General features: G+C 41.9%; 2 long non-coding RNA genes across 2 annotated transcripts; one reads left to right on the top strand and one right to left on the bottom strand.

Annotated features, from left to right (window-relative positions):
- Positions 1-169,742: 169,742 nt before the first annotated feature.
- LOC129633857 (uncharacterized) lies at positions 169,743-188,465 on the bottom strand. Its single transcript, XR_008705332.1, has 4 exons — positions 188,188-188,465; positions 182,876-182,993; positions 172,419-172,598; positions 169,743-170,939 (listed from the first exon to the last, which is right to left on the bottom strand). It is a non-coding gene; the product is annotated as an uncharacterized LOC129633857 (long non-coding RNA).
- Positions 188,466-199,019: 10,554 nt separating this feature from the next.
- On the top strand, positions 199,020-287,647 carry LOC129634073 (uncharacterized). Its single transcript, XR_008705402.1, has 3 exons — positions 199,020-199,871; positions 266,085-266,176; positions 287,162-287,647. It is a non-coding gene; the product is annotated as an uncharacterized LOC129634073 (long non-coding RNA).
- The last annotated feature ends 711 nt before the right edge of the window (positions 287,648-288,358 follow it).

Genomic DNA, 288,358 nt, shown 5'->3' with positions numbered 1-288,358 from the left:
TTTTGTTTTGTTTTTTGCAGCTTATTTAGAATTGGCTTTTAGGAAAATACTGCATCTTATTTAATTCAAAATAATTCAAAACATCATGTACCATTCTCCCATGAATGCCAAATTAGAATCTTATTTCAAAAATTGTGACGGGCGTGATTACTGCACACAGTAATGAGCAAACTTTTACAGGAAGGAATATGCAAGGAATTCCCTGGTAGTCTAGCAGGTAGGATTCAGTGCTTTCACTGCTGTGGCCCAGGTTCAGTCCCTGGTTGGAGAACTGAGATCCTGCAAGCCATGAGGGGCCAAAATATTTTTTTTTTTTAAAGGAATAAGATGCCTATGACACAGGCGTTCCTTCTAAGAGACTTTGTTTTCTTAAGCAATGGCGATCCCAGTTGGGCTTTGTAGGAAGTTGGGGCTTCCCAGGTGGTGCGGTGGAAAGAATCTGCCTGCCAATGCAGGAGGCACAAGACATGTGCTTTCGATCCCTGGGTTAGGAAGATCCTCTGGAGGAAAAAACTGCAACCAGCTCCAGTATTCTTGCTTGAAAAATCCCATGGACAGAAGAGCCTGGTGGGCTACAGTCCACAGGGTCACAAAGAGACATGACTGAGCAACTGAGTGCAGGGATAACAATCCTATGTTAGTAAGGGGAAAGAGGCATATACATCAGGCAGAGGATTTCAGATGTGGTCCTGTGATAAGAAAAGTAACATCCTATGTCAAAAAACAATGAAAAATAGAAGAGGAAAAGTAAATTGGGGACCACATATTTACCTGAAAACATCAAAAGAGTAAGTCAGAAGATCAAAGACCCTGATATAGATCCTGTTAACCTTTTTTGAACTCTTTATTTTGCATTGGAGTAGAGCTGATTAATAATGCTGTGATTGTTCCCGGAGGACAATGAAGGGCCACACATATATATGTATTCATTCTTCCCCAAACCCGCCTCCCATCCAGGCTGCCACATAACGTTGAGCAGAGTTCCATGTGCTATACAGTAGGTCCTTGTTGGTTACACATGTTAAATATAGTAATGTGTACATGTGCATCCTATCCCCCTAATCATTTCTTTCTCTTGGCAACCATAAGTTCATTTTCTAAGTCTGTGAGTCTCTTTCTGTTTTGTATGCAAGTTTATTTGTATCGTTTATTTTGGTATTCCACATATAAGGGATGTTGCATGATATTTCTCCTTCACTGACTTACTTCAGTCAGTATGACACTCTCTAGGTCCATCTGTGTTGCTGCAAATGGCATTATTTCATTCTTTTTAATGGCTGAGTAATAGTCCATTCTATATATATATATGTATATGTTATACCACATCTTCTTTATCCATTCCTCTGGCAGTGGACTTGTAGGTTGCTTCCGTGTCTTGATTATTGTAAACAGTGCTGCAGTGAACACTGGGGTGTATGTGTCCTTTTGAATAAGAGTGGGGCTGCAGGGTCATCTGAAAATAGATCATTCTTTAACTCCATACACAAACATAAGCTCAAAATGGATTAAAGACCTAAATGTGAGACCAGACACTATAATGGAGGAAAACATAGAAGACTCTCCCACATAAATCACAGCAACATCTTTTTTGATCCATCTTCCAGAATAATGGAAACAAAAGCAAAAATAAATAAGTGAGATCTACTCAAACTCAAAAACTTTTGCACTGCCAAGGAAACAATAAACAAAACAAAAAGACAACCCACAGATCTTGTTAACTTTTTAAAATCAGTTTATCTCCAATAATACTGCCAGAAAATAAGAATTTAGAGAACATTCTTTTGAGGCAATTATTTCACTCCCACAGACTAAGCTTAGCAGAACAAGTTTCTTTGTTTTAGCTTCAAGCATAATACAACACAGGTGCATGATTCATGAACAAATGAGAATGGAAGCATAGATCACTGTATTTATCTTCAACAGTTACTATGAGAGGATAATTTGATCATTTCTACCAAATCATTAAATCAGAAAGGTAGCAAAATATCCTGTAAATTGTGTATGTAAATTGCCTTTGATAGCACCAACATGCAGTTGCCTCTGCAATCTAATAAAGCAAATGTCTTAGGTCTGCCCAACAGCATTTATTTACCAGGCCAACATGAGACATAAAAATGATGTTTGGGAAGAACTTACATGATGTAAGAGTCATTACAGTATGATAGTATTATGGTGGCCTTTTTGTTATATGTGGACATTTTTTGAGTACTGTATTTATTAAACAGTTTTGTTTCATTTAACATTTCTGATTCTTTCTTTAAAATTCTTGTAATTTTTTGCACACAACTTAATTTACTATTAGGATTTAAAATTAGTGTGAGCTCACATTATTTCATGTTAGCAACCCATATGGAAAAATAAACTTTTCCCATTATAATATCTTGTACTGGGGATAGGCTCAGACTAATCACTAATCTCTGGGCCAATCACTGCAGAGGCTGGGGAGACACAAGGTCCTCTGACCTGTTCACCACCCAGGTCAGTGAGATTGGAGTGGGCAAGGAGGAGATTTCAAAGGAAAGCTGGCTGTGATGTTACCAGAGAAAGTAAGGGATGGACCTACGTAGAAAAACACCCAGGTGTGCACATATGCACTCAGACATATCCACAGATATGTTTAGACAAACCAATAAGATACCAGAAGAAAGTAAAGCAGTTCTGTTAGCCAAGTCTGGATGATGGGATTACGGGACGCCATAAACAAGCCTTGCCTACTGTAGTGTTTCAGCCTTTGCTACTTTACCATTTTTATAAATGAAAGTGCTTAAGCTTCATTGTGGTCCACACAGTCAAAGGCTTTGGCATAGTCAATAAAGCAGAAATAGGTGTCTTTCTGGATCTCTCTTGCTTTTTTGATGATCCAGCGGATGTTGGCAATTTGATCTCTGGTTCCTCTGCCTTTTCTAAAACCAGCTTGAACGTCAGGAAGTTCACGGTTCACGTATTGCTGAAGCCTGGCTTGGAGAATTTTGAGCATTACTTTACTAGCGTGTGAGATGAGTGCAATTGTGTGGTAGTCTGAGCATTCTTTGGCATTGCCTTTCTTTGGAATTGGAATGAAAACGGACCTTTTCCAGTCCTGTGGCCACTGCTGAGTTTTCCAAATTTGCTGGCATATTGAGTGCAGCAATTTCACAGCATGATGATGCTGTGAATTTTTCAGGATTTGAAATAGCTCAACTGGAATTCCATCACCTCCACTAGCTTTGTTCGTAGTGATGCTTTCTAAGGCCCACTTGACTTCACATTCCAGGATATATGGCTCTAGGTGAGTGATCACACCATTGTGATTATCTGGGTTGTGAAGATCTTTTTTGTACAGTTCTTCTGTATATTCTTGCCACCTCTTCTTAATATCGTCTGCTTCTGTTAGGTCCATACCATTTCTGTCCTTTATCGAGCCCATCTTTGCATGAAATGTTCCCTTGGTATCTCTAATTTTCTTGAAGAGATCTCTAGTCTTTCCCATGCTGTTGTTTTCCTCTATTGCTTTGCATTGATCACTGAGGAAGGCTTTCTTATCTCTTCTTGCTATTCTTTGGAACTCTGCATTCAGATGCTTAAATCTTTCCTTTTTTCCTTTGCTTTTCACTTCTCTTCTTTTCACAGCTATTTGTAAGGCCTCCCCAGACAGCCATTTTGTTTTTTTGCATTTCTTTTCCATGGGGATGTTCCTGACCCCTGTCTCCTGTACAATGTCATGAACATCATCAGGCACTCTATCTATCAGATCTAGTCCCTTAAATCTATTTCTCACTTCCACTGTATAATCATAAGGGATTTAATTTAGGTCATACCTGAATGGTCTAGTGGTTTTCCCTACTTTCTTCAACTTAATTCTAAATTGGGCAATAAGGAGTTCATGATCTATGCCATAGTCAGCTCCTGGTCTTGTTTTTGTTGACTGTATAGAGCTTCTCCATCTTTGGCTGCAAAGAATATAATCAATCTGATTTTGGTGTTGACCATCTGGTGATGTCCATGTGTAGAGTCTTCTTTTGTGTTGTTAGAAGAGAAATTTCTTCCTTGAGAAATTTGTATGCAAGTCAGGAATCAACAGTTAGAACTGGACATGTAACAACAGACTGGTTCCAAATAGGAAAAGGAGTACGTCAAGGCTGTATATTGTCACCCTGCTTATTTAACTTACATGCAGAGTACATCATGAGAAACACTAGGCTGGAAGAAGCATAAGCTGGAATCAAGATTGCCAGGAGAAATATCAATAACCTCAGATATGCAGATGACACCACCCTTATGGCAGAACGTGAAGAGGAACTAAAAATCCTCTTGATGAAGGTGAAAGAGGAGAGTGAAAAAGTTGGCTTAAAACTCAACATTAGGAAACGAAGATCATGGCACCTGGTCCCATCACTTCATGGGAAATAGATGGGTAAACAGTGGAAACAGTGTCAGACTTTATTTTGGGGGGCTTCAAAATCACTGCAGATGGTGACTGCAGCCATGAAATTAAAAGACGCTTACTCCTTGGAAGGAAAGTTATGACCAACCTAGATAGCATATTCAAAAGCAGAGACATTACTTTGCCAACAAAGGTCCGTCTAGTCAAGGCTATGGTTTTTCCAGTAGTCATGTATGGATGTGAGAGTTGGACTGTGAAGAAAGCTGAATGCTGAAGAATTGATGCGTTTGAACTGTGGTGTTGGAGAAGACTCTTGAGAGCCCTTGGACTGCAAGGAGATCCAACCAGTCCATTCTGAAGGAGATCAGCCCTGGGATTCCTTTAGAAGGAATGATGCTAAAGCTGAAACTCCAGTATTTTGGCCACCTCATGCGAAGAGTTGACTCATTGGAAAAGACTCTGATGCTGGGAGGGATTGGGGGCAGGAGGAAGAGGGGACAACAGAGGATGAGATGGCTGGATGGCATCACTGACTCAATGGACGTGAGTCTCAGTGAACTCCCAGAGATGGTGATGGACAGGGAGGCCTGGTGTGCTGCGATTCATGGGGTCGCAAAGAGTCGGACATGACTGAGCGATGGAACTGAACTGAACTGAACTAAAGGGATGCAAAGACAAGGGAGGGGCAACCAGGAAACAGTAGTGTAGCCTTGGGACAGGCCCTGGTTCCCCCACAAAGGATACACATAACAATGTCTTTAAGCTCTTTATAGGATTAAAGCACAACAAATGGCAAATGGCAGCATTCTTCATACCAGAGAAAGGCCACATGAGGCTACATTAAAGGAATCAGAGAAAGTCATCAAGATCACCTGAGATGGTGAATAAAAGGGGGAAAAATGGAAACAGCAACAGATTTTATTTTCTTGAGCTCCAAGATCACTGCAGATGGTGACTGCAGTCATGAAATTAAAAGACACTTGCTCCTTGGAAGAAAAGGTATGATAAACCTAGACAGCATATTGAAAAGCAGAGACATCACTTTGCCAACAAACATACATGTAATCAAAGCTAAAATTTTTCCAGTAGTCATGCACAGATGTGAGAGTTGGACTATGAAAAAGACTGTGTGTCAAAGAATTGATGCTCTCAAGTTACAGTGGTGGAGAAGACTCTTGAGAGTCCCTTGGACAGCAAGGAGATCAAACCAGTTAATCCTAAAGGAAAATGACTTGAATGTTCATTGGAAGAACTGATGGTGAAGTGGAAGCTACAATATTTTGGCCACCTAATGTGAAAGATCAACTCATTGGAAAAGACCCTGATTCTGGGACCCATTGAGGGTAGGAGGAGAAGGGGATGACAGAGGATGAGATGATTGGATACCATCACTGACTCAATGGACAGGAGATTGAGCCATCTCCAGGAGATAGTGAAGGACATGGAAACCTGGCTTGCTGCAGTCCATGGATTCACAGAGTCAGACAGGGCTGAGGGACTGAACAATAACAACAAAATTAGAGGAGTGGAGGCCCAGCACACACCCTAATTTTATCAGCAACCCCACCCTTGAACCCTTGCTGTAAAACCATTGCTGTGTCAAATCTTACTAAGTTGGGAACTGAAGTCGCTCAGTATCTGACTCTTTGTGACCCCAGGACTGTAGCCTACCAGGCTCCTCTGTCCATGGTTGGGACACATGGTTTTTCAGGGGAGGAGCCTGCTTTGTCCCACTTTGGTTGGCCAAGCAATAAAGCTACTCTTTTCTACTTCCTCCAAAACTCTGAGATTTCATTCAGCACCAGTGCACACAGACCAAGCTTTTGGCATCATTCTTTCTCTGTGGGACCCCCATATAGCTTACACTCTATATAGTACATCTGAAAAGTGAAAGTCGCTCAGTTGTGTACAACTCTTTGTAACCCCTATATAGTCCATGGAATTCTCCAGGCCAGAATACTGGAGTGGGTAGCCTTTACCTTCTCCAGGGGATCTTCCCAACCCAGGGATTGAAGCCAGTTCTCCCACATTGCAGGTGGATTCTTTACCAGCTGATCCACAAGGGAAACCCATACAATATATCAGTATATTGTTAAACCTTCAGATGTATTTTATGTTGCATTACTAGACTGTGAGCCTCTTGAAATAAGGTCATATCTTTTCTATCTTCTTTCTAAAACAGATTGGTGTTATTTCATGGGGCTTCTGAAGAGCTCTGGTACCTTATAGACCTTTATGTCTCAGTGCAGAGACTAATTCAGCAAGGGCAATGTGGTAAATAAGAAGTGATTTATTCAGTTCAGTTCAGTTCATTTCAGTTGCTCAGTCATGTCCAATTCTTTGCAACCCCATGAACCGCAGCACACCAGGCCTCCCTGTCCATCACCAACTTCCGGAGTTAACCCAAACTCATGTCCATTACGGAGAAGGCAATGGCACCCCACTCCAGTACTCTTGCCTGGAAAATCCCATGGACTGAGGAGCCTGGTAGACTGCAGTCCATGGGATCGCTAGGAGTCGGACACGACTGTATAACTTTCAAGTATACAATCTAACTTTCAAGTATACAGTCTGAGCGACTTCACTTTCACTTTTCACTTTCATGCATTGAAGAAGGAAATGGCAAGCCACTCCAGTGTTCTTCCCTGGAGAATCCCAGGGACGGGGGAGCCTGGTGGGCTGCCATCTCTGGGGTCACACAGAGTCGGACACGACTGAAGTGACTTAGCAGCATGTCCATTGAGTCAGCGATGCCATCCAACCATCTCATCCTCTGTCGTCCCCTTCTCCTGCCCTCAATCTTTCCCAGCATCAGGGTCTTTTCCAATGAGTCATCTCTTCGCATCAGGTGGCCAAAGTATTGGAGTTTCAGCTTCAACACCTGTCCTTCCAATGAACACCCAGGACTGATTTCATTTAGGATGGACTGCTTGGATCTCCTCACAGTCCAAGGGACTCTCAAGAGTCTTCTCCAACACCACAGTTTAAAAGCATCAATTCTTCGGTGCTCAGCTTTCTTTAGAGTCCAACTCTCACATCCATACATGACTACTGGGAAAACCATAGCTTTGACTAGACAGACCTTTGTTGGCAAAGTAATATCTCTGCTTTTAAACATGCTGTCTTAGGTTGGTCATAACTTTTCTTGCAAGGAGTAAGCATCTTTTAATTTCATGGCTGCAGTCACCATCTGCAGTGATTTTGGATCCCAGAAAAACAAAGTCAGCCACTGTTTCCCCATCTATTTGCCATGAAATGATGGGACCAGATGCCATGATCTTAGTTTTCTGAATGTTGAGCTTTAAGCCAACTTTTTCACTCTCCTCTTTCACTTTCATCAAGAAGCTCTTTAGTTCTTCACTTTCTGCCATAAGGGTGGTATCATCTGCATATCTGAGGTTATTGATATTTCTCCCGGCAATCTTGTTCCAGCTTGTGCTTTTTCCAGCCCAGCGTTTCTCATGATGTACTCTGCATATAAGTGATTTATTAGAATAGGACATTTGTGAGGCTTACAAGTGGGCAGTTGAGAAATGCCATGCTCCAAGAACTTAGCAGACTACAGGTTTTATAAACAAAGGAAAAGTGGGGAGGGGGAGAGAACTTCTTTGTCTTTCTTGAGTATATGGCATGTTTTCATCGTTAGTTCCTCCTTCAGGTTGAGCAGGGGAGTTTTCTAGTCCCTGAGTGGTCAAGCTACGTTCACAAATGATTGTTTTTAACGTGTGCAGAGAGCATGTCCTAGGAATCATTAACTTACTGAGCTCGCTGGGCAGGATATGGGGCTCCTGCCACCATAGTTTTATTGTTTGGGCATGTCCTGTGCTTCTGTTGCATGGTTTTGTTGCTAAGTAAGCCTGCTTGATTTTGTGGTTAAGCAAATGTGCTTTCTTGAGTAATCATTAACTTACAGGGGTCTCCCATATCTTTTTAATTACAGTTCCCTAGTGGAATTAGCTATTAATCACCTATTTTGTCCCTTTACTCTGTCCCTATCATTTCCAAGATTTAACTCAGTGCCAGCATAAAAGGAGAATCAATTGATGTTTACTGAATTGATGGTACCTGGATTGTATTTGGTGATCAATGAATTATGGCTTTCTTTCTAAGGTTATAGAGCCAGTTAGTAAAATAGAGGGGTGAGTGCTGACCTTTTGTTCCTTAAATCAATTAGTAAGGTTGCCTTACAAGGAAGGTTATTGAGAAAATGCCTATAAAATATCTTTAGTTCAAGCAAAAATAGCACTTAAATAGGGGTTATGTTGCATAGAACTGCCTTTCTATTTTCCAAATTAAGCCTGTTACAGAATATCCATTATATTTCTTCTTCCATTTTCAGTTTTAATACATTTTAGACAAGGTGGAAACTCTCAGGACACAGTCATCAATATTTCTCAGCAAGAATCTGACTCCTTTGTAATTAAATTGCCCTCTCCTGCTAATTTGTGTGCATCCATATAATATCCCTTTCCTCAAATTAAAAGCATCACTCATTGACAATGCTTAAAAATTGAAGCCAAGATAGAGAAGTGAAAAGGGACAGGACGTAGAAGCAATCAAATTGGATATTTCTTCTGAGTTAAGGTATTTTTCTTCCTTTATGTCTTGTCAAGTGGTTACTTTTGTGGTGACATCAGCTGTACTATGGGAATGTATTTGATAGGTAACATGTTTCATATTCACATGAGTCAATGATGAATCTTGGAAACATTTTTTATAACTGAAAAAGAAGCATGAACAGTCCATTTTTCTCATTACATGTTGGTAGTCTAAATCTGTTCAGCTCAGATAAAACTGACTTTCTATAGCCACTTAGTATAGATGTGAATAACACTTGGGCCATTACTGTATATTCTATTGATGTGAAATTGGAAGAAATGGAGTCAACTAGAACATAGTTCTATTTCTGCAACATGAAATGTAAACTCCTCTCATACAACTGTAGAAATTAAAAAACCCAACTCCAAGGTAATGAAATGATGGACGTTGACTTAAAAAGCAGTCAACACCTGAAAACTGAGAGTTGTTCGGTTCAGTAGGAATTTTTAGGACTTCAAGCCCAGGAAACAGCATCTCAAATGACACTGAGAGAACTGTTCTGAGAAGGTGGGGGTGGGGGAGATGGGGGGAGGAGTCAGATTATATAAAATTTTGCAACAAAGGGCAGGTAGTCGAACATTAAAAGGATTTTTGTGAATTAAAGAAAGCCAGAGATCTCAAGTCAAGGAGTTTAGTGCTTTTTTACATATGGGGGCTTCCCCCGAGGCTGAGGTTCCCTGGTGGTTCATATGGCAAAGAATCCACCTGCAAGGCAGATGGGTTTGATCCCTGGGTTGGGAAGATCCCCTAGAGAAGGGAATAGCAACCCACTCCTGTATTCTTGCTTGGAGAATTTCATGGACAGAAGAGCCTGGTGGGCTACAGTTCCTAGGATTGCAGAGTCAGCTATGACTGAGCTACTAACACACACACACACACACACACACACACACACACACACACTATATATGGGAAGATGCAAGAGTCTGGGCTCGCTGAAATCATTCTTCTGATATGCATCTCAGCTATCTGGGGCCAGTATCCTGTGTTTTTCACATCCTGAGTTCCTCAGGGCTCTCTGTAAGGACTGTCTTCAATCTCATGGCTGCTGATATCTTGGATGCAGTGCCCTCAGTTCAGTTCAGTTCATTTCAGTCGCTCAGTCATGTCCGACTCTTTACAACCCCATGAACCGCAGCACACCAGGCCTCCCTGTCCATCACCAACTCCCGGAGTTCACCCAAACCCATGTCCATAGCGTCAGTGATGCCATCCAGCCATCTCATCCTCTGTCGTCCCCTTCTCCTCCTGCCCCCAATCCCTCCCAGCATCAGGGTCTTTTCCAATGAGTCAGCTCTTCATATCAGGTGGCCAAAGTATTGGAGTTTCAGCTTCAGCATCAGTCCTTCAATGAACACCCAGGACTGATCTCCTTTAGGATGGACTGCTTGGATCTCCTCACAGTCCAAAGGACTCTCAAGAGTCTTCTCCAACACCACAGTTCAAAAGCATCAATTCTTCGGTGTTCACCTTTCTTTATAGTCCAACTCTCACATCCATACATGACTACTGGAAAAACCATAGCCTTGACTAGACGGACCTTTGTTGGCAAAGTAATGTCTCTGCTTTTTAATGTGCTGTCTAGGTTGGTCATAACTTTCCTTCCAAGGAGTAAGCATCTTTTAATTTCATGGCTGCAGTCACCATCTGCAGTGATTTTGGAGCCCCCCAAAATTAAGTCAGCCACAGTTTCCCCATCTATTTGCCATGAAGTGATGGGACCGGATGCCATGATCTTCTGGAATTGCTCATGACTGTGACACCCTTGTTTATTGATAGGACAGGAACTATTCTAAGTCTCTTGGGTCACATTCCAAACTTGAGAAGGGCTTTGTAACACTGTGTAAGGAAACAGTTTCCAAAAGAACTGGAAATAGTATAACTTGGCATGCCTTTGATTTAAATTCTAAATGTTTGCAAAAGTAGGCAATTGATTCTTATTAGCATCCCCCAGCTGTGGTTTGTTTTTCCATCTTGACCCTCTCAATTATTCTGTTTCTTATTTAATGAAGACAGATTTCCCAATCCTTGTTTCATAATGTAGGCCTCTTGAGTCTGATTTAGCCAGAGTGGTGGTGATAATATGCAGAATTTAATAGGGAAGGGAAATAGCTAATTACATATGCTATCAAAGGAAATCAGGAAAGGCTTGGAGAAATGATACATCTCTAAATCTCAGAGTCACATGTCATGACACAGAATATGGAGCCCACAAACTGACGTGGTATGGCCGAAGTCAAAGTCTATCTGTTCCATGGATAGACCCCCAAATAGTACCCGTATTCTCCCCTCTGTCCTCCTGATAAAATTTTATGTGAACTTCGGAAAAAAATATCACAAATGTTGTATTCCAAATAGAGGAACTATGTAATCACTGAATTAGCTGGAACTCTTAACAATTCCCATGATGCTGGCCAAAGGAAGGGCCAACTCCAGGCTGGCGTTTTGCAAGAACTATGTAATAGCACTCAAGTGCCTCTTCCCTGTACTGGGTTCCTGACCTCTCTCCATCCTCCCATTACACTTTCCTCCCACATCCTCCATTCACATTTAAATATAAATTCACTCACTGGAGATTAGGCATCCTTGGAGACTACTCCAATGATTTCATCTCACTAGTAGAAAAATGGCAGCCAGAGTTATGAGTTTGGCTTTATACGACTTATTATATGACTGATAAGTGCCAGAACTACATTTGTTGACTTTTTTCCTCTGTAATCAATGTCAACAGTTTTAAGAGTTATTGTGATTTTCAACATTAGCCAAAAATGTATTAGGAAGTTAGAATAACAGTTAAGAAGGCAACAAGAAACAGTCATGCCACCCTAAAGGTGAATGCATGCTACCAGGAGGATGAGCAGGACCTTGGAAGGGCCAGCCTCGGGGGTGAGGCTCCTGCAGGAGAGTGGAGGGGCAACAGGTCAGTCTTCCTGTTTCAGCAGATACTACTCATGGACATCTCCTGTTTCCAACTACTCCTGCATGCATGCTCAGTCACTCAGTCGTGTCTGACTCTTTGTGACTGTAGCCCACCAGCCTCCACTGTCCATGGGATTTCCCAAGCAAGAATAGTGGAGTGGGTTGCCATTTCCTGCTCCAGGGGATTGTCCCAACTCAGGGATCAAATCCATGTCTCCTGCACTGGACGTGGATTCTTCACCACTGAGCCACCTGTTTCTAGCTACTCACTTGCCTACAAAAATAAGCCAGAGGAAACTAGTGCTTACTACAGCTGTGGAAGCATCCAAACTAGTTGGGCCTGTTAAACAATTTAGAGCAACTTCAGTAGGATAAAATTCCCAGAAAGATCTAGTTACCTTCTTTTTATCATAGCCTCATGAAGTTTACAGCTGTCATTTATCCAGGGCTATCATTTTTTTTTAGTTTATTTCTTTATGTCTAAGTTTACCAGATGGTGGAATAAGGGTGTTGAGATAAAATAATGAAGTATCACCCTTATCCTAAGGCCAAAGTTGTTATCATCCTCCCTAAACTTTTCCCTATCTGTGACAGCAGCTTAAGGGTTGCTGCTGCTGCTGCTAAGTTGCTTCAGTTGTGTCCGACTCAGTGCGACCCCATAGACGACAGTCCACCAGGCTCCTCTGTCCCTGGGATTCTCCAGGCAAGAACACTGGAGTGGGTTGCCAGTTCCTTCTCCAATGCATGCATGCATGCTAAGGCGCTTCAGTCGTGTCCGACTCTGTGCGGCCCCATGGAGCAGCCCACAGAGGACAGGGTCCTCTGTCCACGGGATTCTCTAGGCCAGAATACTGGAGTGGGTTGCCATTTCTTTCTCCAGCTTAAGGGTTACCAATCCCATTTCTGGTGACTGAAATACCATGAGCTTTAACTCCTCAAGCTTCAAACTCAAAAGCCTTTTGTGATGCAGTAGGAAATGGGTGATAAGAAACCATTCATCCACTGGCAACCTACTCCAGTACTCTTGCCTGGAAAATTCCATGGATGGGGGAGCCTGGTAGGCTACAGTCCATGGGGTTGCAAAGAGTTGGACACGACTGAGCGACTTCACTTTCTTTCTTTCTATAGTTCCTTTTGGAGAAGGAAATGGCAACCCACTCCAGTACTCTTGCCTGGAGAATCCCATGGACAGAGGGGCCAGGTGGGCTGTGGTCTATGGGGTTGCAAAGAGTCGGACACGACTAAGTAACTAACACACACACACACATCCACTCCATTTAGGTTGAGTCTGACCGCTCTTAAGGGCTCCCCAGGTAGCTCAGTGGTAAAGAATCTGCCTGCCAAAGCAGGAAATGGGTCTTTGATCCCTGGGTCAGGTAGAACCCCAAGAGAAAAATAGCAACCCACTCCAGTATTCTTTCCTGGAAAATCCCACGGACAGAGGAGCCTGGTGGGCTCTAGAGATGTGAAAGTTGCTCAGTCGTGTCCAACTCTGCAACCCCAAGAATGGTATAGCCCGCCAGGCTCCTCTGTCCTTGGAATTCTCCAGATCAGAATACTGGAGTGGGTAGCTATTTCCTTCTCCAGGGGATCTTTCCAACACAGAGATCAAACCCAATTCTCCCACATTGCAAGCGAATTCTTGACCATCTAAGCCACCAAGGAAGGCTGTAAAACAGGGATGGTAATAGACTAAATTAGAATCTCTAGTGCATAATAAATATTCAATAAATTCCAACTATTGTTATCATATGTGCAAAATGGGAATAATGATACCCCTGTTGTGGTTGAGGTTAATAAGGTTACCTCAAGTTCCGTATAGTCAAGGCTATGGTTTTTCCAGTAGTCATGTATGGATGTAAGAGTTGGACTGTGAAGAAAGCTGAGTGCCGAAGAATTGATGCTTTTGAACTGTGGTGTTGGAGAAGACTCTTGAGAGTCCCTTGGACTGCAAGGAGATCCAACCAGTCCATTCTGAAGGAGATCAGCCCTTGGATTTCTTTGGAAGGAATGATGCTGAAGCTGAAACTCCAGTACTTGGGCCACCTCATGTGAAGAGTTGACTCATTGGAAAAGACTCTGATGCTGGGGGGGTTGGGGGCAGGAGGAGAAGGGGACAACAGAGGATGAGATAGCTGGATGGCATCACTGACTCGATGGATGTGAGTCTGAGTGAACTCCGGGAGTTGGTGATGGACAGGGAGGCCTGGCGTGCTGTGATTCATGGGGTCACAAAGAGTCAGACACAACTGAGCAACTGAACTGAACTGAGCTGAAGAAACTTGTACCATAAGAAACATTGTTTAGTCTTAGGGGCTTAGTGCAATGAAAGTTTATTTCTCATGTCCAGGCCAATGTGAGCAGTCGGGGAGGAGCTCAGCTCCAATGTGGTCATTCAAGGGTCCAGGTACCTTTCACTATTTGTCTCTATGATCTTCTAGAACCGTATCATCCTCTAAATGCAGCCTATAGATGGGGAAAGGCTGCTGGGAAAAGAGAAAGAAAGTGGAGAAGGTATAACAGTCTCAACAACACATCACCTTTGTGGCTGGTCCATTGTCAAAAACTCACCACACAGCCACTTCTATTAATAGATGTAAGGGGGCTAGACAAGGTTGTCTAGGTACATGACTTAAAAGACAAAGACAGCACAGATTCTGGGAGACTCTTGAAGCCTTGGCCACATCTGTATTCAAAGACAATGCTGAGAATTCAGTTAGATGCCTTATGTTAGACAGAGGAGAGCCAGTCCTAGCATCAGCCTCGCTAAATGTAGCTATTGTTACTATTAACCTCACATCACTGGGTTGAGGTGAGCACACTTGATGAGAAGAGCAAAGTCTAGAGTTCCTTCTAGCTTGTCTTGGTACAGACGCCTTCATAGACCCCTAAGGTGAGGCTGGCCCATCATTTCTTTGCACAGTGGCCATCTAGACAGAGGTGACCCAGAAAAACAGCACCAAGACTGTCCCAGAGATGCTGGTTGCTTAGGGAAGAGAAAGAATAAACAAAGCAAAGGAAAACCTACTTTTGATTTGCCTGTTTTTAGATCTAAGGGATTTCCAAATATTGCTTTTTTTTTTTGTATTATGATAATATTTTACCCCTGGTCCCCTACTTTTTAGTTATGAGAATTTGGCAAGTTATTTAAATTCCATAGTTTCTATTTTACCATCTGGAAAATGAGGATATAGTCGTTCTACTTCAGGGGATGCTCTGCTTGTGAGGCTGAAACAAGATGATGAATGGTGAGTCACCCCGGGCGAACAATAGCGGTCTCTGAGAGTTAGGGGCAAGTGCAGACTTTCTCCTCTTCCTCCCCTCTCTCCTCCTGCTCTTTCTTTTTCTCCATTTTTAACATGTTTACAATTTCTATACTCACTTACTGTCACATCTAACAATGTTTGTCTCCTGACTTTCCCTCTGATCGAGGGCAGCATCGTGAAATGGTTGGAAAAGCCTCAACTTTGGTATAAGGGAAGGTTAGATCCCCACCTACCTCTCACACTCATTCGCTGGGTGTGGGTCCTTGGGCAAAGCACTTGACTTCTCCGTGTGTATTTCTTCACCTTTAAAATAGGGTGAGGATTCCTCACATTAAAGGGTTGACAAGATTCTGGTAAACAAATCATTGCTATGCATGGTACAAAATGAAGCAAATTTCCTTGTCCAACATGGAATTCTTAGGGGCCCAAGAATTTGTTCATTGGATGTAGCAACCTGGGTCTCTCAGGTGGTGTAAGTGGTAAGGAATCCACCTGTCAATGCAGGAGATGCAAGAGACAGGGGTTCAATCCCTGGGTTGGAAAGATCCTCTGGAGGAGGGCATGGCACTCCTCTCCAGTATTTTTGCCTGGAAAATTCCATGGACAGAGGAGCCTGGCAGGTTACAGTCCATGTGGTCACAAAGAGTAGGACACAAGTGAGCAACTGAGCACACACACACACACACCCTGGAATGTCAAGAGAATTGACATACATTTGCATGATTGTTTTTTATTGACAAATCCAGTTCCATGGTGTTTTATTACTTGATTTTATTAATAATAAGTCCAATACTTAAGTATGAAAGGTTCAGGACCTAGAAGTGATATCTTGTATGGTTTTTTTTTTGTTGTTGTTTTAAATCTTTGGTATTTGCTTTATTCTAAGATTTCAAAGTTTTGTCATTCATTTTATTGATGGAGACACTGAAGACTTAAGAGATTCACTCTAAACAGTTTATAAAATGGATACTAAAGAAGAAAATACTAACCAAACTCATACACAAAGTACTGAAAGTATTTGACAACCTACTTGATTGGAGACATCTTGAAAATTGTTTGCATTTTTTTGTAAAACATCTTTTTTAAATTTATTTTTGATTGGAGGATAATTGCTTTTTGATTTGCATTTCTCTAATGGCTAATGATGTCATGCATCTTTTCAGGTGCTTATTGGCTGTTTATATATCTTCTTTGGAGCATGGTCTATCCAAGTCTTTTGCTCATTTTTGAATTGGGTTTGGCTTCTTGTTGAGGACAAATTAATATTAAATAATCTTTCAGTTCCTTGTAATTGTGTCTAAATGAAGTATATCTTCAAAGTTCTTGAATTTTGTTTACTTGATCTGTCAAATTTAGAAAGAACTGTTTAAACGTTTCCCACCTTAATTACAGCTTCATCAAATTCTTGTATTTCTAGCAGTTTTGCTTTACACGTTTTAAGGCACAATTGTTTGATGCTTCAGGGTTCATTGTGGCTTTGATTTCTTGGTATTATACCTTTTATCAATACAAAATGATCCTTTTCCTCTTTTATATCTGGCTGCTTTAATTCTACCTTGCCTAATCTTGTCTCTCATGCTTTTTTAAAAAATTAGTTTATATTTGTTTGGTGTATTTTGGCTAACCTTTTTTCTTTCAGACTTCATGTCAATTTACCTTATGCATATTTCCATAAACAGCTTATTAGCAGGTTGTTTATTTTTCCCCAACTTAAGAGAACTTGTTCTTTAAACTCACTCTCTTGCCACATTGATCTACTGGACGTTAATCCGGCTGTGTTTTCCTGCTTTGTTTCTGAGGTCTTATGCTCCTTTATTGTTTTACACTTCTTGACTTTGCAAAACGTTCAAGTTCTTTTTTAGGTTTTCTCTCATTTGTGGTTTATAGGATTTACATCCTCTTTCTTTTTATTCTACTAGTGTTTAAGTTTTTTACACATTCAAGATGAGGAACAGTTTAAAGAGTGATGATGTCCATTTTGGAAGGAGTTCGAGATGGTGTGTGTCATTGACATAGAAATAGATGGTGTCTGACACCTCCAGGCCTAAGCACACATTGATCCCACTTCCGGAAATATGGACATGTCTAGCCTGATCCTTTGCTAACACCTAACTACCTTTCAGCCTCAAATTAGCCCTCCCTTAGGAAGTCTTTCCTGGCTCTGAGTTTTGGGCAAAGTTCTCTCAAGTGCTCCATAGCATTCTGTCCTTGGCCTGTTGCAGCACAGTTTTATAACCGACTGTTTTTGTCTGTCCTTGTGGAGGGGACACTGTCTTGTTCACTATCTCCAGCACCTAGATATTCATTATGTGAGGCCCAGGAATCTGCTGTCTGTGTGATACTGATGGGAAACGCTGTTTCTAGGACGAGAGTCAACACAATTGACATGCCAGCATGATGAATCTTAGTGGAGGCAGCTTAAGTTTAATCCTGGGACAATCTTTCCAAATAACATGGAAAGAACAGTGTCCACAAAGGGATTTTTATCCTAGCTCCTTGGAGGTTATCATGTCCTGAGAAGCCTCACTCCATTCTCAGTCCATTTGTAGACAATTGTGCAGCCCCATAGACTGTAGCCCGCTGGACTCCTCTGTCCATGGAATTATCCAGGCAAGAACGCTGGAGTTGGTTGTCATTCCCTACTCCAGGGGATTGTCCTGACCCAAGGATCGAACCCGCATCTCTGATATCTCTTGCTTTGGCAGGTGGATTCTTTACCGCTAGCACCTCCTCAGAAGCCCCTTGTAGACAATTGCTGGAGGTCAATTAGAAAACAGCAAGCTCACAGGTCATAAAGAAGCTGAGAATCTGCTTGCATGTTCTTGCATGGCACATGTTTGGTGAGTGCATTTAAACTTTCAGAGAGCACACCTGAGGCCAGAAGTCACATTGTTTTGGATTTCATTCTCGGCAATCTCTGACATGCATAAAGTGGGTTTCTGTGCATTAGCCCTCATACCCTCTTCTTCATTGTCTCATGCACTGAAGTGTAGTGTGAGATACCTGGGAGGTCAATTGCAGGAGCATCGGGCACCTGTATCATCACCTGGTGCATTTGCTGTATTTGTCTAAGAGCGCCTCACTCCCAGTTACTTAACCACAGTGACAAAGATGATCCGCGGCAAGGATAAATGAAATCTAGATCTCCTGTGGCTGATTTCTCACACTGAGAGTTCTATTTACTCCTAAAAGCACCACAGGGGCTGTGTATATGAAGGTGGATGTAGCAGAAGGCGGGGCCATGGACAAGAGGAAATAGTGAGATGCTCAGTGGGGCCTGCTATGCCCACCTGGTCTGTGATCAAAGACGATCTCATCTGCTTTGAAATGTTGCAGAATCTATGTTGCCTGGTTTGGAAGCCTGTCCTTACCCTTGTGTTCTCTTTTAGAAGTGTGATTGAAACAGTTCATTGATTCCAAGGGCTTGAAATCCTGGTATTTACATCCAAAGCCACTTTCTGTCTTCAATATTAGGTTTGTGTTGGTTGGGTCTCATGGAAACCAGAGTGGTACTTTGGGAGGTTTGCTTTTATCTCAAAACCCTAGAACCAGCCTATTGCACCCCTTTTAAGGAAATTTACCTGATACAGAGAATGCATGCTTTTATGCATTCCTCCTCTTCCTCCCATTGGGTGGGATTTTCACTCCAGGGTATGGAGATGGCTTGAATACATGACATGTGACCCTGGACAGTTGAGATTAGCTGCAGTGTATTAATTACATGAACTCACAGCCTGGGAGTGGAAGACTTCATACAGCATGCAGGGCTATACAGGGCCGTACAGGAGGAGGGGCTGTGGAGGCAGGCTTTGTAGTATCAAGACGGTGAGGTGCTCCACGGTTCCCACAAGAGAATGAGACTGATTTGCTTGAATAATTCTGTGGGCTGGCAGGGAACTGAAGCCTGCTACTCAGGAACAAATAGGCTCTGTGCCTGGGCCCCATGATAAGGAGGGGTGTTTGGCGAGAAGACGTTATCCATAGGAATGGAATGGGAGGGGAATTGGTTGAACACTGAAAAACTGATGCTTTTGAACTGTGGTGCTGGAGAATACTCTTGAGAGTCCCTTGGGCTGCAAGGTGATCCAATCATCCTAAAGGAAATCAGTCCTGAATATTCACTGAAGGACTGATGCTGAAGCTGAAGCTCCAGTACTTTGGCCACTTGAACTGAAGAGCTGACTCATTGTAAAAGACCCTGATGTTGGGAAAGATTGAAGGCAGAAGGAGAAAAGGACAGCAGAGGATGAGATGGTTGGATGGCATCACTGACTCAATGGACATGAGTGAGCAAACTTCAGGAGATACTGACTGAAAGGAGAGCCTGGTGTGTTGCAGTCTGGGGGATTGCAAAGAGTCAGACACAACTTAGCAACTGAACAACAACCACAACACAAAATCCTCCCAGTTTTATCAGATATCAAGGTAGCACAACATATGGAGCCTTAATCTTGGGCCTTACATCGCAGCACAGCACCGCCACCGAATGCCAAAAAGCAGTCTCATTTTGATCTAAAGAACAGAGCCCAGGCACCGCTGGGCATCCTGATTATAGGATATAAAGTACAATTAATGATGGCATTCTTAGCTGTGTAAACCTATGAAACTTTTGGCTTTTTAATGTTCCCTTGTTGCTTAAATATTTCTTTATTGAGATGTAATTGATTCGTAACATAGTTTAGATTTAAGGTGTACAATGTTCTGATTTGATGTATTTATACATCATTTATATATCAAATTTTGCAATAGGATTACCTTAAGGAGCTAGCATTAGCTAAGACACTTATCATGTCATGTAATTATCAGTTCTTCTTTAGAGTAAGAATAATTAAGGTGTAAGTCTCTTAGAAACTTTGAAGGTTATGAATATGGTATTGTCTATAATCACTATGCTGTGCATTAGACTTCTGGAACTTACTTAACTGCTAGTCGAAAGTTTGTGGGCTAAGATAATTTCTTCCCATTTCCCTTCTCCCTTGCCTCCAGTCCCTGGTAACCAGCATTCTGCTGTTTCTATAAATTCAGATTATTTGGATTTCACATATCTGAAATCCAATCTCACTGTAAGATCATACAGTACTTGTCTTTCTCTAACCTATTTCATTTAGCATAATGCCCTTAAGGTCCATCCATATTGTTGTATTAATAAATGCAACATTTCCTCCTTTCTCATAGCTTAATAATATTCTGTTGTGTATAGATATCACATCTTCTTTATCTTTTCATCCACTGATGGGCGATTAGGCTGTTTCCATATCACGGCTGCTGTGAATACGGCTGCAGTGTCTACCACTTAGATGCGCGTGTGCTCGGCTGTGTCTGACTCTTTGTGACCCCATAGGCTGCAGCCAGCCAGGCCCCCCTGACCGCGGGATTTCCCAGGCAAGAACACTGGAGCAGATTGCCATTTCCTTCTCCAGGGGATCTTCCTGACCCAGGGATCGAACCCACATCTTCTCGTCTCCTGCATTGGCAAGCAGATGCTTTACCACTGAGCCACCTGGTAAGCCCTACCTACTACTTAAATATATTATTCCAGAGCAAGAAGGACCAGGTGTTTCTTTAAAATAAAACCTTCTGACCTGGAAAGGATAAACTGAAAGAAAACTTTGTTGGCATGCATTACAGTTGATTTTTCAAAGCAGTGAGAGTAATTTGGGGGAAAATATTTTTCATAAAAGAAACAGAAACATATGGACCTAATTGATAATACCAGAATATAGATGAAGAGAGATAAAGTGAGCACAATACAATAAGGGAAAATTTAATTTAAACTTGATAAGCCAAAGTTTAAATTACCCATCAATGAAGTGATGTTGAGTTTATTAGACCTTTTGCAGGGTGGGAGACTAGCACCATGACAAAAGCCTTAGTGTTGACTCAAAATGGAGAAATTAGAGAAAGATATTTAAAGGGTTTTAGGGTCTGGGCTGGATAATTTAAAGCAGCTCTGTAGGGTGGGGACTAGTGGGGGTAGGACACATTTCATGGTGTTGTAGCTCTGGATTGTGGTGACATGAAGAGATCTGAAATGCAAGTTGTAAGTCTTAATAAACAGTACAAACAAAATTAAGAAACTCACTTACAAAAATGCTCCATAATGTTTTAGTTCATTTCATTTTATTTAAAAAAAAAATAGATCTAAGATCCATACATTTCTCAAATGTGGCTTTTGGTGAGCATTAGAAAGTGAAAGCACAACTTCCATGCTGAAATAGATTCTAATTCAAATTCATATTCAAAATCATGTGGCTTGTTTACCGTGTGGACGTGTAAAATATTTATCAGTGATGTCAGCTCCATCTTCTTTGTGATTGAGAAAGTATCACTGCTTATCTGGAAATAATTATGGATTATTTTCACCACAGCCAATTCAAATAGGTCCCTTAATTTAGAACAACACTATTTTTTACAATGCCATCCTCCACTAAAATTTGTATTTGTGTTATCATTGCCTGAATAACTTTTTCTCCCTGTTGAATTTCTAAAATTGAATTTAACAACACATTTTACAAAAATTTCAGGTGTTTCACTTTAGTGACAGGAAGAGCTTCAAAATGTTTTGTTACAATTTCATAAACTAAACAGAAAAATTGAACCACTTATGGAATCAACCTAATTTTTTATTTAAAGCATCTCACGTTTGCGAAGTTCTCATCCTGTTAATTGTACTGGCACGGTAAACAGCTGTTGCCTTATTTTATTACAAGTAGAAAAGGATTTAGGATAAAGAAAATTATTTTAGAAGTGTCTAAATGATCTAAACTTTGTCATTTTCCTTTGATCTAAAGGACAAGTCATACTTCAGTTGTTGCTCAGTCACTAAATCGTGTCTGACTCTTTGTGACCCTATGAACTGCAGCACACCAGAATTCCCTGCCCTTCACCATCTCCTGGAGTTTGCTCAAACTCATGTCCATCGAGTTGGTGATGCCATCCAACCGTCTCATCCCCTGTCATCCCCTTTTTCTTTTGCCTTCAATCTTTCCCAGGATCAGGGCCTTTTCCAATGAGTAGGCTCTTCACACTTCAGAACAATATGTGAATATACTTTGCACAGAACAGCATATTTGACTAGAAAATGAAACACTTGGAACAAATGCAAAAATAGACAAGATCTAAGGACAACAGAGAATAACTGGAACTGTCCTGGGCAATCCAAGTAGTTATATCACCTACCTACACCTATGCCTACATCCATCTCTTCCTATAAATGTTGCTTCACCCCCTTAAGACTTACATTAGATAAGCTCAATTTCTTGACTCATGAAAGCTCAATGCCCTTTCCAAAATGTCTGTGGATACCAGGGCCTTGAATTCTCATGATACCCTCTGGCCCTAATTTTTTGATTCTTCTGAATTATTGTTCATATATCTGTTTATTAAATTTACATTTTGGTAACAAAGGAAATTCAAATCCTTTCTTGACTTCTACAAAACAATAGCTTGTGTGGCAGATATCATGTGACACATTTGGATGTGGAAAGAGGAGCAAATGACTTACATCCCAGGTGACTTAAAAATGAATATTTTATATCTGTGTTACTCAAATTCCTTGAGTCCTTCTTTCATGAGGCTTGCCCCTTCTGTCCCTTCTTGACCCCTCCTTCACAGAACAACCCCTTCCCTCTACCCAATTCATAACATTTTGTTAAGTAGTGTGATGTAGCTCATTAGATTTGACTCAAACTCAACTCCAGGTCTCCTTTAGAGTTGAGAGAAATCTTGAAATTAGCACTCATAAGAAAGTCCTAATTAAATACTAAGCAAAGACTATTTTATTTCTTAGTTTTTGCATGGTTGGTGAGAATGGTTTTGTTATTCCATATATTCATACATGGGGCTTCCCTGGTGACTCAGATGGTAAAAAAATCTGTCTGCAATGTAGGAGATCTGGGTTTGATCCTTGGGTCAGAAAGATCCCCTAGAGAAGGAAATGGCAATCCACTTTAGTATTTTTGCCTGGGAAATCCCATGGACAGAGGAGCCTGGTGGGCTATAGTGCATGGGGTTGCAGGAGTTGGCCATGTTGCTGCTGCTGCTGCTGCTGCTAAGTCGCTTCAGTCGTGTCCGACTCTGTGCAACCCCATAGACAGCAGCCCACCAGGCTCCCCTGTCCCTGGGATTCTCCAGGCAGGAACACTGGAGTGGGTTGCCATTTCTTTCTCCAATGCATGAAAGTGAAAAGTGAAAGTGAAATTGCTCAGTTGTCATGTCCAACTCTTAGCAACCCCATGGACTGCAGCCTACCAGGCTCCTCTGTCCATGGGATTTTCCAGGCAAGAGTACTGGAGTGGGCTGCCATTGCCTTCTTAGTGACTAAACCACCACCACCATATAACTATATATAAATATAATATATATATAGAGAGAGATGTATATATATATGTGTGTGTGTATATATATATATATATATACACACACACACACACACACTTTAGTATTTTTTCCTGGAAAATCCCATGGACAGAGGAGCCTGGTGGGCTATAGTGCATGGGGTTGCAGGAGTTGGCCATGACTTAGTGACTAAACCACCACCACCACCATATACCTACATATAAATATTATATATATATATATATATATATATATAGAGAGAGAGAGATAGGTGTAAAAATGTTTGTGTGTATTTATGTACAACTATTCCAAAATATTTCCCTAGTCTATGAGTTTGGATGAAGTCACATTAATATTAATATCAGATCTCACAGGCTCACCGTAGCCACTTCTTCATAGGATCTCATGTTTAAACTCACTCCACTTATAATGGCTTCCCTAGGGTTCTATCACACAAGTCTTCTCTACTGGGTCCTACTCTGATTCCATCAAGGAGCCGCATCTTCTGTGCTATTCCACTGATGATCACCGTACTTTCCGAGCACTGTGGTCCCTCTGGGGCTTTGCCACAGTTCCTGAGATCATCACCAGAACAGTGGAGACTGGCCAGGCACAGCAGTGAAGCAGGGACATGTTATCCCTAGAGGTAGGACAGGAGTTCCTCTCCCCAGCTGTGTTACAACTCCTCACCTGGAGACCCACACAGCATGGCTCAGGGCTCACCCATCTTCCCCCTGACCCTGACTACAGGCATCTGCCCAACATATTTTTCCAGGAAGACTTCTCCCCTCACCCTATTCCCATGTAACCCAATTGACATAGACACTGGCGAGCCCTGACCCCATGCACAGCTGTATATAAGTTCATGTGGGAATCTGACCCTGGTGCCTATTTTGCTTTTCCTAGATTCCTAGAGGTTATTGAATGTATCACACATGTATGAAGTCATATACGAAGTCATGTCCAATTCTTTGTGACCCCACAAACCATAGCCCACTAAGCCTCTTTGTCCATGGGATTTTCCAGGCAAGAATACAGGGGTGGGTTGCCATTTCTTCCTCCACTGAATATATGCTATACCACTGTTATAGCAAGAATTTATATGGGAGATGGAGAGGTTAGGAGAAAAAGCTACCATATTAAGCATACATTTGATTGTAAGATGTATCTCAATTTCAAAAACTTCCAACTGTGAAGAAGAAAATCACCCTTAACTTTGAAGGAAGTGTAATCTGGTGGAGATATTTTAGAATTTATTGTACATTTTTGCTCTTGTATTTATTTAATTAAAAAAAAACAAAAACAAAACTGCCTGAACACAGTGGGGAAAGGAGAGTGTGGACAAATTGAGAGAGGTGCATTGAAATACATACATTACCACATGTGGAACAGATAGCTAGTAAGAAGTTGCTGTATAACACAGGGAACTCAAGCAGGTGCTCTGTGACAACCTAGAGCGGGGGGGATGGGGTTTGGGGTGGGAGGAAGGTTTAAGAGGGAGGGGACATATGTCTACTTATGGCTGATTCACATTGCTGTATGGCAGAAACCAACATGATATTGTAAAGCAATTATCCTCCAATTAAAAAAAAAAGCCTGATTCTTTGCCAAAAATGTACATTCAGAGTGTATCTATGAACTACAGAAGATTAGAGCTGGAAAGTGTGCATCCTTATTAACAAGTTGTGGTCCAGAGACGCTGGTGATGTGGCAACGGGACAGAACCTGGTGTGAACAGGAGACGCTCGGTTCCCTGCCTCTGCATCTACTACACTGCCTCCAAAGGACAATAATGTGCATTGGAAGCAGTCATTTTATCATCAGAAATTTCTCCAAAAATCAATTTTGCAGTTATTTCATTTACTGAAAGAATTGAAACAGGTACTTAATTCTTTGGAAGGTGAGCCATCTGTAATTCAGCAAGGGAAGGTAGGAAATATTTTTATCTTACTAATTTAGTAGGACAGCTGTAACCAAAAGCAATATTTTATAAATATTGAGTGTGTCTTACTAACAATGTGGAATTGTTTTTAATAAAATAAGCACATAAATGTTTGGATATATTTTACATAGTAAAATAAATCTGAGGTTATATAAAAATCAAAGACTATTTCAGGCCAGATTTATATGAGATTTTTAAAATATTGAATTATACAGCATATCCTGGGCTTTTAGCTTTTCCTTCATTTTCTTGATGGATTGGAGCAGAAATACAATGAAAGAGAATATACCATAAAATTACTAGTATGAATAGGAGACCTCTGTAATGTAGGTGGATGCAATAATAAATAAAGGTTAATAATTTTTATTTTTGTTGGTAATAACCAGTTATGAAAAATAGTGAGAAAAGATCTGATTGATAAAATCAATATAAAAATAGCTAAAATGAATGTCATACAAAAGGAATTCATTTGGCTGCAAGAAGTAGAGAGCTGAAGTAAGATAAATTAAGGAAGTATGTTGCATGTTTAAAACAAAAAATATTTCAGAGATAGACAGTGAAGAGCTAAAGTGGAGGCTCCTTAGGCACCCAAATTTCTTTCCCCTTTCTATTTCACGATCTTTGGCTGCAAATTCTGTCTCTACAGTTGCATCGTGGTCCAAGATAACTGATCAATTTCTTCCCATCACATCACATTTGCATTAATCAGTTTCCAGTTGTAGGTAACTGAACCCACTTTAGGTACTTTACATACAAATGGTTATATTAGAGAGTACTAAAAGGGAAAAGGAGTACGTCAAGGCTGTATACTGTCACCCTGCTCATTTAACTTATATGCAGAGTGCATCATGAGAAACGCTGGGCTGGATGAAGCACAAGCTGGAATCCAGATTGCCAGGAGAAATATCAATAACCTCAGATATGCAGATGACACCACCCTTATGGCAGAAAGTGAAGAGGAACTAAAAAGCCTCTTGATGAAAGTGAAAGGGGAGAGTGAAAAAGTTGGCTTAAAGCTCAACATTCAGAAAACGAAGATCATGGCATCTGGTCCCATCACTTCATGAGAAATAGATGGGGAAACAGTGGAAACAGTGTCAGACTTTCTTTTTTGGGGGCTCCAAAATCACTGCAGATGGTGACTGCAGCCATGAAATTAAAAGATGCTTACTCCTTGGAAGGAAAGTTATGACCAACCTAGATAGCATATTCAAAAGCAGAGACATTACTTTGCCAACAAAGGTCCGTCTAGTCAAGGCTATGGTTTTTCCTGTGGTCATGTATGGATGTGAGAGTTGGACTGTGAAGAAAGCTGAGCGCCGAAGAATTGTTGCTTTTGAACTGTGGTGTTGGAGAAGACTCTTGAGAGTCCCTTGGACTGCAAGGAGATCCAACCAGTCCATTCTGAAGGAGATCAGCCCTGGGATTTCTTTGGAAGGAATGATGCTAAAGCTGAAACTCCAGTACTTTGGCCACCTCATGCGAAGTGTTGACTCATTGGAAAAGACTCTGATGCTTGGAGGGATTGGGGGCAGGAGGAGAAGGGGATGACAGAGGATGAGATGGCTGGATGGCATCACTGACTCGATGGACGTGAGTCTGAGTGAACTCCGGGAGTTGGTGATGGACAGGCAGGCCTGGCGTGCTGCGATTCATGGGGTCACAAAGAGTTGGACACGACTGAGCGACTGAACTGAACTGAACTGAACTGAAAGGGCTTAGAGAATCATAGGTAAGGCTGAAAAAACAAACTCTTAACCTTAACTCTAGGTTAAGATTTCTGGAATAACTCCCAAAATCACACGAAAGAACTGGGCCATCAAGGGAGCTGCTCCTCTTTTTTCTTTTGCTATCCCTTCTTTGATCAAGAAGCTGTTTGCCTGGTTTAAAGCTGCCGCCCCACTTGCTGCCTCCAGCGCCACATGGCTACTGCACAACAAGAAAGGAAATTCAGTTACAGGAAGTCACATAATCACAAAGCTGCAATTATTGGGAAGCTTGTACCACTGTTGATGTCCTCAAAACCAAGCTGTTTCTGCTACAGCCTGCACCCACGACTTCAGTGACTGGAAGTGAGGTCCTTGGCTAATGCTTCTCCGGCATAACTAGATCCCACACAATCGGGCTTGCCAACAAAAACAATACGAGCAGCACTTTGCTTTATTTCTGCCTTCCAGATCTTCCACTTATGCATTAGATGGGTTGAACATTCATTGTATCCAGAACCACAGCTTCAAGGAGATATGGAGAAAGTTGTTTTCAGATTTCCTGTCTTTGAAATGGAGAAAGACACACGTGAAGGTTGTCATGGTAGACTGTAAGAGCCAATCCATCATTCCACTGAAACATTGGAGTCAAAAGAAATGAAAAAGGAAGGGGGAGGCTCAAAGGACACCCTCCTTCACTAGATGAGCTGATTTTAAGATTCACCCAGTGATTTCCATTTTCTTATTATCCACTCCCAGCTGCTAGGGAGGCTGGAAACAGTGGGAAATTAAGGAGTGGTATCCAAGGCAATGGCACCCCACTCCAGTACTCTTGCCTGGAAAATCCCATGGACGGAGGAGCCTGGAAGGCTTCAGTCCATGGGGTCGCTGAGCGTCGGACACGACTGAGTGACTTCACTTTCACTTTTCACTTTCCTGCATTGGAGAAGGAAATGGCAACCCACTCCAGTGTTCTTGCCTGGAGAATCCCAGGGACGGGGGAGCCTGGTGGGCTGCCGTCTATGGGGTCGCACAGAGTCGGACACGACTGAAGCGACTTCACTTTCACTTTTCACTTTCCTGCATTGGAGGAGGAAGTGGCAACCCACTCCAGTGTTCTTGCCTGGAGAATCCCAGGGACGGGGGAGCCTGGTGGGCTGCCGTCTATGGGGTTGCACAGAGTCGGACACGACTGAGGTGACTTAGCAGTATCCAACTTGAGGGGCTTCCCAGGTGACTGAGTGGTAAAGAATCCACCTGCCAAGCAGGAGATGCGGGTTTGATCCTTGGGCCAGGAAGATTCCCTGGAGAAGGAAATGGCAACCCACTACAGTATCCTGGGAAATCCCATGCACAGTGGAGTCTGGCAGACTACAGTCAATAAGGTCACAAAAGAATTCGGCATGACTTAGGAATTAAACAGCAACAACAACCCAACTTGAGACAGCATAATTCTTAGCCTTCCAGTGCCATGGAGTTTGTCCTAGTGGATTCAAATCCATGTGGGATTGGGACACCTCTACATTGTTAGAAATACTCTTTTTACATTAGCACTATCATTCAAACCAAGTTTCCACTACATGTATATCATAATAGATAATCCTAACACATTTCTCCTTTTAAATTATTCACTTTTTGGAATAAGATTTTTCTTGCTTTTCTTGCACAGTAAGTGGAAGATACTCCCCAGAGCAGGAGTCCAGGACTGTATGAGTCCAGTAATATGAGTCCAGGAATATACTACCTCTTTGTAACACCTTGCCAATCAATTTGACATTCTTAGAATTGATGCTTTTGAACTGTGGTGTTGGAGAAGACTCTTGAGAGTCCCTTGGACTGCAAGGAGATCCAACCAGTCCATTCTGAAGGAGATCAGCCCTAGAATTTCTTTGGAAGGACTGATGCTAAAGCTGAAACTCCAGTACTTTGGCCACCTCATGCAAAGAGTTGACTCATTGGAAAAGACTCTGATGCTGGGAGGGATTGGGGGCAAGAGGAGAAGGGGATGACAGAGGATGAGATGGCTGGATGGCATCACTGACTCGATGGACGTGAGTCTGAGTGAACTCCGGGAGTTGGTGATGGACAGTGAGGCCTGGCGTGCTGTGATTCATGGGGTCGCAAAGAGTCGGATATGACTGAGCGACTGAACTGAACTGAACTGAACTGATAGAGGTATAAGAGCCATCAAAGCCTAGCCTTGGAATATTCTGTGGTTTGACTATTGAAACTGGATGAAACCAAGTGTCACAAAAGACAGAGAGCTTGTCTTTCTCATACATTGCTTGCAGAATAGAACATTAACATTTGGAAACTTGAAAATGTATGAAGTAAAAAAAGGAAGTGAGAAGTGTATAGATGCAATTATCCTATCTTTCATTAGAGGGAATAAGTAGATACAATCTAAAATTAAAACGTCTTTCAATTTATTTGTTTTTTTATTCTAGTTTTACAACATGATTGATTTTCTAAACATTTTTGTTGTTTTTGCAAGCTTTTGAACTTCCCATAATTATATGTGTATAATAACACTCTATTATTCTTTAGTCACTTGGCTTTTTGCACTGAATAGTGAAAATTTTAAAGTCCATTAATTAAGCATGTTCTTTGTGTTGATCAAAACTTTTGCATCTCCACTGATTTTAGTTCCTTTGGTCTATTAGCTACTGAAAGGGTAGCCAAATTCTCCAACACAATGGCAACTTTGACAATTCCTCTTGTGATTCCTTCAACATTTTCTTTTATATATATATTTGAAGCTAAATTGTTGATCCATACAAGTTTAAATATCTTCTCCATGAATTTAAGCTTTGACATTTGTAACTGTCAGTTTTACTTCTATTTAGTACTGCTTGCCTTCAGGCCTCCTTAAGTTGCTATTAATACAGGTAGATTAGCTTCCTACTGGTTAGAACTTAACTAGTTGATTATTCTTCATTCTTTAATTTCAACTATTCTAAGTTTTTATGTTCTGTTTCTCTTTTAAACATTGAACAAGGTTAATTTTTTTACTCATTTCCTCAATATTTGTTTTGTATCTGCCAAGTTTGTTATTGTTATATCATCTATAATTATTGATACATTTGAGCCTATTTTCACCATCTTATTTTGTGCTTTTCAGTTGCTTCAACCCTTAAATGTTTCTTTTCATTTCTTGATTTCTGTTAGCCTGATGAATAATTTTCATCATTTCATGTTTTTTCTTTACTCATTGGAAATTGTATACTTTACATTTTTTCATCATGTTTCTAGGAATTTTATGTGCACGCTTGACTGCTTCTATCCTCCAGTATCCACTATGACTTTCTTCCTCTTATTACGAGGTCCACTTCACAATTCTGTCATATGGCATTACCATTAGTAACATTTGTCAGTTTCTGTCTTTGCTAATTATGGCCTTGTAACTAGATTTTGATCAACAGGATATAAGCAGAAGGAGTATGTGCACCTTCAACTTTGTATCCTTAAACACAAAGTTGCTTCATATTCCTGTGTTCTTTCTGTGTCTTCAATGAGTAAAATGTAGATATGGTGATTTCAACACTGTAAGTCAGGAAAGTCAGAACAATTGTCTCAGACCCAATGATGGAAATTGTGTTGAGTTTCCATCTCTGGTCACTAGAGGACCTTGTGGAATAAATTCTGTCCACTTGCATTTTATTTGTGTTTCTTTGATACAAGATCTAAAGATACAAGATCTTTGTATCTTTAGATATCTTTGTATCAAAGATAACAGACCTTTGATACAAGATCTATTCCTATTGACCTAGAAATATCAGAACTGGGGTGCCTTCATAACACAAACTAAAATATCTGCTGTTGATTCAACAGTCAGACAACAGGATGCAAGAAAACAGATACTGAAGGCTACAAACTTGATGACTCTGGTTTGTTGAAGGGAAACACTGGGGTAAAATACTTGGCAACATTCATCTGAAAGACAGACGATTTAAATTTTCAGATCCAAGAAAGTCGTTGGAAATAGCCAAAATGTTAGTGTGCACTCATTGTTCCTTGTGGTTTTCAGCAGGTTTTTGTAAAGACAAGGTAAGAGATGTTGTCTCCTTGCATCCAGTTTCCCTTCTTGCTTTCAGTCATCCCACACTATGATATTCTGGCAATAAATTTTAGTTGCATATGTGACCCCTCAACTAAGAACTACATTTCCCAACTTCTCTTGAATGTAGGTGTGGCTATATCACTATATTTTGGCCAATGGTAGAACAACATAAGTGACATTTGTGAATTCTGCTTCATGCCCTTAAAATTATGTTGGTTATTCACCATATTTTTTTAAAGATTTTTTTTTAATGTGGGCCACTTTTTAAATCTTCATTGAATTTTTTTACAATATTGCTTATGTTTTGCATTTTGGTTTTTTGGCTCTGAAGCATGTGGGATCTTCCCAGACCAGGGATGGAACCCAATTTGCATTGGAAAGCAAAGCTCTGACCACCAGACTGCTGGGGAAGTTCCTCGCCTTATTAATTTACTTTGTTTTATTTCCTTTTTATTGGTATGAAGTCTACATAATGTAATTCATCATTCTAACATGTTCAGTTCAGAGGTATCTTGTGTATTTACAGTGTTGTGCTATTAACATCTCTTTCTACTTTCAAAAAAATTTCATCATCCAATAAAATCACCCTACAGCCCTAATCACACATCATTTTCCCCTTTCAGCAGTCCTAATTTATTTCTGTCTCAATATCCTGGATATTTCATATATAAGGAATCATAATATGTGACCTTTTGTGTCTGACACTAGCATAATGTTTCTGAGGTTCATCCATGTTGTATCAGTACTTCATTCCTTTCTGTGACTGAATTATATTCTCCTTTGCATGGATGTGGTCCATTTGTTTATCCTTTCACCTGAATGGATACTATCACCTCGCACTTGCTAGAATGACTATTATAAAAAGGAAACCAAGCAATAAATGTTTGCAAGATATGGAAGAAACAGAAGTGTTATCAACTCTTGGTGGGAATGTAAATTGATGTGGCTATTATGATAACAGTATGAAGATTCCTTAAAAAAAATCAAATATATTTCCATCCCACTTCTGGAAGTATATCCAAAGGAATTGGAAATCTTGATCTTGAGCAGATATCTGCACTTTCACATTCATTGCAGCAATATTCACAATAGCCAAGGTCTGGAAACAACCTAACTGTGCATGGATAGAGGAGTGAGTTTTTAAAATGTGGTATAGATGCACAGTGGAGTGTCCCTCAGCCTGACAAGGAAGAAAATCCCACCATTTTCAACCACATGACTGGATCTGAAAGACGTTATGTTGAATGAAGCAAGTCACAGGAAGATAAATACTGCACAGTCTTATTTATATGAGCAATCTAAAATAGTCTAAATCAGAGAAGCAAAGAGTAGAGTAGTGGTTATCAGGATCTGGAGGAAGGAAGAGCTGAGTAGTTGTGGTCAAAAGGTACAAGTTTCAGTTATGCGAGGTAAGTTCTGGAAGTCTACTATAGGACCCATGACCTGTGATTAACAATATTGTAATCTTAGAACTTTGCTAAGGGGGTACTTTATGTAAAATGCTTTCACCACAAAAGGAAAAGCAAAACAAGCATAACAACAAATAAAGGGAACAGGAAGAAACTTCCGGAGGTGATGGCTAAGTTTATGGCAGTGAGTGTGGTGATGGTTTTGCAAGTGTATATGGATCTCAAACACACCCAGTTGTATGCACTAAATATCTACAGCTTTTAATAGGGTAATTCTACCCCAATAGGGTAGTTTTTTGGGAAAGATATCATTCACAACAGCATAAAAAATAACAAGTGCCATATAATAAGTAAGTTAATAGATGCATACGAGATTTCTAGGAAAATTTTATTGAGAGAAAATAAGACCTAATTAATTGGAGACATGAATCATCTTCACAAAGAGGAATGCTAACTTTTATAAAATTTTAAATTCTCTTTTTAAAAAAGTGTCTGGTCCATGTGCTTATGCAATGATCCACAGGTATGAAATAGGAATGAAGATTCCATATGTACTGATATGGAAACATCTTTAACATATACTATCATGCAAAAAATGCAAGGTGCCAAAAATGTGTATAGACAGCTACATTTTATGGCTGAGAGGCGTAAAATAAAAATGACTGCTGCATTTATTGATTTCACATAAAGAAATACTGGGAAGAGTTTTAAAAACTCACAAAAGTTCCCAAAATGAAAGTAGAATAAGATTAATGGACAAAGTAGTGGAAGCAAAACTCATTAGTGGATACCTTTTAATATAATTTATATGTTTAACTCTTGTGACTATATTTACTATACAAATATAATAAAATTTTAAGTAATACTATAATAAGTCTGAGTAAGGTAGTAAGATTAGTTTTTCTCAGACAACATTTTTTTTCATTGAAGTAATAGTTGATTTACAATATTATATTCATTTTAGGTGTACAACACAGTGATTCAATATTTTTATAGATTATACTCCATTTAAAGTTATTATAAAATAATGGCTGTATTTCCCTATGCTGTACAATGTATCAATATCTTTGTTGCGTACTTTATGCACATAGTTTATATCTCATAATTCTTTTAATTTCATATCATTTATGGTTTCAATTAGTTCTTGTACCATTTTTTTCCTTGCACGTGTGTTTGTGCTAAGTTGCTTCAGTCGTGGTCTGACTCTGCATGATCCCATGGACTATAGTCCCTCAGGCTCCTCTGTCCATGGAATTCTCTAGGCAAGAATACTGGAATGGGTTGACATGTCCTCCTCCAGGGAATCATTCCAACCCAGGAATTGAACCCGCATCTCTTAAGTCTCCTGCACTCGTAGGCAGGTTCTTTACTTGGGTCTTGTTAAACATCACTCCATTGTTACCTGGTATTGGCTGTTTTTGGTGAAGAAATATGAGGTTAACTTGAACTTTTTTCTCCTTGATGTGATAGGAGTTTTCTATCTGGTTGGTTGGAAGATTTACGTTTCATCCTCGAAGTTTAGCAGTTTCAAGAAGCTGTGTCTTGGTATTTGGTCTCCCTCATAGCTCAGCTGGTAAAGAATCTGCTTGCAATGCAGAAAGCCCAGTTCTATTTCTAGGTCAGGAAGATCCGCTGGAGAAGGGATAGGCTACCCACTCCAGGATTCTTGGGCTTCCCTTGTGGCTCAGCTGGTAAAGAATCTGCCTGCAACGCAGGAGACCTGGGCTTAATCCCTGGGTTGGGAAGATCCCCTGGAGAAGGGAAAGGCTACCCACTTCAGTATTCTGGCCTAGAGGATTCCATGGACTATGTATTTAACTCAGATGACCATTATATCTACTACAGAGGGCAAGAATCCCTTAGAAGAGTTGGAGTAGCCATCATAATAAACAAAAGAGTCCAAAATGCAGTACTTGAATACAATCTCAAAAATGATAGAATGATCTCTGTTCATTTCCAAGGCAAACTATTCAATATCACAGTAATCCAAGTCTATGCCCCAACCAGTAACGCTGATGAAGCTGAAGTTGAACAGTTCTATGAAGACCTACAAGACCTTCTAGAACTAACACCCAAAAAAGATGTTTTTTCATTATAGGGGACTGGAATGCAAAAGTAGGAAGTCAAGAGATACCTGGAATAAGAGGCAAATTTGGCCATGGAGTACAAAATGAAGTAGGTTAAAGGCTAACAGAGTTTTGCCAAGAGAACACACTGGTCATAGCAAACATCCTCTTCCAACAACACAAGAGAAGACTCTACATGGGGACATCACCAGATGTTCAATACCAAAATCAGATTGATTATATTCTTTGCAGCCAAGGATGAAGAAGCTCTGTACAGTCAGCAAACAAGACTGGGAGCTGACTGTGGCTAAGATCATGAACTCCTTATTGCCAAATTCAGACTTAAATTGAAGAAAGTGGGGAAAACCACTAGACCATTTATCTATGACCTAAATCAAATCCCTTATGATTATACAGTGGAAGTGACAAATAGATTCAAGGGATCAGATCTGGTAGACAAGTCCCTGAAGAACTATGGACGGAGGTTTGTGACATTGTACGAGAGGCAGTGAACAAGACCATCCTCAAGAAAAAGAAATGCAAAAAGGCAAAATGGTTGTCTGAGGAGGCCTTACATATAGTTGAGAAAAGAAGAGAAGCTAAAGGCAAAGGAGAAAAGGAAAGATATACACATTTGCATGCAGAGTTCCAAAGAATAGCAAGGAAAGATAAGAAAGCCTTCCTCAGTGATCAATGCAAAGAAACAGAGGAAGATAATAGAATGGGAAAGACTAGAGATCTCTTCAAGAAAATTAGAGATACCAAGGGAACGTTTCACGCAAAGATGGGCTCAATAAAGGACAGAAATGGTATGGATCTAATAGAAGAAAAAGATATTAAGAAGAGGTGGCAGGAATACACAGAAGAACTATACAAAAAAGATCTTCATAACCCAGATAATCATGATGGTGTGATCACTCACCTAGAGTCAGACATCCTGGAATGTGAAGTCCAGTGGGCCTTAGAAAGCATCACTATGAACAAAGCTAGTGCAGGTGATGGAATTCCAGTTGAACTATTTCAAATCTTAAAAGATGATGCTTTGAAAGTGCTGCACTCAATATGCCAACAAATTTGGGAAACTTTGCAGTGGCCACAGGGCTGGAAAAGGTCAGTTTTCATCCCAATACCAAAGAAAGGCAATGCCAAAGAATGCTCAAACTACTGAACAATTGCACTCATCTCACACGTTAGCAAAGTAATGCTCAAAATTCTCCAAGTCAGGCTTCAACAGTACATGAAAAGAGAACTTCCAGATGTTCAAGCTGGATTTAGAGAAGGCAGAGGAACCAGAGATCAAATTGCCAACATCTGCTGGATCATCACAAAAGCAAGAGAGGTCCAGAAAAATATCTACTTCTGCTTTATTGACAATGCCAAAGCCTTTAACTATGTGGATCCCAATAAACTGTGGTAAATTCTTAAGGAGATGGGAATACCAGACCACCTGACCTGCCTCCTGAAATTCTGTGTGCAGGTCAAGAAGCAACAATTAGAATTGGATGTGGAACAACTGACTGGTTCCAAATCGGAAAAGGAGTATGTCAAGGCTGTATACTGTCACTGTACTTATTTAACTTACATGCAGAGTACATCCTGCAAAATGCCGGGCTGGATGAAGCACAAGCTGGTGTCAAGGTTGCCAGGAGAAATATCAGTAACCTCAGATATGCAGATGACACTACCTTTATGGCAGAAAGCAAAGAAGAACTAAAGAGCCTGTTGGTGTAAGTGAAAGAGAAGAGTGAAAAAGTTGGCTTAAAACTCAACAATCAGAAAACTAACATCATGGCATCTGGTCCCATCACTTCATGACAAATAGATAGGGAAACAGTGGAAACAGTGAGAGACTTTATTTTCTTGGACTCCAAAATCACTGCAGATGGTGATTGCAGCCATGAAATTAAAAGATACTTGCTCCTTAGAAGAAAAGTTATGACCACACAGCATATTAAAAAGCAGAGACATTGCTTTGCCAACAAAGGTCTGTCTAGTCAAAGCTATGGTTTTTCCAGTATTAGTGTATGGATGTGAGAGTTGGAAAGAACACTTTATAACTCTTATAAAGAGTTATAAAGAAAGCTGAGCACCAAAGAAATGATGCTTTTGAACTGTGGTGTTGGAGAAGACTCTTGAAAGTCCCTTAGACTTCAAGGAGATACAACCAGTGAATTCTAAAGGAAATCAGTCCTGAATATTCATTGGAAGGACTGATGCTGAAGCTGAAATGCCAATACTTTGGCCACCTGGTGTGAAGGACTGACTCATTGGAAAAGACCCTGATGCTGGGTAAGATTGAAGGCTGGAGGATAAGGAGATGACAGATTATAGATGAGATGGTTGGAATGTGCTACCAACTCAATGGACATAAGTTTGAGCAAGCTCCAGGAGTTGGTGATGAACAGGTAAGCCTGGCTTGCTGCAGTCCATGGGGTCACGAAGAGTCAGACAAGACTGAGTGACTGAACTGAACTGATTCAATAAGTTATCCAACTTTGAATTAAAATTGAATTGCCATTTTTATCTTATGCTAAGTTTCAAGTAGACATGAGTCTGTTTCTTGGATTTTTAGCTTTATCTGCTGATTTGTTCATCCATCTTTTTGTTAATAACGAGGGTGGTTTTATTAATACAGAAGCTTTTTTTTAAAATACCTTGGCTAATTCTGTGCTTTGACTCCTCCAGATAAAAGATAGAGTTACTTAAATTTTATGAAACATCCCATTGGGATTCTTATTAGACTTGAACTGAATTTACAAATCAATTTGAACTATATACTTTTTAATATTGAGTATTTCCATCCAGAAATATAATTTGCATCTCCTTTTTCTTAGATGTTGTTTTATGACTATGCTATGCTATGCTATGCTAAGTCACTTCAGTCATGTCCGACTCTGTGCGACCCCAGAGACGGCAGCCCACCAGGCTCCCCCATCCCTGGGATTCTCCAGGCAAGGACTGGAGTGGGTTGCCATTTCCTTCTCCAATGCATGAAAGTGAAAAGAGAAAGTGAAGTTGCTTAGTCATGTCCGACTCCTAGCAACCCCATGGACTGCAGCCCACCAGGCTCCTCCATCCATGGGATTTTCCAGGCACGAGTACTGGAGTGGGGTGCCATTGTAGTAGGGCTTAATAATTTTCTTCACATAGGTCTGTGTTACTTTCCTCGAGCTTTATAAGTATTCTCTAGAGATCAAATCAGTCAGTCGGTCCAAAAGGAAATCAACCCTGAATATTCAGGGACTGAGGCCAATGCTGAAGCTCTCATCAACTGATGAGAAGAGTCGACTCATTGGAAAAAAACACGATGCTGGGAAAGACTGAAGACAAAAGAGAAGAGGGTGGCAGAGGATGAGATGGTTAGATAGCATCACTGACTCAATGGACACTAACTTGAGCAATCTCTGGGAGATAGTGGAGGACAGAGGGGCCTGGTACGCTGCAGTCTATGGGGCTGCCAAGAGTCAGGTACGACTTAGTAACTGAACAACAACAGCAACACAGTTTGCTATTGTCATGGAATCTTTTTATATTTTCCAATTGGTTTTTAGAACACAATTTTTTTTTTTCACAATTTCTTCAGCTTATAATGTCAATGAATATAATTGAATTCAAATCAATAAAACATAATAAAATTCTTAAACAGCTGCTTAGATAATTGCCACTTTTATAGAGAAGGAAAGGGAGACTGAAAGAGAACAATGAATTTTCTTGTATTCCTAAAACCTCCACCAAGCAGCCTCAGATTCACCTGCATTTGACATCTACAGTTGAGTAACATCATGATATATACTAAGCATTTCCAATTTAAAGCATTCATTTAACATTACAAGCACAAGGATCCCTGAAACGAAATATTTGTTTTCATTGTTAACTTTTTCTCTTATGAAAGAAAATCCAAAAGAATGAATCTCTCAACTCAATTGTTCTGTTTTTGCTGATGTACTCTCACCACTGATTACATTTTTGGATCTGGCCTGAAGGTTTTAATTTGAATACATCAGTTTATCAGGCTTGAAGGAAAATAAGCTTAGCCCAGACCTCCTCTCTCCATTTCTAGGAAGCAGTAGCTTCTTATGAAGGAGTGAGCAATGTAAGAATTTAGAAAAACACCCAGGAGTGTGCTTCAGATTCTTTCTTGGGCACAAAGAAACAATGCCGATTTTTAAATGCTGTCTGTTCTCCAAATGATAGTGGTTAAAAATTTTCCATTTTGTAGTTATAATACTTAAGCCAAATACATTTTTCCAGTGTTAACAAAGAGATGAATAGGCTGGGAAATGCCCCCTATGAGTTCCTTTAAAAACACACACATACACACACATTTAAATCCAGAAATGCCACCCAATTTTCTACAATGTCTCGTCAGCCTTTTATCCTCATAAAACTCAATATAATGAGGCTAAGTGCAATGCAGATGTCAGGGGGAAATGCTCTAACCACTTCCTGTCAGTCATCCAGGTATTCATAAGTCCTCTCCCCAGACCTTCCCACGGTGTCCCAGGAATTCATCTTCTCCATGGGAAGCCTTTGAATCTGACAGGCCAATGTGTTTTCTTTTATTTTTAGCGTCTCATGAAGCTTTTCTGAGGCAGGAACCACAGATAATATGGCTAACAATGATTACGGCTCTTTATTTTCATTATTCTGGCAGTGAAGGCTGCCTTAATTCTAAATCTCTTTGTCAGAATCAGAGACTGGAAAATTCCCTTGATTTAATGTCCTGAAAAATTCTGAGCTGCTCATTCAGTCTCTCTTTCATATGCTGTCGGGGTTTTATCAATATCATCTTGAATGATTATCAGTCATTACTAATATTATCCTGGGCTCTGACTCCTTGTAGACTTTACATTTTTTAGTACATTTCCTTAATGCCTACTTACTAATGACCTACCAGATTAAGGCTATATAGTATTAATGGTTATATGTATTATCAACTGTGACATCTTCCTTTCAGTGTTTAACTGGTACTCCTTTGATTTGTAACTGAAACCTAAAAAATTAACATAAAAGTATTTAGCTCTTACTGTGTGCCAGTCAAGTTCTCTGCCCTCATGAAGCTAAGTGTAGTGGTCGTGTGATAAAGTTAACGATGAATTACAAAACAGTGAGATGAGAGCAAAAGTGAAGATGGGTTTTCTTGAAAGCTGAGGCATTAAAGAGGACTTTCTGAAAGATGTTATCCCTAGGCTAATGCCAGAGGATTTATGTTGAGAACCTAAAGGGGTAAACGTTGGAAACTAGAGAAGTTAAGAGAAGCAGGGAAAAAGGAAAATAAATGGACGTTGAAGCAAGAGATAGCTTAATACAAATAAGGAAGATCATGAAAGCTCCAGAGTGGAGCAACTAGACATGAGGTTAGAGAAATATTTTTGAGCTAGAAGTGCCTAGAATTGCCATGAAATCATTTGTTAAGAAATTTCTGTCTTGAGTAAAATGTGTATGCATGCTCAGTCATGTCCAACTCTTTGCGACCCCATAGACTGTGGCCCATCAGGCTCCTCTTGTCCATGGAATTTTCCAGGTAAGAATACTGGAGTGGTTGCCATTTCCTACTCCAGGAGATCTTGACCCAGGGATTGAAACTGCATCTCTTGCATCTCCTACATTGGCAGGTGGATTCTTTACCAACAGCACCACCTGGGAAGCCTTGAGTACAGTGGGAAGGTGCTAAAAGATTTCATGCAGATGATCAAATTTGGATTTCAGATCATTCTGGCTACAACATAGAGGATGAATAGGTTAGGGACTCATTAGAAAATGTTGCATTTATAGGCAAGAGATAAAGATTTAATTTAATGAAAGTTATTCCCATGGAGGATGGAGAGCAATAGAAAATTTGGAAAATATGAAGAGGTAAAATTGACAGAGCTTAAGGAATATTGGCTGTGGGGGAGATGGGGGGGTGAAAGGAAGGATGCGAGCCATGTTCCTAGCTTTGCCAAGGCATGTTAAGAGCCCAAGGCAGATTTCTTGAAACAAAGGTATAGTCTCTTGAGTCAGGCCTAGATATTAGCCACTTGCCAGCATTAATAAATCCTTGTATTATCTGTAAAATGAAGATAATCTTGTAAGATTAACTGTACATACAAGCATGTTGAAAATAACCAAACAGTACCAGTCACATGGGCTTCCTTGCTGGCTCAGTGGTGAAGAATCTGCCTGCCAATACAGGAGACGTGGGTTCAATCCCTGGGTCAGGAAGATCTCTGGGAGAAGGAAACGGCAATCTATTCCAGTATTCTTGCCTGGAAAATTCCGTGGACAGAGGAACCTGGTGGGCTATAGTCCCTGGGGTCCCAGGAGTAGTATACAACTTGGTGGCTAAACAACAACCACCAGTCATATATTCAGAGATCAAGCATGACAACAGCTAATAAAAATTGGAATCTTTGTGATGTTAAGCCTTTCTATGCACAAAGATGGTATATCTCTATATTTAGTCTAGTCTTCTTCAATGGCTCTCAGAAAAAAAAAGATCTGTGCTAAATTTTTGTCATCCTTTTAAGCAGGATATTCTTTTCATTACATTTTCTAATTGTTCCTCAGAGTGGAGTAAAAATTCACTTCTGTGTTGTGATTTTTCTGTACTTCCAACTTCAACTATCTTATTACTTCCAATAATTTGTCTATAGTTTAGGGGAGAGGTTATATAGATAATTCTATTATCAATAAAGTAAAATTTTTATTTATTCCTTTCTAATTCTTATATATTTGTTATTACACTGACTAGAAGGAAAGTTATCACCAACCTAGAGAGCGTATCAAACAGCAGAGACATTGCTTTGCCAACAAAGGTCCATCTAGTCAAGGCTATGGTTTTTCCAGTGGTCATGTATGGATGTGAGAGTTGGACTATAAAGAAAGCTGAGCGCTGAAGAATTGATGCTTTTGAACTGTGGTGTTGGAGAAGACTCTTGAGAGTCCCTTGGACTGCAAGGAGATCCAACCAGTCCATCCTAAAGGAGATCAGTCCTGGGTGTTCATTGGAAGGACTGATGTTGAAGCTGAAACTCCAATACTTTGGCCACCTGATGTGAAGAGCTGACTCATTGGAAAAAGACCCTGATGCTGGGAAAGATTGAGGGCAGGAGGAGAAGGGGACGACAGAGGATGAAATGGTTGGATGGCATCACCAACTTGATGGACATGGGTTTGTGTGGACTCCGGGAGTTGGTGATGGACAGGGAGGCCTGGCGTGCTGTGTTCATGGGGTTGCAAAGAGTCGGACACGACTGAGCAACTGAACTGAACTGAGAGACTTTATACCAATGCTGTCTAACAGAAATGTGACATAAGCTTCAGATGTAATTTTTTAAAAAATTAACAGACTTTATTTTCGAAAGCAGTTACAGATTTACAGAAAAACTGAATGGAGAGTACAGAGAGTTTCCACATATACTTAATTCCCCATCCCACACACAATTTCCACTATTATTGACATCTTGCATTAGGGTGATGCTTCTGTCACAGTTGCTGAACCAATATTGATACATTACTAACCAAAGTTCATAGCTGACACTAGGGTTCACTCTTTGTGTTGTACATTTTGTGGGTTTTGATAAATGTATAATGACAAGTATCCACCATTTCCTCATATAGACTAGTTTCACTCCCTGTGTTCCATCAGTCGTCCCTCTCTTCCTCCTTCTGAACCTCTGGCAACCACTAATCCTTTTTCCATCTCTGTAACTTTGTCTTTTCCAGAATGTCATGTAGTTGGAATCATCCAGTGTGGGGCGTTTTTAGATTGGCTTCTTTCACTTATCAATATGCACTGCTCCTCCATGTCATTTCATGGCTTGATAGCACATTTGTTTATTTATTTTTTGCTGGATAATATTCCACAGTATGAACATATCATGGTTTCTTACCCATTTGCCTAGTGAAGGACATCTTTTTTCCTTTCTGGCTGTGTTGTGTCTTCGTTGCAGCACGTGGGGTCCTTGCTACACCATGGGTGATCTTTCATTGCAGTGCATGGGCCCCTGAGTCGTGGTGCACAGGCTCAGTAGTTGTGGCATCCAGACCCCAGAGCATGCGGGCTGAGTAGCTGTAGTTGGGGTGCTAGGGTTTAGTGGCTGCATGGTATGTTGGATCTTAGTTCCCTGACCAGGGATAGAACCTGTGTCCCTTGCATTGCTAGGTGGATTCTTAACAAGGTGGACCAACCAGGGAAGTCCTAGGACATCTTGATTGGTTCCGAGTTTTGGCAGTTATGAGTATTTGTTGTTGCTCAGTAGCTCAGTCATGTCCAACTGTTTGCAACCGCATGGACTGCAGCACACCAGGCCTCCCTGTCCTTCACCATCTCCAAGAGTTTACTCAAACTCATGTCCCTCAAGTCAGTGATGCCATCCAACCATCTCATCTCTGTTGTCCCCTTCCCCTGCCTTCAATCTTTCCCAACATCAGGGTCTTTTCCAGTCAGTTAGTTCTTCGCATCAGGTGGCCAAAGTATTTGAGCTTCAGCTTCAGCATCAGTCCTTCCAATGAATATTCAGGGTTGATTTCCTTTAGGATTGATTGCATTGATCTCTTGGAAGTCCAAGGGACTCTCAAGAGTCTTATGAATATAGAGACTGTAAATAGTCAGGGATTTTGTGTGAACTTAAGTTTTCAACTCATTTGTATAAATAATGAAGAACAGTTGCTGGATCATACAATAAGAGTATGTTTAGTTTTGTAAGAAACCAGCAAACAGCCTTCCAAAGTGGCTGTACTCTTTTGCATTCCCACCAGCAATGGGTGAGAGTTCATGTTGCTCTACATCATGGTCAGCATTTGGTGCTGCCGGTGTTATTGGGGATTTTAGCCACTTATAAACTGCTGTTTTAGTTTCTATTTTCTTAATGACGTGATATAAAGCATCTTTTCATATGCTTCTTTGCAATCTGTATATCTTCTTTGGTGAAATGTCTGTTCAGATCTTTTCTCGGTTTTTTAATTGGATTGGTTATTTTTTTACTGCTGAATTTTAATAGTACTTTGTATATATTTGGTATCAGTCTTTTGTCAGAAAACTTTAATAAAGTCAGTATAACTTTAATAGAGTTCAACTTATCAATTTTTAAATTTATGGATCATGCCTTTGGTGTTTTATATAAAACGTCCTTGCCAAATGCAAGTTCACCTAGGTTTTCTCTTACGTCATCTTCTAGGAGTTTCATCTAAGTATTACTTAACTTATGAATCCTTGTTTAACTCATGTGTTATTTAGAAATACCTTTCTAAATTTCTACATATATGAGGATTTTGAATTTATTTATAATTTAACTTCTAACTTTAATACATTTTCCTCAGAAAATATGTTTTACTTATATGTTATTTATCCTTTGGTACTTGTTGAGATTTGTTTTATGGCCTGGTAGATAAATAATTTTTGTAAATAATCTGCATGTACTGCAGAAGGGTGTGTTTCCTAAATTGATGGGCCAAATCCTATTTATGTTCATTCTGTGCTAAGTCGCTTCAGTTGTGTCTGACTCTGTGACCCTATGACTGGTAACCTGCCAAGTTCCTCTGCTTATGGGATTCTCCAGGCAAGAATACTGGAGTGGGTTGCCATTCCTTTCTGAAGGGGATCTTCCCAAACCCAGGGATTGAATCCAGGTCTCCTGTGTTGCCAGCAGATTCTTTACCATTCTGAGCCATCAGGGAAGCCATAGCTCTCTCAATATTGATAGTTTAAATAGACAAAAAAAAAAAAAAAGCAAATAAAATACCAAAAAACCTTTAAAAACACAGTTAATAATCTCACTTTAAATTAGAGTGAGTTATTTGGCAATGACTCTAAATTAGCATGAGCTTATCAACTGTGTTTTTAAATGTCTTTTTGTACTTTATTTGCTTTTTTTGGTCTACTTCAGCTATCAGTATTGAGAGAGTTGTGTTAAAATCTCATACCTTGATGATAGATGTATTAATTTCTGTTTGTATTTCTATAAATTTTTGCTTTGAATGTTTTGAGCTGTATTATTAGGTGCATACATATACATTTCCCTGGTGAGTTGACCATTTTATGAGAGAACTCTATTTTCTCTAAAAATACTTTTATAAATTTAAGTCGAGTTTTTCTCATTTTATGCAGCTTGCCAAAGTCCAACCTAACCAGCATGTGGCAGAGAAAAATTTGCACCCAGGAAATCTGGTTCTAGAGCCTAGGTTTCTAACCATTGAATGATGCCTCCACCTCCAGGTATCACCCCCTGAACATCCCTTTCACTTATCTTGCTGTCTTCCCCAGCATCTCTGCCAAGGATCAGCTGTGCCTGCCAGATGAAATGGGAAAAGGGATTTTCCATAGGTCCCACACATGGCCTCTTACAGATAGAAGAAGAGCTTCTAAAAGTCTTTGGCTTTCTCTTTACCCAAAGCTGAATCTGCAAGTTCCCCATAAAAGTCATCAGTGGCTTTGTAGCTTATAATTCGGAGTTTGTTCCCAGCTCTGCATCCATCCTCAATGTCTATACTTTGGCATTTCCCCTCCAGCCACCATTTTTGTTTCCCTTCCATTGTCCTTACTCTGCCCCCTTCTCTGTCTATTCTACCATCTTCCTGCAGACAACGGATGCTTGAATGGTTTGCAAGGATGGAGTTGTGGACTTTTCACTGGATGAGAGTTGGCTAATCATTGTAGGGCAAGTCTGTCCCCTCCCTAATGTTTGGTCCAGGCTCAGGGAACACAGAACCTGAATCAGTCTAGCCCTGCAATTTCCCTCTTCATTGGATACAAAGATGGGCAAGATTTTACCATTAGAGTAGCTCTGTTCTTGGAGAAGGCAATGGCACCCCACTCCAGTACTCTTGCCTGGAAAATCCCATGGATGGAGGAGCCTGGTAGGCTGCAGACCATGGGGTCGCGAAGAGTTGGACACAACTGAGCGACTTCACTTTCACTTTTCCCTTTATGCATTGGAGAAGGAAATGGCAACCCACTCCAGTGTTCTTGCCTGGAGAATCCCAGGGACGGGGGAGCCTGGTGGGCTGCCGTCTATGGGGTCGCACAGAGTCGGACACGACTGAAGCGACTTCACTTTCACTTTTCACTTTCCTGCATTGGAGGAGGAAATGGCAGCCCACTCCAGTGTTCTTGCCTGGAGAATCCCAGGGACGGGGGAGCCTGGTGGGCCACCGTCTATGGGGTCACACAGAGTCGGACATGACTGAAGCGACTTAGCAGCTCTGTTCTTGCTCTGAAAATTTGTTTCCTCATTCTTCCTATACACAAATTGTTACACAAAAAGCTGTGGAAATTATGCAAAAGCTCAGCCATCATAAGTTCTTGCCTGGAGAATCCCAGGGACGGTGGAGCCTGGTGGGCTGCCGTCTATGGGGTCACACAGAGTCGGACACGACTGAAGCGACTTAGCAGCAGCAGCAGCAGTCATCAGAAGGACAAATTTGAGTCAGTTCTAGTGAGGTGGATGAACCTAGAGCCTGTTATACAGAGTGAAGCAAGTCAGAAAGAGAAAAACAAACATTGTATATATATATATATATATATATATATATATATATATATATATACAATATGTGTATATATATATAGAATCTAGAAAAATATGGATGAACCTATTTTCAGGGCAGGAATACAGATCCAGACATAGAGAACAGACTTTGGACACAGCGGGGGAAGGAGAGGGTACAACGAATTGAGAAAGTAGCATTGAAACATATATATTACCATAGGTAGAATGGATGGGCTTCCCAGGTGGTGCTAGTGGTAAAGAATCCACCTGCCAATGTAGGAGACTCAAGATCCCTGGGTCAGGAAGATCCCCTGGAGTAAGAAATGGCACCCCACTCTAGAATTCTTACCTGGAAAATTTCATGGGCAGAGGAGCCTGGCAGGCTACAGTCCACAGGGTCGCAAAGAGTCAGACACATCTGAGAACACACCTACAATGTAAAATAGCTACTGGGAAGTTGCCTGATAACACAGGGAGCTCAACCTGATGCTCAGCCTAGAGGCATGGGTTGGGGTGGGGAGGTGGGAGGAGGTTCAAGAAGGAGGGGGCATATGTATACTGATGGCTGATTCACATTGTTGTAGGGCAGAAACCAACACAGCATTGTAAAACAACTATCCTCCAATTAAAAACACACACACACACAGAAAATGGATTCCCACTCAAAACTTTGATCTCAAGACTGTTGGTTCTACACACTCACTGCTGCTGCTGCTGCTAAGTCGCTTCAGTCGTGTCCGACTCTGTGTGACCCCATAGACGGCAGCCCACCAGGCTCCCCCGTCCCTGGGATTCTCCAGGCAAGAACACCAGAGTGGGTTGCTAAGAGGGTATAAAAACTTTTTATCACTTGCATAATGAGGCTTTCTGGGGAGCACAGGAAATATCTTTCAGATTGTTCTAAAAATGGCCTAAGCAAGAAAAAGAATTGGATTGGAATTTTTATTGTGGCTAGACAGTGAGGCCAGGGTGAGGGTTGTCTCATGCAGGAAGAGGCTTACGTGGATTTTTGAAACTCCCATAAGTGTCAAAGGAGGCAACACCCAGACTTTCTTATCAGCTTTTCAAGATGTAAAACAGAAGAGGGAGAAGGTTGTCACCAGTCAAACATCAAAAACCAAAGACTTGGTACAAACATTTGCAGTCCTGAGTTGTACTCTCTCTTTCAGTTGTTTGTTGCAATAAGAGTGTTAGTCACCCAGTTGTGTCTGACTCTTGCAACCCCATGCACTGTAACCCGCCAGTCTCCTCTGTCCATGGAGTTCTCCAGGCCAGAACACTGGAGTGCATAGCTTATCCAGGGGATCTTCCTGACCCAGGGATCAAACCTGGATCTCCTGCATTGCAGGCAGATTCTTTATCATCTGAGCCATTAGGAAAGCCCTGTTTATTGCAATAGCTCCACTTTATTAAAAAGGACCCCCGAACCCAAGAAATAGTTCAGGTTTCCAAAACCAAAGTTAAGGGACAAGTTGTTCTTCAAGTAGTTCCAACTTATTGGCATCCAGTTATTATATCCTAGGTCAATTATGTCCTGAGGCTCCAAACAGGATTGCAGAGACACGGTCAGCCACAGATATGCAGACAATCCCCAAAGCAACACCCATAGCTGACTCTGGCATCCTCTCCCTGACAGTTGGTGAGATAGGAGCAGATCACACAGGGGAATAGATACCAGCCCCTCAATTTTCAAAAGTGAGTCATACAAAGAAATCACAATGAGCCTCCATGTCAGGGATTGAGTTCATATATCATCTCACCATCAAGTGACTAATCTCTGATCTCGTCTCATGATTATAACCAGAGGGCAAAGGCTGGATCAGAGATGAAGACTGCATCACAGGGATGGCAGGAAAGGATACTGAGAGGAAGAAGAGGGCAATAAGGGGTAACTGAGGCAGCCTCCATCCATTAATCCATCCATTCATAGGTCATCCAGGGAAAATACTATGGGCAAATTTCCTCCTGGCTGACACATGCACTGTTTCAGCTATAGCAAGTATCTTTCTGGCAAAACATAATAAATCTGTTCTTGTTTAAATGGCAGGTGCCTGGGGATGCTCTTTTGCTTTTGGCAAACCAATAAAGAGGGAAACTCCGTTTCATGGAGGAGGGGATGTGGGAAATTGTCAGACAGAGTCTTGATTCTTTAGCAGCCAGGATGGAGTTTAAAAAGCCTCCAGGTGTTTTTGAAAGGAAGGAAACCTTGCTGTGCCCCACCCTCCTGGATTTAATTCACCTCTTGCCAGGGCAGGTGGAGGAGGGGCCTGAGGACAGGCCAGGAGGAGAGCAGGATGTGGCCCAGCCTGAACCAGCCACTCTGGATGCTGTTCCACTTGACAGGTCATTGGCAAGGCTCTTGACCCAAGTCTGACAGCAGATAATGGGTGAGGACTGAGACAGAGCATAACAAAGGCAGCTGGATGGCTACTTGCAGGTGATTTCTCTGAGGGCTGGAGGGATCCTTTTCAAAGGAAAGGGTTGGGAGACTGTTTCCATGGTAACTCTCCAAGTTCTGAAATGATATAATCAGATAATGCTCTGAAAAGCAGAGGAAAGGTGGTGGATTTAGCACACATGAGCAGCTAAATTCTACAAGTTGGGGTTTTTTTTCCCTCTTTAAAATATTACATTGGTATATTAAGAAAGAAAGAGGAAAGAGGGAAAGAAGGAGAGAAGAAAAGAAGAAAGTAAAAGAAAGGAACCAAAGAAGGGCAAGGTAGCAAGATAGAGGGACAGAAGGGTAGGAAGGCAGGAAAGAAGGAAAAAAAGAATACTCGAACATTGTTTATTTCAAAGAAATATCCTTGAAAGCAAGAAAGAGCTGCTGGTGAAGTTGAAGTTGAGAGAAGGATATTTGATTGTCTATGATTTTGACCTTTGTGTTTTATGAAGATTGATAAATGAGCTCATTCAGTTACTCTGGGTTTCTACTATTTAGAAGCACATCTATAATGTAAATTGTTATAAGACATACTTACCTTGATACAATTGGGTTATTATCAATTTAATGTGTGATTTATGCCATTTTGTCTGAAAAGACAAGTTATTAATGGCATTGTAAAATGTAACAATTACACATGGGCTTGAATAAGCTACTTCTAATCTAGGACAGTGCAGTTTATTCTGAGTAGAAAAGAAAATATTCTTAGGAGAAGACTGTTAAAAATGCTTAGAAATTGTTTCATTCTTCCATCTCCTAAGTCTGTCAGGTGGGTTATTAACTCAACACTCTTGCCCCTTCATCCTGTGTCAAACTTGCCTGGTAAAACCCCACTGAAATTCAATACAATTCCCTGCCTGTTATGCAAAAGCTAAACATGGTTTGAGAAAAATACACACCCAGGTTGACCGGCCAGGGTCTAGTTCACAAGCTTGCTGAACTCCCATCGCTTCCATGTGATCCTATCCCTTCTACTGATTCCTTACTCTTTTGTTTCCTCAGGTCTGCAATATAAGGGTCCTCATCATCAGCTTCAACCAGTGACTCACCCTCATTTTGTGGAGCAAACAGAATCCCTAGGAAGAGTACTTCCTCATTCTCTTAATGCCTTAACCTACCTCCATCTGTGATGATACCACCTGTCTCTCCCCTGTTTCCATGAGTTACCTGTATCCATGTTCTGGTCCAGGACCAACCGACCACATGAGACTGGATCCATACTCCAGAACACTCACAGCCACCGGTTTCACCATCAATCCCACCCTTTCTCTCTTACCTTATCAGGTTTTTCCTCTCTTCTGGATCATTTTAGGCAGCATGAAAATGTCATTTTATCTCCAATGATTAAGACAAAAACATCAACAAGCTCCTTCTCTTGAGTCTTCTAACCCCCACCTTGCTTTGCATTTTATTACAAAATTCTTCAGTTCTCTCTCCACTCCCATGCTCTCTTGGACCAACCCCCTTTATGCTTTTCCCCTCGCCACTCTAGAAAAAAAGTTTTCAACAACAGTCATCAATGAAATCACATTGCTAAATCCACAGCCAGTGTGAGGTCTTCTTCATTCTTATCTGATTAGAACCATTGGAGGAGGTGGATTAGGGCTTCGCTGGTGGCTCAGACTGTAAAGAATCCACCTGCAATGTACCAGACCTGAGTTTGATTCCTGAATTGGGAAGATAATCCCCTGGAGAAAGGCATGGCAACCCACTTGGTTATTCTTGCCTGGAGAATCCCATGGACAGAGAAGCCTGGCGGGCTACAGTCCATGGGGTTGCAAAAGAGTTGGACTCAACTGAGCAACCAAGCACCATGACCTCAAGGAGGTGGATTACTCCATCCTACTCAAATATTTACTTCCCTTGGCTTCTGAAACATCAGTCTCCTGCTTTTCCTTCAACCTCACTTAGTTTATCTCTCAGTCTACTCTTTTAAAGCTCTTTTCCTTATTTCAGCCTCCAAATATTGGACTTATTTATCCCCTTGTTAGATATTCTGATGATTCCCAAATTTCTAGCTTCTGAACTCCAGACTTTTGTATCAGGTCTCCATGTAATATTTCCACTTGCATGTCATAAAGCAAACCAAGATAGGGCCCTTGAGGTCTCTTCTGTCTGCACTAGCTTTTCTATCACAGTTCCAATGACTGAAAGTTTTTGACTCCCCAGAATTCATATGTTGAATCCTTAATCCCTAATCATGGCATTTGATGTTAGGGCCTTTGGGAGGTAGTTAGATTTAGATGAGATCATGAGGATAGAGCTCACATGATGGATTTAGTGCTCTTTGAAGAGGAGTAAGAGACCAAAGCTCCCTCTACTCTAACATGAGTGTGCGTGCTCAGTCACTTCGGTTGTGTCTGACTTACTGCAACTCCATGGACTGTAGCCTGCCAGGCTCCTCTGTCCATGGGATTTTCCCAGCACGAATACTGGAGCGGGTTGCCATGCTCTCCTCCAGGGGATCTTCCTGACTCAGAGATTGAACCCACATCTTCTGTGTCTCCTGCATTGCAGACAGACTCTTTCCTGCCAATCCACTGGGGAAGCCCAAAAGGGGCTATCATGAGGATGTCTTGTCATTGGATCTTGTCCTCCCCAGGCTCCAGAATTGAGAGAAATAAATGTTTGTTGTTTAAGCCATCCAGTCTATGGCATTCTGTTATAGCAGCCCAAGCTCCTCTTGGTGTTTCTGTGAGAATTAAGTGCTATAAAGTAATAAGAGGGAGAAATCTTACAAATATAATGTTCAGTGAATATACGGTAATATAAGGTTAAATAATGCCATACCTCATGGTGTTATTATCAGATTGAAGTGAGATGATTAAAAGCACTGAACACAGAGTGTGTCTGTTGCATAGTTCATATTCAAAGGCTTTGTTGTTATTATTCAGTCAGTCAGTCATGTCCAACTCTTTGTGAGCCCATGAACTACAGTACTCCAGGCTTCCCTATCCTTCACCATCTCCTGGAGTTTGCTGAAACTCATATCCATTGAGTCAGTGATGCCATCCAACAATCCCATCCTCTGTCATCCCCTTCTCCTCCTGCCTTCAATCTTTCCCAGCATCAGAGTTTTTCTAATGAGCTGGCTCTTCACATCAGGTGGCCAAAGTATTGGAGCTTCAGCTTGAGCATCAGTCTTTCCAATGAATATTCAAAGGCTGCTGCTGCTGCTGCTTCTGCTAAGTCACTTCAGTCGTGTCTGACTCTTTGCGGCCCCATAGATGGCTGCCCACTAGGCTCCTCTGTCCCTGGGATTCTCCAGGCAAGAATACTGGAGTGGGTTGCTGTTTCCTTCTCCAGTGCATGAAAGTGAAAAGTGAAAGTGAAGTCACTCAGTTGTGCCTGACTCTTAGGGACCCCATGGACTGGAGCCTACCAGGCTCCGCCCCCCATGGGATTTGCCAGGCAAGACTACTGGAGTGGGGGTGCCATTGCCTTCTCCAATTCAAAGGCTAGTTATATGTATTAGTGTTAATTGCCACAAGGATACTGCATAACAAACCTCCTCCAAACTCAGCAGCTCACAATAATTCACATTTATTCTTTTGTTCAAGTCTGCAGGCTGATTCCATTACTATGGACCCAATTGGGCAAACTGGACTTGGCTCTAGGATGTTGGTTGGGTTCAGTTCTGTTCTTTGTGGGTTTATTCCAGGGCCAAGGTTAAGAATCAATAGCTAACTGGGTCGTGTTTTCTCATAATGCGTCGCTTGAGTACCCAGCTAAGCCAAAAGACCTAAGCACATTTAAGGTCTCTGTTTCCATAACATCTAAAAACATTCCATTGGTTACAGCAAGTCACATGGTAACCCCAACATCAATGGGGTAGATTAATCTCCACCTACAGTAAGATAGGAAAAGAAAGGAATATTTGATGAAAGGTAATTTCAACTATCACGCTATCATAATAATGTTATAGTAATTGATGATAATGCTGCTGATGGGTAGGTGGAAAAATAATTATTGATTCTTTCTACTGCTTTTACTTGGTTGCCAATTCGTGCTAAGGTCTACCTTAGCCACTTTCCCAAGTAATGTGAAGCTTTCCCAACCATACAGTGACTTTGATGTCTGGTTTTAAAGGATGACTTCAGAGACACCTGAGTTGCTCAAATTCTTTGCATCAGCTTGGGAATAGACGAACACAAATTAAGTTCAGTTCAGTTCAGTCACTCAGTCATGTCTGACTCTTTGCAACCCCATGGACTGCAGCATACCAGGCTTCCCTGTCCATCACCAACTCCCAGAGCTTGCTCAAACTCATGTCCATCAAGTCAATGAGGCCATCCAAGCATCTCATCCTCTGTTGTCCCCTTTTCCTCCCACCTTCAACCTTTCCCAGCATCAGGGTCTTTTCCAATCAGTCAGTTCTTTGCATCAGGTGGCCAAAGTGTTGGAGTTTCAGCTTTAGCATCAGTTCTTCCAATGAATATTCAGGACTGATTTCCTTCAGAATGGACTGGTTGGATCTCCTTGCAGTCCAAGGGACTCTCAAGAGTCTTCTCCAACACCACAGTTCAAAAGCATCAATTCTTCGGTGCTCAGCTTTCTTTACAGTCCAACTCTCACATCCATACATGACTACTGGAAAAACCATAGCTTTGACTAGACAGACCTTTGTCAGTAAAGTAATGTCTCTGCTTTTTAATATGCTCTCTAGAAACACAAACTAAACATGTGACCATATGTGACTTATTCTTTGCTGTACCTTGTATATTCTTGGCTTTGGGGCCTCCTTAGACATCTCTGAGTCTTAGTTTTCCTAATCTCAAAGATAAAAGATGCTCTCTTAAGTTCCTCCTTTCATGAATATTTTCTATAAATTAAAGGACTTTTCCTTTACACAAATTAGTCTCATGCATTTAAAGCAACACAGAAAAGCATTTAACATAGTCACTTGGAGCTTGGCTTCCTGGTGGCTCAGATGGTAAAGAATCTGGCTGCAGTGAGACATGGGTTCAATCCCTGGGTCAGGAAGATTCCCTGGAGAAGGGAATGGCTACCCACTCCAATATTCTTGCCTGGAGAATTCCATGGACAGAGGGGCCTGGTGGCCTATAGTCCACTCAAGTATCCTTGCCTGGAGAATTCTACGGAGAGGAACCCGGTGAGCTACTGTCCATGGAGTTGCAAAGAGTTGGATACAACTGAGTGACTAATACTTTCATAGTCCATGGCTTCCCTCACAGCTCAGCTGGTAAAGAATCTACCTGTAATGCAGGAAACCCTGGTTCAATTCCTGGCTCAGGGAAGATCCACTGGAGAAGGGATAGGCTACCCAATCCAGTATTCTTGGGCTTCCCTAGTGGCTCAGCTGGTAAAGAATCCACCTGCAATGTGGGAGACCTGGCTTTGATCCCTGGGTTGGGAAGATCCCCTGGAGAAGGAAAAGGCTACCCACTCCAGTATTCTGGCCTAGAGAATTCCATGGTCTGTATAGTCCATGGGGTCACAAAGAGTCAGACATGACTGAGCAACTTTCACTTGACATTCATTAGAGGGAGGACTCAGATCAAATGCCAGGTTCACTATCACAAAATAATTCATGGACAATGGAGGTAAAAAATCACAAAATTCATTCCTTGGCCCTTGCAGTGATGAGTGAGGCAACTTAAAGAGAACAATCCAATGTCAAACCAGATGTCATGTCTTAGACATGCTAGACATGCTAGAATTATAGAAGTAGAGCACATGGGGTGGAAGTAGGGGAGTTAGAGATGAGATACAAAGGAAAAAAAAAAAGATTTTTGTCAGATGTTATTCAGCAATACTGGAGGAGGAAATGGGAACCCACTCCAGTATTCTTGCCTGGAAATCTCATGGACAGAGGAGCCTGGTGGGCTACTGTCCATGGAGTCACAAGAGAGTTGGACATGACTGAGTGGCATTTGTCTGTTCAGTCTTCTTGCAGCCCCGTTTCATGTTTCATGCCTACAGGAAGGAGTAAAAGGCCTCTCAGCCACACATGGATGGCAGCTCTCAGTCTATGGACACATCAGATGGAAGATTATCTTCCTGAGTTTGATTGTCTCTGTTCTACAATTCCACCGGTTAATTAACCAGAGAAAAAGCACTCAAGCTACAAGATGAAGAATTTGAGGTGTGCATGAGGAAGGTTTCCCAGCTTTAGGAGGCCAATCAATAGGAAATACCTTGAAGTTAATTGACAACTTGTCTCTCCTAATCTCTTGGTATGGAGGGGTGAAGGAGGGCTGACTGACATTTATTGTTATTAATAACAAGGAACAGACCATCTCACAAACAGTATCCTAGTAGGCACCATAAGAGCCCAGCCAGGTAAGTATAATAACCTGATATATTCAGAAAAGAATCCAGGATTGTTCAGTTTAAACACATTATTACCCAAGGAAATGTTATTAGGAAATGGTAGAAATAACCTCAAACCTAGCCTCTGATTTTCCCACCATATTACGTTTTGATCTTTATGATATGCATGTAGGCTCAGAAAATTCTATTGGTTACAGCTCAAAGCAGGTAGATAGACTAAATTAATGTTCACAGAGTGCCTTTCAGTCCCAGACATCTGTGAGACAGACGAATTATTTTCTCTGTAAACCCAAACCCTAGGGTACATTGTACAGATTTCTTTCCCCCGCATTTTCAGCTGTCAGCTCCTTGACTGCCCCTCACGGTCACTTTGCAAGTCTTGATTGCCAAGCATATATTTTCTTCTTCCAGTTTGTCTGGAAGACAGAATGCCTCAGGAAGGGATTGTTGGGGCTTTTGATATAAGGTACATGAAATATCTGTAATTAAGGATTATATTTTTGTACCCAATAAATGGCTGAGAGAAGTCCTGTGATTGAAAGTTTTAAAAGATAATTGAATGTGTCAACTGGATCAAAAAATCATGTACTTGCTCCACCTCTGCACACTGTGATAAATAGTCTATTGTCTGGAGAGTTTGCTAGGCATTTCCTTTTACATTGTAAAATTACTGTATCCTTTGTCACTGAATTTTTAGTTAACAACTCAAAGAAACCCTTGGACTAGAAGTTACCTTCTTTATGCCAGATACTGCCTCTCAAATAATAAAAATAATAATAATTCCAAACTGCAATTTATTTCTACCATTATCCCAGTTGAAGGAGTTTTTTTTTTCTTTTTTTTTTTAAGAACATTTATCTGGTTAAAAATGGGGCATATCTCATGTTTGAATAAAAATTAGCATTCCTCTATCTGAATAATAAAGTGAGAGTAAAAGCACTTATTCTTCATTATTTATGTTTCCAATTGTGTCCTTTGTATAACTGCTTTGAAGAAGAAGCACCTTATTAAAATGGACAATCAATAACAGCAATAGAATTTCCAGGCTGAAGAACAAAACAAAATATAAATTAAAACTTCCTATTAAACCCCAGCAGTACATAATGTGCCTGACCAAGAAGAACTGAGCTTGTTTAAACGTATATAAATCAGAGAAAATAGGAGGTGGGAGTGGAAGGAGAAGGGATCAAATCGAGACACAAGACTAAGGTGAGAATTTTCCAAGCTCTCAAAAAGAGTGGCAGACATAACAAAGGAAAAGATCAATGGGGATTTCACTACAAATTACATTTTCTCTCAAAATTGCTTAACAGCAAATAAACCAGGGGAAATACTTGCTCTGAACAGGACAAAGGGTGATGTACTTAATAAAAAAAGACCTCATGCCAAAAGGTAATAAGAAAACCATCAAGTTCCCAGTAAATACAGGGGGAAAAGGACAAAGACAGTTTAAAACACAGACACATTAGTGGCTAATAAACATTTGAACATTTTTCAACCTCATTCATCAACGAAATAGAAATTTGAATAACAATGAGATGCTATTTTTAACCTACCAGATTAATAGAACTGTAACAAATGAGAGTGTTTGGTACTGGAGATTAAGTGCAGTGACTAAGACACAGTCAGCACAGCTGGAAGGAATAACAGAGAGGTTGGAGCCTTCAGGAGAGGAAAGGGGAGAATGTGCTGCTGCTGCTGCTACTGCTGCTAAGTCGCTTCAGTCGTGTCCGACTCTGCGCGACCCCAGAGATGGCAGCCCACCGGGCTCTTCTGTCCCTGGGATTCTGCAGGCAAGAACACTGGAGTGGGTTGCCATTTCCTTCTCCAATGCATGAGAGTGAAAAGTGAAAGTGAAGTCGCTCAGTCGTGTCCGACTCTTCATGATCCCATGGACTGCAGCCCACCAGGCTCCTCCGCCCATGGGATTTTCCAGGGAGAATGTGAGAGCCCTTCAAATACTTGTGATATTTGTAATCCTCACTTCCAAAATGTTGTTTCTGGGATTCTACTGATGGAAATGATCTGAAATGAAGGCACAATTTTCTGCCAAAGATTTTCATCGCAATGCTGTTTGTAATATTAAAATTTGGAAACATATTGTTTCCAAAAATAAGGGTTATATCAATTACATTGGAATTAAAAAAATGTAGCCACTCAAAATATCTGTAAAATATTTTGAGTAATATCATAAAATGCCTAGGTTTTAGTGTAAAACGTAAAAGTAAAATATAAAATTTTATATGTAGATCGAGATCAAAGATGTGAAGTAGGTATAAAAAATGACTGGAATGGATTTATAGTAAAATATTAATCATGATTTTATTTGGCCAGGGAGATTACAGGGAGGGTGACCATGTAATTTGTTTTCCAAGTGGGGACACTTGGGAGGTGAGAAGAAAGCTGGATCAGAGGTTAGAAACAGAATTGTCCCAGTTAGGTGCTCACACTTCTCCCAGATCACCTTCACATGAATTTTTGCTCAGCTCTTCCATTCAGAATTTCTCAAGAATCTTTTCCCCCAGTGCTCATTGCAGCAGGACATGGAAGCAACCTAAGTGTCCTTCTACAGAGGAATGGCTAAAGAAGAGGTAGTATGTATATATAACAGAATACTTCTCAGTCATAAAAAAGAATGAAATAATACCATTTGCAGGGACATGGATGAACCTAGAGATTGTCACACTCAGTGAAGTAATTCAGGCAGAGAAAGACAAACATCATAAGATATTGCTTATATGTGGAATCTTAAAAAAAAAAATGGTACAAATGAACCTATTTATAAAACAGAAATGGAGTCACCGATATAGAAAACAAACTTATGATTACCAGGGGGAAAGTGGGGAAGGAGAGGGATAAAGTGGGAAATTGGGATTGACATATACACACTACTATACATAAAATAGACAAGTAATAAAACCTGCTGTATAACACAGGAAACTCTACTAAATACTCTGTAATGGCCTACACAGGAAAAGAGTGAAGACATATACAACTGACTCACTTTACTATACAACAGAAAGTAAAACAACATTGTAAGTCAGCTATATGCCAATAAAAAATTAATTATCGGAAAATATAAGAGTTTATAGAATAAAATCTCTGCACAAGAATGAAAAAAATCTTTCTCAAAATTTTCAAGGAGAGTCTTTTTTATTACTGACTACTGAATGCTAAGCCATGTGTCTATGAGAAGGAACATTTTCTGATAATAAAACCTAGGAATGTTCCTTCCATGAAAGTCCTTATATATTTTACAGACTAATACTACTTTCTTTTATGAAAGGATTTTCTCATAAGCAAAATGCTTAATATTCAAAGTATAAAATTTTGAGAACCCAGAAAATTATGAAATTTTGAGAAATTATACTGATAGAAATGCTGGGTAAGAGAAGAGCTCAGTAAAAATTCTCTTGAAGGTAGTCTGGGCAATGCATGGTTTGGAAACTGCTTGGTATGAGAAATAGATGAGGAAAGTGGAAAGATTTTGTTTTAACTTTTGTTTTCATATTGGAATATGGGTGATTAGCAATGTTGTGATAGATTCAGATGGACAACAAAGGGACTCAGCCAAACATGAACATGTACCCAATCTCCCCAAACTCCCCTCCCATCCAGGCTGCCACATAACACTGAGCAGAGTTCCCTATGCCATACAGCAGGTCCTTGTTGGTTATCCATTTTAAATACAGCAGTGTGTACATGTCCATCCCAAACTCCCTAACTATCCCTTCTCCCCAATCCTTCCTCCATAGGCAACCATAAATTCCTTCCCTAAGTCTGTGAGTCTGTTTGTCTTTTGTAAGTAAGTTCATTTGTATTGTTTCTATTTAGATTCTGCTTATAAGGGATGTCTTATGGTATTCTCTTTATCTGGAAAAGATTTGATGTTGGGCAGCAGGTTTGACCCCTGGGTCAGGAAGATCACCTGGAGTAGGAAATGCCAACCCACTCCAGTGTTCTTGCCTGGGAAATTCCATGGACAGAGGAGCCTGGTGGGTTATAGTTCATGGGGTTGGAAAGAACTGGAAGCAACTGAACACGCAAGCTTATACTTAGGCCAGAGTAGTTTTGCAAAGTAGTGGGCTCCCCATCACTGGAAGCATTTGAGTTGGGCCTGGCTGACTTCATCAAGGATGTTCTTAAAGAGAACCGAAGTCTGCCTTAGAGATACCAGCCCAGGGACCTGGGGGTCTTTGGAAGACCACTCGGGTCCCATCTCTGCCCCTAGCTTTTCTCCAGGACTAGTTTCTTCCCAGAGAGGTAAGGAGGTCGAGGCAGGTCACTGTGGACCTGGGCAGTGTCAGGGTTAGCAGGGAGTGGAAAGCTGAAACTCTATTCAGAACAGTACCTTATATTTGAGTATACTCTTTTTCAAAGTAGTTTTACCTACTTTTATGATTTTTCAAAAATTCTATTTTTTTTTTAATTGAACACAGAACATTCTCAGAATCCCAGAAACCCTCCAAATCCCTCTCTTAATCACAACCTCCTTCTTCCCTCTGAAGGCAAATGGCAACCATACTTCTTATTCATCTGGCATGTTTTCAAATCCTAAATGAAATCATGTAGGATGCATGCTCTACATCTGCCTTCCTTGACCCAACATTATGTTTGTGCGATTTCTCTGTATTATGACTACAGCATTTAATTCTCACAGAAACACCAAAAGGTGGGTTAAAAAGATGTTCACAACTTGTTATGGAGATAAGGAAAGGAACCCAAGAGATTAAAGGACTTGTCCGAGGTAGTGTTAACCAATAACTTGTCAGTAAGTGGTACCTGGGTCTTCCCAGGTGGTTCAAGTGGTGAAGAACCTGCCTGCCAATGCAGGAGACTCAGGCAGGAGATGTGAGTTTGATCCCTGGGTCAGGAAGATCCCCTGGAGTAAGAAATGGCTACCCAACTCCACTATTCTCTTCTGGAGATTCTATGGACAGAGGGGCCTGGTGAGCCACAGCTTATGGGGTCACAAAAGAGCCAGATTCAACTGGGCACAAGTGGCACCTAGATCTGCAGAGTCCAGTCTAGCTTTCTTCCTCACACCGTGTTAGCACTCCCGAGAAGTATGGCTTAGGACAGCGTGGGAACTGGGTTCATTCATATTTGGCTCTCCTACTGACCGCCTTTGTGACTTTCGGCACATCACCTATTTTCTCTTGAATGCCTCGTTGAAACCTGAATGCCTCATTTGTAGAATAGTATGCTGACATCAATGACTGAGGCAGTCAGTTAGTATTTGCTAAGTGGATGAACAAATGATTCTGATTGTTAGAATAAACTGAGATTGTGTATATAAAATCTCTTGGCACTTTTTGGCACTCAATAAAAAGTAGCTATAGGTGATCCTGGAAAGAAAGTCTCATATCAGCAGAGGCTCCTAAGGAAAGACTAATTTTGATACACTAGTTAGAATGGAGAAGGCAATGGCACCCCACTCCAGTACTCTTGCCTGGAAAGTCCCATGGACAGAGGAGCCTGGTAGGCTGCAGTCCATGAGGTTGCTAGGAGTCGGACACGACTGAGCTACTTCACTTTCACTTTTCCCTTTTATGCATTGGAGAAGGAAATGGCAACCCACTCCAGTGTTCTTGCCTGGAGAATCCCAGGGATGGGGAGCCTGGTGGGCTGCCATCTCTGGGGTCGCACAGAGTAAGACATGACTGAAGCAACTTAGCAGCAGCAGAAGCAGCAGCAGCAGCAGCAGTTAGAATTCATTGTTGGGATGCACTGAGCTCTCTGATTCTAGATGATTAGCTGGAAGGGAAATGAACAAAATAAAAACAATGATCTAGGTATTTCCAAAAACAGAGCTGTCACTTTGCCGACAAAAGTTCATATAGTCAAAGCTATGGTTTTTCCAGTAAGAATGTGAGAATGTGAGAGTTGCACCATAAAGAAGGCTGAGCTCTGAAAAACTGATGCTTTTGAATTGTGGCGCTGGAGAAGACTCTTGAGAGTCCCTTGGACTGCAAGGAGATCCAACCAGAGGAATCAACCCCGAATGTTCATTAGTTCTGATGCTTAAGTTGAAGTTCAATACTTTGGCCACCCGATGACTCATTGGAAAAGACCCTGATGCTGGGAAAGATTGAAGTCAAAAGGATTAGAGGGCAGCAGAGGATAAGATTGTCAAATAGCATCACAGACTCAATGGACATGAGTGTAAGCAATGTGGGAGACAGTGAAGTATAGGGAAGCGTAGCATGCTGCCGTTCATGGAATCACAAAGAGCTGGACATGACTGAGCAACTGAGCAACAAAAACAAAGCATTTCCAACATCTGAAAACTTGCTTTTATGCAAAAGACCTAGATGCCCCACCATGCACCCAGGGTCACCTAGAAGCTCAGGTCTAAGTAACAGCTCCTCTCTTTAGCCCTCTTAAAACTCTCAAAGTGTTTCTCACACACCCATTTGCTCCAGGCTTTGGTGTTATGTACAAAAACATCCGATTTTCAAAGCTAATCTCTTCCTGAATTTTTGACATGCATACAGCACTGGTGAATTTACAACCACCTCTGGGATAGCATAGATTTTCTCAAGCAGAATGTAAAAACCATCCAGCTAGCAGGCCAAGTTAGAAATCCACGTTCATCTAAGTTGGTTTGTGCCTAAATGCTCTCTGGGGTTTTACTTATTTTTCAACTTGCTCGTGCTGTGAAAGTTCCATCTTCTAAATGTTAAATCACTGAGCCATGAAAAGATGTTACATGACCACAGCTAGCAAGCAGCGCCAGTTTTCCTGTACTGGTCTGCGTGTGTGTTGCTAGCTGTGGGAAATTGTGGAATGGCTTTCTAAGTATTGTGGCATCCTTCTCCTTGAATACGTGAGTCATCACTGCAATTTCCTGAGGACTTAGTATGCATCAGATTCTGTTCGCTACTCTTTTGGTGTTTCATTTAATCTTTACAGTAACCCCCTTAAGATAGAATTAGTGTCATTTTGTGGAAAAGGAAGCAGACCCAAATAGCTTTTTCAAGGTTAAACATCCACAAGTGGCAGAGCTAGAACTGGAGCCTAGCGCTGTCTGATTTCAATGCTAGTTCTTTTTCCTCACTTCTATGATTCAAAGCAGGGATGAGGGGACTCTACTATGACAAGTCTGGAACACAGAACCCAAGGAAGCGGATGGACTCTCATCTTACTGATATGCGTAGTCCTATAGTAGTAGGTGCTGTGGTTTCCCTAAGTCCTGATGACTTGCTTATCAAAGAATGTACTCAGCTTCTCAGTTGTATCTGACTCTTTGCATCCCCATGGAACCCCCAGGCTCCTCTGTCCATTGGATTCTCCAGGCAAGAATACTGGAGTGGGCTGCCACTTCCTTCTCCATGTCGAAGAACACAGCCCCATTATAACTGGAGAGGATTGGGTCCTGGCACATCTTACAAGGAGAAAGTCAAGTGTACTTGTGTTGACCCCAGTCTATGTCTGCCCAAAACAGGCTGCCCACAAGCAGTCTGGAGGAGCAGAGAACAGTTTTCCAGATTTTTCTTCCATCACCAAGGTGAGGTGCTCTCCGCTGCTCTATCGTGGGTCTTTATCTAGCAGAGCAATTCTGTTCTGCCAAAATATACATTCCAAATATAAGTGCTTAACATAATGATGATAATATAACCAAAACAACAGATAACCTCCAATGGTGAGCCCCAGACATTTGGAAGAGGGAGGAAATATAAACATGTTGCTGCCCTTGAGGGTCAGGTACCTTTGAAGGTGAGAGAAGTGTCTCTTGCTCATTCTCCCTTGGCTTTAGAGTCATTTAGGTCTTTGAAGTAACTGAAATTTGGCCCCTAAGTCTTGCATTCTTCCTACTTTTAAAATACACTCCCTTTATCATAGTCTAAGCCACCAGCATCTCTCCACAAGCCTGTTTGGGCCACCAGTCTAAGCTTCATTTCTACCCCTGTCCCCCCTACAATTTATTTTTTTCAAAGCAACCAGAGTGTCCTTTCAAGCACATAATTCACATACTTTGGGGACAGAATTTATTTTCTAAAGGTGACTGCACCAATAGGTCTTGTTCCACATGCTCTTACAAAGTAATACTGAGACCCCACCCTCACTACAAGGTTCTAGATTCCCTCCTCTTGGCACTGAGTAAGCTTTGGGATGGACTCCACGAATAAAACACAGCAGACTTTCAAGACTAAGTTAATAAAGGTGATACAAGCTACCACCAGGCTCTCTCGAAACGCTTGCCTTGGGAATCCACCCACCATCTTGTGAGGAAGCCAAGAAGGCATATGGAAGGGCTTGCTGCAGTCCAGCTGAGGTTGCCTTGTAAAGCCGACATTCCCCACTAGACATGTGAGTGAGCAAGCTTTCAGATGACTGCCATTCCCAGCTTTTCGTTGCCCCAGCTGAGCAGAGATGAGCTGACTCACCAGGCCCTGCCTGTATGGTGGGTCTCTGAGCAAAACAGATACTGTCATTGTGTCAAGAAACTACATTTAGGGGATGTCTGTTTTACCGCAACAGGAAAGTAGAACTCCATCACTCCCTTGCTCAAAATCCTCCAATGATTTTCCAGTGCCATATGGGTGATTTAGCCAATGACAGTCCCTCCCATCTCTTCAGCCCTCTGAAGAGGGCTAAACTGACATACACTGAAGGTCACTGAAGTGTAGCCGCATGTTCCTTTTGCCCCTTGGAATCCACTGAGCTTGTTCCAACCTCAGGGTCTCTGTTCTCACTGCTCCTTCTGCCTGAGTGCTATCCCTTGGCCCTCGGCACAGCTGGATTCTTGTCATAATTCAGGTTCTGGTTCAAACACTCTTCCTTCTCTGATCACCAGAACTGACCTCTGGGTTCCTTTCAGGTTGAAGGAGCACACATACAGGGTTGCATGGTCAGTGTGACATTTTTTTTTCTCCCCAGCCATGCTCAGCTGCAAAGTTGCAGGCTTGGAATAGGTGCAGAGTGGAATTTGTTTTAAACAGACTTAGAGCCTTATCCGGAGAAGGCAATGGCACCCCACTCCAGTACTCTTGCTTGGAAAATCCCATGGATGGAGGAGCCTAGTAGGCTGCAGTCCATGGGGTTGCGAAGAGTCGGACACAACTGAGTGACTTCACTTTCACTTTTCACTTTCGTGCATTGGAGAAGGAAATGGCAACCCACTCCAGTGTTCTTGCCTGGAGAATCCCAGGGATGGGGGAGCCTGGTGGGCTGCCATCTATGGGGTCACACAGAGTTGGACATGATTGACACAATGCAACAGCAGCAGAGCCTTATCAGGTGGACTCATTGCTCTGAACCCCTTTGAAAGGGACACTGCATCAGTAATTGTTTCTCCCCACAGAGTCTCCAAAGGTGCTTTTCACCAAGACAATATGCTAATGATGAGGTAGCCACAGTCTCAAAGATGTGTTTATCAGGTTCTGTTTCAGTCTTTGACTCACTGGCAGTGAAAGAGAGAAAGAGAGAGAATCTTAGTATATAAATGCCTTTGTTCTCTTTGAGCATTTTTGATTCTCTATTTTCCAAAGTTTATTTGTTGATTGTCCACTGTCATCAAGGAAGCTATATTCTAGTGGAAAGGGCAGATGCTAGGCAGATAATATATAAAATAGAGTATGTCACTGTGTGATGATATAGGAGAGAAGATGATCAATCATTCAGTCATGTCAGACTCTTTGAGACCCCATGGACTGTAGCCTCCCAGACTCCTCTGTCCATGGAATTTCCCAGGCAAGATACTGGAGCATGTTGCCATTTCCTTCTCCAGAGAATCTTCTCAACCCAAGGATCAAACTTGTGTCTCTTGCATCTCCTACATTGGCAGGCAGATTCTTTACTACTAGAGCCACCTGAGAAGCCCTAGGAGGGAATGGGAGAGGCTTAATAAATAAACGTAACGGTCATGCAGCTATCCATGGATGAATGTCCCAGGAAGAAGTGGCAAGCATGTAATGCTTAAGAATCAGCAAAAAAAGAGAGTATGACTGGAGTGCAGTGAGAAAGAGAAGGAGATGGGATTCCAGAAAAACCATAATTAGATCTTATTTGGACTTTCCCTCATGCCCTGAGTGAGGTGGGAAATGGCTCAGTTTCATGGTGTGGCTTAAGAAAAGCAGTAGAAAGATAAAGAACAGGAAGTCCAATTAGGAGATGTTTTCAGTGACCCAGAAATGGATCCAGCAGTAGAGGCTTGTATGAAGACCTTAGAGCCTGGAGTAGTGATTAGTGGTCAGATTTTGGGTATAGGCTATATATTGTCATCCCGCTTATTTAACTTATATGCAAAGTACATCTTGCAAAATGCCAGGGTGGATGAAGCACAAGCTGGAATCAAGATTGTTGGGAGAAATAACAATAACTTCAGATATGCAGATGACACAACACTGATGGCAGAAAGCAAAGAAGAATTAAAGAGCCTCTTGATGAAAGTGAAAGAATAGGGTGGAAAAGTTGGCTTAAAACTCAACATTCAGAAAACTAAGATCATAGCGTCTGGTCCCATTACTTCATGGCAAATAGATGGGAAACAGTGGAAACAGTGTCAGACTTTATTTTTTTGGGCTCCAAAATCACTGCAGATGGTGACTACAGCCATGAAATTAAAAGATGCTTGCTCCTTGGGAGAAAAGCTATGACCAACCTAGACAGTATATTAAAAAGCAGAGACATTACTTTGCTGACAAAGGTCCATCTAGTCAAAGTTACGGTTTTTCCAATAGTCATGTATGGATGTGAGAGTTGAACTACAAAGAAAGCTGAGCACTGAAGAATTGGTGCTTTTGAACTGTGGTGTTGGAGAAGACTCTTGAGAGTCCCTTGGACTGCAAGGAGATCCAACCAGTGAATTCTAAAGGAAATCAGTCCTGAATATTCATTGGAAGAACTGATGCTAAAGCTGAAACTCCAACACTTTGACCACCTGATGCAAGGAACTCACTCATTGGAAAAGACCCTGATGCTGAGAAAGATTGAAGGCAGGAGGAGAAGGGGACAACAGAGGATGAGATGGTTGAATGGCATCACCTACTTGATGGACATGAGTTTGAGCAAGCTCTGGGAGTTGGTGATGGACAGGGAAGCCTGGTGTGCTGCAGTCCATGGGGTCTCAAAGAGTCAGACATGACTGAGCGACTGAACTGAACTGAACACAACACTTTCTGATGGATTGGATATTCGAGAAGAGAAAAATGATGTCAGTGGGGACTTTGAGTTTTTATCCTAAGCAACTATGAGAATGGAGTTGCCATAGACTACAATAAATGAGATGGTAAGTGGAGGAGGTCTGGGGGATAATTAGAAGTGTCAGGAATTATATTTCATGCATATTATGTTTCAAATGTCTCAATATATATTAGACAAGCAGCATTATACAGGCAGCTGAATATAAGAGTATAGCTTTGTAGGAGATAATTAGGCTGGTGATATAAATTTGGTAGTTATCATGGCATAAATGGTATTTACAATCATGTGATCAGAAAATCTCACTAAGAAATGGATGTCAATAGAGGAATGTAGTCTAAGGAGTGAGACCTGGAAATTTCCAACATTTGGAGATAGGAGAGAATGGGTACCACTGACTGATTAATGAGGATTGACCCCTGAGGTGTGAAAACGAAGTACTGAGAGGGTAGCAGGTAGGAAGGTCGGAGGTCAACAAGCATCAGGAAGAAATAAAAAACAAACAAACTAAAAAAAATGTCTGCCACTTGCAATTTATTTCCTCCTGATGCTTGGGACCTCTGGCCTTCCTACCTGTTACACTCTCATTACCTGCCCAGTCACTCAGTCATATCTGACTCTTTGCAACCCCATAGACTGCAGCACGATAGGCTCCTCTGTCCATGGGATTCTCCAGGCAAGAACATTGGAGTGGGTTTTCATGCCCTCCTCCAGGGGATCTTTCTGACCCAGGTATTGAACCCACATCTCCTTCATCTCCTACATTGCAGGTGGATTCTTTACCACTGAGCCACCAGGGAAGCCTCAAAATTAAGTATAAGAATAGATAAAAAAGATGTGGCACATATATACAATGGAATATTATTCAGTCATAAAAAATAATGAAATTGGGTTATTGGTAGAGATGTGGATGGACCTAGAGTCTGTCATACAGAATGAAGTAAGTCAGAAGAAGAACAAATATGTATTAACACATGTATTTGGAATCTAGAAAGATGGTAAATATAAACCTATTTCCAGGGCAGGAATAAAGATACACATGTAGAGAACAAACATGTGGACACAGCAAGGAAAAGGGGAGGGTGGGATGAGTTGGAGAGTAGCATCGACGTGTGTATACTACCGTGTGTCAGGTAGCTAGCGGGAAGCTCAGCTTGCTGGTCTATGATGACCTAGAGGGCTGGGATGGGGTGGGAGGGAGGGAGATCTGAGAGGGAGGAGATATATGTATACAAATAGCTGATCCACTTCGTTGTACAGCAGAAACTAACACAACATTGTAAAGCTGTTATACTCCAACAGAAAAAGAATGTCCTCGGAGAAGGAAGGCGCAACCAACTACTTGAAACATTAATGAACAAAGTGAGAGGCATGTTGAGAATTTCCTGTTGGATTTGGAGGTGAGGAGATACTTAATGTCCTTGACAGGGGCTATTTCAGTGGTGGTGAAAAGAAGAAAATCAGGATGACAGTGGGGTCAGGAGAGGAAAGGAGGAAGGGAAATGCAGTGACTTTATTTGACTATATTTATCCTGTAAAAGCTTCTCTGGTGGCTCAGCTGGTAAAGAGTCCGCCTGCAATGTGGGAGACCTGAATTCCACCCCTGGATTGGGAAGATCCCCTGGTGAAGGAAACGGCTACCCACTCCAGTATTCTGGCCTGGAGAATTCCATGGACCCCATGTGTCACAAAGAGTCAGGCATGACTGAGTGACTTTCACTTTCGCTTTCTTTTCATCCCGCAAAAAGAGCATAGACGTGGATGCAGTCGCTAAAGAGGGATACAGGGCAAGTGAAGATCTTTAAAAAATCAGAGTCCATAAATAGTCAAGTTTCATGTGTGCACAGTGAGAGGAAAAGCTAAAGATGAAAAAAGACTTTGCTAATGGCTTCCTTGAGTTCCAAAAGCACAGAGAAAGGGAGGCAGGAGTTGAGGGTGGCAATGTGGTCAGATTAGGTCATGTGCAGAGCTTTACAGACAGATAACAGGAGAGAGTCTTTAACTTCTTGTGGTAACTGATGTAGAACAGGAAAAGGAGCTTATGAAATTAGCCACAAATATGACTGTTTGATCTCAGATCCTTTCTCTACGATTCTCCATGTCTTCAGAGTGTAGCTTCCTTGCAGGTTGGACCATCAAGAGGCTATTGGTCATCTGAATTCCCACTGATCAAAACCAGTGGGAAAGTAGCTCTAGCAAGAGATCAGAAAGCAGGAGGAGAGAGAGGTTGGTATTTTCCCATCTTCTTCCAATTCTGGTAATGGCTGTATTTCTTTAAGCCCCTGCTCTGTGGGCAGTACCTCTTCTATGGCTCCAGCTCATGATGGTCAAGGGTTGGTGATTCCTTTTGCCTTTGCTAGTCCCTTGGTAATCAACATCCTTGATGGTTCTCACATTTCTGTTCATATCTCAGCCAACAGCCTCTTCATTAAATTTCTCCAGTTAAATGGCCATTTGATTCCATGCCTGGATTCTGGTGGTCTTTCCTTCTACTACTAACAGAGTTACCACATATCTAGGTGTGCTCAGTACTGTTTTGATTTACATGATTCATGCCAGTGTGATTATTAACAGCATACTCTTTTATTCTCACAATTATTCTAGTTTTGCTAAATAATATAGCCATCATACTCCTGGTCCCCTGGTTCCATTTACTATGATCCTAAGTACCCATGAATGTGAATGTTCTGATAACCTTCCCTCTGGCCAGTGTCTTCTTGGTCTCTTACAGTCTTTCCTGTGAACTGAGATGCTGGGTATCTAAGATAGGGGGAGGGAAAGGAAGAACATAGTTTGGTCTTAATTTTCATTCTCCCAACACATGAGGGTAAAAGCAAATGAAAAAACAGAATGCATCTTGTTTATGGTGTACATTTTCCCATCTTAATCATGTATAATGAAGAGCTACTTCCCTGGGGCCACTGGCTCATTAGCTTCCTACCGTCCCTTATTTGAGATATGAATAAAGCCAACTTGAAGAATGGCGCAGGTGATGGATGTCAAGTGGCATCACAACCTTGAGCATATTAACGAAGCTCTGTTGGCCACGATTTCCATCTGTAAATGGGAGGATTAATAGTACCTACCTAATGAGGTGACTAGGATTAAATGAGTTAGGATATAAAGATGTTTAAAAACGTGCCTAGCACAGAGTAAGCACTGTGCAGTTGTAACTCCATCACACACACACACAGTGATGGAGAAAGATGGGGATGGGGTTTAACATTCATGCTGCAGAGACAGGAAAGTAATTCTCCTCTACTGAGAGGAGCACGATACTCCTCATGCTCTCATGCAGCAAATTGTGTTACAGATCCATGTAGTTTGTTGAATCAAGGGGCTATTTCCTGTCTGGAAAGAGTGTGCATTTCTAGGAAAAGGAAGAAAAGGAAAGTGACACTTGCTTTCATTCAAGCCTCATCAGAGCAATCTACCTTTGAGAGCAGCCACCTTGGGAAATGTAGGACACTTTCTAGAACCTGTACACAATTTTGGTTTTGTTCATGTTAACCAAACAAATGAAATCAGCATTCATGTTTATGAACTGACATAATTTCTGGGTTAGAGGTTGTGCAGTAGAAGGGTGTATCAGTGTGGGTCCCACCCAAAGACAAACACTATGAAGTAATTTGGACAGAGGAAGTGTAAACAGAATTAATCGTTAAGTTATGATGAGAAGGAACAAAAAAGATGAAAGAAAATCCCAGGGAATTTGAGATGGACATGCACACACTGCTATGCAGAATGAGTAACTGACAAGGACCTACTGTATAGAACAGGGAGCTCTGCTCAATATCATGTAATAACATGAATGGGAAAAGAATTTGAAAAAGAATAGATTCATGTATAATGAAAAAGAGTAGACACATGTATAGCTGAATCACTTTGCTGTACACCTGAAACTATCACAACACTGTTAATCAACTATGTGAATGTTATTCAGCTGCTAAGTCGTGTCTGACTCTTTGCGGCCCCATGGACTATAGCATGCCAGGCTCCTCTGTCCTCCACCATCTCCTGGAGTTTGTTCAAATTCATGTTCACTGAGTCAGTGATGCTATCTAACCATCTGATCCTCTGCCACTCCTATCTCCTTTTGCCTTCAATCTTTCCCAGCATCAGTGTCTATTTCAGAGTTGGCTCTTTGCCTCAGGTAGCCAAAGTATTGAAGCTTCAGCTTCAGCAACTATCCTTTCATTGAATAATCAACTATACTCCAATATAAAGTGAAAAGTTTTTAAAATGAAATAAAACCCTAAAGGTACCCTGGCACTGCTGTAGAGTACCACAAGAAGCACCAACTAGGAAGAGGTTCCAATCTTGTTGGAGAAGGTGTGGGTGTAGTCCAATGAGTGGCAGAGAAGCACTCTGGCTTACAGGACACCCTAGTTGATACCCAGTTCACTTGCTCAGTCATGTCTGATTCTTTGCAGCCCATGGACTGCTGCACCCAGGTATCCCTGTCCATCACCAACTTCCGGAGCTTACTCAAACTCATCCATTGAGTTGGTAATGCCATCCAACCAACTCATTCTCTGTCGTCCCCTTCTCCTTCTGCCTTCAATCTTTCCCAGAATCAGGGTCTTTTCCAATGAGTCAGTTCCTTGCATCAGGTGGTCAAAGTATTGAAGTTTCAGCTTCAGCATCAGTCCTTCCAATGAGCATTCAGGACTGATTTCCTTTAGGATGGACTGGTTGGATCTCCTTGCTGTCCAAGGGACTTTTGAGTGTCTTCTCCAACACCACCGTTGAAAAGCACCAATTCTTCAGTGCTCAGCTTTCTTTATAGTCCAACTCTCACATCCATACACGACTACTGGAAAAACCATAGCTTTGACTAGATGGACCTTTGATGGCAAAGTAATGTCTCTGCTTTTTAATATACTGTCTAGGTTGGTCATAGCTTTTTTTTCCAAGGAGCAAGCATCTTTTAATTTCATGGCTGCAATCACCATCTGCAGTGATTTTCGAGCCCCAAATAATAAAAATCTCTCACTGTTTCCATTGTTTCCCCATCTGTTTGCCATGAAGTGATGGTACCAGATGCCATGATCTTAGTTTTCTGAATGTTGAAATCTAAGCCAACTTTCTCACTCTCCTCTTTCACTTTCATCAAGAGGCTCTTTAGTTCTTCTTCACTTTCTGCCATAAAGGTGGTGTCATTTGCATATCTGAGGTTATTGATATTTCTCCCGGCAATCTTGATTCCAGCTTGTGCTTCATTCAGCCCGGCATTTCACATGATGTACTCTGCATATAAATTAAATAAGCAGGGTGACAGTATACAGGCTTGAGGTACTCCTTTCCCGATTTGGAATCAGTCAGTTGTTCCACGTCCAGTTCTAACTGTTGCTTCTTGACCTGCATACAGATTTCTCAGGAGGCAGGTCAGGTGCTCTGGTATTCCCATCTCTTGATGAATTTTCCATAGTTTGTTGTGATCCACACAGTTAAAGGCTTTGGTGTAGTCAACAAAGCAGAAGTAGATGTTTTTCTGGAACATTCTTGCTTTTTCAATGATCCAATGGATGTTGGCAATTGGATCTCTGGTTCCTCTGCCTTCTCTAAATCTAATTTGAACATCTGGAAGTTCAATCCCCAGTCCCCAGGGAAACAAGAACAGACTGCTTGGGTCCACAAATAGAGGGAGTCAGTGTCTATCTTTGGGGGTGCACAGGCATTTGCATCAGGAAGGCAGGAAAAAAGTCTGGGGGTTAGGCGAGCCGAGGCTGCCCATGACACACAGACATAGCTCAGGGGCTCCTATAGATGCAAGGCCTGGAGCACACAGTGCCAGAGATGGTAGCTCCTTGGGAAACAGATTAGAATACTGAGGCTGGTGGGTGTCCAGGCAAAACACGGAGCGATGCTGGAGAGGGGTCTCCCCGCAGGTACTGTAACACCTGTGCATGTGGCTTGGGCTGGTTCACATCCAGATGGGGCCATGGGATCACTAGGGCAATTCTGCAGGTGTTAGGACGTTTTTTTTACTCTCCTGTTTACCCATCAGATGAACCACCCTGATTTCCTTTTTTGCCTGTTAATATTAAATATTAAATGTTTTTAAATTGGACTACAATGGCTTCACAATGTTGTATTAGTTTCTGGTGTGCAAAGCATGAATCAGCTATGTTTACATGTATCCCCGCCCTGCTGAACCTCCCTCTCCCCATCCCACCTCGCTAGGTCATCACAGGGCCAAGCTGAGCTCCCTGTGCTATCAGCAGCTTCCCACTAGCCATCTGTTTTACAGATGGGAATGTAAATATGTCAGTGCTACTCTTTCAACTCACCCCACCGTCTCCTTCCCCTGCTGTGTCCACACTTGCATTCTGTACATCTGTGTCTCCATTCCTGCCCTGCAAATGGGCTCATCTGTACAAATTTTCTAGGTTCCATGTACGTGAGTTAATACACAATATTTGTTTTTCTGTCTCTGACTTACTTCACTCAGTGTGACAGACTCTAAGTTCATCCACATCACTAAAAATGACCCAATTTCATTCCTTCTTATAACAGTAATATTTGTACCTGTGTACCACATGTTCTTTATTCATTCACTTGTTAATGGACATTTAGGTTGTTTCCATGTCCTGGCTATTGTAAATAGTGAGGCAATGAAGACTAGGGTACATATTTCTTTTTGAATAATGGATTTCTCAGATTATACAGTCAGTAGTGGGATTGCTGGGTCATATGGTAGCTCTATTTTTATTTTTAAGGAACCTCCTCTATACTGTTCTCCATCGTAGTTGTATCAATTTACATTCCCACCAATAGTGCAAGAGGTTGTCAGAAATCCTAATTTCGGACAACTCTTCCTTCTGTAGCATTGTAACCCTGGTCACACTGACAGAGCTCTCCCTGGCCATTGTTTGTGGCACTATTCCAGATGCCATCATACGGGTAGAGAATACACTAAAAACATTACTTCCTGTGCCTGGCATCCTGGAGAAGAGTTTTTGTCAGCTTTTTGAGCAACTATACAAGGGTTATATTTAAATTAATGCACTGTATCCCAAGCAATAACCACTTATGTGTGGTATATAATTGACCTTACTTATAGTTATTATAGTGGATATAGTCTTTCAGGCTATCATCAAGTATATTTTGCATTTTTATCATCACAATATTAAAGACTAGAAAATGTATTCCCAGGTAGCATTGCTGTGAGTGACATGCATTTTCTATCTCATTACCAGGAGGGGTCATTAGATGATCTTCTGATGGCTTTGGGTAAATCTATTTCTTGAAACTGTCCTCCTGGGATAAACAGATAAAGTCATCATTTTGTTCACTGCGGTGTCTCTAACTCTCAAGATGACTGATGGGCCATAATGGTATTCCATGGGGACAGGATTCATTGACTGTGGGGTTGGCTTTCCGTTTCCTTAGCAACCCTTTCCTAGGGACACCATGGCAGCCACATGTATTCAAAGTTAGGATTCTTAAAAAAAAAAAAAGACAGTTTTTCAATTGAGATTTTATATACCTAAATTAACTTTGCTCAAGAGACATGCATTTTGCATTTGTATCATTTTTTAGTTTGTGTGTTATTTCTCATTAGAATAGCAAATTCTGCCCTCAGAGGAGAATTGGCTGGGAGGGGAGAGTGCTGAGGCTAGACGAGATTAGAAAGGCTTAATAACCCGAGTCCCAAAGAGGAAGCGGTTTTCTCTCAGCTCCATTTTCCAATATAGCCCTGAGGGGAACTAGCTTAGAGTCTAAGCAAACGCTGTCAAATACATGGTCTCCTTAGCACCGTGTTATTCAATCTGAGTGGAAATAATGTTGTCTTTCCAATTGTTTTTACAAAAAAAGCTGGCCTCTGTGGGAAATGTGTTATCATTTCCTAAACCAGGGTTCTCCAAGCTTGGTGCCATTTGTATTTTTATTTTGGGCCAGGTGATTCTTTGTTGGGAGGGAGGTTACCTTATGTATTATAGGATATTTAGTATTTAATATTTAGTGTTAGTATTCCAGATCTCTATCCAGTAGATACTAGCATATCCTTTCTCCCACTGTAACAATATTGCCAAATATTTCCTGGGTGGGGGGGCAAATAGCCCCCCTCTGCTTGAGATCTATTATTCAAAACAAGGGTGAATACCTCTGCCATTCTCCCTTATCTGTCCTTACTCTTCATGTCCAGAATGTTGATTAAAAGGAGCTATGTTGTATTTACATATTGTTTTACAAGTATGTATCATTATAACATCATTGTCCTGGTTACCCTTGAGAAGAGATGATTTGATTGATCTTCTGGCCTCAGTGTTTCTCATTTCTGTCAAATTATCTGCTCACATTACAGTTTATATTTTTTACACGGCATGTCAGAGGGAAGACACCACTGCCGACACTTCCCAGCCCCCAAATATGAAGACGGAAAGCATAATTAGGGACTTCCACGGTGACATAGTGGTTAAGACTCCACAATTCCAAGGGGGCATGGGTTTGATCCCTGGTCAGGGAACAAAGATCCCACCTGCTACACAGTATGGTCAAAAAACAAATAAAATGAAAGAATGATAAAATAAAATAAGGCTAAAGAAAGAGCCATGGAGGAATCTACTATGAATTTCACAGGACACAGTTTTACAGAATATTGATCCTACTTGGCCCTACAATTAGCCACATAGTTAGACACATATGGCAGAGGGGGGATTTATATAACACGTTTAAGCACTAGAAGTTTTCACAAGGATTTTTTTCCAACAAGGTCTGCTAGAACAAAAATTCTTAATCAATAAAAGAATGTGTACAGCTCCCTACACTTCCGTATGACCAAAGCCACATTTTAGGTTAAAGATATTCCACTGTAAATCCTTTACGTGGAGAAACATTTTTGTCGGATCTCAAAAAAGTTAGACTTACCAAAAAGTTTTTCCAGATGCTCCCCAATGCAGTTAGAATTGACCTATGCTGGAACTGAAGTAGCACTGGAAAACTCTGATGTGAGCTAGCACCAGTGTCTGCCATGATGCACCCTGGCACATATTCAGCAGTTGTTGGGCTTTGTTGGAACTGGTTTCAATCTTAGAGATGAGGTCTGTGTGCCAAGGAAGATGGAAAGATCATGGAGTTTTGCATCTGGTTGACTTGAGTCTTAAACCCAACACTGGCTGTGGGATTTCAGGCACCTTATTTAACTGTTTGCGCTTCAGTTTCTGGCAAGTAAGAGTATAATTCAACCATTGCCAGGTCATCTCAGGAATTAGAATATACACAAATCCCTGAACCCCTCCCCTGTGGAATGGTTACTCCATTGCTGACAAGATGTCTGACTCACATGGCCTCAGGCTAACACATCTAGTCCCTTCCCAAGTGGATGACTGAAGCCTTCATGTTTCTTTGAAAAACAACAAATTACCATCTACCTAAGGAAGACATTTCCTTCCCTGGTGGCTCAGATGGTAAAGAATCTACCCGCAATTCAGGAGACCTGGGTTCTATCCCTGGGTCAGGGAGATCCACCAGAAGAGGAAATGGTAACCCACTCCCGTATTCTTGCCTGGGAAATCCTGTGGACAGAGGAGGGGCCTGGCAGCCTACAGTTCACAGGGTTGCAAAAGAGTCAGACATGACTGAGCAACTAACACACAAGCACACACGAGGGGTTTCCAAATGGCAATGTCAGCCTGGCTGGGAGCCTACTGAAATAACGGTCCCTGGTTCATTTGCTAGAGATTCTGATTCAGTGGTCATCTCAATGACGTGGGAGCTGAGCCTTAGAAAGCTCTTCAGGAGGTGGTAATGTGGGAAACTTTCACTTTATGAAACATGGGAGTTTTCCCTTTATGAAAACTCACTAATTGGTTCACTTTTCTGCATGTATGTATGTCGTATGATACTTCTTCAAAAGTTTAATTAAAATAAAAGATTTCCCCAGGTGATTCTAATATGCAGCCAGGATCGAGAGCCACTGGTTTATATCTTATCCAAGCTCTTTTAAAAGTATAAAATGATATATATCATTTCCTCATCTTTGATGAAAGAACTATTGGACCAATATGCTTGGCCAGTGGAAGAGTCACTTCCCAGAGCTGCAGAAGAACCAATCTTGATGATATACAAACAGCATCTGGTCTGAGATTTTCATTTCATAGTTGAGGAATCTGAGAGCTAGGAAAGGGACATGATTTCTGTAAGTGACCCAGTGAGGAGCTGGAAAATTATACAGGTGTCCACACGACCATTCCCTTCCTGCCTCTATAAAATATAAATTGCATTGGGAAATGTACCCACCTTTCAAGCACAGTATCAGATGCACAAAAATGTCAGCCTTAGAAAGCTGGTATCTCATTACTGATGGAGAGCTTTGACCAGGGCCAAATGCCTGGAGATAAGGTAATGAATCTTGCCTTCCTTTTAGTATCTTACACCAGCCCACATGTTTTTTTTTCCTTAAAACTTCAAGGAATACAGATAAAACTCTAATTTTAAAAGATACATGCACCCCAATGTTCATTACAGCCCTATTTACAATACCCAAGACATGGAAGTAGTCTAAATGTCCATCAACAAATGAATGGATAAAGCAGATGTGTTACACATACACAATGCAATATTGCTAAGCCATTAAAAGGAATGAAATAATGCCATTTGCAGCAACATGGATGGACCTAGAAATTATCATATTTAGTGAAGCAAGTCAGACAAAGTCAAATATCCATATATCACTTATATGTGGACTCTAAAAAATGATACAAATGGACTTATTTACAAACAAAATAGACTCACAGACCCAGAAAACAAACTTATGGTTACCAAAGGGGATAGCAGGGTGGGAAGGAGGGATAAATTAGGAATTTGAGATTAGCAGATACACATTACTATATTGGGCTTCCCTGGTGGCTCAGTCAGTAAAGAATCCACCTGCAATGTGGGAGACCTGGGTTCAATCCCTGCATTGGGAAGATCCCCTGGAGGAGGGCATGGAAACCCACTCCAGTATTCTGGAGAATCCCCATGGACAGAGGAGCTTGGTGGGCTGCAGTCCATGGGGTCGCAAAGAGTTGGACATGACTCGGCAACCAAGTACAAGCACACACGACTGTATATAAGGGTGGTGCTTATTTATATCCAGGTGGCACTAGTGGTAAAGAACCCGCTTGCCGATGCAGGCCAGTGTAAGAGATGAGGGTTCAATCCCTGGGTCAGGAAGACCTCCTGGAGGAAGGCATGACAAGCCACTCCGGTATTCTTGCCTGGAGAATCCAATGGACAGAGGAGCCTGGTGGGCTACAGTCCATGGGGTCGCAAAGAGTCAGTCATGACTGAAATGACAGCACCCAGGCACACACTACTATATATAAAATAGGTAAATAACAAGGACGTATTGTATAGCATGGGGAACTGTACTCTATGTCTTATAATAACCCACAATGGAAAAGAATCTGAAAAAAAATGCAGATATAAATATATGTATAACTGAATCACAAGGCTGTATACTTGAAACTAGCACAACATTGTAAATTAACTATACTTCAATTAAAAAAAAACTTCAAGCAATAAAAAGCCACAAGAATAAAATGCTATCAAGTTTTTAGCAAAGCACTTTCGTTTACGGCAACTGTCTTTGTGAAATCAGAATAAGACCCGTCAATTGCTGAATCCTTCCTGAACCTCAAACACTGAGAATGTGGAAGATGGACAATTAATTGCTCTTATTTCCACTCTGCTCAATTAGAAATTAAAAGTATTAATACTGTTGAGCCAAAGATCGCAGATTGTGCACAAAATGGCACATTTCTATTTTCCTTCTGTCAAGAGTGGTTAATTTTCTCCTGTGGAAGTCTCACTGTGCACTCTTTTATCCAGCATTGAATAAAGAAAAGAAATTGCATATTTCAAGCTTGGTAAGTATGATATTTATTTGTAATCTCACTTAGGAGATGAACTGGTTAAGACTTACACAAAACGTCAATGTGTCTAAACACAGGGTGTCCAGAGGCAATTGCTGTGATTTTGAGTAGTGGTTTTGTTTCCAACTTGCTACTTTATTTACTTATTTCAGTTGTGGATAAATTGGGTAATCTAAGTTCACAATACTATAAGAACTTTTTCCCCAATGATAATGAATTAAAAAAAAAAAAAAAAAGGGCAGCCAGAGGCGCTCTGGCAATGTCTTAGTGAGACAGGTGAAATATTAGTCTTAATCAGATAAAATCTTGTATTTTTTTTCAGGTAATTTAAATGTTGGGAAAATGAATTCATCACTCAGGAAGACAATTTAAGGAAAAATATGCATACTGTGGATAGGCAGATTGAGAGTAATAAGACTGAGTCTAAAGTGAAGTAGTAAATAATATCAATTTGATCCTCACAATAATTCTTCAAGGTTAGGATAATGTGCCCATTTTTTCAGATGAGGAAACTAAGGTTCAGAAAAATTTCCGAGCTGAGATTCACTCAGGTCCGCTTAAAAGCTGTACACTTCTCCTCACACCTCTGTAGTGGTTTGTTAGTGAAAAACATTCATGCATTCAAAAATATTGGTAGGGGACCTGATACAATAATGACTGGAAAAAGACAGTCAGGCAAGGAAGTCAAGCAGCATGAGGAACAGCCAGAAAGTGAGATGGGTATTGTGACAGGAGGAAGACAATGAAAACAAGTAACCAATGTAGTCTAGGAGTAGAGGTCCCCAGAAAACATGGGACTGTGGAATCTACGGGCTTCCCAGGTGGCGCTAGTGATAAAGAACCCAATGCAGGAGACATAAGAGACACAGGTTCAATCCCTGGGTCGGAAAGACCCCCTGGAGGAGGGCATGGCAACCCACGCCAGTATTTTTGCCTGAAGATCCATGGACATAGGAGCCTGGTGGGCTATAGTCCATACGATTGCAAAGAGTTGGACATGACTGAAGAGACTTAGCATGCATGCACGTGGAATCTACAGCAGAATTGGGAGGGAAGCATACACCATGACCTGCATTCAGCTTCATCAGTGAAAGACCTACTGCTCTCTTAAACACATTTTACATGCATATCACTGAAATTTCACATCTTATTTTTATATACTCTTTCAGTGGATTGAATCATGGCTCTCAAAAAGGTAGGATTTGTGAACTTGACCTTATTTGGAGAAAGAGTCTTCAAAAATGTAATCAAATTAAGGATCTTAGAGATGAAATCATCCTGAATTACATCCCGAATTATCCTAAATCTCACAAGTAGCCTTAGAAGAGAGGACAGAAAGAGGAGGAGAAGCCATGTAAAGACACAAGGCAGGAGCTGCTCGGAGTCCCCTGGAAAAGGCAGGAAGGATTCTCCAGAGGGTCTCAGAAGAGACATGACTCTCTTGACACCTTGGAGTCAGACTTCTGATTCCCCTGAGTATGAGAGAATAAATTGGCTGTTGTAAGTCAACAAGGTTGAGGTAGCTTATTACAGCAGCCCTGTACTCTCATGATCCCCATTTTACAGATGAAGAAACTGAGGCCTAAAATGTGAAGTACACTCCTCAGTTCGCACAGTTATCAAGAAGTCAAGCCAGGTCTGGAATCTAACCACAGAGACCATGCTTAGAACCCTACACCAACGTGACCTTCCTGTCTCTGAAAATAAGGCCAGATTCCTCAGGCTGGCCAGGTGGCCCTTCTCCATGAGGCTCAATCCACCTTTCTGGACCCTGCTTTCAACATCGGCCAGCCTCCCAGTCACCACACCCTGGGTTCTAATGGGCCACTTATAAAGTATTTGTGGTGGTGGTGTTCAGTCACTCAGTTGTATCTAACTATTTGCGACCCCACGGACTGCAGCACGCCAGGCTTTCCTGTTCTTCGTTATCTCCCAGAGCTTGCTCAAACTCATGTCCAGTGAGTTGGCAATGCCATCCCACCATCTCATCCTCTGTCGTCCCCTTCTCCTCCTGCCTTCAGTCTTTCCCAGCATCAGGGTCCTTTCCAATGAGTTACTTCTTTGAATCAGGCGGCCAAAGTATTGGAGCTTCAGCTTCAGAATCAGTCCTTCCAATGAATATTCAGGGTTGATTTCCCTTAGGATTGGCTGGTTTGACCTCCTTGTAAAGGATACATTGAAAATAAAAACAACTACCAAGTTTGAATCTTACTGTGTACCAGGCACTGTCTTAAAGTCTCTATATTCATTTTGTGTTTTCTCTGCCAGAACCTATGCATCTCCTTTGAGAGCACTAAGACTTGTAAGGTCAGTGGGCAAATAGTGGAAGTGCAGGGCTGAGCTCAAAAGCCGCTTCCTCCATGAAGCTTCCTGAACTTTTCTTACTATAGAGGGAAGGTCCTACCTCCACCATCCTCCCACATCTCTTGGAACCCACTTCTAACTCTACCAATCCTTCATCCCTTCAACAAGTAACCTGTGAGCAAGTACCTTTCACCTGGCACTGAATTTGGGAAAGATTTCATGAACAGGAAAAAAAACACAAGCCCCGCCTTCAAGGAGCTCCCAGCCAGGTGGTAAAATAGACAAGAAAAGTATACAGTATACCACAAGGAGGGACAGGCAGACTGCTCAGGATGCCACGCAAACCCCATTCGCTCCCTTGCAGTGCCCGTGCGCCTCCTTCTCAGGTCTGTTTCCCACAGGAAGAATTGATAGCTCCCGGGCCCACTTGCCCCATCTGTTATAAAGTTATGTCCTGGAGGGCCCATCTTTCTCCATCTTACAGTCAGTGTTCACCTGACTTGGCTACCTGGAGCAGGCTGATGCCCCTAGACACGTGTCTCTAGCTCTCTCTTCTCGTCTAGACTTCTAAACGTTTGCTCAGGCAATCTTGCCTCTTCCATGTGCTTGTTCAGTGAAACCTACTGAGGGAAGGTCATCAAATTCCAAGAAGAAGCAGAGTCCTTTTGCATTGGCCTTGGCCATCTACTTCTGCCCAGATTCCCAGAGAGCTCATCAGAGGTGTTTGGGCCACAATCTCAGCTCACAATCCTAATAAAATAGTATTTTGGTTCCCCAATGACCACTGTTTCTGGCTCATGTCACTCCCTGAAAACGCAGTTTGGTCTGTGATGCAAAAGAATCCCACCACAACTCTACTTCCAGCCAGTGTCAGCAGCCTCTACAGGATGATCTATTAAATAAAACAGAAGCTACATCTCCTCTGTTCATGTACACAGCTGTAAAAACTCCAGAGTTCGCACTCTCGAGGTTGAAGGCCCAGGGTTGGCCATGCTGTTCCAATTGTGCCATTTGCCTGGTGAAAGGGACAGAGGGTAGTCACAGGTCTGGGTCCTGGCAGCGGGACTTTGCACAAAGGGACCGTGGAGAGAGAAGACTTGCAAAGCTTGACAGTCTGCCCGGTCTCTCCTTTCTGTAATGCCACAGCGATTTTAATTAAATACTCCCACTATGAACTCAGCTTCCCTGGTGGCCCAGATGGTAAAGAATCTGCCTGAAATTCAGGAAACCAGGGTTTGATTCTGGAGAAGGGAATAGGTTAGGGTTCCCTGGAGGAGGGACTAGCTGCCCACACCAGTATTCTTGCCTGGAGAATCCCATGGACAGAGGAGCCTGGAGGGCTACAGTCCGTGGAGTTGCAGAGCAGGACACTGCTGAGCGACTAACACATGGACTCAGCAGCGGCTGTAAAAGCCAAGTGCAGAGCCAGGAGCCTGATGTATAGAGCATTGCTGGTGGTGGTCAGACTGGAAGGCCCTGCTGGAGGCTGCCAACCCCCCACAGCCTATGATAGCCTCAGTCTCCCTTCCCCAGCTGGACTCCCCGGGGGTTGGTTGGAGGCAGGCAAACTACGCATTGTCAAAGCCTCTTGGAAGAGACGCTTCCTTGGACTCCACTGGTCTTGGTTTTGAATTGTTTACCAAAGTCCTATTGGGAAAGCTGCCTCATTCACCCCATTAAGCTTTCCTCCTTGTTTCTGAATGGCTGTGGCTGGAAGTTGACTTCTGAAAGAGCTTAGCAGCTGTTGGGAGAGGACAGAAGGGGACAGCTCTAGGAGAGGGGAGACCTGGATTCACAGGCCACAGCACAGGGCAGTGGAAAGACACAGGCTCTGTACCCAGGCCCATGGGCTTTCTCATACCAGTTCTTCTGGTTTTCACCAGGGCTCAGGACTCAACTTTCCTAGTCTCTGCCTTCTTATACACAAACCAAGAAGAATAAGATCTATTTTACAGGATGATCAAAAGGATTAATTAAGACAAAAATTGCACACACCAAGCCTTCAAAAACTGGTAACTATTTTGTCAAACATGTAATGTCCAATTAAGGGCTGGATAAACCACAGCCTATGGCATAGCTGTTGTTGTTTAGTCGCTAAGTTCTGTCCCACTCTTTTGTGATCCCCTGGTCTGTAGCCCACCAGGCTCCTCTGTCCATGGGATTCTCCAGGCAAGATTACTGGAGTGGGTTGCCATTTCCTCCTTCAGGGAATCTTCTTGACCCAGGGATCTAACCTGGGTCTTCTGCATTGCAAGTGGATTTGTTACCATCTGAGCCACGTGGGAAGCCCCACGGCATAGCTGCCAAGAGAATGCAAGTATGTATGAGCACTTACAATATTTAAGACATTGTACTATGTAATTTTCATAATTATGTGGGCACAGAGGAAAGTATTTTTCTTCTCCCTCTATTCAGGGAAAAGATTCAAGGGCTCCAAGAGATGGCTACCGTCCCTTCTGCCTCAGCACCCCCTGCAACTGAATGATAATGTTTGCCATCCTGGTTATAGATTCAATTATTATTCAGCAAATCTTTACCCAATGGAAGGAGTTTTCCTCTGAAACCCACTAATGTTGAGCTTGGTCCTATATTCTTTTGACCAAATGGCACATAGGCAGAAGCGATAGTGTCTGAGATCTGAGTTTAGACCTGAAGGGGTGTGCCTTGTTTCTGCTCATCATTCTGAAAAATTCTTACCTCCCTGGTAGATTCATAGGAAGTCACTACCCCTCACGCCTGGCCCCCAAAGAGGACACATGGGGGAGACTCACAGCCTGAAACAGGCAGCAAAACCAACCTGCAAACTTGTGAGCAAAGAAAAATGCCTAGTTTTATACACCAAGATTCTGTGGTGTTTATTACACAGCAGAAGCTGATTTATTCAGTTTCCCAGGGAACGGGATGGAAGGCTGGACATATATCTCTTCTATTCTTGGATCCTCTAATCTATCTGGGAATGCTGCCGTTTCCCTGTACTAAGTATCCAACCAGGGAGGAAGATGACCACTATCCTTTCTAGAACAACTCTCAGACATTCTTTCCCTCCTCTCTGCCCATGTCTAGGTTAGACAGAAGAGAAGACATTGGTTTATCTGTGATTCTTTCCCAACTTTCCCCTCTTACACTTGAACATTTACCTTTTATATTCTCTGATTCTATTAGGAAAACTTGCCAGTGGGACGAAGGTGGACATCTCTAGCAGCCAAGGTAAGAAAGGGTTAGTACTTCAGATTTCACTGTCTGCCCTATATTTCCACTCGTCAAATGTAACAACTATATCACTATAATTCAGGCATTGTGTAAATGCTAAGGGTAGAGTGGTGATTGTTGTTCAGTCACTAAGTCATGTCTGACTCTTTGCGACCCCGTGGACTGCAGGGGTCATGCCAGGCTCCCCTGTCTGTCACTATCTTCCAGAGTTTTCTCAAATTCATGCCCTTTAAGTTGGTGACGCTATCTAATCATCTCATCCTCTGCCGCCCGCTTCTCTTTTTGCCTTCAATCTTTCCCAGCATCGGGGTCTTTTCCAACATGGATTTCTCTTAGCCAGTGCTTATCTGTCTACCCCCTTGCTGAGTGGCCGACTTTCCAGTAGCAACAGCTAACTGTAGTTCTGTGGTGTAGTGTTTGGAGGATCATTTGGGACCTAGTGGCTGATTGATTCTATAAGCCTTCTTTCATAATAGAACAATTCCTTCTTAGTGAAAGAGATACATTCTGAATTTGAATTTGTTTTCTCTGCTAATAATACTTCTGCTAGCTACCTGTACATATCATATTAAATATTATGTGTGTATTGAAAAATCAGTCCCCTGGCTCAACTAAGGGACAAAACCTTCCTTGGAAGGGAAGCAGCCTTGTAGAATAAAGGATATGCTCAGAATCAGTTTCCAGTATATCATTCTGTGACCCTCATAGTCATATTACAAGTGTCCATTACAGGGGCTAGAATTGGGGAGCATGTCATATAATTAAATCTGGTGACTCACTAGCAAAAATGTTGCTTTCCTGCCTGAATCTGTAGACTCCTATTAGTTTAGGTATTTGAATATCCAGTTACAGAATGCTCCCAGCCCTGAATCCAACAATGATTTCATAGAATTGGAGCCTAAGAATACCATCTGTCCACTTTGAGTTCCTCATGCCGTTCAATTAACTAGCAAAACAGGAGACTAGATTGTTGGCCAGGGCACTTAATCCCACCAAGGGGAAATAGTTTTGAATCAAGCAGTGGGGTAGAAAGGACTATAAATGGGACACAGGTTCCCCTGGGTGCCTTTTAGTTCAGCCATTCTTGTGATGTTAATTGGCAGGACCACCAAGCTCACATCCTTCAGGAAGGAAGGTTTGAGCTCACTAGGCAAGCATCCGCAATCACCATGGGTGCTGGCTGACAGCCTAGAGAACAAGGGCACAGGGGAGAGTCATGTACGTCAGCTACGACCTTGAGACCAGATGCAGTACAAGGCCTTCCCTCATATTCTCTCTTTCTCTCTATATATATATATCTATATGTGTGTGTATACACACACACAGTTTTTCTTTTATTTCTTCCATTTCTTCCTCCATCATTGTCTGCAGGTTGTGTTGGTTCATAAGCTTCAAAATATTGTGACTGTTTTAAGAGAGAGCCAGGGGGAGGAATAGACATTCCTCAGAAACCTGGACTCAGGCCTGGATGCACTTGCTGAGAGATTCGTGATGTAGCCTTGACTGGGAGGTAGCACTGTAAATGAGTTTTCAGCATATAAGAATGAACTGCAGTAGCTAAACGAAGACTTTATTTTGAAAGGTGATTATGGGAAGAAGAGTATATGAGGATATAGGATTGCCAAGCAGATTAACTGTATAAGAACTTGTCAATTTTGACTTCCTAATATCCAATACTCTTCCCATTTAACATAATCCCAGAAGAATCCCAGAAGAATCCCAGAAGAGGCAGTTAGCGATTACTTACAGGAGAAGTGATGTCAGGGCCAAAGTCCGGTGGGGTGGTGGTGGGTGGGCCTCTGGGGCCAGCAGGGCCTGCTGCAGTGCTGGGGGTCTTGGGTCCCAGGACACAGGTCAGGTCATGCTCTCAGTTGTCCAGGCTCTCTTGACCCCTGTCTTCTGACTTGGCATTCTGGTTTTCCCTGTCATTCATAAACTAGCAGATCTTTTCCATTGGATCTTCCATCTGCTTTAGTAGACAAAATTGATTTCTGTTGTTTATGACCAATCACCCTGCCTTGAACAAATAGTTTGTAAAATAGGAAAGTTTGAGGGCATAGTTCTACAATGGATTGAAAACGTGCTGTGAAGATGCATCTCATTGGAGAAAAGATGGTCAAAGAAGAGCCAGAGCTTTGGATGTGCCATGCGTGGGAAGCTGATGTCATGCACGATGGTGGTAGAACTTTCAGAAAAGAAATCCGGTAAACCAGATGTCCATCTCTTCAGGAAATGCAGGAATGTGACCATTTGGCTAGTTGGAAGAGAATGAGGAGATTGGCATAGAATGATTTAGCCAAATAGATCAAGTCTCAGAGGAGCAGAGATTCTTCTGACACAAGTTAGAGAAGTTAGGGTGTTGAACAAGGAAAATTCAGACCCATATCCTATGTGTGTGGGAGTTGTGTTTAGCCGGGACAAGCATTACAAAAAATTAATCCCCCCTTCACATGGACCTCAATAAAGTCAGTTATGTGGCTGCCTAAAGAGACCGATCAGATGAGCACAGGTGCTAGGCATGAAAACCTGGGTTTTAGTCCCCTGAGGGCCACTATGCAGTTTTATTTATTTATTTAGGTCATGCCATGTGGCATGTGAGATCTTAGTTTCCTGACCAGGGATTGAACTCCTGCCTTCTGCACTAGAAGTGCAGAGTCTTAACCATTGGACTGGGAATGGTTAGTCCCTGGGAAGCCTCCACTATGCAATTTTAAATATCTTCTTTTGGTATCTTCATTTGTATAATGGGAATCATAAACCCCACATTACTTGATTGTTGTGAGGATCAGAAAGACAATGTATACAGTGCTCTTAAAGAATATTTTTTTTTCAAATTTACAGAAAAGCTCCTGGAATAAAAATAATACAGTGAACACATATACTTTCTCTGAGCTTCACTTTTGTTAACATTTTCCTTCTTTGCTTCATCATGTATCATTTGCACTCTGTCCATTTATATAGACATAGACTAAATATTGGATTGGCCAAAAGGTTCATCTGCATTTTACCATAACGTATTACAGAAAAACCCCAATGAACCTCTTGGCCAACCTAATATATTAAAATGGACAAATATAGGGAGAGGAGCCAAGATGGTGGAGGAGTAGGACGGGGAGAACACTTTCTCCCCCACAAATTCATCAAAAGAGCATTTAAACATCGAGTAAACTCCACATAACAACTTCTGAATGCCGGCAGAGGACATCAGGCACCCAGAAAAGCAACCCAACTCTTCGAAAGGAGGTAGGAAAAAATATAAAAGACAAAAAAAGAGACAAAAGAGGGAGGGATGGAGTTCCGTCCCGGGAAGGGAGTCTTAAAAAGAGAGAAGTTTCCAAACACCAGGAAACCTTCTCACTGCCGAATCTGTGCCAAGCTTTGGAAGCACAGAGGGCAACATAACAGGGAGAAAAAATAAATAAACAATTAAAACTCACAGATTGCGAGCCCTACGGTAACTCCCCCAGCGGAGAAGCAGCGCAGACGCCTGCACACGCCATTAGCAAGCGGGGGCTGGGCAGGGAGGCACGGCGCGGGCTGCATTGCTTAGAGTAAGAATCTGGCATGAATACCCTGAGTGCTATCTGAGCGAAATAATTTGGGCTAGCAAACCAGACTGTGGGATATCTACCACGTGAAAAGCCAGCCCTAACCTAAGACACCGCCAGGCCCGCGCACGGAACAAAGGACTGAACAGAGATAGCCGGCTGCAGGCCTTCCCCCTCCGGTGACAGGCAGCCAGAGCCGGAAGGGGGCAATCGCAGCCCCAGAGAGACATTATCTGTAAAACTGTAAGCAGGCTTCTTTGCTAACTAAAACTTCTTGGGGGTCTGGATGGTCAACATCTGCCTGAGAAGGTGTGCCGGTTTTACACCCAGATAACCGAGTGGAAGGAAGGCGATAAGTCGCAGCATTGGCGCTCGCCAAACACCTCATCACCTGAGCTGCTTGGACCTGGGAAGAGCACAAAACGCAGGCCCAACCGAGTCTGCACCTCTGAGGACTACCCGAGTGCCTGAACCTGAGCGGCTTGGACCTGGGAGGTGCATGCAGTCCAGGGCCGACCTCGGATTGTTCCCAGTGGAACAACCTAGAGCCGAGCAGTGTGGGCAGGGAGGCTACACGTGCCGCTCACGGCGGCAGACCCAGTGTGGCTGAGGCACTGCGAGCGCATGCCAGTGTTATCTGTTTGCAGCATCCCTCCCTCCCTCCCCACAGCGCGGCTGAACAAGTGAGCCTAAAAAAAAAAAAAAAAAAAAAAGTGTCCTCCACCTTCCCCTTTGTGTCAGGGCGGAAACCAGACACTGAAGAGACCAGCAAACAGAAGAAGCTGTAACAGAGGGAAACGCCTTGGAAGCTACATACAATAGATTAAAACCCTGTGGTTACTACGGATTACATAGGAAGGGGCCTATAGATCTTGAGAAATATAAGTCGGACCGAGGAACTAGCCAAAAATGAACTGAACCCACAATACTCACAACAAAACCAGAGAAAGTCCTAGATATATTTTTACTATTTTTATGATCATCCTTTCTTTTTTTTAAATTTTTAAAAAAAAATTTTAAGTCCTCTATTCCTTTAATTTTCACTTTTATAACCTATTACTTTGCAAAAAAAAAAAGACCCTATTTTTTTCTTCTTCAACAAACTTCATATATATATATATTATAATTTTTTGACCTTGTTTTTTTTTTTCTTCTTTTCTTTAACATTGTATTTTTGAAATTCCAAACTCTACTCTAGATTTTTAATTTTGGCTTTTTGGTATATGTTATCAATTTTGTACCTATAGTTTTTTTTTATAATTTCTGTGACTTTTTTTTTTCTCTGTTTCTTTCTCTTCTTCTTTTATATAACATTGTATATCTGAAATTCCAAACTCTGCTCTAGATTTTTAATTTATGCTTTTTGGTATTTGATATCAATTTTGTACCTGTATTTTCTTTATAATTTTTGCGACATTGTTTGTTTTTGTTTGTTTGTTTTCTCTCTTTATTTTTCTTCTTCTTTTTTTTTAACATTGTATTTTTGAAATTCCAAAATCTACTCTAGATTTTTAATTTTTGCTTTTTGGTATTAGTTATCAATTTTGTACCTGTATTTTCTTTATAATTTTTGCGACCTTGTTTGTTTTTCTTTGTTCGTTTTTTCTCTCTTTCTTTTCCTTCTTCTTTTCTTTAACATCGTATATTTGAAATTCCAAACTCTACTCTAGATTTTTAATTTTTGCTTTTATGTATTTGTTACCAATTTTGTACCTTTAAGAACCCAATCTTCAGGACCCATTTTTCACTAGGGAGAGAGATTACTGATTTGACTGCTCTCTCTCCCTTTGGACTCTCCTCTTTCTCCACCAGGTCGCCTGTGTCTCCTCCCTAACCCCTCTCTACTCTACCCAACTCTGTGAATTTCTGTGTGTTCCAGACGGTGGAGAACACTTAGGGAACTGATTACTGGCTGGATCTGTCTCCCTCCTTTTCATTCCCCCCTTTTATCCTTCTGGCCACCGCTGTCTCCTTCCTCCTTCTTCTCTTCTCTGTATAACTTCGTGAACATCTCTGAGCGGTCCAGTTGTGGAGTGCACATAAGGAAGTGACTACTGGCTAGCCCACACTCTCCACTATTGATTCCACCTCATCTCATTTGGGTCACCTCTAACTCCCTCCTCCCTCTTCTCTTCTCCATGTAACGCTGTAAACCTCTCTGAGTGACCCTCACAGTAGAGAAACTTTTCATCTTTAATGTAGATGTTTTATCAATGGTGCTGTATAGAAGGAGAAGTTTTGAAACTACTGTAAAAATAAGACCGATAACTGGAAGTAGGAGGCTTAAGTCCAAACCCTGACTCCAGGGAACTCCTGACTCCAAGGAACATTAATTGACAGGAGCTCATCAAACGCTTCCATACTGACACTGAAACCAAGCACCACACAAGGGCCAACAAGTTCCAGGGCAAGACATACCAAGCAAATTCTCCAGCAACAAAGGAACACAGCCCTGAGCTTCAAGATAGAGGCTGCCCAAAGTCACCCCAAAACCATAGACATCTCATAACTCATTACTGGACATTTCATTGCACTCCAGAGAGAAGAAATACAGCTCCACCCACCAGAACACCGACACAAGCTTCCCTAACCAGGAAACCTTGACAAGCCACCTGTACAAACCTACACACAGCGAGGAAATGCCACAATAAAGAGAACTCCACAAACTGCCAGAATACAGAAAGGACCCCCCAAACTCAGCAATTTAAACAAGATGAAGAGACAGAGGGATACCCAGCAGATAAAGGAACAGGATAAATGCCCACCAAACCAACAAAAGAGGAAGAGATAGGGAATCTACCTGATAAAGAATTCTGAATAATGATAGTGAAATTGATCCAAAATCTTGAAATTAAAATGGAATCACAGATAAATAGCCTGGAGACAAGGATTGAGAAGATGCAAGAAAGGTTTAACAAGGAGCTAGAAGAAATAAAAAAGAGTCAATATATAATGAATAATGCAATAAATGAAATTAAAAACACTCTGGAGGCAACAAATAGTAGAAAAACAGAGGCAGAAGATAGGATTAGTGAATTAGAAGATAGAATGGTAGAAATAAATGAATCAGAGAGGATAAAAGAAAAACGAATTAAAAGAAATGAGGACAATCTCAGAGACCTCCAGGACAATATTAAACGCTACAACATTCGAATCATAGGGGTCCCAGAAGAAGAAGACAAAAAGAAAGACCATGAGAAAATACTTGAGGAGATAATAGTTGAAAACTTCCCTAAAATGGGGAAGGAAATAATCACCCAAGTCCAAGAAACCCAGAGAGTCCCAAACAGGATAAACCCAAGGCGAAACACCCCAAGACACATAGTAATCAAATTAACAAAGATCAAACACAAAGAACAAATATTAAAAGTAGCAAGGGAAAAACAACAAATAACACACAAGGGGATTCCCATAAGGATAACAGCTGATCTTTCAATAGAAACTCTTCAAGCCAGGAGGGAATGGCAAGACATACTTAAAATGATGAAAGAAAATAACCTACACCCCAGATTATTGTACCCAGCAAGGATCTCATTCAAGTATGAAGGAGAAATCAAAAGCTTTTCAGACAAGCAAGAGCTGAGAGAATTCTGCACCACCAAACCAGCTCTCCAACAAATGCTAAAGGATCTTCTCTACACAGGAAACACAAAAACGGTGTATAAATTCAAACCCAAAACAATAAAGTAAATGGCAATGGGATCATACTTATCAGTAATTACCTTAAACATAAATGAAGACTGGCTGAATGGATACAAAAACAAGAGCCCTACATATGTTGTCTACAAGAGACCCACCTCAAAACAGGGGACACATACAGACTGAAAGTGAAGGGCTGGAAAAAGATTTTCCATGCAAATAGGGACCAAAAGAAAGCAGGAGTAGCAATACTTATATCAGATAAAATAGACTTTAAAACAAAGACTGTGAAAAGAGACAAAGAAGGTCACTACATAATGATCAAAGGATCAATCCAAGAAGAAGATATAACAATTATAAATATATATGCACCCAACACGGGAGCACTGCAGTATGTAAGACAAATGCTAACAAGTATGAAAGGAGAAATTAACAATAACACAATAATAGTGGGAGACTTTAATACCCCACTCACACCTATGGATAGATCAACTAAACAGGAAATTAACAAGGAAACACAAACTTTAAATGATACAATAGACCAGTTAGATCTAATTGATATCTATAGGACATTTCATCCCAAAACAATGAATTTCACCTTTTTCTCAAGTGCACATGGAACCTTCTCCAGGATAGATCACATCCTGGGCCATAAAGCTAGCCTTGGTAAATTCAAAAAAATAGAAATCATTCCAAGCATCTTTTCTGACCACAATGCAGTAAGATTAGATCTCAATTACAGGAGAAAAACTATTAAAAATTCCAACATATGGAGGCTGAACAACACGCTGCTGAATAACCAACAAATCACAGAAGAAATCAAAAAAGAAATCAAAATTTGCATATAAATGAATGAAAATGAAAACACAACAACCCCAAACCTGTGGGACACTGTAAAAGCAGTCCTAAGGGGAAAGTTCATAGCAATACAGGCATACCTCAAGAAACAAGAAAAAAGTCAAATAAATAACCTAACTCTACACCTAAAGGAACTAGAAAAGGAAGAAATGAAGAACCCCAGGGTTAGTAGAAGGAAAGAAATCTTAAAAATTAGAGCAGAGATAAATGCAAAAGAAACAAAAGAGACCATAGCAAAAATCAACAAAACCAAAAGCTGGTTCTTTGAAAGGATAAATAAAATTGACAAACCATTAGCCAGACTCATCAAGAAACAAAGGGAGAAAAATCAAATCAATAAAATTAGAAATGAAAATGGAGAGATCACAACAGACAACACAGAAATACAAAGGATCATAAGAGACTACTATCAACAATTATATGCCAATAAAATGGACAACGTGGAAGAAATGGACAAATTCTTAGAAAAGTGCAACTTTCCAAAACTCGACCAGGAAGAAATAGAAAATCTTAACAGACCCATCACAAGCACGGAAATTGAAACTGTAATCAGAAATCTTCCAGCAAACAAAAGCCCAGGTCCAGACGGCTTCACAGCTGAATTCTACCAAAAATTTAGAGAAGAGCTAACACCTATCCTGCTCAAACTCTTCCAGAAAATTGCAGAGGAAGGTAAACTTCCAAACTCATTCTATGAGGCCACCATCACCCTAATACCAAAACCTGACAAAGATCCCACAAAAAAAGAAAACTACAGGCCAATATCAATGATGACATAGATGCAAAAATCCTTAACAAAATTCTAGCAATCAGAATCCAACAACACATTAAAAAGATCATACACCATGACCAAGTGGGCTTTATCCCAGGGATGCAAGGATTCTTCAATATCTGCAAATCTATCAATGTAATACACCACATTAACAAATTGAAAAATAAAAACCATATGATTACCTCAATAGATGCAGAGAAAGCCTTTGACAAAATTCAACATCCATTTATGATAAAAAAACTCTCCAGAAAGCAGGAATAGAAGGAACATACTTCAACGTAATAAAAGCTATATATGACAAACCCACAGCAAACATTATCCTCAATGGTGAAAAATTGAAAGCATTTCCTCTAAAGTCAGGAACAAGACAAGGGTGCGCACTTTCACCATTACTATTCAACATAGTTTTGGAAGTTTTGGCCACAGCAATCAGAGCAGAAAAAGAAATAAAAGGAATCCAAATTGGAAAAGAAGAAGTAAAGCTCTCACTGTTTGCAGATGACATAATCCTCTACATAGAAAACCCTAAAGACTCCACCAGAAAATTACTAGAACTAATCAATGACTATAGTAAAGTTGCAGGATATAAAATCAACACACAGAAATCCCTTGCATTCCTATACACTAATAATGAGAAAACAGAAAGAGAAATTAAGGAAACAATTCCATTCACCATTGCAGTGGAAAGAATAAAATACTTAGGAATATATCTACCTAAAGAAACTAAAGACCTATATATAGAAAACTATAAAACACTGGTGAAAGAAATCAAAGAGGACACTAATAGATGGAGATACAATATGGAGAACAATATACATGGTATATATGTTCATGGATTGGAAGAATCAATATAGTGAAAATGAGTATACTACCCAAAGGAATCTATAGATTCAATGCAATCCCTATCAAGCTACCAACAGCATTCTTCACAGAGCTAGAACAAATAATTTCACAATTTGTATGGAAATACAAAAAACCTCGAATAGCCAAAGTGATCTTGAGAAAGAAGAATGGAACTGGAGGAATCAACCTACCTGACTTCAGGCTCTACTACAAAGCCACAGTTATCAAGACAGTATGGTACTGGCACAAAGACAGAAATATAGATCAATGGAACAAAATAGAAAGCCCAGAGATAAATCCACGCACATATGGACACCTTATCTTTGACAAAGGAGGCAAGAATTTACAATGGATTAAAGACAATCTCTTTAACAAGTGGTGCTGGGAAATCTGGTCAACCACTTGTAAAAGAATGAAACTAGAACACTTTCTAACACCATACACAAAAATAAACTCAAAATGGATTAAAGATCTCAACGTAAGACCAGAAACTATAAAACTCCTAGAGGAGAACATAGGCAAAACACTCTCTGACATACATCACAGCAGGATCCTCTATGACCCACCTCCCAGAATATTGGAAATAAAAGCAAAAAAAATAAATAAATAAATAAAAATAAAAGCAAAAATAAACAAATGGGACCTAATTAACCTTAAGAACTTCTGCACATCAAAGGAAACTATTAGCAAGGTGAAAAGACAGCCTTCAGAATGGGAGAAAATAATAGCAAATGAAGCAACTGACAAACAACTAATCTCAAAAATATACAAGCAACTCCTACAGCTCAACTCCAGAAAAATAAATGACCCAATCAAAAAATGGGCCAAAGAACTAAATAGACATTTCTCCAAAGAAGACATACAGATGGCTAACAAACACATGAAAAGATGCTCAACATCACTCATTATCAGAGAAATGCAAATCAAAACCACTATGAGGTACCATTTCACACCAGTCAGAATGGCTGCGATCCAAAAGTCTACAAGTAATAAATGCTGGAGAGGGTGTGGAGAAAAGGGAACCCTCTTGCACTGTTGGTGGGAATGCAAACTAGTACAGCCACTATGGAGAACAGTGTGGAGATTCCTTAAAAAACTGGAAATAGACCTGCCTTATGATCCAGCAATCCCACTGCTGGGCATACACACTGAGGAAACCAGAAGGGAAAGAGACACGTGTACCCCAATGTTCATCGCAGCACTGTTTATAATAGCCAGGACATGGAAGCAACCTAGATGTCCATCAGCAGATGAATGGATAAGAAAGCAGTGGTACATATACACAATGGAGTCCTACTCAGCCATTAAAAAGAATGCATTTGAATCAGTTCTAATGAGATGGATGAAACTGGAGCCTATTATAGAGAGTGAAGTAAGCCAGAAAGAAAAACACCAATACAGTATACTAACGCACATATATGGAATTTAGAAAGATGGTAACAATAACCCTGTGTACGAGACAGCAAAAGAGACACTGAAGTATAGAACAGTCTTATGGACTCTGTGGGAGAGGGAGAGGGTGGGAAGACTTGGGAGAATGGCATTGAAACATGTAAAATATCATGTATGAAACGAGTTGCCAGTCCAGGTTCGATGCACGATACTGGAAGCTTGGGGCTGGTGCACTGGCACAACCCAGAGGGATGGTATGGGGAGGGAGGAGGGAGGAGGGTCCAGGATGGGGAACACATGTATACCTGTGGCAGATTCATTTTGATATTTGGCAAAACTAATACATTTATGTAAAGTTTAAAAATAAAATTAAAAAAAAAGAAAAAAAATGTACAAATATTACACAACATTATAAAGCAATTATATGCCAATCAAAAATTAAATAAATTTTAAAAGTAAAACATAGGTACATATAAAATATTATATACATATATATATGTGTGGTGTAAAAGTACATTAAAAATATATATTATATTATATATATAATGTAAAATCACATTGAAAAATCGCAACAGAGGAACACAAGTGTAAGGCATGCAATTAGAAAATAAAGATACACCAAAGAAAAAAGTACCTGTAAACCCAGACCTTGAATCAGTTAAGGTGACTGTGTCCAGATTCCCTGCTCTTTTGGTGAGCACCCAAATAGAAACACCACCTGTCTTTTGTCTCTCCTTCTTTGTGCTTCTTTGCCCTTCAAAGGGGACTTCCCTGGTGGTCCAGTGGTTAAAACTCTGTATTCCCAATGCAGGGGCCTCAGGTTTGATCCTAGGTCAGGAAACTAAGATTCCCCTGTGCCACATGGCAGCCAAAAATAGGACAGTCTCACGCTGCAATTTCTACAGTGAGTGTGAGCGTGCGTGTGTGTGTGTGTGCATGTGTGTGCTTGCGCCCATGCCTATGAATGAGCTTTTAAACCAGAGTGCTATACTAGTCTGCTACTGCTGCTGCTAAGTCACTTCAGTCGTGTCCGACTCTGTGCAACCCCAGAGAAGGCAGCCCACCAGGCTCCCCCGTCCCTGGGATTCTCCAGGCAAGAACACTGGAGTGGGTTGCCATTTCCTTCTCCAATGCAAGAAAGTGAAAAGTGAAAGTGAAGTCGCTCAGTCGTGTTCCACCCTCAGCGACTCCATGGACTGCAGCCTACCAGGCTCCTCCGCCCATGGGATTTTCCAGGCAAGAGTACTGGAGTGGGGTGCCATCTCCTTCTCCGTACACTAGTCTAAGTGCTCGTAATCAAATAACAAGAGCTAGAAAACGGGGTTGTGTTAAACGCCTTTTCCTGCTGCTGCTTTGCTCCTCTCTCCGGCTGCCTCTCTTCGCTGCTCATTTCTCCTCGTTCTATTATATGCGGGATGGTCTTCTTTGTGGACCCAGAACACTGTAACTGCTCCTTACTGACTCACGCTGCCGTTATATGCTGACAGGTTTGAATGTGTCACCAGACTCATTCTAGCCTAGGACTTAGTAAGTCTGGGGCACATAGTAGGCAGTTAACAAAGAGATACTGAAAGGAACACAGGAGTGGAAGAATTCCAATTTCTTTAAATACACTTCTGTGCTATGCACTGTTTTACTCAATCTTGCTATGCAGGTGAGCTGTTGAGTCTTAGCATCTGTATAACTAGGAAGAACATTGGCTTATTGAAGACAGCACACCTGTTCTATTATCTACAAATTATTAAATCCACTTAGGATTATGGTCAACACGATGGTACCTAAGTGAAAACAGTAATTAAATGAAATAAAATTATGTGTTGGGGTAAAATTCGATCGTGTTTAAATTAAGATAGATGAAAAAAAACGGTGCGAAATTGGAACACCAGATGGTATCAATACATTACACTAATTTTCTATTCACATATTCAATTACAGTTTAAATAAAAACTAATATGGGTAATTTATCTCTTGGTGTTTGTATGTACCATCTGACTATTAATTCCCATAATGTCCAATTTATCCACCAATCTCACACTGCACAATTATTGAGTAAGTGGGGCACGGTCTGCAGGGCATTTCAGAAAGTTTTGGCTCCTCTGGGTCCTTGGGGGGAAGGTGTCATAGGGCAGGAGGTCAGTACTGACTTCTGTTTCCCAAGAGGGTGGGTATCAGATAAAATACAGGATTCCTGGTTCAATTTGAATTTCAGATAAACAAAGGACAATTTTTAGTACAAATATGTCCCAAGTATTGCATGCGTGCTAAGTCACTTCAGTGAGTCTGACTCTTTGCAACTCTATGAACCGTAGCCTGCCAGGCTCCTCTGTCCGTGTGATTCTCTAGGCAAGAATATGGGAGTGGGTTGCTATTTTCCTCCTTCAGGGGATCTTCTTGACCCAGGGATTGGGCCCACATCTCCTGTGGCTTGTGCACTGCAGGCAGATTCTTTACTGCTGAGCCACTGGGGAAATCCAATTGTTGCATGAGGTACAGACTGAAAGAATTCACATAGGTTACCACGTGCTTTTCTGTGCATCCGTTTATCTTTGCCACAGATCCATGGTCCAGGATCTCAAGTTCAGTGCGAGGTGGAGGCCCTAAGAAAATGCTTGTTCTTATCTTGTTTCGTCACTAAAGCTATGCCCAACTCTTTGCGACCCCGCGGACTGCAGCCCGCCAGGCTCCTCTCCATGGGATTTCTCAGGCAAAAATACTGGAGGGGGTTGCCATTTCCTTCTCCAGGGGATCTTCTCAACCCAAGGATTGAACCCGTGTCTCCTGCATTGGCATGTAGGTTCTTTACTACTAAGCCCACCAGGGAGCCCAGCATGGTCTTAAAATTAAAAATGTGTTGTTGTTGTTTAGTCTCTAAGCCATGTCCAACTCTTTTGTGCTCCCGTGGACTGTAGCCTACCAGGCTTCTGCACCCAGGTAAGGTGGACAGGTCTGTGTCCAGCAGCCACAGTCAGGGGCCCCTAGAGGAGCCAAGATGAACTGAGGTGAAGTAAGACCAGGTCCTCTCAACCTGTCTGATGCCACAAGCAGATCAGAGCAGGCGTTCCTTTGGGTCAAGCCTAGAGGAAGGTCAAAGTCAGGCTTGGGAGAAGCCCTGTTCTCCTACTCCTTGAAAAATTCTGTGAAATAAATCTTTGTGCCTCTTTTGTGGTGTCAGAAATTACTTTAAAAGGGAGGAGTGCGAATCTCCAAAATCTTAAAAGATGTATAGCTTTAAAATAGTCATAGGGGGACTTCCCTGCTGGTCCAATGGTTAAGAATCTGCCTTCCCGTGCAGGGGGCTTGAGTTCCATCCCTGGTTGGGGAACTAAGATCCCCCATGCCACAGGGTGATTGAGCCTGCACCCTGTAACTCGAGAGCCTGTGCACTGCAAGGAGAAGTCCTTGCAGTGTAACTAGAGAAAGTCATTGGCTGAAACAAAGACCCAGTGCAGCCAGAAAATAAAATAAATTAACAAAGTAATCGTATGTAAATTTAGTTAGTAAATTTGCATCTGTTGTCTCAATAATGAGCAAATTAGCAAATTATTTTTCTCTATTTGATCATCTTTCTGTCTCCCCCCATTTACTCCTTATCTAACTCTTCCTTGGAGGAGGAAATGGCAACCCACTCCAGTATTCTTGCCAGGAAAATCCCAAGGACAGAGGAGCCTGGCGAGCTACAGTCCATGGGGTTACAAAGAGTCAGACATGACTAAGCACGCACTTGGTTGGTTGGTTAGAGCTCGGATACCATTTCTGTTTTATAGCCTGCCTGAACTCTAACACCCTGAAGGGATTTTCCCCTTTTCTGCATCCCACAACACCTCATATATAACCTTCTTCAGATGCATCATATTTCTCTTATATGGGGATTTGTGTATATGCCTTATTTTTCCTTTAAGATAGAAACTCCTTGGGGTAAAGAATCGCATCTTGAGCTTCCGGAGTACCACATTCGCTGCCTTAAATATAATGGATGCTCTGTTATTGCTGAAAAAGAAAAAGAATAAACTGCACTTTACAATTAAATAAAACACATTCCTCAGTAAAACGGCTCCTTGGAGAAATGGCTGATGCCAAGGCTGGGCATAGATAATGCAAAAGTAGGTTCTTGTGAAAAGGATACACGCTAACTTGAAGGGGCTTCCACTAATCAAATACAGAATAATTTGAGCAACAAAATAAAAAACATAGTAACCTATAGAATAAAAAAGAATCCTTGAGTTTTCAGTAAGATAAACATGTAAATGAAAAAATAAATTAATGTTGCAGAAGAAAAGCACTCCCTTACAGAAAAATTTCAGCTAAATGTAGAAGAAATTAAGTTAGAATATTGCTATTTGGCAAATACTATAGTAATAATTGCTCTAGATAAAAGTCTCCAAGGATGCTAAAACAAGTGGGCAAAAATGTGATGAGCAATGGCACCTGTTCATAGTCTTTTAATGTATCTCCTCAACAAGATGACCATTGTTGTTGTCCTGTTTAGTCACTAAGTCGTGTCTAACTCTTGGTGACTCGGTGAACTACAGCCCGCCAGGCTCCAGCAAGAACACTGGAACAGGCTGCCATTTCCTCCTTCAGAGAATCTTCCCAATCCAAGGGTCAAACCTGGGTCTCCTGAATTGACAGGCGGATTCCTTACCACTGAGCCACCAGGAAAGCCCATTCGTTCACTATGAATAGGAAAAGTAACTTTTCAGTGGAGAAATATGGCTGGTGTAAGTCTAACCAAGTGGTTGGGAAGAAAGAAGCATGACCAAGTGTTTCCTGATATCACATTATTGACTAGACTCCTATCAATATGTCTTTCATTATGTGAACCTTATTGACCAGAGACCTATCAATATGCTTTCAGAGAGAGAGAGAGAGACAATTACCACCACTGTGTGAAGTTGTTAGCGCTTAAAATTGATCAAAGTTTCATTATACAACTTATGATTGTTGTTGTTCATATTTTTGTTCCAACCTTGTGCATATTATAAATGTAACCTGTGGCGGATTCATTTTGATATTTGGCAAAACTAATACAATTTTGTAAACTTTAAAAATAAAATTTAAAAAGAAATGTAAAATTTTTAAATATGATGCATCATGAGTTCTTGAGGAAACGTTCTCTGATTGTCTGAGAAACATATATAATAGTGTCTCAGAAGATGATAATTTTTCAGAATATAGTTCTGAGTCAGACAATGTAGACTAACCAATACAATTATTAGACCAATACAAAGACAAAAAAAAAAATAACCTTAGTGATTGACTCTGATATGGAAAGTGCAAATGAAACTCACAGTGCTGAAGAATACTCCTTTGATTCTATAGAAGAGTGGATTGAAGACACATTTCATGAAAATTAGAAGACTTTACAAGTGTGTCTGGTGCACCTATTGAATGGTATAACCCACAAAGTGTTAGTGAAATCACAGAATTAATTTTTTGGCTGGCCAAAATAAAAATCCCCAGCCACATGCATTAGTTTCTGCAAAAATTCCCTGGTCAATAATGAGATATGCTGCACTGAGCAGAACACACCACCACATCTGTGTATTCCTGACAAAAATGCACGTTACAAACCTAACCACACGGAAACATCAGACGAGACAACGTTGAGGGACGTTCTACGAACCACTGGTACATGCACTTCAAAAATTCATTCTCCATGAATGACAAAGGAGACTAGAATAGAAAAAGAATGTGGTACATGGTGTGTAAATGCAGTGTGTGATTCTGAATTGAATTCTGGGCCAGATTAGTGCTTCTTTTTCCATACAAGACATTGGTGGGACAATGGATAAAATTTTAATATCTGTAGATGGATAATATGAGTGTATCAAAGTTATCTTCCAAATTTTGATAATTGTACTGTGGTTATATTACAGAATATCCTTGTTTTAGGTACGCTGCTGCTGCTGCTAAGTCACTTCAATCACGTCTGACTCTTTGTGACCTGATGGATCGTAGCTCATCAGGCTTCTCTGTCCATGGGTTTCTCCAGGCATGAATATTTGTGTGGATTGCCATGCCCTCCTCCAGGGAATCTTCCCAACCCAGGGTTCGAACCCATGTCTCCTGTGTCTCCTGCTTTGTCACCAAGAAAGCCCTTTAAGTGTGATACTGAGACTTAAAGGTAAAGGAGTATAATGCTTTCTACTCATCCTCAAACAGTTCAGATTTTTAAAAAATATAACTAGATAGAGAATAAAGTAAAGGCATTAGAATATTAACACTTGAGAAATCATAGTAGATTATACAGGAATTCTAAGTACTACATTTGCAAATTTTAAGTCAGATTATTTCAAAATTTTAAAATGGAAAAATAACCTTTGATATATAGAAGTATATATCTATTATTTCTAAATTAACCAATCTTTTAAAGTTATGAAAAACACATTGTATAATTTTTTAATTTCCCCCCAAAATTGTATATCAGATTTTTATGATTTCTGAATTTATCTCAATTTTTTATGGTTTTTGAATTTGAAGGAATTTTTTCTTATAATATTTTTGGTAACTCTTGTGGACCATTGATTTCCTTTAATGGGTGATCAAAATTCAAAGTCAAATAAAAATGCCCATAGAGTTTAAGGTGAGTGCCCTATGACCTCATGCAACTTATCTGTTCCTGGTGTGAATGAATTGTATCACCCTTGTCTGAATACTGCAGTTCCAGTCTCCACACCATGTTTGCACCGCCCCTTTAAAATCATTATCTTCTAGCTTTGTGGCTGCTATACTGACCTCCACTCCCCACACCCTCCTGCCTTTACTGGGGTCTCGGTTTTCCATGTTGTCTTCACATAGCGTAGCAGTCTACAAACGTGGAATGCTAAACAGTATTTATTATGATCTCCCATTTCTAGACATTAATAAAAATGTCTTTAAGACATTTTCTACCTGTTGTATTTACAGGTAGAAATATTCTTTCTACCTGTAAATATTCTTTGAGCAAAGGACATTGACATTTACTGAACTCCCGTCATGGCAGACACAGAACATACACCATCTCATTCAGTCCTTAATATGATCATATGACACAGGTATGGTTATACCCATTTGGCAGATGAGAAAACTGAGGTTCAGAAACTTTAAGTTGCTGTAGTTCACATGGTAGGAAATGGCAACTCATTCCAGTGTTCTAGGCTGGGAAATCCCATGGACAGAAGAGCCTGACGGGCTATAGTCTATGAGGTTGCAGAGTGGGACACGACTTGGTGATTGAACAACGACAAAGCTCATATGGAAAATAAGTGGCAGAGCATGAATTTGAAGTCAGACCTGTCTAACGCTAATGTCCACATAGCCTCCTTCTATCCTCCTCGGTAATCCTCTCTTTCAATTAATTCTTCTATTTGACAACTTAAGTAAACAGCCCATTGCCCATTGACTACACTGCTGATCATTCAGATGCTCTTCTCTGGTCCCCTGCAGATTTGGGGATGGGAGGGGACATAGAAAGTAAAAACATAATATGAAATACTAAATCGAAAGTGATGCTCACAGCCGCATAAAACAGAGGGGGAAAGCAGTAGCTCATTGATATGCTGTCTATGATGTCTGCACTGGAAAATAATTTATAGGGGGCATGTGTTTTCCCACATTGTATCTTTGAAAAGAAGCCAGCAGAAGATGCCAAGAAGAACTGAGGAGCATCTAGTTCCAGATTCATATTTGATATCATTCATTAGAATGGTTGGTTTGTCCAGAAATAATGATAGCCTGGACTGCTGCGTTCCCTCCACACCTGCTACCCCTTTTCACTCTCTAGCAAAAACAAAAAAAAAAAACAAAAACATAGACGCTGTGATCCTGGGAACTGCACAATTCAGAAATGCGGCTTGGATGGCAGGGCTCCAGCACACTGAGACCCAAACCCAGAGTCTCTTCCTTCCTTCTGACATGATCACATGCCAAGCAAAACAAATGCTCTGGGGTCCTCCAGCCACCAGGAAGGAGAGAAGGTACACGTGTTGCAGAAACCAGTACTCAAGAAACCAACCACCACACTCAGAGTTGGAGAACTCAGGTTTATTATGCCAATGAGCCCAGAGGAGTTAACACTCCAAGCTCTGAGCCCCGAACAAAGGGGTTACAGAGTTTTTTTTTACACACGGACAGGCATGATTAAGTGGGTTTGTGGGTTTGCAGGGGCTAAGGTGATTACAAAGAGCAGGACAAGAGTGAGTGAGATAAGCTCCAGTTCCTAGTATTGTGAGTCCCCACTTTCTGAGACCTATGTGATCTAGACTTTGCAAGGAGCAAGCTGGGTTACAAAGACAGAAGGAGCAGGAGGTTATGTAAAAATTTAACTTTTCATCTTCACACATACAAAGGAAGTATGGGAAAGTAATAACCAAACAGCTAGGAGGTCAGAGATGCTGATCTGTTTTAGAAGAGAACTTGAAACAAGATCTGGTATGATATAGAGCTGAAGGCAAGAAAATCGTCCCCTGACACCTTTGTTGATGTACCCCATGAATAGCCTGGATCATTGACAGATAACTTTGGGAAGCCTTTGGAATTCTCTAAGTTGACCTCCCTCCTATCAGGGGAGATGCTCCGGGACTACATGGGAGCTTTCTGGTTGGAAATCTGTTGCTATTGTTTAGTCTCTAAGTCACGTCCGACTCTTTGTGGCCCCATGGACTATAGCCCACTAGGCTCCCCTGTCCATGGAATTTCCCAGGCAAGAACACTGGAGTGGGTTACCATTTCTTATTCCATGGGATCTTCCTGACCCAGATATCAAATCTGTGTCTTTCATTTCCTGCATTGGCAGGCGGATTCTTTACCACTAGTGACACCTGGTTTGAAGTTTAGAGAGAGGAAAAGCCCCTCCACCGATCAAATAACACCTGGCAGTCAGTTGTCACCATGGGCAGAGGAAACACCCAGCCGAGCCCTGCCCAAATTCATTACACACTAAATTGGGAACTATAATAACATGCTTGTTGCTTTAAGCCACTTAATTTGAGAGTAGTTCATTATGTATCAACTGATAACAGGATCACTTGGGCCTCAGTATCCTCGTCTGTAAAACAACCCAAATATCCATCAATGGAGGAATGGATAAAGGAGAGGTGATACATATATACAATGGAATATTACTCAGTTATAAAAAGGAGCAAATTTGTAGAGAGACATGGATGGACCTAGAGAGTTATACAGAGTCATACAGAGTAAAGTTAGTCAGAAAGAGAAAACAATGATCATATATTAACGCATGTATGTGGAGTCTAGAAAAATGGTATAGATGATCTTGTTTACAAAGCAGAAATAGAGACACAGATATAGAGAACAAATATATGGATACTAAGGGGAAAAGGGGGTTGGGAGGAATTGGGAGATTGGGATTGATACATATACACTGTTAATACTATGTATAAAATAGATAACTAATGAGAACCTACTGGATAGCACAGGGAACTCTACTTCATTCACCCTGGTGACCTGAATGGAAAGGAAGTCCCAAAGGAGGGGATATAGGTATCAGTTCGGTTCAGTTCAGTCGCTTGGTTGTGTCCGACTCTTTGCGACCCCATGAAGGTATACCTATGGCTAATTCATTCTGCTGCACAGTAGAAGCTAATACAGTGTTGTAAAGCAACTAGACTCCAGTAAAAATTTAATTTGAAAAAAAGGAGGGGACTCCACTGGACTCCATGAGCTTCAAGATTCTTGACAATCCTCAAGGCATCTCTTGATAGGTACATTTAGCCTTTTCTAGCTGAGTGGTAAATGAACGTATGCCAACATGCTGTTGTGCTCTTCCCTTCAGCATTCAGACTGCAGTGAGAAATACATTTCTGTAAACTGGCTGTAGCCCTGTGACTTTGCTCTGGAACTGGAATGCTTGCCCGGACGGGAGCCTCAGAGCACGCCATGAATGGGGGCTCACGCAGGCAGTGTATGGGCCGCCTTGCTGACTATGTCCTCCTCTCATTCAGAATTCTACCAGTGACAACAGTAAAACCAGGGGGCCAAAAGTGCCCCCATGCCCATTAAGAAGCTGGCAGAGGACAAAGACGAGCCACTCAGAAATGATGCAATGAGGAAACGTACAAACTAGACAAAAATCCCATACACAGGATGTGTTTCTCATACATACTAATTTTCCTTAACAACGTCTAGAGGGGTTGTGATTTACAAATTTATCTCAGCCGTCTTTGAACCTATTTATAGTTTTTTTCTTTTTTATCTTGGGATAACAAGCTCCATACCATCTTTATATTTACTTGACCTACATTTACCTCCTATAAGCTAGTTTTAAACTACCACCTCCTTCTCTGTGTGACCAGGTTTAGCAAATTCAGAACTTTAAGCTGTGAAGCAAAATACGCTGAAAATTAGCCATGTTGAATTCTTTGTAAAGTAAACTTAGATGTAAATATAAAAATGCATAACAATGGAATATATGGAATTTTCTCATCCAACGGATTCCTAAGAAAATCTGACAGAAAAAGTCTGACCCAAAGATGAAAGAAACAAGCTTTTTAAAAATAACCTAAAGAGTTGCCTGGTTAGGACTTCAGAGTATAGACTGGAAAGACCTTATAGACAGGTAGTTCTGGGAGTGAATCTGTTTTCACCACTTGCTATCAGCATATCTTTCATAGGTTCCTTGACTACTGTTGCTAAGTCACTTCAGTGGTGTCCGACTCTGTGCAACCCATAGACGGCAGCCCACCAGGCTCCCCCGTCCCTGGGATTCTCCAGGCAAGAACACCGGAGTGGGTTGCCAGTTCCGTCTCCAATGCATGAAAGTGAAAAGTGAAAGTGAAGTCGCTCAGTCGTGTCCGACTCAGCAACCCCATGGACTGCAGCCCACCAGGCTCCTCCGTCCATGGGATTTTCCAGGCAAGAGTACTGAAGTGTTAAGACCACATAACTGCACATGAAGAAGAAAGACACCCTAGTGGTTAAGACTATGGCCAAAGGAGCCAGACTGGTTGAGTTACGTCCTTCTCTACCATGCATAGCTGTGTGACTCTGGGAAAGCTACTTCACCTCTCTGTTTCTCATTTTAAAAATCTGTATAGTGTAAAAGTAACATCTACTGCATTGCATTTTCATAAGGTTTTATGAGGCTTAAGTAGGGAAAGCTCTTAGAACATGTCTGTGTGTGTGTTAATCGCTCAGTCGTGTCTGACTCTGCGACCCCATGGACTGCCATAGACCCCATAGTCTGCAAGGCTCCTCTGTCCACGGGATTCTCCAGGCAAGAATACTAGAGCGGGTTGCCATGCGTTCCTCCAGGGTATCTTTCTGAGTCAGGGGTTGAATCATCTCCTACATTTCCTGCATTGCAAGCGGGTCTTTACCACTGAGCCAACCAGGGAAGCCACAATAAGATGCTAAAGAATATTCACTCATTTCCTTTCTTTCTTCTGCAGATTTTATAATAAAAATGAGGCTCTGCTGTTTTCTGGTTCCATGGAGGCAGACACTTGTGCAATGTGAATGAAAATTGCTCTCATACATGTAAGCCAACTTAACTGTTAATAAATAACAACACAAATAAATGACATTAAAGTAAGAAAGATTTTGGACAAAAGAAAGAGTTTCCAGACTGCTAAGCCCACTAATATATACAAGTGATGGGGAAGCTCTGATGCAGTCTTTCCCATCAGCTTTTTTTTTTTTTAAGAAAAGAAAGAATAATTATGTGTCCTGGTCACCTGACAAGCACATAGTAGTCCGCTCATATATATTTAGAGAAAGAATGACATTGAATGGCAGCTGGAAATGGTGCTTCATGTGTTATCCTCCCAATTCACAAATGCTTCGAAGATTTTGAAAACGTAAAGCACGAGGCAGTTGATTTCTTTGGATGAAAAGCTTCATTGCTTTTACCTTCTCCCTGGTTTCACTCTGTCTTTGACCCATTGCTGGAGGGCTGATAGCTATGCACTGGGCAGCCTGAGGCAGTCACCCCTGAAACATTAGGAGCATTCAAGCATTCTTGCCAAGGGTCAGTGTCCAGGGGTTCAGGGCCAGGGACTAGTTTCTAAGACCTATGAACTGCAGATTGAGTACACATGCCGGTGAGAGCACACACACACACACACACAGACCACAGAGCAAGCAGATTCATTCACAGCTCATGTCTCCTTAGCCTGCTCTGGTGTTGACCTTGGTACTGAACACAAGTTCTTGTGCCCAAAGCACAGTGAGGCCAAACAAACCTAAACATCAGAGTTTGGAGGATAGAACGATTAGTTGCAAGGCCAAGTAAGAACAGTAGCTCATACTTTAAAAAACAAAACAAAACAGAAAAGAAAACGTGAACTCTTTGAAGAGTTTCAGCAAAGCATTTTTCAAAGCAAGATAAAGGAGAGAAGTTTCAGGGTCCGTGATCAGCTTGTGCACAATTCTGATTGGTTGATGGTGATCAATCCTTAGGCTCCAAAAGGTCTGGGGGCTATGTGCTCATGATCAATAAATAGTTAATTTCTTCCATTTGGTGGTGGTTTTTGCATCTGAAAAACTCAAGAAATATGCATCAGTTACTATTATCTAGGTACTTCTGAGAGCTAGAGGGGAGGATGTGGGGGAGGGGTCTGTCCCAGGAAGGCCTCAGAGGGCCCTGCCAGATTACAACCTGATGAGAATTGAGCATCTTCCTTTGTCTGTGGTAGAGGATGGGGGCTGGTGGAAAAACACCACACTAATATTATATCCTGTATTACAGATGGAATATATGTGTCCCTGCCCCAAATTCCTATATTAAAGCCCTAACCACCAGCCCCCTGCCCCTCCAGTGTGGCTGTATCTGGAGATCTGCTAGGATTGGAGTATTTATAAGAAGACAGCAGAGAGCTTGAATTCTCTCTCTTTCTGTGACTGTACCGAGGAAAGGTCATGTGAGGACACAGCGAGAAGGCAACCGTCTGCAAATTGGGAAGAAAACTGAATTTGCCAGCACCCTAATCTTGGACCTCTAGTCTTCAAAACTCTGAGAAAGTAAACTTCTGTTGTTTAAACTACTCACTCTGGGGTATTTTATTATAGCAGCCTGAGTCAACTAAGGGAGAAGGCAATGGCACCCCACTCCAGTACTCTTGCCTGGAAAATCCCATAGACAGAGGAGCCTGGTGGGCTGCAGTCCATGGGGTCGCTAGGAGTCGGACACGACTGAGCGACTTCACTTTCACTTTTCACTTTCATGCATTGGAGAAGGAACTGGCAACCCACTCCAGTGTTCTTGCCTGGAGAATCCCAGGGACGGGGGAGCCTGTGGGCTGCTGTCTATGGGGTCGCACAGAGTCGGTCACAACTGACATGACTTAGCAGCAGCAGCAGAGTCAACTAAAACATCCTGTATTCTCCATCTCCCAGAGAGTCCCCAGCAGAACTCAGCTTCAGTTACCCATGGCAGAGATAAACCCATCATGAACATACACCCTATTGGTTTTCCTCCACCGACCAGAGGTCACCTCTCAAATAAACCACCTTTACTCAAATTCACTTCTCGGGCTTCACTTCTGGAGGAAGGCAAACTAGGAAATATATCATCAGTGTATATTGTGAAAGGCTTCAATATGCTAAGGCTTCACTAAGTGCATCATAGATAAGGGCCAGTGTGTTTGTGGAAAGGAGAAGGGAGAGATCCTTGGTAGGGTCCTTGGGCTGAATGGCTCACAAATGAACCTCAGATTTTCTTTACCATAATTGAGGACAAACCTCCTTTTTCCCATTCTCTGCCCTTTTTTGGGTAAGAAAGAATTTTTGGCTTGGCCAAAAATTTTGTTCAGATTTTTCAGTAAGCTCTTACATAGAACCACCTTCCTACTATGTAGAAACTGTCCACATTAGGGTGTTGTAGCCACCTGTTCCTGGAAACAAGCTCACTCAGAAGGACGATGCACATAGTGGAGTGCAGTTTATTACACCAGAGGGCCCAAGGCAGAGTCTCCTCTTAGCCAAGGACCCCGACCAGTTTTTGTGAAAATCTTATATACCCTAAGTGTACCTGCACAAACCTGCCGCCCCAAATTCCCTGAAACTAGCCTGAACAAAGGAAAAGAAAGATACAGTCAAAGTTAATCCGTGATTCATATGCCTTAAGCCTAGGTAGTTAACAGCGGACAATTAACAATTGGCCTGTGGTCATACCCCAATAAGCATAATAGAATTTGTGATTCTATTCAGTTACACAGATAATTAAATTCTTTTAGGCAACTGAGAGTCTAGGTACGAGCCCTGGGGCTCTTCCACTGGGGGCAGGGGTGAGGCAGGTCTGGTTTTCCTGTTGACATGTCGTTTCCATAGATACTGGGCATATAGATCAAAATCCACAGTCCAGCCCAAGATGGAGTCCTGCTTTCAAGATGTAGCCTGTTCTGTCTGTTTCCTCCTTCAAGGGTACAGAGTAGTTGTTCTAATTCACTAGGTCCCAGAGAAGTGTCCTTGAGAGCCTTGCAAACTCAGAGCTTCTAGGATTCTCTCAAGACTGCCCTGCATTTAGATATTACATCATTACCCCATGAAGGGAAGAACAGGTGGGTTTACTAGTGTCTGATTACAGAAGGTGATACATCCAATTTGAAGTGATGGTTGGAGTCTGGCATGGGAGGACATGTCAGTGAGCAACCACGGAAGGTGTACTCACCTGCTTAGAATTTGGCAGCTTATCCTGTCTCCTGGTGTTGTGGATCTGGGTTTATTGTGTTGAGCACTCAAATATAACTATATAATAAAGTCAGTGGGGTTTACATTACTTAACAGCATGAGTAGTGTGCCAACTGTTCGGTAGAGAAACGTTCCCCAAGAAAATGGGTGATTTTTGTCTCCGACACAAGAGGAGCCTGGGCCAATTTCCCTGCCAAGCATATTTTTCCAGAGCATTAGTTTTCTATAAATCACTTAAGTCCATCTCCAGAATCACTTTGATACACAAAGGTTTCTTTCTTTTTTTTTTTTTTAATTTTATTTTATTTTTAAACTTTACATAACTGTATTAGTTTTGCCAAATATCAAAATGAATCCGCCACAGGTATACATGTGTTCCCCATCCTGAACCCTCCTCCCTCCTCCCTCCCCATTCCATCCCTCTGGGTCGTCCCAGTGCACCAGCCCCAAGCATCCAGTATCGTGCATCGAACCTGGACTGGCAACTCGTTTCATACATCATATTTTACATGTTTCAATGCCGTTCTCCCAAATCTTCCCACCCTCTCCCTCTCTCACAGAGTCCGTAAGACTGTTCTATACATCAGTGTCTCTTTTGCTGTCTCGTACACAGGGTTATTGTTACCATCTTTCTAAATTCCATATATATGCGTTAGTATACTGTATTGGTGTTTTTCTTTCTGGCTTACTTCACTCTGTATAATAGGCTCCAGTTTCATCCACCTCATTAGAACTGATTCAAATGTATTCTTTTTAATGGCTGAATAATACTCCATTGTGTATATGTACCACTGCTTTCTTATCCATTCATCTGCTGATGGACATCTAGGTTGCTTCCATGTCCTGGCTATTATAAACAGTGCTGCGATGAACATTGGGGTACACGTGTCTCTTTCCCTTCTGGTTTTCTCAGTGTGTATGCCCAGCAGTGGGATTGCTGGATCATAAGGCAGGTCTATTTCCAGTTTTTTAAGGAATCTCCACACTGTTCTCCATGGTGGCTGTACTAGTTTGCATTCCCACCAACAGTGTAAGAGGGTTCCCTTTTCTCCACACCCTCTCCAGCATTTATTACTTGTAGACTTTTGGATCGCAGCCATTCTGACTGGTGTGAAATGGTACCTCATAGTGGTTTTGATTTGCATTTCTCTGATAATGAGTGATGTTGAGCATCTTTTCATGTGTTTGTTAGCCATCTGTATGTCTTCTTTGGAGAAATGTACACATAGGTTTCATTTACATAACTCATCAATTAAAAATATAGGAGGAGGGGCTTCCTTGGTGGCTCAATGGTAAAGAATCCAGGGGTTTGATCCCTGATCCTGAAAGATCCCACATGCTGCACAGCAGTGAAATGTGTGTACCACAACTATTGAGTCTGTGCTCTAGAGACCAGGAGCCACAACTACTGAGCCCACACGCAGCAACTACTGAAGCCTGCACACCATACAGCCCGTGTTCTGCAACAAGAGAAGCCACTGCAATGAGAAACCTGTGCACCGCAGCTGGAGAGGAGCTCCTGCTTGCTGCAACTAGAGAAAATAAAGCAGAGAAAATAAACCAACCCATGCAGCAACAAAGACCCAGCAAAGCCAAAAAAAAAAGAACAAACAAAATTAAAAATATATATAGGAGGAGAAATAAACTTGTTACTGCAGAATGCATTCTCTTGACTCTCCATCCATAAAAATATATCCAATAAACTTTAAGCTTAACTGGGCTCGAAATGAATTCACTAGTCCCCTATATCTACTGCAATGAAGAGCTCTAATTTTATAGAAACCCCTTTGCTGTACATAGTTTGTTATCTGATAGACCAAGGAATGCATTCTCATGTCATGAACATAACCTTGGAAAGTAACTTAAACCCTCTAAACATTAATTTTCTCAGCTATATATTGATAAAAGGAATAATAGTTCTGATCACAGTAATAATTATAAGAATTAATAAGAAAATATATGTAAAGTGTCTAGCTAAAGCCCATCCCATAATTGGCACTTTCAGTATATTTGACATTTTTTGTTCAGCATACAGACCTCATTTCTGTATTTAAGTAATTCCTTACCTTTTGTAGGCTTCCGCCATGGCTCAGTGGTAAAGAATCTCTGCCTGCCAACGCAGGAGATGTATGTTCAATCTTTGGGCTGGGAAGATGCCCTGAAGAAAGAAATGGCAACCCTCTCCAGTATTCTTGCCTGGTGAGTCCCATGGATGGAGGACCCTGGCAGGCTACAGTCCATGGGGTCAAAAGAGTTGGACATGACTTAACAAGTAAACAACAATAACAGCAGCTACCTTTTGTATCTTGGTGGGAAATAGAAACTGAAAATCCCAGATACCATTTTTTTTCAGGATCCCTTGATCTCTCTGAAAACAGTGGAAACAGTGACAGACTTAATTTTGGGGGCTCCAAAATCACTGTAGATGGCGACTGCAGCCATGAAATTAAAAGATGCTTGCTCCTCAGAAGAAAAGTTATGACCAATAAAAACCAGAGACATTACTTTGCCGACAAAGGTCCATCTAGTCAAAGCCATGGTTTTTCCAGTAGTCGTGCATGGATGTGAGAGGTGGACTATATAAAAGCTGAGCGCCAAAGAATTAGTGTTTTTGAACTGTAGTGTTAAAGAAGACTATTGAGAGTCCCTTCGACTGCAAGGAGATCCAACCAGTCCATCCTAAAGGCAATCAGTCCTGAATATTCATTGGAAGGACTGATGCTGAAGCTGAAACTCCAATCCTTTGGCCACCTGATGCAAAGAACTGAGTCATTTGAAAAGACCTTGATGCTGGGAAAGATTGAAGGCAGGAGGAGAAGGGATGACAGAGGATGAGATACTTGGATGGCATCACCTACTTTATGGACACAAGTTTCAGTAAGCTCCAGGAGTTGGTGATGGACAGGGAGGCCTGGCATGCTGCAGTCCATGGGGTTGCAAAGAGTAGGACACGACTGATCAACTGAACTGAATTGACCTCTCTGCAGCTCCTCCTTTTAAGATTCATTGCATATCCATGTGCGGGTATGCTCAGTTGTGTCCAAATCTTTGTGGTCCCATGTACTGTAGCCTGCCAGGGCCCTCTGTCCATGGGATTTTCCAGGCAAGAATAATGGAGTGGGGTGCTATTTACTACTCCAGGGGATCTTCCAGACCCAGGGATCGAACCTGCATCTCTTGTATCTCCTGCATTGACAGACAAGCCACCTAAGGACAGGGGAACCACTTACACTTTGCCTTAGGACAGGCACACTTTAGACTCTCTTACCTAACACTGATCTTTGAAATTTCCCCACCCCAACTTCATCTTATTTGTCTGTTTACACGGGTTGGTTCATGTAGATTACTGACCTGAGTCTAGACTCTCCCTGGTTCTGACTGAAATGCCCATGAGATTCTACTCCTGAAAACCACCTTTCTGATTCAGGTATTAAAACCTCACGTAAGAAATCTCTCATCTTTTGTTTCTCATAATTCCTGGATATCTCTAGCCCCATTGAGTCAAGGCATGAGAACTAGACATACAGCAGTGGAAATGAAAGAAAAAAAAAAAGATTCAAAGCCTCAAGAAACTCATGAAAGCATTATCCACATAGATTTAAGATATTTGACCAAATTTTTTCATTTTAGTAACATATATTAAGTATAAAATTGATTTTAAAAAAAAACCATAGATGAGAGAGGACTCCAAAGTTTCATGGAATTGCCTCTCTCATGATGGCAACCAACTACATCAAATTCATAAATTGAAAAGCTGATTATTTCTTTAAGTGATTATCTTCTGAGTTTACTTGAAAGCAACATCCACAGAGCACCCAATTGGTTCTAAATAATAGGGTTTGGGATTTTAGTGGAGTCAAGATGTCACATTTATCATTTATGGTGTTTATTGTTCAGAGGAATAAATCGGCCTGGAATCAAATGTTTACATCTATTCTTCAAATGTTCCAGTCTTAACTGTCACCAATGTCTATACTGTAGCAGAGATTAAAGACTTTAACATTTTTTTCTACTGGAGTATAATTGTTTTACAATGTTGTGTTTTTACTGTACAGCAAAGTGAGTCAGCTATGTGTGCATGCAAGCTAAGACTCTTCAGTCTTGTCCAGCTGTTTGTGACTCCAGGGCCTGTAATCTGCCATGCTCCTCTGTTCAGAGGATTCTCCAGGCAAGCATACTGGAGTGGGTTGCCATCCTCTCCTCCAGGAGATCTTCCAGGCCCAGGGATCAAACCCATGTCTCTTATGTCTCCTGCATTGGTAGGTGGGTTATTTATCACTAGCACCAACTGGGAAGCCCTGAATCAGCTATATGTATACAGCAAGAATACACAGAAGAACGATTAAAAAAAGATCTTCATGACCCAGATAACCACGATGGTGTGATCACTTAACTAGAGCCAGACATCCTGGAATGTGAAGTCAAGTGGGCCTTAGGAAGCACCCCTAGGATCAAAGCTAGTGGAGGTGGTGGAATTTCAGCTGAGTTATTTCAAATCCTAAAAGATGATGCTGTGAAAGTGCTGCACTCAATATGCCATCAGATCTGGAAAACTCAGCAGTGGCCACAGGACTGGAAAAGGTCACTTTTCACTCCAATCCCAAAGAAAGGCAATGCCAAAGAATATTCAAACTACCGCACAATTGCACTCATCTCACACGGTAGCAAAGTAATGCTCAAAATTTTCTAAGCCAGGCTTCAAGAGTATGTGAACTGTGAACTCTCAGATGTTCAAGCTGGATTTAGAAAAGGCAGAGGAACCAGAGATCAAATTGCCAACATCCGCTGGATCATAAAAAAAACAAGAGAGTTCCAGAAAAACATCTACTTTTGCTTTATTGACTACGCCAAAGCCTCTGACTGTGTGGATCACAATAAACTGTGAAAAATTCTTAAAGAAATGGGAATACCAGGCCATTTGACATGTCTCCTGAGAATCCTATATGCAGGTCAGGAAGCAACAGCTAGAACTGGACAAGGCACAACAGACTGGCTCCAAATCGGGAAAGGAGTATGTCAAGGCTGTATATTGTCACCCTGCTTATTTAACTTATATGCAGAGTACATCATGAGAAACGCTGGGCTGGAAGAGCACAAGCTGGAATCAAGATTGCTGGGAGAAATGTCAATAACCTCAGATATGCACATGACACCACCCTTATGGCAGAAAGTGAAGAAGAACTAAAGAGCCTCTTGATAAAAGTGAACGAGGAGAGTGAAAAAGTTGGCTTAAAGCTCAACATTCAGAAAACTAAGACCATGGCATCCAGTCCCATCATTTCATGGGAAATAGATGGGGAAACAGTGGAAACAGTGTCAGACTTTATTTTTGGGGGGGCTCCAAAATCACTGCAGATGGTGATTGCAGCCATGAAATTAAAAGACGCTTACTCCTTGGAAGAAAAGCTATGACCAACCTAGACAGCATATTAGAAAGCAGAGACATTACTTTACCAAGAAAGGTCTGTCTAGTCAAAGCTATGATTTTTCCAGTGGTTATGTATGGATGTGAGAGTTGGACCAAAAAGATAGCTGAGCACCAAAGAATTGATGCTTTTGAATTGTGTTGGAGAAGACTCTTGAGAGTCCCTTGGACTGCAAGGAGATCCAATCAGTCAATCTTAAATGAAATCAGTCCTGAATATTCATTGGAAGGACTGATGCTAAAGCTGAATCTCCAATACTTTGGCCACCTGATGTGAACAACCGGCTCATTTGAAAAGACCTTGATGCTGGGAAAGATTGAAGGCAGGAGAGGATGAAATGGTTGGATGTCACCACCTACTCAATGGACATGAGTTTGAGTAAGCTCCAGTAGTTGGTGATGGACAGGGAGGCCTAATGTGCTGCAGTCCATGGGGTCACAGTTAGACATGACTGAGTGACTGAACTGATACCTATATCTCCTCTTTTTTAGATTCTTTCTCCATATAGGTTATTACAGAGGATTAATTAGAGTTCCCTGCGCTATAGACAAGGCTGTGGTCCATGTGATTAGATTGACTAGTTTTCTGTGATTATGGTTTGTGTGTCTGCTCTCTGATGCCTTTCGCAACATCTACCATCTTACTTGAGTTTCTCTTACCTTGGACGTGGGGTATCTCTTCAGGGCTGCTCCAGCAAAGCGCAGCCACTGCTGCTTACCTTGGAGGAGGGGTAAGCACACACATCTGTGTAATCTCCTCACAGCCACCCCTCCTGACCTTGAATGTGCAGTAGCTCCTCTCGGCCCTCCTGATGGGCAGGTCATGGAGGAGAGGTCTGATAGAATGTGGCCCACTGGAGAAGGGAATGGCAAACCACTTCAGTATTCTTGCCTTGAGAACCCCATGAACAGTATGAAAAGGCAAAATGATAGGATACTGAAACAGGAACTCCCCAGGTTAGTAGGTGCCCAATATGCTACTGGAGATCAGTAGAGAAATAACTCCAGAAAGAATGAAGGGATGGAGCCAAAGCAAAAACAATATCCAGTTGTGGATGTGACTGGTGATAGAAGCAAGGTCTGATGCTGTAAAGAGCAATATTGCATAGGAACCTGGAATGTAAGGTCCGTGAATCAAGGCAAATTGGAAGTGGTCAAACAGGAGATGGCAAGAGTGAACGTCGACATTCTAGGAATCAGCGAACTAAAACCGACTGGAATGGGTGAATTTAACTCTGATGACCATTGTATCTACTACTGTGGGCAGGAATCCCTTAGAAGAAATGGAGTAGCCATCATGGTCAACAAAAGAGTCCAAAATGCAGTACTTGGAAGCAATCTCAAAAATGACAGAACGATCTCTGTTCGTTTCCAAGGCAAACCATTCAATATCACAGGAATCCAAATCTATGCCCCAATCAATAATTCTGAAGAAGCTGAACAGTTCAGTGAAGACCTACAAGACCTTTTAGAACTGACACCCAAAAAAGATGTCCTTTTCATTATAGGGGACTGGAATGCAAAAGTAGGAAGTCAAGAAACACCTGGGGTAACAGGCAATTTGGCCTTTGAATACGGAATGAAGCAGGGCAAAGGCTAATAGAGTTTTGCCAAGAGAATGCACTGGTCATAGCAAACACCCTCTTCCAACAACACAAGAGAAGACCCTATACATAGACATCACCAGATGGTCAACACCAACACCAGATTGATTATGTTCTTTGCAGCCAAAGATGGAGAAGCTCTATACAGTCAGCAAAACAAGACCAGGAGCTGACTGTGGCCCCGATCACAAACTCCTAATTGCCATATTCAGACTTAAATTGACGGAGAAGGCAATGACACCCCACTCCAGTACTCTTGCCTGGAAAGTCCCATGGACGGAGGAGCATGGTAGGCTGCAGTCCATGGGGTCACTAAGGGTCAGACACGACTGAGCGACTTCACTTTTACTTTTCACTTTCATGCATTGGAGAAGGAAATGACAACCCACTCCAGTGTTTTTGCCTGGAGAATCCCAGGGACGGGGGAGCCTGGTGGGCTGCCGTCTATGGGGTCGCACAGAGTTGGACAGGACTGAAGTGACTTAGCAGCAGTAGCAGCAGACTTAAATTGAAGAAAGTAGGGAAAACCACTAGATCATTCAGGTATGACATAAATCAAATCCCTTATGATTATACAGTGGAAGTGAGAAATAGATTTAAAGGACTAGATCTGATAGATAGAGTGCCTGATGAACTATGGACAGAGGTTCGTGACATTGTACAGGAGACAGGGATCAAGACCATCCCCATGGAAAAGAAATGCAAAAAAGCAAAATGGCTGTCTGGGGAGGCCTTACAAATAGCTGTGAAAAGAAGAGAAGCAAAAAGCAAAGGAAAAAAGGAAAGATATAAGAATCTGAATGCAGAGTTCCAAAGAATAGCAGAGAGAGATAAGAAAGCCTTCCCTAGTGATCAGTGCACAGAAATGAGGAAAACAACAGAATGGGAAAGACTAGAGATCTCTTCAAGAAAATTAGAGATACCAAGGGAACATTTCATGCAAAGATGGGCTCGATAAAGGACAGAAATGGTATGGACCTAACAGAAGCAGATGATATTAAGAAGAGGTGGCAAGAATACACAGAAGAACTATACAAAAAAGATCTTCACGACCCAGATAATCACGATGGTGTGATCACTGACCTAGAGCCAGACATCCTGGAATGTGAAGTCAAGTGGCCTTAGAAAGCATCACTATGAACAAAGCTAGTGGAGGTGATGGAATTCCAGTTTAGCTATTTCAAATCCTGAAAGATGATGCTGTGAAAGTGCTACACTCAATATGCCAGCAAATCTGAAAAACTCAGCAGTGGCCACAGGACTGGAAAAGGTCAGTTTTCATGCCAATCCCAAAGAAAGGCAATGCCAAAGAATATTCAAACTACCACACAATTGCACTCATCTCACATGCTAGTAAAGTAATGCTCAAAATTCTCCAAGCCAGGCTTCAGCAATACGTGAACCGTGAACTTCCACATGTTCAACCTGGTTTTAGAAAAGGCAAAGGAACCAGAGATCAAATTGACAACATCTGCTGGATCATGGAAAAAGGAATAGAGTTCCAGAAAAACATCTATTTCTGCTTTATTGACTATGCCAAAGCCTTTGACTGTGTGGATCACAATAAACTGTGGAAAATTCTGAAAGAGATGGGAATACCAGACCACCTGACCTGCCTCTTGAGAAACCAATATGCAGGTCAGGAAGCAACAGTTAGAACTGGACATGGAACAACAGACTGGTTCCAAATAGGAAAAGGAGTACGTCAAGGCTGTATATTGTCACCCCACTTATTTAACTTATATGCAGAGTACATCATGAGAAACGCTGGACTGGAAGAAGCACAAGCTGGAATCAAGATTGCAGGGGGAAATATCAATAACCTCAGATATGCAGATGACACCACCCTTATGCAGAAAGTGAAGAGGAACTAAAAAGCCTCTTGATGAATGTGAAAGTGGAGAGTGAAAAAGTTGGGTTAAAGCTCAACATTCAGAAAACAAAGATCATGGCATCTGGTCCCACCACTTCATGGGAAATAGATGGGGAAACAGTGTCAGACTTTATTTTTGGGGGCTCCAAAATCACCTCAGATAGTGATTGCAGCCATGAAATTAAAAGACGCTTACTCCTTGGAAGGAAAGTTATGACCAACCTAGATGGCATATTCAAAAGCAGAAACATTACTTTGCCAACAAAGGTTCATCTAGTCAAGGCTGTGGTTTTTCCAGTGGTCATGTATGGGTGTGAGAGTTGGACTGTGAAGAAAGCCAAGCACCAAATAATTGATGCTTTTGAACTGTGGTGTTGGAGAAAACTCTTGAGAGTCCCTTGGACTGCAAGGAGATCCAACCAGTCCATTCTAAAGAGATCAGTCCTGGGTGTTCTTTGGAAGGATTGATGCTAAAGCTGAAACTCCAATATTTTGGCCACCTCATGAGTAGAGTTGACTCATTGGAAAAGACTCTGATGCTGGGAGGGATTGGGGGCAGGAGGAGAAGGGGACGACAGAGGATGAGATGGCTGGATTGCATCTCTGACTTGATGGACATGAGTTTGGGTGATCTCCGGGAGTTGGTGATGGACAGGGAGGCCTGGTGTGCTGCAGTTCATGGGGTCGTAAAGAGTCAGGCATGACTGAGCAACTGAACTGAACTGAACTGCACTATAGAGTAGTTTCTCAATAGTTATCTATTTCATATATAGTGTATATATATATATATATATATGTATATAGATAGATAGATGTCAACCCCAGTCTCTCAATTTATCCCACTCCCACTTTCTCCCTTGGTATAGATACATTTGTTCTCTATTAAAGACTCCTTGCTGCTGCTGCTGCTGCTAAGTCGCTTCAGTCGCGTCCGACTCTGTGCGACCCCATAGACGGCGGCCCACCAGGCTCCCCCGTCCCTGGGGTTCTCCAGGCAAGAACACTGGAGTGGGTTGCCATTTCCTTCTCCTTAAAAGTCTTTAAATGTATAAGCATCCTTAAAAAACTCTTATAAAAGTATAAGCATATTCTTGTATGCGTATATGTAGAATTCTCTTTTTTTATTCAGGGGACTAGCATTAACAAGGGTGCTGTTCTCGGGGTCAGGATGAGAATCTACGCAGATCCTATAGGGAAAATCTGCTTTGTAATTGTCTAATGCTATAATTCAGCATATGCTGTCATACACATAACCTGGATTCTTAAAATAAGACAAGGCTAATCTCAAACAACATCTGCATGAAACTGAATTCAACCTGATGACATTGTTTTAATGCTCTAACTGAAGTCCGAAGGCAGCCAACAGCTTTATCATAAATTAGGCAGGCTTTTGAGGGAAATTCTTCAAAAAAACCAGCATGTCCTCAAGTATGGATTGACAGCTGAGCAATTTTCCTGCTGTGCGTTAGGAAGCGGTGCCAGCCCAATGAGGTGTTGTCGAAATGACTGAAGACCACCTGCTGCTAATTTCTGCTCCACAGTGTGAAAAAACCAGCCTTCTTGTGGATGGTCACTGCTGGTCGAGAAAAAACTGCCTCCACACTTGCAGATTTTGATTAGCTGGTTGATGAGACTTCACATTTTGGATCTTGGAAAATTTTTAAGGGTACAAAGATTCAGAGTGACAGGAAGAGGCCAGAGCAACCTGTGACAAAGGGAAACAGAGCCACTTATTCCACAATGAGTCAGAGAGGGGACATTAGGCTGGAACACTCATTGTGCTTGAAATGCCCTTTGACAAAAGTATGTTTCAGTCTAAAGAAAAATGTGATTGAACTGAATTGCTCTATAGAGTAGTTTCTCAAATTTAAAGCACCAAATATTAATTTTCTGAGAGCCATAGCTCTTTTCTTTTGCTTTCATTAAAGAAAAGATTATATGCAACTCTAACATTTTGTATTACTCTTACAAAAGAAAATAATCTGTAACTTTTTACATTTTTTAATATGTCTTCATTTTGGTCATGTGAATAAATATTGATATAAAATGTTAAAATCAGGAAGTATGTAATACTTTATGATTCTTAGCTTTGTAGCTGAGATGTTTGCTTGGATTTTTTCATAATTATTATTATTAAGTGTGTAGCAGCTCACATATTTGACATATATAATACATAAATTTATAACATTTATGATCATTTCTAATTGTGGATACTAAAAAGTAGTATACAGTGACTGTCCCCAGTTTTACTATCGTGGATAAGAATGAACACATTTTAATTCTCTGCAGAATTATTTCTCAAGATAAAATTCTGGGACTGAATTTACTGAGGTAAAAAGCATAAACCAACCTTAAATACTTTCTTGCAGGTTGTACACAGCACAAGTTTATCATTCATAAAGCTTCCATCCTCCCCAAAGTTTTACATTGTGAACCTGCACCCCTGCAGGTGTGCAGCAGTTATCTGTGCATCCTCTGGAGCAGTCCTCTAATGCATCTCAAAATACTAGCCTACTGTCAGATCACTTTCTCAAGGATTAGCTCAAAACAATATCAAGGGAAAAAAGGACAATCCCACTCTCTGCATAATTTGCTGCTGAAGGACTTCATAAGGAATATAAGGACAGAATATTTTATAACAATAGAAGTAAAATTGCTGCATTCTTCTATATAAATCATGAGTAGTTGACAATATAGCTCTTAAGATAAATTATTTAGAAAATAATAATCATTATTGTTATTATTAAAAATAGTAATAATTATTAAAAATAATATGTGAGTTTGGTTAGAATTTTCAAATTATAAAAGGATAAACATTTCAAGAAAAATTGAAACAAGTAAAGATAAAAGAAGAAACAAATTTTGAAAAATTTACAAAAACTTTGGAAATGCTGAATAAATATTACAATGACTTTGAAAACCCTATTAAAATAAATGAATTTTGGTATATCTAACAATGAAAAAGTAGAGAAAATAATAATAATGAATAAAACATTTAAAATGAGAAAGGGTAAACAACTAGTATAAAAAGATTAATCTCATAGAAATACTAGATTAATATATAGTAAATTAACATATATTAAATTTGAAAAACAATAAATTGTATGTCCTATTGAAAAAACATAAATACCAATATGCATGAATGAAATAAAAGGCCTGGGCAGAATATGACCAAAAAAACTGACAAAAATATTAAAGTTACCAATTCAGAAAAAAAACAGAATTTCAGTTTTAAATTGTTTCAGACATTCATGGATAAATTATGAGAAACATACAATCATCCAAGACTGAATTATGAAGACATAGAAAACCATAGTGTAGAAATTACTAGTAAGGAGATTGAAAATTTCCCCAAAAATAAAAGCCCAGGGCCAGATGCTTTCACTGGCAAACTCTACAAAACATTAAAAGATTTGATCTCTATTCTTAAACTTTTCCAAAAATTGCAGAGAAGGAAAACCTTCCAAACATACAAAACTAGTATTGCCCTGATACCAAAGTCAGCTCTCAATACCACAAAAAAGAAAATTACAGGTCAATATTCTTGATGAATGTAGCTGCAAAAATCCTCAACAAAATATCAGCAAGCCTAACTCAACAATACATTAAAAGGATCATCTACCGTGATCAAGTGGAATTTACTTCAGTGTTGCAAGGATGGTTTCATCAGCCACAAATCAATCAACATGATACAACAAAATGGAAGATAAAAATCATATGATCACCTTGATAAATGCAGAAATGGCATTTGACAAAATTCAACATCCAGTTATGATAAAAAAAAAAAAAAACTTCCAACAGAGTGGATACAAAGGAAGTGTACTTGTACATTATAAAAGTCATATATAACAAACCCATAGCTAATTCTGTACTCAATGGTGGAAAGCTGAGCTTTTCCTCTTAGATCAGCAACAAGACAAGGATGACCACCCCCACCACTTTCACTACATAGTATTAGAAGTTCTAGCCACAACAGTTAGGCAAGAAAAAGACATAAAAGTCGCCCAAGATGGGAAGGAAGAGGTAAAATTGTCGCTATATATTAAGAATTTTGAAGACTACACAGACATGCATGCGCTTGCACATACAAACCCCCACACTCACACACACGCAAACCTCTTAGAGCTAACGAGAGAATTCAGTAAAGTCGCAGGATACAAAATCAATCTGTGGCATTTCTACACACTAATAATAAACTATCATAAAGATAATTTAAGAAAACAAACTGTTTACAACCAAATGAAAAAGAATAAAATACCTAGGAATAAATTTAACCAAGGAGGTGAAAGACAAGTACACTGAAAACTATAAGACACTGATAAAATAAGTTGAAGATGACTCAAAAAATGGAAAGATATTCCATGTTCATGGTTGGAAAAAATTAATGTTAAAATGTGTTACTACCCAAAGCAATTTATGAATTCAATGTAATCCCTATCAAAATTCCTATGGGATATTTCACAGAACTAGACCAAATAATTCTAAAATTTGTTTGGAACCACAAAAGGTCCTTAAGAGTCAAAAAATTTTGAACAAAAGGAATGAAACTGGCAGTATCATGCTTTCAGATTTCAAACTAAACTACAAAATTATAGCAGTACAAAAAATAAGATTTTAAAAGTGTTTTTATAAGGCAAATTTTACTATGATCCCCAAACTTATAGAAAATAACATAAAAAATTTAAATGTGTAAAACCTGCAAACTGCCTATTTTATAAGATTACTTGATTACGATATGAATCAAAATTGTGTATACAGTATGATTTTAGTCATGTAAGAAAAACAAAACAATACATTCTGACAAATGAAACTGGGAAGGATGTACCTTTCTTCCTTCCTCTTTCCTCTGTCAGTACAAATAATCTCATTGAAGAATATTCAGAAAAAAATTTAAAGCATGTATTACTTCTAAATGGGACTTCATAACACTGTATATTTATGTAGGTAGGCGTGCATGATCAGTCGTGTCTGACTCCGAGATCCCATAGACTCTAGCCCACTAGTCTCCTCTGTCCATGGATATATCCAGGCAAGAATAATGCTACTTGTTATTAACTTGGTTGATTGGTTGGGGAAAGTTATTGGAATTCCTGGGAGCTGTATCCATAATGTTATAATTAGGATTTGGAAACAGCAACTCAGGCTGGGGGAAACCACTGGGCTAGCTAAAAGATAATTCAGTTTAGGTGGCTTTGAACTTTGTTCATCGGACAATAATGGTGGAGAGAATAAGGTCAGAGTGTCTTTGGGCCAATAATAGTAATGTTAGGAATAAAAAAAGGAAAAGGTGTCACTTCCACAAATCAGCTCCTATGATCAAATCTGATCACTCAGTGATGTCAGATTTTTATAGCTGTTCTTTTACAGCTCTAAAAATACCTTTAGTCTTTTTACTCCTGAAGGAAAAATTATGTTGTTATTGCCAGTCTGAAACTCTAGATCATAAGATACTTTTATCCCCACTGAATCAATTGGCTTTATAATTCAACCCTTGGCAACACAATGATTTTATCAAATACTACAGTAGAAATAAAATTTGATTATTCATAGAAAGAGAATCCTATAAGAATCAGTAGGCTATTTATAACCTGCAGCATTTCTAAATCTATCAGAGGAGCAGGGGTGGAGTGACTTTCATACCAAATGCATGGGCATAAACTTCATTTTCACAAGAAACATATACTCTTTTCCATCATCCCTCCAAGCGTAACTTTTATTTTTCATTAGGGCCTATTTTCAGGGATAAACTCCTCTACAGTCAAGAAAGCACCAGTGTGAGCAGGTGGCAAGTGGCTGCTGACCCCAGTCCTCACTGGGTAGAGAGAGTGGCTGAAGCTGCAGGGCGCTGGAGGCAAGCTCTTCATCCAGGGGGCTCTGACAACCCACAGGAGTGGGCTGTGCAGAAAACCCACCGACTGCTAAAGAGGGGAGCCTATTCTGGATGGCTGTGACCATTCTCCAAGTTTTTAAATGTTGGCTCAAAAAATGTTTAAAACACCCTGTTGGCCAAGTTAATCACAGCGTTACCCATTATGAGCAGGGTAACGCTGCTGCTAGGGAAATAAAATCAAACTTGCTCTGTAAGAAGAATGGAATCCTGGCTCCCAACGGTTTCTACTCTGTGGCTTGGGGCATGACTGGCTGCTTGACTCTCAATTTCAACATGCAAAATTCATCAGCTATTTTCAGAGTAAATAAAGCTTCCAGAAGAGTATCTGGTACTTTCCAGGTTTTCAATAAATGTTTGGTGATTGCAAATGTGCCTAAGAAAATCTACTATTAGAATATGACTTATCAATCAGAGAACACAGAAAAATCAATAGCCAACATTTAATATCCATTCAAAACAAAGAACTTAGAAATGAGACTCTTTCATAATAAAGTTACTATTTATAACCCAAATATATATTAAAATCGCAAGGATCAAAAGAAATATCACCTTAAATTGTTTTTGTTTTTTTTTTAAACTCATAGATTATTGTTTCCTAGGCTTCCCAGGTGGCACTCATGGTAAAAAAAAAAACTTGCCTGCCAATGCAGGAGATGTGAGAGATATGGGTTTGATCCCTGGGTCAGGAAGATCCCCTGGAGGAGGACATGGCAATCCAGTCCAGTGTTCTTAACTGGAGAATCCCATGTACAGAGGAGCCTGGTGGGCTACAGTCCATGGAGTTGCACAGATTCGGACATGACTGAAGCGACTTAACACATACACACTCACACACATCTTATTGTTTACTTATTTATGTTTAATTGTAGCAAAATACACATAACATAAAATTTACTACCTAAAAAAGTTTCCAGTTCAGTGGCATTAAGTACATGCACATTGCTGTACAACCATCAACACCATGCATTTCCAGAACTTTTTCATCTTGCAAAACTGAAACTCTGTATCCACTAAACAGTAATGATAATCATTAAACCATAAATCCCTGTTGGAAAAATGGCAACAGTGTCATTACTTGTGGATAGCATAATTATATACATAAAAATATAATAATATTCTAAAATTATAAATAAGCATTTATGAAAATGGCCAGACACAAAAGAAGTGCTCAGAAATTGACACATGATGATGTGTATATGAAAGTCAACTAGAAAATGATGACAAATGAGCTATCACAAATTCAATGCAGTAAAATACTTAGAAGAAAACTTAAAGAAAAATGACATGTGCATTAAAAACATAACCAAGTCTTCTTGGGAGAAATTTAATCATTTCTAAAAGTGAAGAGTCATGCTTTTTAAATAAGTAGAGCATGTTAATCCATATGTTTAAAACAATTCCAATAAGATTCCAACCAAGCTTATTAAAAATCGGTGAGCTATATTTTCAAATGATGGCTCAAAATAAGATCATTGTAATGTTATGAACTGGAAAGAAGGTGTATATGCCCTGCATGCATGTGTGCTAAGTGGCTTCAGTCGTGTCCAACTCTTGGCGACCCTACGGACTGTAGCCCACCAGGCTCCTCTGTCCATGAGATTCTCTAGGCAGGAATACTGGAGTGGGTTGCTATTTCCTACTCCAAAGGGTGTTCCCAACCCAGGAACTGAACCCGCAACTCCTAGGTATCCTGCATTGGCAGGTGGGTTCTTTACCACTAGTACCACCAGGGAAGCCCATATAGGCCCTGCTGCTGCTAAGTCACTTCAGTCGTGTCTGACTCTGTGCGACCCCATAGACGGCAGCCCACCAGGCTCCCCCGTCCCTGGGATTCTCCAGGCAAGAACACTGGAGTGGGTTGCCATTTCCTTCTCCAGTGCATGAAAGTGAAAGTGAAGTCACTCAGTCGTGTCCGACTCTTAGTGACCCCATGGACTGCAGCCCACCAGGCTCCTCCGTCCATGGGATTTTCCAGGCAAGAGTACTGGAGTGTTGTGCCATTGCCTTCTCTGACGTAGGCCCTAGCTTACTGATAATAGAATATGTTGTAAAACCTATTCAGCAGTGTGGCACTGGCACCAAAACTGAAATATAAATCTTCAGAAATGTTTGTTGTTGTTTTTTAATCACAAAGTTATGTCTGACTCTTTGCAACCCCATGGACTATTGCCCACTAGGTTCCTCTGTCCAGGCAATAATACTGGAGTGGGTTGTCATTTCCTTCTCTAGGGGATCTTCCCAGATCAGGGATCGAACCCGTGTCTCCTGAATTGGCAGGCATATTCTTAACCAGGGAACATACAATACAACAAAATGTTAAGTAGGTAATTGGGGAAAAGATCAAGGCCCTGTTAATATGAATCTGAAAAAATTCAGGTTCAAATATGTAAAATATTAAAAATACATTTCAAATATGTAAAATATTAAAAATACATTAATCTGATAACAAAAAGTAAAATTTAAATTTAAACATGCACAATAAGCAAAATTTTGCACTAGTTTTGTTAAAACAAGAGATCAATATTTGTAACACATTAATATCCCATTCATTTTTTTGTACTTTTGATTTATTAAAATCTACATTTCTGGATCTTGCCTTGTACTTATTTTTAATCAAACATAATGGGTCCCTACTATAAAATCCAGCAAAACAATCATAAACAAAATATTTTCTTTCTTGCATTTTGGCTGAAAGGGCAGGTTAATTTTCTTTCTTTTTTAAAAATTTACTTATTTTAATTGGAGGATAATTACATCCATTCAATTTTATAAGAGAGACAGGAAGATTTCATAAATGAATAGACTCAGATTAAAGTGAGTAATATTTGTTAAGCGCTTTCATGGAACCGAGCATTCATTTATATTACATCATGTAATCCTCACCACAGTTCTAAGACACATGAGACAGTAACATCTCCGTTTTACAGATTTTAATCCATCTGGTCCCAGAGACATAGGAAACAGGGTCTAGAACTTTTGTTTTAACCACTACTCTTGTTTTCTCTTCTAGAAGTTCCAAAACATTAAAATAAACAGCACAAGTGATCAAAAACCTTGTACAACTTATTGACTTAATGTCACTGAACATGTATTTTATACCACACTCTGTGCCACGCACCTGGAATTCAAGGCAGATCAAGATACTCTCTGAGAATCAAGATACTTGCCAGTGGGGGAAACTGGCAAGTAAAATAACCATTCAAATCTGATTCTATGTATATTTCACTGTGCAAATTAAAACAACATTGGGAGCTCCCTGAAGTGGTTCCTGAAGTGGTGAAGACTTCACGCTTTCAATGCAGGGGGTGTGCATTCGAACCCCGGTGAGGGGACTAAGGTCCCATATGCCACGTGGCATGACCAAATAAATAAGCAAGCTTTTTAAATAAAAAAATGTTAAAAAAATAAAACAACATTGGAGGCACCATTTTGATGGCTAAGTCAAAATCTGAAATAATAATAGTTGAAAAAGAATTGAAATAAATTTTAATAAACCAACATATATTAAGCACTTCAGAATATTTATCCCCTTTAACTCAACAACCTCTCTTATTCTTGGAAGTTCATCCTGAAGAAATAATTAATCAAAAGGAAACAAGAGTATCTTTCACTAATTAACTTTTCGAATATGTATTTGTGCCTGTTGCAGAAGGGATTCTCTGCTAGGATCTGGGGAAGTGAAGAAAAGCAAGAAGTTTATTCCACCAAAGTTTACTTTTCAGTCCTCACTGCAATAGAGAAAAATGCAAACAATGTTAAAGTACAATGACAGAGGATTAGTTTATATATTATGAGACAATTTACTTGCACATATACAGAAAAATATGAAAATTATACTCCAAAATTATATAGGAATAAAGGTCATTTTCAAGACACAATGCTAATCTTACAATATTAAATTTTGCATACAATTCTGTTGCTGTAAAAATCTTTATTCATAAAAGCAAAAGCTAGAAAAGTATATGCAAATAAGAAAATTTGCATTAGGGTTTGGGGATTATGGATGATTTTTATTTAACTACAACTAATATTACTGGTATATAGCTTTCCCCGTGAAAAACAGAAAGAGGAGAAAGAATTCATATGATGATTGATCCTGGAAGAGATTAATAATTGATTACAAAGGGACTTGCAAACATGAAGTTTGTGTAACAGTTCCCTTACAGAATAACAAAGCAGAACTTTCAAGATATGAAGGGTTTGATATTCCTGCCTTATACAGACAGACAGTAAAGAGAGATGTTAGAAGACAGGATAAATGTTGTGTTAAAATCTCATTCCATGTAAAACCATAATTACTCTGAAATTACTGACTTCCAAAGTCCCACTAACAATACAGTAATTGCTAAGTGTTGTCAAATATAATTTTATTCAGGATTCCCAGGGTCAAGTATTCAGCACAAAAATGTATTTTAATATACTTGTAAAAATGATAAAAACACATCAATATTTCTTGGTCCCTTTGAGTCCTCCTTCTGCCCCCACTTGCTCAGCCCAATTTTGTGTTCTTAAATGAACTGACCAGCCACTTAGAAAGCAGGAACCTTGGTCCCTCTGACTTTTTCTTGAATCACCTACCCCTCTGTCACCTTTCTGTTCCTAGATGCTTGATATTTTTGAGTCTGATCTGTCAACAAGAAAGCAGCAGTGGCAAAAATAAGAAAAAGTTCCCCACTGTAAGGTCTCACATGGACCTCCTTCATTACACGAAATGAACATTTCTTGTGAGCAGAGGAAATAAAAATGGCTAAGCAAGAACACAGTTCTTAAGGGACAAGTTTCTTCCCCAACCTAAGTCGTGAGAAATGAGTTCAACAAAAAAAAAACTGAATGCCACTGTGAGGTTCTGGGTGCTGCACAGTGGAGTCCCTAGATGTCAAAGTCGGCTGTGGGCTTCGGTGCAGGTTTCAGGACATTCCGGACTTTGCACCTGTAAACAGGACCACAGTCTGGAGCCTGACCAGGGGCTGTGTTCCTTATGAAAGTACTGGAAAAATTAACCCATCACAGCCATTGGAAAATGCCAGCTTCTGTGTGGGTTCAATTTCTGCTCTGCACTGTTCTTGCGGTTGGAAGGATGCTTGGTTCCATAATTCCAAACTATATCTCTGTCTTCCCCAAATCTACCTACATTGACCCGTCTACTCTCATAGAAATTAGGAACAGCCTGATTGTCTCCCTCTTTGATTAACACTGTCATTTGCCATAGATACCTCATTTCTGCCTCAGATGAGGACCCCTCATAGTGATGCTCCTAGAGCAACCATGTGCCCCTGGAGCAACACTGCTTGGTTTCAACACTGCTCTGTCCACTGCCTCTGCCCTCACACTCCCTCTGTTGGAAACTATGATTGGTATTGCTCTTTTGCCATCTTTCTTGGTTCTCTTGAGCTAAAATTGGCTATTGTCTCCCATAGTATACTCGCCTTTCATGGTAAAATCCACATGGCTAGTATCCTATAAAAGTCAGCCACTAAGGAGGCCTTCAGAAGGTTTTTGTGAGATTTCACTTTATGGTTTCCACTATAATTTACACTCTCTTTTCTAGGTAACTTACCAAAGATCCATGCCAGAGAAGACTTGAGATCAGCCTGGACAGCTAATCAAGGCTACATGATCTCCTCAGATCTCACCGTGGATCTTGTAATACAGGCAGCGTTGGAACTCAGTTTCTAAGGCTAATCTGGTGCTCATACCCCCTGCAAAAACAAACAAAAAGAATCCCCGAGGTATGTGAGCAAAGATATTTTTAACACAATACCTAATGATTTCTCTCTCAGGTGCTTGGTTATTCCAATTAATCCAAGACAACCTGGTAATATTAAAGTTTCCAAATTGCCATGCTAAACTCAATGGGTGGGTATCCATAATTTTTGCATTCAAAACAGAAGTGACATACACATGAAGCAAGGGAGATTGGAATAGGGAAGAAGGCTCATGATAGTATGTGTGGGGGTTATAGTACTTGTTCGTTTCCATGATATAAATTCTCCCTCCATGGCCAATTTCAAGCTACTACCACTGTGAAGTCAGCTTGCTTACCAAAATTTTGAAAATTTAGCAATCACTTCCCTGAAGTCACCTTTGCGAAAACTCCAGCATAACATTGGCTCTGCGTGTCCTCCTTTTCATGAATTACCACCTGAAGATATTCACCTGCAATGCAAAAGACCCAGTTCAATTCCTGGGTCAGGAAAATCCACTGGAGAAGGGATAGGCTACCCACTCCAGTATTCTTGGACTTCCCCGGTGGCTCAGCTGGGAAAGAATCTGCCTGCATTTGCGAGAGACCTGGGTTCGATCCCTGGATTGAGAAGATGCCCTGGCATTGGGAAAGGCTACCCACTCCTGTATTCTGGCCTGGAGAATACTATGGACTGTATAGTCCGTGGGGTCTCAAAGAGTTGGACAAGACTGAGCGACTTTCACTTCACTTCAACTTGACAGTATGGCTTTGATGATCGTGTACTTGCATAATACTGTCGTTTGTTCTTCTATTTGTTTTTGATTGCTCACAATTATTTTTCACAATCCCACTGATATGTAAAATATAAGTAAATTACTTCTTGGCTGAGTGTATGGGTATAAATTCTACCATATGAAAGAAGAGAAATTCTTGTGGCTCTATCCTTTCAAGTATTTCTCCTCCAATACTTTCTGGCATATGGCCTGATGGAAGGGAACAGCTCATAAACATAGACTGGGAAATATGGTAATATTTTGATTTATAAATTTTTGTGGAAGCTCTCTCTGTCAGGCCTGAACCCATAACATGTTCTATGATTCTTCCACTCAAGAAGCTGTCTTCCTTTAAGATACAGAAAAACCTCAAATTCCCTGACAACTAAAATTAGAGATGAAGAGGAAAGAGGGGAGCCCTGGTGACCACAACAATGAGAACAAAAGCAATATAGTGATACTCTATTTTATGAACATATAGTTTACGAAGCACTTGAGCACACACCCTCATAGTTCTGGGCATTGCATTTTAAGAGGCATTGATAAATGGAAGGGCGTTCAGAGGACATCAATAACAATAAAAGGTGCTCACACTTCTGAATTGTTTACAATGGGCCATGCACTCTACTGACAGTATTACTTGTTCAATTTTATTTAATCTTCCAATTCCTAGGCTCTTACAGATGAGGAAAATTGCAACTAGAATTGTGATTTGTAACTTTCCTCTGATGTATATTTGACAAATGGTAAAGCTGAGACTTAGAACCAGGCAGTCTGATTCCAGAAGTTGTGCTCTTAAGCACAAGTTCTTAATAGAGAATCCCCACCCCTGCTAGATTGAGGAATTATATCTACAGGTGTACCAGAAGGAAGCACTGAGAATACAGGATAGAAAGTGCAGAAAAGCCACCTTGGAGGCAGTAATAAGTTCATCCTTCTCTTAGCAGGGCCCAAACTGCAAGGGCCCATCTTGGAACACCCGGACAAAGACTGAAGCCCCAGTGACTCAGCGGTAAGGAATCCACCTGCAGTGCAGGAGACGGAGGAGATGCGAGTTTGATCCCTGCGTCAGGAAGATCCCATGGAGGAGGAAATGACAACCTACTCTAATATTCTTGCCAGAGAATTCCCATGGACAGAGGAGCCTGGTGGGCAACAGTCCATAGAGGGCGTCACTCAGAGTTGGACATGACTGAGCACACACACACACACACACACGTGTTGGTGAAGGAACCTCAGGTTAGACAAATCCCGGATAACAGGTATGAAATACTTGTAGACAGAAAGTGGATTAAGAAGCATAATTTGGATTTAATAACTTCTCTGTGCTATCCAATGCAATTGCCATTATCCACATGGGATTATTTCAATGACAATTAAAGCTACAAATTTAGTTCCTTAGTCACTCTAGCCACACTTCATGTACTCAACAGCCACAAGGCCATGTTGGATAGTGCAGATATGTAGAATATTTCCAGCATCACTAAAAGTTCTACTGGACAGTGTTATTCTAAATTATAAAATCTGCCATTTAAAATTCTCTCTGCCTTTGAGAAAAGCATGTTTGGTAACTATCTTGATTTCACAGATGAATAACGTAAAGAAGAGCACTTTATTTTCTCGTCTAAGTGTTAACATTTCATGATCCTCTAATGCCTTTCTGCTCCTGCATCCACTGGGGTTGTGGGTTGCACACTCAGGCTCCCTTCATCATTTCCCCTGCTTCCTCTTTGTGGCCACAGGAGAACTTGGCATTGGACTCTTTGGTGCATAGATAATTATCAGCTTTTTGTGCCTCCTCTTTAATTTGCTTGCAGAGCATTTCCTGAAAAGATCTTTGAAAGCAACTGAGCCACAACACTCTGTGGGCAAGAAGGGGAATTACAGCGGTTGGAAGGAAGATAAACTGTGATGTCAGCTTGATTACAGTGCTGCTTACTGCTTCAATCAAAACTTTGGACAAAAAAGCATTTTTCTGGGAATCCTTTTATAGATCGTCTAGCACAGTGCCACCTGTTGGCTGCCAAGGATATAGCAAAGGAAGTCCTGAGAGACGACCTGTGCCTGCTGATGGCACAGGGCAAGCGGGCTTCTAAGCTTCTAGGGCTTCGAGGTTCCAGCTTTGCAGAACTTCCTCACTTTAGCACAGTGGAAATTCATTCACCTCAAAAGTCAAGTAACTGATTTAAGAAAGAAGATTTTCAAGACCTGATATTCTGGTTACTCAGTAAATTCATGCTGATTCATTACTAACTGGTAGACTTTCTGGTGGATTCTGTTTATTTAAATGTTTATTTACAGCCTCTTAACAAGATATGTCAGATATAACCATGTGGGGTTGTATATGCTTTAGTTCTGAGTAATTCTCAACAAGCAACACTCATGAAGCCTCCTCTTTATCAAGTATTAAGCTAGATTCATCCACACATCTTATCCCTCTTAGTCATGCATTGAAGAAGGAAATGGCAACCCACTCCAGTGTTCTTGCCTGGAGAATCCCAGGGATGGGGGAGCCTGGTGGGCTGCCATCTATGGGGTCGCACAGAATCGGACACGACTGAAGCGACTTAGCAGCAGCAGCAGCAGCAGCAGTCTGCCTAATGACAATGCAAGTTAGTTAATATCATTATCCTGATTTTATAAATGATGAGGCTACGGTGGAATAAGCAGTGGACCTAGAAGCCAGCCCCAGGTCTTCAGATTCTAACTCTAGAGTTTTTTTTTTTTTTTTTTTTTTTGCTAAAGGTAGCAAATCTTTTTAATTTTAATGGTCAATTGCTGGATTCCAAGGATATTCCAGTATATCATATAAGTACTTCGCCAACTTCCTTCCTCTTTTTGTTTCTAATAAAGTCTTCAGTAGCAATTATACTCAAATTCTACCATATGTAAGTTGGTCATTATTTCCTTTTGTTTGCATATGGCATTGTTCTCACCTAAAAATATTCTGCTCTCTCCCTTACTCTATAAATCCCTTTACTTGAAAGATCATTTCAATAATCTTGTCACCTCAAAAAAGTCACTAGGAGAATGTCCACAAAACATGAGTTGTGAAGGGCTACTGACTGACCTGCATGTCCTTTGAACTTATTTATTTATTTTTGTTTATATAAATTTATTTATTTTAATTGGAGGTTAATTGCTTTATAATGTTGTCTTGGTTTTGCCATACATCAACATGAATCCTGAACTTATTTATAACGCTCCTACTATATCATGAATTAGTTTTCATGGCCTGGATCTTCTAATGTATGCATCTTGTGTACTTTTAATTGTGTTTCTTTGCTACCTTTCATTTCTGGTTTTTCTTTCCTATAGTATCACCACATTTTTGACCCAGAGAAATTCCAGGGCTTGAATTTAGGCTGAGAGATTAAGTTGTCTTAACAACTTGGTTCTTTTAAACTTTAAACTCTATAAACCTTTCCCCCATTAACTACTCATCTATTTTAGTGCCCTAGGACAGGTGTAAATTCAAATTCAGTATCTCTTTCTTCAATAACCATAATGATTCTTGACCATTAGGAGATACATCAAGCCAACTAGCTGGATGTATACATTATATCAACTACACTCTCTTTCTGTCGTATGAAGTATTATCAGAGGGAGAGTGTAATTAGGGAGTACTAAAAATAAATCATCATCATTACAAGCCATTATAATAGGTTACTCAAATTGATGAATAATACTACTTTGACCTCACAGCACATGTATTTTTCAAGGGGTTGACATAGTTCATAGTATTTACTAAATACCTGAAATTCACTAACACCCAGTATATAGAGACCATGAAGTCTTCACAGAATGATATATTTGTGTTGAGTACAATCAATAGTAACACATCAAGAGTGTCCTGCAGGGTAAGGAGGAATTCACTTTGAGAAAATGAACCTTGAGAAATTGAAGATTATCCTTTTAAGTCATGAGACTAAAAACAAAAAATTCAATGCTAAAATACGACACATTTCTTTACCTAAGAAAATAGAGTGAAGGGGATTTTTCTGGTGGTCTATTGGCTAAGACTGCATTCCCAATGCAGAGGACTCAGGTTAATCCCTGGTCAGGGAACAAGATCCCACATGTCACAAATGAGAGTTCACATGTTGCAACTAAAGATCCTGAATGCTGCAATGAAGACCCAGTGCAACCAAATTAAAAAAAAAAAAAAAATAGGATGACATATATGATGCCATTTACTTTGTCTTCCTGAGTTAGGGTAACTGTTATGAACATCAAGCAAAGCCCACACAGGCAAAGTATGTATAGTCATACAGAGCATGGATTTGCAGTCAAAAAGAGCTGGATTAAAATCTTTGCTTCATCATTTAACATGATTTGGGGTGCAAGTAATTTAAAACCTCAACTCATGTGCCTTACATGGTAAAGAAATTATTTCATATCAAAAAGTTGGGAGGTAAGGTGGTTTCAGAGTCAGCTGAATGTTCACTTCGGGAAGTCATCACAGAACTAGATTTTTCTGTCTTTTTTCTTAATCATACCTGGTATTTGGAATTTTTCCTCAGGCTACCTATGGACATATGGCAGTTACACCTGTTACAATCACCACAGCAGCCTCCAGGAAAAGAAGAGATGATTTCTTCTTTAGGTCTTCTTTTGAAAGGGACAAAACCTTTCCCAGAAACTTCAGAGTAGCCTTCTTCTGATGTCTTCTCATTTAGAATGGGGTCACATGGACACCTCCTAGCCAAATACTGGCAGGGGGGATACAATTATCAGGCTTGGTTTAGGACAATCAGGATTTATACCCTAGACTGAAGAACATGGAATAGGGTAATCAAAACTGGGACTGTGCAAAAAGAAAGGATGGAGAGAAAGAAATAAACTCTGATTCACTAGCTGTGGAATCTTGGGCACATTACTTCACATCTTTAAGTCTTAATTTCTAAATCTGAAACATGAAAATAATACCTGCATTTCACAGAAGTGTAAGAATTAGATAAGATAACCTGTTCCCATTGCCTGGCACATAGAAACATTAGCTGTTCCTTTTATTTATCCGCAGTCTGTACTACACTTCCTGTTCATGCTTTTTTTCTCTGCTTCTTTGTGAAATGTGCTGTTATCAGTCACTGGTTTCTGGTGTTCTCAATGAATTTGCTTCTTGCTATTCATCACCGTTCCTAGTCTTTTTGAGCTGGGTTTTCTGTCACTCATTTTCCTCCTCTGCCTTGTCAATTTCTTTTTTTGTTTCTTTGTCTAGACTCTAACTCTACTATACCTTTCTATTTCTGAGTATTATAATTTGTGTGTATATGTGTGTTTAAGATATAGTCATGGCTCATAAGGGAGATAATTTCTTCTGCTTAGTCAATAATTTCAGGCCCTGGGAGAACCTCCCATTTATTTGATGCCTGTTTCATTATGCTTTTAATACTATCAGTAGAGATGAACAGAAAGAACACTCAAAGTACATTCCATGTTCACTGTGCTACATGCCAGTAGAGGCAAAGGTGAAGCACAGAAAGAGCAAAAGAAGTGCTGAGGAATTGTGTGTTTGCACAAAAAAAATAGTGAGCAATATGATAGCAAATGTAATATGAGGACATATTTGGAGAATTTTGAGAACTATGCCAAAAAGTTGGGACTTCATATTTTGGCATGAGGCAGGGAACAGAGTGGGACCAGTAGATATTTTAATTAGAGATGAAATATGAAGAAAACATGATTACAGAACTTAATATGGCAGAGTATAAAAGAAGAACTGGAAGGAGTACAAAATATTCCAGTTGAACCAGTTATGCGGTTATCAGGCAGGTTAGGCTAGGTTATGCTAAAGGGAGAGCTTCAAAACTCTCATGACTTAAAACAAAGACACACAAACATATTTGCTTTTCACTCACATGACCTGTTTGCACAGGAATCTAGCCTAATAGTGAAGTCGAACCTTGCCTCTGCACCCTGACAACATATTAAATCTCAGAGATAGAGTTTTGAGTGAAGTAGAAAAAAGCTTTATCCCTTTGCCAGGCAAAGCGGGTCACACGGGACTAATGCCCTCAAAACTGTGTGTCCTGACCTGGAGCGGGGTAGTAAGGAGTTTTACAGTAATGGTTCGAAGAGGGTGTGATCAACTCATGGACATTATTCTGACTAGTTAGTGGTGAGATAAGTGGGAGTCAGCATCACCAACTTCTGGTTCCAATTGTTCTGGAGTCTGCCTATGGGAAGCATACATTTAACTTCTCCCACCTACTGGGGGTTTCCGTATCTGCAAAACAGATCAAAGATATTGTTAGGTATATCCCTTGAGGGGGAAACAGGCCCCTACCCCAAGGCTGCACTGCTGTTCCCTTTGACTCCTCATCCCTTGTCTCTGAATCCCCTCCCTTCACTAGTTAGCTCTGGTTTGAACCTGCTTTTTGGACTCAGTGAAAGTCATGGAGGCTAACTGAAGCCTATTTCCAGTAATCAAGAAATATGCAGGGCACAAAAAAACTTCTGTACCCAGAAACTCCACAGGGTCCTGCTTGGTTTTAATAGTGTTCGTAGTACCACTGTCTTAAACTTTGACAAATACCATGACGAAGCAAAGGGCTTCCCTGATAGCTCAGTTGGTAAAGAATCCGCCTGCAATGCAGGAGACCCTGGTTCAATTCCTGGGTTGGGAAGATCCACTGGAGAAGGGATAGGCAACTCCCTCCAGTATTCTTGGGCTTCCCTTGTGGCTCAGCTGGTAAAGAATCCTCCTGCAATATGGGAGACCTGGGTTTGATCCCTGGGTGGGGAAGATCCCCTGGAGAAGGGAAACACTACTCACTCCAGTATTCTGGCCTGGAGAATTCCATGGACTGTATAGTCCATGGTGTTGCGAAGAGTCGGACACGACTGAATGACTTTCACACAAGATGACAAAGCAAAAGAAAAGTCCAGAGGGTCTCACACCAACAATTTAATCTTTTGCTCTGAAGCGACTCACACAGTGGTATGTTGGAGTCAGTTTATATGGCTTCACAAGAGCCAGTTGTGCACAGCTCTTCCCAATTCCACATTCATTGCCATCAAGTTGGTAGCTAGAAATCAGCCATGGCAGGAGTATTTGCACCAGAGAAATAAACTAGTGCTACAAATCACACTCCTCCTGTCCCCCACCACCAAAAGAACCAGTTGTTAAGTGGCCACCAATACATTTCCTGATTCACTGAACTTTCACTCACAACCTATCATTCAAAACTATTCACATGGCTCAATCCAAATCCAAAGGAATTGAGAAGTCCAATCCTACCATTTGCCCTATATGCAGACAGCCAGGAGTATTTGGTGAGCAACAGTATTCCCAACCAGGGGATAATGCAAACACCCAAATGTTCATTCATTTATAGTTAATATAGTCACTCAATAATGGAATACTTCAGATGTTAATTTAAGGACAATAAAAATGAGAAGCAGGAGAGTTTTAAACATGTGTGGTATGACAGTTATCAATTTACTGCCTCTCAGCTCCTAATCCACCCTTTATTTCCCTGCTTGGGATACTAGAGATGGATCTTGTAAACTATTCCTCCTTTGCTAGTAGATGTGGCACACAAGTACTGCAGAAGGAAAGGGCTTCTTCCCGAGTCTGGTGTGATTTCTTTCTTTTTATCCTGCAGTGCTCATCTGGCATGAGAGCTACCAGTGAAGTTCATGCCCAGAAAGTTTCAGAGCCGACCCTGAGGGTAAAGCTTTCCATAAAGTTCCAAGGATGTCTTAGCCAATTTCTCAGCATGTACAGCAACATACTCTGCAGGGGTCTTCCTGGTGGCTTTCTGGTATACTAATGACCTAGCCAGCTCCCCAGTAAGTTCAATAGCATCCCCCATGAGCAGCTTCCCATTAAGTTTTCCTCACACACCAGTAGATGGCTTCCTGCCTGCCAGCCTTAAATTGGCAGTACCCTAATATCAGGCTATCTTGCCAGCTTCACCCCAGTTCTCTCTGCCTGCCAACCTCAACCCACCAACAGTGGACCAGCTCCAGGCAAGGCAACCCAGTGAATCTGTTTCCCTTCTAGTGGGCTGCAATCATATCCTACCCACTAAGGTTGGACTCTCTGGATTAGGGACCCAAGCTTAGTGACAGGGAATCCAAATAGAAGATTCACAGAAGATATTTAAAGATAAATATAATTTTGGAATGTTGGGAATCTCAAATAGACGAGTGATGCCTCCTCTTCACCATAAGTCAAGAGAGATTGCCTAGCATATGTCCCCTCAATGTCAGTGGGGAGTTAAACAGTGGCCTGAAGTCTGACTCATGCTTTATAAATCCGAAGGTTGAGAGGTTGGTGGAAGTAGCCTCTGAGAACAATGTGGAAGCTAAAGGAAGAGGACTCCTACAAGGAAGAGTTGGGGTAGAGTCTTCTTCTGACATGTCTGTGAACAGTTTACATGCATGAAAAGATCTTTGCAGAAAGATGTTGAAAATATCATCAGATGTCTGGGTGCGAGAAAAGAGGGAACAACCAGAAGAGATGGAAATGCACTTGTCCTGCAAGTTAGAGATCCCCAGGAAGGAGTGGAAATAATGAAAATAGTATAGGTGAAGATGCAGTAAAGGTTGTAAGCATAAGAATAGGACATTTGGAGCATTTCTATCTATTGGCAACTACTCTAGAAGATAGGGGATTGACCATATGCTGAGAAGAGCTTGTGAGTGCTGGTTCATAGGCTATAGGTGAGTGACATAATTTTGAGGAGAGTTAAGGTGACTAGAGGAGAAGGGAATGGCATCTCACTCCAGTGTTCTTGCCTGGAAAATCCCATGGATGGAGGAGCCTGGTGGGCTGCAGTCCATGGGGTCGCTAAGAGTCAGACACAACTGAACAACTTCACTTCCACGCACTGGAGAAGGAAATTGCAACCCACTCCAGTGTTCTTGCCTGGAAAATCCCAGGGACAGCGGAGCCTGGTAGGAGGCCATCTATGGGTTGCACAGAGTCAGACACGACTGAAGCAACTTAGCAGCAGCAGCAGCCAGCAAGGTGACTAGGGTTAACTGTGCAGAATAGGTAAGAGTGCTAACCAGAGAGCTCTGATAGGATTATCAGACAGAGCTCAACACTCATTTTAAATTGGTAATCATGAGTTCATGGTAGAAGAGTTTTTCTCCAGAGCCCACATCTACTAAGGCACAGACAGGGAAAACAAATAGATAAATTCATTAAAGTTTGTGGCTCAGCAGGTAAAGAATCCGCCTGCAATGCAGAAGACCTGGGTTCGATCCCTGGATTGGGAAGATCCCCTGGAGAAGGGAAAGGCTACCCACTCCATTATTCTGGTCTGGAGAATTTCATGGACTGTGTAGTCCAGGGGGTTACAGAGAGTCGGACACGACTGAGCGACTTTCACTCACTCACTCACTTGGGTTTTTACCATGTAGAGAGGCAAAGAGATAGAGTGGTAGGGATGTTTAGTGTATTTACACTAAATTCATGATGTCATTAAGATGAACCAGCTCCCAGTTTAGTCGGAAGTTGAAGGGAACACCTGGAGAACTTGAAGATGTATTGGAAATGAGTTTCTTGATAGTAGAGCAGCAACCAGAATTCAACAGGACCCGGAGTAGGGCGAGAGTCCCTTGGACAACAAGGAGATCAAACCAGTCAACCCTAAAGGAAATCAACCCTGAATATTCATTGGAAGGACTGATGCTGAAGCTGAAGTTCCAATATTTTGGCCACCTGATGGGATGAGCCAACTCACTGGAAAAGACCTTGATTCTGGGAAAGATTGAAGGGAAGAGGGAAAGGGATGACAGAGGATGAGATGGTTAGATGGCATCACCGAATCAATGCAAATAAATTTGAGCAAATGCTGGGAGATAGTGAAGGACAGGGAAGGCTGGTATGCTGCAGTCCATGGGGTTGCAAAGAGTCAGGTATGACTTAGCGACTGAACAACAACACGTAGGCTGAGTCATGCTAATGTAGGGTTGAATTATGTCCTTATTTAAAATGATATTTTATTCATTTTGTATTGTTGTCTAGTAATTTTTATTTTAAAATAGTATATTAAAATATTATTTATCTTGATGATTGAGTTTTTTGGCACCTCCCTAACATTTTGCACTCTCGCCCTAATCCTGGTCCTGTTGAATCCTGGTTGCTGCTCTACTATCAAGAAACTCATTTCCAATACATCTTCAACTTCTCCAGGTGTTCCCTTCAACTTCTGACTAAACTGGAAGCTGGTTACCCTTAATGACATCATGTATTTTAGTGTAAATACACTAAACATCCCTGCCACTCTATCTTTTTGCCTTCTCTTAACATAACCCCACTTGCCTCACCCGAGTTTTAACCTTGGCAACAGTGTCAGTCAGTCCAGGGGAGAGTTTGGGAAATGGAGAAGGGCTGGAGTGGCAAGCAGAATGCAATGCCATATCAGGAGCAAGAAAATGCAGAACACCGTGAAGATGGGTGAGGTTAATCCCCAAAATCAAGTAGTGATGGCACTGAGAATGCTTTAGAAAATGGATGTTAAGGGTATCACAAGAGACAGTTGATAGAACATGGTGGATATGGTGACTTTTTATATTGGTGGTAGGATTAGTAAGGTGATAACCAAAGCATATTAAAAAGCAGAGACATTACTTTGCCAACAAAAGTCCATATTACCAAAGCTATGGTTTTTTCAGTAGACATGTATGAATATGAGAGCTTGACCATAAGGAAAGCTGAGCACTGAAGAATTGATGCTTTTGAACTGTGGTGTTGGACAAGACTCTTGAGAGTCCCTTGGACTGCAAGGAGATCCAAACAGTCCATCCTATAGTCCTGGGTGTTCATTGGAAGGACTGATGCTGAAGCTGAAGCACCAATTCTTTGGCCACCTGATGTGAAGAACTGACTCACTGGAAAAGACCCTGACGCTGGGAAAGATAGAGGGCAAGAGAAGGGGATGACAGAGGATGAGATGGTTGGATGGCTTCACCAACTCAATGGACATGAGTTGAGCAACCTCCGGGAGTTGGTGATGGACAGGGAAGCCTGGCGTGCTGCAGTCCATAGGGCTGCAAAGAATCTGACATGACTGAGTGACTGAACTGAATTGAACTCAAGAACATGGAGAAGACATGGTAATACAGGGTAGGAAAAGGAACTATAAGGACTCACTAGTAGTATGTCTCCATTATTTTGGTGAGGGATGGAGGAGAGGCCATGATAGAGGACAAATGAGAGTTTCCAAAAGTGACTACAGTTACGGACTGGGGATTACTGCAGAGTGGTGGCGCTCTTCCCGACACATTTGAGGTTCTTGCTTCATTGCAAAAGAATTCAAAGATAAGGTGATAGGTGAGAAGTGGATTTATTTAGAGAGAAACACACGCCACAGACAGAATGCAGGCCATCTCAGAATGAGAGAGCCCCAAAATATGGCGTGGTTAGTTTTTACAGGCTCTGTAATTCCATAGGCTAATGAGTGGGAGGATTAGTTCAGTTATTTGGGGGAAGAGGTGGAGCTTTCCAGGAACTAGGTAGCTCTCCACTTTTTGACCTTTATGGTTAGCCTCAGAACTGTCATGGTGCTGGCGGGTGTGTCACTTAGCTTATGTCACTTAGCGTATTACAATGAGGGCATAATGAGACTCGGGGTCCATTGAAAGTCGAATCTTCTGTCATTTGGACCCAGTTGGTTCTAACCAGTTTTTAGTTATCTTTAGTTAAATATGACCGGTTCTCTTGGGTTATCCCCTTACTAAGCCCACCGCCAATATAAACACTGCTGTGACATTCTTTTGAAGGTTGTGCCCTGCCCGCTTCCCTCCTGTTTCAGTGCCTTTAGTAAAAATAAGCACTTTGTAGGAGATCAGTCATGTTTGAATTTGAAGGAAGTGGCCATGTTGAGATGGCTTTTCACAATTCAGTGCCAGTGAGTGACTCATGAGATGGTAGAGATCTCTGAGGACCAAGGCAGACCAGGTGATGTAAGTCTCAGTGGAAAATGATCCATTATGAAGATCCCATGCTCTTCTCCCCAGCTTGCTGGGAGCAGGTCCAGGCTCCATTAACATCTGTCTTCTAAAGACTCCATGAGTTCTCCTTGCACTTGGACCCAGTATGAAAACTCCCTTCCCTTCATATTTTGCCCCCAAAGAATTTAAGCATTTTTCTACAGGCAAATTTTACTGGAGAAAACTGAACAACAATAACAAAAATTTCAAAAGTCTAACAATAGAGGTTTTCAGAGTATAATCTGCTTATTGAAATTAAAATGTAACTAGCGTTCTGAATGCAAATAAGGGCAGTATGCAGTCATGGCCCACAGAGGCTCTGATTCATCTTCCTTGAGGTACAACCACTTATTTCTCTGGTCTGCTTGCTTCGTCTTAATCATATCCATTAATAGATTGGTAAGGCTGTTTCTACTGGTTGGTGAGGTGATGATTCCTCTCCAGCTGTTCTAAAATAGAATTTAGGTATCACTGGGGGCACACAAAAAGTTGTACTGTGAAAGGAAATTAATAATCCTCTATCAAATCACTAAAAACCTTGGTTAAATGTTTCAGAAATCTACAAAAGAAAAGTATTCATATAGACATTGTCCCCTGGCATGTGTTTTGTGTATGTTTTCCACAATGAGCATCTATTACATTTTCAATAGATAAAAAGAAATTTCATTTAAAAGTAATTAGAAAAAAAAATACAGTGGTTAAAGATACATCTAACGCAAAACAGAACAGTCAGGTTATCTTGTGCAGGAAAATTGCATTCTTAATTCTGGTTATTTGTGCATTTTTCCATAGGTCGTCCAGGATTTATGTCAGAGAAGTCTATTATTTCTTGTATTATTTGGAATATACACCATTAGAAAGACTTGCAAAAAGCTTTTACTGATTAAATATTTACCAGTAAAGACTTGACAACAACTCCACTACCTCTTAAGCATCAAATAAGTGGGGAAAGTGTCCCAGAGGGGAGACACACAGGAAAATTATAAGAGAAAGCATTTCTAGCAACTGTTCATGAATCCTTTATGACCCTTGGAAAACTAAGGAATATCTGGTCTACAATATATTTTACACCTTTGTCTTCAAAGTTCGACCTTCATCAACATATACCAACTGATAAGGAGTTGCTCCAAAATACACACACACAAAATGAAGGGTTCTAGGAAGAGAAGACAAAGAAAGCCTTGGCATGCATTCACACTTTATCCAGTCACTCAACATGCATAAACTGGGTACATACACTCTATTAAGCAATACACTTACTACTGGGAGAACGAGAAAATAAATATCACTCTGAAAGTGACTTACATTTTAATGGGAAAGATAAAATATGTACAAAGACAATTAAAACAACACAATTTTAAACAACACATTTCCTTCTCCAGGGATCTTCCCAACCCAGGGATCGAACCCGGGTCTCCCACCTTGTGAGCAGACGCTTTACCGTCTGAGCCACCAGGGAAGTTAAAACAACACAAGGGAGCCTGTAATAAGTGTCCTGTGTGTGTGTGTGTGTGCACGCCCATGCATGTGCATGCACGCTCAGTTGCTCAGTCCTGTCTGACTCTTTGCAACCCCATGGACTGTAGCCCAATCCATGGGATTTTCCAGGCAAGGATACTGGAGTGGGTTGCTATTCCCTTCTCCAGGAGAATCTTCCTGACCCAGGGGTTGAACCCTGCATTGCAGGCTGTTTTTTTACCACTGAGCCACCAGGGAAGCCCCTAATAAGTGTCCTACTGCTGCTGCTGCTAAGTCACTTCAGTCATGTCTGACTCTGTGCGACCCCATAGACAGCAGCCCACCAGGCTCCCCCATCCCTGGGATTCTCCAGGCAAGAACACTGGAGTGGGTTGCCATTTCCTTCTCCAATGCATGAAAGTGAAAAGTGAAAGTGAAGTCACTCAGTTGTGTTCGACTCTTAGCGACCCCATGGACTCCAGCCCACCAGGCTCCTCTGTCCATGGGATTTTCCAGGCAAGAGTACTGGAGTGGGGTGCCATTGCCTTCTCCAAATAAATGTCCTAAGAGATCTTAAAAGAAGGCACCAGGAGCAGGAAATAATCATGTTATACAGGGAGGTCAGAGAATGTGTCAATTCAGAAATGATGTAAGAATAAAATTTGAAGTTGCTTCCCAAAGCATGAGGTTAGGGCAAGCAGGTGAGGCATTCAAGTATGAGCAGGAAGATAAGCCAAAATCAAATTCTTCCTTTGGGAGGAAGCTTATGCAGTTATCACAATGCTACTTGAAAAAAGAGATAGAAAACTTTGTTTTCTTTAATTGCTAGGACCCTTTCAGGTACTTGATGGTCCCTGAAGTTTGAACTTCCTTAGCTTCATGGGTACATGAGGCCAGTGTGTTGGGTGAAGCGCACTGAGGGCAAGTGGGTCTCTGCCGCTTATTACCTATGTGATTTTAGGTAAATCACTTCATTTTTCTAAACATCGGTTTCCTCAAATGATATCTACTTTGAATAATGCCTACTTCAAATAGTATCTACTTGTAGAACTGGAAATAGCAACTCAGTTTTCCTTTTGGGAACTGCCCCTCCTCTACTCTCAGCTGACTTGTCAGGATCTACCTTGTACTTCATGGACTGGTTATATGGCTTGGCCCCTGAAATAAACACATTCAGTTGAGCATGTGGCCCAAACCGGGCCAATCTGGGTTGATCCCTCCCTCCACCTCACCCCAAGGATACTGTTGCAATCAATAGGAATTCTTTCTCCACTGGGGCTGCTAAACTAATAGAATATAAGCCTAGAGGAACCAGTGGTCAATTGGCTTCAACAGAGGGAGAATTTGGAAGCCAACACAGTGAACAGCAGAGCCTATGGAGAAAGATAATATATAAGGGCAAGTCTAAACTGCTTGCACCAGTTTGAAAAGATTTCTGCCAAATTTGCTCAGTAGGTGCCCTAACAAATACAGTACGATAATGGCAATCCTGTGATTTGTGGATCATCCGCAAACCTGCCATTCAATTCAAAATTTAAACATTTGTTGATCACCTACAATGTGCAAGGATGTACAAGATGAGGAAGCTATTTTCAGAGACCTTTTCAGGTGCTACATAATAAGTATGTGGACTCACTGGCTTCAACCTTGTTGTTCATAATTCTCTCTGTTCTATTTTAAAATGCCCAAATCCCCCTCGTATCTATTACAGTTCTGCTTGAAACAAATCAACCCACCACTGTGACTGAAGAAGCTGAATTTACTGATAAAATTGGTCAAACTACAGCTGTAACTGAATCTTCCATAGATAATTTAAGATTGTATGGCTCATCTTGTGTGGGTTAGGAACAATTCTCAGTCATAACTCTGTCTCTAATTCTCATCAAAAGCTGGAATTGAAGTGAGTGACATTACTTTGAGGATACCTATAAATTCACCATGATTTCATTTATCCAGAGGTAAATTCTTTGCAAACATTGAAATTTTAGCTCATGATAGCACATAACTTATGGCATACTAACAACTGATTAATCTCACAAAAAGAGAGAACCATTAATATGCAAACAACACAAAACTCCAGATCCCATTGTGTGCGTGATTCCTGCAGTAAGCAGGGAGGTGAACACAAGGACTTTTGTTTGGCACTGTGTCCTATCCCCCAGCAGGGTGCCTGGCACAGGATGGTCAATTACTGTTTGTTGGACTGAATTGAATCTCATATTCTACTGTAAATATGCAGTCTTACTCTCTACTTTACCAAAGCAATCTTCATGCCAGTTTTAAGCTAAATCTCACCTGTACACTCTGGAAAACTCTCTTGGAGAAAATCATATTCCTTATTACCTTCAAAAAATACATCAAGCTCACAGCTTCGGTGATCAATTATTAATCTGCTGCTGCTGCTGCTGCTAAGTCGCTTCAGTCGTGTCCGACTCTGTGCGACCCCAGAGACGGCAGCCCACCAGGCTCCCCTGTCCATGGGATTCTCCAGGCAAGAACACTGGAGTGGGTTGCCATTTCCTTCTCCAATGCGTGGAAGTGAAAAGTGAAAGTGAAGTTGCTCAGTCGTGTCCGACTCCTATTGACCCCATGGACTGCAGCCTACCAGGCTCCTCCGTCCATGGGATTTTCCAGGCCAGAGTACTAGAGTGGGGTGCCATTGCCTTCTCCGAATTATTAACCTAGTCCTCCTCAAACTTAGCTGATGCTAGAATCACCTGGTGAACTTTCAAAGTTCCTGAAGCCCAGGTTGTATCACAGATCAATTGAATCAGAGTTGCTGGGGGTAAGACCCAGGTGGCAGTGTTTTTTAAATCTCCCCAGGTGATTCAAGAGATTCAATATACAGTTAAAGTTGAGACACAGTATAGTAGAACAGTCTTTGTGCAGTTCCTGTATTATTTCTGTAACTATACTGTTTTTATTTGTAATCTATGCTGCCCTAGTCCAGACCAGCACTGAAATATAATGGTTTCATATAAGCAATAATAGAATATTAGTCTTTGATATGGTCCCTTCCAGTGGAATTGTTCAAATCTCAGATACCTCTCTTAAGATTCAAGCGCCCAATTGCTAAGTCGTGTCCGACTCTTCATGACACCATAGACTATAGTCCACCAGGCTCTATCCATGGGATTTCCCAGGGAAGAATACTGGAGTGGGTTGTCATTTCCTTCTCTAAGGGATTTTACCAATCCAGGGATTGAACCCACGTGTCCTGCCTTGGCAGGCAGATTCTTTACCAAAGATTCGGGAATAATAGCAGTTTCTAGGGTTTCTTCCCATCCCGGTTTCCTGTTTTAAGAACTATATGAGTACTCCCCATTCACAGAAATGGGACACTAAAGTCATTGGTATCATCTATAACCCTGCTTCCCTCACTCCTATAATTCCCTCCCTGCTTCCTCTTGCCATAGCTCAAGGAATTTTAAATTTGAGAATACATCAGAATCAATCACAAGGAGAACTTGTGATAACATTCCTGCGACCTACCTCTAGAACTTCATATTCAGTTAGACTGGGATAGGGCTGGGAAATTCACATTTCCAACAACTTCCCAGGTGTTGATGCTGCTGGTCTGGGAACCACACTTGAAAAAGCACTGCCATCCCTGGTTAGATCTGATCCAGAATTGGCAATTAAATTCTCTTGTTCTTACATACATTGGATATAGAAAAATGGGCTTCCTTGGTGGCTAGGGCTTCCCTGGTGGCTCAGATGGTAAAGAATCCACCTGCAATGCAGGAGACCTAGGTTCAGTCCCTGGGTCAGGAAGATCCCCTACCAAAGGGAATGGCAACCCACTCCAGTATTCTTGCCTGGAGAATCCCATGTACAGAGGAGCCTGGTGGGTTACAGTCCATGGGGTCATAGAGAGTCAGACATGACTGAATGACTAACATACCTAGACAAATACTGATTGATTCCACTTCTATGAGGTACCTGCTGCTGCTGCTGCTGCTAAGTCGCTTCAGTCGTGTCCGACTCTGTGCGACCCCATAGACAGCAGCCCACCAGGCTCCTCTGTCCCTGGGATTCTCCAGGCAAGAACATTGGAGTGGGTTGCCATTTCCTTCTCCAATGCATGAAAGTGAAAAGTGAAAGTGAAGACGCTCAGTCATATCTGACTCTTAGCGACCCCATGGACTGCAGCCTACCAGGCACCTCCGTCCATGGGATTTTCCAGGCAAGAGTACTGGAGTGGGGTGCCATCGCCTTCTCTGATACGAGGTACCTAGAATATTCAAATCCATAGATTCAGAAAGTACTCTGGTAGATGCCAAGGTGGGCATATGGAGGGGAGTTGGTGTTTGACGGGGACAGAGTTTAAGTTTATGAAGGTGAAAACTTCAGGAAATGGATGATGGTGAGATTTGCACCAGGCTGTGAATGTACGTGGTGCCATTGTGCAGTTAGATACAGCTAAAATAGTGTGTTTTACATTATGTGACTTACAGTACAATAAAATGTTTGGGCTTTTTTGTTTGTTTGTTTCAAATTTTCTTGTTCTTGACTCCGAGGTAAACTCTGAAGACTACTGTGTTTGTTAGTTTCAAAGGACTGTTGGGACAGAAGACCACACATTTGTCCTATAGCTATTCGTACCCTTGGCTTTAAACACAGCGTCTTAGATTTGAAAAGTCTCCCTTTTTGAACTACTCTATTTTGATTGGACTCCTGTTACCTGCAGCCAGAAGCATCATGTCCAAGAGTCGGGTCTATGTCTCACCTGTGCTCTAACAGACCACGACTGGCCCCTTCCCCCTCCGGCACTGATATTTCTCTAGTTCCTGCTGATGTCCAGCCCTTGAGGTCAACTGCTATTTCTGCTCCTATTGCATTTTCCTGAAATGGAGACACAGCTTTCCTTTCACCATTTTAGAGTCTGAGAAGTCCACAGAGAAAAGCTGCTGGACATGCTACCTTTTGAAGGATGTCTAGTGATCTAGTTCATATTTTCAACTGGCTTTCTTGAAAGTGCAAACTTTTTCTCTGGCATGGACTCCCTGGAGCAGGGCTTCTGGGACCTCTGAGCATGGACACACCAGGCTACTTTCTAAGTATTCTCTGTTATGACTACCATGCAGTGTGTAAAGACTTATGTGTACTCAGTTGTCTCTCCGTTTGAATATCAGCAGGAGACCAGGTCCTTCCTGGGGGTGAGGGGGTGGCATTGTCCTTCACTTTGGGGACTCTTGGTTCTGGGTGTTGGAAGGCACCTATGCAGGGTATTTTCCATTTGACTTCCCAAGGAAACCTGGAAGAAATGCCCCATATAAGTGATTCAATCTATTAAATACCTGAGGCACGACTCTCTCTCTCTCTCAGCCCACCTGTGTGCCTATTCACACATACTCTTTTTCCTCCTAATACACAACTTTACTGGTTTTACCCCTTTCCATCTCTTTGTGGAAATTCATTTCTATCAAGCCAATGGGCCGGGCCCTTGTCACTGGTCCCTGGTGGTCTAGTGGCTAGGATTCAGTGCTCTTGCTGCCTCAGCCTGGCTTCAGTCTCTGGCAGGGAACTGAAATCCCACTTTGAGCCACTGCATCCCAAGGCCGCTGTGTCCAACTCTTTGCGACCCATGGACCATAGCTGGAGCGGGTTGCCATTTCCTCCTCCAGGGGATCTTTCTGATCCAGGGATCAAACCCACATCTCCTGCATCTCCTGTACTGGCAGGTGGATTCTTTACCACTGAGCCACCTGAGAATCCTGTGATACACTATGCAGGACAATTAAGAAGCATTTCTATTGCACAGAGGTATAGGACTGACTCAGTGGGCGTTTAGGTGGCTTCCATGTCCTGGCTACTGTAAATAGTGCTGCAATGAACATTGGGGTGTACGTGTAATATCTTTTTGAGCTATGGTTACTAGTGAGGAAAGGGGGAGCGGGATAAATTGGGAGATTGGGATTGACATATACACACTATTATACATAAAATAGATAATTTACAAGGACCCTTATAAGGCTTCCCTTGTAGCTCAGTCAGTAAAGAATCTGCCTTCAGTGCAAGAGACCCGTGTTTGATCCCTGGATTGGGAAGATTCCCTGGAGCAGGGAATGGCAACCCACTCCAGTATCCTTGCCTGAAAAATCTCATGGATAGAGGAGCCTGGTGGGCTGAGGGCCATGGGGTCATAAAGAGTTGGGCACAACTGAGCATCTAACACTTAATACTTATAAGGACCTACTGTATAGCACAGGGAACTCTATTCAATACTCTGTAATGACCTATGTGGGAAAAGAATCTTTAAAAGAGTGGATATATGTATACTTTGCTGTACAGCCAACAAAACATAAATCAACTATACTGCAATAATTTTTTTTTAATCCTACCTTTTGAGCTATCTGTCTAACCTTATAATCTATGTTTTTAAATCCAATTATCTGTGTCATTACCAGGCACTGTGCTGGGAGCATATCCAGTACTCTTGCCTGGAAAATCCCATGGCTGGAGAAGCCTGGTGGGCTACAGTCCATGGGGTCGCTAGGAGTCGGACACGACTGAGCGACTTCACTTTCACTTTTCACTTTCATGCATTGGAGAAGGCAATGGCAACCCACTCCAGTGTTCTTGCCTGGAGAATCCCATGGACAGGGGAGCCTGGTGGGCTGCCGTCTCTGGGGTCGCACAGAGTCGGACACGACTGAAGCGACTTAGCAGCAGCAGCAGTGCTAGGAGCATAGTATGGATTACCTCAGTCATTTATATGACAAACATACAGAATGGGGTATTTTAACCTTCACTGTGTAGGTGAGGAAACCAAGGCTTAGAACCTATGCACCCCAAAGTATAGGGCTAGGGAATAGAATTCATATAAATTCAGGTGTGTGTTGTGTATCATCTCCCTAGTCAGAAGGCAGACTCCAGGAGGGTAGAGATCTTGGTTCTGTGGCGTTGTGTTAATAGCAAGCATTTATTGGGCAGCAAATATTGCCCAACAGTCCAGTGTACTGAGATTATCTTGCATTTTCACATGAGGAAACCAGGGCACAGGGAGTTAGAGAAACTTGCTTTAGGCCACGTAGGTGCTAAGAGGTGGGCCAGGGTTCAAACCCAGGCAGTTCTTCTCAGCATTAGGCTGCATGAGAGTCACCTGGAGACCTTGTTAGAAGGCAAAGGGCTGGGCTGTCGCCCCAGGTCCGCGCGGGGCCTGAGAGTCCACATTTCTACCAAAGTCAAGAGATGCTGACTCTGCTGGCCTTAGACTCTTTGAATGGGGAGGGTCTGGACGAAGAGTCTGCTTTTACCTTTAAGCCACACTGCTTCTCCATTACAGTAAGTCCCCCACATACGAACCTTCAAACTCAAACTGTCAAAGATACAGACGCGCCCTGTGTGCCCGCTGTCATGTTGCACTACTGTGCTTTTCAAGGTCCTGTACTGCAAGGTGAAAAATGTTTTATTTATTTTTTGTGTTTGTGTTTTATGTACTATTTGTGTGAAAAGTATTATAAGCCTATTACAGCACAGTGCTATATAGCTGATTGTGTTAGTTGGGCACCTAGGCTAACTTTGATGGACTTACGAACAAACTGGACTTATGAACTATGTAGAGGATTTACTGTAGATTAACATTTGCTGATTGAGTGAAGGCAATACATTTGTCTAATAATAAACCAGCAATCAGCATAACTCACACCCGTTGACCATGTTAGTCAAGAATTTACATTTCTATTTCAGTGCGCACTCAGCTTTTACCCTAGTTATTCATTTGAATATAGGGGATGTGCCAGTCTCTTTGGAAGAAAACTATGTTAATTCATGCAAGAAATCATGCCTTGCTTCTCTTCCTTCAACAATTCCGTGGCCTCCCATTGAATTGGAATAAAACTAAACTGCTTATCATGGCCCAGGAGGCCCAGATGATCTGCACCCCTCCTCACCCCCCGCCCAGACATCTTCACTCTCTCTGCTCCTAGATCATGACATCCAGCACATTGGCCTTCCAACAGTTTCTAGAACAAGACAAGTTTTCTCCCCAGACTCAGGACCTTATATTTGCTGTTTCCCTTCATCTTCTCTCTCATTGTTCTTTCTGCTGTAAAATGAATAAATAAAAGACAGAAACAGACAGAAGACAAAGCAATAAAGGCTGATTTAATTCAGGAAGACTGGTTTCCCAGGTGGCATTGGTGGTAAAGAGCCTACCTGCCAATGCAGGAGACATTAAAAAAAAAAAAATGCATGTTCCATCCCTGGGTCGGGAAGATCCCCTGGAGGAGGGCATGGCAACCCACTCTGGTATTCTTGCCTGGAGAGTCCCATGGACAGAGGAGCCTGGCGGGCTACAGTCCATGGGGTCGCAAAGAGTCGGACCGACTGAAGCAACTTGGCACTCATGGTAGGGGAAGACATCAATAGAACACCAAGCTGCATTTTGAATACTACAAGGTCAAGGGGGAATTTATATCCGAGGAGCAAGTGGAGGTGAATGGATGGAAGATTACTAAGTTAGACATCAAGGATTAGGGGAATCCTGGAACTGACTTGATAGGATAAACTCTGAGATATATTTCACATTCCACATCTCCTATGCAAGGTGAGGATGAAGCTGCCCTCCTAGGGCTTTGCCTGAAACCACAACTTTTTGGACTTCTCCATCTCGGTCTAGCTGCCCTTTCGGGAGTCCTCCTGAGTGCATGCCCTTCATAAATTGCTTATACAGATTTGGATCTGCTTCTGGGAGTCCTGGCCTAGGAGCCCCACACAGGCGCACCTTTCTGTTGGGCACATCTGGGTGTAGAGCTGCTGGAGCAGAGAATATACCCGTTGTCAGTTTTCCAAAGTGTTTGCATTAATTAACCCTCCCACCAGCGGTGTATGAGCATGTCAGTTACGTCAAATCTTTGTCAAAACTTGCAAAAAGTCTTTTCCTCAATTCCTCATTTTTTTTCAATGGATCCTTATTGATTTTTAGATGTTCATATATATATATATATATATATATATATATACACACACACATATTCTTGATATGAGTGTTTTCCTAGTTCCTTGCAAGTCGTTTGCTAGATATGACCATAAATATTCTAGTCCCATTCTTAATTTTGAAAAACACAATCATCTGTGGACACTTATCTTTTTTTGTTTTTTTACTTTTCTAGTTGTTATACCTTTTATTCCTTTCTCTTACTTTCTGAAATACCTAGGTCCTCCAGTATGAGGTTAAGTGGAAATAATTATAAACAGCATCACTGTCTTAGACCCAAATTTGACTTTCACTACTTCAATGTTTTATGGAATGTTTGTGGATGAGGTTTCGTAGATAGATTCTGTATAATTAAGAAAGTTTCCTTCTATTCCTACTTTGTTAAAAATGTATGTTTTGTTTTCATGATCAAGAATTGAAGTTAATCAAGTAATTTTTACACATCTCTTGCAAAGACCATATGATTTTTCACTTCCTTTCTTTTAGTGTTAAAACTAACCTTGCTTTCATGGATTGCAGCTTGGTTGTGGTGCATTGTATATTGTTGGATTCAATTTGTTATTTTCTTTTTTTAGAGCTTTTACATCTATGTTCATGAGAGATATTGCAAAAGAACTTGGCTCTCTTGTAATGTCGCCATCAGGTTTGGTATTGAAGTTACGCTGGTTTCATAAATGTGTCATGAGGCCATCTCTCTTTCTAGTCTGGAAAATTTTATGTAACACTGGGTTCTTTACTCCTTGTATATTTTAAAGAATTTATCTCTGCGTTTTTCTTTTTTCTTGGATATTTGATCTCTAAGCATTCTGGCTGTCTTGGCTACTTTGTGATCTTTCACATATCTCTTTTTAACCAGATTAAAACTTTAACCAGATTTTATAGTTGTTCTTGGTAAGATGGAGGTTTGATAGAACTGAGTCATTTCAAGGCCTTGTTTTTAGGGCCATGTATAAATGAATAGTTGGAAACATTTGCACACTAGTATTTAATCACAACGGACCTTGGATTCTAGAGACTATTGAACAATGGGGATCCCTGACAATTTTTGAGTAGACAGATAATAGATCAGACCTAAAACTAGGAAAGTAAATGTGGCAATGATATATAACATGAAAAGAAAGAAGAACAGATAAGAGGTTATTCCAAAAGTTCACTGAAAGCAAGTTTCTGTTTAGGAGAATGCCAGCCAAAACATAAAAGATTTCCTTTCAATTAATGATTCTCCAAGTGGGTCAAGAAGCAGCAGCTCGCCTGGGAACTTGTTATCTGCACATTCCCAATGCTGCCCCAGATCTACGGAATCAGAGTGTCTAGAGGAGATGCCTTACAGTCTGTGTTCTAACAGACCCTCCACATGATTCTAATACTTATTCAATTAGGGAACCATTACTTTATACCAAGAGCTTCCCTGGTGGCTTAGACGGAAAAGAATTTGCCTGCAATGCTGGAGACCCAGGTTCAATCCCTGGGTTGGGAAGATCCCCTGGAGGAGGGAATGGCAGCCCACTTCAGTACTCTTGCCTAGAGAATTCCATGGACAGAGGAGCCTAGCGGGCTACAGTCCACGGGATCTCAAAGAATCAGACATGACTGAGCAACTAATACACACACACACACACACACACATACATACTTTAGAACAAATCTCACCTCCTTCACAGTTAGGGGTGACTGTATGATGCCAGTTGTGGCCAATGAAATGTAAGAGGAAGTCCAATCAGGGTAATTGGAAGAAAACTTTGCTCCCCTAATAAACAGGACAGATGAAACAGGCTGCCCATTTCCCTTCTTCCTGCCATGAATGCTGACTGACTTTGTGATCAAGAGGCAAAGGATCTGAGGGCTGAGAAATCCAACAGGTTGAGGGAAGTCCACTGAGAATTTCAAATCCCACCAAGAAATTCTCATCAGAGACAAATCTGTCCCTCTCTAACTCCTCCTGTCAGGGTACATCACTAAATATGATTTCTTGCTTGCCCAGGGCTCTGTGGAGCAAGAGAACAGTGATTTCTGGCAGAGGTGTCAATTGCAAGCAAGTGGGTGTGCCTGGCAGCTTCCGCCCAGAGCAGCACTAGCTCAGGGACTCAGAGCTCCATCTCCAAGTGTGCTCCAGATGGCAGCAGGGACCTCCCCAAGTCTCAAATGTGCTTGGGTGGCATTTAGGACTTGTGTGTGACTATCCTGTTCTCGAGGGACTAGCCCACATTGTATAACTACAACAAAAAAACTCTAGTGGGAAAAAGAAGCAGAGTTGCTTACAAGGAGACTGCCAGGAGGCTTCACCCACATATCTGCCTCCTGGTCCAAATTTCTGCTTTGAGTGGTAGGCACCCTTTTGGGTGCCAAGCAGATTCTTCTGTGAATAGGTACAAATCCTGAATCACCTCCATAGAGAGTTTTTTGGAACCGATCACCCTGCTCAAAACTACAAACCCTCCCCTAAACTCTAGCAGGCATACTTCCGCATCTTTGCTTTATTTTTCAGCTTAGTACTTATCACCATCTGGCATATGATATGCTTTACTTATTCAGAGGTTTATTGTCTTTCCTCCTCCCCTAGATTGTAAGGTTTACGAGGACAGTGATTTTTGCCTGTTTTGCTCATCCTTACAACCACAATATTTAGGAAAGTACCTGGCACTAGTAAATGCTCAATAAATGTTTGAGGATAGACATTTGTCAAGTGATTGGCTGATAGGTCCTGGAAAGTGGCATACCCTTTTCCTGTTTCTTGTCATTGTTTCTCTAAAGTATAAGCCTCTGGACCTCCTTTGATATGAATCTGCCTGGCAATTTTAGGGGACACCAGTTCGATCCCTGGTCTGGGAAGATTCCACATGCTATGGAGCAACTAAGCCCGTGTACCACAACTACTGAGCCCCAGCTCTGGAGCCCGAGAGCTGCAACTACTGAAGCCCGCTTGCCTAGAGCCTGTGCTTCACAACAAGGGAAACCACCACAATGAGAAACCCGCGCGCTGCACGGAAGAGCAGCCCCTGCTCCCCACAGCCGGAGAAAGCCCATGTGCAGCAACGAAGGCCCAGGGCAACCAAAAATACACAAATCATGTAAAAACTATGTGTAATCTTTATTAAAAAAATTAGACTGCAGATTCCACTACAGTTTATTCCATGTCAATAGAAACTGGGTGGATAATAATGAAAATGAAAGTCACTCAGCATGTCCGACTTTTTTCAACCCCATGGACTATATATTCTGTGGAATTCTCCAGGCCAGAATACTGGAGTGGGTAGCCTTTCCCTTCTCCAGGGGACCTTCCCAACCCAGGTCTCCCACACTGCAGGCTATTGATTAATAATAGCTATTGTTTAGGGCTCGCTATGTAGCAAATGAATGCTCAGTGCTATGGATGCACTATCTTTAGTTCTCAGACAGTACTGGCACCTTCAGCCCCATTTTACCAATGAGAAGAAGGAGGCTCAGACATCTCCGGTGGCTTACTCAGGCTCTCCCAGATCATCAGTGGCACGGTTGGGAAGTAGATTTAGGACTATCTGACTCAGCCTGGGCTTTCACCTGCTGCCTCATTGGAGAACAGTTTCAGCACTAGTTGACATATTTATGTTACCCTGATTCCTCCTTTCCTGCTAAAATGTAGGCATTTTTGGTGTGAGCCCAGCAATCAAATGACCAAATAGAGATGCTTTATCCAGAATTCCCTCCTGCCTGGAGAGATGATAGATGATAGACAGAGACAGATAGATAGATAGACAGACAGATTAAAAAATACTTGGCAGAAATTAAGTTCTAACAAATGTTGGCTATTTAGTTGTTAATGTACCTTCCAAAAGAAGAACGTAAAAGCATTTTATGTAGAATGAACACATTTCAGCAAAGTTTTTCTTTTTTTCTTTTTTTTAATTAGTATCAAGACAGACTATCTTGGATGGCCTATTTCCTAAAAAGATCCTAATTTTATTTAGACATTAGGGACTTCACTGGTGGTAGAGTGGTTAGGACTTTGCACTTCCAATTCAGGGACTGCAGGTTTGATCCCTGATCGGGAACTAAGATTCCACATGTTATATGGTATGGAGAAAATATAAATAATATTAAAAAAAAAAAAGACATCAGCATAGGTCTTAGAATTAGTGGTAATAATAGTGGCAAATATTTAGAGTGTTTATTTATGTGTAGGCTTAAAATCTGCAACAGCGTTATGAGCAGATACAGAGGTACACTCAGGTTTAACCAGCTGCTTTTGAGGAAATGGCCAACACTGTTTACACACCAACACTGTCTGCTCCAGGAGCACAAACATGACACAGAGGTCCTTATTTACCCACTGTCATTTCATGCTTTTACACCTTCACTCATGCAGTTCTCTCTTGGAAATGCCACTCCCCACTGGATGGCACTCAGTTCAGTTCAGTTCAGTTCAGTCTCTCAGTCGTGTCCGACTCTTTGCGACCCCATGGACTGCAGCATGCCAGGCCTCCCTGTCCATCACCAACTCCCGGAGCTTATTCAAACTCATGTCCATTGCATCAGTGATGCCATCCAACCATCTTATCCTCTGTTGTCCCCTTATCTTCCCATCTTCAATATTTCCGAGCATCAGGATCTCTTCCAATGAGTTGGTTCTTTGCATCAGGTGGCCAAAGTATTGGAGTTTCAGCTTCAGCATCAGTCCTTCCAATGAACACTCAGGACTGATTTCCTTTAGGATGGACTGGTTGGATCTCCTTACAGTCCAAGGGACTCGCAGGAGTCTCCTCCAACACCACAGTTCAAAGCATCAATTCTTCAGCACTCAACTTTCTTTATAGTCCAACTCTCACAGCCATACATGACTACTGGAAAAACCATAGCTTTGACTAGATGGACCTTTGTTGGCAAAGTAATGCCTCTGCTTTTTAATACGCTGTCTAGTTTGCTCATAGCTTTTCCTCCAAGGAATAAGTGTCTTTTAATTTCATGGCTGCAATCATCATCTTCAGTGACTTTGGAGCCTAAAAAAATAAAGTCTGCCACTGTTTCCACTGTTTCCCCATCTATTTGACATGAAGTGATGGGACCAAATGCCATGATCTTAGTTTTCTGAATGTTGAGCTTTAAGCCAACTTTCTCACTCTCCTCTTTCACTTTCATTAAGAGGCTCTTTAGTCCTTCTTCACTTTCTGCCATAAGGGTGGTGTCATCTGCATATCTGAGGTTATTGATATTTCTCCTGGCAAGCTTGATTTCAGCTTGTGCTTCATCCAGCCCAGTGTTTCTCATGATGTACTCTACATATAAGTTGAATAAGCAGGGTGACAATATACAGCCTTGATGTACTCCTTTTCCTATTTGGAACCAGTCTGTTGTTCTATGTCCAGTTCTAACTGTTGCTTCTTGACCTGCATATAGATTTCTCAGGAGGCAGGTAAGGTGGTCTGGTATTCCCATCTCTTTCAGAATTTTTCACAGTTTGTTGTGATCCACACAGTCAAAGGCTTTGGCATTGTCAATAAAGCAGAAATAGACGGTTTTCTGGAACTCTCTTGATTTTTTGATGATCCAGTGGATGTTGGCAATTTGATCTCTGGTTCCTCTGCCTTTTCTAAGTCCAGCTCTTCTAAACCTGCAAGTTCACTGTTCATGTCCTGTTGTAGCCTGGCTTAGAGAATTTTGAGCATTACTTTGCTAGTGTGTGAGTTGAGTGCAATTGTGGGGTAGTTTGAACATTCTTTGGCATTGCCTTTTTTTGGAACTGGAATGAAAACTGACCTTTTCCAGTCCTGTGGCCACTGCTGTGTTTTCCAGATTTGATGGCATATTGAGTGCAGCACTTTCACAGCATCATCTTTTAGGATTTGAAATAGCTCAGCTGGAATTCCACTAGCTTTGTTCATAGTGACGCCTCCTAAGGCTTATTTGACTTTGCATTCCAAGATGTCTGGCTCTAGGTGAGTGATCACACCATCATGGTTATCTGGGTCATGAAGATTTTTTTGTATAGTTTTTCTGTGTATTCTCATCATCTCTTCTTAATATCTTCTTCTTCTGTTAGGCCCATACTATTTGTCCTTTATTGTGCCCATCTTTGCATGAAATGTTCCCTTGGCATCTCTAATTTTCTTGAAGAGATCTCTGCCCTTCCTATTTCTATTTTTTCCCCTCTATTTCTTTGCACTGATTGCTGAGGAATGCTTTCTTATCTCTCCTTGCTATTCTTTGGAACTCTACATGCCAATGGATTTATCTTTCCTTTTCTCCTTTGCCTTTAGCTTCTCTTCTTTTCTCAGCTATTTGTAAGGCCTCTTCAGACAACCATTTTGCCTTTTTGCTTTTCTTTTTCTTGGGGATGATCTTGATCACTGCCTCCTGTACATTGTCACCAAGCTCCATCACTAGGAACTCCTATTTGTCCTTCAGAGTTCTTCTTAGGTATTGTGTTGCTTCCATAGGAAGCCATCCTAGATCCTCTTCATCTCAGTGATCTATTTCTCCACTGTGCATCCAGACACACTGCTCTTACTTGTAATATACATGTAATGCATATTAATTGGTCCTTTTCCTTCCTTAGAGTGTAAGCTTCATGAGGCTTACATCTTTCTGGTGAACAACACATGGGGTAGTAATGCCTGGAACAAGAACATTTAATAACTGAACTGAAATTGAAGGGTCTACAGTGGAAATACATCATAGCATGACTTGCAATGGAATTGAACAAGCCTACTAACTAACAAGGGGCTTCCCAGGTGGCACTAGTGGTAAAGAATCTGCCTGCTAATGCAGGAGATGCAGGAGATGTGGGTTCGATCCCTGGGTTGGGAAGATCTTCTAGAAAAAGGCTTGATAACCCACTCCAGTATTTTTTCATGGAGAATTCCATGGACAGAGGAGTCTGGCAGGCTGCAGTCCATAGGGTTGCAAATAGCCTGACTAGATTGAAGCAACTGAGCATGCACACATGCTCTAACTAATAACATACCCAGAATGTTCAGTTCAGTTCAGTTCAGTCGCTCAGTTGTGTCTGACTCCTTGCGACCCCATGAATCGCAGCACGCCAGGCCTCCCTGTCCATCACCAACTCCCGGAGTTCACCCAGACTCACATCCATCGAGTCAGTGATGCCATCCAGCCATCTCATCCTCTGTCATCCCCTTCTCCTCCTGCCCCCAATCCCTCCCAGCATCAGAGTCTTTTCCAATGAGTCAACTCTTCGCATGAGTCCATTCTGAAGGAGATCAGCCCTGGGATTTCTTTGGAAGGAATGATGCTAAAGTTGAAACTCCAGTACTTTGACCACCCAGAATGTTAGACGTCCCTAATTCCTCCTGACTGGATGCTCTCAAGTGTCATCTTTGCAATCTTTTTTTTTTTTTGAGTCTGTAATTTATTTATTTATGTATGCCATTCTGGGTCTTCCTTGCTGTGCACAAGCTTTCTCTGGTCATGCTGAGCAGGGGCTACTCTCTAGTTGTGGGGCACAGGCTTCTCATTGTGGTGGCTTCCCTTGCTGTGCAAGATGGACTCAAGGGCACCCAGCCTTCCGAATTTGCAGCATGAGGGCTCAGTGGTTGTGACTTGCAGGCTTAGTTGCTCCACAGCACGTGGGGTCTTAGTTCCTGGACCAGAGATTGAATGCATGTTCCCTGCATTGGCCAGCGGGTTCTTTACCACTGGACCACCAGGTAAGTCCCCGAGTCTGTAATTTTTGAGCATATGCAATGGCTGTAACAGTGTTATGTAGGAAAAAAGAAAAAGACAGTTTCCTCTTGTATTTCTCCTTTACGTTCACGTTACTATCACATTCACACTCTTGACTCCAGATGCGTGTGTGTTTCCCCCCACCAAGAAATTCTCTGAAACTCCAGCTGAGTGTCTTACAATCTAATTGAGTTTTGATACCCTTAACCTGGTCAGGTGGTCTGCTATTCCCATCTCTTTCAGAATTTTCCACAGTTTATTGTGATCCACACAGTCACTGCAGATGGTGATTGCAGCCATGAAATTAAAAAATGCTTACTCCTTGGAAGGAAAGTTATGAGCAACCTAGATAGCATATTAAAAATCAGAGATATTACTTTTCCAACAAAGGTCCGTCTAGTCAAGGCTATGGTTTTTCCAGTGGACATGTATGGATGTGAGAGTTGGACTGTGAAGAAGGCTGAGCACCGAAGAATTGATGCTTTTGAACTGTGGTGTTGGAGAAGACTCTCGCGAGTCCCTTGGACTAAAAGGAGGTCCAACCAGTCCATCCTAAAGGAGATCAGTCCTGGGTGTTCATTGGAAGGACTGATGCTAAAGCTGAAACTCTAATACTTTGGCCACCTCATGTGAAGAGTTGACTCATTGGAAAAGACTCTGATGCTGGGAGGGATTGGGGGCAGGAGGAGAAGGGGACGACAGAGGATGAGATGGCTGGATGGCATCACTGATTCGATGGACGTGAGTCTGAGTAAACTCCGGGAGTTGGTGATGGACAGGGAGGCCTGGCGTACTGTGATTCATGGGGTCGCAAAGAGTCGGACACGACTGAGCGACTGAACTGAACTGAACCCTTAACCTGGAGATAGCATCACATTCCACAGAATGAGAGCTCAGTCCCACAAGTCTGCCCCCACCCTACTTCAGACCACAATCGCCAAGTCCCAGGTTGTCACCTGTGATTCTGACCTAATGGCTATAAACCTGAGATTCCCAAGACCTCTTTCTTGGGTTTGTTTGGATTTGTTTGTTAGAGCAGCTCACAGAGTTCAGGGAAACACTTAGGCTACAAGTTTATTGAAGGATATGATAAAGGATGGGCTCCCCCAGTGGCCCAGGAATAAAGAATCTGCTGCAATGCAGGAGCCGCAGGAGATGCAAGATTGATCCCTGGGTTGGGAAGATCCCCTGAAGGAGGACACGGCAGGGCTTTTGCCTGGAGAATCCCATGGACAGAGGAACCTGGCAGGCTATAGTCCAGAGGGTCACAAAAAGTTGGACATGACTGAACCAACTTAGCATGCATGCAGGCATGATAAGGGATAGAGATGAAGAGATACATAAGGTAAGGGCAGGGAGGGTCAAAAGTGCAAGAACTTCTGTCCTCGTGGAGTGGGGGTGTGTTACCCTCCTGGTGTGTGGATGTGTTCTTCAGCCTGGAAGTTTTCCAAACCCCATACTGTTGGGATTTTTATGGAAGCTTCCTTACATAAGCATGAGTGACAAATGAGCGAGTGACGTCACTCAGTCGTGTCTGACTCTTTGAGACCCCATGGACTGTAGCCTACCACGCTCCTCCATCCATGGGATTTTCCAGGCAAGAGTACTGGAGTGGGTGCTATTTCCTTCTCCAGAGGATCTTCCCAACCCAAGGATAGAACCCAGGTCTTCTGCATTGTAGGCAGACGCTTTACCATCTGAGCCACCAGGGAAGTACATAGGCATGATCAATTGTTAACACCATCTCCAGCCCCTCTCCCCTTTCTGAAGAATGGAGGGTGGAGATTAAAATTCTAAGGTAGGATCCAATCACATCTGGGTCTTACTGGCAATGGACCCCAATCGAGGAGCCCACTCAGAGTCACCTCATGAGAACAAAAGATGCTCCCAGAGCTCTTATCACTTAGGAAATTCCAAGGGTTTTAGGAACTCTGAGCCAGCAATGGTGATGAACCCCAAACATAGATTTCTTATTATAAATTGCAATACCGAGCATAATGTGTTAAGCATAATCAGGATTAAAGGGAGCTATAAACATGGTCCTTGAACTACTCTGCATCAAAGGAAGAAATGAGGGACTTGGAGGCTGAAATCTGCTCATTTCCTAGTCTAAATCTCTAGCAGGTAGTGCTGAAATACTGCATTTGGAGAGAAATTTGACCTTCTCATAGGAAACACTTCAAACTCAACCATTTAATTATTTTAGGTCTAGACTAAAGAACTCCTTCCCTGGGTCTCAGACATACAACATTGGAACATTTCAGCCAAGAGATAAGCTGATTGGCATTTTAATGGATTTCTCTGCAACAGGCTTGACTCAGAGCACCCATCCACAGCTTGTTCAACTATCCAGGGATGCAAAAGGCTTGTCCTGGGTTTCAAAACCTTTCCAACGTTTTTCTAGAAGCTGTCTCTGCAAAGATGATAGAATACTGTCTACGTGTCTGAAGTTCCACAGGCACTATGCAAGGGAGAGACAGTGTGTTTATTAAACAGAGGAAAGTTTCTCTTAGGAGTATTGGAAGACAGCCAAGAACTCAAGCTCTTTAAGGCTTGACTTCTTTGGGAAATTATTAAAATGAAATGAGTCTTTCCTTTGATAAATGGGTTGACCCACCTTTCCTGATTTCCACCTCTATAATCTGCCATGAATCTCATGTCAAAGTCATCTCTCTGACCTCAGAACACAGAGGGGCTCTTTATCTCGGACTGGTACCTATGTATCATTGGAAAATGGTGAATTCAGCAAAGCTAAGTGGGTTTCTTTACAACGGGAGGTCTCAAGTCTTCAGTCTCCATGATGTGAACAGAGCATGCAGTGTTTCCCAAGATTATTTAACCATGAAATCACTGTCTTTCTTTTATGTGGATATTTCATGGGGCTATTTGGCCACAAGTGCACACTCTGAAATAATCAGAAATTTGATCTCAAGTTTGAAGGCTTTATAATAAGTACAAGAAGCCCAGTACAGAAGATTACATACAGTATGACTCCATTGATATGAAGTATCCAGAACAGGCATGTCTATAGAGACAGAAAGCAGATTAGTATCTGCCAAGGAATGGGGTGAAGACATGGGGAGTGAGGTGTGACTACTAATGGGTAAGAGGTTTCTCTTGAGGTGATGAAGTGTCCTAAAATTAGACTATGGTGATGATGGCCTAATTCTATAAATATACTTTAAAACCATGGAACTCTATACTTTAAACAGTATAGAATTTTATGATATGTAAATTATATTTCAACAAAGCTGTTAAATTTTTTTACAAAGATGATATAAAGATCATTTCACTCCTACCAATTAAAGTAGTTTTTTCTTTACTTCCCTTTCTTCTTCTTTTTTTTTTTTTTAAATCTCTTTTCTCTCCCTAATCATTTTTGGTCTGTCATACCAAATCAACCCCTTCCATTATTTTCCAAGGCTAATTTTACTAATAAGGAATATATATATGTACTTATTTAAAAATTACAATGAGTACTGACTTCCCTGTTGGCTCAGATAGTAAAGAATCTGCCTGCAAAAATGCAGGAGACTTGGGTTCGATCCCTGGGTTGGGAAGATCCCCTGGAGAAGGGAATGGTGATCCACCCCAATATTCTCGCCTGGAGAATTCCACAGACAGAGGAGCCTGGCGGGCTACAGTCCATGGTGTCGCAAAGAGTCGGACGTGGCTGAGCAACGAATGCTAAAACGACACACTGAAAAGTGTAAAATGAGAAATAAGTGCTTTCGTTTCTCTCTGAACCTCTGTCCCATTCTCAGAAGTAACTGCGGCCTCTTACGGTCCCTTTAGAAACTGTTTTCACATCTGCAGTCTCTGTTCACATGGTGCCGATATTTTTACACAGACTGGACCATACTTGATTCTGCATCTTGTTTGTCTCATTTAGCGTTGCATTTTGGGAATCTTTTCATGTTTGTACATATAGACCATTTACATCTTTTCAACAGCAGCACAGTGTTCATTGAATATTTATGTCATATGTATTCTATCACTTTCCTATTAAGAGATATTGAGATTGTCTCCAGATGTGAGTAGTTTTTGTTTCATCTGCTTTGCTATTACAAACTGTGCTACAATAAACATCTTTGTGTGTTGGTGCTTATAAGATAATAACTCGGAAGTGTTCAGAGGTTAAAAGCCATGTGACTTTGGATGTGAATAAGTGTGACTAGGTTGCCTTGTGAAATCATGCCCCCACATATAATGCCATCCTCAGGGGATGAGATGAGAGAGCTGACATGGATGTTTAAAACTCCCCTAGCCCAGGACAGGTTCTAATCTCTCTCACTCCACAGCCCCAACCACACCCAAGCACTGCCCAGGCTAACATCTTGTTGTTGTTGTTGTTTAGTCACTAAGTCATCTCAGACTCATTGCAACCTCCTCTGTCCTTCACTATATCCTGGAGTTTGCTCAAATTCATGTCCATTGAGTTGGTGATGCCATCCAACCATCTCATCCTCTGTCATCCCCTTTACCTCCTGCCCTCAATCTTTCCCAGCATCAGGGTCTTTTCCAATGAATCAGCTCTTTGCATCAGGTGGCCAGTGTATTGGAACTTCAGCTTTAGCATCAGTCTCTGCAATGAGTATTCAGGGTTGATTTCCTTTAGGATTGACTGGTTTGATCTCTTTGCAGTCCAAGGGGCTCTCAAGAGTCTTCTCCAGCACCACAACTTGAAAGCATCATTCTTCGGTGTTCAGCCTTCTGTCTGGCCCAACTCTCATCCAAACATGACTACTGGAAAAACTATACCTTGTACTATACAGCCTTTGTCAGCAAAGTGACATCTCCACTTTATAATACACTATCTGGTTTGTCTTGTCCCAACACTGTAATGATGTGTTTTATTCTTGGAATGCCACCTTCCTCACTGGAAGATGCTCACCTTACTCTGTTCTTTGTAGTTTTCCTTCTTGATAGCGAAGTTTGAGCCAGAGACACAATCAATATGCAAACTTGCAAACGGGCCATTATTGCCCTGTCTAAGAAAGGGCATGTTCTGGTTTTATGATTCTCTGACGGCTGGTCTTAGTTCTTGCTTTGCATTCCTACTTAACCTTGAATAAAATCACTTAACTTCTGACAGCTTCTGTCACTGCATCAACTTAAGTAGCTGGTGGGGGTTAGTGGCAGAAGGTGATGTCAGCCACATGCAACGTTTTCAGTATTGGCATGTGTGAAGGGACGTGGAGGTGGGCGTAATACTAAATGGCTATTTTTTAGTTTTCAGGGAACCAGTAAAAGTATGGCTAGAATAACATTGTGAACATTTTAGTTCTCTTACTGATGGTTCGACACAACCAAAAGAGATATGGTTTGAGCTGTGATGTAGGTTGTCACTCTTCTTTTAATTAATTTTTACTGGAGTATAGTTGTTTTACAATGTCATGCTAGTGTCTGCTGGAGAGCAAAGTGAATCAGTTACATGTGCACATATATCCCCCTTTTAAGGGTTTCCTTCCCATTTAGGTCACCACAGAATATCGAGTAGAGTTCCCTGTGCTATAACTTGTTACTTTTAAGAAAGAACTTTTGTGGAATAGAAAAATCCAAGCCTGTCTAAGGCTAAACACACTTACACTATCAGAATCAGACCCAGTTGTGTCACACACTTAGATTATTGGAAATACCCTACTTTTACTCTCTTTACCATACTGCCTTCTTCTAAAGTCAAATTTCGAGCCCCAGCTAAAATACAGTTTTGACACCACATTATTATAAGTGCCCTGGAAGTGCTAACAAAGGAAGAGTAAATACTTCCTGTTCTTAAGCTTTTGGTTAAACACTTCATAAGAATTAACTTACTCGCTTCTCAAAACAACCCAATGATAACAGAGACTGTAATTATTCCCATTTTACAGAGAAGAAAATAGAGACTTAGAGAAATGACGCAGCTGGCCTGATCTGATATTTCTAGCAAGGGGTGGAACTAGGTATCGGTCTCAGGTGAGTCTGACATGCATGCAGGCTCCAAACCACGGGGTTGGGCGGTGCCTCGAGGTGGCCTTTCCTCAGCCCAGGCTCTGATAATGTCACATCTTCTCTCCATAGCTGGACCTCACCCCATGTGCTGTTCTCAGCCTCTGAACCCAGTTCTAACAGTCTCAAACCATGGCTCAGAAGTCAACATCAATTCCTCCTGGTGGCCGGTCCAGCTCACCATGAACCCAGGACTTTTCTCAGCACATGCTCTTTTCCATGTCCTTCGGCATCTGCCTGAGCTGTATCTCAGTGATGTGCCGGGCACTTCTACTTCATGCATCCCTCCTCCCAACTTCTCCCCAACTCCCAGCTCTCCCTGCAGGACTGTGTGTCTGGACTGCAGCTGTTTAGTTGGTGAGAAACGTCACCATCAGAACTCTTCCACATCCTAGCAGACAGACATTCCACACCAGCTGCTGTTCCTGCTCTGCCCCATTACTCACTCTGGCTTCTCCCCGGACTTTACTTAGGTGCCTGCAGTTGGGTCTGTCCGCCCCAGCACCTGCTTCACTGCAGGACAGGAACCAGTTCTAACCCCAGCCCTTCTTAGTCTGGCTATTTTTGGTATCCTTGAGTGGTCTGCATACATGCAAGCTCTGAGAGATACAGTCATACTGAGTCCCATGTATTTCATGTTCCCCACTTCAGAAGTCAGAGGCAAGAAAGGCCATAGGTCTTTCCTGTCCAAAGAATGTGCACCTCCAAAGAGAAGGGCGATTTAAGGAAGGAAAACCAGCTTTCCCAGGTGGTACTAGTGGTAAAGAACCCACCTACCAATGCAGGAGATGTAAGAGATGCAAGTTCCATCCCTGGGTCAGGAAGAGCCCCTGGAGGTGGACACAGCAACCCACTCCAGTATTCTTGCCTGGAGAATCCCATGGACCAAGGAGTCTGGTGGGCTACTGTCCATAGGGTCACAAAGAGTTGGACCCAACTGAAGCGACTTAGTGCACAAGCGTTGCACAAGAAGATGAATAATTTAAGGAAGGATGGCCAGGCAAGGAAAGATAAAGTGAGTCCATTTCTGAGGCATTCTATAAGTGACATCGTAAGAAGTTAATGTTTTCACTGGTATCCTGATGGATATTCCCATGAATAGACCAAATGTTTGTGGGGGAGAATGGGAGGGGAGGAGGAAAGTCTGTCTGCCTTGGGTGAGTCCCAAGAACACTTCAGACCACAGTTTCTCATCTCCAGATGCAGACTGTGAAAGTGGTTTGTCGAACCTAAAACAATGGTCAACACTGGAGATTTCCTGAAATTAACTTAGTATTAAATGTAAACACTATTGATATCATGTGTAAAGTAGATAACTAATGAGAATCGACTATATAGTATAGGAAACTCTACTCAATGCTCTGTGGTGACCTAAATGGGAAGGAAATCCAAAAAAGTGGGGATAAACATATATGTATAGCTCACTTTGCTGTACAGTAGAAAGCAACATAACATTGAAAAGCAACTAACCAATAAAAATTAAATAAAATAAATAAAAGCAGAAAACCACAACTTGGTGTTAAACGAGTTAGAAGTCCAGGGGTGACAGGCCCTACAAGAAATAAACATCATTAAATTTTTTTTTTATTGAAGTTTAGTTGATTTATAATACTGAAACATCATTTTCTTAATTATAACAATTTCAGTTTGGACCTACATGGTGCCTAAATGCCTTATATGAGTATGCTTGCCATCGTATGTTTTAGGTTCTTCCTTTAAACTTACTTGAATTTTTCTTTGAACAACAGAATGGAAAAGCATTTTAAGAACAATTTCTTTGGTCCTCATCTTAGTCTATTCATATGTCTGTTTTAAACATTTAAAGGAGAAAGTATCTAGGGAATGATTAAATTGTATCTGGTGGGATAGTTCCCCCCTGATGGGAGAGTAGATGGAATTGGGGGATTTGAAGCAACCCTAAGAATATAATACCATGCTACTGAGCTACAAAAATCCTGCCTGATTTGTAAATTTGTGTTTCCATGGCAACACAAGTGTGTAGTTAAATAATCCTCACTCCTCTACAACTGAATTCCAGCAACTCGTCCTAAACCTTCATCCTATTCTAATCCACAGCTGTTGCCATGGAAATGATCAGATAAGATTCAGTCCTGAAGGCAGATGGGCTCATGGTGGAAGCTAAGTCCTGGCCTACATATATAGCCCCCTGAAATATTAGGTTTTGTTTTGATTTGTTTTTCCCCAATCTTTGAATCCCAGAAAGCAGCTGCCTCCAATGAGAGGTTAATGCAGTACAATGTCACAAAAGTCGTTCATGGGGTCTGGAGATAGGGAACAAATAGGAAAAAGCTGATTCCAAAATGCTGCTGAGGAATGGAGAAACTGGAAACGCTTTCCTCTGACTCATTTTTGGAAACTTGGTCTGAAAGAACATCACCCCAGGGGTTTTCTCGCTGGAGTGTGCATCACAGAAATGATTTTCTCTGTCTGTGTCTCCACCCCAGGAGGAGAGTAGGTCACACCAGGCCACTCCCTGGGCTTTGCCAGTGTAGGAGGGGCCACTTCATTCTTCATTGCTCATGAGGGGTTTCAGTTTTCATGGTTGATGGCAGTTTATAACACATGTCCGGGGTTCACTCTGGTTGTGTGAGCAACGACCTTAAAATGTTGCAGAGCCTCCAACAACCTTGTATCACGTGCATTCTCGCAGACAGATTCTTTGGGGAGATTTAAATTTAAATAATTGTTCCTAGGTAATGTCCCAATGAAGTTGTGTTTTGTTAAAAATAGAAAGAAGTAGCACCTTGTCTCTTTGGTTTGAACAGTGTGATTTCATAGGTTGTTGTATCTTTGCCACATGCTTCATTTGGGGCGGGGGTTGAAGCCAGCCCCCCAGAGCAAGTGTGCCTTTCATTAAGGCAGATGCCCTGTCATGTGTGAGCCCTGATACATCAGATGAGAACAGGGCAAAGCTCAGAGTAAAATTTACTGAATCCTAGAAGTGGAAGGATTCATGCAACCTCACCATTACACAGCCTACATAGGTATGTAGCCTACCATTCATTCAGCGTCTTGGACAATTCCATTATGGGGAGAGTTTTCAGATGCAGAAGTTGAGACCAAGGTTTTCAAGGCTTCACAGCTTAGGGACCCTTCCCACTCTGCCACTGGTTTAACAAAGGGCCCAAGAGTCCCGGCTAGCTTTCCTTTCAGTCTCCTTATCCCTGGCAGCTCCAGATGAATTCCTGTACAGTAAATCCCCTGCATATGAACGAGTTCTGTTTCAAGAGTGTGTTTGTAAGTCCGATTTGTTCATAAGTCCAACAACATTAGCCAGGGTATCCAACTAACACAACTGGCTATAAAACACTGTACTGTAATAGGTTTGCAATACATTGCACACAAATAATACATGAAAAACAAACACACAAAAAAACAAAGAAAACATCTTTAATCTTACGGTACAGGACCTTGAGAATACAGTTGTCACTTCAACAGCTGGCACACAGTGGCTGGCATCGAGTGAACAGGCAAGAAGAGTTACTGATGGAGGAGGGAGAGGAGGTGGGAGATGGTAGAGCTGAAGGATTGTTGCAATAGGAGAAGGAGGGCAAGCTGTGACTTTGCTCACGCCTGACATTAATGAAACACACATTCACATTTTTGAAAGTTCGCAACCTGAGCATGTGTATGTACAGGACTTACTGTGGTGTCGTTTTTATTGCTTATTCCCTCTTAGAAGTTTTACTCGTACTTGCTATACATCACTTCATAAGTTTTCAGTTACATATAATTTGTTCACCAAACACCTGTTGAATTAGTAGATGTGTTACAGGATTGGAGACAGGGCAGAGGGTTTGGAATAAGAAGCCACCATTCATCTTGTTCTACGACACTTTTCATCATAGTTACAGAGCAAGAGAGTGACAGCTTTTAGAACCTGCTTAGCGCTTTCTGGGCAAGTTGTATATTTTAGGAGGTAAAGGCTATGCTTTTCAGTGACATGAAATAGAATTTCGTTCTTGCTCTTCTTCTCTCAGCTTCCATAATTGTAAGTGATGTTGAAGAGAGACAAGAGCTGAGTCATTTCTCACATGAAAAGTAAAATGAAAAATTTGAACTGAAAGCTTGATTTCAGTAGGATTTCTGTGGTTCTCACCAGTGCTACAAAGTTGCATTCTATTGCACTGAGCAACAATGTAGCTAGGTAGCCTACATTCATGCCTAAACACAGCAAGAGGGGCTTCCCTGGTGGCCCAGAGGCTAAGACTCCACACTCCCAATGCAGGCAGCCCAGGTTCAATCCCTGGTCAGGGAACTAGATCCCACATGCCGCAACTAAGAGTTCACAAGCTGGAATGAGATATCCTGAGTGCCACATTTAAGACCCAGCACAGCCAAATAAATAAATATTTAAAAAATAAAAATAAACAGTGTGCGTGCTCAGTCCCTAAGGCATATCTGACTCTTCACAACTCCATGGACTGTAGCCCACCAGGCTCCTCTCTCCATGAGGATTCTCCAGGCAAGAGTACTGGAGAAGGATGCCATGCCCTCCCCTCCAGGGGATCTTCCAGACCTAGGGATTGAACCCATGTCTCCTGGGTCTCCTGCATTGGCAGGTGAATTCTTTACCACTGAGCCGCCTAGGAAGCTCCTAAAAATAAACAGAGCATGAGCCAATGCAGACAGCTTTCTGGTGCCCAGTATGCCCATGTCCTTCTTGTGTTAATTCAAACACTGGGGACACCCTGTCTTTCTGAAGCTGAAGTCTATCTAATTTCAAAGAATACTCTTCATGTGCAGGAATATGTACTTATTACTGTGGTGGGGAATCATGTCACTTCCATGTCCGTGAGAAGTTCTGATGGGAAGTTCGCAGTTAACTGGAGGAAAATTGTTCCACATGTGGCCATGCCAAGTCTCCCTCTTCAAGTTCTCCCTCTCCAGACCAGATCAGGTTCCAAATCCCCACTAATGCACCCCTGAGTATCTCTCAGTTTCACCCTGTCCCAAGCCACCATCAAATCTAAGACAATTATAGTGGTCTTGGTTCATCTCCCAGATTCCCTCTTAGACCCATTTAGTGCAGGGCCAGTGCAGGGCCAAGCAATGTTGTTGTTGTTTTAAATACATCTAAATCTGATCTGGTCCCTGTCTTGTTTAAATCCTTTCAATGACTCATCTCTGCCTTAGACTAAAATCCAAAACCCTCACATGGCTCTGCATGGAGGGTCATGGAGTTTCACAGCCCTGGGCAGTGCTGGGGGCTGTAGCTTCTTGCTCTCTGGCACCTTTCTCATTTTTAGAAAGAGCTGTTTGTCCTCAGCTGAGGTTTAGCCATGGCTGACAAGGAAGATCCCAGAGTTTCAAGCACTAACTGAGACTTTACCTCAAGCCACAAAGAGCTATAACTGAGGTTGGCTGCAGAAACGACACATCCGAGACACAAGCTTGCTATCCGATCTCTTTCAAGAATCCAGGTGCTCCCCAAATCAGGTGCAAGCTGCACATCTAAGAGGCAGTGCGTGCAGCAGTGGCAGGCTCTCCATCATTGTCCAGCAATTCCGCACGCTGGGCAAAGGGCAGTTATTTATAAATACTCTGTTCCTAATAGACTCTCAGTGCAGCCACGGCCCTTTAGTCACACAAGACATCATCTTTCCAGGGTCCCAGTGCCTACCTCCTCTCCCTTACCTCTGCCCTTTGTCTCTGGTTGCAGTGCTGAGGGTTTATGGCCATGGGAGCACCTCTTTCCATACAAAGGACAAGAGGGTCAAGTAGGTGTGACCTTGTCACCTGCCTCTGCTTCATTCTGACTTATCCCCTAACTAGACCAAAAGCAATTAGATGGGCAGATCCTTCCTTTTTAAGCTTATTACAGAATTGCTCAGAGCTCCTACATCTTCCCAAAGAAACTGTAAAACCCTCATCACATCACTGAAACTCCTTTCCCATCGGGACCAGTCTGCTCCTGAAATCTCATTTTTTTTTTTAAAAAAAAAGCTTGACAGTGCCACATCAGGGTCTGGGTAGAATCCGGAATCACAGAGGCACTTAAAAATGGGACAAACTTTCTGGGAATAAAGTTAGCTAAGCCACTTTTGTTCTTTTTAATCTCACTGTGTGAACTCACCTGTCACTCAGAAGGAGGATCTGGGAGGTTCTTCATGCTCACATATCTTCACTGGAAATTGAAGAGGGGTCCGGGTTAAAGTCATTTCTTTTACCCTCACCACTAACTCCCAGTTCCGACTAGTTCTTCATTCAAACGTGCAGTGAGCACCTGCTGTATGCCATCCTGGCTTCTGGAAGCCTGGAGATGAAAGAGAAACACTGTTTATGCCCCAAGACTGTCCTAGTTCAGGACAAGATACAGAGAAGGGTCCCCCCTTCTATTTGTACAAAATAGAAGGACCACCCTCCCTGAAGGACCTTACTGCCTAGATCAGGGCTGCTAATACTCAGCCACTGGTCACTTGTGGACACTGAGCCCTTGAAATGTAACCGAGGGACTGCATTTGTAATTTTCTTCTATTCCATTTAACTTCAAAGCCAATTCTTCCTCCTATGAACATGCACACATGTGCTCGGTCATGTCTGACTCTTTGTGACCCCATGGGCTGTAGCCCACCAGGCTCCTCTGTCCATGGGATTTCCCAGGCAAGAATACTGTAGTGGATTGCCATTTCCTTCTCCAATACTTGATTCTATTACTAGAAAATTTAAGTATGCTCGAAACAACTCGGGAAGGTGAGTCTCCTTTTTGAACTCTGTGTGCTTAGTCACTTAGTCGTGTTTGACTCTTTGCCACTCCATGGGCTGTAGCCTGCCAGGCTCCTTTGCGCATGTGGATTCTCCAGGTAAGAATACTGGAGTGGGTTGCAAAGCCCTCCTTCAGGGGATCTTCCCAACCCAGGAATAGAACCCAGATCTCCCGCATTGCAGGCAGATTCATTACCAGCTGAGCCACCAGGGAAGCCCTTTTGAACTCTAAATGTTATGAAATATAAGCATGGATCAAGTATTTATGATGAAAATTTAGCATCCAACTTGAGATGTGTTGTAAGTGTAAAAGACACACTGAGTTTCTAAGACTTAGTATGAAAGAAAGAATGTAAAATGAATAATGTATATGTTTCTTAACTGATAATGCCTTGGCTATGTTGGATTAAATAAAATATATTATTAAAATTAATCACCTAAGATTTATAGTTTTCCTTTCTAAAATGTGGCTACTAGAAAATTGAAACTGACATCTGTGGCATAGATAATACAGGATAATGGTGCTCTAGAAGAAGAGATAGGCAAGGAAACAGAAAATGAAAACTTAATGGGTTAAGTGTGAGATAGAGAAGTAAGGGACAAATAGGTGGAGTATTCCAGGTGATAGGATGGGTAGGAGCTCATAGGCCTAAGAAAGTAGAAAAGAGAAAAAAGAGAGTCCCAGCTAGAGAGATGCCTTGACATGGGCAAAGACATGGAAGTACAGACAAATCTCCTACATCAATAATGCAAGTGAATTAAAAAAAAATTTAAATGGGACAGGTGGTGAGAAAGGTGGGATGAGGGTACATCAAATTAAGGGACCTGAGTGTTAATCTAAAGATGATGAGGGGCCATTGAAATACTTTAAGGAAAGAAACAGCATCTTCAGAGCTGCATTCTAAAGCAATCTCCCTAACGGCCATGTGAAAAATGGATGGCTGTAGACACCCCTCCATCTAAAGAGAGCAAGGCTGAAATCCCAGGCTCCTGCTAGAAGGCACGTTGAGGGAAGAGTGAGAGGAAAGGAAGGAACCACAGTTTGCTGCTATGCTGTAAGGATGATGAAGTCATTTAGAAATGAAAAAGGAATTTGATATTGTTGTTCATGTTACTTCCTTTTCTGAAAAAGATCTAGTCCTTCTTAGAAAGTGCAGACCATCGCAGCACTGTTTATAATAGCCAGGACATGGAAGCAACGTACATGTCCATCAGCAGATGAATGGATAAGAAAGCTATGGTACATATACACAATGGAGTATTACTCAGCCATTAAAAAGAATACATTTGAATCAGTTCAAATGAGGTGGATGAAACTGGAGCCTATTATACAGAGTGAAGTAAGCCAGAAAGAAAAACACCAGTACAGTATACTAATGCATATATATGGAATTTAGAAAGATGGTAACGATAACCCTGTATGCGAGACAGCAAAAGAGACACAGACGTATAGAACAGTCTTTTGGACTCTGTGGGAGAGGGAATGGGGGATAATTTGAGATAATGGCATTAAAACATGTATAATATATAAGAAATGAATCGCCAGTCTGGGTTCGATACAGGATACAGGAAGCTTGGGGCTGGTACACTGGGATGACCCAGAGGGATGGTACGGGGAGGGAGGCGGGAGGGGGGTTCAGGATGGGGAACACGTGTACACCTGTGGCGGATTCATGTTGATGTATGGCAAAACCAATACAATACTGTAAAGTAAAAAATATATATATACATAAAAAATATTAAAAAAAAAAAAGAAAGAAAGTGCAGACCAAACTTGTGAAAACAAACACACATATTTAAGAAGGCAAGTTACAATTGGAGAGCCCTGAAAATATGAGCTTCGGACAAACCAAATCAATTAATTTATACCCTGGGGCATGAAAAATGCAATTACGAAAAGAGGAAAAAAACTGGCCGTGTTGTGAAGACAGATTTTCCAGGATTATGTCCAACCTTGATGCTACTTGGATCCCGTTGATCTGACTGCTCTGTGTGGAGGGGCCTGCCTTTCATGTTTCAGGCCTTGGGACTCTCCAGGCAGATGCCTTTGAATGCAAATATTTCAGCTCTTCCTTGGAACTCTCATTAGTTTCTGACTTCATTATTAGTGCAAACCTCAATTTATTATTCATTTACTTTTACTTCCCTACCAGGAGGTCAGAGGGTATTTTTTAATAAGGAAATGTAAATTGCTATATTTCTGTTTTTCCATTAAATGCCAAGCACTTGAAAATTATGTTATTCTCTATCTCCCAAGAAAGATTGAATGAATCAGAATTAAAGATGTGTAAAATGCCTCAGGCCTCTTAGAATAATAATGTTCCAGAAGCATAACATAGAAATACAGATTTATAAGTACCACAGAAATTGCCCTGGGTTTAATCAACACAAATGGTCACCAGTTATCAGGCAGTTCTTCTTGGACAGGTTGGGGGCAGAAGTCAGACGGCTTGGTCTCCATCTTGCTGTGTGTCTGGCCTCGGTACCAAATGGGCCATTCACTTAATGGCCCTGGGCTTGCATTTCCTGGTGTGTGAAATTAAAATAATAATATCTGCCCTCTGTACTCCAGGCAGCTAGTGGTAGAATCAAATAAAATATCTTCGATAAAACCAATTGGAAAGCAGACACTTTTCATTGCACATCACCAGAACCGGCACATGTTTGCAGACAGTAATTAAGATTATGGTGGCTGGTGCTGCTGTTTTATTTCTCCAGCTTTAGCACATGCCTCCACATATGGCCCATAATAGGTTCTCAATAAATATTGTTGAATGGAAGCATTCTTTCTCAGCGAGTTCTTTTTCTGACAGAGTTTTGAGAGATCCCCCTCCATATACTTCTTCTTTTCATGAATAATTTTTTAATTTATTTTTATTTTATTACTATTTTTAGATTTTTATTGCAGTATAATTGCTTTATAGTGCTTTGCATTAATCTCTGCTGTACAACAAAGTGAATCAGCTGTATGTATACCTACACCCCCTCCCTCTTAAACCTCTCTCCTACCCTCTCCGTCCCACCCATCTAGGTCATAACAGAGCACTGGGTTAAGCTCCCTGTGTTATCTAGCAGGTTTCCATTAGCTATCTATTTTACATGAAAGCTTCTGCACAGAGAAGAAAACCACAAGCAAGATGAAAAGACAGCTCTCAGAGTGGGAGAAAATATTTGCAAACAAAGCAACTGACAAGGGATTAATCTCCAAAATATACAAACAGCTCCTGCAACTCAATATTAAAACAACAAACAACCCAATCAAAAAAAAAGAGCATAAGACCTAAGTAGATATTTCTCCAAAAATGACATACATCTAACCAAGAAGCACATGAAAAGATGTACAACATCCACCCCACTAATTATGAGAGCATTGCAAATCAAAACTACAATGAGGTATCACCTCACACCAGTCAGAATCAGTTCAGTTCAGTTCAGTCACTCAGTCGTGTCCGACTCTTTGCGACTCCATGGACTGCAGCACACCAGGCCTCCTTGTCCATCACCAACTCCTGGAGTTTACTCAAACTCACGTCCACTGAGTTGGTGATGCCATCCAACTATCTCATCCTCTGTTGTCCCCTTCTTCTCCTGCCTTCAATCTTTCCCAGCATCAAAGTCTTTTCAAAGGATTCAGTTCTTCGCATCAGGTGGCCAAAGTATTGGAGTTTCAGCTTCAGCATCAATCCTTCTAATGAATATTCAGGATTGGTCTCCTTTAGGATGGACTGGTTGGATCTCCTTGCAGTCCAAGGGACTTGCAAGAGTCTTCTCCCAACACCACAGTTCAAAAGCATTAATTCTTTGGTGCTCAGCTTTCTTTAGAGTGCAATTCTCATATCCATACACGACTACTGGAAAAACCATAGCTTTGACTAGATGGACCTTTGTTGGCAAAGTAATGTCTCTGGTTTTTAATATGCTGTCTAGGTTGGTCATAACTTTTCTTCCAAGGAGCAAGCTTCTTTTAATTTCATGGCTGCAATCACCATCCGCAGTGATTTTGGAGCCCTAAAAAATAAAGTCTGTCACTGTTTCCACTGTATGCCCTATATATTTGCCATGAGGTGATGGGACCAGTCAGAATGGCCATCATCAAAAAAATCTACAAACAATAAATGCTGGAGAGGGTGTGGAGAGAAGGGAATACTCTTACACTGTGGGTGGGAATGTAAATCGACAACAGCTCCTGTGGAGAACAGTATGGATGTTCTTTCATGAATTCTTAAAGCCATCTTCCTTCATCTCCAATTTGTCACCTTAGTCTTTGATTTTTCAAAGCTGGCTTTCTGTGCTAATTTCTCTCCCAGACCCTCTCCTTTAAACCTCATTTCTGGCTGAGGGCTGCCTCAAATTTGGTCTCAGTTAGGGCTTTCTCTGGTCATCTGAACTTCGTTTCCTGCTCCTTCCCCTTTGAGTTCTAGGAAATCTGTGTTCTCCCTTTTCTTTTGGTGGTGTTTCTTAGTCACTAAATTATTGTCTGAGTCTTTTGTGACCCCATGGACTGTAGCCTGCCAGTCTATAGAGGGCTGTAGGCTCCTCTGTCCATGGGATTCTCCAGACAAGAATACTGGAATGGGTTGTCATTTCCTTTTCCAGGACATCTTTCCCAACCCAGGGATCAAACCCACGCCTCCTGTATTGCAGGCAGATTATTTACCATTGAGCCACCTGGGAAGCCTCTTTTTATTTCACGGGCCCATAAATGGCTTTGAAAATATCAGTTCTCACTTAAACTCATCTGCTGCTTTTTCTGGATTCTTCTTTTTCCTTCCCCCCCCATATCAGCAAATCCTTTGCTTCATTGTCAGTGAAACTCTTTTTCTTTTTTACACAGTTCAACTTAACACCACTGTAATCTTTCTCATCACATGGTTTCCTTTTTGGGTAAACCCATTATTCTGACACTGTTTATAGCCTCCTTCCTTTAGTTACCTTCAGTAGACAGCTCTTATTTAATACTAGGCTTCATGTTGATTGTTTCCTTCAAAGTTAGAACCACTACTGATGCTATAATATTTTAAGATTACACAGTATCTCGTCTCCAGGACCTTCTAGAAGTACCATGCATTTTGGAAAGAGCGAAAGAATAGGGCAGACCACCATTTCTAAAGCACAATTTGTGCTTACTGGAAACTTGAATGGCATCACAGTCTATCCCCAGAAGTGTTAACTAGCCCCTTGCCTCAGCAGATGGACTGCATTTCCAGCCTCCAGGAGTACATGTCTTTCATATATTTACTCTGGCTATTCACTACTTTGCTTAGTGTTACCCATTGTTCCAATACTTTGGCCACCTGCTGTGAAGAGCTGACTCATTGGAAGACTCTAATGCTGGAAAAGATTGAAGGCAGGAAGAGAAGGGGGCAACAGAGGATGAGATGGTTGGATGGCATCACCGACTCAATGGACATGAGTTTGAGCAAAACTCCGGAAGACAGTGAAGGACAGGGAAGCCTGGCATGCTGTAGTTTGTGGGGTCACAAAGATTTGGACATGACTTAAGGACTGAACAAATTAAAAAAAGAAATCCCATTGTTCTAGGCCAACTAAGGACAAAAAGAGATGATGGGGAACCTAGTTACAATAGTAATAACTGTAATAACATTACTAGATACTTCACCAGACAAGTCAGATATTCTTCTAAATACTTTATATATGTTAACTCTTTTTATCCTCCAACAATTCTAGGAAGCAAGCACAGTAAGTATCCCAGTATTATCGAGTCGAAACATTGGGTTTAAATAACTTGCCCAAGTGGCACCACTAGTAAGAGATGGCACATAAAAAGGGCACAAAAGCCAAATTTAATTCACAGTTGTGTCTGCAAGAGCTTGGTCTGCTCATCCCAATGGGTTTACATCATCTCATAGCATGTGTCAGGGAAGGTGGTCCCTGGCAATGTGGTGATTATGTGCAATGGAGGGCGGTTGTAAGGGCCAGAGGAAAATGAATTTGTGAACTGCAAAATGAAAGAGAGAAAACTTGTTTTGTGACCAGTTGTAAGAAGATCAAAGTTTCGGGTTTCCTATCAGAAAGTACACACCATCACAGTGAGATAGTAGTAATTTCTGATAAAAGTGCTACAATACGATCCTAAATCCGTGGAGTGCGCAGGTCAAATGGTAGCTGCCAGTTCACACTGACGACCAAAGGGAATCACTATTACGGATCTACAGTCCACAGTGACTGGACCTGTGATACCGACTCCATAGCAATTTCACTACCTGAAATTTCTTTTTGTTTCCATGGGTCACTTTGGAGTGGTAAGCAGGAAATAGAGGGGGAAAGGAATTGATTGACACAACGGAATGTATAAGCCATGCATATTAAATCATCCTAAGTATTCTTCAAAAGCCATGAATTGAACAAGGCCTTCTACTAGGAAACTCATGGCCTTTACTCAAACATTTCTATACCTCTCAATCATAATGACAACCATTTCTGAAGGTTTTCCCAATCTTGTCCTAATTGGGACACGCCCATTCATCCTTTATGTTCCTGCTCATCAAATTTCGCTTAGGAAAACCTTTCTTTACTTTCCCCAGCTGTATGAGATGCACCTTTCTCTGCACCCCATGGCATTTTGTGCTTCCTATGGCAGCAGTCAGCTTACTGGCTTATAATCCTTCATTTATAAACAGCATTGCTGTCAGAAGATTGAGTTTCCTGGACAGCAACCCTATTGTATAGAATCTATATGATAGGCCTTTACTACTCAGAGCGAGGATTACCATGCTGCAGATAGTCAAAAAATAGAGGATAGATGAATGGAAACATGAACAAACAAATTAATACACAGGTCAACCTTCACTCTACCTTTCAACTACTTTAAATGACCTATTCAAACCATAGGCATGCCAGGGTTTTATTAGAAAGAGAGAATCACAAATGAATGAACTAGAATAAAAGATTTATATAAGCATGAGACAGCAAAAGAGACACAAATGCATAGAACAGTCTTTTGGACTCTGTGGGAGAGGGAGAGGGTGGGATGATTTGGGAGAATGGCATTGAAACATGTATAATATCATATAAGAAAGGAATCTCCAGTCCAGGTTTGATGCAGGATATAGGATGCTTGAGGCTGGTCCACTGGGATGACCCAGAGGGATGGTATGGGGAGGGAGGTGGGAGGGGGGTTCAGGATGGGGAACACGTGTACACCCATGGCAGATTCATGTTGCTGTATGGCAAAACCAATACAATATTGTAAAGTAATTAGCCTCCAATTAAAATAAGTAAATTTATATTTAAAAAAAAAAAAAGAACTGGACCTTACACAATTGTAAAAGCTGATTAAGCAGTCTACGTAAAGCCATTGCTTCTTCATCTGAGAAGGCCAAAGCCAGCAGTGCAGGCAATTGGGAGGAGAAAGTAGACATGAGGTGGGTGAAACAAGAAAAACTGGGACCCATGAGAACAGATTGGAATGCACGTCTGCCTCCAACCTCAATAATGCATGATATTGTGGGGCCTTTCTACCATGGAGTTGTATGCGTACCTTGGCCAAGATTCAGAGCAGCTGACACAGGAGATCCAGCTCAAGCCGAAGGACAGGACTGATGCTCCAGGCCAACAAGGCAAGATGACAGATCATGGGCTATACTCTTGCCTGACGATCTTACAGATGTGGCACTAAAGTCTCTCGTGGCCAGCGCTCACCAGCAAGCATGGAATAAGGACAGGATTCTGGGGGAGGCAGTTCCAGCTTAGCCAAGTCTACACTGGACGAAGCCACCGCAGTACATATACTATCATAGCCTACCCAAAGTGAGACCCAAGCACCATTTTGCAATTTGAGTTTCCTACTTAGGTAGGGCCCATGCCAATGAGAAGGTGAGAATAAGAAGAGCCAGAGAATGCAATCTCCAGGCAGCTATGGTAGATTGCATTATGGGCTCCAGTTTCCCAACCCTCTTTGCATCTACACATTTGCATGCCTCACGGAGGACAGATTGTACTTTCCTGAGCCTTCACTTTGGGTGTGGCCATGAAACTGACTTTGACCAATAACATAGGGGTGGAAAAGATAATGAAGTAAGTCTGTCTTAAGAGGCTACATCTGCTTCCACTTTTCTTTTTTCTGTTTTCTGTCTCTGTGAGAAGATCCTAAGAGGGGAATTGGAAAGCATGAAATAGGGCCATCTTCCACTGCAGATGCATGAGTAATGACCACTCAGTTTTAAGCTCTGTGTTTTGGAGTTGTTACACAACAATAGTTCATCGATACAACTCAAAGCAGAAAGAAGGAGGCTCCCGTTGAAAGCCTCTCTCTGAGAGCTGTAGCTTAGCACTTGTGTGAGTATCACTATCAGCCGCTGTTTTGTGCAATGAGTCCTGCGGGGTAGGGAGTGCGCAGTGTGCGGGAAAGATGATTAACTCTGATGTGGGCCACCTCTGGCCAGTCATGGCACACGAGAGATGCACATTGATCAGTAGCCAGAGCCTGCAAATTAGGTGAAGCTGAAACAAGGTGTGCCCAAAGGAGGTTAGGGCTTGGTCAGACTTGGAGTTTTTCTAAAGGAATTTTATTTTATTATTTTTTAATTTATTTATTTTTAATTGGGGAATAATTGCTTTACAATGTTGTGTTAGTTTCTGCCATACAACAATGTGAATCAGCCATAGGAATATACATTACATGTCCTTCTTGAACCTCCCTCCCATGTCCCACCCCATCCCACCCCCTAGGTTGTCACAGAGCACCAGGCTGAGCTCGTTGCACTATGCAGAGACTTCCCACTAGCTATCTAATTCACACATGGTAATGTATATGTTTCCACGCTACTCTCTCAATTTGTCTCACCCTCTCCTTCCCCCACTGTGTCCATAAGTCTGTTTTCTATTTCTGAGTCTCTCTTCCTGCCCTGCAAATACGTTCATCAGTACTATTTTTCTAGATTCCATATATATGCATTAATATATAATATTTGTTTTTCTTACTTCATTCTGAATAGCAGGCTCATCCACTTCACTAGAAGTGACTCAAAGCCACTCCTTTTTTATGGCTGAGTAATATTCCACTGTATATATGTACCATAGCTTTTTTATCCATTCATCTATGCCCTAGCTGTTGTAAATAGTGCTGCAGTGAACACTGGGGTACATGTGTCTTTTTCAATTATGGTTTTCTCATGTATATGCCCAGTAGTGGGATTGCTGAGTCATATGGTAGTTTTATATCTAGTTTTTTTTTTTTTTTTTTAAGAAATCTCCATACTGTCTTCCATAGTGGCTGTGTCAATTTACATTCCCACCACTTCCTCTCCAGCATTATTTTCAGATCAGATTTGGCTGATGGGCAGCTGAGGACTGGCAACTGCAGAGCTGCTGTATAAACAGCGTCTTCTAATCGTTCCCCATCACCTATAGGATAAATGTCAAATGCCTTAACAGGGCAAGAAAGGTGCTTTTCTGACCTAGCCTCCTTGAACCTTCGGAGACCTCTCTCCAATCCCTCCTTGTTCCTCCTACTCTCACACACCTGCAAATTCTCTTTGCCTAGAATGTCCTTCTCTCTTCTCTCCTTGGCAAGCTCCTGCTTAATCTTCAGTGAAAGTGAAAGTCGCTCAGTTGTGTCTGACTCTTTGCGATCCTGTGGACTATACAGTCCATGGAATTCTCCAGGCCACAATACTAAAGTGGGTAGCCTTTCTGTCCTCCAGGGGATCGTTTCAACCCAGGGATCGAACCCAGGTCTCTTGCACTACAGGCGGATTCTTTACCAACTGAGCCACAAGGGAAGCTTATTCTTCAGAGGCTATTGCAAATGTTCCATTTTCTCTGTGGATCTCTCACTCTTTAACTACTTGCAGCCGCCTAACTCACCTCTAGGCAGAACGAAGGCTCCTCCAAGTCTTGTGTCGGCTGTGTTGCTACCTCCTCTTGTGGGCAGGGACGGGGTCTCCCTCACTACCACATCCTTCTTCAGCATTTAACCCAGAACCTGGCAGGAAAAAGGTGAGCAGCAGATTGTAGTTACTAGGTTGCTGAGATACATTTCAAGAGGATGAAGATTTTTCTCTACTGAAGTTTGTATTGCTATCTAAAATGGTGACCTTGTTAATTATCAATGGGTTCCACGGCAAAGATGGGAATTTTTCAACTCCTTTGAGAAAAGAGGTCACCTGGGAATCAGAGAAGAGCCAGAACCTTAAAATATACCTGAAAAATCTCAAACACATAAAATGACTACATTCCCATCTAATGCAAAATAGCTTAACAGAAGCCCACTTTAAATGAGCCACTTAAATAGATGCTGATAGGACGTATGCTTATCAAGGCTTTCACTTGGTTTCAGAGCCTTCTCTCTCACACAACTATTATTTTTTTCTTCTTTTTCCAGAATTTTGTCCCATTTTCCAAACACCACTCACTCTTTCAGCCTATGAAAAAGCTGAAGTGATGTTTTATTCTTCCTAAACTGACAACAGAGGAGCCAAAGCAGTACTTGGGCAAGAAAGCAGAGAGAGCTCCTCTTCTTTCAGTTTCAGATTTAGCAGAAATGATGTGCAGTCTTCATTGACCTTCATGCTTTCTTCCCACAGCCAGACCTAATCATCTCCCATGTCTAGGGGTAGCATTACACACCGTCCAGGAGTGCCGGTTCTGTGTGTGTGTGTGTGTGTGTGTGCGTGCACGCTTATTCGCTTAGTCATGTCTGACTTGAGTTTTTGCAACCCCCTAGACTGTAGCCCCAGAGAAGGCGATGGCACCCCACTCCAGTACTCTTGTCTGGAAAATTCCATGGACGGAATAGCCTGGTAGGCTGAAGTTCACGGGGTTGCAAAGAGTGAACATGACTGAGCAACTTGACTTTCACTTTTCATTTTCATGCATTGGAGAAGGAAATGGCAACCCACTCCAGTGTTCTTGCCTGGAGAATCCCAGGGATGGGGGAGCCTGGTTGGCTGCCATCTATGGGGTCGCACAGAGTCAGACATGACTGAAGCGACTTAGCAGCAGCAGCAGCAGCAGCAGACTGTAGCCCACCAGACTCCTCTGTCCCTGGAATTTTCCAGGCAAGAATACTGGAGTGGATTGCCATTTCCTCCTCCAGGGATCCTCCTTCCTGACCCAGGGATCAAACTTGAGCCTCCACATCTCCTGCATTGGCAGGCAGGTTCTTTACGAGTAGTGCCACCTGGGCCTCCCTGCCAGTTCTCTGAATTCTCTGTAAACCACATTTCCACTTGGCCAGCTATGTCCTGGGGGCTTCCCTGGTTGCTCAGTGGTCAAGAATCTTCCTGCCAATGCAGGAGATGCAAGTTCAGTCCCTGGGTCTGGAATATCCTCTGGAGAAAGAAATGGCAACCCGCTCCAGTATTCTTGCCCCAGGAAATCCCATGCACAGAGGAACCTGGCCAGCTACATTGCATTGAGGTGGCCGAGTAGGAAACAGCAACAGCTGTGTCCCACTAGTCAGGATCAGTAGGGGGTGCTAGAGAGCGACTGTGAGGCTGCAAGAGGAGGCAGGCGCTTGCTCCTTTCTCTTGTCCCTTTCAGGCTCACTGAAGCTGGTGGTGGCAGCAGCAGTTCCATCCTGTGTCAACAAATAAGTTTTCAGCATTTGCAGAAAATGGCTTATCGCATATCCCACCCCTTGCCCCACTGACACCAGATGCAGCCAAGCGACATCCCCCATAAAGATTCTGAGTTTCAATTCCAGGAATCCTCCTCTGAGTTTATAAGGTTTAAAAAAAGTTCCAGTCTTTTTTATTTTGTTCCTCCAGGCCTTCAAGGTGGTGGCCACTTTTCTGCGTTGTAACATCTTGAAACCTTAAGACAGTCTTCTTTTTCTTCTCATTTAACTAGGTAACAACTTTCTACTTTGCTAATAATTCTTGATATTAAATTCTGTTTAAAAAACTGGTGTATCTCTGTCTTGTCAGTGAAATCTAGCTAGTATCAGCTATTTCAGCTGCCTGTTCCCTCCTCTGCACTGTGAGGCTTCCTAAGCTGATGATGTCCCTGTTAAGGTGCCCTGATAGGCAGGTCCCATGCACACCCCTGGATTCTCCTCCTGGGTTCTGCAGCCCTCTCCCTGTGGTTTTCATGCTTGTCACAAGCTCCAGTTACCACTTCAGCCCCCATTCTGGTCATGGGGGACTCAGGCTCAAGTCCCCAACACCCACCCTTGTACCATAGGTCACAGCCTTCTGTTCGGACTTTCCAAACCCCCCAACCTGCGTTAAGTTCCCTGATTGCTAACAACTGGTTCCATGGTGGGAAGGTTTTGTTTTATAGTGTTTTCCTGATTTCTGTGATGTGTAAATACTCCCACCAGGACCAATTTCACTGAACGTAGAGTGGGGGCTGGAAACACAGTACTCTATTATGTGGGCTTCCTGGGTGTCTCGGTTGTAAAGAATCTGCCTGCAATGCAGGAGATGCTGGTTCGATCTCTGGATCAGGAAGATCCCCTAGAAAAGGAAATGGTGACCTGCTCGAGTATTCTTGCCTGGAGAATCCCATGGACAGAGAAGCCTGGGGCATGACTCAGGCATGACTTAGTAACTAAACAACAAAACGACTCTATTATATAGTAGTTTCATTATAAGGATAAAATAGACACAATACCTAGTGTAAATAATAGAAATACATAGTAAAATAATTAAAAATTATGAGTTTTGAGTATATGCTTTCTTTTTAATGTAATTTATTTAGTTGTTTGGGCTTCCCTGGTGGCTCAGCAATAAAGAATCCACCAGCAATACAGGAGCCACAGAAGACATGAGTTTGATCCCTGGGTCAGAAATATCCCCCAAGAAGAAAAATGGCAACCCACCCCAGTATTCTTGACTGGGAAATCCTATGGACAGAAGAGCCTGGTGGGCTACAATCCATAGGGTTGCAAAAAGTGGGACATGACTGAAACAACTTAGCACACATGCACACATTTAGTTGTTTTTGCATTTAACTTGCATTTTTATTGTCTCTACTTGACAACTGGGTCACAGAATTTCTGAAAATTTAATTAGCTCCCACCAGCCAATGAGAGCTAGCTGTGATATAGCAAGGATCAATGCTGTATCTACAAAGTGTCCCACCTGTATCCATGGAACCCTGAAGCTATGTAGGGCAAGCACGATGTGAAAACCACCTCTCTGGGGACCAATAAACTCAGGCCATCATTCTATTTCACACCATCACCACAGCAACACATCTCAAATACAAGTCAGTGGTTTGCGGGAGCATCCTGCAAGGCATATAAACACAGACACCCCAGAACTCCAGGGATACCAGCCTCCTGCCATTATAAAAGGAGCCTGGACTTCACTGGTGGGCCTGTGGTTAAGAATGCACCTGCCAACACAGGGTACATGGGTTCAATCCCTGGTGCAGGAAGATTCCACATGCTGAGGAGCAACTAAGCACATGCCACAGCTACTGAAGCCCGAGTTCTGAGAGCCTGTGCTCCTCTACAAGAGAAGCCGCCACAGGAAGAAGCCTGTGCACGGCAACTGGAGTAGCCCCTGCTAGCCGCAACTAGAGAAAACGCCGCACAGCAGTGAGACCCAGTGTAGCCAAAAATCCAAATAAATAAATCAGAAAGGATCCCTCAGCCTTTACATAGAATGGCTGCAACTATGTCCCAACACAGCCAATAAGTAAATATTTTAAAAAGAAACAGGTAGTAGAGATGTAGCTGTCATAAAGCAAAGGAGGAGAACACAGAGAAAAGCCATTTCATACTTCCGTGAGGACTTCTCTGAGTCGCAAACATAATAAATACCAACAATCATGATTGTAATGTGAAACACTGCTTCAATTCTTGGTATTTATAGAATGAAACCCTTTGAACTGGGCTCCTCATGACACCACATGTCTTTCCTGAAATGTCGGTGCATACTGGTTGTGTTTCAGGGAACTCTAGGACCAAATTCTTGGGTTTCATCAAAATGAAAGGCATAAAGCCTTCACTGGACTTAATACATGAATAATAAGAAATCAAGCTGAAACCTTGAATGAATTCCAGAAACAAATTTGTTGCTGATTTTGCAAGGCAGTTCAGGTCTGGAACAGCTAATGTTTGCCACATGGTAGGCACTTAGCAGCAGCAGCAGCAGCAGCAGGCACTGGTTGAAGCACCACCTACCCAGAGAGGCAAGCACCGTTTTACAGATGAGTATATGGAGACATTGAATTTAACTTTCTAAGGTCACATGGTTAGTAATGGCAGAGGCAAGCATTCAACCCGCCCAGTCTGAGTTTACAGCCCCTTCATCATTGTGCTGCGCTGACTTCTTCTCAAAGCCACTTAACCCTTGCTGCTAAGAACTTTCTAGAGCCGGAAGCTGCAAGAAAGAATCTTAAGAATTTGCCATCCCCCCCCTTTCCTGCCCCATCTCCATACATTCTTACTCCTGATTTCACACAGCCTATTGGTTTTGAAGGTTTTGGTTTATAATTATTACTGGCTGTGCTGAGTCTTCTTTGCAAGGTGAGGCCTTTCTCTAGCTGTGGTGCACAGGCTCTCTAGTTGCATTGTGCAGGCTTAGTGCCCTGTGGCACATGGGCTCTTAGTTCCCTGACCAGGGATTGAACCTGCATCCCCTGCGTTGGAAGGCAGATTCTTAACCATTGGACCACCGGGCAAGTCAAGATTTAATCTTTAATTCAGAAAACAAAGACAGTGTCATCTGCCAGACACCCCTCCCAAACTCTTCCGATCCATGGTCTCACAAATGAAAGAATCCAAGCTGGATGCGTGGTTTTCCTTGTCCATGGGTTGCCTACCATGAGCTGGGATGTGCTATACTTTCAGCAAGTGGTGGTCAGTGGCATCATTTATCACACTGCTGCTGCGCTGCTAAGTCGCTTCAGTCGTGTCCGACTCTGTGCGACCCCATAGACGGCAGCCCACCAGGCTCCCCCGTCCCTGGGATTCTCCAGGCAAGAACACTGGAGTGGGTTGCCATTTCCTTCTCCAATGCATGAAAGTGAAAAATGAAAGTGAAGTCGCTCAGTCGTGTCCGACTCTTAGTGACTCCATGGACTGCAGCCTACCAGGCTCCTCCATCCATGGGATTTTCCAGGCAAGAGTACTGGAGTGAGGTGCCATTGCCTTCTCCCATTTATCACACTACCTCCCCACATTAACCCTCATAACTATACTCAGATGTAGGTTTCATTTTTACCAATGAGGCGACTGAGGCTCCTTAAAGTTACAGTACCCTGGAAACATCCCTTGGCTAGGCGGTGGCCAAGCAGCGATGCAGAGATGCCAACTCCAGCCTCGCCCTTCTCCTACCTGCTCCTTCTCAAGAGCACTTCTCTGCGAGGAGGAGCCACATTGGAGGGAGCCCCCAGGTACACATTACTCGAATTACACTTAACTACTGCAGAGACTTATTATGCATTTTCATCTTCTTTGTGCTTTCTAATTAAAAAGGAGGGGAACGCGGTGATCTCTTTGCTCTGTAAAGTCTGTTTTCTCTGAGTGGAAAGCAGAGGGCCCCCAACGAGAGCCTTTGCATAATAGAGCTCATTGTATTGCAATCAGCTGTTTAAGTGCAGAGTTCTCCAAGGTCCTTTTTTACTGGAGAGAGTTAATTAACAACAGTCACTAATCACTTCCCGGAGCTCCGTCTTGATTACCAAGAATATGTGAATCTACTTAGTCACCTAAAAATTTAAAGTGTGCCCTTACTGTAACAGTCTTTAATTAATAGTAATAATAATATTATTATTCCTATTTAACATCATGGAGTACTTACTAAGGACCAGGTGCTCTGCTATGTGATTTTTATTTAATCCTCACAAGGACTTTAATTAGAAGCAGCACTGTTGTTTTTCTTTCCACCTTGGCCATGAAAACCCGAAGTGAAGGTTAAGGTGAAAGTTAAAGTTGAGGCTTGACCCTAGGTGTCTGCAAGCCCAGGGCCTTGATGGCCTCCACATCCTAGGGAATAATAAACCATTTTGTTTTATATTAAAACACTCCTTTACTCACCTAGCAGAGCTCAGAGTCATGACATCCAAGAACATGAAGACACTTACAGCAATAAGCTGAAGTTACCAACCACCTGTGGGCTTCCCAGGTGGCACACTGGGTGAAGAATCCACCTGCCTATGAAGGAGACGCAGCAGACATGGGTTTGATCCCTGAATCGGGGAGATCCCCTGGAGGAGGACATGGTAACCCACTCCAATATTCTTGCCTGAAGAATCCCATGGACAGAGGAGCCTGGTGGGCCACAGTCTATGGGGTCACAAAGAGTTGGACATTACTGAATGCACACACACACACACACACACACACACGGACACACACCAACCTTTTAACTTTAAGGAAACATTTCCAAGACCTTTGAGCTTGGGTCAATGCCAGCTAAGCCCATGGCAAGTAGCAATCAATTCTCCCAGTTGGCACCCCTAAGACTAAAACCTGGACAAGACAGTATGCTGGTGGCCTCTGAGAGGCCAAGTGGAAACCCATCTGAGTGGTGCCATCTATTAACTATTCTAGCTGAGACTGGTCTTCACTGTACACATCCTCCAGGACCAATAATCCGGTTGTATGGTTTGTGGGAACCAAACAAAGAATTTAGGATTAGAAGAGGAGTCCCTGACCTCTGGGATCTAAAGCCCAATGATTGGAGCTGATGTAATAATAGTGTGTTAGTTGCTCAGTTGTGTCCAACTCTTTGTGACACCATGGGCTGTAGCCTGCCAGTCTCCTCTGCCCATGGAATTCTCCAGGCAAGAATACTGGAGTGGGTTGCCATTCCCTTCTCCACAGGATCTTCCTGATTGAGGGATTGAACCTGTGTCTCTTGCAAATCTCTTGTGTTGACAGGTGGATTCTTTACCACCTGCACCACCTGGGAAGCCCCAGGGGCCAGGAGGGGGTGTTTACGGGGGAGGGATACCAAGCTGAGTAAGAAATTCTTGCCAACCGTAGTTCCTAGGGAGATAAAGTTCAGTGTGAAATTGTCTGTGGAATTCTCCAGGCAAGAATACTGGAGTGGGTTGCCATTCCCTCCTCCAGGGAATCTTCCTGACCCAGGGATCGAACATGTGTCTCTTATGTCTCCTGCATTGGCAGGCAGGTTCTTTACCACTAGCACCACCTGGGAAGCCCAGTCTCTACCATACTTGCTAGAAATAGTAACATTGGTTATGAAGTGCTGCCCTAGACCTTGTAGAAATATTTTATTAGTACATGAGCTGAACTTCCTTCTGAAAATTTGAAAACTTCTGACTTCTGGAAATAGTCTGACTTCAAGGAGTCTTAGACCACTATAGACCTGAATGGGGTGGTGGGCTGATGGGACTGTCTCTGTAGAACAGTGCAGAGCACATGGAAAGGGCTCCATGAATGTGAACAGGGCACAAGTGTGACCTGGCACCAAACTGGGGTCCATGTCTCATTCCACTCCCCTCCCACCTGACCTTGATGAACTGCATAACATTTCTTTTTCTTTTTTTTTTTATTCACCGATATTTCTTTTTTTTCCATGTTTTTTATTTTATTTTATTTTATTTTTAAACTTTACATAATTGTATTAGTTTTGCCAAATATCAAAATGAATCCGCCACAGGTATACATGTGTTCCCCATCCTCTCAGGCTCCTCATGTGAAGTGAAGATGATGGCCCTTATGCCAACTGAATCAGTGAATGCATGCAAAGTATTGGTAAATTGCTTGGTACATCACAAATACTAGTGGTAGCTATTCTTATAATTATTGCACTCTGACATAGATTAAAATTACTCTTTTATAAATGATATGGCATTAGAGCAAAACTCAGAAAACAAGGTAGTTAAACCTGTGTTGGTATTCCAAGAATTTTGCAGAGAATAAAAAGGCTACCCAGTGTATTAATCTAAGCTGAGCTTTTGTGCCTTCTTTAATCAGATTAAAGTACTTTTTCATTAAAATAGTTTTAGTTTGTTTTCATGTAATGTTCTTGATGGATTCTCCACCTGCAGAAGTTCTAAGGCAAAAACAAGAATAAAAGGAATATTTCTTGTTTTCACCAATACAAGCTGTTTCAGAGGAACAGGTGAGGATGGGAAGATTGGAGGAACTCAGTAAGGATGCTGTTCTCAGGACTGTAGGATTCAGCTCTTTTTAATCCCTTCCACCCTTGGTGGGGTGGCTGTGGACGTGTGCCACTCACTCCCAAGAGAACTTGCCACTCGTTGGGAGTGTTGCTGGTGGATAACTCCACATTCCCTCCAATTACATCCATTACATGCGTGCCAAGACCTCTCTTCCTCCATATGGCTGGTAGGTCCTCAGGCCAGGCCATTCCTGCCTTCAACATGAGATTCCTTTAATGGGCAACTATCCCTGGGGAAGCCCCATCACTCTGTCTGTCACTTTCTTAGAACTGCACTCTGAAGCTTTTTCAACCCAATCCTTCCTCCCCTCTCTTCTTGTACAGGTATCTGATCTGTAATTGGAATCTAAAGACTGTCCTTCCCCAGTTGTGCTTTCTCCCCCCTTTTTAGTCAGAGACAATCCCCCCAAGTAAATATCTTGCTCATCTAATCACTTCTAATTCCATTTTGATGTTTGCTCCTTAAAGGACCTGAATGGACACAAAGGACCTGGACTTTATTTCCCAGAATCCCTTGCCTTGGGAGTTATGGATGCTATTGAAGTTTTGCCCCTGAGATGTTCTTGCAGAAGATTTAGAAAGAAGGAAGAAGGGAGACATTCATCTCTGTGTAGCTGACAATTGAGCTCCAGCAGATTTGGGATTTTGCAATAACCCAAGTTCACATTCCACTGTCGAATCACCAGGCTCATGGACTCAGGATGCTGACATTGGCAGCAGCAGAGAACCTCAGATCACAATTGCCATGGCAGGATTTCAGAGCTGTGCAGCAGCATCTCTTTAGTGCCTGCCCTTCCAATTTTTCCAATAATTTCTTTCATAAGCACCCATTTTTTAAAAAAACTTGATTTCTGTTTAAAACACCTGAGGTGATTTTCATTTCTTGAACTAAATGCTGACTGATACAGCAAATGGATTTGCAAGTTGCAAAGTTAACTTGTTTATGCTCAGGGAAAATATTTAATAAAAGCTGTTACCTTCTAAGAGCTTCTCCAGTGGCTCAGTGGTAAAGAATCCACCTGCAATGCAGGAGATGCAATTAGATCCCTGGGTTGAGAAGATCCCCTGGAGGAGGGCATGGCAACCCACTCTAGTATTCTTGCCTGGAGAATCCCATGGACAGAGGAGACTGACTGGCTGTACTCTATGGGATTACAAAGAGTTGGACATGACTTAGTCACTAAGCACACATGCATACACATTACCTTCTAAAACTTGGAAGTGAGACTATTTATCTACCAAACTACTAACTGAACAGGAAGGGATTATAAGGATGTAGAAGATTCCTTTGTGCTGGCTGCTCCTCACAAGGTGTTTCAAGAAAAATTGAGCTCCAGCAGGGATTTGCCAGAGAGCAAGCAAGATGGAAGGAAAGAAGTCATCCAGGGATTAAAGTTTTCACTGTGTTGGAAAAGACAATGAATATATACCTGGTTTCCTTGAACCAATCCTTGAGATAATCCTTGTTTATATGGGCAAAAGTGTTTCAGTTTGAAAAATAAACTACATGGCCATCCTATTTATGCCCTAAATAGCTAGAGAGAGGGGACTATTGTTCAAAACATTATTCAAAGACCTATTGAATTGAGATCTTTTAGTTAAACAGTAAGTGAAACAAAAGTAGCCCTCACTGACTAAGGATCACATGAAGATGCTGCCTTTCAACTCAACTTAGTGTTTTAACAGGCTTTAGTGTGTGGCGCTATCAAACTGTGGAAGTGAAACAGAGCCGGACTCTATGGTCCTTCCCACCGTGTCCTCTGCCTGACTTTTGTCTGCAGAAGAACTTTAGTCAAAGAAGTTTAATTAGGGAACTGAGAAAATGCAGAAGCAAAGGCAAACAGTCAGAGAAGACCAAATAATAATAAAGCAGTCATTAAGCATAGCCAAGGACCTTTAGGTCCTTCTCGAGGGCTGTAGATAATATTCTGAGCCATGTCCTGTGAGCTGTCTTATAGATACCGAAACCCCCATCAGGTCGAAGAAGTTAACTACAGGATGACCAGACTGTACCCTTGACCTAAGCTGCAACAATTCCAAGAACAATTCAAGGAAATGAGAACAAACTGACGCTGCAACTGAAGATTAACTGTACTTAACAACAATCAAGATGACGCTGGTCAGACCACTGCGTGACCAGTTGCCCAGATGACTGTCACCTGACTGTGCTGTTTCTGCATGTAGCCCCCTCTCTCCCCTATAAAAGCTCTAACCCATTGATTGTCAGGATAGGGGGTCAAAGAGTTGGCCTTTGGACAGGCATCCGCCCATCCCCCAGGTTGCCAGCATCCAAAATAAAGCAAAATTTCCTTTCCATCAACCTGGCCTCTTTATTGGATTTTCAGTGGCAAGCAGCTGGCCCCTTCAGCTACAGAAGTGTGATGGATATAACAACAAAGTGGGCTTAAGGTAACGTCTAGGGGAGAACTTGGGGAGGGCTTCTGGCACATGGAACTCACTAGACTCAAATGGAGTTGTGTTGCCAACGAAATTATATAACTGGTTTGCAGACCCTGTGGATTTTTAAGCAAGTCCCGGATCCTCCAAATTCTCACATATAGAATAAGCTGTAAAAGCTGTGTCACGGCCAGAGGTGTCTTACTCTGCGAAAACTGCTTCAGATGTGAATGTGGTGAAGAAGGGAACAGCAGGAGGAAACTCTCAAGGTCAGGGTCAGGGAACGCAGAAGAATATGGCTAGAAGAGTTTTTCCAACAGAACAGAGCCAGCACAAAACCAAGTAGCTAATTCCCCTGCAGTTTAACACTCAGAAAACCTTTGGGGATAGGTATAAACAAGCCCCATTTTATAGGTGGAGAGACTAAAATTCAGACAGTTTGACTGATTTCTCCAGGACCGCACACAATTGACTGTGCAGATTTAAAGCAGGTTGCGCTGACTCTTGAACGGATGTTCTTTCCAGTGAGGTCAGCCATCTGTCTACCCAGGGAGCTTCAATTTGAGGATGCAGTGAATAACGCACCGGCTGGGTAGATGCCTACTTGTCTAGCCTGCCCTGAATATTCACGGGACTCATTGCCCAGTCCACCAGGAGAGGAGAAGTGCTCCCATTACTTGATTTATTTCCCTTATTTCTGAACAGAATAAAGTACTCACCACTGGCATGACTGGCCTCCTTATTTCATACCAGATTTGTTCTAAATGACTTCAGGCTGTTTCCCAAAAAAGCCAGACTTAAAGGACAAAGATTTACCACTGCACAAGTTATTCAAAAGAAATGTTTTAGGCTCTGGCCACATTTGACTTCTATCTCTGAAAGCTACTGGGCAATTGAAAAGGACAAGGGGATCACTTTTCACTGGGTCTGAAGACCCCATTTTTAGCTACCTGAAAAAGGGACCTTGTAACCTGCATCAACTCCAGGGCACATCTTTTAATGACCAAGAATATCAGTGACAAAGCCAATACTTCTCTCCAAATGCCAGATTAATAATTGGACACGAACTTCCCTGGTGGTCCAGTGGTTAAGAATACACCTGCCAGTGCAGGGGACACAAGTTTGATCCTTGGTCCGGGAAGATCCCACATTCTGTGGGGCAGCTAAGCCTGTGCGCCACAGCTACTCAAGCCCTTGCATCTAGAGCCCATGCTCTGCAACAAGACAAATCACCACAACGAGAAGTGTGCACAACTAGAGTGTGGCCCCTGATCACCACAGCTAGGGAAAGCCTGCACAAAGCAACAAAGATCCAGTGCAGCCAAAAAGATAGTTTAAAAATTAAAAAAAAATTAATTGTACAAAATTGTGACACCCCATTTTATTTGTGTATCTCCTTGACTTTATAAGAAGTAATAAGGACTGTAGTTGACTCCTGAAAGGGGCAACCTAAAGCTTTGTAAGGTCTCGAACCCAATCTGTCCCACTTCAAATGATGCCCACTTGCCAGTCTCTATCCCTTTTACAAATGATCTTTTTTTTTTAAACGAAGAAAGGATGTTTTGAAGGCAGTTGAGTTTTCAGAACAGCAAATGATAATATGACCTCAGAGCAGAAAGGTCATAAATTACACCCTGTGATAGCCTGGCCGCAGTACATCCTTGAGTTCTCATGGAGAAGTCATTGTATAGCAGTGAATAATGGGTAGAACACAGTGTTTTTCTTCAGAGTTCACAATGCTCCATTCGTTCTTTACTCACAAAGCATTCACCAAACTATGTGAAGGGCACATCTGAGGCCCTTCTTTACATGACCAAGAATATCAGTGACAAAGCCAATACTTATCTCCAAATGCCAGATTGGACACAAGTTTGCAGGGCCAGAGAACAAGACACGAAGCAATTACTCCCCCAAGTAATCATTATTACTTATCAACAGGAAAAAAAAACCCACATTTGTGGGTACAGAGTCTAAAACTACTGGGTCAAAAGCCCACTGTAAACACCAGTCCATTCTATCCCTTCTGTTGGGCGTTTTTGCTAAAATCCAATAATGATCTGATGACAAATCTAACAAAGATCTTACACAAACCTGACTGCATATGGAGCTTGTCGATATGCATACAAAATAAGCCAGTTCACAAAAAGGTAAGACCTTAATCTTCCGCCATCTTTTGGGGGGTGATCCATAAAAATTAAATTAAATCTGTACTTTCCCTATTCACTGGGTTAGATTGTTAATAGGCTTGGATACATCTCGATTGGATCCTAAGCATAAGCTGAAAACTGAGAAGACAGGTTTTGTCCATGTGAAATAGTTAATTTTGGGGAAGCATCTTAAAAGGGGTTCCCAAGCATAGTTGAGAATTTTAGGCAGAAAGAGATAAATCTTACAAAGTTTTTTTGTGTGTGTGTTTTTTAAGAATAGGAATACACTGAAGACATGAATTTCCAGAGGCCTGGAAGAGTTTATTCTGTCACTTCTCCCTGGTCACTGGTTCACTGCTTTGGTGTGCAAGGCAGTCACAAGAATGCCAAGCACCTTCTTGCAATGTCTCACTCTTAGGGTTGTCCTACGTAGCATATCTGGGAGTGTCTATTATATTGGGCAGTCCATATCCCCTAAATGTATGGACACTCAAGATGAGATGATGGGAAAAGACGTACCCCATCACGATCTTTCCTTCTCTTTCATTTCCTGCCTCCCTAGTTCTTACAACCCTCCATGCTTAGCCAACACATCCTCCACCTCCATCCATATGGTGGTTTGGTGAGTCTCCGCTTCTCCAGTGGCCCTCAGATTCCTCCAGCAGATGAACTCTCTTTGCCCACTCCAGAGATCATTTTATCAACAAGGGGAAAATTGAGCTGGAGCAGCCAAGGGACCCTGGAAGCCTGCACACAGCTGCTTGAGATGAAATGTCCTCAGTACAATGTGGGGACTCTTTTGGTGGTGGTGACCAGGGATCCACGACCCTGCCATCCACTGTGCTACACCTCCCAGGAGGTGGAGAGAGTGAGCAGATGGGGAATTCCAGCTCCTTCTTTTTAATCTTCCATTATTTATTCAACCTGTTTCCCAAACTTCAGGAGGTGAGAGAGGGTTGCTGAGTGGACTAGAGGAGGAGAGACTCACACCTGCCACTCAGCACGCAGGGCCATTGCCTGGTCCTCTTTACACCTCCCCTCAAGAGCCTTACCCTTGCTTCTCCAAACCCCTTTCTCTGCTTGAAAAAATGGAGCTCCTTTAGTTATACCAGGAGTAGATAGCTGAGGCTGGGGAGCTGCCTTAGACCCCCCACTCAGCCTGGTTTTATTAGTTTTGCTGTTACTCCTCACACACTTTTGTGCCCTGAGATGCTGCAAGTACACAGTCCCTCAGGAATGAGTATGTGGTGCCGGTTTAGCCACTAAGTCATTTCTGACTCATGATCCCATGGACTGTAGCCCACCAGGCTCCTCTGTCCATGGGATTTCCCAGGCAAGAATACTGGAGTGGGTATTGATTTCTTTCTCCATGGGATGTTCCCCACCCAGGGATTGGATCTGCCTCTTTTGCATCTCCTGCATTGCAGGCAGGCTCTTTACCACTGAGCCACCAGGGCAGCCCCCAGGGATAAGTGTTAGTACCTGCCTATTCTGGTACCTTTCTAAATGACTAGAAGACAGCTAAGAGGGAAGGGTCCAAGATTTCCAGTGTCTGGACATTCATCAGGGCTCTAAGAAAGCAAACGGAAAGAGATGGATCACAGTAAGGACTTACAAAACAGGATACCAGACCAAAGAAGTTTGGGATGACTTTTAACAGAGGTAAATGTGAAGTAAATGCTTTGGGATAAAAATAAATACAGATTGGAAGCAAGAATAAAGAGCTGGAGCTACTGGTAAAAAATGGGCTCCATGAAGACTGCTGAGTTGCGGCATTAAGATTTATTACACACACGCACCAGACACACACATACACAAAACCCCAGAGAGGTGGGTACTATTTTTATTATTCAGTTTAACACACTGCTGCTGCTAAGTCACTTCAGTTGTGTCCAACTCTGTGCAACCCCACAGATGGCAGCCCACCAGGCTCCCCTGTCCCTGGGATTCTCCAGGCAAGAACACTGAAGTGGGTTGCCATTTCCTTCTCCAATGCATAAAAGTGAAAAGTGAAAGGGAAGTCGCTCAGTCATGTCTGACTCTTCGCAACCCCGTGGACTGCAGCCTACCAGACTCCTCCGTCCATGGGATTTTTCCAGGCAAGAGTACTGGAGTGGGTTACCATTGCCTTATCCGTTAACACACTGAGATACATAGAAATTAAGTAACTTGGGCAATGTCACACGGCTAGTAAATAACAGTGTGTGTTAGTCTCTCAGTCGTGTCCGACTCTTTGCAACCCCATTAACTGTAGCCTGGCAGGCTCCTCTGTCAATGGAATTCTTCACGCAAGAATACTGGAGTGGGTAGCCATTTCCTTCTCCAGGGAATCTTCCTGACCTAGGGATCAAGCCCAGATGTCTTGCACTGCAGGCAGATTCTATACCATCTGAGCCACCAGGGAAGCCTAGCACGTGACAGAGTTCGATTCAAACCCAACAATCTATTGTCTTGAGTTTGCTTTTTATTTTTCCAACATTATACAAAAATATTCATTGATAACCTATGTCCATACTATTTAGGGTCAATAATTTTGACAACCTTGATATATGTGTATTAGTGCATCTTTTTTCCTAAAACATTTAAAAGTCATTTTTGTGACAGTTTGAAATGGAGCTGGACCCTATAGTCCCCCTCATGCACACACACACACACACACACACACACACACACTCACACCCACCCACTCACACACACACACCATGTTCTCTGCCGGCCTTTTGTCTGTGGAAAACTTTAGCCAAACAATAAGTTTAATCAGAGAAGGGAGAAAATGCAAAAACAAAGGTAAACAGTCTAACAAGACTAAATAGTAATAGTTTAGCCCTTAAGCAAAGTCACAGACCTTTAGTTTCTCCTCAAGGGCTATAGGTAATATTCTGAGCCTTATCCTGTGAGCTGTCTTATAGATACTGAAAGCCCACCAGGTGAAAGGAGTTAACTAAGTGATGACCAGACTGTCCGCAGTAAAGAATCTGCCTGCCAATGCAGGAGATGCAGGAGACGTGGGTTTAATCTAGGGGTCAGGAAGATCCCTTGGAGGAGGAAATGCACCCTACTTCAGTATTCTTGCCTGGAGAATCTCAGGGACAGAGGAGCCTAACAGGCTACAGTCCATAGGGTCACAAAGAGTCTAACACATGACTGAGTGAGGCAAGGAGACCAGACTATAGCCATGGCATGCTGCTGCTGCTGCTGCTAAGTCGCATCAGTCGTGTCCGACTCTGTGCGACCCCATAGACGGCAGCCAACCAGGCTCCCATGTCCCTGGGATTCTCCATGGCATAAGCTGCCACAAATCTGAGAACTAGCCTCAGAGAAATGGGAATAAACCAAAACTGGAACCAAAGACCAACTGTACTGAAAACAATTAAGTTGACGTTGATCAGACCACTGCATGAGTAATTTCAAGATGACCGTCAGAGCTAACGTGCTATTTCTATAGAAAGCCCCCACCACCTGGATTGTCAGCACCTAAGTCAGTCTTGGAGAAGGCGATGGCACCCCACTCTAGTACTCTTGCCTGGAAAATCCTATGGACGGAGGAGCCTGGTAGGCTGCAGTCCATGGGGTGGCTAAGAGTCGGACACGACTGAGCGACTTCACTTTCCCTTTTCACTTTCATGCATTGGAGAAGGAAATGGCAACCCACTCCAGTGTTCTTGCCTGGAGAATCCCAGGGACGGGGGAGCCTGGTGGGCTGCTGTCTATGGGGTCGCACAGAGTCGGACACGACTGAAGCGATTTAGCAGCAGCAAGTCAGTCTTTGGGTAGGAGTCCACCCTCTCCACAACCCCCATCATCCCCATGTTGCTGGCCTCTGAAATAAAGCAAACTTTCCTTTCCACCAACCTTGCCCTTTTATTGGATTCAGAGAGGAGGGCAGCCATACCGCCATTTCAGTACCAGTTTTTCAGGCCCCAAGGCGAGGCTGCATTCTCGCGATACCTGCCTCCCTGGGGTTTTCCAAAGTAGAGCGGCGGCCATGATGCTGGGCGGGGATGGTTGCAAGGAGCCTGCTGCTCCCGACTAGCTGGCCCTGAGGGAGGGATTTGGGGGGACGTTCCTAGCAGCTGCTGAAACCATTTGTTTCAAGGATCCTCCCTGTTTCTCCCCGGCTGGGCACTGGCTGCCAACTTAACGCTTTTCCTTGGTGGAAGGGAAACAGGCATCTGGAAGAACTGACGAGCTCCAGGACTAAGTCCACGGGTATGCACCTGGGAAAATACTCTTTTGAGCTCCAAGTACTATTTGGGCATTTTGCTAATTGGTCCTGATGTGTGTCTGACGTTGAGACCATTTGCGAACAGGAAGTGCTGTTGGGCGTTTTTGCCAATTGGTTCTCACGTGTTGCTATTGCTATTGCTAAGTCACTTCAGTCGTGTCCGACTCTGTGCGACCCCATAGACAGCAGCCCACCAGGCTTCCCTGTCCCTGGGATTCTCCAGGCAAGAACACTGGAGTGGGTTGCCATTTCCTTCTCCAATGCATGGAAGTGAAAAGTGAAAGTGAAGTCACTCAGTCGTGTCCGACTCTTGGCCACCCCATGGACTGCAGCCTTCCAGGTTCCTCCATCTATGGGATTTTCCAGGCAAGAGTACTGGAGTGGGGTGCCAGTATGGGGAAACATTTGTGAGCACGAAGGTGCTATTTGGGCAGTTTGCCAGTAGCTTCTGATGTCTGTATGTCATTGAGGACCATTTGTGATCACTGAGTGTCATTTGGGCTTTTTTGCCAGTTGGTTCGGATGTACGTCTGACATCAAGGACCATTTGTATTGGGAAAATGTTTGTTTGGGGCTGCATATTGGTCATCCCTCCCCAGGATTTGTGATAGTTCAGTCTTCTGATGTGTGAATGTATATTCCATTTGTGTGATTGGTATCTTTGTTGTCTTTTGGCAAATGGGAAATTCAAGTTCAATGCATTAGAAAATTTTTAGCTATGAAATTATGGCTCAAGAAAAGGATAGATGATTTTTTTTAACAATATATGGCAGCAATATTAGACTCCAGCGAAAATTGGTTAAGATGAAACTCCTTTTTTGGAAATCTGAAATTGGCTCTTCTTGCATATGCAGTTAGAGAAAGCTAGTTTGATAAAATACTGTTTTCAGAATTCTGATTCTGAGGGAACAAAAATATGCCTAAGAGAAAGCTTGAATTGAACTCTTATCATGTCCTTCAAATACAAATACAGTTCACTTTGCCTGAGACTTCAGCTTTGGGTTAATTAGTAGAACTTCAAAAGATCTTTGGGTTCATTAAACACATACCGTGTACCATATTAAATTGTGCTATGAGAAAAAATGTAGTTTTTGAGGTTATGGAATATGTTCTTAAGTTTGCCAATCAGAAAATGCTGGTATAATGTTCAAGGACTCTCTTCTTGGTTTTGTTAAGGTTTCTTAAAGGTTAAAAATAGTAGTACGTAATTAAAGATGCTAAAATGATAAAGGAAGCATTTCAGTGTGTAAAGTAAGTAGGGTATGTAGGATATGCTGGCAAGAGAAGGTAAAGACTGAAGATATTTTTATTGAAAAAAGTAGAATAATTTTGTTCTAAAGCTGATTGCTAATAAATGGGGAAAATAAGGGACAAATTAATATGAATCCAGAAAGTAATAAAAGGTTTTTGAAAAAGAAACTTTGGGGAAAGAATCTTTTACATTGTCAGGATTGATTAAGAATTTAATTAGATAAATTAATTTTGTTATTAATAGTAAGCTGGTTCAAGACTGGAATTTGGTTTTCTTTCTCTGTGAAAAGAACAAAGTTTTCCTGGAATATTGAACTGCTTTTGATAACAGCTCATAAGTTTCTTTTGTGGTTAACTTTTGAGTATTCCAGAAGGCCCCTGAGGCATCTCAGAAGAAATATTAAAGTAACTGGGATGGATTATTTGGTACATTAAATTACATGGAGAACATTGTCAAATAAAAGTGATAAAAAATCTTAAGTTATACTTTGTGGGTAAATGTCATTAATATAAATGTTCTAAAAGTTATTAAACAAATACAGGTTTTTGATAACTTGCAGGTCATACTGCTAAACTGAGTGAAACATTTAATAAGCCCCAATGGAAAGCTATTATTTTGCTTTTAACCATATTTTTGATGCCAATGTTTAGAATGGGAAAAAAAATTGTCTAGTGAAATTGTCACAAGGTATAACTACTCACAATATATATCACTGAGGAATATCCAAGAAAAGGGAGATTTGAGATGGAGCAGAATGCTATGGTGCCCCCCCCCCCCGACCCTGCCCACACGTCCTCAACCTGTCTGTAGCTGCCACACACCTCTCCTTACACTAAGGCATTCTTGTCCACTACTACTACTGCTGAGTCACTTTGGTCCTGTCCGACTCTGTGCGACCCCATAGACGGCAGCCCACCAGGCTCCCCCGTCCCTGGGATTCTCCAGGCAAGAACACTGGAGTGGGTTGCCATTTCCTTCTCCAATGCATGAAAGTGAAAAGTGAAAGTGAAGTCACTCAGTCGTGTCCGACCCTCAGCGACCCCATGGACTACAGCCTTCCAGGCTCCTCCGTCTATGGGATTTTCCAGGCAAGAGTACTGGAGTGGGGTGCCATTGCCTTCTCCGTTCTTATACACTACAACAGTATGATATATCATACCCGAAGTATTTTTATAGAAAGTGTCTAGTACCATCCATCATCCAATACTGAATCCATATTCAAATATCCCCAGTTGTTTTGAAAAAAGTTTTTTTTTTAATTAGAGGCAAAATTAAAATTCACACATTAGTTTTTCTAATATTTCTAAGAAAAGGTGCTCCATCTCATTTTTTCATGACATCAAATTTTTGAAAAGACCTGGCCAGTTAATATCTGATTTTGTCTGAGTCTGCTCTGAAAAGACTGAACACGCTGTCCTTCAAGGGCAAAAATTCAAGTCACCCCAACACTGAGTTCACCCACTTTGCCTTCTGCCAAAACACACACCCTGCCCCTACATGGGAACGTCCTGTGGCCCCCTGCAGTCTACCATAATATTTAATATTTGTCTATATCAACACCAGTAAGTTTCTGAATTTATCTTTATATGCTTACTAGGGTTATAAGTTCTTGCATAAGGCCTGGCACAGAGCAGACCCTCAGCATATGCTTCTAAATAAATAAGCTAAATTTCTCTTTTAACTTTTTAAAATTTCAGTATAAAAGCATTCAGAAAAGTGCATAAACTTTAAGTGAAGAGATTTAAGGTCTTTTATGAACATATACCCTAGAACTGCCATCTGATCCAGATAAAAGCTATTTCCAGCCTGGCAGAAGGCATCCTCCTGCCTCTCCCAGTTCCCATTCACAAAGGTAGCCATTGTCTGGATTTCTGTCATCATAGGTCAATTTAACCTTCTCGTAAACATATGAATAATAGAAGTTTTTCTGTGTGTGGCTCTTTGACTCAAACAAGTGTCTGCAGATTTATCCATATTGTTATATTGTTCTTCATAATTCAGAATTTATTATTCTTCAATGCTATGTAATATTTCACTGTGTGAACAAACCTCAGCTTATTCATTCATTGCTACTCTTTGGATTTATTTCCATTTTGGAGCTTTATGAAAAATGCTTCTAAAACCGTTTTCCCATGCACCTCTGTTGTATATAGAGCTAGGAGTGGGATTTCTGGGTCATTGTGAATGGACATATTCTTCTCTAGTAGACACTGCCAAACAGTTTTCAAGGGATTTGTTCTTTAGTTTACCCTTCCAAACATAGTGAGTGAGAGTTGACGTCTTCTGTATGTTCTCCTGAAGTCTTCTATATGATGTCTTCTATAACACCGGCTGTGCTAGGCTTTTTAATTTTACTTGTTCTGGAGAGTGTGCAATGGCATGTCATTTGGCCTAAATGTGTGCTTTCTGTTGTCACCTTTCTGTGCTCCTGTTGACCGTGGGTATATTCTCATTTGTGAGATGCTTGCCCAAGTTTTTCGTTGTTGAACATCAGGTTGATAATGTTTTCCTTAATTACTGATATGGAAAAGTCCTGCTGCTGCTGCTACTGCTGCTGCTAAGTCACTTCAGTCGTGTCTGACTCTGTGCGACCCCAGAGACGGCAGCCCACCAGGCTCCCCCATCCCTGGGATTCTCCAGGCAAGAACACTGGAGTGGGTTGCCATTTCCTTCTCCAATGCATGAAAGTGAAAAGTGAAAGTGAAGTCACTCAGTCGTGTCCAGCTCTTCACAACCCCATGGACTGCAGCTCACCAGGCTCCTCCATCCATGGGATTTTCCAGGCAAGAGTACTGGAGTGGGTTGCCATCGCCTGGATGCAGCTAATTTCTTTTTCTGTGATTGTGGTGTCTTATGGATATTTAAGATAGTTTCCTGTTTTATTCTTGGAGCTTTATTGCTTTACCTTAATACATTTAGATTTGTGATCTACCTGAAATCTATTTTTTCCCATTTAGATATCCAGTTTCTATATGTACCATTTATTGAAAAGACATTCTAAACTCCAGCACCCAAATTCGGTCATAAATCAGGAGACTACAAATATGTAGGCCTATTCCTGGGCTGTCTGTTTTGTTCTTCTGGTATATCTGTCTACTGTTATAGTAACACCCCTCTGTCTTGATTACTCTAGCATTATAGTAAGTCTTCGGAGAAGGCAATGGCACCCCACTTCAGTACTCTTGCCTGGAAAAGCCCATGGATGGAGGAGCCTGGTAGGCTGCAGTCCATGGGGTCACTAAAAGTCAGACACGACTGAGCGACTTCACTTTCACTTTTTCACTTTCATGCATTGGAGAAGGAAATGGCAACCCACTCCAGTGTTCTTGCCTGGAGAATCCCAGGGGCAGGAGAGCCTGGTGGGCTGATGTCTATGGGGTCACACAGAGTCGGACACGACTGAAGTGACTTAGCAGCAGCAGCAGCATAGTAAGTCTTGAAATATGGTATTAAAAATCCTTCAGTTTTACTCAATTTAAAGTTCTTTTTGTATTCTTCTTAGTGCTCTGCACAGTCGTATAAATTTTATAACTAGCTTGTTAATTTGTACAGAAATATCTGCTGGGATTTTGACTGAGATTTCATTAAATTTATGGATAAATTGGAGACAATTTGACATCGTTACAATATTTAATATAATCACAAATGTTATCCACCACTCCATTTACTTGTGTCTTTTAAAATTTATTTCAGTAATGTTATATGATTTTATAAGTAAAATCTTGTAGATTTTTCTTTAGGTTTATTTCTAGGCCTTATTTTTGGTGTTTATTGTAAGTGTATGTTTTTAAATTTTCAAATTGTTCCTAGTATACAGAAATGAAATTTTATCTTGCCATCCTTAGATTATATCCAGCAACTGTGCTAAATTAACTTAACTTATTAATTCTAACATGTTGCTTATTTTTGAGTTATTTATATACATTATCTATATATAGCATGTCATCTGCAAATAATGTTTTATTTCTTCCTTTCCAATTTATTTTTCCATTATTTTCTTTGCTTTAATGCACTGGATAACACCTTCAGTAAATATTGAATAAAAATGGTGGTAGCAGAGATCCATGTCTTATTTCTGATCTCAGAGGCAAAGCTTTCAATATTTCATCAATGCAAGATTTGCTATACGTTTGTTTGTTTGTTTGTTTAATTATTTATTTATTTGGCTGCCTCGAGTCTTAGTTGCAGCACATGGGATCTTCACTGCATCACTCGGGATGTTTCACTGCAGTGCAGATTCTCTAGTTGTGGTGCCTGGGTTTCAGCAGTTGGGCTTCAGTATTTGTGGTACATGGTCTTAGTTGCTCCTCAGCATGTGAGATGTTAGTTCCCCAACCAGGGATTGAACCTGTATCCCCTGCATTGCAAGGCAGATTCTTAACCACTAGACCACCAGGGAAATCCCTGCTATAGGGTTTTTATAGATAACCTTTCCTTTGTCAGATTAAGGCAGCTTTCCTCTATTTCTATTTTGCTAATAAGCATTTCTATCATGGGTGAATGTGAATTATATTGCATATCTCATGCACTTAGGGCTTCCCAGGTGGCTAAGTGGTAAAGAATACACCTGTAATGCAGGAGATGTGGGTTTGATCCCTGAGTTGGGAAGATCCCCTGGAGAAGGAAATGGCAACCCACTCCAGTATTCTTGCCTGGGAAATCCCATGGACAGAGGAGCCTGGAGGGCTACAGTCCATGGGGTTGCAAAGAGTCTGACACAACTTAGTGACTAAACAACCATCTCATGCACTTACTGAGATAATCATATTATCTACCCTAGTTTTCCATTTATTCAGTGAACTAATATTTAATTTTCAAATCCTCAACCAACCTTGCATTCCTGAAATAATCCCAACCCAGATGAGCTGTTTTATCCTTTTTATGTGTCACTAGGTTCTAGTTGCTAATATTTTGTTTAGGACTTTCACATCTGAGTTAATGAGGCGATGAAAAACAATGCTTTTCTTCTAATATATTTGCTCAAGTGTGTTATTAAGGCTATGCAACCCTCATAAAACAGGTTGGGAAGTATACCTGGTTTTTCTACTTTTTTATGCATGCTCACTTCTCAAAATCAGAAGTCCATTTCCCCCTGGGTTTTTGGGTTTTTTAATCCTATCTACCTTAACAACCCTAAATTCCAATTTTATTTTTTCCCCACTTGCAAGCCTTTGCTCTCTGTGCTCTGTGACAGACGTCTTCAAATGTTCTGAGAGGGAAAGTGGTGAATGTGGAATTCACATTAATCTGTTCCTTTCCTTTTAGTATCTTGACCCTTCAAGATACTTGGCTGCCCTGGTTGCCCTATGATGGTTTCAACAGCGTTTTAAAGATCGGATTGTATAGGTGTTGCTTCCAGGAGGAAGCTATTTATTGTAACCAAAAAAAGAAGTGCAATTCTTGTCTTTAAGGTTGATGTCAGATTGGGTCGCCTCTCGCTGTTCCTTCTTTGAATGAACGGCTACTGCATGGCAGTATCCACAGAATGAGGTATGAGGAGCTATGAAATAGTGCTTGCACGATCAGACTCTGCAGTCAAACGTGGGCTTGAGTTACAGCTGCACCATAACCAGCTGCGTGACTTTGCAGAACTTTTCTCAACCTCAATATACTCATTTTAATATAGAATAATAATATCACCCATCTCATAGGCTCATGGCAAAGGCTTAGTGAAATAATACGTGAGGTGGTTTCCTAGTGCCTAGAGCATGATAATCATACAAAGCTCTAGCTGACACTGCGTTCAGTTCAGTTCAGTTCAGTCGCTCAGTCGTGTCCGACTCTTTGCGACCCCATGAATCGCAGCACTGTGTTAATATTCATTATTATTTGCACTGGTATCTATGCCCTTTTCAAAAATTATTTATTTATTTAGCTGTGCCAGGTCTCAGTTGTGGCACACGGATCTTCGATCTTATTTGCAGCCTCTGGGACCTTTAGCTGTGGCATGTGAACTCATTTGTGGCATGTGGGATCTAGTTGCCTGACGAGGGATCAAACCCAGGCCCCCTAAATTGGGAGTGCAGGGTCTTAGCTACTGGACCACCATAGAAGTCTGTGACATCTATGCCCTTTTAGTATTTCTCTTCTTCAAATGTTTTTTAGTTGATCATTTACCCAAGTGTAGAAAAAACTGGGTTTATATTTCTTTATGTGCCTTCATATAAGAGTTGCTCAATTAATCAGTTAATAGATTAATTGAAGAGATTTAATTCAGCACATTTCTAGTGATGACCTACTTCCTATCATTGGTTCTAAAATAATGGTGATTTCTATCAGCAGCATTAAATCATGACCTTATCAGCTGCTTTTACTTTAAGCCAAGTCTCATCTCAGTCCATGAAACCATTTTAAGCAGTCATCAGCCAATCTCATCTCCATCCTAAACCAAGCCAGGAAGAACCCAATACTTAAAAGGAAAATGATGGAGTCCTAGTATCTCTAGGGGCAGAGCCATAGCCATGCTGAAAAGAGAAGTAATTTTTCCCCATTTTGATTTCATATTCTGTCATCTTTAGGAAAAAATAAATGGTTGTAAATAGAATGATGAGTTTCATAGGTATGACAAAGGGACCCATAGACCATAACTGAAAAGGACACTCAGGTAGAAGGATCCAACTTTACCCTTGCCCATCTAACTGAGCTTATCATCACCCCAGCACTTGTGAAGTGTTATCATCCCCCTGGCTGGAGCCCAAGGCTCCGTGGAACCTGGAGTATGAGATCAGAGTATGGGATAGAAGGTGAAATCTCTTGTGGTAGAGATGGATTTTCCCAAAGCTTGTCAGACTGCAAGGGCTTAGGAGGGCTGTACACTGTGGTCCTGAGGGTAGACAGATCAGTTTCATACATGAAGATGAGTCCTCACAGAGCACTTCTAAACTTTACTATGTTTGAAACATACAATTTGAGGGTCTTTGTTGGAAAAAATAATACAATGCTTAAGATACAAAAGTTGGTTTCAAAGATGATCACTTATTTAGAATGTGGAAGGAAATTACAACAGATTATGAATTCTAAAAAGCATTTAAACAAAATTTACTTACTACAAACAAAGTAAATAAAATCAGTTGATTACTTGACACACCTCTTAAATAGTGTTTGCCCATAGTTTTTACCTATTTCTGGGATTTTGCATTATTTCCTGTAGAGAGAATAAGAAGATGGTTCAGTTTTTCCTTTAGTAAGTAAAACTTGTTTTGTTTTGTTTTTTTTAATTAGTGAGAGATTACAGATTTTATTTTAGCTTCAAAAAGTATTTTTGGTAAAATACCAATAGTATAATAACTGATCTTCCTCTTGGGTTATGCACTCAAGCTACCCATTCAAGCCACAGAGCTTCAGTGACCATCTTCCAATTTCATATAACTAAGCCAAAATACTGAGGGTGACAGAGAGCAAGAAATAACCTGTATCCTTGATGACATCATTGTCCCATTAACCATCCCCAGGGCTGCTTTATTTTAGTGTTTATTATTTTGTGAAATAAAAAAAATCACTTTATTGTTGTAAAAAGAGAAAATTTGGTAATGTAATATAATTTTTTTAAATTATTATCAGTTTTTGAAAACCAGTATCTTCTTTTCTTTCTTCTTTGAGCTGTAGATTTGGGAGAAATTTCCAGGCTCGTATCTGATCCAGTAGGTCTCATATCTTCATTTCTTTCCCCAACTGACTGCGCACTTGTGGTCTGGACCCTGTATGAGATCTTCTCATGACCTTGGGACATGTTCTTTTGTGTGATGATGCTGGGTGACTCAGCATGTTAGGCTCTTCTAGAAACCATTCCAATACCAAACAGCTGCTAGCAGCTACACAGGAGCGTGAGCATAACCACATAAATACTTCATATTGAAACACACGTCTGTGGTCCCTCCAATGGCTCTGAACCAGAGGGGATGTGTGACAGATAATAAAATGGAATGCAGTACAGGGTGGTTCTTAATTGCTTGCAATTAAAAAAATCATACTTCTGTCAATTGCCCCAAAACATATAAGCCCTTGAACACATTGCTAGGACTACTCCCAGCGTCTTATAAGGGGTCCATGTAAGTAAGAAACTGAAGCTAAGTCTTCTTTAGATTCTTGGCAAGTACACCCTTGCCAGGACACTGATATACTGCTGTATCCAAGTATATCTTCCCTTGTGTATGGCTAAGAAGTTCTACCTTGGCTAGAGTTTTATCTGTTGCCTTTTTTTACTTTGTATCTACTTTCCAAAATGCCATTCCTTGTTTGGCAAAGAAATGTACATGGAACCTATGCGTTAGTCTTGTGAAGATGGAGTAGGAAGGAGATGGGGGAGCTTCTCCCCCACTTTGAGCTCTAGGCATCCAGAGGGGGAGTTACAGCCCATCAAGACAACTACACCAAGAAACTACCAGTAGGGAAAGCCCATCCAGGAGTGTTCCAGAGAGGGCTCAGGAGGGTCACTCACACCTCTCAACAAGGCAAGGTTCCCAGGATGAAGTGGATTTGAGAGATAATCACTGCACCTGTCAGAAACTCCTTTCTTTGTCATATTCTCACACAATTGCCCTGCATCTGCCATTTGGCCCTCACGGTGTAGCCAAGATAAGAAACTCAGATTTTGAGGCCATTTAACAAGGAGGAAAAAAAATGGAGCTATGGTTGCTGGTCTGTAAAATTCTATCATTTCTGTTTGGGTCACTTTCTGGTTAAAATATAAATTGAAGACTGTCCCCCAGAAAGTGGGGATGGTGAGACGAATTGGGAGATTGGATTGACACATATACACTATTGATACTATGTATAAAATAGATAACTAATGAGGACCTACTATATAGCTCTGGGAACTATACTCAATGCTCTGTGATGACCTAAATGGGAAGGAAATCCAAAAAAGAGGGGGCACATGTATATATACAGTGGACTCACTGTGCTATCAGTAGAAACTAACACAACATTGTAAAGCAACTGTACTCCAATTAGAAAGAAAGACTGCCCCCCCCCCCACAAATGGCCCCCAGTCAGTGACCCTTTGGCCAGCTCAATCTTAAATACAGTTCCTTCCATTGCTAAGCAGAATGGAGGGTGGAGGATACACACTCTTGACTGGGCCTCAGTCTGCCCAGCAGATGGAGATTGGCTCCTGTCCTGTGACACCAGCTGGGGTCAAGTGGACATGGGAACTGGGGAGTTAAGATAACCCAGACACAAGGGTCTAACAGAACACTAAGGCCCTGTTCTTGATCTTTGCCTGAGGAATTTACCAATGCTGCATTGGACTGCGACCAGGTCCTTTCCATGGTTACAAAGGCCCATTCTTACTGGAGCAAAAGGCAGCATGCATGTGCCTTCCTGGAATTCTAGAGAGCAAATGCCATGCTCGTGTGTGTGTGTGTGTGTGTGTGTGGTGTTTGTGAATAGATGACAAATATTTAACAAATGCGTATGGGCCTCATTCTGGATCATAGTTACTTAAATATGCTAGCTGATTCCAAAGTTCATAGCTATTCTACACCACAGCTAGCTGTCTCATTAGAACAGATTCCCTAGACTCAGAAAATGATAGCCTTCCAGAACCACTGAGCTATGCAGACTATGTGATGAGTTGAAATAGAATATACCATCCTAAGAATACCTAATAGTTATCAAATGCTTATGGACACTGTGAATGATAGAAATATTAGAGCTAGAAGACAGCTTATAATGAACCATGGCTTCAACTAACGTTTATTGAGTACCTATTACATGTCGTTCATTTTTTCATACATAGAGGATGCAGAAATGAATAAAATAGGCAGCTTATTTTCCCTTGCGGAGTTTACATCCTAGTAGAAGAGACAAATAATTAGCAAGTAAATAAATAAGATAAACTCTGATCTTTATAAGTGCTATGATGGAAATAAACTAGGTGTACAATATAGACACTGAGAGGTGAGGGAAAGCTTATCTAGATAGGTTGGTCATGGGGAAATCTCCAAGATGAATGTTCTCCATTTGCCCCCACAGATCCACTGTCTACCCTTCCCTATAAGCTCTGAACCCATGGAGGCTGATCCAGCAAATCCAATGATAAGAAAAGTGTCTGGGGAGGACAGGGATGCATCAAGAAAGCCCTGGTGAACCCCAACACAGGAATCACTGTGGAAATCTATAGACTTCTGGAGTGAGGCCACTCACATGGCACCATTCTTTTGGGGGACCAGCCAGTGCACTAGTAGGAGATGTGAAGATATTCATGTTCTCCATAATGCCTTCCAGAGGGCATCCATCCTGGAGGAGGCTATAAGCAATCAGATGAGATTATCTCTCCTGTAAATGTCAGCCAGTCTGTCTCGCTCTCATTTTTTATAAGAAAAGGAATTCACTGTATATTAAAGAAAAGCAAATTAAAACAGGGATGAGATATCCTACACAACTATTAGGATGGCAACAATCCAAACAAAACTCAAATACTAATTGCTGGCAAGGACACACAATTACAGATTATTTCATATGCTACTTGTTGGAATGTATAATGGTACAGCCACTTTATTAGACATCTTGTAGATTCTTTCTATGAAAAACATAGTATCAATCAGTCTCTTTTCCCATCCACACTAGTCTTTGCTCAGATGGCCATAAATAAAGTGGTCTTGACAACAGGGATGCAGAAAACACCTGGGCTCAAAAGCCTGGACTTTTGGCTAGTGCCCTTGCTGATGGTCCTCTCAATTGTGAGAGTAGCCAACGCTGAGTGCCTGATTGGGACTATTCTTCTAGGGGACCTGCCAGTCACTTGGCCGTAGATTGATTACAATGCTGCCCTTACATTGTAGAGGGAGTAACATTTGTTTTCACAGTTGTTATTGTTCAGACACTCAGTCATGTCCAACTCCTTGTGACTCCATGAAGTGTAGCATGCCAGGCTTTTCTGTCCTTCACTATCTCCCTCAGTTTGCTCAAACTCATGTCCACTGAGTTGGTGATACCATCCAACCACCTTGTCTTCTGTTTTCCCCCTTCTCCTCCTGCCCTCAATCTTTCCTAGCATCAGGGTCTTTTCCAATGAGTAGGCTGTTCACATTAGGTGGGCAAAGTATTGGAGCTTTAGTTTCAGTGTCTGTCTTTGCAATGAGTATTCAGAGTTGATTTCCTTTAGGATAGACTGGTTTGACCTCCTTGCTGTCCAAGACCACAGTAATACATACATATTCCAAATATGGATTTGCCTTCTCTTCCTGCAATACTTCTGCCAATTCTTTTCCCTCCTCTTGGTATCCCTCACATTACCTCTGCCAGGAAAGGAAGAGAGGCAATGAGAACTGATACTGAAGAGACTGTGTCTGATCCTTTGCCTGGATTAGTCTACATCACAATCCCACAATGTAGGCACTGTTATCATCCACTTTTTGTGGCTCTGCAAACCAAGACTTGAGGAGTTTAAGAAACTTGCCCTAACTGTTTAGCTAGCTTATGACATGACTAGGATTAAATCTGGAGAAGGCAATGGCACCCCACTCCAGTACTCTTGCCTGGAAAACCCCATGGACGGAGGAGCCTGGTGGGCTGCAGTCCATGGGGTCGCTAGAGTCGGACATGACTGAGCGACTTCACTTTCCCTTTTCACTTTCATGCATTGGAGAAGGAAATGGCAACCCACTCCAGCGTTCTTGCCTGGAGAATCCCAGGGACAGGGAAGCCTGGTGGGCTGCCATCTCCGGGGTCGCACAGAGTCGGACACGACTGAAGTGACTTAGCAGCAGCAGCAGCAGGATTAAATCAGGCTAAAAAGTCTATGTTAAAAAATGAAATCACCGTACTTCTTTGGAGAAAGGACTGAGTTGGAGAAGGGAAAATACAAGACGAGGGAGAAACATTTTATAATGTCAAAAAGAAAGGAAGTGCCCCTCCTTCCCCCACAAAAAAAAAAAAAAAAGAGAGAAAGAAAGGAAGGAAGGGAGGAAGGCAGGGAGGAAAGAAGAGAGGGGGGATTTGTCAAAAGGATACAGGAGCCAATCTAAAATCGCTGAGTGGTCAAACCTAGAACAGTGTGAGTAGCAAAAAGCAAAATAACAGCAATAATGGATTATAACCCAAAGAATAAAACAAATGTCCATGAATCCATAAAGATGTAAAAATTGATTGGATAAATAAATTTGTTGTGATTGTTGTTGTTTAATTGCTAGGTCGTGTCCAACCCTTTTGCGACCCCATGGACTGTAGCCCACCAGACTCCTCTCTATGGGATTTTCCTGGAAAGAATACTGGAGTGGCTTACTGTTTCCTTCTTCAGGGGATGCTCCCAACCCAGGGAATGAAACTGCATCTCCTGTATTGCAGGCTGATTCTTTACTGCTGAGCCACCAGGGAAGCCCCCAAAAATAAATACATAGAGTAAAAGGGATACATATTTTTTTAGAAGAATTCCAAATAATTTATGTAAATTCTGCCTCTGGCAAGAAGTGGAATGTAATTTCTCTCCTCCTGACTTCAGCCTGGACTGAAAACTAACTTTTAGAAAGAGGAAAAGAATAACTTGACAGTAGAAAAATCTGGCAGATCTTTACCTTAACCAAGATCACCTTAACCAAGACCTTAACCAAGACCACCACTAGTAAGTCATATTGATTCCATGTGCTCCCTGCTATGGTACTGTGAGAAGAGCGCTCACTGTGGTGTTCTTCCCCCAAACTCTTAACCCTAGTCTGATCATGAGAAAACAGGAAACAAACCCAAATTGAAGGACATTTCACAAAATATCTGACAGGCACTCTTTAAAACTGCCAACGTCATGGGAAACAAGGGAAGACTGGGAAATTGTTGCAGACTGGAGGTGACTAAAAAGACATGACAGCTAAAGGAAATGTGGTGTCCTAGATTGTATCCAGGAACAGAAATAGGGTACTTGTTAAAAATGCAACTGACAAAATAAAACCTGTAGTTTATAAAGTATTGTACCAATATGTATTTCTCAGTTTCTGCAAATACAGCATGCTGCTGCTGCTGCTGCTAAGTTGCTTCAGTCGTGTCCGACTCTGTGCGACCCCAGAGACGGCAGCCCATCAGGCTCCCCTGTCCCTGGGGTTCTCCAGGCAAGAACGCTGGAGTGGGTTGCCATTTCCTTCTCCAATGCATGAAAGTGAAAAGTGAAAGGGAAGTCGCTCAGTCGTGTTCAACTCCCAGCGACCCCATGGACTGCAGCCCACCAGGCTCCTCCGTCCATGGGATTTTCCAGGCAAGAGTGCTGGAGTGGGGTGTCATTGCCTTCTCCGCAAATACAGCATAGCTCTATATAATGTTAACATTAGGAAACGTTGGGTTAAAAGTATTTGGAAATTCCCTGTATAAAGTCTGAAATTGTTTTTCCATAAACCTAACATTATTGCAAAAATTTTTTTCTTTAAAACTTAAGAAACCAGACCACTGTACTAGATCACCTCTGAGTCATAGTATTTGATAGAATGTCCCTGGGTACTGTTCTCCCCTGAGAACAGTTAGTCATGGGCCCAGGAAAATTTTCCTTTCTATCCAATTAATACAGAAAATAAAGAAAGCATAAAAGGAGAGACCCAGGAGTTGATTTAGTCTCCAGTTAATCAGTACTCCAAAGAGACTGCATTATTAGCAGCTGTGCATGATTTAATAAATTCAGTGACACTACCAACAGCTATTGGTTCAGTGACGGGATTTTCTCAAAATACTCATAAAAACCACAGGTCTTGCATCTATTGTGATAATCTCCAGCTTCACCAACAAAATTGCATACTGGCCTTAATAAATAGCCACTGGAATAAATCATTTGAGACAATCCGAAGCTTCATTATGCATTTGCTTGAAAAATTGGCCTCTTCTATGAATACATATAATGTATTTCTCAAGCCTGTCTCCAATACAACATCATGCTGTTGAATCAATATAGACAGTAAATGGACTCCACAAACAAGGGAAATGAAGTGTAATTACCCAAGAAGCAAAAGCAAGGGCCTGCCTTCTCCATAGCAGCTGGGTTTCCTCCGGTCACAACTGCAGTAGGACCCAAGTCTCTTTAATGCAGTTGGCATTCAATTATCCCATACGTATTGAACATCTAGTTCTGAAATTCATAAAAATAGCCACCACTGTGTGCCACGAAGTACAATTATTATTTTACTACCAACCCTGCAAAATAGGCACTATTATCCCCACTGTTAGAAATGAAGAGATTGAGAGTCTGAAGCATTAAGCCATGTTGTTAGTTGGACATCAAATCTAGATTTATCTGGCTTTAAACATCAAGAATTTCCCCAGATACAGCACTGTTTATTCACAGAGCCTATTCTTAAAGAGATGGGAATACCAAACCACCTGACCTGCCTCTTGAGAAATCTGAATGTAGGTCAAGAAGCAACATTTAGAACTGGACATGGAGCAACAGACTGGTTCCAAATTGGGAAAGGAGTATGTCAAGGCTGCATATTGTCACCCTGCTTATTTAACTTATATGCAGAGTACATCATGAGAAATGCTGGGCTGGATGAAGCACAAGCTGGAATCAAGATTACTGGGAGAAATATCAATAACCTCAGATATGCAGATGACACCACCCTTATGGCAGAAAGCAAAGAAGAACTAAAGAGCCTCTTGATGAAAGTGAAAGAGGAGAGTGAAAAAGTTGGCTTAAAGCTCAACATACAGAAAACTAAGATCATGGCATCTGGTCCCATCACTTCATGGAAAATATATGGGAAAACAATGGAAACAGTGAGAGACTTAATTTTGGGGGGCTCCAAAATCACTGCAGATGGTGACTGCAACCATGAAATTACAAGACTCCTGCTCCTTGGAAGAAAAGCTATGACCAATCTAGACAGCATATTAGAAAGCAGAGACATTACTTTGCCATCAAAGGTCCGTCTAGTCAAAGCCATGGTTTCTTCATTAGTCATGTATGGCTGTGAGAGTTGGACTATAAAGAAAGCTGAGTGTAGAAGAATTGATGCTTTTGAACTGTGATGTTGGAGAAGACTCTCGAGAGTCCCTTGGACTGCAAGGAGATCCAACCAGTCCATTCTAAAGGAGATCAGTCCTGGGTGTTCATTGGAAGGACTGATGCTGAAGCTGAAACTCCAATACTTCACATCCACCTGATGTGAAGAACCAACTCACTGGAAAAGACCCTGATGCTGGGATAGATTGAAGGCAGAAGGAGAAGGAGAAGGCAGAGGATGAGTTGGTTCGATGGCATCACCAACGCAACAGACATGAGTCTGAGCAAGCTCTGGGAGTTGTCCTCCACCAGGACAGGGAGGCCTGGCATGCTGCGGTCCATGGGGTTGCAAAGAGTCGGACATGACTGAGCTGAGCTGAACTGAACTGATCTTTGCTAACATGGGCCATGCGGCACAAACCCTACACTCCTGGAAAACTAAATGAGACAAAGTTATTCTTGAGATGAAGGTCATTTGATGTTTTCTTTCAAAGTCATTATTTAAATCAATTGCTTTTCAAAAAACATGAAAGATCAATTAAGCACCATTTGGTTATCAGTTAATTGGTCCCAATTTTTTACTTCAAAGGTGTGCACTAAATTGTATGTAAATATTGGTAGAAAATGAGAGTTTTCAATGGCAGACACACCTGTTCAAAGAATAATCCAGGGATGTGACTTTTACACTTTTTTCTCCCTTCAAGTCACAAGAAACTGTTTTTTCTTTTCAAAATCTGGGAAAAGAGCAACTAAGCCTCCATGCCACATCTACTGAGCCCAAGCATCACAACTAGTGGGCCCGTGCACCACAACAAAAGAGCCCACGTGGTGCGGCAAAGGCACCATATGCCACAACTAAGGCCTGATGCAGCTGAATACGTAATTAAATTTAAGAAAAATAAAACTGTTAAAAAATAGCTATAGAGAGAGGTTGGTAAACAGAAGGCTACACAGCAGAAAGCACCAATCACAAACCTGTGAAGCACACTCCAGATATGGGAGCAAAACTCAGACAGGCAAGTGGGGCAGGATGACTGAACCTCAGCTCTAATTTATATATGTCTATAATGCTTCCCTGGTGGCTCAGATGATAAAGAATTTGCCTGCAATGCATGAGTCCTGGGTTCATTCCCTGGGTCGGGAAGATCCCCTGGAGAAGGGAATGGCAACCCACTCCAGTATTCTTGCCTGGAGAATTCAATGGGCAGAGGAGCCTGGTAGGCTACAGTCCATGGGGTCACAAAGAGTCGGACATGACTGAGTGAATAATACACACGTATTTTGGAATTATACATGATATACAGATGCCTTTTTGTAGTCTGGATTTATATATTTTTGTTTATTTCTACATACAAAAATATATGATGATTATATGAAAAGATATAAAATGTGAAAGTATATTTATGTGTTAATATTATATATAATCTCAAAATATAAGATAGGCATATTGCTTTATTTTTAAATTTTTAAAACATTTTAAAATTTTTATTTAAAAAGTTGTATAGCATTTTGCAATTTTCCAATGTTTCATGCATATGATTTCATAAAATCACATAATAACCCTTTTTCCCCACCCCTGCATTTCCCCTCCCACCTTTCTTCTTGCTATCAGTAGCTACTAGTTTGTTCTCTGTATCTGCGAGTCTGCTTCTTTTTCACTTCATTCACTAGGTTTATTTTTTAGAGTTCACATATAAGTGATAGCAGGCAGTATTTATCTTTCTCTGTCTGATTTATTTCACTCAGCATGATGGCCTCCAAGTCCACGCATGTTGCTGCAAATGGCAAAATTTCATCCTTTTTGATGACTAGTATTTCTTTATATGTGGTGTATACCTACATATATCTTCTTTATCCATTTATCTGTTGATGGGCACTTAGGTAGGCATATTGTTTTGCATAATAATTTTTATTTTGAAATGAATCAGTAATCTCAGTTTTCGTTTTTCACTGGAAGTTCAGGGCTAGTTAATCAAATGTGGGGGCATGCCCTGATTGGATAAGAAAACCTTTTCAAAACAATGGTGTATAATAGGGAAGTTTCCAGCTCCTTAGAGAATGTGATGAAAGCTATAGAATTTCTCCTTGAAAATGAATACGCACTCATTCATGTGTGTGTTCTTTCTGAGACACGCATGAATGCCTGGTGAGCAACCGTTTGCAGAGTCCAGGAGCCTCCCAAGCCTTCGGTCCCTTGTTTCTAAAATGTAGGGAAAGAGATTGACAAGCCACCAAGGGTTCTAAAAATCAGTTCACAAATCCTTTGTTAAAGCGGTTCTGAGCTTTCTCTGGTTGCACACATGGGGCTGTTTTCCATGCCTTCTGATTTCTAGATAGTGTTCCAGAGGCACATGCCCACAAACAATGCAAGTCAGACAAGCAAGAGCAGAACAGAGCAGGAGACCATGCACTCTGAACCTTTGGTACATTAGCAAGAGTCCCCCAAAGCTTAGAATCTGATAAACAGGCAAACCTGGCAGGCCAAAGCATCCAGTCCACAAAGACATGGCCAGGGGAGCCATAACGGTGGCCTGGCTGCCTCTAGTTTGTGTGTGGGGCAGAGTGGAAATAAGGTGTTGGAGCTGAGATCACAAAGTCAGTATACAGAGCACGTGGGGTGGTCCTGAATAACAGAACAGAGTGCATCATACGCATGTTTCACTTTCATTCATTCAACTGCACACGCAAGGAAATTAGAAGGAAAAGCATAAGTAAGAACAAAATGAAGAGTGAATAATTTAAATCATGCAGGCTATGAGGCCATTCCATTCATTGAACACAGGCCAAAAGGCAGTGGATGCAAAGCTGTTGGCAAGGCCTAGGAGAAGAGGAAGAACATGTGAAGAATGCTAAGGATTTCTTGATCACTGACCAGGAATCAAGCCTATCATTCAGTTGGAAAAAATAAGTGACTGTTCAAAGAAGTCCAAGAGGAATTAGGACCTGGGCCACAAAGAAACCTTAGCCAGTAAAGAAAAAGACAAACCTGTGATGTCAACTGCAAAAGATAGAAAAGCCTAGATAACTGCTTTAGAATTTGGGGATAGGTAGAGAATGAGTCTCCCTCTCTCTCTCCTTTGCTCTCTCTCTTAGAAAGGATCTGTACAGTATTCATTCATGGCAGAAAAACAGAACCAAAAATATTTGCTAATTAAGAATGTGGCCAGAAACCCAGAGTCACTAGCTACTATATTCCTGCTTCAGTCTGGTACGTTACTGGATTACACATTTATTGGATACTCCTAGGGTTTGTCGGGAGAAGGCAATGGCACCCCACTCCAGTACTCTTGTCTGGAAAATCCCATGGACAGAGGAGCCTGGTAGGCTGCAGTCCATGGGGTCGCTAATAGTCGGACACGACTGAGCGACTTCACTTTCACTTTTCACTTTCATGCATTGGAGAAGGAAATGGCAACCCACTCCAGTGTTTTTGCCTGGAGAATCTCAGGGACGAGGGAGCCTGCTGGGCTGCCATCTTTGGGGTCGCAACAGAGTCGGACACGACTGAAGTGACTTAGCAGCAGCAGCAGCAGCAGCAGGGTTTGTCACTGAGAGAAATTTAAAGCACAGACTAAAGTGGATTTTATATCACATCTGAACTTGAACAAGAAAATTCAAACAGGGAAGGCCCTAGACTCAGCACCACAGATGTCTCATGAGTGTGTGGAAAGCACTCGGTCTAGACTACAGACTGTCGGTCATCGTTGCTGTTTGGGCCACTGGGAGGAAACACTGGGTTCGTAGCCCATGGAAGTGGGGGATTTGGGCATGAACTAACATTTCATTTCTCAACCTTACCTAGACCAAAGAATTTTCTGAGGGGTTCTACATTTGTCATCAATCTCAAAGGTACTCAAACCATCCCAGGAGAATCACGGTACATGAAGTAGTCATTCTGCTGACTTCAAAAGCAAATGAAAAGTATTGTATCAAATATCAGACACAAATCAGAGGTAGAAGATGACGAGAGATTACAAGACAAAAATTTCTACTGATCACTGGGACCTACTTTAGACTTGGCAGAAATGAATCATTCTTGCATATATATTAGTCTAGACAATTCTCTTATCATATCTGTAAAACTGCTAGGAAAAGTTATCACTGTCCTTCAGATAGTTCTTTATGTTTTATACTATGCTTTAACATGTACTATCTCATGCTGTAGTCATGAGGCAGAGTGCCACAGTGAGGAAACTGAGCCTCAGGACTTAGTTTAGTGACTTGTCAAAGTTCAGACCTGGACTGGAGATGGCTATTTAGTCACAATGGCAAGGAACAGAATTTCACCACTAATAACATCCTATTTGCTGCTGAGTCACTAAATAGTGTCTGACTCTCTTGCTATAGCACCAGGCTCCTCGGTCCATGGGATTTCCCAGGCAAGAATATTGGAGTGGGTTGCCATTTCCTTCTCCAAGGTTAGATCTTCCTGACCCAGAGATCAAGCCTGTGTCTCCTGCATTGCAGGCGGATTCTTTACTGAACCACCTGGGAAGCCTGATAACATCCTATGCTGCTGCTGCTAAGTCGCTTCAGTCGTGTCCGACTCTGTGTGACCCCATAGACGGCAGCCCACCAGGCTCCCCCGTCCCTGGGATTTCCCCAGGCAAGAACACTGGAGTGGGTTGCCATTTCCTTCTCCAATGCATGAACGTGAAAAGTCAAAGTGAAGTCGCTCAGTTGTGTCCGACTCTTAGCGATGTCATGGACTGCAGCCTACCAGGTTCCTCTGTCCATGAGATTTTCCAGGCAAGAGTACTAGAGTGGGGTGCCATTGCCTTCTCCGGATAACATCCTATACTGAACTACAAAAGAAAAGGAACAACTCTTTGCTTGTCTCACTTCCTGTTTAGCACTTGCATGGACCTGACAGAACAACAAGCCTATTAGGGTATTGGTCCCTCAAATTCCATCACTAATCCAGGATGAATGGATGTCCAATTTTACAGACTTCCCTGGAAATAATATTGGCTCACTACTCTTTCCTGCATGTCCCAGTTCAGTGCTGTTGTTTTGCTTTTAATCCCTCCCCCATTTATCTGCTATAAAGCCTCGCCAGTTCTAGCATTCTAAACTAGGTGTCAATACAAATGCAGGAGGCATTTGTCATGTATTTAACATGCTGTGTTACTACATCCACCTCTGGAAAATATGGCAAGTGTATGTCAGTCTCTAGTGTCTTTGTTTGTGAGATTTTCTCATTACAGAAAACCAAAAATGGCAGAAGATGACTTATTTTGTCTGTAATTTAGGCAACCTTCTATTTATTCTTGTATAATTGTAATAATGTCTCTAGAACTCAACATTATATTCAAACCCTCAACTCCCTCATGCATTTGGCAGATTTTGAAAATAGAATAGAAGGAATGACTTCAATTTTAAAGAGGAAAACAAGTGCTGAGCTCATGTAAAGTAATTATAACTTCATGGAAGTCTTGAGATGTTGCATGCACAAATGCTTCTCAAAATGGGCTCTCCCCTCCCTTCCAAACTGAACCTAAATCCAGTCTGCTCTCCTATACCCAGAGGACAAATTTCTACTTATAAATTTTGCTTTCAGGATAAAATTTTTAAAAGTATTCCTTTAGGCACACATCTAAATGACATTTGTAACATCATGAGAAGTCTATAAAAAGACACTAAAGAAGATATATGTTCTATAATCTCAATATAAAAATATGTAACAAAGTATATTTTAAATGGCTGGGAAGAGGTACATAAAATGTTCATAATAATGATCTCTGCGTTATACAGTGATGATTAATTTGTGATCTTGTTTTTTCATTCTCCTTAGTTTCTACTATAGTTATGTATGGGTTGTTTTTAAAGATATTATTTTTCTAGAAGCAGTCCTTCCCATATTATAGCAATTATGTATCAGTGTTGCACTCCTGCAACTAACTACTCCCATGTTTAGCTGGCACTACTAGCAGGACTTAACTCTGCTGCTGTACTCTACCAGCCCTATTCCTTCCCCACTCTTTATGCTCCACGTAGAAAAGTTTGTCTATTCCTGTTGCTACAATTATACTCTGTATGTTAATAATTCCCAAACATGGAATATTCCGTATCTCAGAACTCTCCTTTGAACTTAAGTTATGCATTGAGACACCCAACTAGTATGATTTCCATGATCACTCAATGGCAACTCAAATTCAGTATGTTCAAGTCAGAATTAGGACCCTGGCTGCAGAGAAAGAAAAGCATTAAGGTAAATGATGATTTGGGGTTACAGAGTTATACTCTGATGGGAATCAAGGAAGATGATGCTGGTACAAAAGAGAAAGTAATCAGAGAGTGAGAGTCCAGCAAGGAGGCTTTACGATGACACGGAGACTAAGGGCAATTTTCTTTCTCATTAAATAATCATAAGGGTTACCAAAAAGAATTACCTCATTGATGCAGTGATTTTGCCAAGTGCAAAACCTTTGTCTTTAGGGAACAAGTAAATGTTTCAGGAAATTAATAATGAAGCAACCATGAGAAGAACAGTTTCCCCTACTCACTCTCCATTGGTTGCCCTTTTCACTCTCAACAAGTGCTTGAAAACACTCATGAACAATTTGAGATTAAGATTTGATTAAATTTTTTAGCCTTTAAATGTTTTTTTTTTTTAATTTTTTGTTTGCGGTATATTTTTCTCTGTTAATCAAACCTCTTTAAGAGCATCTTTTGGAGAAGGAAATGGCAGCCCACTCCAGTATTCTTGCCTGGAGAAATACATGGATGCAGGAGCCTGGTGGGCTACAGTCCATGGAGTCGCAAAAAGTTGGGCATGATTTAGTGATTAAAAGATGATGACAAAGAGTATCTTTAAAGGGATAAAACATGAGAAAGGTGAATATCTTAGATTTGTGGACTTACTGAAAACTTGTATTGAAATGAGGGTTCTTCCATGAATAACACTTGTATTATTTTCCTTATATTCACCAATTAAAAGTAAGGTCCAAATGCCATTCTGCATCATTGGATCACTTTACCTCACTGAGCCTCTGTTTCTTCCTTGGTAAAACAAGGATGATGATGGTGTTTACCTCCAAAGACAGCTGTGAGGACTAAGTATATAGTATTTTTCACTGGGCTTAGCACACACTGTGTATGCTAAGTCCCTTCAGTCGTGTCCAACTCTGTGCAACCTTATGAAATGCAGCCTGCCAGGCTCTTCTGTCCATGGGATTCTCCAGGCAAGAATACTGGGGTGGCTTGCCATCTCCTCCTCCAGAGGATCTTCCTGACTCAGGGATCAAATCTGCATCCCTTATGTCTTGGCAGGCGCTCTCTTTACCACTCGCAGCACTTGGGAAGCACATGCTAAGACATAGTAAATGGTGGCCGTGGCTGCAGTGATGTCAATGGTAGCTGTAGTGGTGGTGATGGCCGAGATGACGGTGGTGGTGGAACCGTGGCAGGTGTTGTAGTGAAGGTGAAACTTTAGTGGTGCTGGTGGTGGGGGAGGATAGTGGTAGTGGCGGCGGTGGCAACGGTGCCAGTCATGGTGGTGGCAGTGATCCTGGTGGTGTTGATGGTGCTGGGAGCAGTGGGACGGGGGCGGCAAGTGGCACTGCTGGGTATGGAGGTGGTGGTGGTGTTGGAAAGAGGGGTGGCAGTGATGGTGGAAGTGAGGTGGAAGTGAAGGTGGTGGTCCAGGTGGTGGTGGAGGAAGTAAAGGTACAGGCGATGGCAGAGGAGGTGGAGGTGGTGGAAATGGAGGCGTAGGGAAGGGGGCTTCCCTGTATTTCATTCCTAGGCGTAGGGAAGGGGGCTTCCCTGTATTTCATTCCTAGGCGTAGGGAAGGGGGCTTCCCTGTATTTCATTCCTAGGCGTAGGGAAGGGGGCTTCCCTGTATTTCATTCCTAGGCGTAGGGAAGGGGGCTTCCCTGTATTTCATTCCTAGGCGTAGGGAAGGGGGCTTCCCTGTATTTCATTCCTAGGCGTAGGGAAGGGGGCTTCCCTGTATTTCATTCCTAGGCGTAGGGAAGGGGGCTTCCTTGTATTTCATTCCTAGGCATAGGGAAGGGGGCTTCCCTGTATTTCATTCCTAAAGCAAGGGTGGTTTCCTCAGCGGGAATACAACCCTGACTGGTTGTTCATCAGAGTTGATCAGGTCTTTTCAAGGGCATTCCATGAGAGCTGTTGCAAAGCATCTTTTCATGTAGGACTTTACTAGTTCCCTAGTTCTGCCCATGTCCCAGCTCATGACACTTCCTGTGGCTCTAAAAAGTCCAGAAGGGAATTAACTGATGAGAAAGCCAATGTATTGAATGAACTTAACTTGAGAGAGGGTTAGAAGATGAGTTTAATTTTTTTCCCCTCAGTCCCTTCAAATCCAACTTTTTCTCCCATTCCTGGATGAAATCTTACACAGGACTTTCTGGATTTTTGTTGTTGTTGTTGTTGTTTGTTTGTTTGTTTAAGATACTGAACAATTAAGCCCTCAATTCTTGCATCAAAATGTTAAGCCAAATCTAATAATTATCTATTTCCAGGGGAGTAAAATACAATAATCAAAACCTTGTAAATTTCTCACCCAGCACACACTTGCTTCAGGTTGGATGCCTGGTCTCTGCCATTCCTGACATGCTGTTTCTGAATATCTCAGGCAAGGCCAACAGGGTGAGTGGTTTAGGTGAAAAAGAAACTGTCATACGTGTTGCTCTGTTGTCTTCTGGTCTGGTCCCTCTGGATGGAAGGCAGAAGATAACCATTTTCTGGGTTTCGCCCTCATTGGCACTTTTGCAGGCTCCTCACCCTAGACACACACAGCACACACACACAAACACACATGCACACATACCACCCCACCATACCTCTGAGAGTGGCTTCCTCATCACAGGCAAGACCCCACTTCTCAGGCTCTGGATGGGGATGGCTCAGCCCTCTCTTGGGGTCACACTATCCCACCAGTCGGTTGTCTTTGGTCCCTTTCACCAAGTCCTCTTCTGGTCCCTGGAGAATTCTGACCTTTGTTGCAGTGTCAGCCTCACCCACTCCTCTTTGGCTTCTCTTGATGATGTTTCGACACACGTTTCCAGGTGCTCCACATGCTAGTAGGGCACATGCTGCACTGTCGAGGTGGTTCCATCAAAACCCTCTAACTTGACTTAAAATAAGAGAAAAAAAAAGCACTTACTACCCTCCCAGGGATACAGGAAGGAGCCCAGAGACCTGACAACTTTGCCAAAGAAACCCTCCATCTACCACCTGTCTTAAGCCTGGACTTGGATGAAGGGCCCCTGCATGCTGAACGTCTTTTCCAGTCTCTCAGCATACCCTGCTGAGGACTGGGGGTGCTTGTGCCTACTGTGCTGTTGCAAGGCTTCAGAGCCCTGCTGGGAAGTCAGGCTGACCTTTACCATCCCCTTAGAATAGGCTTGGAGTACTGGCAAAGAAATGAACAAAAAAAAAAAATTATGAGCCTTCTTGGTCTAGGAAAACAAACACAAAAAGGAGACAATCATAATTTTAAAAAGTGCCTGCGTTTGTTGAACAAAGCTTTTATACGTCCTGTTGCATGATTTTCAAGGACTTGGAAATGGATATGGGGATCAGAGTAATAACCTAAAATTTGGATAACATGGCAGATTTTACTGAGCACTTTCTCACAAATTGTCTCATTTGATCCTCGTGAGAAGCCTGTGAAGTCAATGCTGTTCATTTCATTTTACAGGAGAGCCAGCATCAGGAGTGGCAAAGGAGGTTAGTCACACAAGTCTCTGACCCATATCAGCTGAGGCCTGCTGGCTAGAGCAGTGTTATTCAGGTTAGAGTCCAAGTGTAGAAATAGAAAATAATCATTGAGGAATGCTCATAGCAATTTTTTCTTATGAATAATCACATTTTGGGGGCTTCCCTGGTGGCTCAGATGGTAAAGAATCTACTTGCAATGCATGAGACTCAGGTTCGAGTCTGGAGTGGCAACCCACTCCAGTGTTCTTGCCTGGAGAATTCCATGGACAGAGGAGCCTAATGGACTACCAGTCCATGGTTTATCATATTTCTAATTGGAGTATAATTGCTCACCAATGTTGTGTTAGTTTCTGCTGTAAACAATGTGGCTCAGCTATATGTACACATGTATCTCCTCCCTCTGGAGCCTCCATCCCACCCCACTCCCACCCCACCTATCTAGGTCATCACAGAGCACCAAGCTGAGCTCCCTGTGTTATGCACCAGCTTCCAGCAAGCTATCTGTTTTACACATGGTCATGTATATTATGTCAAAGCTACTCTATCGGTTTGTCCCATCCTCTCCCTCACGCCCTGTGTCCACAAATCCATTCTCTATGTCTGTGGCTCTATTCCTGCCCTGCAAAGAGTTTCATTGGTGCCGTTTTTCTAGATAGTATATATGTGTTAATATGTGAAGTTTGTTTTTCTCTTTTTGACTTATTTCCCCCTGTATGACATACTCTAAGTTCATCCACATCACTATAAATCTCATAGCAATTTAATGTTGCCATAACATCCATGCATGTAATCAGTAGACTTGTTCCATTGAGTAGGGCATGGACCACTTCAGGTGTTACCAGGCTTACAGGATTTGTGCAGCATGAGCTATATACTAGTCATATACAGTAGGACTTGCATTCTGGTCTGCAATCGGATAGACATTAAAAGAGAGGGGGAAAAAAGTCCTTAAGAGTAAGTAAATTAAAAAAAAAAAAAAAAAAAAAAGCCCTACACAGAGCAGTGCATTCAGGAGGATCATAAACAGTACTGTGGTTGATTAATGATGTCTGCATGAGTGTGGGGGTAGGAGGCAGTGATGTGCAGCCTATATTATGCCTTCTGCTATGTCATGAGGTCCTGTTACAGCAGAACCCACTTAGGTCTTGAAAAGAGACATATATGGGAAAAGGAGAGCTTCCCGGGTGGCTCAGTGGTAAAGAATTGCCTGCCAGTGCAGGAGACAAGGGTTCAATCCCTGGGTCAGGAAGATCCCCTAGAGAAGGAAATGGCAACCCACTCCAGGATTCTTGCCTGGAGAATTCCATGGACAGAGGAGCCTGGTGGGCTACAGTTCATGGGGTTACAAAGAGTCAGACGCAACTGAGCACACGTGCACACATGCGGAAAGGAAGCTAGATATTACACTGATAAATCTATGTCAACTGGGAAAAAAAGCACAACTTACAGGTGAGAGTTTGTTTTATTTGGTGGATTTTTCTGAAAACTCAAGCCCAGAAGGCAGTCTCTTGAGTTTGAGGGACTGCACCAGAGGTAAGGAAGGAGCCAGGATATAGGAGAGTTTTGCAACAGAATCCAGTAAGAAATGGAATATTTCCTGCCAAATCAGTAAACAACAGATGTCAGTTACCAGCAATTGCAGTCACCAGGATGGTGAGCTGGTGAACCCTGAGGGATCTCAGGAAGGAAAAGAATACCCATCATCTAGAAGCCCTCAGTCTGCAGCCACTCTCCATGGTGAGCTCTGAGGGCACTCAGGATGTGAAAACACAGAACACTGGACCCAAATAGCTGAAGTGCATATCAAAGGAATGATTTCAGTGAGTCCAAACTCTGGCATCTTCCCATATATAGAAAAACACTTAATTGCTTAACTGGGGGTATCTGGTTTTCTGTAATTAACAATCATCTTTTGATGTTCTGACTATCTTCCCTTTGTTGCAAATGTTCTATATAACTGGGCTTCCCTTGTGGCTCAGCTGGTAAAGAATCTGCCTGCAGTGCAGGAGACCCGGGTTCAATCCCTGGGTTGGGAAGATCCCCAGGAGAAGGGAACAGCTACCCACTCCAGTATTCTGGCCTGGAGAATTTCATGGACTGTGTAGTCCATGGGGTCGCAAAGAGTTGGACACGACTGAGTGACTTTCACCTTCACTTTTCCCTGTACCTCCTCAGAGCAATTTCTCAGAACTATCTGAAATGCTGTCTCCAGGACTGCAGTCCTCATTTTGCCCCAAAATAAAACTTAACTCGCAACTCTCATGTTGTGCAGATTTTTTTCAACAGGTAGTCAAAACATCAAAGATTATGTTACTTAAAACCAGACATCTCAAGTTAATATGTTTCATGCTTTTCTATGTATGGAAAGATGCAAGTCTGGGCTCACTGAAATCATTCATTTGATATGCAACTTAATTACCTAAGGCCACTATCCTGTCTTTGTCCATCCTGACTCACATCAGGGTGTACAGTGGGGGTTGCTGTAGTGGCTGAGGACGTGCTGACCACAACCCACAACATCCTCTGTTTACTGACATGGCAGGTCATGCTCTTCATCCATACCTGATTACAAAACCACTTTCTGTTTTCAAGATGCTTTACAAGTTTTAAAGATATTTAACATGTACTGTCTCATTTGATAGTTGGGACAATCCTATTAAGACAAAGAACAGAGCATTAGTTCCATGTTACAGAGAGGAAAGCTGTGAGCCAGAACATTTACATCCCTACCCACACCCAAAGGGCTAGACAGTAGCAGTGTTGGAACTAGAACCCAGGCAGGTCTCCAATTTTCAGTCTAAATATTGGTACCACCACCCCAGGTTGCCACACTGTGCCTGGTTGATGGCAAAATAAAGGGATTTATAGGATATAGCTGATTCACTGTGCTGTACAGCAGAAACTAACACAACATTGTAAAGCAACTATACTCCAGTTTTTTTTAAAGAAATGTATAGGCAAGCTTTGTGTAAAATAAAAATGTCATATGATGTCAGTTTTGCTTCAGAAAAGTTTAGATAATTTCATGGATGGCATTCCTAGATGGTTTTAGATTGACATCACTGAAGACAGGCTGCCCTGATAATGAAAATCAATTGCCACTTTCAAACAAATCTCTGGGATGGAGAGGAACATGGGTCTAAACTCGCAATGACAATTTCTCCCTTCCTTTCAAGTCTTAGGCCTAGTTCCAGATGTGATCACTTGAATGATGTTGTAAATTGGTTAGTAAAACTTTCTTTCTGTGCTGCACACATCTATTGAGCATTTGCTGTGTGCCAGAAACTAAAACAGTCCTGAGAGATGCAGACAAAGCAGAAACAAAATATGCATGAACAAATATTTGCAATGAACAGGGCTTCCCTTGTGGCTCAGCTGGTAAAGAATCCACCTGCAATGAGAAAGACCTGGATTCAATCCCTGGGTTGGGAAGATCCCCTGGAGAAGGGAAAGGCTACCCACTCCAGTATTCTGGCCTGGAGAATTCCAAGGAGGAGTTGCAAAGAGTCAGACATGACTGAGTGACTTTCACTTTCATCTTATGTGCAATAATAACAGATACAAAGAGGTCCAGAACTGCTTCAGAGGAGGGAGAGATTATCTCTGTGTGTAGAGAGGGTGAAGAAAGCAGGAAAGGAAAAGGATTCACCAAGGAGATGACCCTACTCATGGTGTGTTTTGTAGGGTGAATAAGCAGACAGATCAAGAAAAGGCATTCAGATAAAAGGAACAGCAAATGCAAAGGCACGGAAGATGTTGACTCTCATGATGGGTTTGGGGAAATACAGACTATTCTACTCACGGTTTATGTGTATGTGTGTGTGTGTGTACACCTGCATGCACACACGTGTGTGTTTTCTGGTAAAATACATGACTTACTGTTTTACGTGCACAATTCAGTGGCATTAAGTGCCTTTGCACTGTTTTGCAACCCTCTGAAGATAGATGGTTTCACATCCACTTTTTTCAAAGGTACTATGGGAAACAAATCAGGATTTGACCTGCACCTTGAAGTTTTTCAAAGAAACTCATCTGTTGTTCACAGGAAAGGTACACATTTCTCCTTATTGAAACTAGCCAGGTGCTTAACCTCACTGAAACTTAGTGTCTTCTTTGACGATATAAGGATAGTAACAGAACTGGCATTCCTGAGTTGTAAAAGTTAACCACGTAGAGTGGTTGGAACAGCATTAGGACACTGTAAGTGCTTCATGTTTTATTGTTGTTGATGGTGGTGATGATGCTAGCGGTGGTGGTAGTGAGGATGGTGATGGAGATGACAGTGATAATTTCTCCTTTACTTGGTCTCTTATCCTCCACTGCCACATCTTGGCTTCCAGGACCAAATATGGAATGAATGTGTGATCATTTGATTATGATTTGATGGTATGGAGTATTGTTGAGCCCACAGAGGCTTTACTGAAGACTTTTCAGCTTGTTATCTTGTGGGCAAAGTTGATGAACTGCTGGAAGAGCTTATTGGCGTACTAATCTAAGTCTCTTCTACCAGAAACCTCACAGCACTGCCAACCACTTTCTGTAAATACAGCCAGTCCTCTTTATTCACAGATTCCATATTTGTGAATTCACATACTGCCAACATTTATTTGCAACTCAAAGTCAATACTCATGAAACTGGCGGTCACTTGCAGACATGCAGAGAGCGGCAAATATTTGAATTCCCCAGGACACACATTCCCAGTGGAGGTCAAAGAAGGTGACACTCTGCTTCTTGTTTCAGTTCTCAGACTGTAAGCAAGTGTTCTTTTCACGGTCTATTTAGAGCCACGTGTTTCACATTTCTGTACTCTTTGTTGCTGATTTTGCTGTTTGGAATGGTCCCCAAGGGCAGTGCTGTTCAGTGCCCCTAAGTGCAAGAAGGCTGTGACACGCCTTATGAAGAAAATAAATGTGTAAGATAAGTTTCATTCAGCCATGAGTCATAGTGCTGTTAATCATGAACTCAGTGAACCACTTTTCTGTTGAATAAGGTGTCTTTAAACAGAAACACAAAGAACAAGTTTATGTACTTATGGTTTGATGAAAATGTGATCAGAGGTTCTCAGGAACCTAGCCATGTATTTCCCCTAGAAGTAGTAGTTCAGAATTCACTAATTCTGTCTGAAGTGACTTTGTAAACAGTGACTATCTCACATAACAGGAATCAGTTGAATGAGGAAGGAAATGGCCCACAGGGTCCCAAGTATGTGAGCGCGTTGGTGGAGAGAGGTGCACAGGGACATGAGTGGCTCATTCCGGTGCCAGGCTCTGCTGGAAAAAGGGAGGTCTTCTGCTCTGACATCTGCTGACTCAAGGAAGACAGGAAATGCTCCCATCATGGTTTGGGCACAAGAAGTCTCCACAACTCATCACATAAACATTTCTGAGAACAGACTTTTGGGTGTGGGGTGGGCTTTCCTTTTCAGAAAGCTACCTACACAGACTCAAAATGACTTAAATTCCAGTTTCCCTTTTCCCTTGAACTTTGGTGAAGCTTCTGAGAAATAATGTCACTCTTCCTGATCAGACCTTCTGGTGTCTTTCCTTCTAAATAGTACACAGAATTACTAAAATGTCTTCAGTGTGACTACTGTGCACCTGCCCTGGAAGATGACGCCCACCTCTGGGGCCAGGTCTAAGCATCCAGAGTGATGTAGTCCTAGGCTTGCACAGTTAAAAAAATGTATTACTTCTCTTGCTCCCAGCAGTCATATCTTGAACTGAGTAGGAGGTTCTTCATATCACAGTGACATTCTAAAGGGGATGCCATGAGCTGAAATGTCTGGTGGGATAGTGCCTAGTCTGTGAGGGAGCTGGGGCAGATACCTCATTGCTCATCCTGTATTTCTAGGCATTATCCACCAAGCAGCTGGGCAGTCCAGGCATGAGTATAATGATGCCCGCCTCGTGAGACTTCCCTGGTGGTCCAGTGGTTAAGAATCTGCCTTTCAATGCCAGGGACCAGGTTCAGTTCCTGGTCAGGGAGCTAAGATCCCAAGTGAGCAGGGCAACTAAGCCCATGTACCACAACTGGAGAGCCCATGTGCTGTGACGAAGACCTGATACAGCCTAAATAAAAGTAAATAAACATTAAAAAGCAAACATTACCCTTCTTGTGCGCTAGAGGAGACAACGTTGCAAGCTCCCTGTGCACCCCTCCCTAGATTCTCACTTTTTCCTCCTCTTTCCTTTTCTCCCCTCTTTCTCTCTTCCTTCCCTCTTTCTCTGTTTCCCTCTTCCCTGTCATCTCTCCATCTTAATCAGCTCAAATGCTCTTTAATACTAATCAACGTCACACCCTTGCTAGGTGATGGATGGAATATATAGATAGGAGTTTGGGGTTTGAGCCCTTTCTGTCCCTCACTAAAGGCATGAGTTTGGCCATTTTGTTCATCAAACATTGAGTGGGAAAAATATTCCTTTCTGGGCACCATTCTGGGTCCTTGGGCTAGTGCAGGAAATAAGCAGAACAGTTTGATGTCGTTGTGAAGGTCAGATGCTAGCAGGCATAGACAGACGACCAACAGTAAACATAGGAGTTATGTAAGATACAAATGAGGAGCGCTCTGGAGTCAGACGCACGATCTTGTGCCACAGGGGTGGCCGATAAGTGCTATGGAAGAGAGAAAACATGGAGCAAGATTCACAGGATGCACACAGCAGGATGAGGGAAGACCACAAAGGATTACCCTCTCCAAGACCCCACACACTCTTATATAATATGTGGGTGACACTCACTGGCTCTACTTGCCAGGATGGAATGAAACAATACATGCAAAAGGGCCATAGAAGTCATAAATCATGAGAAAAATGTTTACTGTTTGAGGAAGAATGTTTTCAGCCATATGACCCCAAGTTTAACATAAACTCATTATTGGGACAAGAAAGCAATGAGGGACAGAAACTCATATTTGCTGTGTGTCTACCTTGTGTCACTTACTGTGTAAGCCTTCCACCTCAGGGACTTCTTCTCATCTTCACAGCCCAAGGACAGGGCACAGAGCTGGGAGATGATGGTGCCAGACTGAGGCTCCATCTCTGCCTTTCTGGGGCTTTTTCCTCCAGAGATTCAATGTGTAAACCTGGTGGATGACCTCTCAAATTCCTTCAATTCCAACAGTGCACAGAGTCTCAGTGATTACTCTGCTGAGTGAGGATAATTGGATGGCCCAGAGAGAAACCCATCTCTGAAGAAAATGAGCTCCTTGGTTTCTTATAGCTCTTCTGGCAACACAGATCTCAGGGGAATCAGACATCAGCAGCCTGGCGGGTCAAGATGAAGGGGGGGGCGGCAGAGGATTGACTCAAGGGGCTTCCCCCACCTCGTGGGGTCCTAGAACCCATGAAGAAGATAAAAGCATGGGTATTGAGCTGCCACTTTGAAGCCTCTGAATAGCTAAATAAGAAAGGTTGGACCACAGCTGAAGAAGAACCTTCTGACAGTGAGGTAATATCAGAAGGGGTCACCCACCATGCAATAAGTACCAGGTGGCTTAGAAAAGGCAACAGTATATCTATCAAGATCCAAGCGTGTGCACAGGAAGCACTGACAAGTATGTTAAATATTCCTTGCCAAGAATTGGCCAGGAAAAAACAGGGTTCTTTCATGCTTTTACCCCAGTGTTTGAGGTTTTGAGATATTAAATCACTTAATATTATAGGTAACATAGTGTTTTTTGGCTGTTGTCTCCTGTCTGATCCCTGTCAGGTTATGAATAAAGATAGTCTGATTTACATATTTATTAGCTGCATTTTACAAGAAAATAGCAGCCTCGTGTCTCCCATGGTCCACAATCTGCACTGACTGGCAAGGACATTTAAAATAAGCCCCTGTCACAAACTCTTATTTATACTGGTCATAGTGATAGCTGTGCATGAAATTATAATAGAGAGACGCTCCCACAAGTCTGGGCTGAATATCAAGTTTAAGTGCAATGAGGTCATTTGGTGAGTCTGTGAGTCTTCTGATTAGGTAAGGGAGATACTGATACCCCTGAATCCCGACCTCAGGACACAGTGCCCGGATCAGCTCACAGAACAAAGATTCAGAGTATAACATCCTGTCTAGGCGCAGTGGCACCTATGTCTATTGCAGAAAGACTTGTCACTTTGAGGGGACATTTAAGGGGGCCCCAACATTCATGGTGGTTTGTTTAGAACCCCTTGAATCACTTGACCACCACTGCAGAGTCTCAGTCATTCTCCTGGGAATACGGGCTCCTTCAACCAAGAAGGCACTGAACACAGTTAGTTTCCTAGTCCAGTTTCCTTGTCTTATAGAAAAATGTGCTGAGTCACTTTAGTCACATTCAACTATTTTCAGTCCTATGGACTATAACCCGCCAGGCTCCTCTGTCCATGGGATTCTCCAGGCAAGAATACTGGACTGGGTTGCCATGCCATCCTCCAGGGGATCTTTTCAACCCAGGGATCGAACCTGAGTCTCTTATGTCTCAGGTTCTTTACCACTGGCACCACCTGGAGAGCCCCTAATTACCTTTATATTTTAACAGGCACTCTTCTTCACAGACATAGAGGTACCTACAAGTGGAAACTGTTTGGTAAAAAATACAGGCGTCTTGACTGAGGAGGGGTCTGTGATGGTAGAACTGGTGCCCTCCACCCCTCCCCTAGGAGGAGACTCCTCGTGTCTTTTCATTTCCTAGAACACAGATGTTGCAGGACCATATAGCAGATAGGCACAAGAGAATAAAATTCTGAATGAATCCAAATTTTCATTTTCTAATTACATCTTGGGGTTTTCTTTTCTCAGCTCAGTTCAGTTGTGTTGACTCTTTGCCACCCCATGGACTGCAGCACACCAGGCTTCCGTGTCTCACCAACTCCCAGAGCTTGCTCAAACTCATGTCCATAGAGTGGGTGATGTCATCCAACCGTCTCATCCTCTGTTCCTTTTCTAACTACTGACATAATCATAATTGTGTGACGATTCAAGTATCATGTGAGTGGCGCAGCCACCACTGGACCCGCGTTTTGACTATGAAAAATAAAATCTCTTTAACACTCTACTACTTAACTTGTTAATCCAACAACTTACTGGCCTCCTGCCTACTTCCCTGGTCATGGGAAGGACTTGAAAACAATATGGACATTTGGCACAAGTCTTTGAAAGAAGTATTCATTATCTGTTTTCTCAAGAGAGCCTGGAAACAACTTTATATTCATTCCAAAAGGAGGCATCTTCTGAGAAGTCACACCAAAGGTAATTTGCATCCTTATCTAATGAGAACATCACAGGCGGCTTCAAAGATTTGCTGGAGACTTGAAGATCCTGTTTCTGGGACATCGGTCCTCTCTAAGCTGTTTCAGTTCAAGATTTACTCATTGACTCAGAGGTTCACTCATTTACTCAGAATTCATTCCTATGAACATAGATTAAATGATGAGGACATAATATAAATTTAGGGATTGCTGGGTGGTTCTCCAGAGGTAAAACACTGATAGGTACTTTAAAGTCCCTTGTGACAGACAAGTCTTTGGCTTTTCTTCACTTGTGTGAGCTCAAAACTGGAATCTTCCAAACTAAGCTTGACCACCTAAGGTCAAGGACCTCCCTCAGATGTGTGGCTCTTTTGGAAAACCGGATGCATTCTTAGATCATCTCCAGCAGGCCTCCTGCGAGCTAGCATCCAATTTCCAGCACCTGTCTTTCTCCTTGACTGATTCAAACAGGTTGAAGCTCCTTGAACAAGGCTTTCTCTCCAACATTTAACCTCCTGACCAGGATCAAGGCACTTTCAGGAGGGACCCACAAACTGCAATGGGCCCATCAGGGGTTTCTCTGAGATGTTCAGTTATAGCCTGAGAGGGGCACAAGGGATGGAGACCCCATGAGGCACAGGGAGGTCAAGGGAGGGACAGGGAACACTGCAGGGAAAGGTGCAGGTGAGCTGGGGTTGGGAGAGAAATAACCCGGTCCAGAGACCAGGAGGGCCTGCTGACCTCACCCCGACAGCGGTCTCTCCTCTCCACTTTCCACAGACAGGGTTCTCCCTCCATCATTGCTCTTTCTCATCCCCTCAAAATCACCATTAATAGAACATTTGGGTATTGTATATAAAATCTGGAAATTGCATCTTCATGTGAGAGGGAGAGAAAATAAAAAAGAAATGAAGGCTATCAAGAGGACAGGAGATAACAAGTATTGGCGAGGATGTGGAGAAAAGGGAATCCTCATACATTGTTTGTGGGAGTGCAGATTGGTTCTGCCACTATGGAGGTTCTTTACAGATTTTAAAATAGATTTAATTTTCAAATAAATTAAAAATTACCATTTTAATCCAATTAAAAATATTTATTTTAGAATAATTAAGAATCGCTACCTTATGATCCAGCAGTCCCACTTATGGGTACATGTCCAAAGAAAATGGAAACAGTACCTGGAAGAGACATCCGCATTCCTGTTGTCATTGCAACACTATTCCCCACAACCAAGAAATGGTAACTTCCCAGGTGGCACAGAGGTAAAGAATCTGCCTTTCAATTCAGGAGACAGGGATTTGATCCCTGGGTCAGGAATATCCTCTGGAGTAGGAAATGGCTACCCATTCCAGTATTCTTACCTGGAAAATTCCATGGACAGAGAAGTCAGGTGGGCTACAGTGCATGGGGTCACAAAGAGTTGGGCATGACTGAGCACGCATGCATGCAAAAGAAATGGTAGCAACCTAACTGTCCATCAGTGGATGAATGGATAAAGACAATGTCGTATATATGTACAATGGAATAGCACTCAGCCTTAAAAAAAAAGAGAGAGAGAAAATATTGCCACTTGCAACAACACAGATGAACCTGGAGGATATTATGCTAAGTTAGATAAGCCAGAAGTAGATACAATACCTTATGATTGTACTCATATGTGAAATCTGATAGACTCAGAAGCAGAGTAGAATGGTGGTTGCTAAGGGCTGGGTGGTAGGGAGAAACGGGAACTATTGCTCATCGGGCACAAAGTTCCAGTTATGCTAGATGAGTCAATTCCAGAGAGCTTATGTACAGCCTGATAACTAGAGTTAACAATACTGTAATGCATACTTGAAATTTTCTAAGAGGGTAGATGTTAAGTGTTCTCACTAGAAGGAAAAAGAAAAGGGAATTATAGAGACACAGACATAGAGAACAAACATATGAACATCAAAGGGGGGAAGGGAGAGGAGTGAGATGAATTGGGAGATGGGGATTGACATGTAAATACTATTGATACTATGTATAAAATAGATAACTAATGAGAACCTACTGTATAGCTCAGGGAACTCTGCTCAGTGCTCTGTGGTGGCTTAAATGGAAAGGAAGTCTGAAAGAAGAGATGATATATGTATCCATATAGCCAATTCACTTTACTGTACAGTGGAAGCTAACACAACATTGTAAAGCAATGATATGCCAATAAAAATTAATTAGGAACCTCCCTGGTGGTCCAGTGGTTAGGAATTTGCCTTCCAAGGTAGGGGATGTGGGTTTAATCCCTGGTCAAGGAACTAAGATCCCACTTGCTGAGGAGCAATTAAGCCCCTGCCACAACTAGAGAAGCCCATAGACTGCAATGAAGACCCAGCTCAGTGCCCAACCCCACCCCCCAAAAAAAAATTAATTAAAAAAGTAACTATGTGAAATGATGGATCTGTTTCTGCTAATTAGTTGGATTGTGGAAATCATTTCACAATGTATACAGACTTCAAAACTTCATGTTGTTCACCTTAAATATATACAATCTTTATTCATCAATTATACCTCAATAAAGCTGAAAAAATGAAAGTAGCATACTTGTCAGGCACTTGTATCAGGATCAGCCTAGCTTGAACTTGACTGGTTCCTCTTATGGGATTTGATGGTGAGCTACAGTCCACGGGGTCTCAGAGAGTCAGACATGACTAAAAGACTAGCTCTTTTACTTTCACCACACTCAAGTGGGTAGGTAGCTCACCTCCAGCCAACAAAAGCCAGACTCTTCATGAATAAGGAAATCCCAGAACTACTGGCAGCAGACACCCAGAAAGTTATTCCACAGAGAAAATTTATAGGCTGAAAGCTCTGTAGATCAGCCAATTGGAAGAGAAGATTGATCGATATGAGAGTAAGGAAGCTACTTAACCTGTCCACACCTAAGTGTCCTCAGCTTAAGATAGAGTTACCCATATGAGCCCACAGTGTTGTCAAAAAGACAAATAATTTGTAAAAAGATTTTCAGAACATCAGTGCTCAGTAAGTGCTAGCGTTCATATTACAGCAACACCATATGGAAAAAATAAAAGAAGATCCTGTCTCTAGAAGTTTGCCTTCCAGTGGGAAGGCAGGGGTTAAAATAAACAGATGGAACAGGTAGGATAATCCCCATAGTGGAGGTGAATGCTTCTGGAAACTTTAGAAGAGTTTTTCCAGGTTTTCTGGAGACTAAGGAAAGACTCCCAGAGAAGATGGCACTTGAACTAAAATACTGAGGATGCGAAGCAGAGGTATCTTCCATAGGGACATATCCTAGAATAGTCTTCCCACCCTGCCCCACCCCACCCAACCCTGCCCCAGGCCAAAGTACTGAAATATGCAAGGAAATACAGGTCCTGGAGAACACTGGACTTAGGAAAGAGCAAATACTTCAGATCTTGTACTCTAAGGTTGCACATGAGTCAAGTATAAAATAAACCAGCAATACGATTTTTTAATGGCCAGAAATTTGAAAACTCAGGCAGGCAAAAACCAATTCACCCTTCTTAATTAACTGTAGAGAAGAGTTGATAACATCAACCTTCTTGTTTACAAGAAAGCATCAGATATTTCTGCTCCTTAGCTATTATTTACTTCCAGAGTGATAGATTAACACTGAATATATTCTCTGGAAATTATCCTAATTAAGTAAATAATATACAGGATCTGAAACAAACTGCAAAGCTGTCCCTCTCAGTGTTACCTAGATCCAATGTAAAGTTGAAAGTATTAAGTTTTATTTTTTTAGTTTTTAATTCTTTTGGCTGCGCTACATCTTTGTTGCTGCACACGGGCTTTCTCTAGTCGCAGAGAGTGGGGACTACTCCTCATTGTGTTGTGCAGGCTTCTAATCATGATGGCTTCTCTTGCTGAAGAGCAGAGCTCTAGGGCATGTGGGCTTCAGTAATTGTGGTACATGGGCTCAGTAGTTCCAGTCCATGGGCTGAATTGCTACATGGCATGTGGAATCCTCCCAAAGCAGGGATCAAACCCAAGTCCCCTGCATTGGCAGGCAGATTGTTAACCACTGAACCAGCAAGGAAGTCCAAAAGTAATTTTTAAGTGTCCTGTTTTTCAGTGATTAAAAAGCATCGTGACCCTCAGTCAGACATGGTGTTATTTTCTACTGCATTAGCCAGTGTTCTCTGAAGAAACAGAACCAATAAGGCTGATATAACCCATATCTCTGTATCTATCAATTTATCCATCTGCCTGTCATCTGTTTATCTATATAATCTATCAATGTATCTATCTACCAACCTATCCTCTATCTAGATTTACTATAAGGAATTGGTGAATTTCTTATAACACTGTTTATAGGGACACTCTTGTGACTATAGAGACTGAGTCCTTGAATCTGCAGTTGGCAAACTGGAGACCCAAGAGAGCTGATGATTTAGTTTCAGTCCAGGTTCAAAGGTCTGAGACCTTAGAAAGCAGGCGATGTAGTTCCAGCCCAGAGTCTATAGGCTAGGGACCCAGGAAGAGCCCCTATTTTAGTTCAAGTCTGAAGGCAGGAAAAAACCAGTGTCCAACTTGAAGGCAGTCAGGCAGAAGAAATTTTTCTTACTCATAAAGCCAGTCTTTTTGTTCTAGTAGATCTTCAACTGATTGAATGAGGCCCACCCACAACAGGGAGAGCAATCTGCTTTATTCAGTCTAAGGACTCAAATGTTAATCTCATCCCCAAACACCCTCATACACATACGCAGAGTAACGTTTGACCAAATACCTGGGCACTTTGTGGCCCAGCTAAGTTGACATATAAAATTAGCCATCACCTATGTAGTTGCTGTGATATATTATTTGGCATTTGCCCTGGTACATGATGGAATTTTTTTTCCTGAAACTTTGTTAATTGCAATACCAAAGATATTTGTTATATCCCAAACTGTATATATAAGATTTAAAATCAGGAAAGACATCTTCAGAGTTCAGAAAATCTAATTTGCATATCCTTAATTGTCAAAATTTCTTTTGATTCTGCATTAAAGTATAATGTAACAGAGCAGTATCAGAAGGGCTCCAAATATTGGTAATTTATAACAAGCAGCTTCGAGGGTTCCAATATTGAGAGAGGGAGAGGTACTCTGTCATCACAGGACTAGACTCTGCTGAGTTTCCAAGGCAGCATATGGCTGCTCTTTATAAAATATGTATCATTAAAATCCTGCTCCTGGATAGAGCAGACCCACACAGTGCAAAGTAAAACAAAGTTCTGGCAGCCACTTCTCTGACTGATGTAAATAGCCAGTCCTGTTAATTCAGGACTGGGCTGATTTTTCTCCTGGTCTGCTTCACCAGTCTTTGCTCTGCACAATGGTTACATTAATTGATTAATTGTGAGCTTTCCTTTGGGCTGCTTGCTGTTTAAAATCCCCAGGGAATTTCACTTAAGGTTTAAAAAAAAGCTCTATCACAATCATCCCCCAGAAAATCCTTTTCCCAAAATAGGAAGAGAGTCAAGATTTAATGAAAATTTTTTTCCCTTCAAATGTTCACTTGACCATTCCTTTTTTGCACCTCACATAATGTCTTAAGGATGTAGCGTTCATTCTAACATTACAGCCTCCTACTCTTGGCCACCTTGACTCCAGCAGCCAAGTAGTCTCTGATTGACCAGGCCTACTTAGTTGCACACTGAGTAGTGTGCAATTTGATCAAAATATGTATAAAATTTTTTTGAAGAGATGGCTTATTAATAGGGAAGAAGATGTGTTATCTTACAATTTTTGAGAATAGCTTTAAGTGTTTAGCTTTGTTTTTCTAATATGGAAGAATCAGTCATCACTGGGATATTTTAGAATCCTAAGGACATCAGAATCAAGAATCAGTTGTCTGATGCTTTTAACAATAACATGCCTTCAAAATTTTTGCTTCAACACTTTGAAAGCACTCATTTTCTTGTTGTTCATTCACTAAGTCATGTCCAACGTTTTGCGACCCCATGGACTGCAGCAAGCCAGGTTTCCCTGTCCTTCACTGTCTCTTGGAGTTAGCTCACATTTATGTCCATTGAGTCGATGATGCTATCTAACCATCTTATCCTCTGCTACCCCCTTCTCCTTTGGCCTTCAATCTTTCCCAGAATCAAGGTCTTTTCAATGAGTCAGCTCTTTACATCAGGTGGCCAAAGTATTGGAGTTTCAGCTTCAGCATCAGTCCTTCCAATGAATATTCAGGGTTTATTTCCTTTAGGATTGACTGGTTTGATCTCCTTGCAGTACAAGGGACTTTCAAGAGTATTCTTGAACACCACAGTTCAAAAGCATCAATTCTTCAGGATTCAGCCTTCTTTTTGGTCAAACTCTCACATCTGTATGTGACTACTGGAAAAACCATAATTTTGAATATACAGACCTTCGTCAGCAAAGGGATGTCTCTGCTTTTTTAATAAACTGTCTAGGGTTATCATAGACTTTCCTTCCAATGAGCAAGTGTCTCTTAATTTCATGGCTGCAGTCACTGTCTGCAAGAAAATAAAATCTGTCACTTTTCCTGATTTTTCCCCTTCTATTTGACATGAACTGATAGGACTGGATGCCATGATCTTAGTTTTTCAAATGTTGAATTTTAAGCCAGTTTTTTCACTCTCCTCTTTCACCTTATCAAGAGGCTCTTTAGTTCCTCTTCACTTTCTGCTGTTAAAATATTCTGTGTCAAACAGTTCATTCATGTGCTTATGACCTTTTAGAAAAGTTATTTTTTAATGCTATGAAAAATAAAGTGAAGTGAAGTGAAAGTTGCTCAGTCATGTCTGACTCTTTGTGACACCATGGACTATACAGTCCATGGAATTCTCCAGGCCAGAATACTGGAGTGGGTAGTCGTTGCCTTCTTCAGGGTATATTCCCAACCAAGGAGTCGGACCCAGGTCTCCCACATTGTAGGTGGGTTCTTTACCAGCTGAGCCACAAGGGAAGCCCAAGAATACTGGAGTGGGTAGCCGATCCCTTCTCCAGTGGATCTTCCCAACCCAGAAATCAAACTGGGGTCTCCTGCATTGCAGGCAGATTCTTTACCAATTGAGCCACCAGGGAAGCCCATTTTAATGCAGTAAGTGAAAATCACTTAGCCATGTCTGACTCTTTGCAGCTCCATGGACTATACAGTCCATGGATTCTCCAGGCCAGAATACTGGAGTGGGTAGCCTCTTTTCAATGCTGAGCTACCACACGCCCAAGGTCAGGGGAGGCAGCCGAGAGGAGCACGCCCAAGGAGCAGTGGCTGCGCAGGTGCAGGAGGGCCGAGAGGAGCTACTCCACATTCAAGGGCAGGAGGGGTGGCCCTGAGGAGATACCCCTAGTCCAAGGTAAGAGAAACCCAAGTAAGACGGTAGGTGTTGCAAGAGGGCATCAGAGGGCAGACACACTGAAACCATAATCACAGAAAACTAGCCGATCTGATCACACGGACCACACCCTTGTCTAACTCAATGAAACTAAGCCATGCCCTGTGGGGCCACCCAAGACGGGCGGGTCATGGTGGAGAGGTCTGACAGAATGTGGTCCACTGGAGAAGGGAATGGCAAACCACTTCAGTATTCTTGCCGTTAGAACCCCATGAACAGTAGGAAAAGGGAAAAAGATAGGATACTGAAAAAGGAACTCCCCAGGTCGGTAGGTGCCCAATATGCTACTGGAGATCAGTGGAGAAATAACTCCAGAAAGAATGAAGGGATGGAGCCAAAGCAAAAACAATACCTAGTTGTGGATGTGACTGGTGATAGAAGCAAGGTCCGATGCTGTAAAGAACAGTATTGCATAGGAACCTGGAAGGTTAGGTCCATGAATCAAGGCAAATTGGAAGTGGTCAAACAGGAGATGGCAAGAGTAAACGTTGACATTCTAGGAATCAGCGAACTAAAATGGACTGGTATGAGTGAATTTAACTCAGATGACCATCTACCACTGTGGGCAGGAATCCCTTTGAAGAAATGGAGTAGCCATCAAGGTCAACAAAAGAGTCCGAAGTGCACTACTTGGATGCAATCTCAAAAATGACAGAATGATCTCTGTTCGTTTCCAAGGCAAACCATTCAATATCACGGTAATTCAAGCCTATGCCCCAACGAGTAACACTAAAGAAGCTGAAGGTGAATGGTTCTATGAAGACCTACAAGACCTTTTAGAACTAACACCCCCCAAAAGATGTCCTTTTCATTGTAGGGGACTGGAATACAAAAGTAGGAAGTCAAGAAACACCTGGAGTAACAGGCAAATTTGGCCTTGGAGTATGGAATGAAGCAGGGCAAAGACTATTAATAGAGTTTTGCCGAGAGAATGCACTGGTCATAGCGAACACCCTCTTCCACAACACAAGAGAAGACTCTACACATAGACATCACAGATGGTCAACACCGAAACCAGATTGATTATATTATTTGCAACCAAGGATGGAGAAGCTCTATACAGTCAGGAAAACAAGACCAGGAGCTGACTGTGGCTCAGATCATGAACTCCTTATTGCCAAATTCAGACTTAAATTGAAAAAGTAGGGAAAACCACTAGACCATTCAGGTATGACCTAAATCAAATTCCTTATGATTATACAGTGGAAGTGAGAAATAGATTTAAGGGACTAGATCTGATAGAGTGCCTGAAGAACTATGGATGTAGGTTCCTGACACTGTACAGGAGACAGGGATCAAGACCATCCCCATGGAAAAGAAATGCAAAAAAGCAAAATGGCTGTCTGGGGAGGCCTTACAAATAGCTGTGAAAAAAAGAGAAACAAAAAGCAGAGGAGAAAAGGAAAGATATAAGCATCTGAATGCAGAGTTCCAAAAAATAGCAAGAAGAGATAAGAAAGCCTTCCTCAGCGATCAATGCAAAGAAATAGAGGAAAACAACAGAATGGAAAAGACTAGAGATCTCTTCAAGAAAATTAGAGATACGAAGGGAACATTTCATGCAAAGATGGGCTCGATAAAGGACAGAAATGGTATGGACCTAACAGAAGCAGAAGATATTAAGAAGAGGTGGCAAGAATACACAGGAGAACTGTACAAAAAAGATCTTCATGACCCAGATAATCACGATGGTGTGATCACTCACCTAGAGCCAGACATCCTGGAATGTGGAGTCAAGTGGGCCTTAGAAAGCATCATATGAACAAAGGCTAGTGGAGGTGGTGGAATTCCAGTTGAGCTATTTCAAATCCTGAAAGATGATGCTGTGAAAGTGCTATACTCAATATGCCAGCAAATTTGGAAAACTCAGCAGTGGCCACAGGACTGGAAAAGGTCAGTTTTCTTTCCAATCCCAAAGAAAGGCAATGCCAAAGAATGCTCAAACTACCACACAATTGCAATCATCTCACACGCTAGTAAAGTAATGCTCAAAAATCTCCAAGCCAGGCTTCAGCAATACGTGAACCGTGAACTTCCAGATGTTCAAGCTGGTTTTAGAAAAGGCAGAGGAACCAGAGATCAAATTGCCAAGATCCGCTGGATCATTGAAAAAGCAAGAAAGTTCCAGAAAAACATCTATTTGTGCTTTATTGACTATGCCAAAGCCTTTGACTGTGTGGATCACAATAAACTGGAAAATTCTGAAGGATATGGGAATACCAGACCACCTGACTTGCCTCTTGAGAAACGTGTATGCAGGTCATGACACAACAGTTAGAACTGGACGTGGAACAACAGACTGGTTCAAAATAGGAAAAGGAGTACGTCAAGGCTGTATATTGTCATCCTGCTTATTTAACTTCTATACAGAGTACATCATGAGAAATGCCGGGCTGGAAGAAACACAAGCTGGAATCAAGATTGCCGGGGGAAATATCAATAAGCTCAGATATGCAGATGACACCACCCTTATGGCAGAAAGTGAAGAGGAACTCAATAGCCTCTTGATGAAAGTGAAAGAGGAGAGTGAAACTGTTAGCTTAAAGCTCAACATTCAGAAAACTAAGATCATGGCATCTGGTCCCATCACTTCATGGGAAATAGATGGGGAAACAGTGGAAACAGTGTCAGACTTTATTTTGGGGGGCTCCAAAATCACTGCAGATGGTGATTGCACCCATGAAATTAAAAGACACTTACTTCTTGGAAGGAAAGTTATGACCAACCTAGATAGCATATTTAAAAACAGAGACATTACTTTGCCAACAAAGGTCCGTCTAGTCAAGGCTATGGTTTTTCCAGTGGACATGTATGGATGTGAGAGTTGGACTGTGAAGAAAGCTGAGAGCCGAAGAATTGATGCTTTTGAACTGTGGTGTTGGAGAAGACTCTTGTGAGTCCCTTGGACTGCAAGGAGGTCCAACTAGTGCATCCTAAAGGAGATCAGTCCTGGGTGTTCATTGGAAGGAATGATGCTAAAGCTGAAACTCCAGTACTTTGGCCACCTCATGTGACGAATTGACTTGTTGGAAAAGACTCTGATGCTGGGAGGGATTGGGACCAGGAGGAGAAGGGGATGACAGAGGATGAGATGGTTGGATGGCATCACCGACTCAATGGACATGAATTTGAGTGACCTCCGGGAGTTGGTGATGGACAGGGAGTCCTGGTGTGCTGTGATTCATGGGGTTCCAAAGAGTCGGACACAACTGAGTGACTGAACTGAACTGACTATTAACTTGAATTTGCATTGACTTAATTTTAGACTATTTATAAATGGTGAACTAAGTTTCTGAAATAAAGGTTTTTATTTCAATTTTCTACAAAAAAATTTAAGTGGAGACCACTGCCCTTCTAAACTGGATTGTTGGGACTTCCCTGGCAATCCAGTAGTTAGATTTCACCTTCCAATGCTGGGCATGTGGGTTCAGTCCATGGTCAGAGAGCTGAGATTGCACATGCCTCAAGACCAAATAAACCAAAACATAAAGCAGAAGCAATGTTATAACAAATTTAATAAAGATTTTTAAAATGGTCCGCATCAAAAAAAAATTCAAAAAAATAAACTGGATTGATGTCATGTGCACAATACTCCTGGAAGTCTACAAATGCTGATTGTGTATTTTCAGGCTGGTGGTCTTTAAGGTTTATGAAGAGGCTCCTGCAGGGCTGCCACATGAGGGAGGAAGGATCTTCAAGGCAGCTCTGCTTCTAAGTCTTAATTATTGACCTTTCATGAAAGAGTGCAGAATGGAAGGTCCAAGACTATAAATCTTTCTAGGCAATCACTTAGGTATATTTCTCACTTATTTCCCATGACTTTTGTGGGAATAAACTACTTGATTTTTATATATTAATAAAACAAACTACTATGTTTAAAATGAATAGTCAGCAAGGACCTACTGTATAGCACAAGGAACTCTGCTCAATGTTATGTGGCAGCCTGGCTGGAAGGGGGGCTTGGGGGAGAATGGATGCATGTATATGTGTGGCTGAGTCACTCTGCTGTGCACCCGAAACTCCCACAACATTGTTAATTGGCTATATCCCAATATACAATTAAAAGTTTTTAAAATAAATAAATTAGACAATACCAAAATAAATCAAACCCAGAATCTCAATGGCTTACCCCAACAATGAAGTTTTGCTTACTCATACCAACTTCTATGACTAACACAGGTTGGTAGAGAGTCCTGCTTCACTAGACACCGAGAGACCTAGCTTGACTGCTATTTGGGGAGCACAGAATTCCAGGTGCCTGGGAAGTAGAGAAGAATGGGATGTTTGCAATGTCTGAATAATAATGTTCAATGGAAATCTCTCTTTTTCCCTTCATCTCAGACTCCTGACTTCCAACTCCCTTCCAACCTTTCTCTGGTTGCATGATATCTTGGACCCTTTTCCTGAAATTCTAATTGTGTCTGTCCTTGCCCTCTCCCAACAAACTTCCATACAAGTTAGCACCCCTCCTACAACACACACACACGCACACCCCACAGTAGGAAATGAGTGTCTGACAGTTGACAATGCTTATACACATGTAGTAGAAGCAACTGTCAGTAAGAAATGTGAGCATTTAGAATGCCTCAAACTTGTTAAGATGACTCATAAGAATTGGTTTTGATGGTCTCCAAGCCCTGCCATTCCATGCCCTTATATATTTGAAAATGATTCATAATAAATCCTCTGGTCATGTTTAATACTACTTCTCTTGTATATATTGTAGCAGCTCATTGATGACAATGGACCTACTTCAATTAGACGTGTGTGTGTGTGTGTGTGTGTGTGTGTGTGTGTGTGTGTGTGTTAGAGGAGGGCATTAGCAGGATCATCCCCATCCAAATGCAGAAATAGCAAATTCAACTGAAATGATCAGGCAGAATTTCCAAAATTATAATTGCTCAACGCTGGCAGAGGTACAAGGAGACAGGCATGCTCATACATTACAGGTGAGATATGGACTCTAACACAACTTTCCTGAAGGATAATTTGGAGATATTTGTCAAAAGATTTTAAATTGTCCATATACTTTGTTCCAGCACTTCCATTTATAAAATTTGTTCCTAGGGGTAAGCACAAAGATTTAATTGTACAGTTGTTCAGTATAACATTATTTATTATAGGCTTGAAACATCCTAGATGCCCAACAATAGTAAATCGAATAAATCATTTTATATTATTGGACTCTACCCAACGGTTGAAATTACATTGTGGAAATACACTTATTGACATGAAAAGCTGGTCACAGGTTATTATTATATATTTCCATTTTGGAAACAACTACACACACATGCTTTTTACCTTTGCATAAGATGATTTGACTTGGCTGATTTTTATCTTCTTATTCTAATTTATCTGAAATGACTTTTTGGCTGAGATATTTGAGTATAAAACATTATTTTGAATACATTTGAAATGCGACATTTTTAAGGAGGTCTAGGGTTGACCCATCCATGCGTCATCCCTACTCACCCCAAAACCCCCGTTGGACAGATCACATAATCCTTGGCTAAATCTCTCTTGCCTCTCTTTTCCAAAAGCTTTTTATTTTGTATTAGGGCATATCTGATTAACAAACAATGTTGTAATAGTTTCAGGGGAACAGCAAAGGGACTCAGCCATACATACACACATATCCATTCTCCCCCAAACTCCCTTCCCATCCAGGCTGCCACATCACATTGAGCACAATTCCAAAATCCTTTTTTGTTATTCATTTAAAATATATCAGTGTGTAAATGTGGATTCCAAACTCCCTAACTATCCCTTTCCCTCCTCTTTCCCCCTGACAGCCATAAGTTTGCTCTCTAAGTCCGTGTTTCTCCTCTTATATTGTATTCACCTAGCAAACAGCCTCACACTGTGGTTATTTATGTCTGTGACTTTCTGCTTTCATTCATTTTATTCTTTTTAGAATGAATAACCACAAAAACTTTTCACAACTCTTTCCTCCAATACCTTGAGTTTAGATCTGTTCTCTTTTTCACACAATTCTATACTAGCCCCATGGGTCCAAGCATCATGAACAGTGTGTTAAAGCCTTCCTCCAGCCCACCTGTCCCATCCTTCAGAATTCTTATCTCAATAAATGATATTTGTTATTACAGAGCCCTCAGGGTCAAGTCATATTCCCTTTTCCACTCCCACTACTCCAGTCATGGGAATGGGATTAGATACAAGACCAAAGTTGTTGATATTTACATAGAACTCATGAAAACCTGGAAAAATGATGAAACTCACACTGATGACTTGAGGAGTTATAAAAACAATATTGAGAAATAATATTAAGCTTCCAGGTAAGGGCTTGCTTATCCTAACAGCTGGACTGTGGCAAATGTAAAGCTTTTGAGTAACCTTATATGTTTTCCCAACATTTGTCATGGGTATTTGGTTAATAGACAACTAGATAAAATTCTACATGAACAAGCCCTTCTGTTTCACTATCGGAGTACATGAATGTCCTCACAAAAGAAGTCCTCTTGTTAACATTGTGCTGAGTACACCAATGAACGTTATTTATGTGGCAGGAGCAAATGGGGAAAATCGAGGCTGTTCTATTATATGAGAAGCAAATGCCCACCTCTCCTTTAATCAGCCTTTGTATGACTTGTGCTGTTCAGACTCTTGTTTCATGTGGTAATGGCCTTGCACGTCTGCCTGTTGGGGCAATTTGTCCTCCACCATGGCAGAATCAGTGAGCATTCTTCACTGGTTTAAAAGCACGGAGTGAGAGACATTGCCCTGGAAGAAAGGAAAATATCACTGAGCTAAGAATTTTTCAACACCTTCCAAAGAGCTTCTCCCCAATTCTGCGCTCTGGTGGGGCTGCCTTCCTAAGGAAGTCATCTGTGTACATACACGTGGAGCCTTCCAAGGCTGGGCACACACGAGCTACTTCAGGACCGTGTGGGTGCGAGTGACAAATTCTCCTGCTGGTTACGTTATCACACATCATGGCAACACTGAGGAGCCATCCATCTGGATTGGCTTTATACTCTGAAATATAAGGTTTCAGAATTGGGTTAAATGTACATTTATTTGTGGAGGCAGTTTTTTAGGAAGAAGAATTGGCAGCAGTGGATGTCAAAGCCAAACAGATATTGAAACATTCAACACCTCAGGAGGTAATATGCAACATAAGGGGATTTGTTTCATTAACTGGTGTCTCAAAGCTTCCTCTAGAAAAGTTCTTTATTTATAGATGCATATGCCTCACCCCAGTTAAAAATATACAGTTTAGATGGGAGCAAGAGGTTAAACCTGTAAGGATAAGATTACAAAAAGAAATACGACTCTCGCTATAAACTCAATATCTTTGGGGCTGACCGAGGGCCCCTTTAAATATAACATTACTATTTGTTGTAGGTAATCTCAGTGGAGGCATCACCAAATTTACAATGACTGCTTTCAACAAGATGGCTAAACATTATTGAAATAAAGTGCCTTGATTAAATCTGTGATAAATCAACTATACTTAAAACCCCATAATGCATTAGGGAGAGAGCCAACTCTTGAGAAAGAGTGACTACCACGTCAGCTGTTCTGCTGTCAACAGCCCACACTGAGTGAAAGGCTTGTCTTATTTCATCAGCGAGAGGGATTGAAGAAGAGGAATTTAGGAAGGGATTGATGAGGCTGGCAGTCATGGATGGTGATGTCCTCCACAGCGTATAGCCAACCAAGAGCCATGGGTTCTTTCTACTCCTGAGGGATCATAACTTGAGGGGGAAGGACAGAGACCCATCAGGGCAGGGTTGGTCTACAGAAGGAAGACTATAGCAGCAAGTAGAAAAGTATAAGGCAGTGGCACCCCACTCCAGTACTCTTGCCTGGAAAATCCCGTGGATGGAGGAGCCTGGTGGGCTGCACTCCATGGGGTCACTAAGAGTCGGACACGACTGAGCAACTTCACTTTCACATTTCACTTTCATGAATTGAAGAAGGAAATGGCAACCCACTCCAGTGTTCTTGCCTGGAGAATCCCAGGGATGGGGGAGCCTGGTGGGCTGCCGTCTATGGGGTCGCACAGAGTTGGACACAACTGAAGCGACTTAGCAGGAGCAGCAGCAGAAAAGTAGAAGGATGAAGCAGAGGGAAAACCAGATTGGAACCAGATCTAGGTTCTCTGTGGGTCTTTGACAAATATCATGACTTCTCTGAGCCTTGGTTTTCCTACCTGAGCAATAGTGATCATTACATACAGAGTGTATTAGTTTGCTGATGCTATCATAATAAAACCCCACAGACTGGATAGCTTAAACAATAGAAATGCATTTCCTTATAGTTCAGGAGGCGAGAGTCCAATATCCTGAGTTGGTTTCTCCTGAGGTCTCTCTCCTTGTATTGAAGACAGCCACTTTGTCATTGCAGATTTGTTTCTCATTGTGTCTTCACATCATTATTCCTTCATGTGCTCACATCACCGTGTTCTCTCTGTACATCCAAATTACTTCCTCTTATCAGGATACCTGATAAGAATCAAGAAGAATTGATGCTTTTGAACTGTGGCATTGGAGAAGACTCTTGAGAGTCCCTTGGATTGCAAGGAGATCCAACAAGTCAATCCTAAAGGAAATCAGTCCTGAATATTCACTGGAAGGACTGATGCTGAAGTTGAAGCTCCAATAGTTTGGCAAGCTGATGCAAAGAGCCAACTTGTAAGAAAAGACTCTGATGCTGGGAAAGATTGAAGGCAGGAGGAGAAGGGGATGACAGAGGATGAGATGGTTGGATGACAAAAACTGACTCAACAGACATGAGTTTGAGCAAGCTCTGGGAGATGAAGGACAGGGAAGCCTGGCACCCTGCAGTCCATGGGGTCGCAAAGAGTCAGACATGACTAAGTGATTGAACAACAACAACAGTCAGGATATCAGTTCTAGAGAGGAGGGCCCACACTAACAGATTTATTTAAATGTAATCATCTCTCCTCTCTCCTCTCTAAATAGAACCACAGTCCGATCTAAGGGGTTATGGTTTTGACATATGAATTTGGGAGCAGGGGACATAATTCAGTCCACAAGATGAAGCAAATGTAAATATGCAAGGAGATAAGGGGTATTCAAGCACAAGGCAGGTTGCAGGGTGCTTTAGGGCATGATTCATTATCACTTGGAAGGAAATGACAGAACACTGCCCCAGACCTTCACCAGGAGCAACTGGCTCCTGGAAGCCTTCTTGTTGAGTCGGAAAGTAGAAAAGGAGGGCAGGGGGAATGGGAGGAAGGAGGGACACATACAGAACAATTTTAGGAATATTTTGGCCACTGGGCATCCATTCTCTTTCATATTTTTACTTTGATTTCCTTTGAGAACTTACCTCCTCTGTAGAAATGTCCTGCATTACTTAGCTAACTGGTTAGAGTCTCCTGGAACATTGTATCCTACCAAAGTGATGTAAGGATGAAGAAAAATTGTGTTTCATTTATTTCTTCTGAAGAGCTCTGATAACCCAAAATGTCGTAATTCTTGCTTTTCAGTTGCTCAGTTGCATCCACCTCGTTGTGCCCCCATGGGCTGCAGCACACCAGGCTTTCTTGTCCTTCATCATCTCCCAGGGATTGTGCAAACTCATTGAGTCAGTGATGCCATCCAACCATTTTATCCTTTGTTGTCCCATTCTCCTCCTGCCTTCAATCTTTTCCAGCATCAGGGTCTTTTCCAATGAGTTGGCTCTTTGCATCAGGTGGCCAAAGTACTGAAGCTTCAGCATCAGTCCTCCCAATGAATATTTAGAGTTGATTTAGGATTGACTTGTTTGATCTCCTAGCTGTCCAAGGGACTCTCAAGAATATTCTCCAACACCACAGTTCAAAAGCATCAGTTCTTCGGTGCTGTCCTTCTTTATGGTCCAACTCTCACGTCCATACATGACTACTGGAAAAACCATAGCTTTGACTATATGGATCATTGTCAGCAAAGTGATGTCTCTGCTTTTTGATATGCTGTCTAGGTTTGTCATAGCTTTTCTTCCAAGGAGCAAGCATCTTTTAATTTCATGGCTGCAGTTACTGTCCACAGTGACTTTGGAGCCCAAGAAAATAAAATCTTTCTCTGTTTCCATTGTTTCCCCATCTATTTGCCCTGAAGTGATGGGACTGGATGACATTATCTTAGTTTTTTGAATGTTGAGTTTTAAGCTAGCTTTTCCACTCTTTTCTTTTTTACCTTCATCAAGAAGCTCTTTAGTTTCTCTTGACTTTCTGCCATAAGGGTGGTGTCATCTGCATATCTGAGGTTACTGATATTTCTCCTGGCAATTTTGATTCCAGCCTGTGCTTCATTCAGCCTGGCGTTTTGCCAGATATATTTTGAATATAAGTTAAATAAGCAGGATGACAATATACAACTTTGATATACTCCTTCCCCAATTTTGAACCAGTCTTTTGTTCCATGTCTAGTTCTAACTATTGCTTCTTGACCTGCATACAGGTTTCTCAAGAGGCAGGCAAGGTGGTCTGGTATTCGGATCACTTTAAGAATTTTCCACAGTTGTTGTGATCCACACAGTCAAAGGTTTTAGCATAGTCAATGAAGCAGAAGAAGGTGTTTTTCTGGAACTCTCTTGCTTTTTCTATGATCTAACAGATGTTGGTAGTTTGATCTCTGGTTCTTCTACCTTTTCTAAATCCAGCTTGAACTTCTAGAAGTTCTCGATTAATATATTGTTAAAGCCTAGTAAAGGATTTGGGGCGGTACCTTGCTAGTATGTGAAATCAGGGAAATTGCACAGTAGTTTGAACATTCTTTGGCATTGCCTTTCTTTGGAAATGAAAACTGGAATGAAATGATTGGAATGAAAACTGATCTTTTGTAGTCCTGTGGCCACTGCTGAGTTTTCCAAATTTGCTGGCATATGGAGTGCAGCATTTTAACAGCATTATCTTTTAGGATTTGAAACAGTGTAGCTGGAATTCCATCATCTCCACTAGCTTATTCATAGTAATACTTCCTAAGGCCCACTTGACTTCACACTCCAGGATGTCTGGCTCTAGGTGAGTGGTCACACCATTGTCGTTATCTGGATCATTAAGACCTTTTCTATACAGTTCTTCTGTGTATTCTTGCTAGTTCTTCTTAATATCTTTTGCTTGTTAGGTCTATAACCATTTCTGTCCTGTAGTCCCATCTTTGCATGAAATGTTCCCTTGGCATCTCAAATTTTCTTGAAGAGATCTCTAGTCTTTCCCATTCTAATATTTTCCTCTATTTCTTCATGTTGTTCATTTAAGATTGCTTTCTTATCTCTCCTTGCTATTCTTCGGAACTCTGAATTCAGATGGGTATATCTTTCCCTTTCACCTTTGCCTTTAGTTTCTCTTCTTTCCTCAGCTATTTGTAAGGCCTCCTCAGACAAACATTTTGCCTTGTTGCATTTCTTTTTCTTGGGGATGGTTTTGGTCACTTCCTCCTGTACAATGTTATAAACCTCCATCCATAGTTCTCAGGAACTCTTGTCTGTCTAATCCCTTGAATCAGTTTCTCACTTCCACTGTATAATCATAAGGGATTTGATTTAGGTCATACCTGAATGGCCTAGTGATTTTCCCTACTTTATTCAACTTAAGTCTGAATTTTGCAATATGGAACTCATGATCTGAGCCATAATCAGCTCCCAGTCTTGTTTTCTTGACTATATAAATCTTCTCCATCTTTGGCTGCAAAGAATGTAATCAATCTAAGTTCCTTATTGACCATCTGGTGATGTCCCTTGTGTAGAGTCACCTCTTGTGCTGGAAAAAGGTGTTTGCTATTACCAGTATATTCTTTTGGCAAAACTGTGTTAGCCTTTGCCCTGCTTCATTTTGTACTCCAAGGCCAAACTTGCCAATTACTCCAGGTATCTCTTGACTTCCTATTTTGCATTCCAGGACCCTATGATGAAAAGAACATCATCTTTAGTTCTAGAAGATCTTGTAGTTCTTGTAGTTCTTCATTGACCCATTCAACTTCATCTTCTTCAGCATTAATGGTTAGGGCATAGACTTGAATTACTGTGATGTTGAATGGTTTGCCATGGAAATGAACCGAGATCATTGTCATTTTTGAGATTGTACCCTAAGTCTGGTTTCTGCCCTTATTGCTGGTTCTTAATGCTTTTCAAGATTCTTTCCTCTAATTCTCTTTTGCTCAAAGTAGCCAGAGTTTGGGTCTGTTGCTTACAACCAGAAAAGCCGTTAACTGGTAACAAAGTAGAAGGATGAACAGAAAGAAGTCTGCAACAGAGGAGCAAAGATGGAAGGAGGGAAAATGGAAGGAATAGAGAGGATAGAAAATTGAAAGAGAGGTAAGAAGAGATGGAAGAAAGAAATGGATAAAAGGGATGGAAAAGAAGAGGAAGGATAAATGAATGAAAAGGTCACATGGCATAGCCACTCAGATCTTCCTTGAGTGAAATCAGCTCTATACCAAGAGAAGAGAATATGGTTTTCTGCTAATGCTTAACATACAGAGTTTCAGCTCAGTGAGATCTTTGTGTTCATGGAAACTAGTGCTGCCTTGGTCCACCCAAGTCATTTAACCCCAAAAGTTTTCACTTCCTAGAGCACCCTCTGGTTATTAAACCTTTTATGGAGCAGAAATTTGCTCCCAGTAATGTATATGCTATGGAGCAGCTCAACACAGATCCCCTAGCAGACTTGCAAATATTTTCAGACTCATTGGGAGAGAAAGGGTGGAGATACAGAAGCTATTCTCAATGAGGTCTCTATATCCCAGATTCTGGTCCTCAGCTCCATAGGTCCAGAAACTCAACTTATCCTGGGGACCTAGAATGGACCGATCACTTTAGACAAATTTATAATGTTATGGACAGATAGAACGGGATCCTGATTTCTCAGTACAGAAATACTAGGTTAGAATCAGATCTGGATCCAAATGTAGCCCCTGTATTTCTTATCTTGTAACTTTTGTGCCAGCTTATTAACTTCTCTGAGTTTGAGCAATGCCTGTGATTGGTGTGAGGGTTGCATTAGATATTCCCTGTGATGTGCCTGGACATTAGGAGGATCCACCACAAATCACTTGTCGTCCCTCACTTTCTGTACCTGACTCCTCTCCTGAACCTCTTCAGATGCTCTCAGCCTCATCTGTTCTTGCTTCAGCCCCTATAACAACAACCAGCTCTGCGTGGGCTCTGACTTACTTCAAGCAGGGGCAACCTGGCAGTGTCTTCCACCTGCCTATTTCGGCTCCTCTCCATCATGGCCATCCTACGGACTTGAGGTGTGGGAGGCTGCAGAACACTGCTTGGTGCCCTCCTGCACATGGCCTTGAAGGGTATGGGGATTACCCCCATAGAGTGAATCTCTGATGGAGAGACAGGACCCAGGATAAATCCTTCCATCCTTCTCCATTCCCCTGTCCTGGGACCCTTGATAAGGCTTCTCAGAGGTCTGTCCCTACATCCTTGGACCCTTGGTCCCTTGGAATTTGGTTTCTAGTGGCACTTGGCTGTGGCTTGATTCCAAATCATCCTTCTGTTGGTTTTTCCTCCTCCTCTCCCTCACTCTCTGAGATGCTTACTCCCTACCTTGAAATGACAAAGAAGCTGTTTTCCTTAGAAGATCCAGTCTAAAATGAATTCTGACTTCCTTTCCCTTTCCAGTCACCAGGTTACCTACATCAGTCTGTCCATTGTCTGGATCAGACAAATTTCATGAAACTCAGGAGATCATACTAAAAGCTTGCAGTTTGCTGGTATATATGTAGGGTGAAACATTATACAGCCTTAAAAGTAAAAAAGAAAAATCCTGTCGTATACTACAGCAAGGATGAACCTTGAGAATGTTGTCATTATTTAGTCCCTAAGTCGTGTCTGACTCTTTTTGCAACCCCATGGACTGTAGCCCGCCTGCCTCCTCTATCCATGGGATTTCCCAGCAAGAATACTGGAGTGAGGGATTTCCCTAATGGTCAGCAATTAAGATTCCATGCTCCCAAGGAGAGGGCCTGGGTTCAATCCCTTGTGAGGGAACTAGATCCCACATGCCACAACTAAGACCTAGTGCAGTCAAATAATTAAATATTTAAAAAGAGACAACTGGAGTGGTTTGCCATTTCCTGCTCCAGGGGATCTTCCCGACTCAGAGACTGAACCCAAATCTCTTGCATTGGCAGGCAGATTCTTTACCACTGAGCTACCAGGGAAGCACTTTGAGAACATTACACTCAATAAAACAAGCCAGTCATAAAAATGAACAAAACTGTAAAGTTCCACTTATATCAGGTACCTAGAATAGTCAAATTCAGAGAGACAGAAAATAGAATGGTGGTTACCAGGGGCTGGGGGGAAGGAGAAATGGGGAGTATTGTTTAATGGATGCAGAGTTTCATTTCTGCAGGATGAAGAGTTTTCAAGATTGGTTATACAAGGTGAACGTACTTTAAGAGTCCAGTGGGACAATTCCTTCTGGAGTTTGTAACCATATTTTTTTTTGAAAGATTATTTATTAATGTTTTTGTTTGGCTGTGCTATGTCTTAGTTGCGGCACTCAGGATCTTCATTGATTTTCATTGCAGCATGCAGGATCTTTAGCTGTGGTGTATGAGTTCTAGTTCGCTGGCCAGGGATTGAACCTGGGCCCCCTGAACTGGGAGCGTGGAGTCTTAGCCACTGGAGCACCAGGGAAGTCTCTGTAAACCATATTTAAAAAAAAATAGTCAAGGATTCGCTAGACTTAGTCTCTTATAATTAGACTATAAATATTACCTAAGCTACAATTTAGGTCTCGAAAGCCCTCTGTCACGGATTTGACTGTCTCCCCCTCCTAAATTCATATGTTGAAATCTTAACCTTCAGCACCTCAAAATGGACTTTATTTGTAAATAGTGTCATTGCAAATGTAATAAGTCAAGACATGGTCATGAGGGTGGGCCCCAGTCGAATATGAATCGTGTCTTTATAAAAATGGTAAATTTAAGACACACACATACAGGGAAAATGCCATGTGATGGTGAAGGCAGAGGTTCTACGAGGCAAGACAGGCCAAAGACTGCCAGCAAAGCACCTGAACCTAGGGGGAAGGCACAGAACGGACTCCTTCTCACAGCTGCGAAGGAGCCCACTGTAGTGAGACTGCGGTCTTAAACAAGATATTCCCATGTTGTTGAAGCAACTTTTGCTTTCTTAACTGGGGGCCAAATGATGGATCCGTTTAAAATTAGAGAAAATAACAAGTTCTTATTGTAAACAACTGTTTTGTTGTTACCTATAAAACAAAAGTCAAATTAACCTAAGAACTCTTGAATGAGAAAAACCGGTTTAGGAAGCTTCATTGAGCCCTTCCCAGTGGGTCTTATAGATGCTAAAGAGAGCAATTAAGAATATCAGCAGATACTTGGAAAAAACCCAAAAAGGTCTAGCTATTATTTCAATGAGGTAAAATTTATTTTTTCTTTTAAAAAAAGGAGTTACTGCAGGTGAATTTTAAAAAATTCTTTGGATGGTTATTTAGAATGGGATAAATAAAGTGGACATTTATGTGATTAAAACAAGATTTGATATTACTATACTACCTAACATTTCATGCAAAGATGGGCACAATGAAGGACAGAAATGGTATGGACCTAACACAAGCAGAAGATATTAAGAAGAGGTAGCAAGAATACACAGAAAAACTGTACAAAAAAGATCTCCATGACCCAGATATTCATGATGGTGTGATCACTGACCTAAAGCCAGACATCCTGGAATGTGAAGTCAAGTGGGCCTTAGGAAGCATCACTACGAACAAAGCTAGTGCAAGTGATGGAATTCCAGTTGAGCTATTTCAAATCCTGAAAGATGACGCTGTGAAAGTGCTGCACTCAATATGCCAGCAAATTTGGAAAACTCAGCAGTGGCCACAGGACTGGAAAAGGTCAGTTTTCATTTCAGTCCCAAAGAAAGGCAATGCCAAAGAATGCTCAAACTACCGCACAATTGCACTCATCTCACACGCTAGTAAAGTAATGTTTAAAATACTCCAAGCCAGGCTTCAGCAATACGTAAACCGTGAACTTCCTGATGTTCAAGCTGGTTTTAGAAAAGGCAGAGGAACCAGAGATCAAATTGCCAACATCCGCTGGATCATGGAAAAAGCAAGAGAGTTCCAGAAAAACATCTATTTCTGCTTTATTGACTATGCCAAAGCCTTTGATTGTGTGGATCACAATAAACTGTGGAAAATTCTAAAAGAGATGGGAATACCAGACCACCTGACCTGCCTCTTGAGAAATTTGTATGCAGGTCAGGAAGTAACAGTTAGAACTGGACATGGAACAACAGACTGGTTCCAAAGAGGAAAAGGAGTACGTCAAGGCTGTATATTGTCACCCTGCTTATTTAACATATGCAGAGTACATCATGAGAAACACTGGGCTGGAGGAAGCACAAGCTGGAATCAAGATTGCTGGGAGAAATATCAATAACCTCAGATATGCAGATGACAGCCTTATGGCAGAAAGTGAAGAGGAACTAAAGAGCCTCTTGATGAAAGTAAAAGAGGAGAGTGAAAAAGTTGGCTTAAAGCAACATTCAGAAAACGAAGATCATGGCATCTGGTCCCATCACTTCATGGGAAATAGATGGGGAAAGAGTGGAAACAGTGGCTGACTTTATGTTTTTGGGCTCCAAAATCACTGCTGATGGTGACTGCAGCCATGAAACTAAAATATGCTTACTCCTTGGAAGGAAAGTTATGACCAACCTAGATAGCATATTCAAAAGCAGAGACATTACTTTGCTAACCAAGGTCCGTCTAGTCAAGGCTATGGTTTTTCCTGTGGTCATGTATGGATGTGAGAGTTGTACTGTGAAGAAAGCTGAGCACTGAAAAATTGATGCTTTTGAACTGTGGTGTTGGAGAAGACTCTTGAGAGTCCCTTGGACTGCAAGGAGATCCAACCCCTCCATCCTAAAGGAGATCAGCCCTGGGTGTTCATTGGAAGGACTGATGTTGAAGCTGAAACTACAATACTTTGGTTACCTGATGTGAAGAGCTGACTCATTTGAAAAGACCCTGATGCTGGGAAAGATTGAGGGCTGGAGGAGAAGGGGACGACAGAGGATGAGATGGTTGGATAGCATCACCGACTCAATGGACATGGGTTTGAGTGGACTCCAGTTGTTGATGATGGACGGGAGGCCTGGCGTGCTGTGGTTCATGGAGTCACAAAGAGTGGACATGACTGACTGACTGAACTGAACTGACCTGAACGGACACTACCTAAAGTTGGCTTTACTTGTGTCTGAGACTGCAGAGAATCTGTTTGCTAATGCAGGAGATGCAGATTTGACCCTTGGGCCAGGAAGATCCCCCGGAGGACATGGCGACCCAGTCTAGTATTCTTGCCAGCAGAGTTTCCTGGACAGAGGAGCCTGGCAGGCTACAGACCATGGGGTCACAAAGAGCTGGACACAACTTAGTGACTAACACTAAGTCACTTAGCTCTGACATGTTATCACATCTGCCATAGCAAATTAATATGCACCCCCCCCGCCCCCCCCCCCCCCGCACTGAGATCTCACCTGCACGTCAGGTTCCATCTCCCCTATCCTGTATTGTGTATTTTTTTTCTTTTCTATACCCAGCAGCAAGACTTCATATATATTTTGTATAATTTTGGATTACAATGTATGCCATCAAAATCACTGGAAGCCTTGACTCTGTCATATATTGCATTTGGTCCCTTCCAGGTTTATATTATCTGTAAACCCAGTATTCAGCTCAGCTGCGGTAGGGACCGCGTCCTCTTTCTCCTGGGATTCAGAGCGTGACTCAGTGGTGCTTAGAAGGACATTGTCCTCACGATACACATTCTGCCTAGCCAAATGAATAATCGTGATTTTATTACTGATGTCACCAACATGTTTACATGATTGGCACATTTCCCATAGGTTAACCAAAGTCTGTAAGATGCAAAATCCTATCTCTTTCCATTAAAATGATTTGGTGGTCATATAATAAAACATTCACAATTTCATTACAATTTTATTAAAAAAAATCAGAAGCTGCTGAAAAATCAACAGTTTATCCTGTGACTCTGGCATGCTGCAGTCCATGGGCCACAAAGAGTTGGATACAACTTAGTGACTGAACAACAAACAGCAGCTATCTGCTTTCTTTCTTTCCTTTTGGTAGTCGTGCCCACAGCCTCCTAGATGGATAGGTAGATAGATAGATGATAAATATCACTAGATATCGAGGGGGGTTCATATATATTGGCATCACAGTCATGCATAGAATGGCTTGACTGAATTCAATACATAGGAAGACCAGGAGTGTCTTTTGTGTGTTTTGCATGAAAGTGAAAAGTGAAAGTGAAGTCGTTCAGTCGTGTCCGACTCTTCATGACCCCATGGACTGCAGCCCACCAGGCTCATCCATCCATGGGATTTTCCAGGCAAGAGTACTGGAGTGGGGTGCCATTGCCTTCTCTGTATTTTGAAATAATAGACCTTAAATTCTCCTTGAGTAAATCTTGTTGTTTGATATTGTGTCACAGAAGGGAAACACCTTTGACTTCATTTTTCCTCTCTAACCCCTCACACCAGGAGTCATAGCATCTGTTGATACCATCTTGCTCTCAGTTACCATTAACTCTGAGTAATCCTGGGTTCGTCTCTTCACCTTCCAGGAAAATGAGAGCCTTGGGGAAGCCACCCTCTGAGGTCCCTTTTTCAGTCCTAATCCTGGGAGGCTTTGGGGTGGTAGGGGGCAGGGAATTCCTCATCATCAATATATGTTTTCAAAATGGCAATTCTCTTGTTAAGTCAAGCAGTTCTTGCTAGAAATTTGACAGAGACAGAATTGGAACAGGTTTAGTAATCATAATTTCAATCTCTCTCCAGACATGTTTTTCTGATGTTTATAAGTGAAGGGTGTCAAAAGCATTCCATTCACTGGCATGAATTTTTATTGAATATTAAGAGTAAATAATATATGACTTGGGAGGAAACTTCTATTAAATCTGTTTGGGGCCTTATGTAGATAAAGCTATTCAATTTGTGCTTTGCTTCGAAATGGACACATTAATATTCATCTACAAGTAATCCCTGGCTATTATTTTTACAGGTGCCTGAAACAATATATGCCTTTGAAAGACATGGGGAATCAGGGACTTCCCCAGGGCCCTAGAGAGTACCTTGATGATAATTCTTCCATGATATGACCCAACGAGGTAGTGCCAATATTCTTTTGTGATCATCAGAGGTGGCAACAGCCCTGATGAGTAGAGATGACATGAATACTAGTGAGATGTCAAGGGGCCAGTGTAGAGAAGTACCACTTTCTCATTAGTACAGAAATAGAATGTTGAGGAAATGTCAAAAATAAATAAAATTAAATTTTGGATTTCTCTCCAAAACCTAGCATCCAAAAAACAATCTTTGAGGAAATTAATATGTATTGATGGTCAACTCTGCATAACAGATGTTACCAATGCAGTCACATCAAAACCCACAAGAGCCCAAGGAAATACCAACATCAGACTCTGTTCATAGATCTGCTGGGTGGTGTTCCAAGGGATAAAGGTACGGTAGGGAAAACCAGTATTTATTCAGTATTTATCACATTCCTTCCAAAAGTTGTGACTAACCTTCATAAGAACACTTTGAGATATGAATACACTTGACAGGTGAGGAAACTGAGGCTAGTAGAGGTTATGTGTCTCACCCAACCAAGAAGTGTCATATTTAACTGGCTGTTTGGACTCCTGAGTCTAAACTCTTTCCATTCTACCTTGCTGCATCAAGGAATATAGTTGAAATTTGATTTTAAAACATTAACCCTGTGACTTCCCTTGTGGTCCAGTGGTTGAAAATCTACCTTTCAATGCAGAGGATGTGGGTTTGATCCCTGGTAGGGCAACTAAGATCCCATATGCTGTGAGGCAATGAAGCCCACATGCTGCTAACTCTGAGTCAGCGCCACAACTAGAGAAGACCCAGCACTTCAGCAAAGACCCTATGCACTGCAAGGGAGACCCAGAGCAGCCAAGAAAAAATTATTCCTAAAAACATATTCAGTCACTCAGTCGGGTCCAACTCTTTGTGACCCCATGGACTACAGCATGCCAGGCTTCCCTGTCCTTCACCAACTCCCGGAGCTTGGTCAAACTCATGTCCATCAAGTAGGTGATGCCATCCAACCATCTCATCCTCTGTTGTCCCCTTCTCCTCCTGCCCTCAGTCTTCCCCAGCATCAGGGTCTTTCCCAGTGAGTCAGTTTGTCACATCAGGTGGCCAAAGTATTGGAGTTTCAGCTTCAGCATCAGTCCTTCCAATGAACACCCAGGACTGATCTCCTTTAGGATGGAGGGGTTGGATCTCCTTGCAGTCCAACGGACTCTCAAGAGTCTTCTCCAACACTACAGGTCAAAAGCCTCATTCTTCAGTGCTCAGCTTTTTTTATAGTCTAACTCTCACATCCATATATGACTACTAAAGAAACCATAGCTTTGACTAGATGGACCTTTGATGGCAAAGTAATGTCTCTGCTTTTGAATATGCTCTCTAGGTTACTCATAACTTTCCTTCCAAGGAGTAAGCATCTTTTAATTTCATGGCTGCACTCACCATCAGCAATGATTTTGGAGCCCCCCAAAATAAAGTTTCTCACTGTTTCCATGGTTTCATCTATTTGCCATGAAGTGATGGGACCAGATGCCATGATCTTAGTTTTCTGAATGTTGGGTTTTAAGCCAACATTTTCACTCTCCTCTTTCACTTTCCTCAAGAGGCTCTTTAGTTCTTTGCTTTCTACCATGAGGGTGGTGTCACCTGCATATCTGAGGTTATTGATATTTCTCCCAGTAATCTTGATTCTAGCTTGTGCTTCATCCAGCCTGGCATTTCACATGATGTACTCTGAATATAAGTTAAATAAGCAGGGTGACAATTTACAACATTGACATACTCCTTTCCCAAATTGTAACCAGTCTGTTGTTCTATGTCCAGTTCTAACTGTTGCTTCTTGACCTGAATACAGATTTCTCAAGAGGTAGGTCAGGTGGTCTGGTAGTCTCATCTAGTGAAGAATTTTCCACAGTTTGTTGTGATCCACACAGTCAAAGCCTTTGGCATAGTCAATAAAGCAGAAGTAGGTGTTTTTCTGGAACACTCTTGCTTTTTGCATATTAAGTTTCCTTAAAATGTCTACAATTCTTTTGGGCATTGAGGCATTTTTTCAATAGTCTAAAAGTTAAACATATCTCAGTAGGCAAACTGCTCTCTAAATCTTTTTTTTTTTTTTAATTCCTCCACACAGCAGTGCAGGGTTGACTCAAGGTGCATAAATTTGCTATGGTGGCCAATTAGCCTTCTGGAATTGTGTGTCAGATTGAGTGTGTGTGTGTGTGTGTGTGTGTGTGTTTGTCTACAACTTTCAAAAGTCTCAATTCCAACGAAGGTTAGGAATTCATGGCATAGATTAATAAAACTATTGTTAGTCTCCAGGTCACTGGTGCTTCCAAGGACTGTAAGAGGATGGACAATATCAGCCACAGAGGAGGTGGGTGCTCAGCATGAACTACCAGATCCTTAGAAGAAATCCACTAACAAGCTTAAGGGAGGTGAGAGTCCTGCAAAGTTGTGTATGGATAGAGTCATCACCAAGTGTATCTTGTTCAGTCCTGAGCACCATAGTTACAAAGGGCCTTGGCCAACCAGGGAGTAGCCAGAGGGGAGCAACCTCCGTGGATGTTGCATCAGGAAACCACTCAATGCAAAGAAGAGGTGGAGGGATAGAGTGTGAAAGGAACGCTCAGACACTGAAAGTAGGAGTGTAAATGGTACAACTTTGGAAAGCACTATGGTAATACATATTAAAAATAATCTAAAAATGTGGATATCCTACAGCTTGGCAATGCTACCTGTCCACAGAGAAACTCTTACCTATGTGTATAAGGAGACAAGTAGAATATTAATTTAGAATTGTGTGTAATAGCAGAAATAAAAAATAACCAAAAAATACAGAAAAATTTAGAGCCTATATATTTATTGACACAATTTGTTTAAAAAATGTAGAATAGTCACAGAATGGGGAATGAATAGCTCATAAAATGAATGAACTACGGGACTTCTCTGGTGGTCCAGTGGTTAAGAAATCTGCCTTGCAATGTAGGGGACATGGTTCAATCCCTGGTTGGGGAACTAAGATCCCTGAGGCCACATTGAAACTAAGCCTGAGTGCCACAACTGCTGAGCCTGTGTGCTCCAGAGCATGCACCCCACAATTAGAGAGCCTGTGTGCTGCAGCAAAGACCTGATGCAGCCCCCAAAATAAATAAAAGAATGTTAAAAAGTAAAAACATAAATGTAAACAAGCAAAAACAATGCAGTATCTGTGAAGCATAATAAAACAATAAAAGATAAATAATTTAAAAAAATAAACTGAATAAATTATGTACCAATGTGGACAAATCTCAACACAAATTATCAAGACCATTTTTTTAAAGGTTATATACAATGTGGTGTTCGCCACATAAACTTTAAAATTATGCAAAAATAAATGATATATTGTGCATGTATACATGTATATATGGTAAAGTAGAAAAATGTGTTTGGGAATGATTACACCAACTTTCAGAAGATTACCTCAGGGAGTAGGATGAAGAATGGCTTTAGAGCAATTACAAAGGGAGTTTTGGCTTTGTGTGAATTATTTTTTTGATCTGAAGGAAATATGGAAAAATAGTGCAGTTTAACAAAGGCAGATAGTGAATACATACTTTTAATTATCTCTAGTATTGTTGTTGTGTATCTCTGTGCTTGAAAAAATTGTATAATATCAAAACACAGAAAGACTTTGTGAGCTGCCTTTATTGAAAAGTTTCAGGTTAGAACTGAATGTCTTCTAGAACAGGAGTCCCCAGCCTCAGGGGGATTAGGAAGTAGGTTGCACAGCAGCCATGAAACTAAATAATGTTTGCTCCTTGGAAGGAAAGTTATGACCAATCTACAGCATATTAAAAAGAGACATTACTTTGCCAGCAAAGGTCCATCTAGTCAAAGCTATGGTTTCTTCAGTAGTCATGTATGGATGTGAGAGTTGGACTATAAAGAAAGCTGAGCGCTGAAGAATTGATGCTTTCGAACTGTAGTGTTGGAGAGGACTCTTGAGAGTCCCCTGGACTGCAAGGAAATCCAACCCCTCCATCCTAAAGAGATTAGTCCTGGGTGTTCATTGGAAGGACTGATGCTGAAGCTGAAATTCCAATACTTTGGCCACCTGATGCAAAGACCTGACTCATTTGAAAAGACCCTGATGCTGGGAAAGATTGAAGGTGAGAGAAGGGGATGACAGAGGATGAGATGGTTGGGTGGCATCACCAACTCAATGGACGTGAGTTTGGGTAAGCTCCAGGAATTGGTGATGGACAGGGAGGCCTGGTGTGCTGCAGTCCATGGGATCGCAAAGAGTCGGACGTGACTGAGCGATTGAACTGAACTGCACGGCAGGAGCTGAGTGGCTGGCAAGTGAGTGAAGCGTCATCTGTATTTACAGCTGCTTTCCATCACTCACTTTACCGCCTGAGCTCTGCCTCCTGTCAGATCAATGGTAGCAGTAAGTCCTCACAGGAGCATGAACCCTACTGTGAACTGCACAAGTGAGGGATCCAGGTTGTATGCTCCTTATGAGAATCATCCCCAAACCACCCCCGCCATCCCGGTCCCTGGAAAGATTGTCTTCCATGAAACTAGTACCTAGTGCCAGAAAGTTTGGGGACTGCTGTTTCAGAGACAATTCCTGTAACAACGTAGACTAAGTTAACCGGTGGGTCTTTTCCAGCTCGAAGCCTCTCAGAGTCTGGCGCCCTCAACAGCATCCTAGCATTTGGATAACCAGCCTGCATCTGTGTTGCACCTGCTTCATTTCCCCTGGTGAGTTAAGCGCAATGCTGGAGCAGAATGCAAGGAAATGAAAATCCCTTTTGATTGGATGCAGCCAGGGTCCCTTTCCACACTTAGAGCCTGTGCTTGATTCCTACTCAATTTGAGAAAACTTCCCAAACTTACTGTTTTCAGAGTGCCAGCCAGAGGTTAAATCATGTTAGAGATTGTCTTTATCCGTGATCCCTTTCACCTACCTTCTTATTTCTCTGGGCAAGAAACCAGCCTCACCACCCACTCTACCCTTGTCCCCAGTACTTTCAAAACAGCTCTGGCCCACATAAGGGGCCTCTTACCTTACCCTGTCACCTCCCCCATATGCCTCCCTCTGAACCAGCATCCCACATGGTATGGGCTGTTTTCTTGCCCTTTCTCTGTTCAGAGCTTCACTGTTTACCGTATTCTACCAAGGTGAAAATGAGGTGATGAAATTTGCCTGGAATCAAGTTCCACAGTCTCTATGGTACCTGTTTTGGGGGTAAGACTTTAACTCAAAGTGGCTCATGGGATTGATAGAATGAAAAAGAAGCAGGAGTGGGACTTTACCATCAGGGGTAAAGTATCTCCTTGCCAAGGCAGGGGACATTGGTTCAATCCCTGGTCAGGGAAGATTCCACATGCAGCGGGGCAACTAAGCGTGTGCCACAACTACTGAGCTCATGTGCTCTAGAGCCTGTGCTCTGCAATAAGAGAAGCCACCTTAATGCTCAAGCACCACAACTAGAGAGTAGCCACAACTATGCAACTAGAGAAAGCTCGCTGCAACGAGGAAAGCCCACTTGCAGCAATGAAGGCCCAGAGCAGTAAAAAATAATTAAAAATGAAAGAGAAAGGGGAAAGTAATGCTTTTCAAAAATAAGAAGTAGGAGAGATACTTGGGGGCAGGCAGGCCTTAGACTCATGTCTAAGAGGTTCTTGATTCCTCCAGACAACCTTTCATTTGAGAGAATGCTTTACTTTTGACTTGGCATACACATTGGGAGCCAATCAGTCCTGGTTGGAATCTTTGTTTGCTACTTTCTGGCTGAGGAATCTTTGGCAAGTTTCTTTAATATTACATGTTCTTAAACATGCAGCCCTCTTAGAAGTTAAGGAACAAAATAAAGTATGCATTAATATGATAATACTCAATCAATGTTAGTCCCTGAATTAGTTATCTATGCTACATAACAAATTGCCTCCAAACTTAACAGCTTATAATAGTAACTTAGTTTGGTTTTTATTTATTTATTTTTAAAGATTTATTCCAGGCACTTGTGGTTTTTAAAATTATTTATTTGGCTGCATGCAGGATCTTTATTGCATCATTAGCGATTTCTCATTGCAGGCTCTAGAGCACACAGGCTCAGTAGCTGTGGCTCAAGCTTAGTTGTTCTGCAGCATGTGGGATCTTACTTCCCTGACTGGGGATCAAACCTAGGACCCCTGCATTACAAGGCAGATTCTTAACCAGTGGACCAGCAGGGAAGTCCCAATAATACATTTTAATCTCACCATTTCTGTGAGTCAGGCGTCCAGGTGTGACTTGGCTGGGTCCTCCAGCTCAAGGTCTCTTACAGGCTGCAGCCAAGGCATCAGATGGGGCTGACGTCATCTAGTGACCTGACCAGAACAGTTACTAATGGGCTGTTGGCTTGAGGACTTCAGTTTACCACTGGTGATGGCAGGAGGCCACCCTGCATTCTTTGCCACAGGGGCATCTCAACATGGTAGCTGACTTCAGAGACAGAGGGAGAGGGGAGTCACATTCTTGTATAGCCTGGCTTCAGGATTGACATCTCAGTTTTCCCATATCCCACACATTAAAGGAAGCCACTAGGTACAACCCACACTCTTGGGGATAAGATTATACAAAAGTGTGATTTCCAGGAGGTAGGGCTCATTGGAGATCATTTTTCAAGGCTGCCTACCACAGCTATGTTTCTTTTTCCCTGTTGTGGGTTGATACTGATCAAAAGATATGCACACACTGCCCTTTGTCATGGAGAAGGCAATGGCACCCCACTCCAGTACTCTTGCCTGGAAAATCCCATGGACAAAGTAGCCTGGTGGGCTGCAGTCCATGGGGTCGCTAAGAGTCGGACACAACTGATCGACTTCACTTTCACTTTTCACTTTCATTCATTGGAGAAGGAAATGGCAACCCACTCCAGTGTTCTTGCCTGGAGAATCCCAGGGACAGGGATCCTGGTGGGCTGCCATCTATGGTGTTGCACAGAGTCGGACACGACTGAGTGATGCAGCAGCAGCAGCCCTTTGTCACAGTTGTTTAAATTTCAGGTATTACTAATGCATATACATATAACTTCTTAATATTCTTTTTTTGTATACTTTTTGTTTTGTTTTGCTTTACTTTACAATATTGTATTGGTTTTGTCATACATTGACATGAGTCTGCCACAGGTGTACATGTGTTCCCCATCCTGAACCCCCCTCCCACCTCCCTCCCCATCCCATCCCTCTCCGTCATCCCAGTGCACCAGTCCCGAGTACCCTGTCTCATGCATCGAACCTGGACTGGCGATCCATTTCACATATGATAATATACATGTTCCCATTCAGATCATATTTACATAGAAATTATATAGTATTCCCATGTATGCATATAACTTCTTTGAGAATTTCTGATACCTTAAGACCAGTGAGTGTGTGCTTAGTCTCTTTGCAGCCTCATGGACTGTAGCCCACCAGGCTCTGCTATCCATGGATCCTCCAGGCAAGAATATTGGAGTGGGTTGCCATGCCCTGCTCCAGGGGATCTTTCCAACCTAGGGATCGAACCCAGGTCTCCCACACTGCAGGCAGCCCAATGGCCTCTCATACAGCATGTCTTTGGGCCTGAAGGATGTTCCATCTACTTACAGATGCAGGGGAGGTCACAGTCTGAACCCCCACCCCCATTATTCACCACCCCATTCTCCCTTTGAATCCTTGGAAGACAGGGCATCTCCCCTGCCCAGCTGGGAAGACCTAACACAGGCCCCCAGCCCTGTCACTTTGCCTAAGACCAGAAGGTACTGTCTGCATTTCCCTCTTACCTCCTGGTCCCTGCCTGGCCCATGCATCTCTCTGTTGAGACATCAACTGTGGCCCCATTTTTGCCAACTTCTAGTAAATTAAAGAATCATTTCACGATCATACAGGCCTTGTAAACACAACTCTGTGTCGAAAAATTCAAGAATACCAAAGCCTCCTACTTCTTTTTTTTTTTTCTTAATCGAAGTATAATTGATTTACAATACTGTGCCAATGTCTGCTGTATAGCAAAGCGACTTTTTCGTTACACACATACAGACATTCTTTTTCTGGTACATATTCTTTTCCATTGCAGTTTATCACAGGATATTGAATATAGTTCCTTGTGCTACACAGTAGGACCTTGTTGTTTATTCATCCTATATATAATAGTTTACATCTGCTAAACCCACACTTCCCTCCTCCTCCCTGCTCCTCCTTGGGGACTAGAAATCTGTTCTCTATGTCTGTGAGTCTGTTACTGTTTTATAGATAGGTTCATTTGTGCCATATTTTAGATTCCACATATAAGTGATATCATATGGTATTTGTCTCTTTCTTAGTATGAAAATCCCTAGTTGCATCCATATTGTTGCAAATGTGAAGCCTCCTTCTTGTCTTTATCATGAAACTTCACTTTGTATCAAAACCTCTGAACCTTCAAAGTGTCAGACAGACAAATGTTAGTAGCTTATGTTCTTGTTGCTCTGTCACTCTGTCCTGCTTACCTGGCCCCACTCTGGCCCTCTATTTGCCCCCCTCCCACTGCTCTTCTTTGTGGCCATTTCCCAGCACCTAAGGGAACTGTGAGCCAGCACCCAGGGGAACTGTGGGCCAGCACCACTGGTCATCTCCTCGCATCCCCTGTGGTGCTTTGCGCCTCATTCTTGCTCACGTTATCCCCTGTATCTATGATGCTTTGCTCACCTGACTCTCTTCTTCCTCCTTTAGAACACAACTCAGTGCTGAGTCCAGGCAACTGAGCGTTAATTCCTAAGCCCACAGTGGTCCTTCTATGACAGAGAGTAGCATTACCATAGTACTTACTGTGTTATATTGTAATGTCCGGTTTGCATACTCACCTTCACCCTAGGGGCCTTCTCCAAAACGGACCCAGTGTCCATTGTGTTATCTCAGCATATTAAGATATTACGTTATCTCAACAAAGTAAAGGTCATATATTATTGGGACAAGCCCACAACTAACATCATACTCAATGAAGAGAGATTGAAAGCTTTTCCTCTAAGTTCAGGAGCAAAACAAAGGGTGCCCACTCTCACCACACCTCTTTAACATGATAGGGAAGTCCTAATTAGAGCAATCCGGCAAGAAAAAGAAATAAAACATATCGGAATTGGAAAAAAGGAAGTAAAATTGTCTCTATTTGCAGATGGCATGATTTTATATACAGAAAATCCAAAAGATTGCAACCAAAAAACAGCTGGATCTAATCTAGGCATTATGTTTATTCCTGCTTTGCAAATACAGTAAGTCCCCTACATACAAACCTTCAAGTTGGAAACTTTTAAAAATCCAAATGTGCCTAGAGAAAGGAGGAAGAGAGATATGACAAAGAAGAAATAACTGAAGAGCTAAAGGGATTCACGATGCCGGAGAAGGAAGGGGATTTTCTGTATTTGTGGGGGTGCTTTTAGCTTTTGAGGCACAGGCCTTGAACATAGAAGGCTATACAAAGGTTGCAGCAGCCATTTACAAAGCAATCCAGTGGTACCAGAGTCATCTGTATGAGAAAAAAATAGCTACTACCCAGACCCCACATCATCTCATTCAGGAGGGTAGATAGAATTAAATCCAGCAAGGAATCAGAACCCGTGCCACCAGCGTCAAGCGTGAGTGAAATGGCAGCTTGCCCTCCATCTCCTATTGCTGCTGATTCTTCAGTTCCACTGTCTCCCACCTCCTCTCCCAACTCCATCAGGAACTCTTCTTACTTGTCCTTCTTACCAGCTCCTGTAAGCCAGCTGTTGTACTGTATTACTGTAGTTTTCAAGGAATTGTACTGTAAGATTAAAAACTTTTTAAATTTTTGTTTGTGTGTTTTTGTGTGTATTATTTCTGTGAACAGTATTATAAACCTACTACAGCACAGTACTATATAGCTGATCCTGTTAGTTGGGTACCTAGGCTAACCTTGTTGGACTTACAAACGAACTAGACTTATGAATGTGTTCTTGGCATTGAACTCCTTTGTATACAGTAGAATTCCTACATACAATGGGTTTGGAGAGGTTAACAGGTCAGTTCAGTTCAGTTCAGTTGCTCAGTCATGTCTGACTCCTTGTGACCCCATGGACTGCAGCACACCAGGCCTCCCTGTCCATCACAAACTCCCGGAGACTACTCATACTCATGTCCATTGAGTCGGTGATGCCATCCAACCATCTCATCTTCTGTCGTCCCCTTCTTCTCCCACCTTCAACCTTTCCCAACATCAGGGTCTTTTCAAATGCATCAGTTCTTCACATTAGGTGGCCAAAGTATTGGAGTTTCAGCTTCAACATCATTCCTTCCAATGAACACCCAGGACTGATCTCCTTGCAGTCCAAGGGACTCTTAAGAGTCTTCTCCAACACCACAGTTCAAAAGCATCAATTCTTCAGCATTCAGCTTTCTTTATAGTCCAACTCTCACATCCATACATGACCACTGGAAAAAAAACATAGCCTTGACTAGACGGGCCTTTGTTGGCAAAGTAATGTCTTTGCTTTTTAATATGCTGTCTAGATTGGTCATAACTTTTCTTCCAAGGAGCAAGCACCTTTTAATTTCATGGCTGCAGTCACCATCTCCAGTGATTTTAGAGCCCAGAAAAATAAAGTCAGCCACTGTTTCCACTGTTTCCCCATCTATTTGCCAAGAAGTGATGGGACCAGATGCCATGATCTTAGTTTTCTGAATGTTTAGTTTTAAGACAACTTTTTCACTCTCCTTTTTCACTTTCATCAAGAGACTCTTTAGTTCTTCTTCACTTTCTGCCATAAGGGTGGTGTCATCTGCATATCTGAGGTTATTAGTATTTCTCCCAGCAATCTTGATTCCAGCTTGTGCTTCCTCCAGCCCAGCGTTTCTCATGATGTACTCTGCATATAAGTTAAATAAGCAGGGTGACGATATACAGCCTTGACATACTCTTTTCCCAATTTGGAACCAGTCTGTTGTTCCGTATCCAGTTCTAACTCTTGCTTCCTGACCTGTATACAGACTTCTCAGGAGGCAGGTCAGGTGTTCTGGTATTCCCATCTCTTTTAGAATTTTCCACAGTTTGTGGTGATCCACACAATCACAGGCTTTGACATAGTCAATAAAGCAGAAATAGATGTTTTTCTGAAACTCTCTTGCTTTTTCAATGATCCATTTGATGATGGAAATTTGATTTCTGGTTCCTCTGCCTTTTCTAAAACCAACTTAAACATCTAGAAGTTCACGGTTCACATATTGCGGAAGACTGGCTTGGAGAATTTTGAGCACTACTTTACTAGCCTGTGAGATGAGTGCAATTGAGTGGTAGTTTCAACATTCTTTGGCATTGCCTTTCTTTTTTTTTTTTTGGCATTGCCTTTCTTTGGATGAATACTGACCTTTTCCAGTCCTGTGGCCACTGCTGAGTTTTCCAAATTTGCTGGCATATTGAGTGCAACACTTTCACAGCATCATCTTTTAGGATTTGAAATAGGTCAACTGGAATTCCATCACCTCCACTAGTTTTGTTCATAGAGATGCTTCCTAAGGCCCACTTGACTTCGCATTCCAGGATGTCTGGCTCTAGGTGAGTGATCACACCATCGTAATTATCTGGGTAGTGAAGATCTTTTTTGTATAGTTCTTCTGTGTATTCTTGCCACCTCTTCTTAATATCTTCTGCTTCTGTTAGGTCCATGCGATTTCTGTCCTTTATTGAGCCCATCTTTGCATGAAATGTTCCCTTGGTATCTCTAATTTTCTTGAAGAGATCTCTAGTCTTTCTCATTCTATTTTTTTCCTCTATTTCTTTGCACTTATCACTGAGGAAGGCTTTCTTATTTCTCATTGCTATTCTTTGGAACTCTGCATTCAAATGGGTAGATCTTTCCTTTTCTCCTTGCTTTTTGCTTCTCTTCTTTTCACAGCTATTTGTAAGGCCTCCTCAGACAGCCCTTTTGTTTTTTTTGCATTTCTTTTTCTTGGGGATGGTCTTGATTCCTGCTTCCTGTACAATGTCACGAACCTCTGTTCATAGTTCTTCAGGAACTTTGTTTATCAGATCTAATCCCTTGAATCTATTTGTCACTTCCACTGTATAATCATAAGGGATTTGATTTAGGTCATATCTGAATGGTCTAGTGGTTTTCCTTACTTTCTTCAATTTAAGTCTGAATTTGGCAATAAGGAGTTCATGATCTGAGCCACAGTCAGCTCCCAGTCTTGTTTTTGCTGACTGTATAGAGCTTCTCCATCTTTGGCTGCAAAGAATATAATCAGTCTGATTTTGGTGTTGACCATCTGGTGATGTCCATGTGTAGAGTCTTCTTTTGTGCTGTTGGAAGAGGGTGTTTGCTATGACCAGTGTGTTCTCTTGGCAAAACTCTATTAGCCTTTGCCCTGCTTCATTCTGTACTCCAAGGCCAAATTTGCCTGTTACTCCAGGTATTTCTTGACTTCCTACTTTTGCATTCCAGTCCCCTGTAATGAAAAGGACATCTTTTTTGGGTGTTAGTTCTAAAAGGTTTTGTAGGTCTTCATAGAACTGTTCAACTTCAGCTTCTTCAGCGTTACTGGTTGGGGCATAGACTTGGATTACCGTGATATTGAATAGTTTGCCTTGGAAATGAACAGAGATCATTCTGTCATTTTTGAGACTGCATCCAAGTACTGCATTTCAGACTCTTTTGTTGACTGTGATGACTACTCCATTTCTTCTAAGGGATTCTTGCCCACAGTAGAAGATATACTGGTCATCTGAGTTAAATTCACCCATTCCAGTCCATTTCAGTTCGCTGATTCCTAGAATGTTGACATTCACTTTTGCCATCTCCTGTTTGACCACTTCCAATTTACCCTGATTCATGGACCTAACCTCCTTCCAGGTTCCTATGCAATATTGCTCTTTACAGCATCAGACCTTGCTTCCATAACCTGTCACATCCACAACTGGGTGTTGTTTTTGCTTTGGCTCCATTTCTTCATTCTATCTGGAGTTATTTTTCCACTGATCTCCAGTAGCATATTGGGCACCTACCAACCTGGGGAGTTCTTCTTTCAGTGTCCTATCTTTTTGCCTTTGCCTACTGTTCATGGGGTTCTCAAGGCAAGAATACTGAAGGGACTTGCATTCCCTTCTCCAGTGGACCACATTCTGTCAGAACTCTCCACTATGACCCATCTGTCTTGGGTGGCCCCACATGGTATGGCTTAGCTTCATTGAGTTAGACAAGGCTGTGGTCTGTGTGATCAGATTGGTTAGTTTTCTGTGATTGTGGTTTTCAATCTGTCTGCCCTCTGATGGGGAAGGATAAGAGGCTTATGGTAGCTTCCTGTTGGGAAAGACTAACTGAGGGGGAAACGGCCTTCTTCAGTTGGGTGGGGCCATGCTCAGTAAATCTTTAATCCAATTTCCTGTTGATGGATGGAGCTGTGTTCCCTCCTTACTATTTACCTGGGGCCAAACTGTGGTGGAGGTGATGAAGATAATGGCGATCTCCTTCAAGAGATTCCATGCATGTAATTCTACACTCACTGCTCCCAACCCTGCAACAGGCCACCACCAACCCACGCCTCCACTGGAGACTCCTGGACACTCCCAGGCAAGTCTGGGTCGTCTGTTGTGGGGTCACTGCTCCTTTCTCCTGGGTCCTGGTGCACACAAGGTTCTGTTTGTCCCCTCCAAGTGTCTTTTTCCCAGTCTTGTGTAAGGTCTGACAGTTCTATGCCTACTTAAGGTCTGACCAAGGTCATGAGGTCAGAAAGGAGCTGCGAGAAGTTTCAAGTCCAATCTGTCCTGGAAGTCAATGCCCTTGACGGTTCAGCTAGACAGCCTGCATCTCCCCGCCCAGCCCCGAGTCCTCCACCCTCCCCTGTCAGCAGGAGGCCAGCGTGGGGTTGGTGCTCAATCCCTGTCTGTCTAATACAACTGAATGCAACCAAGCTGTTTATACAAAAGGAAATTACATTCCTACTGCCTTCATCAGAGCCAGGAGAAATGAACAGGTCTTTTTATATGCATGCGATTTAAATGTACTTATCTAATTTTTTCCTAAGAGACTAACCATCTTCGTCATCAATACATAAAGGCTCAATAAAAACTGCAGATAAAACATGGATGCAATTTGTTGGTGACATATAACCACCTTATATCAACCAGGTCTAGGTGCATTAGAGCTTTAATTACTTTTTGGCAAAATGTACAGTCATTTATAAGGGGGCTCTGGACTGTTGCTGAGTCAAAGCTGTTTGCATGTGTCTCACTGGCCCTTTAAATACCACTCTCTTGCTCTTTGGGAAAAGGAGAATGATGTAATTCTTCTAATTATAACTGACCAGGCTCTTCCATACTCGGTTTGATTCCCCGCAGGTTTCACTATTTGCCAATATCTATTTCACTGTAGCAGAAACAGGAAAAAATTCCCAAGCCTAATCATCTAGAAATTCTTTGACTCTCTTCCACTTTAGTGGAATCATATTTTTGCACTTGAGGTCATCTTTATATATGAGAGGAGAGCAAGGTTGGGAGAAAATTGGTATTAAAAATAGAGCAAAGTTCCAGATTCTCACTCTTTATAGCTCATGGAAGATTCTAGCCTTTTATTATTTATGCCTAATGCTGGCACTACCACCCCTGCCTTGAGAGCATGCCAAGGATCTTCACAGTGCCTTGGCTTCATCTTGCCAGCTGCCAGGGTTGGCATCTTTCAGGAGGCTTCCTTTTCTTTCTGCCCATCACATCCAGACACCATGGTGGCAGGATGAGTCCAGGCAAATGGAGCATCCGTCCACCTGCTAGGCTTGCCTCCCAATCTGAAACCCTGACCACCTTTCCCACTGCTACCTATCTCCTCCCCATACCCAAGGATGCCTCAGCCAGGAACATCACCTGCCCCAAAGTTCACAGTTGAGGGATGGAAGCAATGATCAGTTGCTGCTACTGCTGCTAAGTCACTTCAGTCGTGTCCAACTCTGTGCGACCCCATGGACGGCAGCCCACCAGGCTCCCCCATCCCTGGGATTCTCCAGGCAAGAACACTGGAGTGGGTTGCCATTTCCTTCTCCAATGCATGAAAAGTGAAAAGTGAAAGTGAAGTCGCTCAGTCGTGTCCGACTCCTAGCGACCCCATGGACTGCAGCCCACCAGGCTCCTCCATCCTTGGGATTTTCCATGCAAGAGTACTGGAGTGGGATGCCATTGCCTTCTCCGAATGATCAGTTAAGTCATGAAATTAAATACTGAAAATATGCTGCCAATAAGAAAATCCCTTCTAGTTAAAAAATTCAACTTTTATACATAATCCCCCTGCTTGTGAATCTAATGCAAACGTCACTCTAATGGTAGTATTCTGGAATAGTTAAGAATATATGTTAGGCAAATGGAGGGTTTTAGGAAATGTTGAGTTTGATTCCATCATAATTGGTGATGGGGAAAATAATTAGGTGAGCAAGCAACGGAGAAGTGAGTCTTGGTTGAGTCCTTTCCATGATGAGCACTATGCTTAATTCTGAATTCAGAATATCTCATCTAACTGTCACCATCACCCTTTGGGTAAATCTAAAAGTCCACATTCTTGCGGTTGAGGATACAAGGTTCAAGGACGTCAAATAACTCTTCCCAGGTCTACCCAGGTGGAAACTTGAGCTCTGGTCAGGTGGTCTCCAAAATGCTATTTTCCTTCCACCTCACACTGAGAGGGACCAGGGGTCAAGTGTTGGCCCAGTCAACCAGATGAAGGTGCAGAATCAGAACAGGGAGTTAGGATAAGAGCTACTCTTCTAGAGAAGGATGTATGGCCCTTTGGTCCAAATCCAGTGCCTAGGTTAGGAGCTGTACCTGAGCAAGGGCAAGGTGACCGACAGGGAAGGGACAGTGGCTAATAAATTCATCAGATGTGTTCAGAGAAGCACAAGGAAGCAGGAGAGAGGTTCCAGGGAGGTCCAAAGACAGCTCAAGGGGAGTGTGTTCAGGCCCAGGGTCTGCATCTATTTGGAAACTGGAGGACAGGACAGAGAACGAGGCAGATGACTGAGCACTCAGTCGCTGGACCAGAGGTTCAGGTTTGAGGAGGGACCAACCCCAAGCCTGGCCTGGTGCTGAGGTGCTAAGCCTAGAGCCCTGGACCTCTGTGTGCCCAAATACCGGATGAGGCTACTCCCCAGGAGGGTCTCTGTCATCATAGGTTCCCCAGTTGAGAAACCTGCAGCTGTGGAGATGTGAGGGTTAGTGATTCTGTGAAGACCTGGGGCAAAGCCTGAGCCTTGTCCCATTTTACAGAAGCCAACAGGATTGCTAGTTCCCTCCACGTTCGGTGGGTCAGCACATCACTCACTCAGTCACCAAGTGCTCTTTTGAGTCCCTAGGATTCTTTCATGCCACTGCACAGCTGTGTTCTGCTCTAGGTATAAAAAGACAGAAACCAGCTTTTATGTTGAGTGTCATGGGAAATAAGTTGGTAAAATAGAACTAAAACACATGTGCCCAGTGTTCATTGAAGCACTGTTTACAATAGCCAGGACATGAAAGCAACCCAAACGTCCATCAACAGATGAATGGATAAAATATGGTGCAGATACACAGTGGAATATTACTCAGCCATGAAAAGGAACATGATTGGTAATTTGAATAGACATGGATGGACCTAGAGTCTATCATACAGAGTGAAGTAAATCAGAAAGAAAAAAACAAATACCATATATTAATGCATATATGTGGAATCTAGAAAAATGGTACAGATGAACCTATTTGCAGGGCAGGAATAGAGACACAGACAAAGGGAAGAGACTTGTGGACACAGGGCTAGGGGGTGGGTGGGATGACCTGGGAGATTGGGATTGATGTATGTGCACCACCATGTGTAAACCTGCTGTAAGCACAGGGAGCTCAGCTCTGTGCTCTGTAGTGACCTAGGTGGATACGGGGTGGGGTAGGAGGGAGGGAGAGAGACCCAAGAGGGGATATATATATATATATATATTCCACTTCATTGTACAGCAACAACTAACATTGTAAAGCAACTATATCCCAATTTTAAAAAAAGAAATGATTTGGTAAGAAAAACCTCGACTCTCATTCTATAATCTAGTAGAGAAGATAGGACACAAACTGGAATAGATACAAGATCAGGTCACATGTGCTAAGGACCCCTGTGGAGGAGTGAAGTAGCAGCTCTGCATAATAAGAGAGGAAGGCGAGCTCTCCTAGGGATAGGATGGTAACTGAGATGACTTGGTGAGATTCCAGGAACACGTGAACTTTGTTGTAAGGACACAAGGAGGGGGTGGGGTCAGGAGGTTGCAGGTCTGGGGTGACCCTCATCTAGATGACATGCACTCTTTTTATTCCTCTCTGACTGGCCATTTCCAGTCATGGAGGCCAAGCTCCTTGGTCATCCTTCATGCCTACCTCTGACCTCAAAACGTGAGACCTTCCTCTCCCTGCCCTTCCAGTGACACATGTTCTGCTCCTGAAGATCATTAACAAACAACCTCTCTACCATCAAGTGGTCCAAGATCAGATTCTTTCCCTGACTTTTTGTTGAATCCCCTTGAACTTGTAAAACTGTATGGCTAGAGTTAGCAGGTCTCTCTTGATCAAGGGCTTTCCTAATGGCTCAGATGGTAAAGAATCCACCTGCAAGGCAAAAGACCTCAGTTCAATCCCTGGGTCAGGAAGATACCTGGAGAAGGGAACAGCTATCCACTTTAGTATTCTTGCCTGGAGAATTTCATGGACAGAGGAACCTGGCGGGCTATAGTCCATGGGGTCACAAAGAGTCGGACACAACTGAGTGACTAACATTCTTGGTCAAAGTGCAAGCCTTCCATTACCAAATGGTAAGACTCCTGCAGGAGAGCAGAGAAAGCCCGTCTGCTCTCCAGATCATATTTGAAAACTACTAGAGGAGAGGAGATTGTTGGAGAAGGCAATGGCAACCCACTCCAGTACTCTTGCCTGGAAAATCCCATGGATGGAGGAGCCTGGTAGGCTGCAGTCATTGGGGTCGCTAAGAGTCAGGCACAACTGAGCAACTTCACTTTCACTTTTCACTTTCATGCATTGGAGAAGGAAATGGCAACCCATTCCGGTGTTCTTGCCTGGAGAATCCCAGGGATGGGGGAACCTGGTGGGCTGCCGTCTATGGGGTCGCATAGAGTCGGACACTACTGAAGCGACTTAGCAGCAGCAGCAGCAGAGGAGATTGTTATTATGCCATAGGAAGTCCTTGCTAGGCCAAATGATCTTCTGGAACACAGATAACCCCATCCTATGTGTCTATTTTCTCAGAAGACAAGTTTTCTTCTTCCTTAAGTATCTGTGGGTTCTTGGGCATGTATTTTCATGGAAGCTTGATTTGACTTAAAATTGCCCTTCTCTTCAAATCATACATGGACCTCAGAGCAGAGAAATCATTTTTAAAACTCCATGTTCAAAGGGTCTGGCACAGCAACACTCCATGAAGACTTGGCTGCTAGCCTGGTTGGCTTTATGCTGCACTCGCCTGGCTCAGCAACAAGCTGGGGGTGGACCAGTGGCTTACACGTTGTGGATGCTCTTCTCTGCCTGCACGTGAGGGTGCTTCATGGAAGTCAGCCCTTCTGTAGGTGTCACTTCATTCAGGTCTGTTCTGCAAGGCCTCCAAGGTCTACCCATTCTGGGTACCAGGATCGTAAAGGCCTAGGGACTTAACAGCCTTTGGTTGAAGTTATTTCTCCTCAGTAGGATGAAGCAGCATAATGTGATAAAAAGGGGAATGAACCCCAAATCAGATAAGCTGAGCTCAAGGTGCATCTTTGGTAATTACTAATTGGGTAGGCAAAGTACTAAATGTAATCTCTTTTAAGGCTCTGTTTGTCTTTACAGTAAGATAAGCAGTACCTATTTCAGAAAGTCGTAAATATAAATGAATCCGGATCATAGTAGTCCTTTGGTGAATGATAGCTATACATAATCTTCCTTCTTCGAATTTCAAAATTTAATGAAAAAAATGTTTAAGAAAAGTGAACCCATGCTCTTTTTAAAAAGTTATTTCAAGGATACACATTTATATTTGGTTTCCTAATAGGTTGACATAAGCTTAGACACATCTTCATAATGTATGTTTATGCATATACGTTTATATATCCAGACACTAGGTGCCTGAGGGTTCATACGTATACACACACACACACATGCACAACACCTCAAATTAACTGCAGATGTGGTATTTGGTTTCAACATTAATTTTCAGCCCCTCTTCACTAAGAAATCATTATTGCTAAACTGAATTAACATCACTTTGTCTTTTATTGTAAACACACCTGCTGGTAAGAGTCTTCCCAGGGCCCCTAAGTCAGCAGTTCTTAAACTCAGGTGCTGGCTGAGCTGCAGCAGCAGCCCCAGTTCACTAGTTGCCGTGACAAACAGAGCACCATCTTCCTTAGACAAAACTAGTAAGCCACTTTAGGATTTCATCCAGCGTCCAGACAAGAGAAGGAATGTCATGCCCAGCTCTGTACCCCCAGTGACGACAAGAACCATTTGCCACACCTGTGGGATAACACCCACACTCAGCTCTTCTGGCATATTTGGTTGCTAACTAGATCATATCACTAATCGAGTTTCAGTGGAATTATTCATGCATGTGTCTTTCTCCTGTGCAAGACCATGCGTTTCTGTGTATATGGAGCATGGACATTTCTGTGTCTCTAGTGTCTAGCCTGCATTGTATGGCTCCTGGCACATACTTGATTAGGATGGATGAATGGATGGACATATGGATGGATGGACAGATGGATGGGTGGCACATTTGCTGTTTTGGCTGTATTAGGTTGGACAAAAACTTGTTCAGGTTTTTCCGTAGGTGTTACAAAAAACCTGAATGAAATTTTTGGCCAACCCAATATGTTAACCTTGATCCAAAGTCATAGGAAAATTTTTTAAAATAATATTTACCCTATTTTTAAAGATTTTCAAGTATTATCTTCTCCATGACCAGAGACTGAGTCTTTTGACAATCAGCAGCATATGGTTACACTGCCCTGTATACCATTCTTGTATCGATCAGTTTCTACCTCAGGACTGTGATCTTCTGCCCACTGTAACATTACTTCTGCTGCCGGGCATTCCTCCTAGAAGGGGATCAGAGTATGCCGGCCCAACACGTGCCACTTTGATGTAAAGATTATTTTGAGCTGAAGAAAATTGAGAAATTGCAAACACGAGAAAAGCTTCCTAACCTTCCCCAATCTATCTAAAACAAGGCCATAATTTTCCCTTACTGAAGGTGCCCCTCTCTCACATCACCAAGACAACAATCCTTTAAAAAAAAATTTATCTATGTATTTATTTGACTGTGTCAACTCAGATCCCTGCAGCACAGTTCAGTTCAGTCGCTCAGTCGTGTCTGACTCTTTGCGACCCCATGAACCGCAGCACATCAGGCCTCCCTGTCCATCACCAACTCCCTGAGCTTGCTCAAACTCATGTCCATTGAATCAGTGATGCCTTCCAACCATCTCATCCTCTGTCATCCCCTTCTCCTCCTGCTCAACCTTTCCCAGCATCAGGGTCTTTTCAAATGAGTCAGCTCTTCGCATCAGGTGGTGGGGACTGAATGCCATGATCTTATTTTTCTGAATATTGAGCTTTAAGCCAACTTTTTCACTCTCTTCTTTCACTTTCATCAGGAGGCTCTTTAGTTCTTCTTTACTTTCTGCCATAAGGGTGGTGTCAAATGCATATCTGAGGTTATTGATATTTCTCCCAGCAATCTTGATTCCAGCTTGTGCTTCTTCCAGCCCAGCATTTCTCATGATGTACTCTGCATATAAGTTAAATAAGCAGGGTGACAATATACAGCCTTGACGTACTCCTTTTCCTATTTGGAACCAGTCTTTTGTTCCATGTCCAGTTCCAACTGTTGCTTCCTGACCTGCATGCAGGTTTCTCAAGAGGCAGGTCAGGTGGTCTGGTATTCCTATCTCCTGAAGAATCTTCCACAGTTTATTGTGATCCACACAGTCAAAGGCTTTGGCATAGTCAATAAAGCAAAAATAGATGTTTTTCTGGAACTCTCTTGCTTTTTCCATGATCCAGCGGATGCTGGCAATTTGATCTCTGGTTCCTCTGCCTTTCAGCTTGAACATCTGGAAGTTCGTGGTTCACGTATTGCTGAAGCCTGGCTTGGAGAATTTTGGGCATTACTTTACTAGCGTGTGAAATGAGTGCAATTGTGTGGTAGTTTGAACATTCTTTGGCATTGCCTTTCTTTGGGATTGGAATGAAAACTGACCTTTTCCAGGCCTGTGGCCACTGCTGAGTTTTCCAAATTTGCTGGCATATTGAGTGCAGCACTTTCATAGCATCATCTTACAGGATTTGAAATAACTCAATTGAATTCCATCACCTCCACTAGCTTTGTCATAGTGATGCTTCCTAAGCCCACTTGACTTCACATTCCAGGATGTCTGGCTCTAGGTGAGTGATCACACCATCGTGATTATCTGGGTAGTGAAGATCTTTTCTATACAGTTCTGTGTATTCTTGCCACCTCTTCTTAATATCTTCTGCTTCTGTTAGGTCCATGCAATTTCTGTCCTTTATTGAGCCCATCTTTGCATGAAATGTTCCCTTGGTATCTCTAATTTTCTTGAAGAGATCTCTAGTCTTTCTCATTCTATTGTTTTCCTCTATTTCTTTGCATTGATTGCTGAGGAAGGCTTTCTTATCTCTTCTTGCTATTCTTTGGAACTCTGCATTTAAATGGGTATATCTTTCTGTGCCTCACTGGTGGCTCAGATGGCAAAGCATCTGCAGCACATGGGGTCTTCACTACATCAGGTGGGATCTCTTGTTGCAGCTTGAGGGCTCTGAAGTTGTGGCACCCAGGCTTAATTGCCCTGTGTCATGTGGTAATCTTAATTCCCAGACCAGGGATCAAACCCATGTCCCCTGCATTGCAAGGCAGAATCTTAAGCAGTGGAGCAACAGGGACGTCCCAAGAACAATCTTTTTGAGCAGAGATAGCTCTGGGATGTGTCAAGCACAAACAGAAGCTTACTAAATAACTCCTATCTTCCTCTAGTTCAGTTTAGTTCAGTTCAGTTCAGTCGCTCAGTTGTGTCCAATTCTTTGTGACCCCATGGACTGCAGCACGCCAGGCTTCCCTGTGCACCACCAACTCCCAGAGCTTGCTGAAACTCATGTCTTTTGAGTCAGTGATGCCATCCAACCATTTCATCCTCTGTTGTCCCTTCTCCTTCCGCTTTCAATCTTTCCCAGCATCAGGGTCTTTCCAGTGAGTCAGTTCTTCACATCAGGTGGCCAAAGTATTGGAGTTTCAGCTTCAGCATCAGTCCTCCAATGAATATTCAGGACTGATCTCCTTTAGAATGGACTGGTTGGATCTCTTTGCAGTCCAAGGGACTCTCAAAAATCTTCTCCAACACCACAGTTCAAAAGCATTAATTCTTCAGCACTCAGCTTTCTTTATAGTCCAACTCTCACATCCATACATGACCACTGGAAAAACCATAGCTTTGACTATTCGGATCTTGCTCAGCAAAGTAATGTCTCTGCTTTTTAATATGCTGTCTAGGTTGGCCATAGCTTTTGTTCCAATGAGCAAGCCCCCAACCCCACCCCACCAAATATTTATCTTCTCATAGTTTACCACTCCTAGAAGCCCAAACACCTTTTCTTTGTCAAGTCATGTCTTCACTGTTTATCACCCTTTGTTATAATGGTATATAAACCTCTGAGTCTAAATGCCTCTTTGGAACTTCATTTCTTTTCTGTGAACTCCTTGTGTACATGTCAACATTAGCATCAAATAAAATGCACAGGCCTTTTCTTTGGTTACTCTGTTTTTCAGTTTAATTTGCAGATGCAAGTTGCAGAATCTAAGAGGGTAGAGGCAATTGTTTCCTCACCTACACCCTTTGTTATCTCTTTCCTGACCTTATTTTGGACTGTGAGAGCTCAAAAGAAACTGTAACATAGGTGTCCCCAGAAGGAACTAGAAGGCTTGTAAATGAGCACCTTATCTAATTAATATACAAGTATCTGAGAGATTGAGCTACTTTGAAAAATTTCTCAGACTCTGAGACAGTACTTTGTAGCTGCCAGTTCATGACTGTTCTCTTGCGTCTCCTCTCCCTTCCCCTCTCTCCTCCCTGACAGGGGTTACAGTTTGGTACCTTTCTTTGTCCTTTCCTCCTCCCTTTTCCATAACTCCTGGGGTTTTGGTTAGAGACCTCACATCAGTCTCTAGGATGTGCTAATCTGCTGATTAGAAACCCCCCTATGCCGGGAGCCGGCATATTGCATATTGAGTGCATATTGCATGCTGAGTGCAGCACTTTCCACAGCATCATCTTTCAGGATCTGGAATAGCTCAACTGGAAGTCTGTCACTGCCAGGAGCCAGCGTGAGGAACTCCTCCCGTGGCAAAGGTCATGAGGAAGGAGGCTCGGCATACGCAAAGGCGGGATCCAGCCTCAGGAGTCCCCCTGGAAATTCTTGAGCATCTACCCCCAAAACCAGAGTCTGCCTACTTTCTGCTTTGTGCTTTCACCTACACCTCTGACTTTACGAGGGGCTGTCCCCCACTACCTCTCTCTGAAAAAAAGAGTTAGCTTACAGCTCCAGTTAACAATTCCTGGGTGTGACAGTGTTTAACCTACAAACTCCTTTGGAAATCCTCTAGCCTGCCTGAATAGGTTTTTCCAGCCACATGTGATTGTTCAGAGCCTCCCAACTGTGAGAGGCAGGAGATGTTCTAAACTGTCTAAACACAGATTCCTTTGAGTAGTTAAAAGATTGATTAGAAATTGTATTGGTGAAGGGTTTTTCACTTGTTGAGCCAATGTTTGCTGCTAAGTCTCCATACTCCGTACCTACTGTGTCCTTGGCAGTGTATTGATTGATATAATGGGTGTATAGAAATGTAAGTAGTAGCCTCAATGTTTGTAACATTGGACCCTTGAGTTAATTCTTTTCTTGATTGAGCCCGCCTCACCTTTGCCCTATAGGAATGCAGCTTTGTCCAATGCTTTTTTGGAGGCTGGTGCCTGACTTTGGAATAATCACCTTTAGAGAAAGATAAGTTTCTTAAAATGTTAACAGGCCTCCTGGCCAGAAGATGATGTAATTCACCTGAACTTTTGTATATGATAAGTTTGAAAAGCCTGGCTTCGATTAGGACCAGGAACTGCTGTCCTTGCATGACTCCACCCCTTCCCCCATTATCCTCTATGCACAACTTTAGGTATAAAAACTACTTTGGAAAATAAAGTGCGGGCCTTGTTCACTGAAACTTGGTCTCCCCATGTCGCTCTCTCTTTCAAATTCTGGCTGAGTCTCCATCTGGAGCGCGGAACCCACCATGCTTGCTAATTATGCCTGGGCTTCTAAGATCCGACCGGGGAGGCCTCAGTGTCTCCTCTCCTTCGGGAGAACGGAAGGACGCCTGCGGCCTACGTAAGTGGTGCAAACTTCTTGTCTTGAAGTTTTATTGGTCTCCCGCGTAAACCAAGCTACTCAGCCTCTTTTCTCCACTGAATTTTCCTACTGAGCTATCCTCCTTCTATTACTCTTTATATCTTTAATTAATATCTAATTGAAGCTATTGTATCCTTACCCTCGCCGACGCCATCCCCGCTTCGAATACCCTGGATCAGCCGGGGCTGGACCCCGGCACCCCTACCCACCAGGGCCACATGGATTTCCTCCTCAACATGTCATCAACCCCAACTTAGCTTATTTAATGACCCAGTCCTTCAAAACCAGTGACTACTGAAATCACAGCCTTTGGCTATTCTCTGCCCACCACCTTCCCATTTACAGCAGTCACTGGAAACTAGACAAGGAAGCTTCAGCATCTAAAATCAATGCCTAAGAGACACAGACAGGGAACAAAAATACCAAGGGGGAAAAGCAGGAGAAGCTGGGAGGAATTGGGAGCTTGGGATTGACATATACACATTATTGATACTACATATAAAATAGAAACTAATGAGAGCCTATTGTATAGCACAGGGGACTCTACTCAATGCTCTGTGGTGACATGAATGGGAAGGAAGTCCAAAAGGGAGGCGATATATGTATATGCATGTCTGATTCATTTTGCTGTACAGCAGACACAATACATGGAGAAGGACATGGCAACCCACTCCAGTATTCTTGCCTAGAGAATCCTGTGGACAGAGGAGCCTGGTGGGCTGCTGTCCATAGGGTCGCACAGATTCGGATATGACTGAAGTGACTTAGCATGCATGCATTGGAGAAGAAAATGGCAAGCCACTCTAGTATTCTTGCCTGGAGAATCCCAGGGACAGAGGAGCCTGGTGGGCTGCCATCTATGGAGTCGCACAGAGTCGGACATGACTGAAGCAACTTAGCAGCAGCAGCAGCAGCAGCAGACACTAATACAACACTGTAAAGCAACTATACTCCAATAACATTAATTTAATACAATTAAATTAAAAAAAATAAAATCAATTTCTGGAGGATCAGGCCTCATTGTTATTAAGCAGTAACCTCCCCCCAGGACTGGAAGGATTTTCAGAAAACAGCTGTGTCCATTGAAGGGACATGGAGGCAACTCCTACCACTCCTGCTATCTCAGCAGCCACTGGCCCTGCCTGGGAAGAACCTCGGAATTCAGGGCTCCTGGAATATCACATGCTCCCAACACCCTTCAGTGGCCTTGCAGAAGGTGGGTCCCAGTGATGAAAATGGAGTTGCTGTTTTTAGTTCTCACTCATCTCTTTATTTCTTAGGATTTACAGGAAGAAAGGAGCAGGGGAAGAAAGTCAACTTTACACCACCATCTTCAAGACAGTTATCTTCCCTTTGAGCATCAAAGTGACCACAGCAAGATTTTAACCCTCCTACCCATTTTCCCGAAACTGGAGGGGACCTTTGTCCCCATGCTGTTAGTCTTTTATTTGTCTAGCATCTTCAGCAAATGCTAAGTGTTCCCTGCTGCCCTTGGCGCCTTTCATCTTTTGTGATCAAGTCCAGACACTTACAGCCCAAACGAGGATCAGGTCAAATGTGCACTGACCCCCAAGTAGGCTTCACCCAGGCCCCACTTTCCTATCTGGTAGGTTATACTGCACAGCCTAGAAGGAGACGACCTCAAGAGCTTTTATACTCCCCTCATTCAAAAAGGGAGAGTAGGACTTCCCTTGTAATCCAGTGGTTAAGACTCTGTGCTTCCAATATAGGTGGCATGTGTGCAATCTCTGGTCAGGAAACTAAGATCCCATATGACACAGCCAAAACTGAAAAAAAAAAAAAAAAAGAGAAGCAGAGAGGGGGTAGTCGGGGGGTGGGAGGGTGTCAGTACCTACAGTGATTAAAAACATGGGCTCAGGAGTCAAATTGCCTAAATTTGAGGCCCAGTTCTTCCACTGCCATCTCTGTGGCTTTGCACAGACCACCAGCTTATCTCAAACTTCATTGTCACATAGAGCTGTGGGAGCTGAACTGAGCTCATCTGGGTAAAAGCTTTCAGTGCAGAGGGAGCTCTCTCAATGTCAGGGGTGACACCTGGAGCTCACTTCTGTCTCCCACTACTCTTCCTCAAGTTCTGTTAATTCTCCAATGTCAAGGCAGAAGGCATTTTCCAGTACCAAAGACAAACTTCCCAAATGATGTTACCCAGCTTCCAATGCATAAAGAAACATTGGCCCCTCCCTATCTGACAGTTTAAAATTAATTTTGCTCACCTCTGGGAAAGGTGGGGAAGGGTGGAGACCAAGTGGGTGGGTCCTTGTCACTCTGCATTCCCAGTCTCGCCAGATTGTTCTTGTTGTTCAGTCGCTAAGTTGTGTCCGACTCTTTGCACCCTCATGGACTGCAGCATGCCAGGCTTCCCTGTCCTTCACTACCTCCTGGTGTTTGCTCAAACTCATGTCTATTGAGTCGGTGATCCCATCCAACTATCTCATCCTCTTCTCCTCCTGCCTTCA

This window comes from Bubalus kerabau, chromosome 19 (assembly GCF_029407905.1).
Source record: "Bubalus kerabau isolate K-KA32 ecotype Philippines breed swamp buffalo chromosome 19, PCC_UOA_SB_1v2, whole genome shotgun sequence".
Classification (NCBI taxonomy): domain Eukaryota; kingdom Metazoa; phylum Chordata; class Mammalia; order Artiodactyla; family Bovidae; genus Bubalus; species Bubalus kerabau.
This window is presented reverse-complemented; position numbering and strand designations above follow the sequence as displayed.